The 271,147-nt window shown below is 41.8% G+C and overlaps 5 protein-coding genes, 1 long non-coding RNA gene and 1 pseudogene across 24 annotated transcripts; 5 read left to right on the plus strand and 2 right to left on the minus strand.

Moving 5' to 3' along the window:
- Gm18546 (predicted gene, 18546) lies at nucleotides 13,302-13,977 on the plus strand (annotated as a pseudogene).
- Cenpe (centromere protein E) lies at nucleotides 55,236-116,213 on the plus strand. The gene is made up of 46 exons (NM_173762.4): nucleotides 55,236-55,387; nucleotides 57,777-57,868; nucleotides 59,005-59,094; nucleotides 59,219-59,337; nucleotides 59,926-60,045; nucleotides 60,706-60,787; nucleotides 61,147-61,214; nucleotides 61,297-61,362; nucleotides 62,953-63,004; nucleotides 64,901-64,988; nucleotides 65,843-65,972; nucleotides 67,630-67,749; nucleotides 71,430-71,588; nucleotides 72,721-72,877; nucleotides 74,038-74,126; nucleotides 75,570-75,737; nucleotides 76,401-76,475; nucleotides 76,644-76,763; nucleotides 77,506-77,628; nucleotides 77,739-77,895; nucleotides 78,130-78,284; nucleotides 80,176-80,490; nucleotides 80,600-80,872; nucleotides 80,988-81,143; nucleotides 82,430-82,621; nucleotides 83,621-83,779; nucleotides 84,736-85,026; nucleotides 85,150-85,305; nucleotides 86,273-86,551; nucleotides 89,160-89,318; nucleotides 89,490-89,774; nucleotides 90,011-90,298; nucleotides 90,743-90,901; nucleotides 91,055-91,336; nucleotides 92,329-92,487; nucleotides 94,095-94,355; nucleotides 98,120-98,221; nucleotides 99,150-99,368; nucleotides 101,865-102,059; nucleotides 102,652-102,855; nucleotides 104,192-104,419; nucleotides 106,981-107,093; nucleotides 108,584-108,681; nucleotides 111,613-111,793; nucleotides 113,347-113,633; nucleotides 115,824-116,213. The coding sequence occupies exons 1-46, from the start codon at nucleotides 55,332-55,334 to the stop codon at nucleotides 115,910-115,912; spliced, it is 7,416 nt and encodes a 2,471-aa protein (NP_776123.3). The 5' UTR covers nucleotides 55,236-55,331; the 3' UTR covers nucleotides 115,913-116,213.
- A 7,680-nt stretch (nucleotides 116,214-123,893) lies between these two features.
- Bdh2 (3-hydroxybutyrate dehydrogenase, type 2) lies at nucleotides 123,894-147,099 on the plus strand. 2 transcript variants are annotated; one of them, NM_001172055.1, is made up of 10 exons: nucleotides 123,894-124,041; nucleotides 128,188-128,340; nucleotides 130,934-131,012; nucleotides 132,228-132,324; nucleotides 133,667-133,775; nucleotides 137,901-137,961; nucleotides 139,493-139,606; nucleotides 143,347-143,405; nucleotides 144,235-144,327; nucleotides 146,841-147,099. In NM_001172055.1, the coding sequence occupies exons 2-10, from the start codon at nucleotides 128,239-128,241 to the stop codon at nucleotides 146,892-146,894; spliced, it is 768 nt and encodes a 255-aa protein (NP_001165526.1). In that variant the 5' UTR covers nucleotides 123,894-124,041; nucleotides 128,188-128,238; the 3' UTR covers nucleotides 146,895-147,099. The 2 variants fall into 2 exon arrangements, with proteins under 2 accessions (NP_001165526.1, NP_081484.1); NM_027208.2 differs by having other exon boundaries at nucleotides 128,261-128,340.
- On the minus strand, nucleotides 125,105-158,926 carry Gm46826. The gene is made up of 3 exons (XR_001783991.2): nucleotides 158,906-158,926; nucleotides 125,838-126,015; nucleotides 125,105-125,446 (listed from the first exon to the last, which is right to left on the minus strand). It is a non-coding gene; the product is annotated as a predicted gene, 46826 (long non-coding RNA).
- On the plus strand, nucleotides 150,324-185,518 carry Slc9b2 (solute carrier family 9, subfamily B (NHA2, cation proton antiporter 2), member 2). Of its 9 annotated transcripts, none has more exons than XM_006502398.3 (14): nucleotides 150,374-150,454; nucleotides 158,554-158,623; nucleotides 159,727-159,866; nucleotides 160,953-161,133; nucleotides 164,559-164,729; nucleotides 166,302-166,444; nucleotides 167,182-167,309; nucleotides 168,767-168,942; nucleotides 171,665-171,771; nucleotides 172,441-172,590; nucleotides 173,256-173,364; nucleotides 175,089-175,225; nucleotides 179,027-179,247; nucleotides 184,943-185,518. In XM_006502398.3, the coding sequence occupies exons 3-14, from the start codon at nucleotides 159,777-159,779 to the stop codon at nucleotides 184,971-184,973; spliced, it is 1,644 nt and encodes a 547-aa protein (XP_006502461.1). In that variant the 5' UTR covers nucleotides 150,374-150,454; nucleotides 158,554-158,623; nucleotides 159,727-159,776; the 3' UTR covers nucleotides 184,974-185,518. The 9 variants fall into 9 exon arrangements, 8 of the variants coding, with proteins under 8 accessions (XP_006502464.1, XP_030108790.1, XP_006502463.1 ...); XM_006502402.3 differs by having other exon boundaries at nucleotides 168,825-168,942; XM_006502400.4 differs by lacking the exons at nucleotides 158,554-158,623; nucleotides 184,943-185,518 and adding an exon at nucleotides 181,610-182,516 and having other exon boundaries at nucleotides 150,365-150,454.
- Nucleotides 185,519-190,665: 5,147 nt separating this feature from the next.
- Slc9b1 (solute carrier family 9, subfamily B (NHA1, cation proton antiporter 1), member 1) lies at nucleotides 190,666-240,500 on the plus strand. 9 transcript variants are annotated; one of them, XM_017319776.1, is made up of 13 exons: nucleotides 190,667-190,770; nucleotides 191,003-191,446; nucleotides 197,684-197,744; nucleotides 200,130-200,427; nucleotides 214,518-214,688; nucleotides 215,792-215,934; nucleotides 216,947-217,074; nucleotides 225,359-225,534; nucleotides 233,095-233,201; nucleotides 234,773-234,922; nucleotides 236,633-236,741; nucleotides 237,517-237,653; nucleotides 240,269-240,500. In XM_017319776.1, exons 2-13 carry the CDS (start codon nucleotides 191,442-191,444, stop codon nucleotides 240,479-240,481), a joined length of 1,698 nt encoding a protein of 565 aa, XP_017175265.1. In that variant the 5' UTR covers nucleotides 190,667-190,770; nucleotides 191,003-191,441; the 3' UTR covers nucleotides 240,482-240,500. The 9 variants fall into 9 exon arrangements, 8 of the variants coding, with proteins under 8 accessions (XP_011238555.1, XP_017175265.1, XP_017175264.1 ...); XM_017319775.1 differs by having other exon boundaries at nucleotides 190,668-190,795; XM_011240251.2 differs by having other exon boundaries at nucleotides 190,668-190,791.
- An 8,584-nt stretch (nucleotides 240,501-249,084) lies between these two features.
- Cisd2 (CDGSH iron sulfur domain 2) lies at nucleotides 249,085-266,712 on the minus strand. Of its 2 annotated transcripts, XM_006501918.4 has the most exons (4): nucleotides 266,577-266,712; nucleotides 265,932-266,265; nucleotides 253,684-253,898; nucleotides 249,087-251,563 (listed from the first exon to the last, which is right to left on the minus strand). In XM_006501918.4, exons 2-4 carry the CDS (start codon nucleotides 266,032-266,034, stop codon nucleotides 251,474-251,476), a joined length of 408 nt encoding a protein of 135 aa, XP_006501981.1. In that variant the 5' UTR covers nucleotides 266,035-266,265; nucleotides 266,577-266,712; the 3' UTR covers nucleotides 249,087-251,473. The 2 variants fall into 2 exon arrangements, with proteins under 2 accessions (NP_080178.1, XP_006501981.1); NM_025902.3 differs by lacking the exon at nucleotides 266,577-266,712 and having other exon boundaries at nucleotides 249,085-251,563; nucleotides 265,932-266,106.
- Between the last annotated feature and the right edge of the window lie 4,435 nt (nucleotides 266,713-271,147).

Here is a 271,147-nt window from a genome sequence, read left to right on the forward strand (position 1 = left end):
TCAGTCTTCATTCTTCTTGAGTTTCATGTGTTTAGCAAATTGTATCTTATATCTTGGGTATCCTAGGTTTGGGGTTAATATCCACTTATCAGTGAGTACATATTGTGTGAGTTTCTTTGTGAATGTGTTACCTCACTCAGGATGATGCCCTCCAGGTCCATCCATTTGGCTAGGAATTTCATAAATTCATTCTTTTTAATAGCTGAGTAGTACTCCATTGTGTAAATGTACAACATTTTCTGTATCCATTCCTCTGTTGAGGGGCATCTGGGTTCTTTCCAGCTTCTGGCTATTATAAATAAGGCTGCTATGAACATAGTGGAGCATGTGTCCTTCTTACCAGTTGGGACATCTTCTGGATATATGCCCAGGAGAGGTATTGCTGGATCCTCCGGTAGTACTATGTCCAATTTCCTGAGGAACCGCCAGACTGATTTCCAGAGTGGTTGTACAAGCCTGCAATCCCACCAACAATGGAGGAGTGTTCCTCTTTCTCCACATCCTTGCCAGCATCTGCTGTCACCTGAATTTTTGATCTTAGCCATTCTGACTGGTGTGAGGTGGAATCTCAGGGTTGTTTTGATTTGCATTTCCCTGATGATTAAGGATGTTGAACATTTTTTCAGGTGCTTCTCTGCCATTCGGTATTCCTCAGGTGAGAATTCTTTGTTCAGTTCTGAGCCCCATTTTTTAATGGGGTTATTTGATTTTCTGAAGTCCACCTTCTTGAGTTCTTTATATATGTTGGATATTAGTCCCCTATCTGATTTAGGATAGGTAATGATTCTTTCCCAATCTGTTGGTGGTCTTTTTGTCTTATTGACGGTGTCTTTTGCCTTGCAGAAATTTTGGAGTTTCATTAGGTCCCATTTGTCAATTCTCGATCTTACAGTACAAGCCATTACTGTTCTGTTCAGGAATTTTTCCCCTGTGCCCATATCTTCAAGGCTTTTCCCCACTTTCTCCTCTATAAGTTTCAGTGTCTCTGGTTTTATGTGAAGTTCCTTGATCCACTTAGATTTGACCTTAGTACAAGGAGATAAGTATGGATCGATTCGCATTCTTCTACACTATAACAACCAGTTGTGCCAGCACCAATTGTTGAAAATGCTGTCTTTCTTCCACTGGATGGTTTTAGCTCCCTTGTCGAAGATCAAGTGACCATAGGTGTGTGGGTTCATTTCTGGGTCTTCAATTCTATTCCATTGGTCTACTTGTCTGTCTCTATACCAGTACCATGCAGTTTTTATCACAATTGCTCTGTAGTAAAGCTTTAGGTCAGGCATGGTGATTCCACCAGAGGTTCTTTTATCCTTGAGAAGACTTTTTGCTATCCTAGGTTTTTTGTTATTCCAGATGAATTTGCAAATTGCTCCTTCTAATTCCTTGAAGAATTGAGTTGGAATTTTGATGGGGATTGCATTGAATCTGTAGATTGCTTTTGGCAAGATAGCCATTTTTACAATGTTGATCCTGCCAATCCATGAGCATGGGAGATCTTTCCATCTTCTGAGATCTTCTTTAATTTCTTTCTTCAGAGATTTGAAGTTTTTATCATACAGATCTTTCACTTCCTTAGTTAGAGTCACGCCAAGGTATTTTATATTATTTGTGACTATTGAGAAGGGTGTTGTTTCCCTAATTTCATTCTCAGCCTGTTTATTCTTTGTATAGAGAAAGGCCATTGACTTGTTTGAGTTTATTTTATATCCAGCTACTTCACCGAAGCTGTTTATCAGGCTTAGGAGTTCTCTGGTAGAATTTTTAGGGTCACTTATATATACTATCATATCATCTGCAAAAAGTGATATTTTGACTTCCTCTTTTCCAATTTGTATCCCCTTGATCTCCTTTTGTTGTCGAATTGCTCTGGCTAATACTTCAAGTACTATGTTGAAAAGGTAGGGAGAAAGTGGGCAGCCTTGTCTAGTCCCTGATTTTAGTGGGATTGCTTCCAGCTTTTCTCCATTTACTTTGATGTTGGCTACTGGTTTGCTGTAGATTGCTTTTATCATGTTTAGGTATGGGCCTTGAATTCCTGATCTTTCCAAAACTTTTATCATGAATGGGTGTTGGATCTTGTCAAATGCTTTTTCTGCATCTAACGAGATGATCATGTGGTTTTTGTCTTTGAGTTTGTTTATATAATGGATTACATTGATGGATTTTCGTATATTAAGCCATCCCTGCATCCCTGGAATAAAACCTACTTGGTCAGGATGGATGATTGCTTTAATATGTTCTTGGATTTGGTTAGCGAGAATTTTATTGAGGATTTTTGCATCGATATTCATAAGAGATATTGGTCTGAAGTTCTCTATCTTTGTTGGGTCTTTCTGTGGTTTAGGTATCAGAGTAATAGTGGCTTCATAAAATGAGTTGGGTAGAGTACCTTCTACTTCTATTTTGTGAAATAGTTTGTGCAGAACTGGAATTAGATCTTCTTTGAAGGTCTGATAGAACTCTGCACTAAACCTGTCTGGTCCTGGGCTTTTTTTTGGCTGGGAGACTATTAATAACTACTTCTATTTCTTTAGGTGATATGGGACTGTTTAGATGGTCAACTTGATCCTGATTCAACTTTGGTAGCTGGTATCTGTCCAGAAATTTGTCCATTTCGTCCAGGTTTTCCAGTTTTGTTGAGTATAGCCTTTTGTAGAAGGATCTGATGGTGTTTTGGATTTCTTCAGGATCTGTTGTTATGTCTCCCTTTTCATTTCTGATTTTATTAATTAGGATTTTGTCCCTGTGCCCTTTAGTGAGTCTAGCTAAGGGTTTATCTATCTTGTTGATTTTCTCAAAGAACCAACTCCTCGTTTGGTTAATTCTTTGAATAGTTCTTCTTGTTTCCACTTGGTTGATTTCACCCCTGAGTTTGATTATTTCCTGCCGTCTACTCCTCTTGGGTGAATTTGCTTCCTTTTTTTCTAGGGCTTTTAGATGTGTTGTCAAGCTGCTAGTATGTGCTCTCTCTCGTTTCTTCTTGGAGGCACTCAGAGCTATGAGTTTCCCTCTTAGAAATGCTTTCATTGTGTCCCATAGGTTTGGGTACGTTGTGGCTTCATTTTCATTACACTCTAAAAAGTCTTTAATTTCTTTCTTTATTCCTTCCTTGACCAAGGTATCATTGAGAAGAGTGTTGTTCAGTTTCCACGTGAATGTTGGCTTTCCGTTATTTACGTTGTTATTGAAGATCAGTCTTAGGCCATGGTGGTCTGATAGGATACATGGGACAATTTCAATATTTTTGTATCTGTTGAGGCCTGTTTTGTGACCAATTATATGGTCAATTTTGGAGAAGGTCCCGTGAGGTGCTGAGAAGAAGGTATATCCTTTTGTTTTAGGATAAAATGTTCTGTAGATATCTGTCAGGTCCATTTGTTTCATAACTTCTGTTAGTTTCACTGTGTCCCTGTTTAGTTTCTGTTTCCACGATCTGTCCATTGATGAAAGTGGTGTGTTGAAGTCTCCCACTATTATTGTGTGAGGTGCAATGTGTGCTTTGAGCTTTACTAAGGTGTCTTTAATGAATGTGGCTGCCCTTGCATTTGGAGCGTAGATATTCAGAATTGTGAGTTCCTCTTGGAGGATTTTACCTTTGATGAGTATGAAGTGTCCCTCCTTGTCTTTTTTGATAACTTTGGGTTGGAAGTCGATTTTATCCGGTATTAAAATGGCTACTCCAGCTTGTTTCTTCATACCATTTGCTTGGAAAATTGGTTTCCAGCCTTTCACTCTGAGGTAGTGTCTGTCTTTTTCCCTGAGATGGGTTTCCTGTAAGCAGCAGAATGTTGGGTCCTGTTTGTGTAGCCAGTCTGTTAGTCTATGTCTTTTTATTGGGGAGTTGAGACCATCGATATTAAGAGATATTAAAGAAAAGTAATTGTTGCTTCCTGTTATTTTTGTTGTTAAAGTTGGCATTCTGTTCTTGTGGCTGTCTTCTTTTAGTTTTGTTGAGGGATTATCTTCTTGTTTTTTCTAGGGTGTGGTTCCCGTCCTTGTATTGGTTTTTTTCTGTTATTATCCTTTGAAGGGCTGGATTCTTGGAGAGATAATGGGTGAATTGAGTTTTGTCGTGGAATACTTTGGTTTCTCCATCTATGGTAATTGAGAGTTTGGCTGGGTATAGTAGCCTGGGCTGGAATTTGTGTTCTCTTAGTATCTGTATAACATCTGTCCAGGCTCTTCTGGCTTTCATAGTCTCTGGTGAAAAATCTGGTGTAATTCTGATAGGCTTGCCTTTATATGTTACTTGACCTTTTTCCCTTACTGCTTTTAGTATTCTATCTTTATTTAGTGCATTTGATGTTCTGATTATTATGTGTCGGGAAGAATTTCTTTTCTGGTCCAGTCTATTTGGAGTTCTGTAGGTTTCTTGTATGTTCATGGGCATCTCTTTCTTTAGATTTGGGAAGTTTTCTTCAATAATTTTGTTGAAGATGTTTGCTGGTCCTTTGAGTTGAAAATCTTCATTCTCATCCACTCCTATTATCCGTAGGTTTGGTCTTCTCATTGTGTCCTGGATTTCCTGGATGTTTTGAGTTAGGTTCTTTTTGCATTTTCCATTTTCTTTGATTGTTGTGCCGATGTTCTCTATGGAATCTTCTGCACCTGAGATTCTCTCTTCCATCTCTTGTATTCTGTTGCTGATGCTGGCATCTATGGTTCCAGATTTCTTTCCTAGGGTTTCTATCTCCAGCGTTGCCTCACTTTGGGTTTTCTTTATTGTGTCTACTTCCCTTTTTAGGTCTAGTATGGTTTTGTTCATTTCTATCACCTGTTTCGATGTGTTTTCCTGTTTTTCTATAAGGACTTCTACCTGTTTGGTTGTGTTTTCCTGTTTTTCTTTAAGGACTTGTAACTCTTTAGCAGTGTTCTCCTGTATTTCCTTAAGTGAGTTATTAAATTCCTTCTTTATGTCCTCTACCATCATCATGAGAAATGCTTTTAAATCCAGGTCTACCTTTTCAGGTGTGTTAGGATGTCCTGGACTGGGCGAAGTGGGAGTGCTGGGTTCTGATGATGGTGAGTGGTCTTGGTTCCTGTTAGTAGGATTCTTACGTTTACCTTTCGCCATCTGGCAATCTCTGGAGTTAGTTGTTATAGTTGTCTTTGTTTAGAGATTGTTCCTCTGGTGATTTTGTTACCCTCTATCAGCAGACGTGGGAGACTAGCTCTCTCCTCTGAGTTTCAGTGGTCAGAGCAGTCTCTGCAGGCAAGCTCTCCTCTTTCAGGGAAGGTGCACAGTTATCTGGTGTTTGGACCTCCTCCTGGCTGAAGATGAAGGCCCAAAACAGGATCTTTCCCAGAAGCTGTGTTGCTTTGGCCAGGAAGGTGGCCGGTTGTCTGGAGCCGAAGATGGCGCCGCCTCAGAAGCTCTCTGGCTCTCTCCTTTCCCAGAAATGGCTGGCCTCTGTATTCCACACCGTCACCCATGCAGCCTGCCCTCCGCGGAGTCCTGGAGCCAAGGAGACTCCCGCCACCAGGGCCTGAGGCACAAACCTCTCGGGCTGGCGGATCCCTGTGCACTCACCAGGAAGGTGGCCGGTTGTCTGGAGCCGAAGATGGTGCCGCCTCAGAAGCTCTGTGGCTCTCGCCAGGAAGGTGGCTGGTTGTCTGGAGCCGAAGATGGCGCCGCCTCAGAAGCTCTGTGGCTCTCGCCAGGAAGGTGGCCGGTTGTCTGGAGCCGAAGGTGGCGCTGCCTCAGAAGCTCTGTAGCTCTCGCCAGGAAGGTGGCCGGTTGTCTGGAGCCGAAGATGGCGCCGCCTCAGAAGCTCTCTGGCTCTCCTTTTTTCTCCTTTTTATTACATATTTTCTTTATTTACATTTCAAATGTTATCCATTTTCCTAGTTTTCCCTCCAAAAATCCCCTACTAACCCCCACCACACTCCCCAACCCACCCACTCCTATTCCTGGTCCTGGCATTCCCCTATATTGGGGCATAGAACCATCTTGAAGACAGCACTTCCTTCCTTTGCCCTCCCATGGCAAAGGAGAGAAGGGCCCATCTCTGCATCTCTTTCATGGGGCACTAAGGCTATATTATAAAAGTGTGATCTCAACCAGGCATAGTGACCCATACCTTAAATCCAGCACTCAAAGGGAGACAAAGTGGGTCTGTGTAAGTTCCAAGCCAGCCTTATCTATCTACTTAGTTTCATGCTAAACAGACCCACATAAGAGAAAGGGGAAATGGGGAGGGGCAAGAGGGTGATTGAGAGGGAGACAGTGACAGGGATGGGGGGAAGAGAGACTCAGAGGCAAGCAGGCATAGAGATGGCAGATGCTGTTATCTAATGCCCTTTCTGGTATAGGTGTGCACAAATACACAAACACACACACACACACACACACACACACATATAATTTCATTAAAGAAGTGGTTTTGTTTTGTTGAGGTATTTGTTTGGTTTTGGTTTTGGTCGTTTGTTTTGATTTTTCAAGACAGGGTTTCTTTATTTGGCTCTGTCCTAGAACTCACTTTGTAGAGCAGACTGGCCTCTAACTCAGAGATCTGCCTACTTCTGTCTCCTGAGTGGTGATATTCAAGGCATGTGCCACCATCACCCAGCTAAAGAAATGGCTTTTAAAGATGGAATCCCCTCCCAGAAGCAGTATATCTTAAGACCATTACTCTGGTGTCTAGGATTTCAACCTACGTTTTGAAAGGACACAAGCACATGGTGTTGGAATCAGAATCTGAGGGTAAGATGAGATAAGGGAGCACTCGCTGATTGACAGCTCCCATCAGATTTGGGATTCAATTTGAGAAGGGATGTGAGTGAGGCGCAAGTGTGAGCCGGGTGCCCATCTGCAAGAACAGCATTTGAGCAGAGAGAATGGCTGGTGTGGAGTTCCGCGGCAAGGCAGCCTTTGTGGGGTTTGAGAAATAGGAAAGCCATTACAAGTAAAGTGAAAGTAATGAGAGGATTATACACTATGAGAACAAGTGGTGTAGTCTCTGTCTGCAGAGAAACAGAACTAATGTTATGTTTCTGTCTGTGTCTGTGTCTGTACCAACACTGGTGGGAGCAGAGAGAGGTTATGTGTCTGTGTGTGCATGGATGCTTGTGGGAGCAGGGAGAGACTGTGAAGGAGTTGACTCGTGCTACTGGGAATGGGAATAAGTCCAATGCTTGCAGGAGCAGGGAGAGACTGTGAAGGAGTTGACTCGTGCTACTGGGAATGGGAATAAGTCCAATGCTTGCAGGACAGCAAATCCAATCCTCATCAGTCAGAATCACCTCTTCCCCAGAGAGGTCAGTCATTATTCTCTCATGGCCTTTAGATTTTTAACATGAGGACCTACTCATATTATGTAGAGCAATCTGTTTTTAGTCACCATGCTAAGTTAAATAGTCACCTCATCTAATGAACACCTTCCGGGAAACATCTAGTCAAGTTTTGGCCAAATTTGTACATACTGTGACTAAAAAGTTCGTAAGCAAGATTAACAATCATATATGCACACACACATGCATATTCACACATATATACATACAGCTAGATCCAGAGAGAGACAGTGAACCAGAGAGGGACACAGAGTATGAAATGATAATCCATCTCTGCTCACGTTTCAGTTATTTCAGTCTTTGATTATAAGTAATGATTTAATGAGCATCCTTGTCCACACTATTGTGTGTAGAACTTTCTCTGATGTATACACCTAACAATCAAATTGGTGATTCATGTGGAATACACATTTTGATTCAGTAGTCACTATAACATAACTCTCTGAATTTGTTATACCAGTTTATACCCCCACCAAATTGCTTCACACTGTTCTATATTAACCTGTCTGAAGTCATGAAAGATAACCGTTTTTATTTCCACTTCTATAATTACCTATGAGAGTAATTGTATATGTTTCTTGACCATTGAAACTCTCTTAAGTTCAATTTGTCCATTCTCAAACAAATTTTACACCAACATCTCCAGTAGTTTATAGCTCTGAAATGGCAACAGGTTTGCTAACAGTAATCTAGTCTTAGGCCAAAAAAAAAAAAAAAAAAAAAAAGTCATTTCATTAGTGCCATTAGTAAGAAGCATTTGTTTTCTCTATCACTACATACGAATTTCATAGAATGTACACAATAATTTTATATATGAATGTGTTACTAAACCTGCCACGCACACTCCAGTGAAGTCTGCTTGACAGGCTGAGAAGCCTGGGAGCACTCACTAGGCAAAGAGTTTCACGGAAACTCACCTCATGGAGCTTTGGCGTTCTCATTAACCCGTATACTCATACCCTATCCCCGAGTTAGTCTGGTGTATGGATCTACGTGCTCTCTTTTAGTATTATCTTATTATAAGTGCCTTTTAAGATTGAATTCTGACATAGCTAAGCCTTCGCCAATGTTCCAATGTCCTAGAAAGTCCTTGAGCTGACCATGGACTTGGAATTCAGTAAGAATGTTGCCTATTCAGTGACATTCAGAATTGCCTCTGGTATTACAGTATCACTTAGAATAAAAGCCAAGTTGCTCCCATATACAGGAATTTACAATGGTTTAGGAAGTAGATCGGGCTGTGGTTTTAGAGTATTGCATTATTCATGAGATGGTTAGCTAGAGCGGAACTCCCTAATTAGAACCAAATTGGGTGTGAAAGCCCTTGCCCTAGGAGTGTAAAGATCTCACACCTGGCTTCTAAGACTATAGCTGACCTTAGATAGGGCTGACTTTGTCTCAGTTGTTTTATTGCCCAGTTCCTGCCAGTCTTTGTGTTTACATTCCTCTGTTTTGTGTAAGAGTCATTAAGCATCCGGTAACCTCATTTGTACCTTGCCGATGTGTCACCTAACTTCCCTATTTTCTTCTGTATAAAAAGTTTGATGCTCAATTTGAAAAATTACATTCAGATTCTACACAACCTCTTGTGTTGCGTCTGTCTGTCATTCATTCGCCGACTCCTTGCCCACCTGTGACCAGAGACCCGTTCCACACAGACAAAGGGACCCAGAGGGTCTGTGGCATAAACCCAAGGCTGTGTGTCTGAGGAAACGGCTTAATTCATAAATGCTTTTCATACAAACATGAGGATCAGAGTTTGGAGCCCCAGAACCCACACAAATATCTGGATACAGTGGTATCTATCTGTAGCCCTAGCACTGGGACAATAATGGAGACAAGCAGATCTCAGAACTTGGCTGGCAGTGAGTCTAGACAAATCGATGAGCTCTGGGTTCAGTGAGACTCCAGACTCAAAAATTAATTAATTAATTAATTAAGTGTCCCCACTTTATTTACATTGTGGGATTACATTGTGGAACAAACACAGTGTTGACTTCTAGCCTTCACACGTGCACGAATGTACACAGGCACATACACAGACACACACACTGAATAAATAAATAAATAAAATGGGGTACTAATCATAACTAGCTCTTATACTGACACATGTAGTGAACTGCCTCCTTTTAATGTATCTTCAGACATAAAGACTGAACTCAGAATTGATTATAACCTAAACTTCAAATATCTGGAAGTCAGGAAATTTGTATTACTCCAACTTTTGGGTTTTATTGAACAGATAGTCTTCAGAGTATAATGATTCAACTTATTACAGAGAGAAAAGTAGTAAGCATTCAGTAGAAATTATCACTCAAATTTGAGGTTTTAAACTTGTCCAGTGCTTATAATCAGCAGTATAGCACTGTGATCATGCTGGGGAGTAGCAGACAGTAAGTCAAGGCTCTCAGTGAGGCACTACATCATGAGAGTAAACAGCCAAAGCTACAACTAGGACACAATTCTGTGATAAATGGAGGGCTACACCTATGTAACCCTTACATATACCTCAACAGCCTACAGTCCATAGTAGTCAGAAAGATGAGCATGATTTTTGAAATGGTAAATTCAGAAAGAATGTTAGAAGTAGGAATACAGGGAGAATGCTTAATGTACAACATATACCTTATGAAAATGTTTTTTACATAACTTACTAACATACAATGAGTATGCACATTGAAAAATTTAAAAATAAAAATAATAAAATTTAAAAGGTTGGAGTTGTTCAACAATTGTGGGTAGATAAAGAAATAATCCTAGTATTTTGTTGCATACTAGATGACTATACATAATAAAACTTAATTACTTTATTTATTTATTTATTCACTCATTCATTCATTTAGAGACAAGGTTTCATGTATCTCTGACTCACCTGGAACTCCTTTATAGACCAATCTGACCTTGAACTCAAAAAGATCTGCCTGGCTCTGCCTCCTAGCGGCTGTGACCACCATGTGAGGCCTCAATTATGTATTTTTAAAGCCACAAGAAAGGATATTGAAGGTTTCCTAAACAAAGAAATGATAACTGTTTGAAGTGGTAGCTATTACTTCGCTGATTTGAACATTCCATAATGAATACATGGAGTAAAACATCATAGGGAGCCACCAAATTATGCACAAGTTGTATGTTAAAAACAAAATAACTGATTTTTTCCCAGATGGCAAGAATCTAAGACTCCACTATATTTTGTAAAAATCACCTCCCAAAGCCATCCTCTTGCCCGCAGCTTTTTTAATGGAGCTATAGCTATCATCATGTTATTATAAATTATTCATAACTCCTGTTTTAAATCTGCACCTACAGTAGATATATAATAGATTATCTCCGCATCTTTTTCTAAGAACTTCCTCCTTAGTCATACAGTCATCTTTTGAACCTTTATTTAAGTACTATGCAAACACATTAAATACCCTTAAATAAGTGATTTCCATACAGAGACCTCATCCCTAGAATCTACACAGGATTAATATATAAACATACGACTAAATAATGTTTAATATGTCCTTCACCTGTAACATTTGATGGTTTAAGTTCAATTCACTCAAAAGATGACATAAATACTGTGAAAAGACACCATGACCAAGACAAGTCTTATAAAGGCAAATATGAAATTGGGGCTGGCTTATATAGTTTCAGAGGTTCTGTCCATTATCATCATGGCAGGAAGTATGGCAGCCTGCAGGCAGACGTGGTCCTGGAGAAGGAGCTGAGAGATCTGCATCTTTATCTGAAGGCAGCCAGGAGGTGGCTGAGCCTGAGCATAGGAGACTTCAAAACCCACCCCCACAGTAACACACTTCCTCTAACAAGGACATATATTCTCCAACAAGGCCACATCTCCTAATACTGCTGTTCCTTGTGGTCCACACATTCAAACACATAAATCTATGGGGGCAAAACTTGAAACCACCAAAATGATATATTATCCTATGCAAAGTAGCCAGACTTTAGAAAAAAACTATGAGGAGGAACAGAAACAGTGACAGAGAAGCTGAACTAAATCCATCTTCAATCCTCACTGCTCTGAGGCTAGTTGCTCTCTAGAACTTGTTGAATGTAACTGTTGTGTAGAATTTGCCCCCAAATTGAAATATTCTATCCTAGGGGAAAGACTCATTAAGACTTAGGAAATAATTTATAAAGCTCCCAAAGTAAACAACTCACAAGACTGAGGAAGTTCCTGAAACATAATTTACAAGAATCCTACCCAAGGCTTTTTAAGTAGTAATAAATGCAAGAGAGAGAGAGAGAGAGAGAGAGAGAGAGAGAGAGAGAGAGAGAGAGACTCACTCACTAATCAAGAAAGTTGCCTAAAATCATGCAAAGAGTTCTAAGTCTACAGCTTTCCTGTGTTGTCAGGCATCGTGGTGTGAGCCTTACAGTGAGGTAGCTGCCTTTGATTCACCTATGCTTCGGTAGTACCTCAATTTTATTCCTGTAAGTAATTCCAATAAACTTACTGGCTCACTAAACTTGGATTTGTCTGAGTTATTTCTTTATTTTATCACCATTCCAATGCATTCTGCATAGGACAGACATTTGTTCCTGTTTCCACAGGAAAAGTCATTTGGCACCCAAATAAGGACCAATGAAGCCAAGGAATAGCTGGTTAGAAGTGGTTGCATGCCCTCTTCAAAGACCATGAAAGCATCTCAGACTAATCTACATAAGGAGAAAGCATCTGTGGGGAAAAATCCCAATACCTTTTCTATGTGGTATGGGATGATGGACCTACTTACTGTATTTGTGGTTACATATGCCCCACGATGGATGATAGGACATGTAACAAAAGCTGACATGTCTGATAAAGAAACATCCTTAGAGAGTATCCCAAAGTGGGCATCTTCCTCTATGTAGTATGGAGTGGTATAATAGTTGGTGTTAATTTAACAGACTCTAGAATCACACGGGAGATGGGCCTCTAGCTCCTTTGGGGTGTTATCATCTAAGCTAAGCAAAATATACACAGAACAGAAGAAAGTAAACATTTAAAAATGTTTTCTTATCAAAACAAGTGGAAACAGAAGAGGAGGAAGGATGACCTAAGATTCCTTGAGGGTAATTTTCTAAATAAATACTCATTTGCAGTCAATTTCAGAGGACAAATGCAAAATGGATGCCTTCTTTTAGACAAAATGTTCTTAAGGTCATAACTTTTGCACAATTTCCTTCCTTCTCTGACAGGACAATTACTTTAGCTCAGTACATAAATCTACTTTAGCTAAATATAGTTCAAGTAGATAGTCTATTCTGTGGAGGAATTAAAAACCTATTTTATATACAATTATTACATATGCACTTATACTTTCTCCTTAGTAAATTTGGCATGTCTTAAAATCTCTACTAATACTTGTGAAGATTTCCACCTCTTCTCTGAGCCCAAACCTTGGAGGCAGTTCATTCATTCATTCATTCATTCATGCTTGTGTTTTAATGATACAAAAGTTATGAACCTGACACTAGGCATTTAAGAAACATTTAGAGAACTACTCAGCTCTTCTAATGGCACTTCAGGCTGAGACTCAGTTGTCCACTTAATTTTCAGAGTACCTGAAGAAATAGCATTTCCTATATCTAGATTCAGAATTATCATTATCCTTTTATGTAACCTTAAGTCTGCAAACTCTGCCCACAAGAATCTTCAAGACAGAGACTGTAATCACCTCACTACATCCTAAATGAACCGCCTCACATAATGAGAATGCAAGTCATAGTCCTTTGGTTTTATACCCATATGTAGAACCTATTATGCCCACTTATCTATGAGGCTTCCTCAGCCTCAGGACAACTCTTACTGTCCAAGCCATTCCATCCTAAATTCAACCATCCTTCCAGACATCAGAAGCCTTAGGTGTGTTGTGTAACAAGTCATTTGGGAATCTGCCCCAGGAATGCCCAGGATGTGATCTCCCTTCCAATCCTGAGATGACATTTCTAAGAGCCATGCAATTTCCCCTCGTCAGAACCTGCTTCCAGGAACAGCACACTTTTATTTCTCTCTCAGAATGAATAGAAACTAGAAATTTGATGTTTGTACCCAAGAAATGCAAATTTCCACCCAGCACTTCTAGATGGTCAAGGTGCTGCCTGAGAATGAGCTAGTATACCCAGAAATAGAAGATGCTATTACCCAGCTCAAAAAACTTAGGGATTCTGGATTAAAGGACTCAGTAGAGGTCCTAGAATCTGGTGCCATAAGAGGCAAGTTGAGTTTTGACCATGCTACAAACATCTGAAAGCTGGTAGAGCTAATAAAATTGTAGGCTAAGAATCTTCATTTGAACTTCATTTGAACATATGGACCAGCTCCAGGCTTTTCTCCTTGTTGTAGGTGACAACATAGATCAGGTAGTTATCAGAAGCCAGGCCTAGGTTTTGATGCCATAAACAATGCTCTACTTCTGGAAGTCTGCATCTACTATTTGCTGAACCTGCTGGAGCTCTTTCTACAGAGTTTCCATCAGACTGAGACTGGATAAATCCATACCTCACCACAGCACCCCAAGGCCACTTGGTGGACACACTGAAAGAGGTACAAATCTATTGTTAAGTACAAGTCAGCGTTCTATTCCTACCTGCCTCTGGAGGCTACCATATACATAGAAGGCATCGAAGAAGAAACAGCCCAGTGCCAGGAAGTTCCTGAAGTCCCTCCAGACCCAGGATGATTACCTTGACCTCAGTGAAGTAAAGGGGAAGACTCAGTCATAGTGAAAAGCAGAAGGCAAAACTCCTTCGTGTACACAAGCTAGACTCTTCTTGAGCAGGTTCAGATAGGACTGCTGTCATCTTCCAGACACCAGACCCTGACTCTCCAGCCCTTGAACATGGTTTCATACCACCAGTTACTCTCCAGGGGACTCCTGGATTTTCAGTCTCAGAATGGGGTTGTATCACTGGTCCCTCTGATTCTCTGGCCTCCAGCTTAGACTGGGTAACTGTTGTTTTCCCCCTTCGCCAGACTGCAGGTGCCTATTATAAGACCACCTAATCTATGAGTATATAAGTCAACCTAATACATTCCCCTTTTAATTGAGCATACTCTCTATGGATTTTGTGCCCTTGCAGGAGATATAAAGCCTGGCTTTTGACAAGGTTAGCTGGTTGCTCCTACTAGTGCTGGCCAAATGGGCAAAATGGATTCAAATCTCACCTTAAGAGCATTATAAATTACCTAAAATCTCTGTGGTTTCCTGTATCCTGAAGCTGAGAGTTGACCCTGCTTAAAGTGAGATGGAGGTCTTTTATAACGGGCTGAGTTACAGCTCAAGTTGAACTCCCTGCCTGTGAGAGGAAAGAATAAGATCCTCTAAAAAGGTGGGAACATGTGTGAAAATCCTAAGAAAGCAATGACAACAAGGCCCTCAATTCTGATGAGTCCTCTCTGACAGCAGAAGGCACCTCTCCACGCCCTTTGGGAGCAGAACTTCCTGCCCTTTGGGAACTGTCCTCAAGATAAACAGTACAGTCTTGGTTGACAGCTGCCTCCATGGTAATCATTACCGTCTCTTCAGACAATGTAGAGCTAATTTACTCAGACAGGAAAGATTTTTTTGGTACTTGCTAACTGGCACCACCAGCACCAATCTGCCTGCACACCTCCCTCTGGGCATATCAGCTCTCTAGCCTGGTATTCAGATCACAGGGATCTTGGTTACCCTTGTTTTATACGAGACATAACATTGGCCCTTTGCACTAATTAGGTGATTAGAACTAGTGAACAAGAAATAGCAAGCTCTGGACATAAATGTAAGTCATGTGTACTAAGAAGAATAGAAATAGATCTAGCTAAATAGATCTCATATTAATACAGTGGATAAAATTTTCTTTTTGCTGTCTCTGGACAGCACAATTCAATCTTACAAGTATTGCAGATATTTATTGGGAACTCATTGTGGGCTAGGTATTGTTCCAGATATGAAGGTATTGAGTTGAACTAATAAATAAATGTGGTGCTTCTGCATTCTTTAGCATCAGTTTTCTTCCTGTGGCTTTTAGCACACTCTTCCTATTTTACTCTACCTAAACTGCTATGAACCCAATAAAAAGTTAGCCTAATATAAATTCTCAGAGATGCTTATCTCATGCTAGGTTAAATATGATTTTTTTCCTACTTCAGTAAAACAAGCAAAATAACCCAGACAAAATACAAGCTAGATTATTGCATGGTTTTAATTTAATTTAATTTGAATCATACAGGAATAGTCATACTTTTCAAATTTGCTTAATTTTACATTTCGCTCTATGTCCCCTTAGTCTACATTTAATTTATCAGGCATCAATCATTCTGAGCTAATTAGCTATTTAAATGACTATAATCTCAATACTTCTATTGTTTTGTAAATTATTGTAAAGATAAATTTGTGATACATAGAACAAAGTGCGTGTTAAAAATTAATTGTAGCCACCATGACTCACATAGCCAAATAATTTTCCTACATTCATAGAGCTATTTCTCAGAAGAGTCCAGGCCTCAGGCCTGGTCCTTCTTGCCTATATTTTTATAAAGTGCAGGGTGAAATGTAAACCTTGCAATATCTAATTTATATTTATGTTTGAGGTACTTTGCTTATTCCACTGAGGTTGGTGGGAAATCATATCAAATGTGACATGAAGTAAGCATCTCAAACAAAATTGATGTGTGTGTGTGTGTGTGTGTGTGTGTGTGTGTGTGTGTGTCTGTTGTACACTGGGTGTGCATACACATGCAGATGCACCCACCCCTGGCAGCATGGCTCCAGCCCTGGATATCTGCTTACATCACTCTTCACTTTATTTCTTGAGTCAGGGTCTCTTGCTTAACCTGGAGCTCGCCACTTGTGTTAAACTGGCTGACCACGGAGACCCTGAAAGCCCCCTGTCTTTGCCTTTCTGGAGTTGCGTTCACAGTCTCATACCTGCACTGACTTTTACATAACTGCTGAAGATCAAATTCAGTCCTTCGTGCTTATATGACAAGTGCTTCAGCCACCAAGCCTTTTCTTTAGCCCTACAACTTTTATTAGATTATTAGACGCTATTTTTGTGAGCTATTATGCGTCACTATATATCTCTAGAACCATCAGTATACACATCTAGACTAGTGCACTGTATTTTTCATTCTGAGAATCACTTCTAAGAAATAGTGGCAAACCTGATATACACCGTGCGAAGCATTATATCACTTTGTAGTGGTACCTCCTATATCATACCAAAAGATGAAAATGTGTATGAAGGAACCAACACCACAATCAGTCATTAATCACATTATCTTGAATTATTCATATCAATATTAAAAACTTTGTATACTTATCTATATATCTATCTCTCCCTATCTCATATCAAAACTTCTTTCTTGTCAATGTAGATATCACTACAAGTTACATATGTCTCACCTGTTACGTTTTTTTGTCTCCAATACTACTAGTAGAAAATCTCAACCCCATAAAATTTTCTCTGAAGGACTGAAGGAGCTGAAGGGGATTGCAACCACATAAGAAGAACAACAATATCAACTAACTGGACCACCCAGAGCTCCCTGGGACTAAACCACCAACCAAAGAAGTATACATGAAGGGAGCCAGGATTCCAGATACATGTGTAGCAGAGGATGGCCTTATCTGACATCAATGGGAAAGGAGGGAGGCTTGATGCCTCAGTGTAAGGGGATGCTAAAGGGGTAAAGTGGGAGTGGATGAATGGGTGGAGAAGCACTCTCATAGAGGCAAAACGGAAGGGGAAGAGGGGTTATGGGATGGGAGGTTGGTGGAAGTGCAACCAGGAAGTGACAATATCATTTGAAATGTAAATAAGGGCTGGAGAGATGGCTCAGAGGTTAAGAGCACTGACTGCTTGAGGTCCTGAGTTCAAATCCCAGCAACCACATGGTGGCTCACAAACATCTGTAATGAGATCTGATGCCCTCTTCTGGTGTGTCTGAAGGCAGCTACAGTGTACTTACATATAAATAAATCTTAGGGCCAGAGCAAGCAGAGGTCCTGAAGCTCAATTCCCAGCAACTACATGATGGCTCACAACTATCTATACAGCTGTAGTGTACTCATATACATAAGATAAATAAGTAAATCTCTAATATATGTGTATATATACACATATATATGAATAAAATGATTAATAAAAATAAATAAATATTAGTATAATGATGAAAATGAAAAAAGAATATTATAGGAATAGATTAAGTATAAAATAAAAAATCCTAGTCTAATAAAATATAAAAATTCAGTGGTCTTTGTACATATAAAATGTTATCCAAGTATTCCCTAAAATTAAGTAAAAAATTATTTAATTTATTGAATTATTTCTTCTCTGTGTATTAATTAATGAATGAATCAATGAATGTATCAATGTCACAGTAAGGAATAAAGCCAGAAGCTTCCTCTTGGAACAGTTTGACCAAGAACCTATATTTGAAGCCTCTACTCTTGCTCTGTGTCTTCAGCCATATGTAGTCTGTGGTCACAGGCCCAGCTTGGCTGTCTGTCCCTGTTGCTTACCTGCTGTCCCTGTTATGTGTGTTGTGCCTGTCTGAAGCCTTGTGTCTCTCCCTAACAATGGGCGTTGCTCTGTATTTATTGCACAGCACAGAAAACACAGTATGGAAAAAAACGAAGAATACCTTTCTCTAGAAACCTCTAACAGAGTTTTACAAAGTAAGAAAATACTTTGCTGACCCCAACTGGCCCAGAATAGTACTCAAAACACAAACAAAATAAAAAAACAAAACAAAAGCAGATGTTATCAACTGATGTCCACACATCGTCGCCATCATTTATGAAATATTTGTTTCATTTAAGGTGCTTACTTTCAGTAAATGATTACCTTAACATTTGTACATTCTTCTGGGTTAAAGGGATGAAAGATCTACTGCTTAATATTAAAGCTATGCATTACTTGGGTTGTAAAAGCTGATAATATGGACAATCCAAGGCACCAGAAGGTTGGTTACATTGCCTTCTTAAAGGCAAGTTAAACGTTTAACAGTCTGAGTACACAGTAGGATAGTAAGTTAAGTACATAATCTTAAATTACCTCCATGATTATTATTAGCTTGGTCCAAAATCTGGTGGAAGTTCAGTCTCTTTAAAGGTGTAACATATTTTCAGAAAAAAAAGTATCATCAGATATTACAAGCATTATAGTTATGCCCATGTACATTATAGAATTATCAATTTAAACTGATGAAGTAAAAAACAGAAAAATAGCAGAACCAATATATAAATAAAATGTTGGCACTTGGGCAAAAATGTTGTTAAATATTAAATAATAACTTAATAAAGAATAATATAAACACAAAATAAGAAATAAAAATGGTTCAAATAACCATACAGATAATTCTATCACTTGTATGTGTACATGTTTGTGTATGCAGTTAGAGGTAAACATGCCAATGTGAATGTGTGGTCATATGATTATCTTGAATGTTATCATTGCTTTCTGCCTTGTTTGAGACAAGCTTTCTGTTGTTTAACACTGTGCATGCCCAACTACCTGGCCTGCAGTCTCCTGTGAACTCTTCTACCCGTGTCTCTCACGGCATCACAAGAGCATCAGGGTTCCAGACACCAACTCAGGTTCCAGACACCAACTCCCATGTCAGCTTTCTTTAACAGAGACTTGGTTGCAGTGATCCAAACTCAGGTCTTCACATTTGCCTAGCAAGTGCTTTAGCCACTGAGCCACCTCCCAACCTTAATTTAAAATGTTAGTTTTAAGACTACTTTGCACAAGTATAAACAATAAATTTAAAAATGTGTGAAATGAAATTTACTCTAGTGCTTCTACTATAATAGAACACGACTGCCAAAAGAAGAAATGAAAATTCTAAAAAGACTAATATTCATCCCCAAAATAGACTACAGTCGTAAGATAACTACTCCGTAAAGAGCACAAAACCCAAATATTTGGGTGCATGGGAGATAGATTTCAACTAAATACTTTTAATCATGCAATTCCAATAGCACTTAAATTTTTTCAAGGCATGTATAAAGGGAGAATAGACTAATTCAATTTCAAAGTGCAAGAAAAACATCAAAAACTAAATTCAGAAAGTTTGCATGGGAAGAAAAAAAAACACAAATTAATCTCACTTGTGATTATTCTAAATACATTTGAACAAGCAGCAGCTAGTAGTACATACAAAGAAATAGAAAACATGAAGACCAGGGGAGTTTAATTATATGGTTGCAAAAATGGTTCAACATTGCAAAGTTGTTAATACTCAGTGGATGGGGAGGGAGCTGTGCAATTATCTCCACAGGTACAGAAAAGGCACTTAGTAAAATGTAGCCAACTCTTTGGCTTCTAAAAAAGGAGAAAATGGTTTACAAAAACAAGCCTCCCTGGATGCTTCCTTAATTTGTTCTTATTCATAATGGGGGAACATAAAGTGAACTTCTGCACACCAGAAGTCAGGTTGTTTGCTTGCTAATACCATTCCCACTCAATATCCCATGGAAGTTGGATGACTCGACCTGCATCCCAAGGAGTAGTTACCATCACTAATGAGGAGAAGCATTTGGAAGGAAGACAGAATTCTGTAGACCAAACGAAGACCTGGAGGCTAGTGGAAAAATTCAGGTATGAAAAGGCAAGAGCCTAAACTAAAGTGGGGGCAGAATCAAACTGGAGAGGCTCATACTTTCAGATTTAATAGAAGGCAATCAAGCTGGATTCATTTCTACATAAAATAAAGCAAGGTGTCCAAAATTTCTGACTTGGAAAAATTGGCACAGCCTATAAAGAATGCAAGCCAGGTGTGGTGCCACGCACCTGTAATGCCAGCACTCAAAAGTCAGAGACAGGGGTGTTATTGGCACAATCCCAGCAGAGACAGACAAGAAAGACTCTTGCCAAAAGATAAAGAACACAAAAGAATGTTCATGTGTGAAAATTATGATAAAAGAAATAGTGAAAATCAAAAGGGGTGTCTATGATGTGGCCAGATACACATAATCAGGACATATCCTAACACAGGAAATCTAGACTGCTTAATCATCTCCTCTCTTTATTGCTGTGACAACTTTGTGAGTTCAGTACTATCCCCCTACACATGCAAATGAGAAACCAATCAGGAAATTACACAACAACACTAGAACAAGGTTTGTAAAAGGTTTTCTCAATACTTTGTCTTCCAGAGGATTGATGGGAAGACTGGCCAAGAACATAAACTCTTTAACAGCGATAGTGCCTGATCCTAAACAGATTAAGAACCAGAGAAATAACCATTAATTCAAGAGCTGATATGTCAATTTCAATTATCACTAGTTGCATATAATACAACTAACATAGCTGGAAAACCCCTAAAATATTTGCCAAGCATGCATATTTTGATATATATCATTTTATTTAATATTAGTGAAAATACTAATCATTTCTACCTTGCAGGACTGGAGAAGCTTAATGACAAGTTCTTTCTTAAACTATTGCTATTCTGTGTGTGTGTGTGTGTGTGTGTGTGTGTGTGTGTGTGTGTGTGTGTGTGTGTATGTGTGTGTGTGTGTGTAATGGGAGTGAGCATTCGTGTGCCCAGGCACATTAGTGATATGCATAGAGGACAACTTTTTCGAGCTGGTTCTATCTCTCTACCTTTACATGGGTCAACTAACTCAGACGTGCTAAGTGCAGAGCTATTTCTCTGGCTGTTAATGGCAAGCTCTTAAATCAGACTGTTGATAAATTCTAGAACCAAATGCCTCTGACTTCAGTGTTCATTCTATGAAAATACACTACCTCTTATATCAGTACATAGAGCAAACAGCACTAAATCTTTTAAATTCAACTCAATTTGGGCCAGTGACCTAAAGGATTTTCTGTTAGAGATCAATGTGATGATGGAAAGAGTGTTTTCAACACTCAAAGAAAAAATAGCTCTGAAGTGAGCCAGGCCATCGTACAACGCATGCCGGATACTGGCTTTCCGCTGCTGAATTAACATGAGAAATGACAGCACACAGTGGATTTTAACTTGAGCAACCTTGAAACCCTCGTAGGGAATGGAGAAGGCTAGGGCCACAGGTGGTGTTCCTCCTGCTTCTATCAAAGTTTGTGATTCTATAAATGAAAACTCAACAGCAGATGTACAAACCTGTGCAAGAATAGGGCTTTGCCAAGTCATAAGCCCCATTGTGATAGTCTTCCAGAGAGCACTGCGAGGGCAGAGAATAAAGAGGAAGAGTGATGACATTCCAGATGATGTCATTCTAGCATTCCTGTCTAAAAACAGGCATCTTAAGAAGAGTGACAATTCAGAATAAAGGCAAAACAGCAGTGCAAAGATTTCTGATATGTGAGTAGCTACTAAAGCCAATTTTTTTTTAAAAGAAACAATCATGCTTCCACCAAATTTATTGTCAGGGTCCATTTTTTTGTTTCTTTGTGGGGGGTCATATCTTCCCTCTCTTGATAATATCTTCATTCATACATTAATTAAAGATGTTTAACTACATCCTCTACGAGGGCTTGAAGGTTGCTCAAATTAAATTAACAGTTTTATCCTGATCCTTTTAAAGTGCTTTGTAGTTTAAACATGATAAATTAAGGTAGGAAATGACTCTATGATAGAAACAAATAATACCACAAGAAATACTGGCTTTTATAGTCAAATGCTGTCAAACTGTACATTTATAAATGTGCTGAGAAAAGACATAATATAATGAAGTGTCTAACAATTTTTATATACAAACATCCCAGACCTTACTATATAAGGCCTTAAAACAGATCTAGAGAAGCTTGAGCACAGAATGGGCTGAAACTATGGAAAAACTGAAAACTACACAGGAAAGATTTGTATCCTTTTTGAGGAAAGTATTAAATAAGAAGTAATGGTTTCTCGGCCGGAGGTGAGTGGTGAACGCTATTGGATGATAAAGGGAGGCCGAATGATTCATTAAGCAATTTTATTTTCTTCTTCTCCAAGAAGTACAATCCTTGTGAATATGCTACACCCTGAAGTTTACCTGCACCGCTCAAATCCCAAACTGGAAGGCAGTAAAGAGGGCTTCTCCCAACGGGGGCGATACCCTAGGTCATTCCATTTCCTTCACACATACTTCAGCAGGATATCTGTGAAAGAACAGCATTCTCATTAAAAAAAAAAACAAAAGTCTCTAAAAATATATCAAAAATCAATATTATCAAACATTTAGTCACTACTCAATCCAACTATTTTTGTTTTTTTCTTTTTACTCTATAGAATTAATTTGTCTCTACAAGGAGCCAAGCTGGTCTAACACTTCTTGAGCAGGTTTAGGGGTTCTCTTTTACTGTTTACACCCCACCTCCTCTTTCTCCTTGAAAATGTGTTTGTGATACTGGTGTTTGGGTGGTGGTGGTGGTGTTTGAGACAGGGCAGGGTTTCTCTGTGTATCCCTAGCTGTTATGGAACTCACTGTAGTAGACCAGATTGGTCTTGAACTCATGGAGAACTGTCTGCCTCTGACTCCAAGAGCTGGGATCAAAGGCATGTGCTACCACTGCCAGACTGGAAAACTTTCATAATCGAAGAAAGAAAAGTTTTATTCATATGCAATTTTTATTACTTTCTAGAGCCCATGTTCTTTCTCCTATAAAGGGGTAAACAAATGTAGAGGTATGGCCAGCTTCCAGTCACTATTTTGGAAGACTAGGTCCCTGTTAGTTTTGTGTACTTCCACCAGGAAGTATAAAACGCCTACTGTGAGTTTGGGTGTTGTTAGCTTGATGGTTTCACAAAATGTTTTGATCAGCTAAATCTATTCATTTGGTATTTATTAAAAATGAAGAATGGAGAGACAGCACACACCTGCTCAAAATTGAATGAGGTTTGGCTTGTTTGTTTGTTTTGTTTGTTTTCAGACAGGGTTCCTCTGTGAAGCCCTTGCTGTCCTGAAATTCGATCTGTACACCAGCCTGGCCTGCCTTGAACTCAGAAATCTGCCTCTGTGTCCCGAGTGCTTGGATTACAGACATGTGCCACTGCTGCCCGGCAAAATAAATTTTTAAAGAAGATTTTTTAAGTGATGTTTTACACTTTCTTGTTTGGGTGCTAGATGAGTTGACATGAGTTCATTAAAAATATGTCTGCTAATTTCCTACATGGCTTTGCTAAGTCTTCTAGAAAAGACAGATTAAATTATTTGGTATTTCTCCATACTTACCAGAATTCAAAGCAGAGTTGGCTCTGTTGCATTCCCCATGGGAAATGAATGAGAGTCTTGCTAGCTCTTGTTGTAAACCCATGTTTGCTGTGTTTTAACCCAGTAAGGGTTGTTGATCTTTGTGTTGGCTTTTTTGTCATTATCTAGGCTGGCCCCTGGTAACGACCTTATTTCCTGGCTTTAGATTTTTCCAGTTCCTTCTATGCATTTTCTAACATTTTGAAGTCTTGATTCCTACAAGCAGCTTTATTTCCTCCCCATGGGAAGAAAAGTATTTTAGAGACCACAGTTTGGGTACTGTGTGTCATTTTCTCAGGACCTTCTCAGCAGAAAGAGCTGGGAAACACTTGTTCTAAGAAAATTGTATCAGGCTGAAGCTATGGCTCAATGGTTAGAAGTATTTCCTGTTCTCATGGAAGATCCAAATTAGGTTCCCAGTAGCCCATGCCACACAGCTCACAACCACCCTGGGACTTTTTGCTTCTTTGCTGGCTTTGTGAGAACCTGAACTCACATACACACACACTTACACACACACACACACATACACACACACACTAAATAAGTAAAATGAATCTAAAAAGAAAAGCATAAATTCATGTTAACAATTCCAGCCCAATTTACAGTGAGTTTTCACTTGACTTTTGTTTTATTTTTATGCAAAATATGGGTTCCTAATGGCAACAGTTTAATTGCTGATTGATTCACTTTATTTTCTAGAATAATGTCACTATTGATTTTAGAATGCTGATATGAGAAAGAAGAGGCCTTTGTAACCTTCTTACTTAGAGAATACTCGCAACAGATATACAGACAACTTACTTTTAAAGCCACTTGGAATTCTGGATGCCGTTAGCTCACTCAGTTTTTATTGTAATTTTTAGAAGCTTTGGGGGAGGATAAATTATTATACATTATGTAAAACATTTACAAAGTTCCAGACCATTCTACCCAAAAATAATAATGACAGTGTGTAAAAATTTAATTTCTGTTTCCTCCCTCCACTAACTACAGTCATTTTCAAAAGAAGACAAATCTGCCCCCCAGGGGACATTTGACAATGACTGGTTTTAACAACAGATGCTAGCTATACAGGGAGGTCTTAGATGTTGTCATCCATTCTCCCGTGCATTCTATGACAAAATACGATCCAGTCACAGCTACTGAGAAGCTGTGCTGCCATGTACATTGAGAAGCCCTAGCATGTAAGTAAGTCTTGTCCTCTTAGATTTGGATACCCCTTCCTTTATCTTCTTTTTTTATACTAAGGGAATTTATTATAATGACTTACAGTCTGTAGTTCACCTAACCCAACAATGAGCAGCTGTGGATGGGAAGTCCAGGGATCGAGTAGTTGCTGGGTTGTTTCTGCTGGTCTTCTTTCTTCCGATGTCCTTATGGAGGTCTCAGGCAGAAGCTGTGGCCCAGATTAAAGGTGTGTGCCACCACACCTGGATTTGGAATGTGCTTTGTTCCAGGCTGACCTTGAACTCAGAGATCTCTTTGCCTCAGTCTCCTAGGATTAAAAGTGTCATGGCCACTATGCCTCAAGATCTCCGTGCCAAGATCCAGGTCAGAAACCTGTCTTCCAGCCTCAAGATCTGGATCACAAGTGTGCCTTTCAATTCTGGATTTTTTTTTTTTTGTAGTCATGATCAAGTTTATTATTCTTAGTCTGTTTACAAAAATCTTTATTAAAAGTTTATTGCCATGTGAAGCCTTGTGTCAACAGTGCTTTATAACCATCTGTTGAATTGGCCCAGCTAATGACTTTGTAGTAAATTTCTATTTATCGTATAATTATTTTTCCCACATTTTTAATTAGGTATTTTCTTCATTTACATTTCAAATGCTATCCCAAAAGTCCCCCAGACCCTCCCCCAGCCCTGCTCCCCTACCCACCCACTCCCACTTCTTGGCCCTGGCATTCCCCTGTACTGGGGCATATAAAGTTTGCTAGACCAAGGGGCCTCTCTTCCCAATGATGGCAGACTAGGCCATCTTCTGCTACATATGCAGCTAGAGACACAATTCTGGATTGTAGTTCTTTCTAGTCGTAGTCAAGGAGACAGCCAGGAATAGCCACCACAATCCACCCCTTGTCTACGTGACACAAATCCTATCTCATGTCCATATGAGACAATGAGCAGCTCATAAGTACGCCTAACATAATGGAGCTATTCCTCGTACAACTGAAAGATCCTGACAGAATGTAAAAGGTCACAGAAGCCCTGACATTGGCAAAATAGATTTCATTGTTAGTAGAACTAGCTTTACTGATTTAGAAAAATAGAGGTGCACAATGCTCTGGCCGCTCCTCGAACCTGTGTGTCTGCCAATGTTTTGACCGTTCCTTGAACCCAGGTGTGTGCCCACTGCTGCACCTCACTGCCAGGTGTTTGTGATATTGGTTGCTATATTGGTTGCTGGGAAAAAGTCGGAAAATCTCCCCAGCAACCATAGTCGGGGCCAATCCGGAGTTGCTGCACCTTCATTAGACTCCTTCCTTGTTTCCCTCCCATACCCATTTCTTGAGGAATCAATCATTTTAGAATAGACATTGTTTAGATCTGGAAATCCCCTACTCCCTCCCCCCTTCTCCTTTCCCCCTTAAGGACCTATAAAAACTGGGACCCCTTTTCCCTCAGGGTCGACTCCTCTACCCCTGCGTGAGATATGAGTCATCCCCAGAGCTCTGGCTTCCTCCCCCCAATAAAGCCTCGTGTGATTTGCATCAAGCTTGGTCTCTCGTGAGTTCTTGGGGGTCCGCTATTATACCGAGGCCTGAGCCAGGGGCTCCTCATGGAGTCTTTCACAACCACAAACACATTGTAAACTTAGAATTGGCCAATGGCCCTTGAGAACATCATTATAGTATCTCAACTTAAATACCAATTGATATTCTCTTAATTGATGTTAAAGAAACTGGAAGAAAGTACATCTATACATCTTACTAGCAACCAAAAACGTAGCCCTTCAAACAAAAAGCATCATGCACATAGTTTTCTCCTTGATTGCTCTACTCAGTATCCAGAGAGCATTTCAAAACAGTCGATGGATGTACACGTCAATGCTTTTCTTCCGGAAGACAACACGTCACTGTGCAGATGTACGATACTTTGTTGAACTCTTGGTTTGGTTTGGTTTGGTTTGGTTTGGTTTGGTTTGGTTTGGTTTGGTTTAGTTTTTCCAGACAGGGTGTCACAGAGTCCCTCTGGCTTTTCTGGAACTCACTGTCCTCAAACTCATAGAGATCTGCTTGCTACTGCCTTCCAAGTGCTGAGATTAAAGATGTGCTTCACCAATGCCTGCCGAACCTTTTCTTTCTTTGTGGATACATGTCAAATTTTGTATCTTATTGTCTTCCCTGTGGAAAAATAGTTCTACAGTGAAAAATCTTAGCATATATACCTTTCTGTATTTCTACAATATGTATATACTTTTGATGAATTTCTATAAATGGGGCTAACGGGTTAAACAGAATGCAACTACAACATGATAGGTTTAAGGAAAATGCAACTCCCTTTTGCTAAATGACCCTCATCGCTCTCCATAGGGCAACAACAAATTTGTGCATTTTGACCTAACTGAGTCTACTGTTAAATATTTAGGTTACTGCCATCCTGCTAACCGAGAAAATTGTATATTATATAATTTGAATTTCTCTTATTTGTAAGTTTGGACTTTTATTTTATAGAAGAAATAAAAGTTCTTTAATCTGACTCTTTTTCTTCTGTGTTTTCAGAAGCTCTTTTTTTACAGCAAAGCTATTAGGCTTTTAAGACAGAATTTACAATGTCTCTCCTGGGTATTTAACTGTAATTTTCTTGTCCTTGGTGCCATTGTGTGAACAGTATGTGCTATTTGCATGGTTTTGGCTGGTTTGGCTTGACTTTTTTAAAAGATTGCCCATTTGTTTACATGTGATCTAACTGTGCAGACCTGATAGGCCTGGGAGTGACTTTGGAGCCTGGATGACCTTGAATTCATGGCAATCCTGCACTGTTACATCACAAATGTTAGTGTTGTAGGCATGAGATACCAGGCCTGCTGTTGGTTGATTGCTGCTCCTGTTTTTGTTGTTTGGTTGGTTTTTGTTTTCTAAATTTTTGTTGTTGTTGTTGTTGTTGTTGTTTTGAAGCAGGGTTTCTCTGCAGTCCTGGCTGTCCTATCCAGGACAGCCAGGGCTACAAAGAGAACCCTGTCTCAAAAAACAAAAAAAAAAAAAAAACAAAAAAGGAAGAAAAAAAAAAGAAAATACTCCTGAAAAGTTATAAAGGAATTATACCAGATTTTTCCAGATAATAACATGACTTCATTTTTAAGTTTCTGATCCATTTACAATACTATCGACAAGGACTAACATCCCAATGATTTCTTTTCGTGTGGTTTTCCTGTTTATCCTTTTCTTTTTTTTCATTATTAATAAAGTACTTTTTTTTTCTTTTTTTTTATTACGTATTTTCTTCAATTACATTTCCAATGCTATCCCAAAAGCCCCCCCCCACTCCCCTACCCACCCATTCCAATTTTCTGGCCCTGGCATTCCCCTGTACTGGGGCATATAACGTTTGCCTGACCAATGGGCCTCTCTTTCCAGTGATGGCCGACTAGGTCATCTTTTGATACATATGCAGCTAGAGTCAAGAGCTCTGGGGTACTGACTGGTTAGTTCATAATGTTGTTCCTCCGATAGGGTTGCAGATCTCTTTAGCTCCTTGGATACTTTCTGTAGCTCCTCCATTAGGGGCCCTGTGATCCATCCAATAGTTGACTGTGAGCATCCACTTCTGTGTTTGCTAGGCCCCGGCCTAGTCTCACAAGGGACAGCTATATAACCGTCCTTGCAACAAAGGCTTGCTAGTGTATGCAATGGTGTCATCGCTTGGAGGCTAATTATGGGATGGATCCCTGGATATGGCAGTCTCTAGATGGACCATCCTTTTGTCTCAGCTCCAAACTTTGTCTCTGTAACTCCTTCCATGGGTGATTGTTTCTAATTCTAAGAATGAGCAAAGTGTCCACACTTTGGTCTTCGTTCTTCTTCAGTTTCATATGTTTTACATATTGTACCTTATATCTCGCTATACTAAGTTTCTGGGTTAATATCCACTTATCAGTGAGTACATTTCATTTGAGTTCTTTTGTGATTGGGTTACCTCACTTAGGATGATGCCCTCCAGGTCCAACCATTTGCCTAGGAATTTCATGAATTCATTCTTTTTAATAGCTGAGTAGTACTCCATTGTGTAAATGTACCCCATTTTCTGTATCCATTCCTTTGTTGAGGGACATCTGGGTTCTTTCCAGCTTCTGGCTATTATAAATAAGGCTGCTATGAACATAGTGGAGCATGTGTCCTTCTTACCGGTTGGGACATCTTCTGGATATATGCCCAGGAGAGGTATTGCGGGATCCTCCAGTAGTACTATGTCCAATTTTCTGAGGAACCGCCAGACTGATTTCCAGAGTGGTTGTACAAGCTTGCAATCCCACCAACAATGGAGGAGTGTTCCTCTTTCTCCACATCCTCGCCAGCACCTGCTGTCACCTGAATTTTTGATCTTAGCCATTCTGACTGGTGTGAGATGGAATCTCAGGGTTGTTTTGATTTGCATTTCTCTGATGATTAAGGATGTTGAACATTTTTTCAGGTGTTTCTCAGCCTTTCGGTATTCCTCAGGTGAGAATTCTTTGTTCAACTCTGAGCCCCATCTTTTACGGGAGCTATTTGATTTTCTGGAGTCCACCCTCTTGAGTTCTTTATATATATTGGATATTAGTCCCCTAGAAGAACCTGAAGTCTGCATTTTGACTGAATGCCCAGTGGTTTACAATGTGTCCATCTCAACAGTGGGGTGTTGACTCTGGGTTCCACACAAAAACAGGCACGAGTATTGGGGAACAGAGGCCACAACAGCAGTGCAACTCAACCATTTCTCAAGGAAAAGGCAGCAGAGCAACCCGAGTCACTGAAAATCTGTGCAAATGGACTACTAAAATAAACACCAGGTCACGAACTCTTAATTAAGGAATAATGAAATGTATAGAGATTGTTTTACCTGAAATTTTAGTTAATATGTGTTGGAAACAAAATAAAAGGGGGGCCCTGGGGAAAAGTGGGGGAGGAAAAGGGGCCTAACATCCGGCCAGAGTTCCTGTGCTCTGGGCAGGCAGACAAAGGCAGAGCTGCCAGACGCTTTTCCACACGGCCCCGAACATGCCTGACCCACGTGGCGGGGGTGGAAAAGGGGCAGCCCCCAACCGGGTACCCCAGAGCTACCTTGCTAAAACCCCAGGGTTATAGGAGAGAGAGAATAGGGAAGAAGTTCCCAACACTGGCGAGAGTGGTGCAGCGGACCTAGATGGAGCAGAAACACTCTATGGTTTAAGAGCTTTATTATAGAAATTCAGGGGAAAGAGGAGAGAGAGGGGGAGAGAGAGAGAGAGAGAGAAGAGAGAAGAGAGAAGAGAGAAAAAGAGGTAAGAGGACAAAGGAGTAAGAGTAAGAGAGCGAGATGGGGGCCTAACAGCCACTTTTATGGTCTTCACTGTTGCTAGGTAACTGGGGAGGAGTTTAGCCTGAAGGTCGGAAGCTTGGGCCATTGCCTACATGACTACTGACCATGCTTCTCTTGTGGGGGCAGCAAGGGATGCATACTGAAGAATAGATGTGTTGTCCTTAAAACTGTAGTGCATTGTTATCTATCCCTTTCTTTTTTAAAATAGGTAGAGTGGCACACAGAAATGTTATGTGTGACTATTTCTAACAAGCACAGCTTTTAAAACAACTTCAGTATGCTTGTGGGAGGTGGTATCTTAGGCAGGGGCTAGAGTTACAGGAGCATGAGGGAACACCTACCCCGTGTCATGAAGGTGAATTATGACCATCAGACCTCTGCTCAACTGGATACCAGCTTTCAATTTCCCACAAATATGAACCATTTGAACAAAACTAATTTGCCTGTAGAGGCCATAACCTAGTACTTGAAGTTCTGGCTTTTGATAGAGGGTGAATATGGGTAGACATCATCCAAAAAGGAAGAGTGAGTTCAGCATACTGAAGTTGTTTTAAAAGCTGTGCTTGTTAGAAATAGTCACACATAACATTTCTGTGTGCCACCCTACCTATTTTAAAAAAGAAAGGGATAGATAGCAATGCACTACAGTTTTAAGGACAACACATCTATTCTTCAGTATGTATCCCTTGCTGCAGTACTCTAAAAGATAAACCAGTATTCCCATATTTATTTGTTTCAAGATGTCTTTGTTGCATACCCCAACTGCACACGGGCCATTCATCACCAAACAGTCTGGAAAAAGTTAATATTCATGGTATTTAAAAACAAAACTGGATAGCCAGCAGAGGTGAGTTATGAGCTCCATCGTCAGCCCTAGGGCTTGGTCTGCCTCCCCAAGGAGTCCTGCCAGGATCAAGAACATCCAGCCAACACCGGGGATAAGCAGATGGCTAAAGCCAACATGAGAATACAGCCAACAAGAGATAGGGTAATATGAGCCTACCAGAGCCCAACTATTCTACTTATCAGGCTCTGGATATCATAAAGCAGCCAACACACAAGAATATGACCTTAAATAGAGTCTCATAAAGATGATAGAGGCCTTTTAAAAGGAAATGAATAAACCCCTTAAAGAAATACAGGAAAATAGAATCAAACAGGTAAAAAAAAAATGAATAAAACTGTGCAAGGTGTGAAAATGAAAATAGGAGAAATAAAGAAAACACAAACTAAGGAAATCTTGGAGATCAAAAACCTAGGAAAGAAAACAGGAACTACAGACAGAAGCCTCACCAACAGAATATAAAGATGAAAGAGAAAATCTCAGGCATAGAAGATAAGTTGAAGTAACTGATACATCACTCCAAGAAAATGCTAAGTCTAAAAACTTCCTGACAAAAATCATACAAGAAATCAGGGACACTATGAAAAGACCAAGACTAAAAATAATGGGAATAGAAGAAGAAGACTCCCAACTCCAAGGCCCAGAAAACATCTTCAACAAAATCACAGGAAAAAATTTCCCCAACCTAAAAAAAGAGATACCTATAAACATATAAAAAAGCTTACAGAACACCAGTCATTGTTCCAAAAAAAGAAAATCCTCACCACATAATAATCAAAACACTAAATGTACAGAACAAAGAAAGAATGTTCAAAGCTGCAAAGGAAAAAGCCCAAGTAATATATAAAAGCAGACCTATCAGAATTACACCTACCTTCTCAACAGAGACTCTAAAAACCAGAAGGACCTGGGCAGATGACTTGTGGACTCTAAGAAACCAGAGATGTCAGCCCAGGCTACTATACCCAGCAAAACTTTCAATTACCATAGACAGAGAAAACAAGATATTTTATGACAAAACCAAATTTTAACAATTTCTACACAAATCCAGCTCATGGATTGGTAGGATTATCAAAGTAAAAATGGACTGAGATTACTTGTATTAATTTAAGAATTCTATAAAATCATTATCAGGAATTATGAAATCATCGATTCATCTACATAGCATTACTATATGAAACTACATCTTCGTATTGATTCATCAGGAGATCTACCCAATAGAAATCATTAGACTATGTAATAGTGTCAAGAAAGGCATATCAGCAACAAAAAGCAATCATGGGATAAAGTCTCTGAGGACCCTGAATCTCAGAGTGCACCCGTTACAGCCATGGAAAATGTTGGGCCATCTCCAGAAAACTCACTTGCTTGCCATAGTATTTCCTAGATGTTTTCTTAAAGATCCATATTTATCAACCTACACAAAACACAAGACCAAGTGGATCAAAGACCTCAACAAAAAAAAAAAAATCAAATACACTAAATCTAATAGGAGAGAAAGTAGGGAATAGCCTTGAATGCATTGGTTCAGGAGACAACTTCCAAAATAGAACACTGAAAGCTCAGGCACTAAGGCCAATAATTAATAAATGGGCCCTCGTGAGGCTGAAAGCTTCTGTAATGCAAAGGACACCATCAATAGAACAAAACAAAAGCCTAGGAATGGGAAAATTTCTTCCCCAACCCTACATCTGACAGAGAGCTGATATCCAAAATATATAAAGAACTTAAGAAAATTGATACCAACAAGCCAAACAACCCAATTTTAAAAATGGAATACAAAGCTAAGCAGAGGATTCTCAACAGAGGAATCTCAAATGGCCAAGAAGCACTTAAAGAAGTGTTCAACATCCTTAGTCATCAGGAAAATATAAATCAAAACTACTCTGAGATTTTATCTTATACCCAACACAATGGTTAAGATCAAAAACTCAAGTGGGTAGGAACTAGATGGGAGAGGGGATGGGAAGGGGAATGGGGGAATCGGAGAAAGTGCCAGGAGAGTGAATAGAAATGAGGGTAGGAGCCTCTCTAGGATGTGCCAGAGACCTGAGATGGGGAGGCGCCCAAGAGTCTATGGAGGTGACTCTAGCTGAGACTCCTAGCAGTGGGGGATATGGAACCAGAAGTTCCATATAGGAGAGAGCCAACCCCTGACACTATTAATGATACTCTGCTATTTTTTTTTAGAATGTATTAGGGTTTTTTATATATTTTTAATTAGGTATTTTCCTCATTTACATTTCCAATGCTATCTCAAAAGTCCCCCATACCCTCACCCCCACTCCCCTACCCACCCACTCCCACTTTTTGGCCCTGGCATTCCCCTGTACTGGGGCATATAAAGTTTGCAAATCCAATGAGCCTCTCTTTCCATTGATGGCTGACTAGGCCATCTTTTGATACATATGCAGCTAGAGTCAAGAGCTCCGGGGTACTGGTTAGTTCATAATGTTGTTCCACCTATAGGGTTGCAGATCCCTTTAGCGCCTTGGTACTTTCTCTAGCTCCTCCACTGGGGGCCCTGTGATCCATCCAATAGCTGACTGTGATCATCCACTTCTGTGTTTGCTAGGCCCCAGCATAGTCTCACAAAAGAGAGCTCTATCTGGGTCCTTTCAGCAAAATCTTGCTAGTGTGTGCAATGGTGTCAGTGTTTGGAAGCTGATTATGGGATGGATCCCCGGATATGGCAGTCTCTAGATGGTCCAAAGTTCCTGAATAGAACAGCAATGGCTTGTGCAGTAAGATCGAGAATCGATAAATGGGACCTCATAAAGTTGCAAAGCTTCTGCAAAGCATAAGACACCGTCAACAAGACAAAAAGACCACCAACAGATTGGGAAAGGATCTTTACCTATCCTAAATCAGATAGGGGACTAATACCCAATATATATAAAGAACTCAAGAAGGTGGGCTCCAGAAAATCAAATAACCCCATTAAAAATGGGGCTCAGAGCTGAACAAAGAATTCTCACCTGAGGAATACCAAATGGCAGAGAAGCACCTGAAAAAATGTTCAACATCCTTAATCATCAGGGAAATGCAAATCAAAACAACCCTGAGATTCCACCTCACACCAGTCAGAATGGCTAAGATCAAAAATTCAGGTGACAGCAGATGCTGGCAAGGATGTGGAGAAAGAGGAACACTCCTCCATTGTTGGTGGGATTGCAAGCTTGTACAACCACTCTGAAAATCAGTCTGGGGGTTCCTCAGAAAATTGGACATGGTAATACCAGAGGATCCTGCAATACCTCTCCTGGGCATATATGCAGAAGATGTCCCAACCAGTAAGAAGGACACATGCTCCACTATGTTCATAGCAGCCTTATTTATAATAGCCAGAAGCTGGAAAGAACCGAGATGCCCCTCAACAGAGGAATGGATACAGAAAATGTGGTACATTTACACAATGGAGTACTACTCAGCTACTAAAAAGAATGAATTTATGAAATTCCTAGGCAAATGGATGGACCTGGAGGGCATCATCCTGAGTGAGGTAACCCAATCACAAAGGAACTCACACAATATGAACTCACTGATAAGTGGATATTAGCCCAGAAACTTAGGATACCCAAGATATAAGATACAATTTGCTAAAGGCATGAAACTCAAGAAGAACGAAGACCAAAGTGTGGACACTTTGCCCCTTCTTAGAATTGGGAACAAAACACCCATGGAAGGAGTTACAGATACTCTGCTATTCTTGCAGATAGGATCCTGAAAGCTCACGTGTGCAAGTTCTTGCATGCTCCACTAAACATGCCTTTAGCTCCAGCTTACTGACACACACCGCCTCTCACTGCAGCTTGTGGAGTCCCACTCTTGACCATGTCTCTGCCTCACCCCACCTCCACCTTTCTTCAGACATGATTGACTTCACCACATCCTGTGACACCACAGACTCTATGTGCCAGACATCCCACAAATGGTTTCATTTCCCAGTTGTGCCCAAATCTCTTATTTACATTAGTAAAGTGTCCGCAGACTACATAGCTGAGTAGACCAACTGAAAATAAACAACACGCCCACTGTTGTGTTTCACTTCTCCAAGCTCACAGAGATCATCTCCACCTCGTCGTTTTCACGTGCTATGACTTCCTGTAATAATTTTACCAAATGAACATATCCCTTCATCAGTAGGATAATAAACCATGAGCCTTAAATTTCTGCTGCTGCTGTTGTTGATACCTGCATTTTTTTTCCTAAAAGAATGTTGTCTTGTCAACAGTGCCACCTCCCAATCAGCTCTGCCTTCTATTTCTTCTTCCATTTTTTACACCCACAGCTAAAAAGACTTGATTAGCTTGTGGGGCTAATTAAACTCCTTTTGGGTAACAGGTGGTTCAACAGCTGTTGACATTTAATGAATCATTTGTTCTCATTCCAGACCATTTTGTGTATTCTTATTAAATGCTAAGAAAAAGGATGAGGGGAAATCCAGAAGAAAAACACTGCATGAAATTGTTCTTCAAAGGACTTTTTATCCTATGGATAATGAAACTAGTAGTGTATGCAGAAGCGTAAAATTCTACTATTTAAAGAGCTTAACAAGATAGGCGTAGAGACACACAAGTTATTGATAGAAACTGTAAACGGATTTTCTAAATTGCTAAGATTTATGAGCCAAATACAGTCTGCCACCTATCTTTACACGGCCCAGAAACTAATAACTGTTGTTTACATTGTCAAATACTGCAAAAGAAAGCAAAAGGACAATAATATTGTGCAATACATAAAAATAATAGACAATTCAAGTCTTGTTTTACTCAAGTTTTATTGGGACAGTGTCAAGACTATTCATTTGTCTATAGTTCTTTCTGGACTTTAAGACCAGTCTGGTATAGCTGCAAGAGGGATTATCTGGCCCTCTGTAGTGGCTATTCCTGGTTGTCAACTTGACTATATTTGGAATGAACTACAATCCAGAATTGGAAGGCTCACCAGTGACCCTTATCTGGAGGCTTGGAGATCCTTATCTGGATCTTGGTTTGGAGATCTTGAGCCATAGTGGCTATGGATTCCAGAAGATTGAATCTCCGAGTTTAAGGAACACACCTTTAATCTGGGCTACACCTTTCATCTGGGATTAAAGGTGTGGCGGAACACACCTTTAATCTGGGCGACACCTTCTGCTGGAGACAATATAAGGACATTGGAAGAAGGGAGTCTAGCTCTAGCTCTTGCTCCTTCGCCTGCTTGCTGCGTGAGACTGAGTAACTGCTAGATCCTTGGACTTCCATTCACAGCTGCGACTGAACAATTGTTGGGAATTGGGCTGCCGACTGTAAGTCATCAATAAATTCCTTTACTATCTAGAGACTATCCATAAGTTCTGTGACTCTAGAGAACCCTGACTAATACACCCTCCAAGCCTAGATCATGGTCATGTGCTACAAGTCCACAAGCCTGTCATCCCAGCTCTTGGGAGGATGAGGTAGCAAGACCAAGAGTCTAGACCAAAGTAGGCTATGTGACAACGCAAGACTCAGCCCCAAAAAATAAACCAAGTAAATAATCAATTAAAAAAGGATATCTAAGCCAGTTATTATACAATCTTTAAAGTAATAGAAAGAGTGAAAAACAGTTTAATCATCAAATAGATGCTAAGTATTTCCATCTGAAAGCAGCAGCAACAGCAACAACAACAGCATGACAGAAGCCCTCAATTCACACTTCATTGCTGACTTGACAGAAAATGTCTTCTAAGTTCAGTTTGCTTAACCATAAAACAAGGATTCAAGCACGACTCGTCTTTTAAAAAAAAAATTAATGTCACTGAATCATAATACAGATAATATACAGAGCACAAGGATACAGTTAGTGAGCAGTCGCAAAGTGGCATACTGTCATAACTCCGATTTTCAGGAACTTTTCCCAAAAGAAGCAACCGTCCTGCTTCTAGACCTATGGATGAGCTTCTTTGCTTGGCCTCATTTAAGATGACATCAGCCATCCGTAGGCCTGTGCTTGGCTTCTGCTCAGCACTGCTTGGGTCCTTCTGATCAACTCACTGTGGGGAGCATCAGTTCTCCTGTGTTTCCGGGAAGACCCCATTTTCTCTGATTACTACTGATATGCATTTGTTTGATTCCAATAGGATATTCGACCTTTCAAAACATTTTTATGTAATATATAAATGTACATGTATGTACATATATATTTGCGTATATGTATAAGCGTGTGTGTGTGTGTGTGCATGTGTGCGTGTGTGTGTGCATGTGTGTGTGTGTGTGCATGTGTGTGTGTGTGCATGTGTGTGTGTGTGTGTGTGTGTGTGCATGTGTGTGTGTGTGCGTGTGTGTGTGTGTGTGTGGTACATGCTTTATGTGCAGGAAGTGCTAAATGAATACAAGCTACCAGTGCATAGGAATCTCTAAGACAAGGGGCAGCCGCCCAGTGTTTCACATCCTCTCTCCTACAGAAGCCACTTGGGGTAAAACTCAATAGCATAATCTTACGAATATGTAAAATGCGCTCCTGAAAAATAAAAATCTCCAGTAAATCAAGCTTGATAATTGTAGTGTTTAACTTTTTCAGTTTTAATAAAACTTTTAACAGAATTCATCTTTCTCATTTAAAAGTCTATCACTTTGTTTTCTATATTTCTGATCTATCAATTCTAGTCAAATTATAATTCTAGTCAAATTAAAAATAGTTAAATAATTTTTTTAATTTTTTATTAGGTATTTTCCTCATTTACATTTCGTAATACTATCCCAAAAGTCCCCCATACCCAATCCCCACTCCCCTACCCGCCCACTCCCCCTTTTTTGGCCCTGGCGTTCCCCTGTACTGGGGCTTATAAAGTTTGCAAGTCCAATTGGCCTCTCTTTCCAGTGATGGCCGACTAGGCCATCTTTTGATACATATGCATCTAGAGTCAAGAGTTCCGGGGTACTGGTTAGTTCATATTGTTGTTCCATCTATAGGGTTGCAGTTCCCTTTAGCTCCTTGGGTACTTTCTCTAGCTCCTCCATTGGGGGCCCTGTGATCTATCCAATAGCTGACTGTGAGCATCCACTTCTGTGTTTGCTAGGCCCCTGTGTAGTCTCACAAGGGACAGCTATATCTGGATCCTTTCAGCAAAATCTTGCTAGTGTATGCAATGGTGTCAGCATTTGGAAGCTGATTATGGGATGGATCCCTGGATATGGCAATCTAAAGATGGTCCATCCTTTCCTCACAGCTCCAAATTTTGTCTCTGTAACTCCTTCCATGGGTGTTTTGTTCCCAATTCTAAGAAGGGGCAAAGTGTCCACACTTTGGTCTTCATTCTTCCTGAGTTTCATGCCTTTAGCAAATTGTATCTTATATCTTGTCTATCCTAAGTTTCTGGGCTAATATCCACTTATCAGTGAGTACATATTGTGAGAGTTCCTTTGTGATTGGGTTACCTCACTCAGGATGATGCCCTCCAGGCCCATCCATTTGCCTAGAAATTTCATAAATTCATTCTTTTTAATAGCTGAGTAGTACTCCATTGCGTAAATGTACCACATTTTCTGTATCCATTCCTCTGTTGAGGGGCATCTGGGTTCTTTCCAGCTTCTGGCTATTATAAATAAGGCTGCTATGAACATAGTGGAGCATGTGTCCTTCTTACCAGTTGGGGCATCTTCTGGATATATGCCCAGGAGAGGTATTACTAGATCCTCCGGTAGTACTATGTCCAATTTTCTGAGGAACTGCCAGACTGATTTTCAGAGTGGTTGTATAAGCTTGCAATCCCACCAACAATGGAGGAGTGTTCCTCTTTCTCCACATCCTCGAGAGCTTCTGCAGTCACCTGAATTTTTGATCTTAGCCATTCTGACTGGTGTGAGGTGGAATCTCAGGGTTGTTTTGATTTGCATTTCCCTGATGATTAAGGATGTTGAACATTTTTTCAGGTGCTTCTCTGCCATTTGGTATTCCTCAGGTGAGAATTCTTTGTTCAGCTCTGAGCCCCATTTTTTAATGGGCTTATTTGATTTTCTGGAGCCCACCTTCTTGAGTTCTTTATATATATTGGATATTAGTCCCCTATCCGATTTGGGATAGGTAAAGATCCTTTCCCAATCTGTTGGTGGTCTTTTTGTCTTATTGACGGTGTCTATTGCCTTGCAGAAGCTTTGCAATTTTATGAGGTCCCATTTATCGATTCTCGATCTTACAGCACAAGCAATTGCTGTTCTATTCAGGAATTTTTCCCCTGTACCCGTATCTTCGAGGCTTTTCCCTACTTTCTACTCTAAAAGTTTCAGTGTCTCTGGTTTTATGTAGAGTTCCTTAATCCACTTAGATTTGACCTTAGTACAAGGAGATAGGAATGGATCAATTCTCATTCTTCTACATGATACAGGCCAGTTGTGCCAGCACCATTTGTTGAAAATGCTGTCTTTTTTCCACTGGATGGTATTAGCTCCCTTGTCAAAGATCAAGTGACCATAGGTGTGTGGGTTCATCTCTGGGTCTTCAGTTCTGTTCCTTTGGTCTACTTGTCTGTCACTATACCAGTACCATGCAGTTTTTATCACAATTGCTTTGTAGTACAGCTTTAGGTCAGGCATGGTGAGTCCACCAGAGGTTCTTTTATCCTTGAGAAGAGTTTTTGCTATCCTAGGTTTTTTGTTATTCCAGATGAATCTGCCGATCACCCTTTCTAATTCGTTGAAGAATTGAGTTGGAATTTTGATGGGGATTGCATTGAATCTGTAGATTGCTTTTGGCAAGATAGCCATTTTTACTATATTGATCCTGCCAATCCATGAGCATGGGAGATCTTTCCATCTTCTGAGATCTTCTTTAATTTCTTTCTTCAGAGACTTGAAGTTCTTATCATACAGATCTTTCACTTCCTTAGTTAGAGTCACGCCTAGGTATTTTATATTATTTGTGACTATTGAGAAGGGTGTTGTTTCCCTAATTTCTTTCTCAGCCTGTTTATCCGTTGTGTACAGAAAGGCCATTGACTTGTTTGAGTTAATTTTATATTCAGCTACTTGATTGAAGCTGTTTATCAGGCTTAGGACTTCTCTGGTGGAATTTTTAGGGTCACTTATATATACTATCATATCATCTGCAAAAAGTGATATTTTGACTTCTTCCTTTCCAATTTGTATACCCTTGATCTCCTTTTGTTGTCGAATTGCTCTGGCTAGGACTTCAAGTACAATGTTGAATAGGTAGGGAGAGAATGGACAGCCTTGTCTAGTCCCTGATTTTAGTGGGATTGCTTCCAGCTTCTCACCATTTACTTTGATGTTGGCTACTGGTTTGCTGTAGATTGCTTTTATCATGTTTAGGTATGGGCCTTGAATTCCTGATCTTTCCAAGACTTTTATCATGAATGGGTGTTGGATTTTGTCAAATGCTTTCTCTGCATCTAACGAAATGATTATGTGGTTTTTGTCTTTGAGATTGTTTATATAGTGGATTACGTTGATGGATTTCCATATATTGAACCATCCCTGCATCCCTGGGATGAAACCTACTTGGTCAGGATGGATGATTGTTTTGATGTGTTCTTGGATTCGGTTAGCAAGAACTTTATTGAGGATTTTTGCATCGATATTCTTAAGGGAAATTGGTCTGAAGTTCTCTATCTTTGTTGGGTCTTTTTGTGGTTTAGGTATCAGAGTAATTGTGGCTTCATTGAATGAGTTGGGTAGAGTACCTTCTGTTTCTATTTTGTGGAATAGTTTGTGAAGAGCTGGGATTAGATCTTCTTTGAAGGTCTGATAAAACTCTGCACTAAACCCATCTGGTCCTGGGCTCTTTTTGTTTGGGAGACTATTAATGACTGCTTCTATTTCTTTGGGGGATATAGGGCTGTTTAGATCATTAACCTGATCTTGATTCAACTTTGGTACCTGGTATCTGTCTAGAAACTTCTCCATTTCATCCAGGTTCTCCAGTTTTGTTGAGTATAGCCTTTTGTAGAAGGATATGATGGTGTTTTGGATTTCTTCAGGATCTGTTGTTATGTCTCCCTTTTCATTTCTGATTTTGTTAATTAGAATGCTTTCCTTTTGCCCTCTAGTGAGTCTGGCTAAGGGTTTGTCTATCTTGTTGATGTTCTCAAAGAACCAGATCCTCTTTTGGTTGATTCTTTGAATAGTTCTTCTTGTTTCCACATGGTTGATTTCGCCCCTGAGTTTGATTATTTCCTGCCGTGTACTCCTCTTGGGTGAATTTGCTTCCTTTTGTTCTAGAGCTTTTAGGTGTGTTGTCAAGCTGCTAATGTATGCTCTCTCTAGTTTCTTTTTGGAGGCACTCAGAGCTATGAGTTTTCCTCTTAGAAATGCTTTCATTGTGTCCCATAAGTTTGGGTATGTTGTGGCTTCGTTTTCATTGAACTCTAAAAAGTCCTTAATTTCTTTCTTTATTCCTTCCTTGACCAAGGTATCATTGAGAAGAGTGTTGTTCAGTTTCCACGTGAATGTTGGCTTTCTATTATTTATTTTGTTATTGAAGATCAGCCTTACTCCATGGTGATCTGATAGGATGCATGGGACAATTTCAATATTTTTGTATCTGTTGAGGTTTGTTTTGTGACCAATTATGTGTTCAATTTTGGAGAAGGTACCATGAGGTGCTGAGAAGAAGGTATATCCTTTTGTTTTAGGATAAAATGTTCTGTAGATATCTGTCAGGTCCATTTGTTTCATAACTTCTGTTATGAAACAGAAGCTCTGTGGCTCTCGCCTGTCCCAGAAGCTGTTAGCTTCTGTAGTCCACACTCTCACCTGTGCAGGCTGCTTTCTGCTGAGTCCGGGAACCAAGGTGGCTCCTGCCGCTCCTGAGTCAAAATCCTAACCTCCCAGGCCGGGTGGACCCCTGTCCTCTGGCCAGGAAGGTGGCTGGATGTCTGGAGCCCGACAAATAATTTTTACTACTTCCTTCAGAACCGTAGGATGCACCTTCATGAGCCTATTAATACTTTTGTCATAAATTGTAGTTTGTTGGATATTGATACTGCTCTATGATTGACTATTGCCAACTAATATGCCTTATAGAATAAGGAAACTATGTTCATCACTGTATGACAAAATTTAATTTTATTGTTCTGTGATTATAAAAATAAAATGATACAAAATAATGATTCCCAAAAGGAGAAAGTAGATGTGAGACATAAAATCAAAACCTTATAAAAGGTGACTTAGCTTTTGCTACCTAATAGTTAAGAACATCTCCTAGAACATAACATCCTAGGAGAAATGACAAGCACGCACAAGTATTTTAAAACAATTTAAACTTGGCCTTTACAAAAGAAAAAAAAGCAAAAACAAAAACAAAAAGCATAAAGCAATCAGATTACAAACACATTCCTATTTCAGCATTACCTAGTCCAAATTTTAAATATGTGTCCATATGTATGCTCATGAGCATGTGCAGATACATACACACTACAGGCAATAAAATCATAAATCAAACCTCTTAGTCCAGTCTGTTATTAAACATAAAGGAAGAAAAAAAAAGAATTCTTTTCTTTTATGCAGTAGTGGGATAGTGGGATTTGAACTTGGGGAAGATGGCGGCCCTTCACTTACTTTAGGCAAGAGCTCTGTATCCCCAACCTCCTCTTAAATTTTTACTTTTATTATTTTTATCCTATTATTATTAACTTTTATATTTCTATTAACTCTTTGATAATTTCATAAAATTTGATAATATTCACACTCCCTCCCTACCTCCCCTCCTGCCAACTTTGTTTCTTAAGAAACAGGCATCACTAAGTAGCCCAGGCAAACAAGGCATTTGTTGCATAGTTATATGTGATCTGCCTGCCTCAGAAACATCTGAAAACGCAGGCCTGCACCTCTGAGAACAGCTGAGCAAGCTCTCTGTCTGGGCTACATTCATCTTTGAATTTGGTAAGGCTTGATTGTGTACACTAGGCCGATGCTGGGCACAGAGCTGGCCACAATGACATCGTGGTTTACAGCGAGAAAAGCTAATCGCTTGCCTTTTCGTTCAAATGCGTAGCTCCTGTTGCTCAGGTGGGCTTTATGTGGTCGGCAAAATTCAGCTCGGCTTCTTCAGCGAATTTATCAAGGAGAACAGCTAAAGAATTAGGTCTGACAACAGCATGATTAGATATTTCATGATTTTTATTAGTGTATTGATGTGACCTTGAAGGAAAATAAAAATATAATAACCGTTTCAACCAACTTGGTTCTGGAAAAGACTGGACCAACGGAAACTGCTTTAATCCGTCTAGAGCTGACTTCTCTAGCAGCAGCGGCGGCCCCACACACAGAGCAGGGGAGCCGCACTCTGTTTTTTGTTTGTTTGTTTGTTTGTTTGTTTTCATTTTCTCCTGTCGACAGACCTCTTCTGTGTTGTCTGCCAAGAGATGTGATTGCTCAGAGCTCAGCCTTCACAAGGCAGAGATTCATAGAACGTCACTCCATGCGATGGACAGGAGGGATTTATTCTTGTCCTCCTTTCTGGCATCTCTCACCGTAAACCATGATGAAATTGGGGCTAGCTTCCTGCCCCGCACCAACCTAGTGTACACAACAAAGTCTGACCAAAGTCAAAGATGGGTAGGAAGAGAAGGTAGCCCAGACAGAAGTCATTCTGGCTTGTTTTTAGTGAATCGTATTCCTGTTGTTCTCACAGAGGCCAAACGGGGTTCAAAGACAATTCCACACATAAGAGAACCTGAGAAACCCTCGCTTTCTACGTTCATTCTTCTAAACAGAAAGCTCCCCAGTCGGCCACACTGGTTTTTAGAAGCAAAAAGGGGAAGATCTGCTTGAGGAAGCAGCTGTATTAACTCTTTTATTTCTATTTTATCAGCTTTATGCTGTTTGAGATCTGCCCTCACCCCCATTTTCTTCAGACAAGTTATGCCTGCCCCCAGGTGTTAGCTTACAGCTGACTGTACCCCGTTACCATGGCCATGCGTTTCCCGGCTCTCTCTGGGATCCCTTTGCTCCACGATGGTTGTAGGCAAGCCCTGCTCAGATGGTTCTCTTGTAGTAGCTCTCCATCTATTCAATAGACAGCCAAGCAGGGATCGGTGCACAGCTTGATCACTCGTGGTTTCACTTTATAAATGAGGTTCTGTGTTAATGAATGTTGCATGTTCCGAGTACAGATCAAGTAGTGTTTAAAATCTTAAAACAGAAACTAGCCACCTCTCCTTCAAGCTTCTTCCTCATCTCCTACACACTCCCACCCCTCAGGGGAACCCACTTTTAAGTCTCCTAATGTTGTAGTGAGATTAGCTCACTTTATATTAGATTCATAAACACCTAAATAGCACTGTTACTAATCTTTATTTCTTATATAAAGAAAAAGGATCCGTGGGAGCTTAGGAGTGAGTTATGTTTTCAGAGGTTCTTTGGATCGCCTTTCGGTTTTAGATAGCACCCCAATAGTTTCTCACAAGGAGTCAGGTAGCTCAGAAGCAATGAGAAAGCCCAAATTATCAACCTGCTGAGTAGAAGCTGAAAAAAAGTAAACAAACAAACAGCAACAACAAAGAACCAGGCAGTGAACTCCAAGAATTCAGTGTTTGCTGCAGCAAGGTGTACTATGGGTTCCCAAATAAATCTACATCGTTATTCTGAATAGCAAGCAATTTCTGCTGTCTGCACAAGTATGTTTGGAAGTGTTCAGAAAGCGACTTTCAAATTCCTAACCAAACATGTAAAATTAGAGCAATATAAGTAACGGTGACATTAAACCCAGATGCTTCACTGCTGAGTAGACTTCATAATTCAACAAATGTAATTTTTATTATAAAGGTTTAATGTATAGTCACACAGTAGGGTTTTACTGCTGTGACCAGACACCATGACCGAAGCAACTCTTATAAGAACAACATTTAATTGGGTCTGGCTCACAGGTGCAGAGATTCAGTCCATTATCCTCAAGTGGGGAACGTGGCAGCATCCAGGCAGGCATGGTGCAGGAGGAGCTGAGAGTTCTACATCTTCATCTGAAGGCTGCTAGCAGAATACTGGCTTCCAGGCAGCTAGAATATGGGCCTTAAAGCCCACACCCAGAGTGACACACCTACTCCAACAAGGCCACACCTACTCCAACAGGGTCACACCTTCTAATAGTGCCACTCCCTGGGCCAAGTATATACAAACAATCACAGGTATGTACATTTATAGTTGTTAGTTGAATCTCTCTCACAGGGGAAACACTAAAGTCATTCTTACCCACCATGGACAATGGAACGTACATGTCCTGATTGTCAATATGCTCTGCCAATTACACATAGAAGACCCTTCATGGATCCTAAACTATATGGCTGTCGATATTATCATACATGTATCTCAGAGATGTCATAGTACCCACTCATGCTAATTGCTGTTACATAGCTGTTACCAAAATACCTAACAGAAATTTAAATTTAAGGTGAGGGGTGTATTTTAGCTTACAGTTTTAGAAATTTCAGTACATATCCTTGTGTCCATGAGTTCTGACCCATAACAAGGTAGACCATCATGTCAGTGAGATCCTAATAGTATAGTTTCTTCACCTCCTGTCAAACAAGAATCACAGCAGTAGTAGCAAAGGGGGGCTAAAGAAAGGCACATGCTCCAAGGACACATCTCAAATGACATTCTTCCTCCATTTATACTCCATCTTCTACGGAGCCTCCACATCCAAATAATGAATAAGGTTCTGATTCCATGAATGGATTAGACAATTTATTATGTCCCAGCCCTCAAGCTCTAACCATCTCTGAAAACAGCATCATACATACATGTAGATGTACTTCACTAGTCTTTTAAGCATTTTTTTCAATCGAATCAAGCATACAGTGAAGATTGGATATCACAAATATCATAATGCTTTTAGAGTTTTACATATTAGAGCCACTTCAACTACTACCATTTTCAGGAAGTGACTTCATGGATATTTTGGCTAATTTTGTCTGTATAGAAACTTCAGTGGAGAACAGGCATCAAGAAAGGATCTCATTTACAAGTATTTCACTTGTTCTGTTTCTTGTTGCAGCATCAAGATCTCAAGAGCAAGGTCCCTACTGCCAGCTGATGCATCAAAAGACACACATTTAAACAAAGAAGAAATGGAAATATATCTATCATATACATCATGCAGGGGAACACAAAGGTTCAAAAATATTTAGGGGATAGATTTTAACCATGCGGTTAGTTAGTTAGTTGTAGGCACTGGGTTAGGTGTTAAAAATAATCTCAAACCAGGTGTAATGGCATATACCTTTAATCCTGAAGGTAGAGTCAAGCAGATCTTTGTGAGTTCAAGGCCACCCTAGTCTACATAATGATTTCAAGGACAGTCAGGGCTACAGTTGAACTATAACCTTAGGAATTCAAGTTTTCTTTTGTTTTGTTTTGTTTTGTTTTGTTTTGTTTTTTCAGCAAAGACTTATTTATTTATTTGCTCATTAAATCAACAATGTTCAGCTTTCATTCAGCATCTGTGGTTTCTCTTTTTATATTTTAATATAAATTTTTATATGTATGTGTTGGCGAGGGCATACATGTACATATGTGTGCTTGTATGTATGAACAACCTTGACTGTGACATCTCAGGGACTATCCTCCTTGGTTTTTTGAGACAGAGTTTCTCACTAGGACACGGAGCTCACTCATTTGATCAGGTTGGCTGGCCAGCAATCCCCCGGGGATCTTCCTGTCTCTGTGTCCTCGATATTGGGCTTACAGGTGCACAACACCTTCCTTACCTGGCTTTTTTACATGGGATCTGGGGCTCACACTCAGATGGCAAGCACTTTACAGACTGAGACATTTTCCTGTCTTCACGGTTTCTCTTTGGCACCTATGAGTTGTCAGCGTACACTCTTACACACCATGACTAGGATTAATAAAATGAAGCATCATTTAAACACTGTGGTAACCATCTTGAGTAACCTGACAACCAAAACAGCTACTAAATGGCTTACTAGAAGATAGCATCTATAGGGTATAGTCACTGGATAGATGGACAGCTCACACTCTGGCAAGTACAGAACAAGTGGTGAGAGGTTCATTATGTTCCTTGGAAATGTACACAATTTAAAACTTACGGATTGTTTCTGGAATTTTCCACTTAATATTTTCAGACCAGAGTCCATACTTTTAGCTGTAGCTGACAATGAAACTATGGAAATCTACACTGTATCATAGGAGAAATACTGTGTTTGGTCAAGATGGATTCTGTAGGGAGAATCGTGATTCTGAGAGTTGCCACCTCCCCTCAGCCACCCAGCCTGGGACAGCAGATAGCCAGAGGAAGAGATGCTCTCAGACAATCTCAGCTCATCTGGCTTCCTGTTCTGGGATCAAAGAATGGTGGTCTTCTTTCAGGGTAAGCAAATATCCTGTTCCAGTAGCTGAAGGATGCCCAGGCCTTGACCAGGTCTCCAGTAACACGTCTGTCTATACCTTTGATCCTTGATTGTGACTTGCCAGTACAACTGACCCCTTGTCAATTTGACACACAACACATCACCATTAAACCCACAACCTTTCCTTTATTATTCACCCTCAATATCACACATTAATATAAACATCACAATGCAAAACACTTTACGAACTTAAAACATCCCACAGTCACTGGGCGTGGTGGTGCACGCCTTTAATCGCAGCACTCGGGAGGCAGAGGCAGGCAGATTTCTGAGTTCGAGGCCAGCCTGGTCTACAAAGTGAGTTCCAGGACAACAGCCAGGGCTATACAGAGAAGCCCTGTCTCAAAAAACAAAAACAAATAAAAAAATCCCAGTCTTACAAATTCCAACATTTTAAATTTTCTGTCTCTTTAAAAATGTCAAAATCTGTTTTAAAATATGAACATCTCTTAACATTGGAAGACTCTCAACCGCGGACTCCTAGAAAGTCAAAAATAAGTAAAATACTTCCTTATTTCAAGAGAGTAGAACCAGGGCACAGTCACAATCAAAGCAAAGCAAAAATTAAACTCTAACTGTGTAAATAACTCAGTGTCCAGTGTCTGGGACCCACTCATGATCTTCTGGGCTTTGGTAAGTTCTCTAGCTCCACATCTTCAGCACACATAGCTTGTCTTTTAGGCTCCAGATGATACCACTCAATTGCTGCTGCTGTTCTTAGTAGTCATCCCATGGTACTGGCATCTCCAAAATACTGGGCTCTCTTGCTGCACCTGAACTACACTTTCACCAGTACCCTCTCTTCGCTATATTCAGGGACTCCAACCATGCCACACAATGCCAAGCGTCAGCTATTCTCCATGACCCCTTCAAGCCTTCGAAAGTAGTACCACCAGGGTGACTCTTAATACCAAGTTCAGCTGCCAGCAGGAGGTATGTTCTTCTGTGAGCTGCGCCTGAGGAAACACTTCCCAGAAGACTTCACTTCAGTGATGGTGGCTTCTTCTTAATCACAGCTGACCAGCATCCATTGTCCCAGCAAAGCAAGCTTTTCAGTTTAGTGGTCCAGGTCTCTTGTTAATCACAGCTGATTCTTCAGGTCCAGATAACCAGATACCACAGACTCTACACACAAATTGTAGAGTCTTCCCTCTGAAACTTCACAAGCCAGGCCTCCACTATCTGTACTGCCCACAACGTTCCTTTTTTATAAAATTTTTAACATGTACATGAGTACACTGTAGTTGTCTTCAGATGCACCAGAAGAGGGAGTCTGATCCCATTACAGATGGTTGGGAGCAACCATGTGGCTGCTGGGAATTGAACTCAGGACCTCTGGAAGAGCAGTTAGTGCTCTTACCCGCTGAACCATCTCTCCAGTCTCCACCACCACCACCCCCCTTTAACAACAAAACATAATGAATAACAAAATAAAATACTACACTATAAAATGAAAACCATCAAATAGAAGTTGGACAAGACAAGCCATCAGAGAAATAAAAGAGCCCAAGGGCAGACACACTCTCGCTCTCTCACACACATTCAGGATTCCCATTGACGTAAGCTGAGGGCTATAGTATACATACTGGTGCCCTCGTGCAGACCCAGGCAGGTCCTGTGGTTGCTGCTTCTGTCTCTGTGAGCTCATATGAGCTTTGCTCAGTTAATTTAGAGGGCCTTGTTCTCCTGGTGCCTTCCATCCCCTCTGTCTCCTCACTCCTTCTGCTTCCTCTTCCCTGAGCTCTGAGGGAAGGGAGTTGATGGAGACATCTCATTTAGAACCATGTGTTCCAAGGTCTTTCTCTCTGCTCTCAACTTCCTTGCCTTCCAAGCTCCCATAAAGCAGCCTACTGAGCTCTCAACACTCAATGGCTTTTCTAGCCCAAAGTTCCAAAGATCTTCTACATCCTGCCCAAAACCACATGGTCAGGTTGGTCACAGCATCCAGCATGCCCCTCTCCACTTTGTTGATGAAAACAATGAGGCCTGGCAGAGATCAATGGTTTTCCAGTTTGTGCAATGGACAAGCCAAACACTGGCTAGGATCACAGAAACATGTTTAATCATGCCCAAAATGAAAGCGATATCACACCTGTGATCATAACAAACGGATGTCTCCTGGCTAGACAAGACTTATGCTTTGGAAATTAGGAATGATAACTTATAACCAACATCACTCCTATTCAAGGTGCTGGAATGTTATAAATACATACAACGATTAAATTTATATACAATGTATAAAATACATGAGCACAAATAATGTGAATTGATATATATCTTGATACAGTAAGCGTCTCTACATCCTTAGACTTGTGCCACACAAGGACTTCAGGGCGCTGCCCACATGTGTCATGGTGGTTCTGGAAGGGCTGCAGTGCCCTCTGCAGTTTCAGCAAAAGAAAACAACTTGGTTGGGGAAAGAAATGAACTTGGGGAAATAAATCAACTTGTCTCGGAAATTCACTTTCCCTTCTTAGAGGGGATGAAAGTACCCACATAGCACCACACATTTTCAGCACAGAACACCATAGAAGAATCTATTTATATGGAAATAAGTGAAACATTACATACATGCATGTAAATTACTCCAGATTGTTTTGAAAACTGCACAGTTGCCTATGGTGGGCAAACTAATAATACCTTTAAGCATCAGATTTAGGAATATTTCTCACTTTGACTCTTTTGGTATTTGAATGGTATTTATATACAAGCATTAATCTTATGACAAAGGTTAATAACAATTACCTTTAAGAAAATAGCATGTATGCACATTTTATGGATCTCTCTCCAGAAAGAGTGGATCTGGAGAGGAGAGAAGGTATGGAGGAACTGGGAGAAGGAGAGGGAGGGAAACTGTAATTAGGATATATGGTATGAGAAAAAAGTATATATATTTTAAATAAAAGAGAAAAATAAAACCCGGTCATTATTTTCAAATATAATAATATAAATCTATACAAAGGAAAAAGGGTCTCTTTCTAGATGTATCATAACATCACGTGCATTATTAGTTAACCCCTTTGCCTCTCCTGACCACTGCCTTCTGTTTTACAGTTTAGCAAAGAAAGTGGAAGAGTACAGACAAGCTCACAATATGACAACCAAAATAAATCTACAATTAATAGATTCCACTTCATATACTATTTTTATCCACTAACTAGTATCTTCAGCCTGTGGGAAACTAAGATTCATGTATTTTTAATTATATGAATGAGCAACGTTGTAAAACTCCTGGTACAGAGAACAAGGGGAAAAAAGCTACTTGAGGAATTCATTGAACTGATATTCTAGAATGAGGACACCAATTTTATAGACATAAATTTTTTGAATGTTATTTCTGAAGGTTATAAATAAAGTGTATAAAGAAGAACAAAACAGAAGCAGGAGACATGGGAGCTGTTATTTTGTACAGAGAATAAGCTCCAAGAAGGTATGTTTGTGGAGAGCCTAGACTCACATGGAAGCAGCCTATCTGGGCAGCAGCCTGTCTGCCACATAGAACAGCCAGTGAAGAGGATAGGGGTCTGTTCTCCAGTGTGTACCAAAAGGAGAGATACAAGAGAGTAATAGGAAGTGAGGCCAGGGCATAGCCAGGAGCCAACGTGAGGACTGCAAATGTAGCTTAGGCCATGTGGCATGTGTCTATCATAGTGTGAGGCCCTAGGTCCAATGTCCCACACAAACACCCCAAAAAAGAAAGACGGAGAGAGAGAAGGAAACCGATCAGGATCTGGGCACCACTAGAAGAGTCTGAGTTTCATCCTCAAGGGAATGAGAGTAAAGAGGGAACACTGGGTGTCTGGAGACAGTGACATGACTGACATGTTTTTAAAGTCACTGAAGTTGTTTCACTGAGAGTAGACCAACAGTGGAAATGGGTAGGAGTCGACACATAGAGACATCCATGGACCAGTCATCAGTAGAAGCAGTCAGAGATGGTTATGCTCTGGAGTATCTGTGGCAACCCTTAAAGAATGTCCACGTATGCTGATCATAGACGTTAATAGCAAAGAGTGTGAGCTGCACACCACTACGCCATAGTTGTCCTAGATAACAGGAAGGATGGGCTTGCCATCAACTGGGAGGCTGACAATCACTTAACAAGCACATTTTAAGAGAAAATTGTTTTTAAGCTTTGAATCAAAAGTTTCCTCACAAGATCACAATTTGACTACTTGGTATCTGGCTGGAGGCACAGTTTTGGGAAGTTTCGGAGCCTGTAGGAGCGGAGTCTTAAATGTTAAATGTAAGTCTTGTGAGTGAGGCCCCTGACGGTTGTACCGTTCCTGTGTCTAACCTCCCTCCCTGCCAGGTGATCGGCCATGATGTGAGTAGCCCTTGCTACATTCTTCTTCTGCATCAACGTTGCTTTGCTCTTCCCACCCGATGAACTGAGACTCTGAAAGTATGAGCCAACACAAATCTTCTTTCCCATAAGCTGCCGCTGGCAGCTAGTTTAGTTACAGCAACATAAACTGAGCTTTTCTACCTCAGCCTTCAACTCCACAGCCACTATGGTGTTGTTGCCCAAGAAGAACCAGGTTATGATCTACAGACTCCTATTTCAGCAGGAAACGATGGGAGCCAAGAAGGGTGTCCAAGTGTCCAAACATCAGAAGCTAGCAGACAAGGATAGGTCAAGCCTTCTTGTCATGAAGGCCATGCAAGTCCTTCAGCCTCAAGGCTCGGTGAAAGAAGAGTTTGCCTAGGAACATTTCTAGTGCACCTTCCAACCAAGGTCTCTGAGATTTATCTCCACGTGCCTTGGGGGTGGGGAGGGTCATGCTATGCTTTAACCCTCCTTCAGGCTCTGCCTTTGAGAGGTCCAGAGGTTGAGAAACCTGCTAGACTCACAAGAAGGAAGCCTTACAGAGACACCTATGTGTCCCAGGTACTCAAGGAAGCTGAGTCTGGGGCTGGGTTAGCAACTGATTCCAGTTCAGCAGTCAAAGTGGTCATGGATGGGGTTCTTCTGTGTAACCCAGGCTGTCCTGGAACTAGCTCAGGAGACCAGGCTGTCCTTGAACTCACAGAGACCCACCTGCCTCTGTCTCCCAAGGGGTGGGATTAAAGGTATGAGCCACCACATTCAGACAGGTTTTGTCTGTCTATCTTTGGCTGTCCTGTTCTGGAACTAGCTCTATAGACCAGGCTATCCTGAAATGCACAAAGATCCACCTGCCTCTTTCTCTGAGGTACTGGGAAGGAGGTAGGTGTGCCGCGTCAACATCAGGCACTTTGCTAATTTTTTTCTAACACTGAGCCGGGCGTGGTGGCGCACGCCTTTAATACCGGCACTCCGGAGGCAGAGGCAGGCGGATTTCTGAGTTCAAGGCCAGCCTGGTCTACAAAGTGAGTTCCAGGACAGCCAGGGCTATACAGAGAAACCCTGTCTCGAAAAAAAGAAATTCTAACACTGAAGCAAAATTAAGCTCCTTTCATAAAGCAACAGCAGCAAGAGCGAACGAATGCTCAAATGTGTCTTCTGTCCTTGTTATCCAGATGACTCTGAAAAAAAAAATAACTTGGACCTTGTCTTAGTCAGAGTTTCTATTCCTACACAAACAAGAATGATACAAGAAGCAAGTTGGGGAGGAAAGGGTTTATTCAGCTTACAATTCCATATTGCTGTTTATCATCAAGGAAGTCAGGGTCAGGAACTCAAACAGGTCAGGAAGCAGGAGCTGATGCAGAGGCCATGGAGGGATGTTCTTTACTGGCTTGCTTCCTCTGGCTTGCTCGGCCTGCCAGAGGAAGACTACCAGCCCAGAGATGGTCCCACCCACAAGGGGCCTTTCCCCCTTTGATCACTAATTGAGAAAATGCCTTACAGTTGTATCTCATGGAGGCATTTCCTCAACTGAAGCTCCTTTCTCTGTGATAACTCCAGTTGTGTCAAGTTGACACAAAACCAGCCAGTACAGACCTACACATGATACAATGACAACATTAGCTAAGATCGTGTCTTTGGAGTAAAAAGTCTAGTTTAAACTATGATACCTAATGAATATCCACTTGTTTGAGTGCAGCCCCTCTGTTCTTGTGAACTTCTAAGTAAACCCCTATGGCTCTGACTAGCAGCTATCCCAATGTATCAAGCTTTCAGTTCCTTAGTTATAACAGAGAACTTTCCCTCCGCTTTCGTATCAATAAAGATGATTTCTAAAGAATGCAATCGTTATGTTGCTATTTATTATGCACTGCCTGCTTCTTCCACAAGAGTGCCTTTCATGAGAAGCTCTCATGCTCACTAATGTCTTTTGTTCTCTCTACCCTGGGAGAGACAGAGATACTTGTGCGTATTACTACCGCTTCTAAAAGAATAAGAAGCCACATATACTCTGCTGTAGTCATGCTTGTTGTTTTCTAAGCCTGGAAAAATATTCAACATTGTTGCAGGACATTTGATCACACTGAGAACCCCAAGATTGGGTTATTTACTGGAAAACATCTGTTTGTAGTTGTGGTGTGGGTCAGCCCTAGCACACACCTTTGATCACAGCCATTTGGATTTACTTAGAACAGGACTATTAATGGAAAATAAGAGGAAGTCAGGAGGACGGATAGAGAGACGCACAGGAAATAGAAGGGAAATTGAGGGGTTTTTGAGAAGGAGAGCTTCCTTTTGGAACATCAGCTGAGGAGGAGGGTCAGCGGGGTGCTTCCTCTGACTCTCTGAGCTAGCAGGCTTTTATACCCAGCATCTGGCTCCCTAGGCTTCTTTGGTAAAATCAAACAATTGGTATCTGGGTTTGAAAAAAAAAAGCACAACATAAAACAGTTTCACAATGAATATCTCTTTTTCTGTACTGTTAGGAATTGAACAGAATGATGCAGGATTCCCCAGCTCCGGCCCCCTTTTCAGTTATTGTGAGACTGATTAAACTGCCCCCATTGGCCTTGAACCATCAAGCACCATCTCTTTCTCATTAGTGTATATTAATTGTACAAGACGTTTCATTTTGTTATGACATTTTCATACCTGAATATTACGTCCTTTTGTCAAATTCACCTCTTCTGCTACCCTCTCAGTCCCTCTCTTTTTCCTTCTAATAATTATCTCTTGATGAACAGCATAGATCATATAGTGGAATACAGTCAATCTTTAATAAATACTGCCTGCTATATAATGTTAGCAAAGACAGTGTGACAAAATCACAGCTGTGAAAATAATACTCTTGCTCTAAAAAATCCCTTCCTTGCCTCTGAGCCTTTAATGACATAACATTTCTTCCCCTTCATAAGTTTGTTCCCTACAGCTAAATATATATTTGCCCACTTTAAAAAAAAAAAAAAAAGTTAAAACAGGGCAGGGAAGATAGCTCAGTGAGTAAAGTCACTGGCTGCCAAGCTAAAGTTGAATCCCTAGAACCTAGTGGTAGGAGAGAACTGACATCCCCAAATTGTCCTTGGTTGCCTCCCTGAGGCTGAAGGTTAAGTCATTGTTGCCTGGAGACACCACATACTTCAGACTTGTCGGGAATTAGAAAATTCCAGCTGTTTCTGAGCTAGAAGCCTCGTCCCTAAGGCGTAGCTTTATTATTTTGGGAGCCTCTTGGATTACTCTAACCAACATGAAAAGAAGTGTTCCATGCCTAGTACTGGGGATTTCTCGGGTAATCCATGCTCTAGTGTGCAGCACTGTCATGTCCCCACAACATTTTCCCAGGTGTCAATGATTCTCTCCCTTACATGAGGCTCTTACACTCACCGTCCAGAGAAATGAAAGTTAAAGAAAAGAAACAACAACGCCTCAAAGCAGTTCCAAAAGAAAAGAAAATCTTCCTTTCCTGGCTGGGCAGTGAGTTCCCATTGGAGGCTTTAAAACAAAACGAAAGCTTTTTTTGGTTTGGTCTAGTCTGGAGTTCTTGTTTGTTTGTTTTTTAAGATTATAATTCTTTTGTTCTGCAGGCGTGACTCTAACACAAAACTTCTCTCCAGCTGAGTTCTGAGGCTCTCAGTTCCGGGATCTCTGAGTCTCCCCCGCCTTCCCCATCCATGGACTCGCCCCGCCTTTCCCCCCGCAACCCCCACTCGCCGCAGCACTTGGACTGTCCCGTGACGTCATGACGCTGCGCCACCCAATCCGCTGCAACCTTGAGGACATTTTAAACTTAAAGGCGGGGCGGCCCGGGAGCTCGGTCGGCGCCGTTGCTCTCCTTCGTTTCCCTTAGTCTGCAGCGGACAGGATGGCCGAGGAGGCTTCAGTGGCTGTCTGTGTTCGTGTGCGACCCCTCAACAGCAGGTAGGCGGCCTGGGGCGGCGTGGGGACCTGCGTCCCAGCCCGCGCTGCCCCGAGTCACACCGACACCCGGGTGCAGGACTCCGTTTCCCCGAAAACACGGTCCGACTGCGCGTAGTTCTGCTCAGGGGACACTGCCGTCCTCGCCTGATGGACGGAGACAGTGAATGTTCAGTAGTGGGAAAAGGTCGGGAATGCCAGAAAGAAAAGACAAGAGGGGGTTGATGAAGTCTACTGGGTTTGCTGGCTTCTGGCCTTCAGCTAGAGATGCTAAAGCTTGAGAAATTGGTATTAAACGGGTGGTCGATAGGCGAGATTCTCAAAATTGATTATTTCTTGCATTTAAGTTCCTTCCCTAATTTGGGAAAAAGCTGGCTCCTAGTTAGCATTAGCTGTTGACTTGACAGCCAGCTATATCTAAGGGAGTCTCCATTGGAGGACTACCTGGATGAAGTTGGCCAGTGGGCATGTCCTTGTGGTGGAATCTTAGTTCCTGGTTGATATGGGCAGTGCTTAGGCCAGTCTGGGTGGTTCCATTCTTACTCATGGAACTCAAGGCTGTGTAAGACAGCTACGTAGGCAAAACCCAGAGAGAGCAAGACAATAAACAATGTGCTTCATGAATTCTGCCTCCACTCCTGCTTGCGACCCTGCCCTGACTTTCCCTGGGGCTGGAAGTGTAGGCTGATATAAACCTTCTCCGTTCCAAGTTGCTTTTGATATAAACCTTTTCCACTCCAAGTTGCTTTTGGTCATGATATTTTATCACAGCAGCACAAAGCAAACTAAAACAGTATATCTATAGACATAAGCCGTTAACGATACACAGAAAAAAAAAAGAAAAACAAAACAAAACTGTGCAGAATGTTGAAAGAGCCACTGGGCCTTCAGAGACATGGGGTACCTGGTGTCAGGAAAACGCTAACACTACAGAATAGGTGGTTCATTGATGGATAGATCACAGAGATTCAACTTCCAGATTGCTTGACTGATGTGGTGTTTGGTACGAATAGGAATTTAGAGGAAGGTGGCACTGAAGAGATTAGTGGTGTCTGTCATGGTGGCACAGGCCTTTAACCCCAGCACTCAGAAGACAGAGGGAGGTGTATCTTAGTTGTAGACCAGCCTGGGCTACCTAGTGAGTTCCAGGCCAACAAGGTGAGACAATGTCTCAAAGTAAAGAACAGAAAGAGATTAGTGACATAGTTCAGGGGATTTAGGGCATGTCAAGTATTCCGGAAGATTCCAGAAGTTTTTTTGTTTTTTTTAAAGATTTCAGAGAGGAAGTAGAGCCTATGCAGACAAAGATAGTTATGAATATAGTTAAACATAAAATTATATTACTTAAATCTTCATTTTGCAAGAGGTTTGGGTTTTTTTTTTTAATTTTTGTTTGTTTATTTGGTTGGGGGGGGGGGCGGTTGGTCGGTTTTGGTTGGGTGGTGGAGGTGTTTTGAGATGGGGTTTCACTGTGTAGCCCTGGCTATCCAGGAACTCAGTTCCATAGACCAGGCTAGCCTCCAATTCATAGAGATCCACCTGCCTCTGCCTCCCTAGTGCTGGAATTAAAAGTGTGTGCCACCACTACCCAGATTTTTGAAACTTTGTATTGCAAGGTTCTCCGGTAATACAAGATCTTTCCCCAGCTCAGTAGCTCTCAGTTTTCCAGTCTTTGTGCCACACTCAGAACACTGCCAGCCCTCTCTGCATGTGGACTGTCTGGTGATGTCATGACTCTGCACCTCTGCAAGGCTCAGTCAGCTGTGAAGTTGACATTTCAAAAAAAGGGGGAAGGCACTGGGCTTGGTAGGCACCCTAGGTCTTCTGCATTTTTCTGGGCAGGTGAGATGTCAGAGGAGGTGGTGGCCACTAAACTGCACCCTACTCTCTCAGAGCTGGCAGTTTGCAGAAAAAAAGAATTATAATCTTTAAGAAATAAATCAAACCAGACCAAACCAAACCCAAAAAAAAAAAAAAAAAAAAAAGCTTTTGTTTTGTTTTAAAGCCTCCAGTGGGAACTTTCCTGCCAGGAAAGGAAGATTTTTGTTTTCTTTTCAAACTGACTTGAGGTGTTTTCCATTTCCTTCCTTTGTAGATGACAAAATTATGTCTTATGTGAAAAGTCAGACACCCCTAGAAAAGGGTCCTAATACATAATGAGAGTCACACCCTGAACTGTTCTTCCATTGCTGGGTACTTCGAGTGGAGGGCTTCAGTAGGGACTGGCGAGAAGCAGACCTTGAGCCCCATTTAGGAGAGTTGAGTCCCAACCTTTCCAGAGTAGACGCTGTATGTTACTGCTATTCCTTAGGACATGAAATGTTGTAAATTACCCCTCCTGTTATGTGACCACCAGAATCACGTACTAAAATGTAGCATTCCGTTCTTCCAGAGAAGAAGAACTTGGAGAAGCCACCCACATTTACTGGAAAACAGATAAAAACGCTATTTATCAGAGCGATGGGGGTAAATCTTTCCAATTTGGTAAGTTTATGATGGCATCCGTTGCTTCCTAGCCTGGTGGTGGTGACCTCCAATCCCTGCACTCTATAATCTGAAGATAAGGGGTCAGGAGTTCAAGGCCAACCTGAACTGCAAAGGTGTTCTAAATTGAGCTATTTTCCCAGACCCTAGGTGGTCATCTTATTAAAACTAGGAAGACAACATTTTGAGCACAGAAGTATAGAAAATAAAATGCTTCCTAGTAAACAACTGTTTAATATACTAATATATTTTTTAAAGGTAAAACAGTATGTTTAAGAGATTATAAAAGCAAGATTAAAAGTTTCCCAAGCATTTGGACTCTGTACTATATAGGTTTTGGTGGCCCTATATGTATATAGAAGATTTGAACTCATCAATTGCTTGAGGTTGATGGTATTACAGTACAGACATCTACCAACTCTGCTTAATCTGAAATCCTAACTGCACAGCCTCTACGTGGCGCTTGGTTTTCCCGTTTTACCCGAGGACAAGTGTGTGGTTCTGATAGAAGCAGAGCGATTGCTAGGTTTCTTTGCCATCACATTTTCCTATTTTAAAGATCACCATAGAAAGTGTCCCATTTTTTTAGTTTACTAACAAAAGCAAAGAGTGGCAAACTTAGCAATGCAGATGCCTAAGTATCACAGGTAGGTGACTAGTTCCTGTAACTTTTTTTTTTTTTTTTTTTTTTTGGATTAGGTGTCTTCCTGATTCAGCTTAAGCTAGGCTCTTAAAAAACAAGATATATTATAAAACAAAATTTCTCAGAAATTAATAACAGCTCACATTTCCTATGTATTAATATGCTGGCAATAATTCTATAGAGATGATAATGTACCTGTGTTACACATTGGAGGCAGGGGCCCAACATTTCTCAGTCTAATCAGGATTGGTACTAACATGGTCTAGAACCCGTCTCAGCCACTATGCCCTGCTGACCGTGAGGATACATAGGGTTGTTGAAGACCATTACATTTTCCCTGTGAGAAGGGTGTTTTCTGAAAAGACAGAAAGTAAGGAAATGTTGTCCTAAATCGTTTACCATTCTGGGTTCTGACAGTTTATTTCTTTGGGTGATTACTAATTCTTTGAAAATGCAATTGGTATGTTTGATTGAATTTCCGTGTTCTCTTTAGATCGTGTCTTTGACAGTAATGAAACCACGAAGAATGTGTATGAAGAGATTGCGGTGCCCATCATCAGCTCCGCCATACAAGGCTACAATGGTTTGTATTCACTTCAAGTTGCAGCATCCATTCCTTAGTGTTGATAGTTTGACTCACTGTAAGTTTGTTCTGAATCTTCTCAACTTTATCCCTAATGTATCGATGTCTTTCGCTTATTTTACAGGTACTATATTTGCCTATGGACAAACTGCATCAGGAAAGACACACACGATGATGGGTTCTGAAGATTGTTTGGGAGTTATACCCAGGGCAATTCATGACATTTTCCAAAGGATAAAGAAGGTAGTAACCTCAGGCTTCCTAGCACACAGTCGAGTGGTGGCAGCAGGAGGAGATTCATGCTTGGCTCCTGATTCCCATAGGAGAAGGAGAAAAGCAGAGCACTGACTCACACACTGTATAGAACTTGAGCCCGAAACCGTCTTTCCAACAAAAAGTAAACTAAGTTAAGCCCCAGGGAATCCTATCAGAAGGGCTATTATTAGTTCCACATTAGCCTTGTCAAGTTACTCGTAATTCTTAGGAAGTAGATGTGAGTTACAGAGGATGAAAGCTGTGGGCCACAACCTACACAACCTGTTGGGTGAGCTTGCTTTTAGATGAGCATTTTCACTAAGGTAAAAGCATCTAGCTTCAGAGCTTTCTTTGTAGCCTAGGCAGTGGGTCTGGGTGCTGCCTTCTTCCTCGCTGTAGTGTCGTTTTCATTATCCTGAAATTCTGCTTTTCTGCCTACTGTCAGAATAGCACCGTAGGTCCTGTTGGCTCTACAGCTAACTCTTTCCTAGGCTCTTTTACTCTCGGTGTGAATGGACGGCGCTGGTTTATAAATGGGGTACTTTCTGATGTTTGACACATGCTGTTTTCTCCTAGTTTCCTGAGAGAGAATTTCTCCTACGAGTTTCTTACATGGAGATCTACAATGAAACCATTACAGATTTACTCTGTAATGCTCAAAAAATGAAACCTTTGATAATTCGGGAAGACACCAATGTGAGTAAAAGATATGGATGACTGCATTGGGTCAGCCCAAGAATGGGTCTATCAGCAGTCACATGGGGCCAAAGATGGGCCCACAAGCAGGGAGAGCAGTCACTGATTACTTTCCTGGGTGTCTAGCTCCAGCAGACCAAATTTATATTCAGTATCCACACAGATGGCCCAAATTAACTAAATGAGTCGCTTTACTAAGTCATGTTGGAACAGTGATGGGGTTGATAGTGATGTGGCGGCAGATAAAGCAAGGGGGAGGAAGAGTGTCCAGTGATATGACAGGGTCATGTAGCAAATGGATGGCTTTATTAAAACCTTGGTGAATTAAGGTGACTAAGGGTATAAGGTGTGTTTGATACAGAAAATATAAACTAAAAAGATTCTGTTCCAAATGCCTGTTCTAAGTGTATGAAAGGTCACAGATTTGGGGTCTGATTAACTTTGGTGTGTAATGTTTATATTTATTTGCAAGGGTTTTTAAATAATGAAGTTTATAAAGAAAAAATAATTTTGTGTTCAATGTATACAGGAAATGGTAAATAAGTTCCTTTTTCTTATGTAATGGTTCCATTTTTTTACTTTGCCAAATTCTACAATGGATTGTAAACTTTGGAAGTAAACTTTCTTTCTCTAATCTTTTTATGATTATACTGTTTTCAGAGGACTGTATATGTTTCTGATCTCACAGAAGAAGTGGTTTATACAGCAGAAATGGCTTTGAAATGGCTCGCAACAGGAGAAAGTAAGACTGCTGAATTTTTTTTTTTAAAGATTTATTTATTTACTATATGTAAGTACACTGTAGCTGTCCTCAGATACTCCAGAAAAGGGTATCAGATTTCGTTAGGGATGGTTGTGTGCCACCATGTGGTTGCTGGGATTTGAACTCGGGACCTTAGGAAGAGCAGTCGGCACTCTTAACCACTGAGCCGTCTCGCCAGCCCCGAGACTGCTGAATTTTTAAAGTCATACCAAAACTATAAAGTCACATTTTTATTGAACTAAAATAAGATTGTTTTCAAGTTAGACTTGAGCTAAAGTAAACCTCATAGTTTGTCTTGGATTTTAAATTTATGCAATTGATATAACTCGTTTTTACAGAAAACAGACATTATGGAATAACCAAAATGAATCAAAGAAGCAGTCGTTCTCATACGATTTTTAGGATGGTAGGTAATTCTGTTTCTCCCTATATTTGGTCGTTCCAAAGAAGAATTTGCCCATTTTTGACAAATTGTCTTTTCTGTCTAGATTCTGGAAAGTAGAGAAAAGGCTGAGCCTTCTAACTGCGATGGCTCCGTCAAAGTGTCTCATCTGGTGAGTGTTTAGAAATCATAACTTTCTGTGTGGGCCCAAGAAGATGGGTTGTCTATTAAATGATTGCTTTACTAAGAACAGTTCACTAAGTAGGAAGAGAGGGAGGGTCAGTAGTTGGCAGGCAGTGGTCGTAGGCCAGCTTCAGGGTAAGGGTTAGAGCGTCTTTGTTTCTGAATGTGATAGCTACAGGATTTCAGCTGAGTCTCCTTCCAGCCACCCACAAGTCACAGCTCTATTTCTTTCCTGAGAGCTGAATTTTAGAATTTGGATGTTTCTTAAATCCTAGTCAGAGTAATATAGAATTATCTGATGAAATAACAAAAAAACTAGGTGGAAAATATTATTTGTTTGCAACAGGGAGAAAGCATGTTGATAAATGATGGGGACTTTGTTTTACTATCTAATGGTCAGCCTTGGGACCTTCTACATGCTAAGCAATGTTCTGCCACTGAATGCCACCCCCAACTTCCAGCCCATGAGCAGTATTAGACCATAAATCTCTTAAACAGAAAAGAGATATAATGTTCGTTGTTTAAAAACACATTGCACAGCCTCTGCTTATTTACACAGTCACTGAATATGAGCAATATGCTCTCAGTCTTGCTTACAAGACACTGTACACCCTGGCCCCTACCTACAGCCATCCATTCACCACTGGTGCCGCAGTGCCCTTTCTTGGGTTTGGTGGATGTTTGCTTTGGCTTATTAGGACAGGGTGGCCTAGAACTCTGCATAGTCTGGGCTAGCCTGGAACTCACTCGGGAAATAAGGCTGGCTCACAACTCATGGCACCCCTCCCTTTACTTCCCAGGTTCTGGGATTACAGATGAACAGCTAGATCCTTTCTGGGTTGGTAGCAAATACCCTACGGGGGTCTGCGCTGGGAACCAGCATGCTGACCTTTCTGTATATACAGTGCTGTTGCTGTTTAAGTCTTCATTTGACTCCCTCTTTGTCATTCACATGTCCTAGTCTCATGCCTTCCCTGTCCCCTATTCCAGAAAACATATTGTGTCCCTCTTTGCCCTTTGCCAGCTGCCTCTTTGAATATTCTCATCTATTTATATATCCCTTCCCTCTTCTCAAAAATCTTCTCTGTAGAATGTAACATGGCCAACCCAGCAAAGTACTATAAGAAGCCTGACCTCTAACGAGCTTGCACATGCAGTTAAGGACGTAGTCATCTTAGGTGTGCGAGAAGATGGGTTAAGACAGCAAGGCTCCATTGAGAAGAGTGTTTAGTGTCCCCCTTGGTTCTTGAATACTGAGTAAGGATGGACTAAAACATTAGAAGTAAAAGGAACAACAAAAACTACAGCAGAGGCCAGGTTGCGAAGATCCCGCTCTCCTTGGTAAAGTTTTGGATGATAGGACATTCCTCCATCACACAGCATGTTTATAAAGAAAGAAGGAGCAAGGTGTGGAGGCCAGTGTGGCTCAGTGAAAAAAATAGAGGCATAAACAGAGTAGGCTGGGAATGAGGATTCAGAGGGACTTTCCAATATACCATGTCTTTAAAGTATTCCTTTACTGAGTTAGAATTTATTCTTTGTAGTTACACCTCCTAAACTATTTTCATCTGTCCTACAGAATTTGGTCGATCTTGCAGGCAGTGAAAGAGCTGCTCAAACAGGAGCTGAAGGTAATAACTTGTTAATATCTGACTACTTATGTTGAAAGTTCTGATAATGTAATGATTGCCGTATGAAAGTCTTTATTATAAAAATCAAACTTCATTACTTTGACCTACAGCACCAGCTTAGTTGATAGTGCTTTGTAGCTGGGAAGCCCAAGGATGTACTGTGAGAACCATCTAAGCTGACTTAGTTAGAGAATTAGGAAAGGGAGTGGGAGGCAGCCTTCTAGGACTAACGGACTGAGTCTTCACTTTGCTATTTACCTTGACACCATACATACTTCAGAGAGCTTCCCTTCCCAAGAAGACGAAGAACAATAATGAAAACCATTCCCAGAAGACTCTAGTTAGTGTCTGAACTGCCAAGCTCCCAGATGTGTCCATAGGAAGAGCTGTAACATGAGGCCAGATGTTACTAGATGGGTTCTAAATTTTCATGATATGGTTGACCATTTGGTTCATCCCATTCTCCTTATATGAGGGATAAAACCTAAGAAAGTCCAAATAAAATGTCGTAAGGTTCAAATGAACTGCTAATAATAACTCTCATAAGCAAGAACCAGGTTGAATATTTTAGTGGACAAAAAGATTAGACCCGTTTTAATGCGTTATCTAGGAAAATACTCAAAGGTTGTATAAAACTAATGTAAGGTTTTTAAAATTCAGAGGTGTAAAGACTTAGTGAAAAAGCACACCTGTAAAAATGGCAATTATATGTGTATGTGTTCTAGATTTAAAATATTTCTAATTAAATCAAATGTACGTTTTTGTGTTTAAACTCGATACATTGATTTGAAATGTGTGTGGGAAGCAGGCAAGACTATCTGAGAACTATCTGAGGATAGTGATGGAGCTCCAGTCACTAGACTTGTGTCATCCTGAGTGGGCGGTCAGCCCAGGTCCACACCTGTAACCCCCAGCACTCAGGAAGCTAAGCAGGGAGGGCTGCATTTGAAGGAGATACCGTCTCAAGGGAAGGAAGGAAAATGAGTGTTTCAGATTAAAATTCAGTCCACAGTGGGCAAGGCTGACTGTCTACTACACAAAGTCTAGAAGTGGAAAAGAAAGGCTGGCAAACAGTAAATCCTGATGGAAAGGAGTAACTGGGCCTCTATACTGCACGGATTTCTCGTGCTGACGCTCCTGGCACGCACTGTGAAGAGCTTACACCCCACAGGTAACTAACTAACGTGGCAGAAATAACATTGGCCCCTAGTTATTTGTCACAGTGGTTTTGTGGAAGCTGTGCATTGTAAACCTGTGTCTTTCAGTGGGCCCATGAAACTGGGTCAACACACCTGGAGTTAGGTGATGTAAAATGAAGAAGGCCGGCCTTTACTGATAGGGAATTTTACATTTTCAAGGGAAAAGGCAAAGTACAAAGAAACATAAATAGACCATATAGGAAGGGGAAGGAAGATGAGTTTATATGGGAGTGATTGAGTCTGAAAGACAAAGCAAGGGAGTGCTGGGCTTCTAGTGGGGGGAGAACTGTGTGAACTGGGGAAGTGGGCATGTGCCTTTTCCAGTTTGCATTTTCCCTTTAACTGTTAGAATCATGTAAGCATATTAACAGTTTAAAAAGAAAAGTCCTGGCATTCGGTTGGAAGTCTGTGATTACCTTTATTTAAAAGTTTATAAAAAGTAGATTTGAACTGAGCAGTTAGAAGAGGACCTTGGGAAGCAGGCCGGTTTTCCTCCTCTTAGTCACTTATTTGATGTTGTTTTCTCTCAGCTGATGACATTTCTGCTTGACTGGATATGTAAGCAGCCTAGGGAGAGAGGATTGCTTAGGGTTAAACGTGAGGTCAGGCTTCAGCATCCATCGTAGCATCTGAGTCCTCCCAGCTCCCAAGCCAGCTTTGTCTAGTCCGGAGGTTAATTTTTACATGTTTGATTCAGGTGTGCGATTGAAGGAGGGCTGTTTTATAAATCGGAACTTGTTTATTTTGGGACAAGTGATTAAGAAACTCAGTGATGGACAGGTTGGGTAAGTTTCATTATATACTTACTTCTTAAAGGTTTTCTATTAGATTGAAAATATTTTAGTCATAATCAAGTGTGTTGATTTCTTCTACATTTGAAAAGGTTTTGGGTTTCTGTAAGCTAACTTTTTGAAGCACGTGTGTTCCTTTGAGATGTGGTGATTGTGCATACTTACAGGATGCAGTGACATTTTAGTGCACATGTGCTGTGCAAGGTCATTGCTGGGATAGTTTCGGTTGTACAGCTTCACATGTCAGCACGCTCCGAAGAATGTGGGAACCCTGGGCGATTTGGCCTGCTGCCCCAGCCATCTTTCCCGAGGCCCTTCCACGGGTGATGCAGTGCACTCTGCATGAGTCAAGAGTCCAGGCAACGAAGACCTCTGCCCACACCCCAGGCTCCCCATGGTCTGCATCCCTGTCCCACTCTGAACTGTCTGCCTAGAGAGCCCTTGGCCTACAGTTTTGTTTTATTTTTTAATTTTGCACACACAGTTGTTCATCAGAGGACAGCTGCTGGGAATCACTTCTCTCCTGTCACCTTGTAGGCCCCAAGGGTCTGACTCAAGGCTTCAGACCTTAGCATGGGTGCCTCTACCCACCGAGCCATCTCACCAGTCTAAAGAGCCCTTTCTTTTTTTCTTTTGTCTTTTTATTAGAATATTTTATACACAATTTATAAGCATAGTTTCTTCTGCATATAAATCTAACTTGAGTTTATTTCCTACCTTAAGTATTTTAGTTAGCAGCGTGATCTGCCCTATACAACCTGTAAAAATAATTTAATTTATAAAATTATGACTGAGTGTTCTCCATACATTCTCAACCTTTTTTCTTCCCACACTTGTTTCTTACTAAGGGGTTTCATAAATTACCGAGATAGCAAATTGACACGAATTCTTCAGAATTCCTTGGGAGGAAATGCCAAGACGCGCATCATCTGCACGATCACCCCAGCGTCCCTGGACGAAACCCTGACGACGCTGCAGGTGAGCTCGCATGTCAGTGCTGTGGGTGAGCAGCCTGCGGAGAAAAGGCCATCCCTCGCACTGGCAGGTGGTTTTCTACCATTGACAGAACATCTGTAATAAAGTTGATGTAGAGCCTAATAAATAGCATTCTTAATTTAATGTTCCAAGGCTTCAGTGATTTGTATCCCATCTCTGTAGTTTGGGGCACAGCCAATACTTTTAACTGAATGGTTTGATATTTTCTTTAAATAACTCATGTTTTTTTCTGTTGATACATGGTAACTAGAAGCTTTTTATCAGATTTATAAACAACAACAACAAAAAGTGTTACCTGCCACAAATAAGAATCTAAAAATATATAATGTGTGTGTAACCAAACATTTAGTGAATTTCTACTAACTGTAGGCTGCATATGAGCTGAAGGCCTGAATTTTCTATTTAAAAAGAAAAGAAAATAGCAAACAAGTTACTCTAGCAGCTTTCTTGGTGGGCGTCAGTGTCCACCGTAAGATCGGCTCCTACCCGTAGAGCTGTTGCAGGGATGGGGAATGTAGCTTGGTAGAATGCTGCATAGCGTGCACAGACCCGGAATTTCCCACTGTGGGAAACCTGTTTTAATGCATTAAAGCTGGGCTGGGTGGCACATGCTCCAAATCCCAGTATGTAATATGCTAAAGCAGAGAGACCAGCCTCAGTAGCATAACATACTCTTGTAAAATGGAAAATAAATTAAATCAGGGATTGGGAAGCAGAAACAAGATAGTTACTCTGAGTTTGAGGCTAGCTTCATCTACCTATCAAGGCTTGGGCCAATCTGAGACATATAACAAGCTTCTGTCTAGAAAAGGAAAAAATGATAGCCAATGAGTACTGGGTCAAGGTACTGCCAGCCGCACAGAGTTTATAAAGTAGATGAGACTTGGCTTCCAACATGATTACCTTGAGTTAGTATATTGACTAGTAAGAATCGTGTCCTGGAGCTAAAGAGATGCTCAAAGGACAAAGCACTTCCTTCACTAGTGTAAGGACTAGAGTTCAGATTCCCGGCACCCAAGCTGGGCAGACATAGCAACTCTCCTGCAGTCCTGCTCTCAGACGGCCAGATGAGCAAGCTCCAGGCTTTAAGAATCCTTGCTCTTTAAAGGTCTACATAATTGTGAGTCAGTTGAACGTTGGCACTGAGGGGAAACAGTTTGTAATAGGTGATGACCTTGATTTTCAGTTCAGTTCCATCAGTCACTCATAGCTCTGTGCAGTTTCCCATCCAGTTCTCTTGGTTTTAAGTTCATTACATGCCTGTATATATTTTGAAATTAATTTTAACCTGAGTATTTGGCACATGATGGCTTTCACTTTCAAAAATCTGAGAGAAAAAAAAAAAGAATCCTTGCCTCAGTAAAGAAGGTGAGGCAATGGAGGGAGATACTGAGCAACCCTTGTCTTTTATACACACACACATGTGTACCTACACACATGAACACATCACATATACACTTCACCACCCCCACCCAAGGAGAGAGACAGACAGACAGACTAGAGTAAAAGAAAGGGTGTGTCCTTTCAGCCAGGTGTGCTGTGTCTTTTTGCAATGAAAGTTGGTTGTAAGAAACAAGTATTATTAATAATTGGAATTATTTTAGCATTGAACATCTTATACTTTTATGTTTTGTCCCAGTTTGCCAGCACTGCTAAGTATATGAAGAATACTCCTTACGTTAATGAAGTGTCGAATGATGAAGCTCTCTTGAAAAGATACAGAAGAGAAATAGCGGATCTTAGAAAACAATTAGAGGAGGTACGTATGGTTTTTATTTTGGTAAAGGACTAAGAGCCAATACAGAGTAATGGAGATTTGCCTAAGAAACTATAAATTTATAAATATCCGAATTTCTGTAACTTAATTTTAAAACAAGCAGGTTTTAACTTAAAATAATTGGTTCATAAAACTTTAGCTTTAGAAATAGGGTGGTAGAACGTCACCTTGCGTGCACAAGGCCCTGGGTCCATCTCCAGCAACAACAAAAGAAATTCACTACAAAATACCTTGTTTCTGACAGTTGGAGATGTCATTAAATTGGTGGGGTGACTGCCTGGTGTATGCAAAGCCCGGAGCTCAAAGCCCAGCACCTCAGAGAAAGCCTGCTGGTGGTGTCTGTAACGTTAGGGCCTGGAAGTTGGAGGGAGAAAAATCAGGGAGTTGGGGATTATCCTTTGCTGGGTAACAATTTCTAGACCAGCTGAGACTACGTCTGCTCTAAATAAATGAATAGGAGGGTGGGTTCTTAAAATTATTAGGATTCTTGAAATTATTAAGCTCTGTTACGGGACTATGGATGTGTAATGTACAGTGAGCTAAAGCTACCTGTGTATGTTGACACTCTCCTGAATGCCTCCGACGCTGAGGGCAGGCGTAGCCCTCTAAACATAGACTGATGAACCTGCCTTCCACCTCAGGCATTATAACCATCATACTCCCACAGCTCATAAAACCTTTCACTTTACGAATGTTTTTTAATGAACTGAAATGTCAAATGAAACAAGACCATCTCTTCTTTTACAGTCAGTTTCAAATTTCAGTTTCTGACTTTCCTACCTATTCATATCTTCATAGGTATTTAATAAAATTAACATTACCCTCACATGACACACAGTAGCATAATGAGAAGAAATGTATGTATTTTATCTCTTAAATTTGAGAAACTATTGGCTTTGGTAACTATGTGTTGGGGTCTTGCAGGTAGATAATATCTAGTCTATAATAAAGTTATCTATATAATATTATATAGTAATGTAATATTTTTTAATTAGGTATTTCATTTACATTTCCAATGCTATGCCAAAAGTCCCCCACACCCTCCCACACCCACTCCCCCACACACACCCACCACTCCCACCTGTTGGCCCTGGCGTTCCCCTGTACTGAGTCATATAAAGTCTGCACGACCAATGGGCCTCTCTTTCCACTGATGGCCGACCAGGCCATCTTCTGATACATGTGCAGCTAGAGACATGAGCTCGGGGGAAAGGGTACTGGTTAGTTCATATTGTTGTTCCACCTATAGGGTTGCAGATCCCCCCAGCTCCCTGGGTACTTCCTCCAGCTCCTCCTTTGGGGGCCCCGTGATCCATCCAATAGCTGACTGTGAGCATCCACTTCTGTGTTTCCTAGGCCCCAGCATAGTTTCACATGAGACAGCTATATTAGGGTCCTTTCAGCAAAATCTTGCTAGTGTATGCAATGGTATCAGCATTTGGAGGCTGATTATGGGATGGATCTCCGGGTATGGCAGCCTCTAGATGGTCCATCCTTTCATTTCAGCTCCAAACTCTGTCTCTGTAACTCCTTCCATGAGTGCCTTTCTCCCAATTCCAAGAAGGGGCAAAGTATCCACACCTTGGTCTTCGTTCTTTCCGAGCTTCATGTGTTTCGCAAATTGTATCTTATATCTTGGGTATTCTAAGTTTCTGGCCTAATATCCACTTATCAGTAAGTACATATCATGTGAGTTCTTTTGTGATTGAGTTACCTCACTCAGGATGATGCCCTCCAGGTCGATCCACTTGCCTAGGAATTTCATAAATTCATTGTTTTTAATAGCTGAGTAGTACTCCATTATGGAAATGTATCACATTTTCTGTATCCATTCCTCTGTTGAGGGGCATCTGGGTTCTTTCCAGCTTCTGGCTATTATAAATAAGGCTGCTATGTACATAGTGGAGCATGTGTCCTTCTTACCGGTTGGAACATCTTCTGGATATATTCTCAGAGGTATTGCGGGATCCTCTGGTAGTACTATGTCCAATTTTTTGAGGAACCTCCAGACTGATTTCCAGAGTGGTTGTACAAGCTTGCAATCCCACCAACAATGGAGGAGTGTTCCTCTTTCTCCACATCCTCGCCAGCATCTGCTGTCACCTGAATTTTTGATCTTAGCCATTCTGACTGGTGTGAGATGGAATCTCAGGGTTGTTTTGATTTGCATTTCCCTGATGATTAAGGATGCTGAGCATTTTTTCAGGTGCTTCTCAGCCATTCGGTATTCCTCAGGTGAGAATTCTTTGTTTAGCTCTGAGCCCCATTTTCTAATGGGGTTTTTTGAATTTCTGGAGTGCAGCTTCTTGAGCTCTTTGTATATATTGGATATTAGTCCCCTATCTGATTTAGGATAGGTAAAGATCCTTTCCCAATCTGTTGGTGGTCTTTTTGTCTTATTGACGGTGTCTTTTGCCTTGCAGAAGCTTTGGAGTTTCATGAGGTCCCATTTATCAATTCTCTATCTTACATCACAAGCCATTGCTGTTCTATTCATGAATGTTTCCCCTGTGCCCATATCTTTGAGGCTTTTCCCCACTTTCTCCTCTATAAGTTTCAGTGTCTCTGGTTTTATGTGGAGTTCCTTAATCCACTTAGATTTGACCTTAGTACAAGGAGATAGGAATGGATCAATTCTCATTCTTCTACATGATAACCACCAGTTGTGCCAGCACCATTTGTTGAAAATGCTGTCTTTTTTCCACTGGATGGTTTTAGCTCCCTTGTCAAAGATCAAGTGACCATAGGTGTGTGGGTTTATTTCTGGGTCTTCAATTCTCTTCCATTGGTCTACTTGTCTGTTGCTATTCTAGGCTGCCCACTTTTCCCTACCTATTCAACATTGTACTTGAAGTCCTAGCCAGAGCAATTAGACAACAAAAGGAGATCAAGGGGATACAAATTGGAAAGGAAGAAGTCAAAATATCACTTTTTGCAGATGATATGATAGTATATATAAGTGACCCTAAAAATTCCACCAGAGAACTCCTAAACCTGATAAACAGCTTCAATGAAGTAGCTGGATATAAAATTAACTCAAACAAGTCAATGGCCTTTCTCTACACAAAGGATAAACAGACTGAGAAAGAAATTAGGGAAACAACACCCTTCTCAATAGTCACAAATAGTATAAAATACCTTGGCGTGACTCTAAGGAAGTGAAAGATCTGTATGGTAAGAACTTCAAATCTCTGAAGAAAGAAATTAAAGAAGATCTCAGAAGATGGAAAGATCTCCCATGCTCATGGATTGGCAGGATCAATATAATAAAAATGACTATCTTGCCAAAAGCAATCTACAGATTCAATGCAATCCCCATCAAAATTCCAACTCAATTCTTCAACGAATTAATTAGAAAGGGCAATCGGCAGATTCATCTGGAATAACAAAAAACCTAGGATAGCAAAAACTCTTCTCAAGGATAAAAGAACCTCTGGTGGAATCACCATGCCTGACCTAAAGCTGTACCACAGAGCAATTGTGATAAAAACTGCATGGTAATGTAATATTTTATATAAATATATGTATAGTTATTTATACTTTGCTAAATATATTTTAATAAAATTAAAGTTCTCATACTTACATACAAATGTAATTTTCTGTTGTTGAAGCTACTTTCAAGTTTGCTGCATTTATGGTTAATATAACCCAATATTTCGTAGGTAAATACAAAGACTCGGGCACAGGAAATGGAAAAGGATCAACTGGCCCAGCTTCTGGATGAAAAAGACTTGCTTCAGAAAGTTCAGGATGAGAAAATTAATAACCTGAAGCGGATGCTGGTGACGTCATCTTCTATTGCATTGCAGCAGGAGCTAGAGGTGTGTGCAAGATGGCAGCTTGCATGTGGGAATAGAAAACAGAACAGGCCCTTTCTGTCTGCTTAAGGTTTAGTACTTTTTCTCCATTGCTGTGGGATCTTGAGAAAACCTCGAGCATTCTGTGTATTTGCAGTCTATCATCCCTACCTGAGAAGTGAGTTAGAATTACCACTCTCCAACTCTCTAGGCTGTCGGTAAAGGCTGTCGGTAAAGACTGTCTGAACTAAAATTCTTAGAAAAGGCTAATAACATTTGTAAGATGACTTATAAACTAAAATCTCTAGTGTAAGTCACTAGGTTAGAAGATCTGTAGATATTGAAGAGCTATTGAATAGCAAGAGATGAATAGGGAACTGCTCAATGGAAGATGCTTGAAGAGAAAGTACACATGATCAGAATCTTAGAGGGTTGCAAGTACAGGATAGACGTACTTGGACCTTAATTAATGCACAGTGGCCAGGGCATAGCAAAGCACGTTGAGGAATTTGAATGTGGCAATGTGCTAAGGACAACAGAGCCTTATAGGTGGCATCAAAATTGCAGTTTAGAAAGGCATAGCTACTGTCTGTATCTCTATCAGATAAGCTGACAACCTCTGAGAACTTTGACTCTGGAAGGGGAGTAAACTGGAAAATTAGAGAAATAATTGAGAGAGAAACTAAGCAGGACTTAGATGTTTGGGGGTTTGTTCCTTGGCAGTGGAAACAGTATAGCAGTGACTTGTTTGCAAGAGCAATCTTATGTTATGTGGTAAGGGCGAAAACTGCTTTACAGAGTCAGGGTGAACTGTTGGATATAACAGAGAGGCACAGTCTGCGTAGGAGGAAAGAGATGAACTTAATTTTAGAATCAGTACTTAATCCTATAATTGACAAATGCGCTTAAATTTCTTTCTTGTTTGGCTTCCTGGAATTTAACCCAGGGTGGTCTGTACAGTGTAAGTGTGAGCTCTGTGACTGAGTTCAGTGTGTTCTCTTGGAATCCTCAAATAAACCTGACTTTTATTTCTATCATGGTGTTTAAAATAAGTAAAAATATAAAAAATAAGAACTAGTTTCCTTGTTTTATTTTGTCTGACTTTAGGTCTGTTTGAAATAATTTTGATTTCTTTAGTTATTTTTTGTTTTTTAAGATTAAAAGGAAACGAAGAGTTACTTGGTGCTATGGCAAAATGAAGGATTCAAACTATGAAAAGGAATTTAAAGTCCCGACAAGCATAACAACAAGAAAACGTAAAACTTCTGTGACTTCTTTGAGAGAAAATTCTCTCATGAAGTTCGGAGAGAGTGGTGAGTACTGTTTAAGAAGAGCCACGTGACATCCTATTTCTGTAAATAGACCCTAAGGGCACTAATAGACACATGGTTCAATAAAGCATGCATGTCAGATGTGGCTACATGGTGAGCATTCATAAGCTTCTGTTAATTCCAAGTCCCTTAAGAATGATGCGTTGTCAGTCAAGTGTAGTACCGTCAGTTTATAACACCAGCACTGGAGAGACGAAGGCAGGACTGCCAGGAATTCAGAGCTAGCCTGAGTTACAGTAAGACCCTGTCAAAAGCAAAATAATACACTGTAGTTTAAACATACAAGTCAGGAGTTTGGGGTGATTTTTGCACTTATGTTCAGTTAAAATGGTCCAGTGTTTGCGTAACATCCAGCTAAGCTTATTCTAGTTTTCAGACTGTTATTTATATCAAATACATAGGACAATGTTTCAAAATTATTTCTCCAGCATTGTAGTCATTTTTAGGGACATTTTAATGTACCGATAATGGTCAAATCTCAGATGTAGAATTTGTCATTTTTATCTATATTGTTTCAAAGATCTTTATTACAAATTCCAGCTAACTCTTTTATATATATATATATATATTTTATTAGATATTTTCTTTATATACATTTCAAATCCTATCCTGAAAATTCCCTATACCCTCCCTTCGCCCTGCTCCCCTACCCACCCACTCCCGCTTCTTGGCCCTGGCATTCCCTTGTACTGGGGCATATAAAGTTTGCAACACCAAGGGGCCTCTTTTCCCTGTGATGGCCATCTTCTGCTACAAATGCAGCTAGAGATACGAGCTCTGGGGGTACTGGTTAGTTCATATTGTTGTTCCACCTATAGGGTTGCAGACCCCTTCACCTCCTTGGGTGCTTTCTCTAGCTTCTCCATTGGGGGCCCTGTGTTCCATCTTATAGATGACTGTGAGCATCCACTTCTGTATTTGCCAGGCACTGGCATAGCCTCATACGAGACTCCAGCTAACTTTGTTAATTCATACAATAATAAGACCCATGGTCACATCTGTTGTTGACATGTTCTTGGCATTCCTACCTAAGTATGTTAATATGAGTTTACATTTGGTCAGAATTCTTTATTAATCTCATTTTTATTTTAAGCAAAACTTAGAGTAAATCTATTCATGATGTGCATCTTTTCTACTTACAGCAGCCTCTTCCGAGTTTGAAATGTTGAATAACACTCTTGAGTCATTGGCTGAGGTAGAGTGGAGCTCGGCAACAACGCTCCTAAGCGAGGTAACATTAACAGTCCATAGAGTGTCTGCCCTTAGGCTTGTGTTATTTAGGGCTTTTTTTTTTTTTTTCCTTTTTTAAGAACTTTACGTGTGTGCATGTTTTGCCACTGTGTTTATATGTACCACAGCACATCTGGTGCCTGCAGACTCAGCAGAGGACCTCACATCCTCTGGAACCAGAATTATAGATGGTTTTAAGCTGCCTTTTGAGTGTTGGGAACAGAACCCGGAGTCACTAGAAGAGATGGCATATCAGCCGCTGCATGTAGATCTCTTGCTAGATGTGCTAACAACTATATCATTGTTAACAGGTCACCCTGCCTGACTCAACATCAGAGACAAATTTGATCCTAGGGAAGACAGTTTTCCTTTTATATCTGATTGACAGCTGTGTGATATCTAGAGCTAGACTTAGCATTGTGGAAAGCAGGTGTGGGCTAATCGGTGGCAACCTGCTTACAACTCTTACTGTCAAATCTTAGGATCTATGAATAGTTTTAAGTTTTATATTTTGAGAAATTTCTTGAGAGTAAGACTGATTTAAAAGTGACAAGAGTCTCAGGTGTACAGTAAAGTTGTCTAAATGTGTGCAGAAAAGAGGTTTTTGCTTTTATTTTGGATACATCATCAGTGCTTCCTGTAGTTCTGGCAACTACTAATTTGCTGACAACCACAGCAGAGTGTCTGTGTTCCTCACACATTCTAGGATTTGTTACTTTAAAAAATAGATAGAGGGCTTGGAGAGACGACTCAGCAGCTAAGCACTGACTGTTCTTGCAGAGGGCCCAGGCTCAGTTCCAACGCCTACCTGAGAGCTCACAGCTATCTGTAACTTCAGTTCCAGGGGAACCAGCTCCATCTCTGACCTCCACAGGCACATGCAGTATGTGCTGACATATGTTCTGGCAAAGTACTCAGGCGCCTTTAAACTAAAATTTTAAAAAGTGACTCAAGAAAAATAACAAAAACAACAAAAATAAATAACTAAAAATCCTATATTAAGTTGTTTTCCCCCTCTGTTATAGTTTTTATCAAAGTAGCATAGAAAATAGAAATGAGCTTGCCTAGGGATAGCGTGGTTAAACATGGTAACCATTACAAGCTTAGAAGTTAGTCCATGACATTTCTGTTTCTTTCCAGCGCTCTCAGAAACAAGTCAGGCAAGCAGGCGAGTGAAGGGTTACTGTGGGGATCATGTGGACTTCTCCTGTTTTCACAGTCAATTGGCCTTTCCCTGTCTCTCACAGGCAGATTTATTACTTAATGATCTTCAGCTAATCTACCTGTTCCAAGTTAGGGAGATTACACAAATGTTGAAGAAGATAATGGCTTATATCAACTGGGTCAAAGTTGAGTTGATTTTCAGTTAGTCTACATTTAAGTAAGCAATTAAAAAATATTTCTGCATTTTCTCTGACTGGAAATTTGTTTCTGTTTCCAATAGGAAAATGTAGAAAGTGAGTTGAACTCACTTAATGCTCAATATAATGATCTGGTATTAGACTATGAACAGCTCAGAAGAGAAAATGAAGACTTGAAATTGAAATTAAAAGAAAAAAATGAGTTAGAGGAATTTGAGCTTCTAGAACAAAAAGAAGAAAGAGATCAAGAGGTAAGAGAAATAGAAATACTGAACTTAAAACATGTTTGTCTAAAGCATCATTCTCATAAGACATTGATTTCTAAGGTTGAGGTGTTGCTGGTTCTCATGTGCCTATGCAACTTAGAGAATTTGAACAAGAAGTAAATTAATTTCAATTCTTTTTAAAATAGCCAGATTTGTTTTCTGATGCACTTATAACTTGTTTTTGTGGGTTTGGGTTTGTCTAGATGGTACTTTTTGGGTTGTTTGACTGTCATGTTAGTATTTATTACATGTAGGTGTGTGTCAGTGTGTAAGTGTTTATTAGGTATGTGTATGTTATGAGTGCGGCTGCCCAGAGGCATCAGATCTAGCAGAGCTGCAGTTGCAAGTGATTGGGAGCTGCCTGACAATTGGGGGATGCAGGGAACCAAACTTAGGTTCTCTGGAAGGAGAGCGAATCCTCCTGACTGCTGAGCCAACTCTCCAGTCCCTACTTCCTGGAGTTTCAGATTCAGGGGTGCCCTGTGACAGTAGTTTGAACAGGTAATTCCCAATCCCTTATGCTGGGTGTCCTAAAGCAGTAAAGAATGCTTTCTCTGCTTTTCCTTCTCTCTCTTTTCTCTTTTGTTCTTTTTTTTTCTGTGTTAACAATTAATTGATCTGCTGTTTCCTGTCCATGTGCTCTCTCAGATGCAACTAATGCATGAAGTTTCCAACTTAAAGAATTTAATTAAACACGCAGAAGAATATAATCAAGACCTTGAGGTAAACATTTATCTTAGTAACTACAACTTAAACTGCATGTAATTAAACAAGACTACAGAAAATAGAGGGATTATATTTTAAATACTAGGAAATTTTAAATACAAGTATTTCTTATTCTAAATTCAAATCGTGTACTAAATTGAGTTTCACTGTTCTTTGATTTTTTAGAATGACCTAAGTTCAAAAGTGAAGCTTCTTAAAGAAAAAGAGGAGCAGATTAAGAACCTGCAGGAATACATAGATGCCCAGAAGTCAGAAAAGATGAAGATAGACCTGTCATACACATCGGTAAAATCTAGTTTTCTTTTGATGTGTGATCAATTGGGCATTTCTAGTATAGGATTATAACCATCCTAGTAAACGGTTCTGTTGTAGAGCCAGCTATGCACCAGGCTTCATTATAGTCAATTTCAAGATATTTAATATGAGCATAATTCTTCCATTGATTAATGAACTATTAGTGTCATCTACTTTTTACCAAGAGAGAGAGTTGAAGTAGTTACTTCAATAGTTTTGGTTTTTTTTCTCCTCTAGGTTGGTAGGTGGGTTGGTTGGTTGGTGGTTTGTAGGTGGGTTGATTGGTTGGTGGGCTAGTTAGTAGTTTGATTGATTGGTTTGTTGATTGGTGGGTGGGTGAATGGTTGGTTGGTTCAGTGGTTGGTTGGTTTGAAACAGGGTCTCACTGCATAGCTCTGGCTGGCTTGAAATTCAGTATGTTGGATAGCTTGCCTTTTAACACAGACATCCACCTGCCTGTGTCTCCCAAGGTCTGGGATTAAAGGCGTGTGCCACCATACCTGTCTTCAGTTTTCTAATAAGCACTAACCAGCTTCTTAAATTGTATGTCCAGATGTGCTATTATGATATAGGAAAGTATGGCCAGAATTTCTTATCCTAATTTCATTTGTTTGATTAGTAGCATAGCTTCACATTTGATCATCTAGGAATAACTTGTATATATGTTCTCCAGCATAATTTGCAAATTTACCAAACCTGGGTCTCCTAAGGATCCCTTTTATCATCTGCCTAGGACGCCACTGAAGACCTGAAACAGGCGATGCGCACCCTGTCTGATTTGGACACAGTGGCCCTTGACGCTAAGAAAGAGTCAGCCTTCCTTAGAAGTGAAAATCTGGAGCTGAAGGAGAAAATTGTAGGTGACTTTTCAGAGTCTATGACAGCAGAGTTGTAGTGCCACAGTATAGTACTCTGTAGTCCTGGGGATCAGTACAGTGCTGCCAATTTTTCATGTTTTTCCAATAGAATGAACTTTCGGATTCCCGTAAGCAAATGGAAAGTGACATTCAGATGTATCAACGCCAACTGGAAGCAAAAAAGAAAATGCAAACTGATCTGGATAAGGAATTACAGTTGGCTTTTCAAGAAATATCAAAACTCAGCGCCCTGGTAGATGGCAAAGGTATTACACAAATTCAGACATCTGCTCCCTGACTTAAAAACTTACCCAAAGGAATTGAGAATGTTCCCAAAATTAAGTGGATGCTAAGTTTTGAGTTAATATTCACAAAGGTTGCCATGGCACCATGAAAGGGTTTAAAAATACTTTTCAAATACAGTAGACATGACTTGAGAAAAGTTTAAATCTATTAAAGGTTTAAGTCTATTAAAAATTAGGTCACTTTTGTCAACATAGGTTTACTGTCTAATTTGGAATTGGAGAAAAGGATTACTGATCTCCAAAAAGAACTAAATAAAGAAGCTGAAGAAAAACAAACTTTGCAAGAAGAAGTTAACTTGCTGTCGGAGTTGAAATCTTTACCGTCTGAGGTGGAAACGCTGAGGAGAGAGGTGAGCAGACGAGAGGCACTGTAAACAGTGTGTGATGGGAAGGAATGGAATTCGTGCTCTCCCGGCCCTTACAGGACGGGGCGGGAGAGAAAAGCAGTGTTGCCAGGGTATAGTTGACAAAGTGCTTTGTAACACATTCTATGCAGCAGCTATGTTTGGTCTTCTAGTATATTTACACAGCTTAGCTTAGTCTTCCCCCCACTTCTTGATACTAGTCATATCACTGTGTTGAAGACAAAAGACTTTAGAAGATAAGAATGCCCATGATCTCAGCATCCAAGAGACTGAAGTGGGCTCACATAGTGTTACTATGACAAAACAAACTGTAATGCAAATAAACAAATGTCTGCACATGCTTAGCTGTACATGGGACATATTTTCTATGCCCTCCCAGGGCTCAGGGAGCATCAGCAAGGAGAGGATGGAAGGATGGGTAAGGTTGAGGTGCAACATCACAACTAACAACTCCTGTTAACTCCAGCTCCGAGGACACTTGAAGCCTTTTTCTGGCTTTCCATGGACACTGCAGTACACGGTGCATAGACATACATGCAGGCAAAACACCCAAACACGTAATAAATAAATCCCAAAAAATAGCAGGTTGACAGTTAACGGTGACCATTTTTGGGGACACTACAAGATTTCCAGGTCAGTAAATGAGCCTGCAAACTCATGACTGCCGACTTCTTTCCCTCTCTGCCTTTTTAAAAGAAATGAAAGGGCCAGGGGTTTGAGTGCTTACTATAGCAAACATCTTGCTAAGGAATTTGCAGACATTCTTTCATTTATACTGTAAGCCAGTGGCTCTGCAGACCCTTCGGGAGTCAACCAACCCTTTCATGGGAATCACTTAGACAATCTACACGTCACATATTTACATTATGATTCATAACAGTTAACAAAATTACAGTTATGAAGTAGAAACATAATTTTATGGTTGGAAGGGTCTTCACACAAGACGAGCTATATTACAGGGTCACAGAACTCGGAAAGGCTGTGAGCCACTGCTGTAAGTGTTTAACAACTAAGTCCCTTTACTACTACTTAGTACATGAGAAGATCACTGGATCCTATTTTCAATTCCCATAAAACAGTTGTCAAGCCAGTCACTGAGCAATACAGACCTGCCTCCTAAGCCAGCAGCCATACTCTGTGTTCTTGCCCTTCTGTTTTGGGGCTTTTTAGCTCTTTCATCTTTCCCTTTCAAAGTGATTAAGCTATCCATAAATCTGTTGTGGATTGTTTAATTATTTAAATGATGCTTCTTAAATAATTTGTAAAAGCATAGTTTATCCATAGGCTAAATTTTTAGAAATTTGAATTGCAATCAGTAACTTTTATTGGGAGGAGTAAGTCAGACGTTGAGGAAAACCATGAAGTACCTACCACATGGTCATATTAGAAAATAACCCAGCACTCAGGAGGTAGAGCCAGGCAGAGTTTTGGGATTTCAAGGCCAGTCTAGTCTACAGAGTAAGTTCCAGGACACCCAAGGCTACACAGAGAAGCCCTATCTCAAACAAAGAAGGAACTTTGAAAGGCTAGGTAAGGAGATAGTTACCTGGTCACTAATCTGAGTCAGCTGTCTCTACCGACACTTCCTCAATGGGTTCGTTCTTTAACTGGATCTCAAAGACATGAGAAAGATAATGGTGTGCTTATAAATGCTAAGGGAAGAGTCCATGGCAAGAACACTGCTGTCTATTGTAGAGCTGAATGGTTGCATGCTTGCCTAGTTTGCAAGGCTCTGAGTTCCATTCTCAGAGCTGCAAATTAGAAATAACCACCATTCCTTAATCAAATTTTCACTTAAGTTAAAATTTTCCTGAAACTTGCTTCAGGGTATCTGTTTATATTTGGTAACAGCCCTAAATTTTACTTCTCTCCCTAGCTGTATGAGAAATCTGAAGAGCTCCATATAATAACCACAGAAAGAGAGAAACTGTTTTCTGAAATGGCTCATAAAGACAGTAGGATTCAAGGTTTACTTGAGGAAATTGGAAACACTAGAGATGACCTTGCCACTTCCCAGCTGAGTCGGAGGGGCAGTGATGGAGAATGGCAAGCCCTGGAAAGCCTGCACGCAGAGCTGGAGCACAGACACGCGGGGGTCCTGGAGGAGAGAGAGAGGCTGAAGCAGGAGATTGGGGCTCTCTCCAAAGAAGCAGAAAGCCTGGCTTTCAGTTTGGATTCCGTGAAGGCCGAGGTTGGTGCAACTCTTGACAAGAGGAATGTCTGCGTGTGTGTGTGTGTGTGTGTGTGTGTGTGTGTGATACAACGTTTGGCTTTTACTCTATCACACTTTTTCTTGAAAGCTTTCTCACAAGACTCAAGAGCTTGAGCAGAAAACAGTTGAGGGTCAAGAAAGGCTAAATAAAATGGAGGCGCTGAGAGAAGAGTTAGAAAGCAGAGACTCCAGCCTGCAGTCTGTAGAGAAGGAGAAAGTCCTGCTCACTGAGAAGCTGCAGCAAGCCTTGAAGGAAGTAAAAGCCTTAACCCAAGAAAAGAAAAACCTGAAGCAGCTCCAGGAGAGCCTGCAAACTGAGAGAGACCAACTCAGAAGTGACATTCAGGACACTGTGAACATGGTAAGGTTCAGATGGTGAGAACTGCAGGAAGTCTCATTAAGTATGACCAAGTAGTCACTGTAAGATTGGTGTGCTTCACAGTCTAATGAAGTGGTTTTCTCTGTCTCTTACACAGAACATAGATACTCAAGAGCAGTTACTAAATGCTCTGGAGTCTCTGAAACAACACCAAGAAACAATTAACATGCTGAAAATGAAAGCTGCTGAGGAACTATCCGATAATTTGCATGTAAAGGACAGGGGAGGAGCTAGAGATGAAGCTCAGCAAAAGGTAAAGACGAGCCAATAACATGTGGGCTTCCGACAGGCTTCTCCAAGCTCCTCCTTGAACAGCCTTGGTTTCCCCACAGTGATGGACATAACCTGTAAGATAGATAAACTCCCCAGGTTGCCTCTGATCTGTTTCTTCACAGCAACAGAAACCTAAGTAGGACAATACCCAAATGAAGGATGAAAGTGGGGGAGTAGAAAATACAAGAAATTAGGATAGCAAAATATTTCCAGGAAAAAGTATGATTGATATAAAAGCCTGAGGTAACAGCAGTCTTTTAAGGTATTTATAAAACCTCTCAGTGGATAGGAAGACAGAATTGGAGACTAGACGACACAGGAGAGTTGAATACGAACAAGATCATGAACAATCTATCAAAACCCCTAGAAGCCTGGACCTTTTACAGGAGCCCTCTTTTAAGCTTGAAGAGGGTGCCAAGCCACTCCACCCTGTTGACTCAGTTGCCCAGGGAATCATTTTATCAAAACACATGTATTATCTCTAACACGTATTACTTATGTCACTTTCTTGCTGCTATCACAAAACAGTGTAACAAAGCAGTTTAAGGCGCCATCTGTTATTTCGCCTCACGGTATAAAAGGTATAACCCACCATGTTGGGGAAGTTATGGCAGCACAAATGTGAGGTCTCATCCTGTTCCTATTCAGGAAGCAAAGACAGATGAGGCTTGGCTCCCTCTCTCCTTTTAATCAGTGCAAGGCCAGCTCGCTCACTCTAGGCCACATTCCCCACTTTGGAATAAAGTATTTTCTTCTTATTCCAACCGTCAGCACTCAGGGAAGTAAGTGATGTCTTCAACATCCCTTTTGTAGCACAAAATACTATCATACAACTTGGGAAGTATTTAAGAAAGATACATAGACAAGAAGGGCATATGTCTTGATTATCTAATCAGTTTGAATAAATGAATGAACACCGAGTTGGTTTCCCTCACACACATGAAAACTGCAGTGTGAGCTGCCACCTGGGCACTTCTGGCCAGTGAACAGGCCTAAGAATACCAGCTCTGGCACTAGACCACTTGAACCCAAAGCTAGCTGTCTGTATGCTCTCTGCATGATCTTACATAAATGAGTTTACCTCTCTCAAATTTAAGTTCCATCATCACCAAATATGGATAATAATAATACCCACCTCCTAAGGGTTGCAGAAGAGAGTCAGTGTGTTGATAGGAGACTAGTACTTTGTACTGAATATAAGCGATGCTTTACTAATATTAAAGTAGTTGTTAACTACTTAAATTCTTCAATGCATTTCTGTTTTAGATGGATGGCATAGATGAACAGAATGAGAGTGCCCACACATTGCTTGGTGGTGGTAAGGACAATGAGGTAACTGAGGAACAGAGGAAAATCGACTCTCTAATGCAGGAGAATAGCGGACTCCAACAGACACTGGAAAGTGTTAGAGCAGAAAAGGAACAACTGAAGATGGACCTAAAGGAAAATATCGAAATGGTAGGATCTAGCTCTCTATAGTTAGCCATAGATATGTATCTTTATTTTAGATCTCAGTAACATTATTTGGGTATAATCTGTATACAGTAAATACATCATGGAAATAGATGGTTATATGACTTGACAGATGTCTCTGCCTAAGTTAGAACTACTAGGTGTTCTGTGTTCACCTGGTAATAACTTGCCAGATTGATTTCCAGATCAGTTCTACCATTTGATATCCCCATCAACAAGGAGAATTCTGGTAGCTCCCCTCCCCTCCCCCGCACTTTGTATTTATTTACAGTCTGACTTTAGCCGCTCTCTGGGTGATGAGCCTATTTTACTTTACCTTGCCCTAGTAACAGAAGATACTGAGCGTGTTTCGTAAGCTGAGTAGCCATGGAAACCCTAGTGACTTAGTCCCTTAAGGTTGTGTTATAGTTGATGGCTATTATACGTAATTTGTTAAGTATGTTCCTGAATGTTTCTCTTTACTATTGTAGCTTCTAGTTTTGTTTTAAATCATTGATGTCTGTCAGTATTCCCATATCTGGCTCAGTTTTGTATTTGTTACAAGGCCCTATAAATCTGTATGGGTTGAAATTAATAATTTTGGAAATTCACTGTGGATACGATACCACCTGACACTTTATGCTATTTTAATTTTCTATATTTAGGATTGTCTGGTTTATCAACAAACTGAATGAAAATTAACATGCAAACACAAAGTATATTCTTTCCCTAATTTGATATGTTTTGTTGACCTTCATATACAAGCATGGTGCTATATGATCTTAATAATGAATTAAACCACATCTGCCAGAAAAGAGTGGGAACCATCATTGATCAGTGCTTGAATCCAGTCATGAAAGCTTCAAAGGAAAAATGTGGCTTTAGTCTCTTTGGCCACTGACAGCATACTGACATCTCTGTACAGCTGCCTTTTGCTCTGTAGTTGCACTTGGATTTCTTCATTTTTGAGTCAAAAGTCATTTCTGAGTATTTTTTTAACTCTAGAGTATTGAAAACCAGGAAGAGTTAAGAATTCTTAGAGATGAACTGAAAAGACAACAAGAGGTAGCTGCACAGGAAAAGGATCATGCCACCGAGAAGACCCAGGAGCTCTCCAGGACGCAGGAAAGATTGGCAAAAACAGAAGAGAAGTTAGAGGAAAAGGTGAACTCCCACACTCTCTTCCCGACTGTTTGTTCTGACTGCACATTTTGCTAATGAATTCTGATTCCTCTAATCTTAATATCTCCAACTTGAAGAATGCTAACAGTTTGATATATATTATGGGAAGCTAGGCATGGTGACTCAGTTTGGAGGCTGAGGCAGGGGGATCTCTGTAAATATGTTATTAGCCTGGGCTTCCTACTGTGTTCTAAGTCAGCCTGAGCTATAGACTGAGACTCTGTCTCTAAATAAACAAATTATGTGTGTATATTATTCACTTATTTATATCATGGGGGATTATGATTGTTTGGAACTTATGTTTATATACTTAACTAGTCTCTTGGCTTTTTAGTTTAATTTTTTTCATTTCACCTTACTCCATTGATCAAATTATGTAAGTTTCCAAGGTAATACCAGAATTACCATAAAGTGGCTTACAAGACAGAAATGCATTCTGTTACCGTTCCTTCTTGTTTGTGGTGTCTGTTCTTTGAGACAGGGTCTCACTATGTAGCTCTGCCTGTCCTGGAACTTATTACCCAGACCAAGCTGGCCCCTGACTCGCAGAATCTTTAAAAGTTGAAGTGTCAGTGTCATTCCTTTTGTTGGCTTAGGGTAGAGTTCCCCCCCCCCCCTTTCTTTTTTTTGCTTTGACTGGTATCTGGTATCTCCAAGCTGCCCTGGAACTCCACTAGTCCACTGTAATCCAAAGTCTAGCCTTGCTGTTTAACCTAATGATATCTGTAAAAGTCCCCTTTCCAAACAGGTTTACATTCTGAGTTTGTAGATAGTCTTGAATTGTTTAACCCACCATAAGCATTATGTCTAAGGGCTTATTACTGCTAATGCTGCATATCCATTTCCATTGTGGTAGACGGTGCTCTGTTAATGGTATTACATAAAAATCTGACCAAATATCAGCAACATGATAATTATAAAAAATTGTTTCTCTTAAGAACCAGAAACTCCAAGAGACACAGCAGCAACTTCTTAGTACACAAGAAGCTATGAGTAAGCTGCAGGCAAAGGTGATTGACATGGAAAGCTTACAGAATGAATTCAGGAACCAAGGATTGGCATTGGAGCGTGTGGAGACAGAGAAACTGGAGTTAGCTCAGAGACTTCATGAAAGTTATGAGGAGGTGAAATCTATAACCAAAGAAAGAAATGATCTAAAGGAATTGCAGGAGTCATTTGAAATAGAGAAGAAGCAACTTAAAGAATATGCAAGGGAAATAGAAGCCGCGGTAAGTAATATCAGCCATTTCTTTATCTGGTAAATGTTTCTTTAATAACCTATTCTACTGAAAAGAGGGAGGCAGTATTGGGTGAATACTACAAAATTCCTTAAATTTCACTTACTGAACAAGGGCCTACAAACAAAAGAAGAACTAAACATTGCCCACGCGAATCTAAAAGAGTACCAGGAAATCATCACAGAGCTAAGAGGAAGCATTTCTGAAAACGAAGCACAAGGAGCAAGCACCCAGGACACGGCAAAAAGCGCCCCTGAGCTACAAGGAGAGGTATCCATGTCTTCATGGCCTTCTCCACTTCTGTCTTCTTTCTCCTTGGAAGGAAAATAGATGCATAGTTGCAATTTATTCACTGGGTAAGAGTTCAGCAGCTGTCTACTGTGGCAGACACAGTCTGGGCTGGTGCAGCGTACACTCTCAGAACTTGAGGGTAAAGCAGGAGAATCAGGAGTTCAAGATGAGCCTGGACTCCACAGAAAGTTTGAGGCTCGCCTGAGCTATGGAAGACCCTGTCCCTAAAAAGAAAAACAGTGATAACAGAGGGACAAAGAAAGACCCATATTGGTTGTAGTCGAAGGAAATAGCAATAAGTAAGCAGTCAGACGAGTAAGCCACCGTGACACCGGGATAACTGAGCCAGTCCAGTTTTAAAAACTACTTTCTGCCAAGCATTGAAACTTGTATAATAAAATGGTTCTTTTTCTCAATGTGTATACACATCTAAACAATTCTTCGATTCTAATGTCGTGCCTATAGAAATATGCAAAGTTACATGGCTCCATTAGCAACCAGGATGAATGGGGAGTCAGTGTGCACACACAGAAAACTTGGATTCAGCAAAGGATGGGGAGTGTATGTATACACACATATACACACAATACATATATAAAGTATACTATATGTACTACATATATTCACAAGGACCTATGACAACTTTTATTTGCTTATAATTCGGGAACCAGTTAGAAATTAAGCCTGTAACTCACTGAGTTAATATTGTGATGATATATTATATAAGGATTGGTTCACTTTGGGTCTAAGCTGACAAGAAAATCTGACATACTAGATGGTAGGTAGAATCAAAAGGGAGTAAGAGTGAGTGCAGAAGAGAGGCTTGTGATCCAAGGGAGACTGTAAGGTTCAAGGTCACTGTCATTGCTGATAAGATTGTCCTGACCTTTTCCATCTAAAAGTTGTAATCTCTAGACCGTAACCTGTGCTTTGTGAATGTCACAAGGTTCCAGAGCAAGAGCTGCTTCCTGTTGTCAAAGAAGCCAGGCACAGTGCAGAAAAAGTGAACGGACTGGAGCCAGTGGGAGCACATTCCAGAACAGTGCACTCCATGACAATGGAGGGCATAGAAATAGAAAACCTCAGGCTGACCAAGAAACTTGAAGAAAGTCAGATGGAGATCAGCTGTCTCACTAGAGAGAGAGAAGACCTGAGAAGGACACAGGAAACACTTCAGGTCGAATGTACCCAGCTGAAAGAAGATGCCAGAAGAACTTTGGCTAATGTGAGTTGTTTGTTTACTTTTGATTTTTTTGTTTGTTTGTTTTTTGGATTTTTTGGTTTTGTTTCTTTTGGGGTTGGGGGGGTGGGTTATCAAGACACTGTTTCTCTGTATAGCCCTGACTATCCTGGAACTCACTCTGTAGACCAGGCTGGCCTCAAACTTAGAAATCCACCTGCCTTTGCCTCTCAAGCGCTGGGATTAAAGGCGTGCGCCACCACTGCCCGGTTACTTTTGGTTTTTGAGACACAGTCTCATGTGACCAAACTTGGTCTTAAACTGATAATTCTTTGGCCTCCCCTTCCCCAGTCCTAGGATACAGTCATGTGTACCACTTTGCTAGGACAAAATAAGTTCTTCTTCCTACTTAACTAGTGCTATTTCAGAAACACATTGCTTGTGTCACAGTTAAAATCTCACTATTAACTTTCTGCAAATATTACTTAATCATAGAGTAACTAGAAACAGAATAATTAAAAATGCAACTGAATATAAAGAAACAATGAAACAACAGAATCTTTTTTTTCTTGAGTATTCAAAATTGACTTAGAAGGATCAGTGCTTTAATCACAGAAAAAATAAACCAGAAAAAATGTTTTTTCTTTGAAAACACCTTCCCACCCCGCCCCACTGCCTGCCATTCCTCGAGATAGGGAGCTCTGATCTGAGCACTGAGGCAGGGTTTGTCAGAATGAGCACTGAGGCAGGGGTATTAGACTGGAGCCGAGACAGCACTGTATTACGGGCAGCCCAGGACAAGTTGCCAGACCCGTTTCTCTGTAAGTTATTACTGTCGTCTCCATGGCTGCTGTTGGAAACAGGAAACCATTCTTGCTCTGACTCTGACTTCCCTTCACTCTATAATGCACTTTCCAAACCTGGGGGTGGGGGCCGGTGTACACGTACGTGTATGTGTGTGACCAACAATAAACCTCTCCCATTTTTTATCTATATTACCAATACCCTAATGCACCATTTTCTCTTTCTAGCTCCCCACATTCATTTTGTTGTAGATTTATTTTTGTTTCATGCATATGTGTGTTTTGCCTGCTTGTTTACCTCGTATGTGCCTGATACCCAGAGAAGTGATGAGCATCCATGTGAGTGCTAGGCATTGAGCCCAGGACCTAAACATGTGCTTTCTTCCACTGAGCCATCTCTCCAGCCCCAATACGTTCATTTTTATGCATATCTAACAAAGTTCCCATCTGAGCATAAAGTGTTTTCCTTTTTAATTTGTTTACTATATACTGTGGCTCTTTAAAAAACTAGAAGCTACTGCATGGGCCGTGCGTCCCAGGAGCATGGCCAGCCCTGCTGGTTGCTCCCCTGCCGTCCTGTGATGTTCTCTCCCAATCCTATGTGCTGCTCAGCTTTTAATGCTCTGACCATCTGCCCGCCTGCCTGCAGCACTCATATACACACCTTTATGGAACCCATGTTTTTCTTCTACAGCTGTTTTCTGTCCCCTAGGAAGCCTTTCCTAATGACCCATGATGGTAAGTTTACATCAATGTCCTGAATAGCCTCTCTCCTCTGTCTGGTGAGATTTAGCATAGTATCTGTCTGGTTTTCTAAAAATATGATTATGGTTGAAGTCATGGGTGTAGGAAACAAAAAGATGCACTATTTTATCTCCAGCCTTTATCTAGTGAGATAAAGTGACCCTTAGTTAAAACATGAACTGGGGCTGAAGAGATGGCTCAGGAACATTGGCTGTTCTTGGATAAGACCCAAGTTCAATTTCCAGCATACACAATGACTCACAACCATCTATTCTCCAGTTCCAGGGGCTTTGATATCCTCTTCTGGCAGGCACAGTTGTGGTACACAGACAAAATACCTGTACATATAGGTTTAACAAAAAATGTTTGTATGTGGGTGGGTGGGTGTAGGTGTAAACATAGGAAAACATAATAACTGGGGAATGGGAGAGTGTGGAAAAATTAGTCTGTATTGAGCCATTGGGTCCTATCTGTTATATTTAGTCATCAGATGTATTGTCATGGAATTCCCCTAAGATGCAAGAAGGTCTGCACAAACAGAAATAGCCCCACCATGTGGAAAGGAAGGACAGTGCAACTACTAAAGTAATGGATGAGTGAGGTTGGACAGCCAAGGAACAGTACAATGGCAGAGAGAAGGAAGAGAAATGCTCAAGTTAGTAAAAGAGCAAATATTTAGGATGCAGCTAGGGATTATGCTAGTTTAGTAAAGATACATTTATAGATTATCCTCCAAGATCTATGACATCACTAGCCCTAAATAGTTAACTTAGGTTTCCAGTACCAGATATTATTTCCATCTTGTTGAGCAGGTCTTAAGTCTAATTAGAGAGTTGTTGGTCACCACTACCAGGGTGCAGTAGTGGTTGCATGCCTATAAGCAGAAAGGTGAATTACTGTGCCTGCCACAGGTTCTCCAGGCAGAACATGGGCAGTCACAGCATCTCAGAAGTCACAGATAAAATAGTTTCCTCTTTGCACTGTATTTCTCAAGATCTTTTATAAGCAAACCTTTTTCTTATGACTAAGTCTTTTCAAAAAGGAGTTAGTTATAATGTGATGGTTATATTTCTATAAACATCTTATAATTTTCTCTAATGCTAAAGCATCTAGAAACTGAAGAGGAACTTAACCTTGCTCGTTGTTGCCTGAAAGAGCAGGAGAACAAGATTGACACCCTAATAACGAGCCTCTCGCAGAGGGAAACTGAGCTGTCCAGTGTGCGAGGACAACTAGCGCTGACTACTGCTGAACTGGAGAGAAAGGTAAGTTGACGGGGAGAAGCCATGGGGGGAAACCCGAAGGAGACTGTGTTTGAATACTGAATTATGGTGAAACCTATTTTGTATTTTGCCTTAAAATGGGGGGGGGGGGGCGGGAATATGAGAATATACCTGTATATGTTGTGCTGATAACTTATTTATCCTTGCTTGAAGGTTCAAGAACTCTGTGAGAAACAGGAAGAACTTACTAGGAAAGAAACTAGCGAGGCTCAAGGGAAGATGAGTGAACTAGAGCAACTCAGGGAGCTGCTGCTTGCCCAGGCCTCGGCACTGCAGAACGCAGAGAGTGACAGGCTGCGGCTGAATACACAACTGGAAGAAAGTCAAGAGGAAATGAAAACTCTAAGGGAGGAAAGAGAAGAGCTGAGAAGAATGCAAGAGGCTCTTCACGTGGAAAGTGAGCAGCAGAAAGAAAGCATGAAGGAAATCAGCTCAAAAGTGAGTCTCTGCTGCTGCTACTGACTTGGGGGAACAGAGTGAAGCTGAGATGGCTCTGGTGCCACCTATTATATTTTTGAGATGATAAAGAAAAAGGAATTTAAAACTATTCACGTGCACCTGGGTGGCTACATAAAAACTTTTGCCTTGATTTAGGAACATTTTTTCCTTTCTCTTAAAAAAGACAAAACCCACTTCTGTGTGTGCCTCAGACCTAACTTGTCATATTTTCTCAGCTCCAAGAACTACAGAACAAAGAGTATGAATGTCTTGCAATGAAGACTATTAATGAGACTCAAGGAAGCAGATGTGAAATGGACCACTTGAACCAGCAGCTGGAGGCCCAGAAGTCAACTCTGGAAAAGGTGGAGATGGAGAATGTAAACTTGACTCAAAGACTTCATGAGACCCTTGAGGAAATGAGATCTGTAGCAAAAGAAAGAGATGAGCTTTGGAGCATGGAGGAGCGCCTCACAGTAGAGAGAGACCAACTGAAGAAGAGCCTTGAAGAAACAGTAACTAAAGTGAGTGCCGTCTTTCTGGCATGGTGCAACCTTAATGTCCTGGAGACCACTGGGCTTCAGGGTGGGCAGGAGTATAGACTTGGTCCTGAAGAGTTTAGATGTTACTTTTTACATTGTACACATTCACACAATTGTGCAAAGATAGTTGCAGATATTTACTGTTCACTAGTAGGGACTGGTAAAATAAGCACAGCAGATTTTAGTCATGGAACTCAATACCTTAGCTAACAAAGTGGGCGTGACACGGCATGGCGGTGTCTTAACCTGGGAAAAAATAGGCTGACCGTGGTTTATTGAGATTCTGTGGTCACATCTAAAGCAACTCAAGGGAGTGGAGCCTTGGGAGGCCTTAGAGAGGAAGGATGAGAGAACTTCCCTTCCTTTTGTTTACCTTTCTCTTTGAAATGTATTTCTATCCATGTCTTCTTTCTTTCTCTAATTAAGGGTATGGAAAAAGAGGAAGAGCTAAGAGTTGCGCATGTGCATCTGGAAGAGCACCAGGAAACTATCAACAAGCTCAGAAAGATGGTGTCTGACTACACAGATGAAATATCACATACTCAAGGGGACCTAAAGCACACAAATGCCGTTGTAGAAGCTCAGGTATTCTTTAATCTGAATAATCGCCATGATGAAACAGGATGTGATCATGTCTAAATCTGAAGGCTCACGTGTGCTGATTCAGTTTTAAGACTGTTGTTTGTATTTTTTTGTCCGTTTGTCCAACACTCTAACTTATTATATGATTATCTTAAGAACCAAGATCTCCGGGAAAAAGAACATCAACTTTCTCAAGTAAAAGCTGATCTCAGAGAAACCGTGGATCAAATGGAGCAACTGAAGAAGAAGCTCGAAGCCCAGAGTTCGACTCTAGAAAGCAGAGAAATAGAGAAGTTAGAATTGACTCAGCAACTTAACGAAAACCTTAAAAAAATAACACTTGTCACTAAGGAAAATGATAGCCTAAAAATTATGGATGAAGCCCTCAGGGAAGAACGAGACCAGCTACGGAAAAGTCTTCAGCAAACAGAGGCAAGGGTAAGTCCCTGCTCTTCTCTGGCAGGTCTCTGAGTCTCCACCCAGGAACAATAAGTCGTTTAGATAGGCAATTTGATATTAAACTTTTTGAATTCAGCACTTTTTTATAGAATTTTATCCTAGATATATCTAGATTCTGTTGTTAGATATATATGTACATGAGTGTATACATAAACATATGCATGAATAGACCCTAAAGTTGATGTTGAAAATAGGAAGTGGCCTAAGTGTATCTTAGGAAGAAACTGGTAAGTACAAGCAATATGCCAAAACGTTGTACAAAAATCATCTGTCTCAGTATCGTGTTCTGCAACTCAGAAAAACATTACGCAGGAAGCAGTTTGGTGAGTAAATTATGTGCAGTGTGTTGGCTTCTTAGAGTAGGAGTCTGGGGAAATGGGAAGAAAAGGACTGATTTTAACAGTGAGGATTCCTAAGGTGTAACAGCAGGCCCCGTGATGGGCTTTATCCGGTAAAGCATTGGCTGCACAAGCCTGATGACCTGAGCTCAGTCTCAGGAACTCAGTCATCTCTGGGAGGGAAGGAAGGAGGAAGGGAGAGCAGGAGCCTGTCTGTGGGAGGGAAGGAGGGAGGGCAGGAGCCTGTCTGTGGGAGGGAAGGAGGGAGGGAGGGCAGGAGCCTGTCTGTGGGAGGGAGGAAGGAGGGAGGGAGGGCAGGAGCCTGTCTGTGGGAAGGAAGGAAGGAGGGAGGGCAGGCAGACACCATAGACTGTCCACTGACGTCAGGGGACGCTCCCACACGAGTGGTGGTGCTGGCGGGGGTGGTGGTGACTTGAGGTAAATATTTTGAAAGAAAAGCAGACTGATAGTAACACTCAGTAATATCTGCTTGCTTGTACAGTGGTCCTGAGTTCAGTCACCAGGTCCACAACAACAAAAAAAAAGAAAAACACGATTGTTTTTACTAAGGAAATATATCACTTAATTTTTAAAATGATTCTTAATGTTAAAATATGTCCCTTTTTTTTTAAGGATCTGGAAAATCAAGAGAAACTAAGAATTGCTCACATGAATCTAAAAGAGCACCAAGAAACTATTGACCGACTCATGGAGACTATGTCTGAGAAGACAGAGGAAATATCAAATATGAAAATGGAGTTAGAAAATGTAAACATGAAATTACAAGAAAAGGTATTGACTGGGCATCTCATTTGTTCATGCCTTAAATCCTTTGGGGGCATAAAGGTTCAGCCACACTGAACAGTTGGACGGTGTTCACTGTAAGCCTGGTGTTTCTGCTCCTTGGGTGTGTACAGAAAAAGACAAAGAAAATTCTTCTAAACAGTCTACAAGAATATTCATAGCAGCTTCATTTGCAATAGTGGGAAAATGAAAACAACCTAAATACCAGCAGGTGAATGGATGACTACATTGTTATCTGAAGTTCAAAGAAAACAGAACTGACAGGGATGCTAAAGGTCAGAGTAGTTACCTATGTGTGTGGTTGGTGTGTGTGTGGTTGGTGTGTGTGTGGTTGGTGTGTGTGTGGTTGGTGTGTGTGTGTGTGTGTGTGTGTGTGTGTGTGTGTGTGTGTGCGCTGAATAACTGAGCCGGGCAGTACTGGCACACATCTTTAGTCCCAGCATTTGAGAGTAGTTACCTATGTGTGTGGTTGGTGTGTGTGTGTGTGTGTGTGTGTGTGTGCTGAATAACTGAGCGGGGCAGTACTGGCACACATCTTTAGTCCCAGCATTTGAGAGGCAGAGGCAGATAGATCTCTGAGGTCGAGGCCCGCCTGGTATACAGAACAAGTTCCAGAATAGCAGAGCTACACAGAGAAACCCTGTCTAGGAAACAAAGAAGAACGAACTGAGCTCTACATTAAGATTAGTGTATTTATGTGTGTGTTATACCTCAAAAGAGAACTGGTGCCTTTAGCAGAACATTGATATGAATGATCACTGTCTCAGTCAGTTTAGAAACTTCTCTCTCCCACCTCTTGTGCATAGTGAGAGTAAAGGCGGGTGTGACCGCATTTGTGCATAGTGAGAGTAAAGGCAGGTGTGACCACTCTTGTGCATAGTGAGAGTAAAGGCAGGTGTGACCACTCTTGTGCATTGTGAGAGTAAAGGCGGGTGTGACCACTCTTGTGCATAGTGAGAGTAAAGGCGGGTGTGACCACTCTTGTGCATAGTGAGAGTAAAGGCAGGTGTGACCACTCTTGTGCATAGTGAGAGTAAAGGCGGGTGTGACCACTCTTGTGCATAGTGAGAGTAAAGGCGGGTGTGACCACTCTTGTGCATAGTGAGAGTAAAGGCAGGCATGACCACTCTCAGCAAAAAGGGTTCTTCATCTTTCTTTTAAAATAGTTCATGACCTGGTCTGGAGAGATGGCTCAGCAGCTAAGCGACTCAGTATCCATGTCAGGTGGCTCAAAACCTGGCCCTCCAACTCCAGACACTCCTTATAGTGAGCGCCTCACCTACACACACACAATGGAAAATGAATTAAGGTTTCTGAGCTGGAGACATGGCTCAGTAATCCTCTTTAGAGGATGCTGGTTTGATTCTTACAACCTATGTGGCAGCTCACAGCAGTCTTCCCTCCATTTCGCCCTCCATTTCTGGAAGACTTTCATGAGTACCTGTATCCATGCGGTATATAGACTAACAAGTAGGCCAAAATCCCTAAAATAAATCCATAAAATAAAGCAATAATAAAAAATTAAGTCTAAAAAAATCAAAATTCAAGGTTTCTTTTAAAAGAGTCTGAAACCTAACATGATTTCATGTCTTCAGGTTCAAGAACTTAAGACAAGTGAGCGTCAACGTGTTAAGTTAAAAGCAGATGCCAGTGAAGCCAAGAAGGAGCTCAAGGAGCAGGGCTTAACTCTGAGTAAGATAGAGATGGAGAACTTAAATCTCGCTCAGAAGATTCATGAGAACCTTGAAGAAATGAAATCTGTAAGAAAAGAAAGAGATGATCTAAAGAAACTTGAGGAGATACTCAGAATGGAGAGAGACCAGCTCAAGGACAACCTGAGAGAAGCCATGCTTAAGGTAAGTGTGCGTCCTGTTTAGAGACACCACTCTTGAAGATGCAGGATCCGTAGGTGCGCTCCTGCGCAGGCGTTCTCTCTCCCTTTCCCTCTCCCTCCCCCCCTCCCTCTCCCTCTCCCTCTCTCTCTCTCTCTCTTTCTCGTGTCAGTCTTTCTGTCTGTCTGTCTGTGTATCTGGTACCTGCAATGGCTAGAATCGGGTGTTGGGTCTCTTGGAACTGGAAACAGCTAGTGTTCTCTACTGCTGAGCCGGCGTCTTTGCAGCTCAGCAGTGTCTCTGCATTCCGTATGTTTGGTTCAGCAGTGTCACTTCCAAGATTGACCTTACCAGTGTATTCGCTGACTGGGCAAGAATAGAACCTTGTTGAGAGCAGAGTGGTTTGTGGTGACCAAAATCTAGAAGCCAGCCACGCATCCAACTGTAGGGCATACAGGATTCATCCATATGTTGGAATTCTAAGCCTAGCATTACTTATGTGGTACTGACCTTAAAAGACAGTGATAGAGAAAAAGAGAAAACAAGTCCTGGAGTTGAGTGGGTGCAGCCCCGAGAGGAAAGGTAGGGCCAGAGCTGAGACTCCGGGTCCTTTGGCCCTCTTGTACCCAGGCATGCTGTAGAGCTCGTTTCTGAGTGCGGATTTTTCTTCAAGTGTATTAAAAGTAATTACTCATTAAGAAGAGATAATGAAATGCATAACTAGGTGCTGAGGGTTTTGGTATCAGAAGTGGTTGGTTTTAAAAAGGTTTTGGGTAGAGTAAAGCTCAAAAACTTGAATTTGAGAGAATTTCAGATTATGGATTTTTAACCAATAAAGTCAAGACTACAAACACTGTAAAATCTGAAACACTGAGCATTTCAGATAAAGATACCTGGTATGTGTATATATGTTTATGTATATACATACGTATGTACATATGTGTATATATATATATATGTATATGTGTGTGTATGAATGCATTTGAAGCAGTTTGAGGCCCGGAATTTGCATATGCAAAGTGTTGGTGAAAAAAGTTACATTTAATTAAGAAAGTTTACAAAAACCTTAAAGCAATAAGAAAACAGTGAGCTAAACAGGATAAAAGATAAAGGAGTCTCTCAAAATGGAAAAGGATGCCGAGGAAACATAAACTTAACAGTAAGAGTAAGATCAGATCGTCCTCTGCTTAGTTGCCATAAGACTGGGCTCTTGAGGGTAATTACCAGTGCGTTATATATGTCTGGATTGGGGGTTGTTGGTCTCCCCTCTCGCCTACTACCCCCCTTTTCTTTTCTGGAAACTTCTGTTGATAGTAAAATATTCTCACACACAAAAAAAAACACAAAGGCCACAGTGCGTCTCAGAAAAGTCCTCATTCTTAAGAAAAGGTTGATTAGGTACACCGCTTCCCTTCTAAGTCTCTGACAGCAAAGAGAAGCTAACATTATTTTAAGTGAAAAAGGATATTTCAAAGACTGCATTTGCCAAAGGTTAAATGCCTCCATTTCCTCTATTAATAGACTTCTAGAAATCAACAGGCTTTCACTGCTGAAGTTAGAAAGAACAAAGCAAAGTAAACATGAAAAGGAAGGTTTTCTTTCACAATATTTCTTTCACAATACCTCTTTTTCCCTTTGATTTAAGTTTTTACTGCATTATGATATAAAAAGTTAATTTCAATTTATCTGAATTTGTTAACATTTAAAAACATATTTTGAGTAAATAGCCTTACATCACATTCTTCTTTCCCTTTTGTACCCCAACTTCTCCAGAGAGCCCTCTCCCACTTCAAAACCTTCAATACCTTTCATTTTTTATTCTTTAAATTTTATAAACTATTGTAACAATAAAAAAGTATTATAAAAGTTGTTTGATATAAAACAATTGAACAGTCTTATGTAGATGTTTGTCTACAGCAATACTGAAAATACATATGTTTTTCTCTGTAAATTTTAAATAACTCCAAATATATTAACTGTATATTTTAAAATAATATATCACTATTAGTTTTTTTAATGAACATAAATGAAAATAAATAACGTAAGTCTTTTTGTTTGTTTTGTTTTTAATAGAGTTTAAAATCTTGGCTCTTACTGTAGTACAAACACAAAATAAGAACAGTTTTTGGACATTGGAGTTCATTGTAATAAGGCTGTACTTGAATGTCCCTCACATCACCAAAGGATTTGACCTCCATAGTAGATAAGCTAAGAGTTGACAGTTCTGCTGCGCCAAGGAATGAATTGTAGGCACCATTTTTTGGATGCAGATTTCCTGCTATGGTCAAAGCTATTTGACTTGAGTGATTGTCATCATTCTCAGCCCACAGGGAACAGGTTACATCCATTTAAGAAATGGTGTGTGTATTTAGATGACCTATCCATGAAATCATTCATCAACTATTCCAATGAACAGTGGTTCTGCTTGGAGGGAGGCACAGACGTTAGGCAAGAGTAAGATTCTGGTTCCTTGGCTGTGATGATTTTGAAAAGCATTCATCTCAGAGTAAGAGTAACTTATAAGGTCCTCTTCTTCAAAATTGATACAATAATTATAAATATCAAGCAAAGCCTTCAGACTCACTCTTTGCTGTTCTCTTACAAGCCACCTCCCAAATTAATTGTCTACATTTCTTTTGGCTGTATAAATAATTTTGGAATATGTAAGCTGTTCTGAAAACCATAGCATAGTATAAAAACACCAAGTAAACAGTCCTACTAATGGAGAGGCTGAGATAGGAGAAGCATGGTTTCAAGACCATTATGTGGCACACAGCGAGACCCTGTCACGTACAAACAAGCAGAAAGTGTATATGGGTTGTACAATATTGGACCCATTTCACCTTTTACCAAATTAGAGAGACCACAGGATGACAGCAGACAAATTTCTAATTACTCATATTTTTGAATTTCAATTGATTAGGATATGTTGGTAATATTAATTTTTATATTAAGAAATATTAAGGAAAATTGATTGTTACTTCCTCTTAATTTTCTTGTTTGAGGTGGAATTATGTTTGTGTGGGTTTGTTGAAAGAGTGCTTTCTTGCTTCTTCTAGGGTGTAGTTTCCCTCCTTGTGTTGGTGTTTTCCATCTATTATCCTTTGTAGGGCTGGATTTCATAATAATCTTTAAAGGTTTAATTCAGTCCTCTAAAAAGAAAAAAATTTAGACAAAGAGGTTTATAAAGTAAATCTATAGCTTTTTTTTTTTTTTTCATGTTTGAAGGGTGAAGTAGAAAGCCTTACAGTGTTACCAGAAACCTTAGATGCTTGGGAGTCCAGTGCATGTGGGGGCTGTCTAAACTACACACAGACTTAATTTATTTGTATCCAGCAGATATTCTAGGTGCTACAGTGGCCAAGCTAAACAATGGTCAAGAATGAGGAGGGAGGTCTGTTCTGAACTTTTTAGTTATGCAGAAAAAAATATGAATGAAATTTGAATTTTCCAGCCCAAGGTCCTGGGAAAAAATATAAAGTGCTTGGGTTTTCTAGTAAGTAGAGTTGATGACAATAATTCTAATGTCCATGTTTGTGAGACTATGAACCTGAATAATCAGCACGGCTTTCTCTAGGAACCATGCGCTTCTCCTGTGTGTTCCTTCAGTGAGTTTGACTTGACAGTGATACCACTCCCTTTGTTACTATTATTACTGTGATCTAATACTGCTATTAGATCACAATGAAATGTTTAATTCCTTTACGGAAACATGATGTAAAGTGTAAGCGTGTTTGATTAGGCCTGCTATGTGAATGTAGTTATTGATGTGTATTCCTTTGAACCAGGCCCACCAGAACCATGAAGAGACAATGAAATGTGGAAAGGGGTTACTGTGTGCTGGAGAATACTGTACAGGAAGACTTCGAGAAAAGTGCTTCAGGATAGAAGTAAGGGCCCTGCCGCAGCTTCGTGACATTGTTGCTACTGTTCCAAAGGCATCCTGTGCAGCCCACGGTGGAATTGAAGGGAATAGTGAATAGATGGTAGCAAATGCGGCCCCAAACATCATAATGTTTATATAGCCTAGCACACGTACATGTGCGTGTACATGTACACATATGTATAAATGACACAGTGGCAGTTTGTGGTTTGTTTTGTAAGGCCTGTGTGGGAAAGTGATACTGAGCAAATCTCTAATTACACTGAAGGGCTCAGTTCACTCAAGGGTAGACAGCTGTGGACAGGACAGACTATGAGTACAAAGGTCCTGAGGCAGACTTTCCAGAGAGAAAGCTACTGAGATAGTGAAGGTATCAGCTGGGGAGCCTCAAGAGGATTCACAGCTTGCTCTTGAGTGGGGGAGGTCCGCTGGAGAGTTTGACCTTGTGAGACACAATCTGACCTACATTTAGAAAGATCTAAGGATTGAAAGTTGAGTATAAGCTGAGAGCTCATTTGAAAGGTGGATTGTAATCCATGAGCAGAGACAGCAGAGCAGCAGCAGCAGCAGATCATAGAAGTGTACGGGATGGCTGCACCGCAGGGACAGGAGCAGGGGCAGGGCCAGAGGCCGGGGCCAGAGGCCGGGGCCGGGGCCGGGGCCGGGGCCGGGGCCACTGAGGGACCGCAGACTCTGCATTTTATAAACACAGGCCAGCTCAGGCATGGGGTATGGTCCACAGTCAGTTTATTCAAAAGAGTAAAACAAGTGTTGTTTTTCTTTATTGGCCTCTGGTTAATTTTCACACTATTATACATTATTTCTAAAATCTAAAGATTACTGTTTCTTTTATCTTTTAAACACAAAGGTTTTAATTTCTTTTTTCCAATGTTACAATTCTAGCATTCATTACAATGAATTCTAATTTCCTTTAGAAACTCCTGAAAAGATACTCAGAAATGGCTAATGATTATGAGTGCTTGAATAAAGTCTCTCTTGACTTGGAGAGAGAAACTAAAACCCAAAAAGAGCTGTCAGTTACTGTAAGAACAAAGCTCTCACTTCCGCACACACAGACCAAAGAGATGGAAAAGCTTCTGACTGCAAACCAGAGATGTTCCCTGGAGTTCCACAGAGCCCTCAAGAGACTTAAGGTACCAACTCTGTTTTTAATATTAGCCTCATATTGATGTAATTATAATTTCAGTTACACATTTCAATGTACTTTTAAGTCCTTTAGGAGTTAACATATACTATTTATATTAGCCACAAATTAAAGATTGTATAGGTGTGAAGATAGGAGTCATTCAACAAAACCTGAACTCTGTGCACGGGTGCCCAGAGCCCTGCCCGCAGGTGCTCAGAGTTCCGATGTAACGTGTGTCTATCCACCTCGCATAGGGACTCCATGACAGACCAAAATAAGAATTGCACTGAAGTCCAGCTCAGTAGGCCAGTGAGTTAATTGGGGTCACAGTGAACCAATTAGTTTCTGGGGTCGTGGCTTATGAGAGGTTACTCGGGCTGACTCAGAAAGCTGTATTGGCCAAAAGCTCATCCCGAAGGGGCGGTGACTCGGGAAACTGCAGCCCTGCAGCCCTGCAGCCCGACTGGCCTTCTCCTCCTCCAGTGGCTGCCTTCTGCTCTGGAACCCTGCAAGTGCTCCTTGGAAACCTTGTCATTTTCTAGGGCGTAGCATGTAAGCTGAGACTGGAAGCCAGGCTCAGCAGTAAGGCTTGACGTTCACTGTGGAGATTATACAGAGCCAGTGGGTGTTTGTTTAAGTAGTTGCAGGAACCAAGTTGGGTTACCATCTTAATAAAACAACTTCGAGGGATTGGCAGGAAAAAAAACAAACAAACAATAAAGTGGTCCAGTGAGATACTGTATGACACAGACTGAAAGAGATCCCAGCAGCTGAGAAAGTAGGACCAAATGGTAGACAGTGGAGGGAAGAAAGAACTATGAGTGAAGTCCTGAGACATGCGTGGCCAGGTTTGTGGTGACTCTTCTTAGAGAGAGTGACCAGGCAGGTGACGAATGAGCAGACATCAGTTTAGATTGAGGTGCATTGAAGTTGGAGTTTCCATGTTGTAGCACTCCAGAAGAAAAACAAAGCCTCTAGCTGGGCCTGAAGTTTGTCAGAAAAGGCAAGCATGCAGGTGTCAGACGGTGCTGCGTGCATAGAGTCATTCAGAAAGCATCTAGAGGAACGGGAACACTAGGGTAAGAGGAAACTCGACGTGTCCAGGACAGGCAGAGAAGAGCAAGCACGAGGGCTGCTTTTGGAAACCCCTTGCAATGAGTTCAGGGGCCTGGAAATGATCCAGTCAGTACAAGCCTTCGGACCTGAGTTTGGATCCCCAGCACTCAGGTTAAAAGCCAGTTTGGCAGGGCACACCTGTGATCTCAGAGCTGCAGAGAAGATGACAGGGGGATCTAGGACCTCCTAACCAACTGAATTGATGAGCTCAGAGCACAGTGAGAAATCCTGCCTCAACAAACAGGGTGGAAAGTGTCTGAGGAAGAGACCCAACATCAGCCTCAGTCCCTAACACAGACACAAACACACACACAAAGGATGGTGTAGCCTGGAGTGGCACACACCTCAGCTGGATATAAGATGAAGGTAACCCTCACTTTGGTGACGAGAATGGACTCATCAGTGGGCATAGTCAAGGCAGTTTACTTGGTACTTAGAGAAAAGGTCAAATCACAAAGTTGAGGGTTGGTGCTATAACTTAGAAAATTGTCCCCAATGTTCTGATAATCCTCTAAAAGATCCTGACAGTCAGATACGCAAAATTTATGAGGACAAGGGAACATGATAGCATTAAAACTATCATTACCTTCAAGCCAGACCTCTAACTATGCTTGACAAGGAATTCCTGAAGCATGTGACATTTGGGGGCCAGTCAAACAAGAATGTTACAATATTTTGAAAATCTAAAATGGGTTGGAGAGGTGGCTTTGCAACTAAGAGTATTTATATTTACTGTTTGTACAGAGAGCCCAGGTCAGCTCCTAACACCCTGGTCAAGGCAGCTTACCACCTGTAGCTGCAGCTCTCAGCTTCTGCTGCTCTCCTCAGCCTATGGACCCCTGAACTCAGATGACACCCACACATAGCTTTATATAAAATGAAATAGGATACCATTTTTACTAATCTCAGATGTGTGATGGTAGGATTGGCAGTTTAACCAAAATTTATATAATAGGGCTGCAAAGATGCTCAGTGGCTAAGATTCCTGGCTGCTCTTCTAGGGGACTTGAGGTTCACCCTCAGCATGATACTGTGACTCCAGTTCTATGAGATCCAATGCTCTCTTTTCTGGCCCCCCCATGAACACCATACACACATGTGGAATGTAAATATACATATAAGCAAAACACCCTCACACGTAATTAAAAATCTGAGATAATAGAAAAGGGAACTTATAGAAAGGATCGTGTTTCATTTGAAACCCACCAGATACGAGCTCTATGCAGTAGGAAGTCACTTGGGAAAGCAGCATCTGGCGGGGTTACTTTCCCAAGGAGCGCCCTCCTTTACCATCTGTCATGCTGTAAGTCAGCAAGACCTCACCATCTCAGACGCCGAGCTAGCTCCTAAATACAATGCTCACTTTTGGTTTCTCTTTTTCCTCAAGTACGTGTTAAGCTCCATTGCGAGGATAAAGGAAGAGCAGCATGAGTCCATCAATAAACGTGAAATGGCTTTTATTCAGGAAGTGGAAAAGCAGAATGAACTGCAGATTCAAATCCAGAGCCTTTCACAGACTTACCGTATTCCAGCCAGAGACTTACAGATCAAACTGAGCCAGGAGATGGACCTCCATATTGAGGTATGCTTTATTTTTAATGCGTTTAATAAGGTTTTCAGCCTTTCATCAGCAGCCTTTGTATGTGTTTAAAGTCTTTTTCATTCATCAGAAATCATTAGTGACTTGCAGAGTGACAGGTGGCCAAGAGATGGCTTGGACACTGTCAGACCTGCATAGACATAGAAGACAGATTTAACATCAGCCGGTGAGAATTTATACAATGTTAGGTTTCCTGGTGCGGCCTTACACTCATGACGGAAGTGAGAGTCAGACTTCTTGCCCTGCATCAGCTCCACAAGGACTTTGTGGCTCTCGCATCAATGTAAAGTGGGCGTGCAGTTCCCAACCTGCATGTCAGGCCTGCCTGCCAAGGCCACAGCAAAACAGTGACCAGCGCCTGTAGGTGGAATCCCTGTCATGTAGAGTATATCGCCAGTGTTCTCTTAGGCAAGCAATTGGAATCAAGTTTTAAATTAGAATTCATTTTCTTTAGTATCTTAATAGGTAGAGTCCAGTAGGTATTTCTCCCCCTTAGAATGTTTTTGTAGTTTATATGTATCTGGGTAAAGTTTTTCCTAATGCTTATATAATTTGGTGCCTATTTTTCACACAGGAAATGCTCAAAGATTTTTCAGAAAATGATTTCCTCACCATAAAAACTGAAGTCCAACAAGTATTAAATAATAGGAAAGAAATAACTGAGTTTTTGGGAAAATGGCTAAATACTCTTTTTGATACAGAAAATCTTAAGAGCACCATCCAGAAAGAAAACAAAAGCATTGGGCTCGTGAATAACTTCTATCACAGCAGAATCACTGTGAGTACCGCAGTTCAGTCGTGCTCTTTGAGGCTTTGACTTTTCTACTCGTTCCTAAGGGGTTAGACTAGCTTATATTTCTGTAGTTTGTATGTAGGTGCTCTCTGAAAAGTTTTGGTTGTCCAAACTTTATTCTTTCATTGTATCATGCTTCTTCAAGATGATTAACCCAGTTTGTACTTGGGAGGGCAGCAGGCTGTTTGCTGAGGGAACACCGAGTTTCCACTTGGGTGGTTTTGCGGCTGCTCATTGCCGTCTCCCTGTTCTCCTCTGTCTGTGAGGACTCCATTGCCCCGTGGCCGCAGAGAAGCTGGGGCTTACATCTGTTCCAGGGTCCTGGCTTCAGGGGACCTGTGTGTCAGTAGCTTCCCTGTCACACGCTCTAATCCTACACTATACACCGAGTGTGCCTACTGTTACTTTGTTTTTAGCATGCATGTGCCAGTAATTTTTTGGTTAGGTTTGTGGAAAAATTAGCCCAGTAGTACAGAAAATTCTCACATAATCCCTCCCTACAGATAATCTTTCCTATTACCAAGATCCTGCACCAGAAAATTCTACACCTGACAGTCGGTGAATTTCTAGCTCATACTTGGTGTTGATCCTGTCAGCTTCCTAAACTATTATGATGTCAGCCCATCACACCAGTGACATAAGCCAGCCTTCAGCGTAAAAGAGAACAATGACTTTGACTGTTATTATCTACACAGGAATAGAAAATTTATAGACTAGTTAGCAAACTTCAGTAAATTGGAGCAAGAGAAATGGCGCACCTTTAGAGCACTACCTACCCTTCCAGAGAACCTGGGTTCAAGTCCCAGCGCCCACATGGTGCCTCACAGCTGTGTGTAACTCCAGTTCCAGGAGATCTTACAGCCTTTTCTGGCCCCCAAAGGCACCAGACACAAATGTATTGCACAGACAGAGATGCAGGCAAAATACCCAAACCTAGAAAAAGGGTTTAGACTGAGTAAATTACTTTCTCTGTGAGCTGAGGTTCGGAATGGAATGGGCATAGAGAGTTGTTAGGATACTGTGTGTGCTCGCCTCTTGATGGCTTTAGCCTGCTCAGTTCTTCGTTCCTTCCCCTGTATTCCTGTAATGAAGTGACATAATCTTGCAGGTCAGTATAGATTCCCATCTTTCTTTTACTCATGGCAGTCTTAACATCTAACATGTTGAAAGAGAAATGTGCATTCATTGTCTTGAGCACTGTTTTAAGATGTTCTAAACAATGAATTTCAGCATGCACACTCTCTTAGAATTATAGTTTTTCATAATGTAATTTTAAAACATCAATTATTTTAAAGCTGTAGTGGTCTCTCACTGTTTTTAGGCCATGATAAATGAATCAACGGAGTTTGAGGAAAGAAGTGCTACCAGATCCAAAGACTTGGATCAGTACCTGAAGTCACTGAAAGAAACAACTGAGCAACTGTCTGAAGTCTACCAGACACTGACCGCCTCCCAGTCTGTTGTGCATCTCCATCCTACCGTGCAGCCTTCCACACGGGACAGTGAGCGTCCTCAGGCTGCATCAGGAGCTGAACAACTGACCTCAAAGGTAGGAAACTTCCTGGTGTTGAGAGCAAATGCAGTCAAACCCTCACTAAGGGTGAGTGCGCTGTTGTCCATGTGTGTGGTGAGTTGGGTCAGCCCTGACTCCAGCAGTTTCAGACAGAACAGTTCATATTGACCTTTAACTTGATGGGTCCTACCTGAGACTTATAGTTGTGGAATTTCTTAAGATTAACAAATCTCTTTCATACAGAACATAACAGGGTATGTGGGCATCAATGACCCTGCTCTGAGTCAAGTGATTTTTCTGTGTCAATGACTAGCAGGCATGTTACAGCAACAATATGAAACAGCCAGCAGGCATGGAACAAAATGCCTACAGCTTTGCTGCCAGGGTAGGCCTCAACAGAAACAGGGTTTTTCAATGTGGCCTTGGCTGTTCTGGAACTCTTCCTACAGACCATGCTGGCCTTGAACTCAGAGACCCGCCTCCCAAAGGCACGTGTTACCATCACCCAGCAAAGTGGTTAATTTTATTGTACCAGAAAAAAGAATTTCAAAATAGAATAAGCAACTCATTTTGTTAAGTCAGTTTAGACTTCCAGCTTTGGGCATCGGGGATGTGTATGGTATTGCTTCCTATTCTGAAGAGGTGCATAAACTCTCCATAGTTTTACTTTTTAAAATTGTTAATGTGAATCCTATTTTTAAACTTGTAGTATCTAAAAATACTTATTTTAAAATTTACTCCCAAGGATATTAATTTTATCCTCTGAATACAATGTCTAATAGAGCATTTTTAACTAAAAATGAAATGTAATTTGGACAAAATCTTGGTAAATTTCTTCTTGTAATATTACAAATTGTTCATGTCAGATGGCAGTGAGCTTGCTATCTCTGATGTGAGCTGGGAAGCAAACTCGGTGTTCTCTAAGAGCAGATGTGTTCTTACTTGGTGAGCCATCTCCCAGCCCCATCCATGGTGAACTTCTAAGTCCGTTATGATGCCTATCAAAAGCACAGGGGACTGTGTTTCTAGTATAAGAGTAGTTAGCAGAATCCACTTAGTCGGCAGGGCTAAACAAGTCTTCTTAACCAGGACTTTCTAGTTCAGGCTTTCTGATTCATTAGTAAGAACACCTGACAGCTAGCAGGGTTTTTGGGTTTTGTTTGTTTTTGTTTTCCAAGCGTCCCTTTGAGCACAGGTGACATGGTGACAGGTGACATGGTGCCTGTGCCCAGTTCTTTCTGTCACTCATTTCTAGATCAGCTTTTCTAGTTCTGAGTTCCCTGAGAATTACTAGGACAGTGTTTTATGTGAGTACTTTCTTTGTATCATAGCCAAAGAATACCTGCATAATTTCTACACTGTCAGCCTATGTTGAAATTTTCTTGTTGGTTTATTTGAACTATTAAAACAGTATGTAGACAAACAGATCAGAGGGAGAACTGAGAGTCTAGAGACAGGCACTCAAAGGCAGCCCTAGGATCTTTTTAAAAGGACTGGGGAAAGGAGAAGTCATTAAATATTGAGGCCAGCCACCTGGACACGCACCAGCATTCATGATGGGAGTAACAAGGCCCATGTGTTGTTCGGGAGGCTGAGGTGGAGGGTGGCCACCTAGGTTTCTCCAGCCTAGGACCTGTCTGACCCACTTAGTAAGAGACAAGATACATCTCTTAGGATAAACCTAAATATAAAGCAGAACAAAAGACAACACAGGAGAAGTGTGTGTCCCATTAGGTAGGCAATGGCTTTTTACAGACAAACGAAAAGTGCAGCCACAAGATTAAACAGACACAGACTCCTACTGCCCAGTTCTGCTCTCCAGAGACCCTGGCCAGAAGAATAATGTAAACAGACAGGGAGAAAATATATAAAATATCTTTATCTGATAAGACCCTTAAATACAATACACAAAAAGAACTTCTAAAATATCATAGGAAGGATATTAAGCAATCTGATATGAAATGGGAAGATTAGAAGGAACTCCACTCAAAACAAGATACACCCAGAGTGCATCCTCGTACCTTGTTCTGAGTGGACTGTGCACTGTTCCCGCATTGTTATGTAATGATAGTGCTGAGGACGTAGCACAGGTGGGATGTGTGCTTGCCTGCCGTGCTGGAAGCTCAAAGTAGGCTTGGTAGCACGGGCCTGGAATCCCAGCAGATGGGAGGTAGGAAGGGGGTCAGGAGTCATGTGCTTGTCCGGTGCTGGAGTTATCGGCAGTTGTGGGTAGTCATGTGGGTGCTGGAAGTTAAAGCCATGGAGGCCATAAGAGCAGCCAGTGCTTGCTCAGAACCACTGAGCCTTGTGCAAGCCCTCGTTTGATTACTTTCAGCCTTTCTGTTTCATTTGGTAAAGCGCATCACATTTTTCATTGAGAAGAGTGTTTTCTTAAAGAAAAATATTAGTTTATAGCTTTAGATATACTTCATATCAAGTATTGGGATATTACTCAATTAAAGTCAGTGTCTTTCTTAGCTTTCACGCCTCAGGAGTTGTAAGCAGGCTTCCGACACTCCTTCTACAGTGTGGCGATCAAACAACTGGCAAAATTAAAACTAATCACTGTTTTTCCTTTCCTTTTTTTCCTATGAAAGAACAAAATTGCTTTAGGAGCTGTGCCCTATAAAGAAGAAATTGAGGATCTCAAAATGCAGCTGGTGAAGAGTGACCTAGAGAAGAAGGCGACCGCCAAGGAATTCGATAAGAAGTACGCCTGTCCTCACTCTCTTAGCATGGCTTCAGTCACATAACATTCCTCTATAGACTACACAGACATCTCTGAAGTAGTTTACTTTTCAGAAAGTAATTTATTAAAATATTTAATTTTTAAAAAATATGTAAGCACCCACGGGTTTTAAGCTCATTAAATTGAGATTCCATATGCAATGTTAAAAAGCCAGCCCAGCCGCAGCTATGGCGCAGCTTCTGGCAGGGTGCCAGCCTAGCATGGACCAGGCCCTGCTCCATCCCCAGCAGTGAGAATGTGAGCCTGACTCTCAGCATTTGCAGGGTGCCTTTGACTGCTTCTTCCTCAGTGACACATGAAGACAACTTAAAAGTGGCCTGTGACCTTCAGAGTGACTGCTGAGAGCCTTTGCTGTGCTGTGCGTGCACATGGGGTGGGGTGAAGACTGCTGGCTCTGCTGGTTCCCTTCCCCCTCAGGCTGTGTTTTGTGTAGCGATTATTTTCTTTGGGTACTTGGGATCCCTCAGCATATCCGCTTCTTATCACTTACCTGTGTGTGCTGTTACACATTAGAGCACACCAAAAGTTGTGTCTGTATGGAGCATAGTGCGATGACCATTGGACAGTCAGAAGAACTGAATTCCAAGTCTGCCCATCACCGTAAACAGATGTTAGCCTCATCCAGTCCTGGCATGTAAACAAGGGCTAGTGTAAGAAGAGGCGGTCCCACGATGTAGCCCAGCTCTGTAGAAGTTCTTCCTCGTCAGGAATGTCAGTTAACTCTGCCTGGGAAATAGAAATGCGAACAGGCAGTGTCCCCTGTGAAGTCCAGTCAGCACTTGTTTTCATAGTTGCTGGGTTTTGAGACAGGGTTTCTCTGGGTAGCCCTAGCTGTCCTGAAGAGTGCTTTGTAGAACAGGCTGGCCTCAGGGTCAGAGATCTGCCTCCATAGAGGGACTACAGGTATGTCCCAACCATTGGCACCACTTTCATAGCTTTTAAGAACAGTATAATTTCTGAGGGAGCATTGTAATTTATCATGGCTAACTAATGCTTGGATTGCCGACTGACAATTCATAAAGTATCTCTTCCGCCTGGGAAGCAGTGGCAAGTCTGAGCTTTGACTCTTTGCACTAAATCAGCACTGCAGTAAGGATTTGCTGGCCTGACAGTATGGAAATTAAGGGTTTGGTTTGGTTTTCTTTGTTTTTGTTTTGCTTCTTTTCATTCTCTGGTGGTTTTTTGTGTATATTGCCCTGTGGTAACAGTTTATAGTGTCTCCAAAAATAATTTTGTTCAGCTATAACTAACATAACCTATTATGTTTCCACAAGTTTTAAATGAATTAGTCTCTCAGTAATAAAGCTGGGCTGTTCCCACAGCTGAACCGAATAGGGCTGTTGTGTCAGTATGACTGACATCCAGTTAGAAAGTTCTGCAACATTTCTAGTTAATCCTCCATGTAAAATCATTTGAATATTTACACATTTTTATTATTTTATTCTTGTTAGAATTCTCTCTCTAAAAGCCACTGTTGAACATCAAGAAGAAATGATAAGGCTACTGAGAGAAAATCTTAGAGGACATCAACAGGCCCAGGATACCTCAAGTAAGTGGAAGAGTACAGACAAATGGTGCTGATGGTGGTGGTGATGGTGCTGATGGTGCTGATGGTGGTGGTGATGGTGCTGATGGTGCTGATGATAGTGCTGATGGTGATGGTGCTGGTGGTGATGGTGCTAATGGTGGTGATGCTGCTGATGGTGCTGCTGATGGTGGTAGTGATGGTGATTTACTACACAGTGTATCCCAACTGCAGTTTCCCCTCCCTCCACTCCTAGTTCGCCCCACCAACAACAACCCCTCTCCCCCAGATCTTCTCCTCCATTTTCCTTCAGGAAAATACAAGCTTCCCAGGGCTATCAACCATAACAAGATACAATAAGACTAGGCACAAATCCTCATAACAAGGCTGGATGAGGCAGTCCAATAGGAAGAAGAAAGGTCTGACTGGCGTAGCATGGAATATCAAAGTTTCAATTTGTATTTCTCTGATAGCTAAGAATTTGAATATTTCTTTTAAGTCAGTAATTCTCACCCTGTGGGTCATGACCCAACAGGGGTCACATCAGAAAGTCTGCATATCAGATACTTTATGAGTCATAACAGTAGCAAAATAACTAAGAGGTAGCAACGAAATAATTTTATGGTTCTCACCACAGGTGAGGAACTGTATTAAAGGGTAGCGGCATTAAGAAGATTGAGAACCACTGCTTTAAGTGTTTCTTGGTCTCTTGTGTTTCATACTTCTGAGAACTCTGTTTAGTGTATACCCTTCCACTCCTCCTTCATTTTAAATATTCATTTGTGTTTTGCCTGTATGTATTCCAGTATGAGGGTATCGGGTCCCCAGGAACTGGAGACACGGGCAGTTGTGATCTGCACTATGGGTGTGGGAATTGAACCCAGGTCCTCTGGAAGAGCAGCCAGTGCTCTTAACTGCTGAGCTATCTCTCTAGTCCCCTGTATCACATTTTTAAGTTATTTATTTTCTTGATCAGTTGGGGTTTTTTTTGGGGGGAGGGGTCTTTTTATATTCTAGACACTGTCCATCAGATGTATAATTGGTAAAGTTTTTTTTTTTTCCAGTTATAAGTTGATGGTGTTCTTTGCTGCTTTTAGCAAAGACTTTTAGCTTTCTGAGGTCTCAGTTATTGTTGGTCTTCATACCTTTGCTATCGGGGTCCTTTCCAGAAGGTCTTTTTGGGTGCCAGCCTGTTTCCTCCTTTCTCTTAGATCACATTCAGGGTGTCTGGCCTTGGGGGAGGTCCTTGATCCATCTGAGTTTGCTTTGTGCAGGATGGCAGGGAGAGATCTGTTTTTACTCTTCTACGTGGAGCCCCTCAGCTTATCCAGAACCATTTGTTGAAGAGGTTCTCTTTTCCAGTATGTAGTTTTGTTTGTCAAGTATCAGGTGTCCATAGGTTTGGGGACTTACAGCTGCGTCTTCAGGTCAATTCATCGTGTCTGATTTTATTCCAATACCATACCATTTTTATTACTATATATAGCTCTATGCTATAATTTTTAATTTGGGATGGTAATAACTCCAGTTCTTTTATTATTCATGATTGTTTTAGGTACATTGTGTGTGTGTGTGTTTCCATATGACACTTAAGACTTTTTTTTTTCAATTTCAGTGAAGAATTGTGTTGGAATTTTGATGGAGATTGCTTTTGGTAGGATGGCCTTTTTCAAAATATTAATCCTACCAATCCATGAACATGGGAGATTTTTCCATCTTCTGATGTCATCTTCAATTTCTTTAATATCTTAAAATGTTATTGTACAAGTCTTTTATTTGCTTGCTTAGAGTTAGTCCAAGATTTTTTTTAGGAAGCCTACTGATTTTTTAATGCTGATTTTTGTATCCTACTACTTTGCTGAAAGTGATTGTCTACCATAGTGAATTTTAAAGTCTTTTATGTATAAAATCATGTCATCCGCAAATAAGGATGCTTTCACTTTTTCCTTGCCTATTCGTATCCCCTTGATCTCCTTCAGTTGTCTTATTTCCCTTAGTAAGACTTGGACCACTCTATTAAACTGGAGGGGAGAGAATGAACATTCTTGTCTTGTTCCTGATCTCAGTAATAGTACCCGGGGTTTTCTCTCTTTATCACGACTATGATGAGGCCTTGCTGTAGACTTTTATACTAGGATATATCCCTCCTGTTCGCGTCTTTATCATGAATAAAGGTTGGGTTTTGTCAAGGCCCTTTTCTGTATTTAATGAGATGTTCATCTCTCATCCACTGGGATATGGGAACAGTTGTGGTTTTCAGAGATACCTGGCCTGTATTGTACCTGAATGCTAAAAATGTATATCACTAATCTCCTTACATATGTTCTGTCTCTTTAATGAACTGCTGGTGACCTAATGGGTAATTGAAATAAATGACAGCTCCATTTTCACAGTTTTATGCACAGTGCGGTCATGTTTTAATCTCATTTGGAGGTATGTTTAGTTAGCACGTAGCTGTTGGGCAATCTCAGGGTACCAAGTGACTTGGGGGCAGTCTCTGCGTGACCTGCAGTGAGGTAGCAGCTGACAAGCCCCACGGTGATCAGAGCATAGATCAACACGTAATGGCTCTGATTATAAACGGCCGCTGTTGCTACCATCAGGGCATAAAGTGCACCTGTTAGAGGCGAGCTGAGGGGGATGGAGCTCTGGAGGTCAAGTGGACGGAGGAAGTGAGAGAGAGGGAAAAAAAATCACAAGAGACGTCCAGGAAATGGGTTTCATAGAGGCCTCTTACAATTTTTAATATTTCTATTATTTTGAACATGAGAGCTAGTTAAGGTTATCTGCCTGGCTGCACATGGTGACACATGCCTGTGTCCACACTCCAGAGGCTCTGCAGGGGATCAGTACCAGATCAAGAGTCAGCCTGGGCAGCACAGACGACACCCTGTCGATTCTGTTTTACTTACAAAAGAAATCATATCAACCCGTATGTATGTTTGCCTCCTACAGTGATCTCAGAACAAGACTCTCAGCTTCTGAGTAAACCTCTAACCTGTGGAGGTGGCAGTGGAATTGTACAAAGCACAAAAGCTCTTATTTTGAAAAGTGAATATAAAAGGATGGGAAGTGAGATTTCTAAGTTAAAGCAGCAAAATGAGCAGCTAAGAAAGCAAAATAATCAACTATTAAGGTAAGTTCTAAACCCAGGCCTAACCCAGGCGTGCTGGGTCACCCGCTAACCCCAGCACTCCCGAGGCAGAGGCAGAGGCAGGCAGATCTCTCAGTTCATGGACAGCCAGAGATACCTAATAGATAGAACTTGTCTCAAAAAAAAAAAAAAAACCTGAGCAGACGAAAAAGGAAAGTTCTGACTGCATGACGGATCCTGTGTTTATGGTACTTCATATGTTGTAGTGATTTGTATATATTTTCTGCAGTTGTCAACCTTTTACTAACTTTGGGAAAGGAGATTTGTAACGAGTATGAAGTGTGTGCTTGTTTATTTTAGAAGATGTGGGGATTTAGTGCTCCGTTTCACATTTGTCAGTCATTAACTGCAAACTTGTGCGTGGGGGGCAGAGGTCTGCTCACTTTCCCAGCTTGTTTTGAGACTCTGAGTGAGTGAGCCTGCAGCTCTCTGGATCAGCAGACCTGGGGAGCCAGCAAACTCCAGGGAGACTCCTGCCTCCACCTCTGCAGCCCTGAGGGACAGGCATGGACTGTGCACCCAGCTTTGTGTTTACGTGGGTTCTAGGAATCAAACTGGACCATCTCCCAGCTGTTCTGAACTGTCTTTAACTAGGCCAAGTACTAGGGAATGAACGCTGAGCAGAGAGCTACCCCAGGTCTATAGAGAGGCAGTGAAGCTGCCCCGACCCTGAGTCCAGCTGGACCTGTTGACAGACAGACAGCTTAGAGCACGGCATCATTTGACCCCTCCCACCACAGAAGTGTACAGCTTTTGTACCAAACACTATGTGAACAGAACGGTGGGAAAAAATTACTCATCGAGGGTAAAGAGCTAGAAGGATAGCTCCATGGCAGTGCGGGCCTAGTGTGGACTGGGCCCTGGATCCACTCCCCAGCACTGCAGAGATAAGTAACTGAGACCAAGACCCCCGAGTAACCTTTCTCATAGAGCAACATAAGCAAAAGCAAAGGGCCAGACAGTGGAGGGGAGAGCTGTAGGCGCAGACTCAGGAGCAAAGAGGAAAGTCGAAAGGCTGAGGCCGTCAGAGCTCTGTTGAGACCCTGGCCCACCAAAACATGGTATGGGTGTCATAAGAAATTACATTTGAAAGAGGAATCTGATCGTGTCTAGAGAGATTCAGAGAGGTGGCGAAATGGCGACCAAAAAAAGTGAAGAGAAATTAGGAAAGGCGAAAATATACTTCTGTAAAGGTTTAATAAACATTCTATAAATCGGATTTATCCAATTATTACAGCAGTGCATAAACTGCTCTGGATGTTGTGGATTCATTAAATATGATGTCTAACTTTGAATATTTTCAAAACTCCATAATCAAAATTTTTTAGTTTAATTCAATTGATGTAGCTCCTCTCCTGAACCATGCAAGTGGTCCAAACAGAAGGGTTAACGGTGAAATTAAAATACAAATGTAATAAAATGGTAAATTTCATGTTAAGTATTTCAGCAGGCTAGGGTTCTTTTTAAATTTTTCTCCATGCCCACATTGAAGAATTGAGTTGTCTGATCTAACTCTCTTTCTGCTTCCATTCAAGTGATAACTCTCAACTCTCCAATGAGGTTAAAACCTGGGAGGAAAGAACTCTTAAAAGAGACAGTTACAGAGAAACAACTTGTGAGAATTCTCCAAAGTCTCCTAAAGTGACTCGGACAGATTCTAAAAGGAGACAGAACACAACTTCTCAGTGCAGGGCACAAAATCTCCAGGATCCTGTGCCAAAAGATTCCCCAAAATCATGGTTTTTTGATAACCGGTCAAAGTCTCTTCCAGCACCTCACCCGATCCGCTATTTTGACAACTCCAGTCTAGGGCTGTGCCCAGGTAGGTAGCCGCTCAGGTTGCTGGGTGTCACTGGGAATAAGAGATGAATCCCGTGTGTTTGGTTCATCTGCTCAGCTGTGAGAACTCACGGTCCTGTTGTCGCGGTGTGGTTACTTCACAGTTACATGGTATGCACCCGACTCCATTTCACTGTGTTGCCCTGCCACTGCGGGTATCTCAGTCCTCCACCTGCTGTCAGGGGAGGAGGAGTCATTTCCACACTTCCAGAAGCACCACAGCTGACTCTTCAGCCACTCAAGTCTGCGCTCAGCTCAAAGCTTCTCAAAGACAACTAGATGTCCTGTGACACACGTATTTTTGAAGTCCTTCCTTTATCTGTGAGAGAGTCATTCCCAGACCTCCAGGAAACTAAAATCCTGGAGGGCATAAAGTCCTATGCACTATTTTTTCCTGTGCATACAAATTATAGTTACATTTCCCCTATTTACTTAAAGGAGGTGACATTAGCTTGTTCAGACTGCCAACATCACTAGTGGTATATTGTGGGTTACTAAGTGAATCAGAGTTTGTTGGATGCAAGCTCTAACCCAGGACTGCAACCATATACTACTCTCATTGTACAGTTGATTACCAACCAATGTAGTATTTTTAAAAACTAGTTCAAAACTTGAGAGGCAAGCACTTGCTACTCTTGCAAGAAGACCAGGGTTGGCCGGGCGTGGTGGCCCACGCCTTTAATCCCAGCACTCGGGAGACAGGGGCAGGCGGATTTCTGAGTTCGAGGCCAGCCTGGTCTACAGAGTGAGTTCCAGGACAGCCAGGGCTACACAGAGAAACCCTGTCTCGAAAAACAAAACAAAAAAGACAAAGACGACGACCAGGGTTACACCCCCAGCCCCACATGGCAGCTCACTACTGTGTAACTGCGATTCCAGAGGATCTTCTGGCTCCTGAGGGCACCGCGTGTGAGTGGTGCATATGCAGGCACACACACATCAAACAAAGCCTATGTATGGCCCACCTCCTCCTTTTTAACCCTTGCTGCTAGCCGTACATATGAAGAGAAAGCCGGCTCTTTCACTGTTGCCTGCATGTGCGCTTCCAGGCTGACCACTCGGCGCTTTAGTCAGGAAGCTCAGCCCTGTAGAAGGAAGATTCATCCTCATATACACACTCACACACACTCACTGACACACACACACACTCGCGCTCGCTCTCTCTCTCTCTCTCTCTCTCAGTATTAATTGCTTGTAGCCTCCTTCCCTCCTCAATGGGGTGCTGTGAGATTTCTCCCATCTAGTTACTATTACTGTGATTGTTTAAGAAGCCATGTTGAGATTTGATGGGTATAGTGTTCCTATCGTAGCTAGAAGCCACCGTCTCACAGCAGACTCCCTGGCCCTCTGGCTCTTATAGTCTTTCCAACCCTCTTCTGCCTGAGCCTTGGGAGTAGGAGTTATACTCCAGATGTATCAACTGAGTCCGTATCCCACCGTCCATTGCCTGCATTTTGACTAGCTGTGACATTCTGTAATGGCTTCCTCTAACGTGCTGGGGGGAAACTTTCTTTGAGGAGGAGTGAGACCTACCCTTCCCATGGGGCCAAAGTAAGTGTTTAGAATAGTTAGCGTTACTGGTTTAAGAAAGTGGTGGTAGTCGGTTCTCCTTGGGTCTGTGTCTCCAGCTGTGAATAGCTACTTAGGCTTCCAGTTCAGGAATGAGCCATCTCGTGTTAACAGCTGTCTAACTGGAGTCAAGGCCTGCTGTTAGCCCCAAAGTAAAACTGCCACACTTTAGCCACTGTGGCTATATTGCAGATGCAGTCACTGGTTCGTAGGCTTCGCAGCTAGGTAGAACCCCAATATGTCGCTCCCGTCCTCTCCCTTGGCAGCGTGCCAAGCAGCTGCTGATGCTGTGTGAGCCGCTCCTCGGCCAGGAGGCCAACACTGTGTTCCCAACGTGCAACAAAGGGAAAGCAGATGAGGTTCGTAGTCGTGCACATTAAACCACGAGTTAACTGACTGAGTATACCTAGTCCTTAGCTTTATGCACAGTATCCTTCCTAACACCTTGACAGAGTGGGGCCTGGAGTTCTGAAGGGAAGGACTGCTGCTTTACCGAACACACGAGCCAGTCACCCTTCTCCTGAAACGCTGCACCCTCATGACCCTGCTCCCGTGTGTGTGTGTGAATTAGGGTTGATTTGCTTTCTATTTTCTTTCTCAAAAGAACCAGATGACGTAGAGAATGTGGAGCCTAAGACAGACCTCTGCCAAGCCTCCTTGGAAAAAGATGTGTCCCAGTGCAAGACGCAGTAGATGCCCCTGTCCCGTCAGAGCAGAGCGCCCTTGGATGGATGCCCCCGTCAGCCGAGCGCTCTTGGATGCCTTTCCTCGTGTGTCCACACTGACAAAGATGATGCAATCCAACTTAGTTTCAGTCTAATTTCCACTTTAGAAGATGGAGGAACAAGAAACGGATTGATTGCAGTGACTTAGAACGCTGGTGGCAGTTCTTTCTGCTTGCATCTGTGACATTCCACACGCTGAACTGTTAATTATTTATTTTTATACATTGCGAAGAATAAAGGTCTTGAAGGAAAATTTTAATCTTTCCAGATGGGTATAACATGTATACATTTCTTTAAAGTTACTTATATATGACTTAAAAAATTCTGGAACATAGCACATAAGATAAGCCTTGTTGTGTGACAAAACTTTTCCTGGGAAGACAAAACACACTTGTCTGCTCAGCCCAGACAGGGAGCCCATGGCAGACGAAAGTACAAATGACACCCGTGACTTCCCAGCCACAAGGTTGGTTCTGGCTTACAGTGTCAGGCGTGGTAGACAAGCCACTGGTACATAAGCAGGTCCATCCTGCTGCTATGGTGTTATTCTTTCTTTTTTTTTTTTTTAATATTTTTTATTAGGTATTTTCCTCATTTACATTTCCAATGCTATCCCCAAAAGTCCCCCATACCCTCCCCCCCACTCCCCTACCCACCCACTCCCCTACCCACCCACTCCCACTTTTTGGCCCTGGCATTCCCCTGTACTGGGGCATATAAAGTTTGCAAGTCCAATGGGCCTCTCTTTCCATTGATGGCCAAGTAGGCCATCTTTTGATACATATGCAGCTAGAGTCAAGAGCTCCGGGGTACTGGTTAGTTCATAATGTTGTTCCACCTATAGGGTTGCAGATCCCTTTAGCTCCTTGGGTACTTTCTCTAGCTCCTCCATTGGGGGCCCTGTGATCCATTCAATAGCTGACTGTGAGCATCCACTTCTGTGTTTGCTAGGCTCCGGCATAGTCTCACAAGAGACAGCTATATCTGGGTCCTTTCAGCAAAATCTTGCTAGTGTATGCAATGGTGTCAGCGTTTGGAAGCTGATTATGGGATGGATCCCCGGATATGGCAGTCTCTAGATGGTCATCCTTTTGTCACAGCTCCAAACTTTGTCTCTGTAACTCCTTCCATGGGTGTTTTGTTCCCAATTCTAAGAGGGCAAAGTGTCCACACTTTGGTCTTCATTCTTCTTGAGTTTCATGACAAACAGGATCCATAGAACATTGGTGTCTCACCACCAACCCATACAGCCAGCAGGGTGGGACTTCCCAGTTCTCCAGTACAGTCTCAGCTCAGTTTCCCCATGTCCAGCAGTCACAGCAGGCACATGCAGTGACTAACAGATCCGTTGTGGCATACAAGGAAAGCCTTTATGACTGGTGGGACCTGGAGGGCTTCTCTGGCCAGCAATTCACAGGGAGGTCACCCACCCTAGGCACTGAGATTTTCACTCAATAACCTTAGGACTTCTGGGATATTGTTTTCCACCCATCAAGGAACTGTTTGGATTTTCTTTTTCTTTAGATTAACCCAGTTGCAGCAGGGTTGTAGGGTAGATCGTACTTGGAATTGCCATTGTACCTAGTAGTCTCTGGTGGCTTTCTGAATTTGAGAAATAGTCAGGTTAGCATTATATCATCTGTGTAACAAAACCTTTTCTAGGCGATGGCAGCATCCCAAACCTTTGTCCCATAATGGTACAAAGGTGGAGTTACAAAGTTGACTTTGGTGAAGCACTCTGAAAAGTTCACAAGAAAGAAGATACTAAAAACTTGATACAGCATGGATGCCCCATCCTTACTTTACTTAGATTGCCCTAGCATGGTGTCTTCTGAGAACTGCTCGGGATTTAAAGCAGCAGTTCACAACCTTCCTAATTGTGTGACCCTTTGATACAGTCCTCACACTGTGGGGATTTAAAGCAGTGTTCACAACTTTCCTAATTGTGTGACCCTTTGATACAGTTCTTCACACTGTGGGGACCCCCAACCATAATCTGTTGCTACTTCATAACTGATTTTGCTGCTGTTATGAATCGTAATGGAAATATCTGGTACCCCGGGTATCTGATGTGTGACCCCCAGGTTGAGAACAGTGCTAAAAAAGCCTTCCAGAAGCCCCTTAGCACACAGTTGCCTTTGTATCCATTTTTACCTTAGGAATTACACACATTTTGCCACATTTGCCTTTAAAGAACCCAGACAGACCTCTTCTTTACCATGTTCCTATCTCTAGGTTGCTCCTCTTCTTTACCATGTTCCTATCTCCTCTAGGTTGCTCCTCTTCTTTACCATGTTCCTATCTCCTTTAGGTTGCTCCTCTTCTTTACCATGTTCCTATCCTCTAGGTTGCTCCTCTTCTTTACCATGTTCCTATCTCTAGGTTGCTCCTCTTCTTTACCATGTTCCTATCTCCTCTAGGTTGCTCCCTCCCTTCACGGATGCTTCACGTGAGATCTAAGATACTAAGATCTGCCAAGGCCTTTCCTGCTTTACAAGCATCTCGCCCCACCAAAGGCCTGAGCCTTTTCCTTAACTCCTCTGTGAGCTCTGCGCCCCTGGGGTTCAAACACAGCTTCCCTCATTCCTAACCCCTTCACTCATGTCCACTTGTCTATGGACCTCTGGCCCCTATGTGTGATGCCATCCGATGGGGATAACCAAGTGTCCTAATAATGGCTCTGCCATCAGGGACTGATTCCCCTCACAGTTGCAGTTTGTTCAGCCTTTGCCTTAAGGAGGAGTAGCTACATTACTCAGTATTTCTTCCTCCGCAGAGGTCAGGTGGATCCCAAGCACCCCCTTGACCCACAACCTCACGAGCCAAGCCGTGCTGCAACAGGCTCGTTCAATGTTCAAGGTATAAGTACTGAATACTTCCTGGTCACTCTAGTGTGCTGGGCCATCGTTATTGCCCCATCTGCATGCTGGGTTACAGACTTACCTTTTTGTAATCTCTTAAAGGATGAACTACTTTATCTTACGCTTTTAGTATGTCCTCCCCCTTCTCTTCCTCTCTCTGGGTCATTTTTTCCATGGGTTCCAAGTTCTTGCACGATGAGGGGCTTCTGAGCACAGATCTAACGTGGCCTCTCTTTTCCTTCTGGCCCCCAAGCAGCATGCAGCAAGCCAGCACCTCCATCCCATCCTCTCCCTTCTGCAGTGTTCTTAGCAAATCAGAGGCTGACACAAGATGCTGCCGCATCTCCCTTTCCTGGTTCCTTTATACAAACAAGTCCCTGATAGGCCCCCATCTTGGCCTCAGATACATTTTAAACTATACACATCAGAAGCCAGACAACATCTGCCGCTGCTTGCCGATAATCTCGATCCTTATGCACTAATCTTAAAGGCTGCAAAACTTCCAGTAAACCAGTAGTTCTCAGCCTGAGGGTTGCAACCCCTTTTGGGAGTACACATCGGATATTCTGCATATCGAATATTTACACTATGGTTGGGGGTCACCACAACCTGAGGAACTGTGTTATAAAGGTTGAGAGGCACTGCAAACCTTTAACTGAGAGCATCTCTGTATTCTGGTGTGCCCCACTCCTCATGCCATCCTGTACCAACCACATGAAGATGAGACTGCCAGCCTGAGACTCCTCCCCGACACTCCTAAGCCTGATGGCTCAGCCATAGCTGTACATTTCCTTAGCCAAGCAGGAACCATGCAACCACGGTCATAGCACAAAAGGCCGTCAACACACACGGAAGGGACTCTGGCCAGAAGAATGTGGTGAGCATGGTTCTAGCAGGCTTTGCCCTTGTCCAGAATTCCCTCTGCCTTGCTAAAAAAAAAAAATTAGATTACATTCCTAAAGTTGCTGCTTTAAATCCGAGGTCTGTTCCCTTGTTTGACCACTTCCTCCAAAGGCTGAAGGTCCTATACCAAGTCCCAGCTATAAAAGTATAGAACTTCAGTCATCAAAAGCCTTTGGCTCACCTAATTAACATGACTGATAAAACACTTTATCCTAACTCAGGGTTTCCCCTTTTGCCTTTGTAAGCTGCCATTTTCCTTTGTGCCACATCTCTCTCTTTATCCAGTGGCAGTCCTCTGTCAATACCCCCTCTTTGTCAAACACCCCTCTCCCTTGTTGCTTTCCCCTTCTTCATCCTCAATCCTATGTCTTTGTCTCTGATTCCTTGCCCTCTGTCCCTCTGGGGCAAATACATCTTTGTGCTGAGAACTTGGTCTTGGGGTCCTGAGCCAATGCTTTTTCTTGCATACATCATACAGAGAAGGGCGGCTACTGGACTTCCCTCCATGGATGCTCTCCATGCAGGGTACAGAACATCTGAGAGCCGTGCTAACCAGAGCCAGGACTGCACTTGGTCTCCCTAACTCACCTTCAGCTCTCCTGCGACTGTCTGCGTGCCAATTATGTTGTAACAAGACTTTTCCCCGGGTCCGAGGATGTGGGAATAATCTACCATGAAAGCCAAGTTTGAGCCAACAAAAGTATCTTTATTCAAAAATTGATCCATCAAAGAGACAGCTGGGTTTGGTTGGGATTCAAACCAAGTCAGACTGGGATAGAGAAACCTACCTTTCTTTCTTTCTTTCTTTCTTTCTTTCTTCCTTCCTTCCTTCCTTCCTTCCTTCCTTCCTTTCCTTCCTTCCTTCCTTCCTTCCTTCCTTCCTTCTTTCTTTCTTTCTTTCTTTCTTTCTTAGATATTTTCTTAATTTTCATTTCAAATGTTATCCCCCTCTCCCCATTTCCCCTCCGAAAACCCCCTATTCCATCCTGCCTCCCCCTGCTCACCAACCCACCCACTCCGGCTTCCCTGTCCTGATATTCCCCAACACTGGAGCATAGAACCTTCACAGGATCAAGGCCTCTCCTCCCATTGATGCAAGACAAGGCCATCCTCTGCTACATATGCTACTGGAGCCATGGGTCCCTCCATGTGTACTCTTTGGTTGGTGGTTTAGTCCCTGGGAGCTCTGAGGGTACTGGTTGTTCCTCCTATGGGGCTGCAAACTCCTTCAGCTCCTTGGGTCCTTTCTCTAGTAGAGCAACCTTTTAAAACAAAAACACCCAAATTAGGTAGGGTAGGGGAAGCCAACCAGGTACATGCATGTTGTACATTTCTAACTGTCTTTCACACCTGGCATCTTAAGTGGGTTACTACCTATAAAATACCTCAGATGGCTTCCCTGGTCATTTAACCTGGCTTGACACCAGCCAATCTGCCTCTTTTACAGCTACTGCGTTTCACTCCTGACTGGGTGCTAATCAACAAAACCTTAGTCTTCCGTTCATTTGGGGCACCTGGGGCCAGAAATTGTTTCTGGGAATTTAGCTGCTCCTTATAAATACAAGATTATACAAGATGGGGTCTCTAAGGCTAAAGTGGCTTCCCACATCTACTCACCCCTGACAGGAAGTCCATGACAAACCAAAATATAGTTATCACCAAAGTATAGCCCAGTGAACCATGACTTTGACCTGGGGTTACTTATACAGATATGGGTGAGAAGTTCCTTACAGGAGCAGAGATGGCTTGAAGGCAGTTGGATCCCCAAGGCTTACCCCAACCTCAGCACAGATGGCAGCTCACAAAAGGTAGGAACCTGGAACACACTGAATGGTCTACAGGCTACTCAGTAGGCTGGAAGGTGTCTCTTCCAAGTGACTAGTCTAAGCCTCTTCCAGTATTTTGGCTAGGTTTTGCTTCTTCTAGGCACCAGGTCTGGTCTTAGAATCTCCTTTTCAGCTTGTCTTTTCTGAGTCTTATCCACAGCTTGGCTTGTCTAAGTGTTGTCTTGATGAGTTAACTACTCTTGTGAGAGGGACTCAGGCTTTTATTGCTCACTCTGGCAGGGTGCCTAGTGAATCTGCTCGGTTTCAGGGACTTCCTGGAACTACTTTGAATTGTTTACCTTCCTGTTTAAGGAGCTTCCTTGCAGGGTGGAATGTTTCAATCTCAGAGGAAACTGCTACACAACAAACTTGTGTTAACAAAATGACAGGCTTTGTTTCTTACCTTTAAAGTGTCAATTTAGGGTTGGAGAAAGGGCTCAGTGAGTTGAGTGACTGTCACACAAACATGAGGACTTTCTGATCCCCAGCACCTGCATAAAGACCCAAGCATGTGCCATGTGGCACGCTAGTCAAGTGCTACTGAGGTCTGACAAGCTCATCCCTGGGGCTGGCTCTCCTGCCACCCCAACCTACTAGGTGAGTTCAGGCCATTGAGATCCTGTGTGAAAAAGCAAGCTGGGTAGCTTCCACAGAACAATACCAACTGCCCTCTGCCTTCCATGTTTACCTAAACACATACACAATTTTAAATGTTTACGTTAATCCTAAGTCATAACTCCTTGTAAAACAGTTTGAGTTTGGGGCAGGGGTCCTGCTTTTGTTCAGGATTGAAACCACATACTTCTGAAAGTGAATCTTCTTCCTTTGAGATTAGGTCTTACTATGAAACCTACTTTGTCCTCGTTAATCTCCTACCTCAGCCTCCCAAGTACAGGGACTACAGATAGGTCCCTTATTTGGGGGAGAGAGGCAGAGACAGAGACAGAAGTTAATCCTGGAGCACTCTCATAGTCATTAAAAGCAAACGCCTTTCAAAGCCCTGGCAAGTTGAGGGAAAGACAAGTCTATTAGAGCAAGGAGCACACACAGAAGTGTCTGCTGTAATAAGCTGCCGTTTATCCTGCAGGTGTGTGGCAGACGCTGGGCTTCACCTGCACACCATGTCCCCTCCTCACCACCCTGGCAGAGCCGCTGTTTCCTTCTCCTCCATATAAGAACGCAGAGCCGCTGTTTCCTTCTCCTCCATATAAGAACGCTGTAGGTTGGCCAGTTTACAGGTCCTGCTTACTCAGCTATTTCAGGGAGACATAGGATTTATGTCTTTTTATTTTTAAACTGGGCTCTTTTTTCCCCTTTGAGGGGGTCAGCTGTTCTGAATAAGGGTCTTCTGTAGTCCAGGCTGGCTGTGAAGTTCTAAGCAAACTTTGTGATGCTCTTACATCTATTTGTGCTCGGTGCTAGCACTCTGGGCTTTATACCGTGCTAGAGACTGAAGCCAGGGCCTGAGGCAGGAGCTTGAGGGAGGAACAGAAAGCACCCACACACTGAGCAGCACAGGAAGCCACCCTGTGCCTGCCTTAAAGGACCAGCTCTCTGTCTTGCTCTGCTCCGTCCAACCCACGTGCATCCAACTGACTGACTGTGAAACCCACACTTTAGGAGCCACTCAGAAAGAGGAGCAGAACCCAGAACCTTCTGGGAGGCATCACTTTTCTCTTCAAGAAGGAAGCCCTCAGAAAGTACAGCCTGCGTCCCCAGCAGACCTGCATGGCTGGCCAGCCCAGGTGACAAAGGAGGCTCGCAATCTGATAGCTTTGTTTTGTAGCCTTTGCAGTGCCAGAGCCCATGGCAAAGTGTGCCAAATGTGTCGAGCCCCTGGATTTATGCAGGACATTCACACATGACCTCCATGATCACTGTGACACTAGCCAGGTTAACTCACAAGTCTCCGACCCAGCCAAGACCTAGCCCTTTCCTCGTGGCTCCTGTAGTCTTCAACCAACTTGATTGCATGATATTTTGCTCTGTTCATTTCAAGATTCCCATCCTAGCTGGGTGTGCTCCTCGGCTCAGGCCCAGTGCACTCAGGATGCCAGCATTCTGCAGCTGAGGGATTAACGTCAGAAACAAGACTTTAGCCCCAAGGAAGTTTTCTTTTCCCCGCTCAAAGCAATCTGGGTTAAGAGCTAGGAAGACCAGAGTATTTAGTGCCTCGGGTCCCTTGTGTGTTTTCCAGCAGCCTTCCACCTTCCTGGCCATTGGATCTGGCCTGCTAAGTAACTTGCACAAACAAAAGACAGGCCTTTGTTTGGCGTTCACAGTTCCACGTTCTGATCACTAGATGGCAGCATGGACACATCTAAAGTGCACGGCTGTGGCAAACACTTCTTAAAAGCTTACTTAACAGGCATTAGCAAAAGGACTCGGAGGGGACCTGAACTCCACCTCCCAGCGTGCATTAATCAGCATGTGACTTCTCCTGCGCAGAGATCTGAAGTTTGTCTCCTGAAGGAATCTGGAGGACTGTGTGGACTCACTCTTCTAAAGTAAGATATTTTTTTCTAATCACTTTCGACAAAACTTTTGGGGACTGAGAGTTGTAGCTTGTGTTGCCATCTTCTCCATATCGCCGAGTTGAAGATGCATCTTCAGTTAGTGTGGGAGTTGGGAATCCTCTTGTATTTATTAGAGTTTGAAAATAGCCAAAGAAAGACAACTGTTCCAGTATCTGTCCTAAGTAAACTGGCTCGTGAAAATATTTGGAATTCCAGAAAATACTCTGAGCCTTTTTCTAGTAAAAAGAAATTTAGGGTTTTAGTACAATCTTTAGAAGTAGGAAAGTCATTATGTTAAGAGTGGGTTAAGTTTACAATTTCTGGACGTATTCCCACTCTAAACCCCACCCTGTTACCCCCCCTCCCCAAAAAAAAAACAAAAACAAAAAAACAAAAAAACCCATGTTGCCTTGAGACTGCTTGGAGGTCAGCTGGAGAAAGGTTTAGAAGTAAACAGAAACTAAATTTTGTGCCTGGTTGCTTCTGGGTGGTCTCGGGGGTCATGGAGGTGCTTAAGAGAGCACTGAGCAGGTGCCTTCACTGATTCTCAACCTGTGGGTCGCGACCCCCACGCCTAGGTTCTATCTAATTAGATATTCTGAATGTCAGGTGTTTACATTATGGTTCATAACAGCACCAAAATTACAGTTGTGAAGTAGCAACAAAAATATGGGTCACCACAACATGAAGAACTGCGTTAAAGTGTCGCTGCATTAGGACGGTTGAGAACCAGGGCTTTGGTGGGCGAATACCCAGGGTCCCTTAGTGAAGGCCCTGGACTGTGAGTTTCTTATGCTGTACTCAGGGTCGGGGGAGGCAGGGACGGCTCATCCCTTCCTAAAAGCACAAGTTAGCTTTCTCTCAACTCCTACCACACTCTAAGTGAAATTTCTCTCTGCGTGCTACTGGTAAAAAGCAAAGCAAAGCGTACTGCATCAGAATTGGGGAGACGCCATGAAGCCAGATCCTGTTACCCAGCATGTGCGCATGATTGGATCACAGAGTGGGGGTCATCAGTTGGCTTCAGAAGCCCCTCTTACCGTGTGACTGTGTCGGGCTGGATCTCAGAGGAAGGCTCTAATAGGAACCTAACAGGATGGCTTTTATTAGGGGAGATACTGTTGTGGGAGAAAATGACAAGGAACCAGGTGACGATGGGAGAGACTTCAGATGGATCGAGGCAGGGAGAAGGCAGAAGTGGATTTGGGGGTGGGGGCACCCTGAATGCTTCCTTCAGTAGGGTGGGGCTGGGGACCCTAAGGAGGCTAGGGAGAAAGAGTTCTGTACGTCATCCATCACGGTCTGCTCCAGGGTGGGAACAAAGAACAAAGGTGTCCTCCGGGTCAATGGAACCTCAGTCCTGCTGGAGGTGGGAGACTGCAGCATTCTCTTGAACCTGTGATTGGAAGGCATTGTATTGATATGATGATAGCTGACTTAGCCTCACCCTCACAGGAGACCAGGCTCTGTCTGTCATCTGTGAAGCACTGCCCACCCCCACCCCCTCCCCATCCCTGCTTCCTTGCCAGCTACTTCTAGACAACTGCACCCATTTCCTGATCCCAATCCCTAATGGCCACTGCCAGCTCCGTTCTGGCAAATCTGAAAATCTCCCATGCTTTCCCCAACTCTTTCAGTGCCAGCTGCGGACATGAAGACCTAGCACTACAACCCCTGGAGTTAGGACCAAGTATGGAGGACTGGAAAGTCGAAAGGGTACAGTGGGGATGCGGGGGCAGGGAGCACAGCTATGGGAGGAACAAAAGCAAAAACACCTAACAGCTTACCTAGAGAACAGGTCAAGTCAAAGGAGAGGACAAAGGGGGTGCTGGAGAGAAGGTCCATCAGTTAAGATCTCTAACTGCTCTGCCAAAGGACCTGGGTTCAATTCCCATCATCCATGTGCCGCTCACAACTGTCAGTAATTCCAGGGGCAGGAGATCTGACACCCTCACACAGACACACCTGCAGGCAGAACACAAAGGACTTGCTAGCTGTCGACCCCAGGCACCCCATCCAGCCAAGATGGCGTCCCGGGTGCTTTATTGAGGGTGGATGGGCAGAAGGAATGTCAGGACTCCACACTCACAGACATATTTCCCTCCTGCCCCTCCCTGTATGGAGGCTGCAGCAAACCAACTGTCACAGGTCCCTGAGAAGGACAGAACAGCCGTCCTGTGACACCGTTTCTTGTTACCTATTCCTCTGTCCCTAAGGTGTGCATCCAAGCCTCTGCTAAGCGGCTCTTACAGAATGTGGTGTTTGGGGTTCTCCGCCCTCTCTTTCAGAATGTATCCATCACATGTCCCGATTAGTTTTATGTCAACTTGACATGAGCCAGTTGTCTGAAACGAGGATACTACAATCGAGAAAATGCCTTCTTCATAAGATCTGGCTGTAAGGCATTTTCTTAATTGGTGATCAACAAGGGAGGGCCCTGCCCAGTGTGACTGGTGGCCCTGGGCTCTGTAAGAAAGCAGACTGAACAAGCTACGGGGGAGCAAGCCAGTAAGCAGCACCCCTCTGCATCAGCTCCCACCTCCAAGTTTCTGACCGGACTTCCTTCAATGATTAAGAGCACTATGAAAAAAAAAATGTAAGCTAAATAAATCCTTTCCTCCCCAACTTGCTGTTGGGTCATGGTGTTTTATCACAGCAATGGAAATCCTAAGACACAAGTATTCAAATGTTTCTAAGGCATGCTGAAATGTTAGAAAATGACCAGCACTTTGGTGGGGATGGAGCATCCTCAGAGCTCAAGAGTCAGGAAGCCTGACCTAATGGCTTCTGCCGCTGACTGTGATGGCAGACAGGTCCCGTGTGCTTGTCAATCCCATCAGGTGTGAATAAGACCACTGCCATAATTGTGAACCAAATTTGAAGCCAGCTTGATTGTTAGTTATTGGGGTGCACCCGAAAGCTGGCCAGCACTGGGTTAAAGAAAACAGTCCTGAGTCTGTTTCTTAGGACCCTTTTAAAGAGTAAAATCATTGTAGTTGCAAAGCAGGTTAACAGAAGACAATGGAGCAGTAAAGAAGTACAAAAAAACAACAACAAAAAAGCTCAAAAACACAGCAGGCATCACCCAGTGGTCACCATGCGATTAAGGAGGGTTAGTTGGGGAGGGAGTAAGGAGGGTCTGTATTCCCCAAAACAAGTCAAAGCATGGGATGGAGTAGGTCAATTTCCAAGAAACAAGGACAGAAAAGTATTTTTAACAGCTCAGTATAATGGCTCCTGCCTTCACAATGGAGCCGGTCTGGTTCCTCATCCTCTTCAAAAACAAGGCATGGAGCCGGGCGTGGTGGCACACTCCTTTCATCCGAGTACTTGGGAAGCAGGGGCAGGTGGATTTCTGAGTTCAAGGCCAGCCTGGTCTACAGAGTGAGTTCCAGGACAGCCAAGGCTACACAGAGAAACCCTGTCTCGGAAAACCAACAAACAAAAACAAACAAACAAACAAACAAAGGTATGGGCTATGGTTTGATTTTTCAACCCTTCTGGTCAATGAATCTTAAGTCCCACTATGAAATCTTTTCAAGGGAGAAGGAAAACCCGAGAGACACTGCTATTGTAACTCAGCAGCAGTTTACAGACAAGGGAACAGGTGACTTAAGACAGTGGAGGCTTCTGTTTTCAGGGCCCACCCTCCCTCCGTGAGGTAGAGGTAGGAGTGTGTTTGTACCTTTGCTAACAGCAACCACATAATGGTGAGAAGTGAGGGAAAGAATTTGGTGATGGATAGATAAGCGTGCCCTTGGCCAGCAGTCATCAACCGGTCTGTGGGGGAATGGGGTAGTGGGTAGACAGTGAGAGGAACCGAGAGAAACAAGTGACTTTAATTCTGGAGTGTTGACTACTGAAACTTCAGGAAATGAGGAAGGGAGGTCAGGCAGTGAGGGAGAGGGACACCTCCTCTCCCCGTCTCAGCATTAGGATGCGACCGAGTGGAAAGCTGGGGTCCACCTTGGTGTCCCTGACCAGCCATCACCTCCATGGGCTGTGCTGACTATGTGCTTTTGACTGACGCACTCAGGTATCTAGAAGAAGCAGCCCTGAGCAACTGAGTGGAGGGGCAGTTTGCCAAGGCCCTTTCTCCACGATCTTAAAGGAGCAACTTGATTTTGTTCATTTCAGACGTTACCACCTGCACAACTGGTTTTCTACAACTTGAGCCATTAAGGGTCTATGTCTTTGGATTGTGCCGCAGGATCCACTATGGGCCGACTGGACGGCAAAGTTATTGTCCTGACAGCTGCCGCTCAAGGGATTGGACGGGCATCCGCATTAGTGAGTTCATCCCTGCTCTTGTTCATCTCCCGAATACTGAGATGTGCTGTCCGCTGCCAGGGTTTTCAGTTCTCCTTTGCTGTTTTCTGTTTCTTTTCCCCTTCCTTTCTTCTTCCTTCGGTTTCTTCCTCTTCTCCCTCTCCCTCCCCCTCCCCTTCCCGTTCCCCTTCCCATTCCCCTTCCCCTTCCCCTTCCTCTTCCCCTTCCTCTTCCTCTTCCTCTTCTTCTGTTTCTGCTGCTGCTGCTTTCTCTTCCTCCTCCTCCTCCTCCTCCTCTTCTTCTCTTTCTTTATGCAGCTTGGAATTGAACCAAGAATCTCAAGTGTGCTAAGCACACACTCCTGCCACTGAGCTGTATTCACAGCGGCCGTGCACTTAAGTGTTTACCTTTTATACTTCTGATGTCTTTTTCAATGTATTCATATGTGTTTATGTGTGTGTGCATGTATGCATATGTGTATGTATATGCATATGTGAGTTTGTATGTGCATATGTGTGTATGTCTGTGAGTGTGTATGTGCATGTGTGTTTATGTATGTGAGTGTGGTTTCTTTTTTTAATTAGGTATTTTCTTCATTTACATTTCCAATGCTATCCCAAAAGTCCCCCAGACCCTTCCTCCCCGACTCGCCTTCCCCCCATGAGTGTGTTTTTATTTGTGTGTGTGTGTATGTGCATGTGTGTGTTATGTATGTGAGTGTGTATGTGCATGGAGTGTGTGTATGTATGTGAGTGTGTGTGTGCATGTGTGTGTATGTATGTGAGTGTGTATGTGCATGTGTGTGTATGTATGAGTGTGTGTGCATGTATGTATGTGAGTGTGTATGTGCATGTGTGTGTATGTGCATGTGTGTGTGTGGTGTTTGTGTGTGTGTGCGTGTGCACGTAGCACATATAGTAAAGGTCATAGAGGTTAAAGTACAACCCTGTAGACCTGCTTCTCTCCTTTCTCTTTGACGTGGATTCCAGGGATTGAACCCAGGTCTCTAGGCTTATAAGATGAGTGTCTTTATCCACTGAGCCATCTTGCCAGCTCACTTATCTTAAGTTCAAAAGAAAACTCACTATTCCTGATAGAGAGGAAAGAAGGAATTGCTTGCATTTATGTGGCATCATATGGCCTTCGACACTGAGACCCAGACTTCTCTTCCCCAGTTTACCTGCCCCATAGTGACCTGACCTGACTGCAGGGCTCTTGAGGGTGCAAGCTCTCTACGACTATGTCAGTTCAAGGTTAAGACCCCAGAGGTTAAAACTCTCGCCATTTGTTTGCTGAGGTGCCTCAGTTTCTTCCTCATTGCACCGATATTGACTAATAACACACTAGGATAAGATGCAGAGGGTGAGCTGGCGTTTTTTGTGATTGCTGCCGCGGTCCTCACAGGGAAACACCCATTTTTCTCTTACATGTTCACTCATGCTAAAAAAGGCTCATGGAGGCCCTAGAGAGGGCTCAGCAGGTAAAGGCACTGCCATCCAAGCCCTGAGACCTACGTTTGACCCCTGGGAAGAGGAAGGAGAAAATGACTCCGCAAAGTTGTCCTCTTACCTCCAAACTCACACCGTGGCACAGACCCATACTGTACAAACACATACATGATAAATGAATACATGCAAACAAAGGGGTAAAGCATAGATAGATCTCGTCACAGAATAACATAACATGACTGCAGAAAGCTAGAGGCACTAGGGGATTGTTTGTTTGTTTCTTTGTTTGTTTGTTTGTTGAATCAGCGCCTCACCATGTACCCCTGAATGTCTCTGTGTAGAGACCAAGTTGGCCTCAAATTCACAGATATGCAAGTGCGTCTGCATCTCGAGCTCTGGGATGAAAGGCTCGCGCCAGCTCACCCAGCTCAGAGATAGAGCATTTGTTTTGGGGCTGCTTTTTTACTATTGATTATTTTTATTTGTATTTATTTTATCTACATGGATGTTTTGCCTACATGTATATATGTACACCAAGCACATACCCTCAGATCTCCTGGAGTTGAAGATACAATTGTGAGCTGCCATGTGGGTGCTAGGACCAAACCCACGTGCTCTGAAAGAGTAGCCCATGCTTTTAACCACTGAGCATCTCTCCAGCCTCGAGTTAGAGGGTTGGTTTTATTTTTTGAGACAGCATTTCTCTGTGTAGCCCCGGCTGTCCTAGAACTCTCTAACCAGGCTGGCCTTGAACTCACAAAGGTCTGCCTTCCTCTGCCTCCCAAGTGCTGGGATTAACATTTAAAAAGAAATATACTGTACTCTTTAATAGTAAAAGGTTAAATTAAGATGGAAAATATAATCCCTGTTCCTCCAATGACTGACAAAAATAACCACAATGTGCCGGGTGTGGTGGTGCTCGCCTTTAATCCCAGCACTCGGGAGGCAGAGGCAGGCGGATTTCTGAGTTCGAGGCCACCCTGGTCTACAGAGTGAGCTTCAGGACGCCAGGGCTATACAAGAGAAACCCTGTCTCAAAAAACCAAAACCAAAAAAAAAAAAAAAAACCCACAATGCAGTAAAGGGGAGCGAGACAAGATAAGGAAAAATGCTTTCCATTTTTGAGAGTAATAAGCAAAGGATTGATTTGTGTTTGTTTCTGGCAGGCTTTTGCAAGAGAAGGAGCCAAAGTCATAGCCACAGATATCAACGAGTCCAAACTCCAGGAGCTGGAAAGTTACCGAGGTGAGCCATTTGCCTTCAGGTTCACAGTCAGCCCAGTATGGGAAGCAGAGGCACGGAGCGAGCATCAGAGGGAAACTCCAGCTGGTTCAGACACCTTCTCTCCCAACCCTGCTCCTTCACATCCTATCAAATCTGTATTCTAGGGCCTACGGGAAACAGTGTGTACAGTCACACATGTCAGGGGGAGTGTGAAGGCACATGCTTAAGGTCTTCTGTTACGCAATGTGCTGAGGGATTTCGCTCTCAATTACAAAGTTCTGTGAGAATTAACAGTTGCCAGGTTAACTATTAATGGCTCTTTCACTGCTGCCCAAGACTCTTTGGGAGCAGCCTTGGCCCAGGTTACAGGTAATATGACCCTCTTGTATTCTTGCAAACCTTTCTGTAGCCCCATCAAAAGCTAAAAAAGGTAGGGGGAAAATCAGTTGGTCATTTATTTGATTTATTTGGTTCATTGGTTTTGTTTTTTGGTTTTTGGTATTTTTTTTTTTTGCATTTTATCAGTACTTTTATTTTATTGAAAGGAAAATTGAGACATTTCATGAAAAGTGAAATCCATTTAATACCGCAGGGATTATTTTTTTTAATTGTCTAATTTTGATCTTATGTGTATGAATGGCTTTCCTGCAGTAAGTGCGTGGCAGCCAGAAGAGTGTGGCAGAGCCTTTGGAACTGGAGTTACAGGCAGCTATTAACCAGCGTGGCGTGCTAAGAATCCAACTCAGATGTTCTGGAAAAGCAGACAGTGTTCTTAACTGCTGAGATAACTCTGTAGCCCCTAACAGAGAGCTTATTGAGGGGGTGGAAGAGGACACTTTAAAATTTGTATATCTTTAGAAGAGATTTTTTTTAAAGATCTATTCCATTTTTATTTAGGTATGTGTGAGCCTGTGTATATGTGAGAACCCACAGAGGCCAGATGGGACATCAGATCCCTGTGAGGAGGTTGCAGGCCTCTGTGAGTCACCTGATGTGACAGCTGGGATGGGCACTCCAGTCCTCTGATAGGCCAGTGAGTGCCACATCTCCAGCCTGAGATGTGTGCATTTTAATGATTCTCTTGTAATTGCTAAATGCCAGTGGTGGACATGAGTCATGGACAACCTAAGTAGAAATGCTACATTCTTCACACTGCACACCGCTAAACAGCCACATCTTCACAGTTACATATTTTATGAGTTCTCTGTAAACACTCTCTTTTACTTTATTCACCAGGTATTCAAACTCGAGTCCTTGATGTCACAAAGAAGAGACAGATTGATCAGTTTGCCTCAGAAATCGAGAGAATTGATGTTCTCTTTAATGTTGCTGGGTAATTATAAACTTTTTATTTCACTCTGAGAAAGTTTTCTATAATTTTATTAAATGAATATTGATAGTATAAAAAATGATCAGTTAACAGAACATGGCCTATTCCTTGGGAAGTTGGGATAAATGTCACATACCCCTGTACAATTCAGCAAGTGAAACAGCTATGTCACTTGCTATGAACCTGGAGCCCATAGGAAGTTAAAGCTAAAGGGGTGGGTGCTGATGTAAAGTCTGGCAATTAAACAAAGCAGTGGTTTCTGATGTTTCATTTTATAAGTGATCTGCTTGTCTTTCTGCAAGTCTGTATCTATAGCCTCTGCAAGGCTGTATCTATAATGGAGACATAGCAATTGGCTTTTGAGCATCCATTCAGTCTTCGGCATTGTGGAGGATGCAGGAGGCAATCTGTGACTCTTGCTACAGGAGGCTGGTCAAGTGACTAACCTGAGAAACACTCCCGACCACATCTTATAATTGACTACACAATCTCAGTCCAGAGGACCAAGTCAGTAAGGTTGCCATGTTCAAGAGACTTCCCTGAGGAAGAGTGACTTGTAAGAGGGCAAGGTTGTTGGGTTTTTTGTTTTGTTTTGTTTTTTGTTTTTTGTTTGTTCTTCCTGGCTTGTGTACTGCTAGATGCTAACAGCCACAATGTTACTTCACCACACTGATATTATATGGAGGTTTGCCTGCTGTGCTGGAGGCAAACAGGCACAATGTTACTTTACTATGCTGAGAGAGAGAGAGGTTTTCCTTCCAGTTTTGATTTCCCTGCAGAAGCTTAGTCTGTGCCACTTGAGGGCACTGTTGCCCTGGAAACAGAAATGAAATGAACAGCCTTTTAAAAGCACTGATGTTCCCAGTGCACTGTGTGAGAGACAGTGTGTGAGCTCTGCAACAGGTATGTGGAGGTCAGAGGTCAGAGGTCAGAGGACAACTTACAGGAATCAGTTCTCTTCTACAGTCTGGGGATTGATCTCAAGTCCTTAGGCTTGCCAGCAAGAGCCACAGTGGAAGCCTATCTTTCATTTTTCTTTAGACAGGTTCTCACATGCCTCTCAGGCTGGCCTAGAACTCACTCTGTAGACCAACCTAGCCTCATACTTAGAGAGATCTGCCTGCCTCTGCCTCCTGAGTGTTGAGACTGAAGGAATGTGTGTGTGTGTGTGTGTGTGTGTGTGTGTGTGTGTGTGTGTGTGCTGCCGCCGCCGCCGCCGCCGCCGCCACTGTTGTTATTGTATTGTTTTGCTCCTATAATCCTAGAGATTATACCCAGGGCATGCTGGCACGTACTTGCCTACTGATTCTTTAATTGCATTTCTCCCTCTTGTTGAATCACTCAGTTTTGTCCACCACGGAACCATCCTGGATTGCGAGGAAAAAGACTGGGACTTCTCAATGAATCTCAACGTCCGCAGCATGTTCCTGATGATCAAAGCATTCCTTCCCAAAGTAAGGGGACCGACAGTCTGAGGAGGGTGTCTGCTTTCATCCTGGGCACACGGAGGACACGCGTGTGTATTGTGTGTATTTGAGTGTGATTGTAGCTAGCAAGTTGACTAATGAACATTTATAGCAAGGCAATTTATAGAGATTAATCCATTTAACCCTCCAGCTCCTACATTCAAGAAACATTTATTAAGCATTTTCAACACTGAGGAGACCCTCCAGTGAACTTAACAAAGTTCTTTTTTGAAGAGAGTTTCTATTAGGACAGGGTGAGGAACTCAATTAACACATAAATATGTCATGTAATATAACTTGGGGTGGTTACGAGTATAATGCAGACACGGTTCCTAGGTTAAATGGGAGGCCCTCTTGGACCTCACTGGCAAACTGGGATTCTCAGAGAAAACAAAATGAAGGAAGGGGTATCTGGGGAGATGGATCGGCTTCTTGCTGCAGGAGAATCCTCTTGTGGAGTGAATGATATTTCATCATATCAGCTGACTACACAGGGCACATCTGAGGGGGAGGAAAAGGCTCACGTAACTAGAAAGTGATTAGAGTCAGCTATGAAGCCCTGTAGCCAACCTTCTGGGCCCGGGCACTGGTTGTCAAGGTGCTTGTGCCCTGGGGCTTTTTTTCCCTACAAAGAGTTACTCAGTTTTGTTATTATTATTATTACTATTATTATTATTATTATTATTTGTGTGGGTGTTTTGCCTGTGTGTGTATCTGTTTACTCCCAGAGGCCAGAAAAAGGCATCAGATCCCCTGGGACTCAAGTTACAGACTAGAAGAGCAACCAATGCTCTTAACCCTGAGCCGTCTCTCCAGCCCCTTTCTCTTGTTTGAGACAGAGTCTCACTATGAGCCCTAGCTGGCCTGGAACTTGATATAGTCAGAGATCTACTTGTGTGTCTCCTCCGTGCAGGGGTTAAAGGTATACACCAAGATGCCCAGCCTACATCTTACTGTTTAAACACAGCATCAATGCCTTAGAGTGCAGAGCTCTTCTGGGTGCTCTGGAAAGGTGTAAATGACAGCGCATACCCCTGGCCTGCACGAGTGTTTAATGCAAGAGTGGCAAGGAGTGAGCGGGGCAGAGGGAGCAAGGCCAGATCAGCTGCCATAGAGAGACACACTTTCTCTGTTTGTTTTGGTTTTTCCAAGACCTGGTCTCCCTATGTAGCTCTGGCTGTCCTGGAACTCACTATGTAGACCAAGCTGACTTTGAACTCACAGAGATTCCTCTACATTTGCCTCCTGAGTGCTGGAATTAACAGCATGCACCACTACACCCGGCTCTAAGGTATGGTTTTTAAATACTTGATTTGTGCTTAAAAAGGATCTTTGGTCAGTCCACATAACATTGGACTAGCTATCCCTTTTACAAGTTTGTTTCCAGACTGGAGGACGACTCAAAGGTTAAGGGCACCTGCTGCTCTTTCAGAGGACCTGAGTTCAGTTCCCTGTATAACTGCCTATAATGACTGCGGTTCACAGCATTCACCACCCTGTGCTGGCCTCTGGAGCTGGAATATTCACATGCGCAGCATACACTCACAGAGACACCGTCACCTGAGTAAAAATGATACCTTTTGCCCTTTTATAGCTTATAGACGTTGTATCTGTTGAAGACCAGTACTTTGTATAGTACTTGGGGGAGGGGCTGAAGGAGATTTCAGAGGACAAGATGATGACACAGATATCCAACACATTTGTAAGCACAGATCTGAAGCAGAGGCTCAGGGAGTGGCTCTGAGGTACAGTGCAAGTGGAACTTAGGAACATTCCTAAGGGAATGTTAGTTCTTGATACACCCATGCCCGATCAAAAGTTCATGATTCTAACAATGATAAAATACCTTTCTGCTTTTGGAAAAAAATAATCAGTGACTGTGACATAGAACCTGAAGGCCTCGGCACTGGTTGTTTAAAGTGGCTTTTCCACAGGAGCAGGGGAATCGCGCACTGCAATCTCAGCACTTGGGGGCTTCGGGCAAAGCATAGGCTTAGTGGGAAAGACGACACTGACATCTCGATTTCTCGTCTCAGACACTGGCCTTCGAGTCCCTAAGCACTCTGAGCCCCAGGTCACATGTCCTAGGAGATGGCACGTGCACCCTCTCATCGTCTGTCTCTTCCGTCCGAGAATGAGGAAGACACATTTCGAATCACTTCCAGCCCTAGCCGTCCCCGGGTTTTCTGTATCATTAACTATGATGCACAATTGCCAGGCTAAAGTTTTCCAGGATGGAAAACCAACACAGATCTGCAAGGTCATTTGGCGAAAAAGATGGGAACTGACAGAATTGGTTCTCAGATAAATGCACAGCAAACCATCCCTAGATTGCAAGGACAGTCAAGAGGCAGAGACCAAGTCAAAAATCCTATAAGAAGAGTAATTATACAGAATGCTGGTTGGCCTGGAGAGAAAGAAGATCAGGGGAAAAAAAGGAAATATCTTTGTTCTATGAATATACTTTGTATTTACTTTTTCCCCTTGCTGTGCTTTATCAGGGTTGAACTCAGAATGATTCAGAAAACCCTGGCTAAACGAGTCAAACATCTTGTTCCAGAGGGTGGCCAAACATTGAACCTAGTGGCTTAGAATGCTAAGAAATGCCAAGGAGCTTGGCTGAGCGCTGGCAATGGGGGCAGAAGGGCTGTGTCTGGGGTGCTCTAGAGCAATGCTCTGCTTGAGGCTCCTGGAAATCAGTTGTTCTGGGCCCCTCACTTCACAGGCATTCTGTGCCGGGAGCCAAGAGGAACAGCGTGAGTGACAGCTGGCAGAGAGCTGTCTCCCGAGACAGGCTGGAGACAGAGCGGAGAAGGCAATGGGAGGACTGAGTGGGCGGTGTGAGTGGCAGGCTTATGACTTACATCTCTGAGGTGCCTGAGGCCTGAGCTTTGCCCTGGAAATTACTAAATTTCAGAAGACTGGAGACAACTTGTATCATAGCCAGTCTCCATACTAAGCTGAGCTTTTCGTGTTGGTTATATCAGATAAGAAAAAATGATAAACCAGATTTTTTTTTTTTTTTTTGGAGTCTTACTACAGAGCACTGGCTGGCTTAAACTCACCATGTGTATATCATGGTGGTCTTCAGCTCACAACCATCTGCCTTCCTCTGCTTCCTGGGGGCTAGGATTAAAGGGGGCAAGGCAGGGGGAATTATGTCTGGCTTTAAGATCCCCCTTATCATCTACAGAGGCGCTTTGCAGGCAGGCATGGTGGTGCACACCTTTAGTTCCAGCCCTCGGGATGAAGAGGCAGGTGGATTTCTATGAGCTCCAGGCCAGCCTGGTCAACAAATTGAGTTCAGGACAGCCAGGGCTTCCCAGACAAACCTTGTCTCAAAATAAGAAAACAAAACAAAACAACAACAACAAACAAACAAAAGACAACAAAGGCTCATTTAAGTAACTGTTGCTTCCCCTCTACTGCGTCCCTCGGCATGGCTGTCACCTCAGCCTCGCCTGTGTGCTTTTTGCCCATGCAGCCCCATTCCTTGCGGTTTGTCCTGTATTCTCAGATCTCGGGTATAATAAGCCCCAAGTATTAATATGGAGAGTAAGAAAAGTGCCACAAGGAAGTGGACTTTCTTGGCCACCCCAGCTCTGGAGCCTCCATTCACAAACCCCTACATTCCTTCTAAGCACTGGTAAAGAAACTCGGCCAGCAGGACATATATTTTCCCCTAAGTCCCTTACATCGAGTGTCAAGATCAGTGTCTGGAAGGAACCGTCTTTATTTGATTTACAGGATGTCGCAGCCATGCCAGGCATCCTGCTCTCTGGCTTGTGTCCTGTCCCCAGCAGCTCTCTGGGCTCTGCCACTCCCCACTGACTCTGCTTTCTTTGCTGTGCCCTCCACCTGACAAGTGGTTTCACGGAGAAGCTGGTACCCTGGGCTGACGTGGTGGTGTGTGCCTGTCATCCCAGCACTCATGAGGCAGACGTATGAGGAGCCTGAAGGCCAGTCTAGGCTGTAGTTTAAGAGCCTGTCTCCAAAAAGAAAGGGAAAACTAAAGAAAGAAAAGGGTCTAGGTGGCTAGGGGTCGATGTAAGTGTGCCAGTGAGTGAGTATTTCAGCCAGCAGGATGCACATGACTGTTCCTTGTCTTGGCAGATGCTTGCTCAGAAGTCAGGCAACATTATCAACATGTCGTCTGTGGCCTCCAGCATCAAAGGTAGTAGTCCCTTCCTCGGAGTGGGGGTTGGGGTGAGTACACACACACACACACACACAGACACACACAAACATACACACACACACACAGACACACACAGACAAACACAGAGACACACACACAGACACACTCACACACACACATACATAACACATACATATACACACATACACACACACAGAGACACACATATACACACACACAGACACACTCATACACACACACATAACACAAACACACACACACACGGTTCTTTCATGAGCTGTGGATTTTAGAACTAAACTTAAACAAGTTAATGAAACCCACATGAAAATTCAAAATGGCTTAAAAAAAAAAGGAAGGAAGAAAGATCATAAGTGGTTTATGTCATCAGGCCTATTGTTATAGCTGTTCCACTCATCAAATTAAATTTAAAAATTACTGTCTTTGCCTTTCCTTTTATCCCTTCTCTATGTATGGGAGTGAAAATTGAATTAGGAGAAGAAAAAATTTATCACTGAAGTAATACGAAGTGACATATTGACTGCAAGCTGAGCTGAAAGCTCCTTGGGACCAAGAAAAAAAAATTTTTTTTTCTTTTCACAGTACAAAAGGGGACAGATTCCATCTTGTGCTTCTTATAGTCTCAGGGAGCTCTTGGCCTCAGATTCCTAATTGGAGCCAAGGCTGGCTTGGATTCCTCCTGATCTTCCAACCTCCGCTTCTGAAGTGCCAGGTTATAGGTGTGCAGTGTGCAGTACCAGACTCGGCTTCAGAGTCTGTGTTCTGTGTTCTTAACAGAAGCTTGCACAAAGTGCTCCATATGCAAGCAGGCCTTGAGGTTACAACTCAGACAAGAAGGAATCTGGATCCTCAAAGAGAAGGCAAGGAAGGGGCTAGGACTAAACGGAGAGCCGTCAGAGCCTGGCATTGACGGGCTTGTGAGTTTGATACCTGGGTGTGTGTGTGTGTGTGTGTGTGTGTGTGTGTGAGAGAGAGAGAGAGAGAGAGAGAGAGAGAGAGAGGCTCTGTATGAGGAGGTACTGGGAGGAGGGGGAGCGAATCCTGGGCTTTAGAGGGAATAAATACATATATTTTTTTAAAAATGAAATCAATGCCAAGACGGCATTCTCTCTCTTATAAAATATGAAACATACATGAGCGGAATGTAGGTGAGGTGGCCTTTATACTTCTTCACTTACAAAGTTTCTAAAAAGGAATGAGGGTTTCCTAGCTGATGCAGTGAAACCCCGTGACAGTGACCAGCAGGCGACGGCTACAAAGCGCTAGCAATATCTCAACACCAAAGTCCAAATTAGGTTCCGCGACACCGGTAGCACTTTCTGCACCCAGAAACCGTCTCTATCCCTATTATAGGAGGAGACCCTAAGTCACTCACTCTTCAAAGGGAAAGCTGATTTCAAAATGGTTTTCTTTTAATTCAAACAATAAAAATTAAAAGGAGGGTGATGGGAAGAAGTGAGAAACTGAGTGGGGCACTCTTCTGTGCTCCTTTCCAAAGAAACAATGTCCCTGGTTCCCTCTCACCCAGGGGTGGAGAACAGATGTGTGTACAGTGCTACCAAGGCGGCTGTGATCGGTCTCACCAAGTCCGTGGCTGCAGACTTCATCCAACAGGGCATCAGATGCAACTGTGTGTGTCCAGGTGAGCCCGGGGTGAGAGGGTGGGAGCCTGGCCTTTCTTACATGCTGTTTGGCACCATAAAACATTTTCATCAGCTTAATTACCATATTGCTTTCCACCACTGACAGACATCGAAACTAAAGGTTTGACTTTGTTAAGAGAGCAGTGTAGCTTTTGTTGGACAGAGGTTCCAAGTCAATTGGAAGAAGCCTCGATGTGAAGATTTAAAACAGCAGGACAATGGTGGTGCTCGCCTTTAATCCCAGCACTGGGAGGCAGGAGGCAGGCGGATCTCTGAGTTCAAGGCCAGCCTGGTCTACAGAGTGAGTTCCAGGACAGCCAGGGCTACACAGAGAAACCCTGTCTCAAAAAGAAGAGAACAAGAGAGCAAGACGAGAGCGCAAGAGAGCGAGGGGTTTAAAACCCAGCATGTGCAAAATGCTTTAGACTCAGTTTGAGAAACAAAACTTGCTAGAACCTGTTGACTGTGGTGATGTTGTCCTTGGTGAGTAGAAAAGCAGAACATTTCCATGGGATAGCAGGGACAGCAGGGGACAGCAGGGGACAGCAGGCAGACAGCAGACAGAAAGTCGGGGGAGCCTTTGGGAACACAGGGGTCCACCAAACTCCCAAACAACCAGAGTGGCTCTGAAATCAAAAGGATGCTGTGGCCTGTTCTATAAGTAAAACTTCCTGGAGACACTCCCACCTGGATGGCTCACGCCTTCTTGCCAGAGTGGAGAGGTTTCAACAGATCACGTGACTCAAAGCAAAGCATAACTACCGTTATGAAAAAAAAAAGTGTGATCGCTCTATGAAGAAGCAGAGAAACCTGCTTTGCTTTTTATGTGTTGTTCCATCGTTTTCGGCCCGCCTGGAACTCACTGTGTGAACCTGATGGTCTACACCTCGCAGGGATCAGCCTGTTTCTGCCCGCTTGCTGCTGGGGTTGAAGGTGTGCATCACTATACCCAGCAAAACCACTTTTCTTAATAACTGTGGATATGACATAGGTTCTAGGTAACCAGGTATGTTTTGTTCTGGTTCCACCCACCCAAAACAAACACAGGGTACCTAACAAGGGTGATTAGTGTCTTCTGAAAAGAGTAGTGTCTGTCTAGGACTAAGGTTTTCTTTTCTTTTTGTTTTGCTTTTTTACTTGTTTGCTTGTTTTTTTTTGTTTGTTTGTTTGTTTTGTTTTGTTTTTGGATTGGTCAGTTTTTCTTTTTATTGTTGTTGTTTTCAGAAAGGGTTTCTCTGTGTAGCCTTGGCAGTCCTGGAAATTGCTCTGTAGACCAGGCTGGCCTTGAACTCACAAAGATCTGCCTGCCTCTGCTTCTAGAGTGCTGGGATTAAATTCATGGACCACCATTGCCTAGTTCTACTAAGGTGTTCAATAGTCCACTGCCAGAGTTGAGGTGATCTACCAGATGGGCATGCCAACATTGAGGGGATGTGTTGATAGGAAAGCTGTGTGTCCTTTGGGAAGTCCTATAGAAGATTCTATTTGATTCTCAGGTTGGGAACCACAGACTTACTCAGGGGAAGCCATTAACTGTCAGCCAGGCCTGCACTACAGAGATTGGGATACTCTGTCCCATTTCTCTTTGGGTGGAGATTCAGCCACAAGTGATATTGAGAAAAAGGACATTCACTGTCTACACTTGACTACACCTGACCTTTGTGGCACTGGCCATCAGGGGAAAAAAAAAGGCAGAAGATCTAGAATATGTGGTTGTTTTCACAGCTAGAACTTTCATAGGACTTGGAAAATCAAACTCTAGAACGAGGAACTAGCTGTGAGTCACGGAGGCCATCCCTGATGCAGAGGAGTGAATGAGTGTCTGGGTTAGTGCCAATGGTTGTGAGTCACTATCTCCAGCCAGACATGTAGACGTGGCACAGCAGACACCAGGACATGGGCTCACACTAGCTTTCATTTAGTATTTACCACTGCCAGCCACATGTAAACTGTGACACCCACTCAGCACTTACAGTTGTAGGGTTTTGAGGACTGCTATGGTCAGCTCAAGGTGAACATGGGCTGAGAAAAGTTTGGACTTTTAGTAGGCGATTGACAAGCAAAATGGGGGAGCAAAATTTTGTAAATTGGGTAAGTGGATGTCTCTTCTGCAGTAATGGGGAGATTCAGACTGTTGCTGACAGGGAGAGTTGTATCAGCTGAAAGTGCTGCCTGTGTGTGGCAGGGTGTGTGTGTGTGTGTGTGTGTGTGTGTGTGTGTGTGTGATGGAGAACCTAAGGAAAAGATTCTACACAGGGCAGGATCTGATATGGAAGATACTCCATCTCCAGAAAAATGACAAATGATAAAAAAAATTAGGAAACATTTTCAGAACAGAGACGAGATCTATGTGTGGCTTTCTCAATTGTGTGGTCTACCGACAAAGGTAAGAGGTGTCTTTAAAAGTTTGTTTTACCTCTTATTCTCCCTTCCCTGACTCCTTTCTCCTTCTCCTTCTCCCTCTCCCTCTCCTTCTCCCTCTCCCTCTCCCTCTCCCTCTCCCTCTCCCTCTCCCTCTCCCTCTCCCTCTCCCTCTCCCTCCCCAGTATGTTCCTGGCCAGCCCCCCCTTCTCTGTCTCTATTCCCTTCTCAATTCCCCTTCCCATGTCCTAAATAAACTCTATTCTATACTTAAAAAAATTATTTTACACCCACAGAGAGACCAATCGATACCCCAGAGCACTGTTATCTTGCAAACAAAACAAAAATCCAGGTTTCTACAGAGAGCTTTTGGATTACATGAGTTAGGGGGAAAGTCCAGACAACTATATAGGCTTGGGTACTTAATGGGTTTTAACTTTTTAATCCTGCTTATTTTTCCTCCTTTGAAAAAAAAAAGATTGATTGATTGATTGATTGATTGATTGATTTTATGTATATGAGTACACTGTAGCTGTACAGATGGTTGTGAGCCATCATGGGGTTGCTGGTAATTGAACTCAGGACCTCCACTCCCTCCGGCCCCACTCACTCCTACACTGCTCGCTCCTGCCCAAAGATTTATTTATTATATCTAAGTACACTGTAGCTGTCTTCAGACACACCAGAAGAGGGTGTCAGATCTCATTACAAAAGGTTGTGAGCCACCATGTGGTTGCTGGGATTTGAACTCAGGACCTCTGGAAGAGCAGTCAGTGCTCTTAGCCGCTGAGCCATCTTTCCAGCCCTTATTTTTCCTTCTTAAGAAAAACAAATTATGTTTTTATTAGAACTTTTAACAATAGTTTAAAACTGAAACCAGTAGAAGCATGCAGATAGGTTAAGTCTATGGCAACCGTGAACTTGAGGCCAGGATCCCCGTGGTGAACTTGGCAACAGAGCAGAATGGTTTGCAATCCTTACAGCAGACTGCTGAAGCTCAGACGTGCTGTTTTCTACGTCTCTGGGCTCCCATGGGGTCTAGCTGAGATAAGGCAAAGATACTTACAGATCTATAAATCATCAAGCAAACATAGCATGACTGTGCGTCACTGAGAGAGCGGGTTAATTCACCCAGAGTCCCAGCCTGCTGTCACAGAACCACTAGGGTGTGTGTGTGTGAGTGTGTGTGTGTGTGTGTGTGTGTGTGTGTGTGTGTGTGTGTTTTGATGACACTTAGTGGTCAGGCAGGTAGAGCTCAGAGTGTCATTTAAGAGAAAGGACAAAGATTTCACTGCTTGCTTATCGTGTGGAAAAGGAGTTTAAGGTTTAATTCCCCTTTCAATTGAAGTAACCACAGTGACTGTCTCCTTTGGTTTAGGAACGGTTGACACCCCATCTCTGCAAGAAAGAATACAAGCCAGAGACAATCCCAAAGAGGTACATATATCTAGCAGTTTGAAAGTGTTCCAACCTTTTGGCTAAAATTAAAAAAAAAAATTTAAATGCCCTGTTCCTTATCCAGACAGATTCATAGATCTATGAATCTAGAGAGAAAAGAAGGAGGTGGCTGCCAAGGCCTGAGGGAGGGGGAAGTTGCTGCTTGCCCGGTGGAGATTTTCATTTTGCGAGATGAGAAGTAGTACCAAGGAGCTTGCAGCTGACAGCACTAAGTGTTTTGTACTTCTTACCCCTGAGCTGTGCACTTAGAATGGCCGAGATGGTCAGTTTAATATCTTATGTCTGTGAGTACATTGCTTGTAGGAGATAGAGAGACGTCTTCTGTAGCCCACGTCGGCTGTGATTTGTGTCTCCCCCTCAGCTCCCCATGCTGGTATTACAATCGTGCACCGGCTGTGACCACAGTGGGCATTCCTAGTGGCTTTCTGGTTTTGTTTATTTTGTTCTTGTTTTGGTTTTTGGCTTTTCAATGCGAGATTTCTCTGTGTAGCTCTTGCTCTCCTGGAATGTACTCTGTAGACCAGGCTGACCTCAGACTCACAGATCCACTACCTCTGCCTTCCAAGCACTGGAACTAAAACTGTGCGACCCCACAGCCAGCCCTCGAGGCTTTCTTACGTATCACAGTATCCATGGATGTCAGTGTATCATGACTAGTTCGGGTAACATGGCTGGAAATTTAAAAGCAACTTCGGATGATGGCCCTAGTCCCTCCGTAGGTTCCTCTGACCCCAAGCCCCTTGAGGATGTTACAAGGGCACACGTGTGCCAGCTGACATCTCTTGTATGGAACTGTCTCTGGTCACAGGCACTGAAAACTTTCCTAAACAGACAAAAGACGGGAAGGTTTGCGTCGGCCGAAGAGGTCGCTCTGCTCTGCGTATACCTGGCCTCGGACGAGGTGAGCGCTGCTCTTCCGGTTTGTAATTCCACCACACTGGGCTAGCACAGATTTGCTCATCCTCTTCACAGTTTTGTGAGTCTATGTTCTATATCGCTAAAGTGCCCCGTTTACACGATAGGAATAAGCGCTGGTTTCACTTACTCAAAAGCCACCATTATCTGTGACAGCAGCTCTTCTTCATTCAACTTTCCATGACTGGAATCACAGCACAGATGAAAAATAAAGGAAAACATTAAAGCGTACCACCTTCCAAGAGATTTGCTTTATTTATAAAAGGACAGTTGTGGGCATACTGGTTACATATAAAAACCTCCCGGACTGGCAAGATAACTCATGAGTAAAGACCCTTTACTGCCAAACGTGGTGACATAAATTCAACCCCTGGCATCCACGTGGTGAATGGGAGAACAGATTCCCAAAAAGTTGTCTTCTGACCTTCTCTAGAGTGTCATGCACTCATGTGCTCACACACACACACACACACACACACACACTAAATAAAATGTAATTTTAAAAAGCCTCTCGATTGTGAGAGTTGAAGGAGAGACGAACAGGCTTACCAGCTTTCATTGTAATTGGGGGTAGTAGGTACTGCATTGGAGCTATTCCACTCTGGTTGGCATGTGCCACTTTAGTTTACTAGTGACCTAGTGATCCATTCGGGGGAAGTCCATGATCTTTCCTAACCTTGTTTTGTCATCGTGTAGAAATGCCTAATTTGGTCTCTTTGACTTCACACCTATTTAATAACCAATTTCTTCCTGAGTGACTAGTGTGGACTCAGTGGCCGATAAAGCGCAGACCAAGGTGCAGGGCATAAAAGCTCTTTCGTTTTGAACCCACAACAGACAGAAGCAACAACTGCACCGTGGCTTACCTTGGTCACCCTGTGTGGTTTGCTGGATAACTCGAATGCAGAGGCATCATGGGAAAAGTCCACCTTAGAGCGGTGATCTCCTCTGGCACGTCCACCTCCATAAAGCCAAGGCAGAGAGAACCTTTGGGAATCTCCCATGCTTTAGCTTCCCCAAGTGTGTGAAGTTTGTTTAGCTCTGGGGTCCCGCGAGCCTCCATCCCTCCCCATAGGTTGGGTGGGGTGGGGTTTACTTCTGTACTGGTTCCTCTTTACCATAACTTGGTGCAGCCCACACAGTTGGTGATTCGGATGGACACAAAGGTGAAAAGTTTAGTTACTGCTCCTCAGGACTGTTAGCCACAGTTTGTAGGAGCTACGGAATCGCTGGGTAAATTATTACTGAATTATCAGTTTTCATGGATTTAATTTAAAAAAAAAAGTGTCCTCATACTATGACATCTTTGCTTCTGCCTCTTTCAGTGACTGCAGCTACAGATCAATGTCAAACTGAGGACACAACCATGAGAGAGTTTATTATCCATTTTAAGTGAATAGTGCTTTTTAATTTTTTAATTCTTTGACAATGTCATACATCCCTATGATGTGTTTTGAGCATATTTATCCCTCATGAGTCTCTCCCCCATCACTCCTTTTGAGCCCTTTCTTCTCAACAGGTCCCTCCTCCCCTCATTTCATGGATTTCCTTTTTCTTTTTAAGTGACGCCCTGAATGTACTTAGGGCTGCTCTCAAGAGGAGGAGTGTGAGGTTATTCACATGTGTGTAGACTGACTAGACTACCAGTAGCTACCGCACCGAGGAAGGCTCCTTCCCCTGCAGCCATTCATTAGCTACCAAGAGCTCTTTGCTGACAGTGCGGCTCTATGAGCCCCTCCCTCATCCAGGACAGAGTGTGAATGGTCTCAGTCCCTGTTGGGTAGCCACAGCTGCTATGAATTCACGAGTTCAATGACCTTGTCACGTCCAGAAAGCAAATTAAAATAGTTTTAACTTCTACTACAACTTCAGAATTAGTCCTCTGCAAAACGGAAATGCTTATAAACGTAAGCCAATGATCAATTTTAAATACAAAGTTGGGCATCTGATTCTAGTGTGAGCTACTATTTGACATGTTAATGGATTGCAAGAATGATTGCCTATATAAATTTTTAAAACAGTCCGTGTGCTTCCCAGAGTTGATCAGTTAATAGGCACTGTCTTCCCATTGTTAACATGATGTCAGTCGACACACATTCTAAACACTTACTAGTGGTCTGAAAGTTAACTAGCTCTGAATGATTCTGAGTTTCAAAATGAAAATGTGTTGTTTTACCATGTACTTTATTTCATCTCTCCTTAATTTTGTGACTCTGAAGCCACGCACCTAACAGACCGTTAGTGGAGCGTGACATTCGCATAGGCCTGAGAAAGGCCTTGTGCTCCATCCAGGTCCTGGGAAGCTCAGCTGTTTCAAATCATCCAAACTTGCTTTTGGTTTGTTTGTTTGTTTGTTTGTTTGTTTGTTTGTTCCTACATTCAATTAAGGTTTCTTGTTAGAATGAGAATCAAAAGTTTTGTTATCTCACATAAGAAATGTTCAAAATGCTCCCAGGGTCCAGGGCGATTAACTGTTCCCTCTTGTGCTTGTCACTGCAGTCAGCCTATGTAACTGGCAACCCTGTCATCATTGATGGGGGCTGGAGCCTGTGACCGCGAGGATCCCTGCTGGGAAGACAGGCCCTTCCTAGCCACGGAGCAAAGCAAGCTGCCTGGGTGATCATCTCTTCTGAGAGTGACATTCATGAAAATAAGCCCTTTAGTGATTGTTCCCGAGAGTGTGACTCTTTAATAGTCTCTCGTCTCTTCTGAAGCTGTGGTAAATAAATCAAATAAAATGTATTGATTTTGTGGCAAAGGAGTAGTTTTTTTTCTTAAGATTTATTTATTTTATTTATGTGAGTACACTGTAGCTGTCTTCAGACACACCAGAAGAGGACATCAGATCCTATTACAGATGGTTTTAAGCCACCGTGTTGTTGCTGGGAATTGAACTACGACCTCAGGAAGAGCAGTCAATGCTCTTAACCGCTGAGCCTTCTCACTAGCGCCAGGAGTAGTTTTTAAAATAAGCAAAGATTAGTGAGATTTTTACTGGCATAGCAGATAACTATTACAAAAGACCACGGGTTTTAAAGGGGGAGGAGGGACTTGCTTCTCTGTGTAAAGGCTAAAAGGCGGGGCCAAGGTGCTGAGAGACACTGTGTCTAGTGAGGGTCCTTTGCCATCGTGCAGAGGGAAGAAGTGTTGTGGCCTCACTTGAGAAGAGCAGAATAAAAAGGACGCGGGCCTTTTCAGCTCTTTGTAAGGCATTCATCCCAAACATGAGAGACCTTTCTGTCACCTAATTACTTCCCAGAAGCCCTAGCTCAGACCGTATCACAGGGAGGATTCATGCTTTAACACAGGAGATTTGGAAGGCCACCTTAGTTTATAGCAACAAATAAAATTAAAACATGAATACAAAAGAAGTTGTTAAAGAAAAAAAATATTCCTTTCCTGTTTCACTTTGGCTTTCAAAGCATGTTTTTGTAAAGTTTTGCATTGTTCTCTAAGCTGACACTAAGTTGAGATTTTTTTATACAATCATAAATACACACCACAGATAAAGACGGCTTTAATGTCACAACAGGAGAATCTAGATTCACAGCTACATTTTTTGTCTTGTTATATAAAAGAAACATGATCAAGTGTTTAGCACATATTAAGTGCTGTTTTCTTAGTCTAGACATTGCTTATTAAAATCAGCAATTATATCCAATATGGAGCTAAGAATATATAATTAACGTGCAATACGGTCAATTTGAGAGGATTTTTGGAGATTAAGTTCAGAGATGTTTTTTCACTGGTTTCCAGGATAACAACAGCACATGAATTAGAAAGTAGGCTCTGCATAAATGTAAGTAAATCAGTAACCTGAGACAAGTGAAATAAAAAAATTATTCTAGAAGTTTATGTGAATTTATGAATGATAACTCTATAAGCATTCTTTACAAGTGGTTTCTTTCAGCTTTAAGGTTGTGTGTGCAAGCTGTTTGTTGTTACCTCAAAAGATCATATCAAAACCAGCTCCTTACTCTCTGCCTTTTCTCAGAGAGACTGCATTAGCCAGGATAACTGTAGGCTCACAGTGAAGGGCTAACTCCACGTATGAAGATGGTGCAGATGATGGATTTGAATCGAAATTCACAACAAATGGGTGCTTGGACTAGCTCTGCCAACGACTCCCATGATAAGGTCGTTAGCGCTCTGGTCAGGTGTTCCACGAGCAAATGACAGACTGACCCAGCCACCCAGCTTGCCCTGTCCTTTTTGCTTTAGTTTCTGGTCTTTGTTTTTAGAAATCAGCTTCTTACTAGGTAGCTCACACTGGCTTTTATCTCACCATTCCCCTGCCTCAGGATTGCTGAGGTGCTGAGGCACAATATAGACTGTGCCACCATGCCTAGTTCTTTAGTTTATGAAATTAGGAATTTAGGCTAAATGCTTTGACTTTTGTTTGTTTTGTCTTGGGTTTTTTTTATTATTATTATAATCAAAATGCTGTAACTTCTTACCTAGTGAATGAATGAATGGAACAGTGGAGTTCCTAGAAAAAGTATCTACTCAGGACCTCTAGGACCAAGTACCCAGCACAAAGATTTATTTGCTCCAGAGAAACAGAGGGCAGGGAGTAAGACTCAAAGATAGGAGATAAAAGACAAGGGAGAGGGGGCAGGGATATTTATCCCAGAAGGTGATCAAGGACTGCCTCTGGATAGAGAGGTGACAGATGTGGCATACAGGAAAATGGCAGTTTAAGGTACAAGGGGAAACCTCATGTTAGGATGAAGTGTTTAATTTTAATCAGGCATGTTAATTAGATGAACCGAAGGGGCTTTCAATTGCTGGACTTCAATCCTTTGATAGTTGGACCTTGGTAGTCAGCCTCAGGAGAAAGAAGTGGCCAATTAAGGGAATGAGCCTAGGTGGCTAGCTTTAGGAATGGAATCTAATGGTTTTAGCAGTGCAGAGGGAAATGCCTGAGCCATGCTTGCCACCTCAAGCTGACCAGAGTCCCTTCAGGAGTAGAGCATCATGTGTGTTGTGAGCAGGAACACACATAGTTAAAAACAAATGAATTCGTTTAAACACAGTGACCTCTGCAACAGAGAGATGTTCCGTTACTTCTGTCAGAGCTCAGAGGTTACAAGCAATGAAACCAGAGTGAATCTAGCCCAAAAGTTCAATGTTTTCCACTCACGCCAATAAAATCAAGGCATATCAAATGAACATCATATGACCAAAGGGTTGGGGGAGGAAAATATGTCTTAGTTCTGCAGGAAGAGGAAGCCAATGAGAATGGAAATTTTTGCAAGTTTTAGAAAATGAGTTCGTTTTAGGAAAAGAATCATTTCATTTCCTCTGAGAAAGGGTACTGGATGGAGCCTAGGTTCATTCGGAGGATTTCTGTCTGGAATAGAAATGTGCTTAATACACCTGCATGCTTGAAATCCAAGACTGAACTTAGCACTTGCTCAAAGAGTAAGACCAGATAATGGACGAGAGCAACTCCTTTGAGATGCTCATAAACCCCCACTTGGACTTGGATGTATCTTTCTGCTTGGGAGAATTTCATCCCCTTACCCCTAATATTTAAAATCTATGTTAAAATCTCCTAACAAACTCCAACTCCGATTTAAACGGGGAGGGGGGGGGAGGGAGGAAGACACCAAACTGGAAGTCAGAAATAAAAAATTAAATGGCTGATGGGAGGGAGCGTTACAGTAAAACAACATAGCAAGAGGCTCACAGTGACAGACACTGGCCCAAGGTTTCACTCCGCCATTTGTCACCTGAAGGAAAGAACCCTGCCTGTGAGAAGACACTGAGAGTCCTGGAATTTGCGTCGGATTACAGAATTTAGGAGATTCAGGAACAGTGAGAGAGCCTGCTGCTCTTAGCCTTGAGAGGTGGCCAGAGGCTGCTGGAAGCTGGGGCGCGTGGGCCAGGGTCTCCCTCTGGCTGAATGAGCAGAGCCCTGAACTGAGAGTGTGCCCCGCCCTGCCCCTCCCTGCCCCGCCCCTCCCTACCCCGCCCCGCGCCACTGGACCTCCCTGTTTTCCGCCGGCCCCCAGCCACAGCACCGCCCTAACCTAGCACGCCTTGGTAAACCTAGGCTCAACTCCCACTCAACGGAAGCCAGGAGGCCTGCGCAGACTGCCAGCAATGAGGTGAGTAGCACCGAGCAAACAACCCATGCGCATAGCTGGTACGGGAATGTGTGTGTGTGTGTGTGTGTGTGTGTGTGTGTGTGTGTGTGTGTTCGAGCGGGGGTTTTCCTTGTTTTTGTTTTAGCTCTCAGTTTTTGGACTGGGTGCTGAGGATCTTCAAGTCTAGACCCTAGACAATGTGATGCCTGCTCAGAGCACGTGAGCTGTAGCCCTCTTACTTGCCAGGCATCAGCTTCTTGTCACACACTTGCTCAGACTCCGGTGAGATTGATTTCACCAAAACATTAACGGCAGGGAGCTTTAAGCCCCCAGCAAGTAAGGTGGACCGTGGAGCAGTTGCCTGGAGCAGGTCTACTCTCTTTTCCCTCTGAGACGGCCCCGCCCCTTAGCAGATACAGATGCTGCATCGTGGGTGGGTGCTGGATTACCGATTCATAGGTTTGAAGGTTCAGCAGACACCTGCATGTCTTCTCTGAGCTAAGCAGGCACAGGAGATAATCACGTGTGGATTGCATACCGTTTCCACCCTCCAGGAGTTCAGAACGCAGCTCTGGGATCAGAGTATGCCTAAACAAGACTTTAGATCCTGAGCATGCACGCTGCTCTGGGGACGTGGGCAAAGTGACAGCCCCCTGTAACTGTGATACACACCAGGAGCACAAGCAACATGGGGAAGAAAGATGTATTTCATATCACAGGCTCACAGTCCAAAGAAGGGAATTTGCGGTAGACACTCAAGGCAGGAACTAAATAGAAGCTATGGAGGGATGCTGCTTACAGGTTTGCTCTCTATGGCTACCTCGGTTTGCCTTTTTATAGGCTCCAGGACCGCCATGGGGACCCACAGTGGTCTGGGCCCTACCCCCCAACAAACATTAGTCAAGAAAATGTCTTGTCACACTTGTCTACATGCCAATCTGATGGAGGCATATTATTAATTTAGATTTCCTCTTTCCAGATGACTCTAGTTTATGTCAAGTTGACAAAAAACTCACCAACCCACTGACTAGGGCATGTTATATATTTTCTGGCATAAAAAGTCTTTAGGGTTACAACCCCATCAACTATATTCTCAGCCCTTTTGGAGTACCCACAAGAGGAATTAAGAATGAGCCAGAAGGAGAGCTGGAGAGATGGCTCAGTAGTTAAGAGTCCTGAGTTCAATTCCCAGCAACCACATGGTAGCTCACAACCATCTCTAATGGGATCTGATTTCCTCTTCTGGTGTGTGTGAAGACAGAATTTAAAAAAAGAAAGAAAGAAAGAAAGAAAGAAAGAAAGAAAGAAAGAAAGAAAGAAAGAAAGAAAGAAAGAGAGAGAGAAAGGATAAGCCAGATGTAGTGACTCACAACTTTAATTCCATCACTTGGGAGGCAGAAGCAGGTGGATCTCTGTGAGTTTGAGGCCAACCTGGCCTACAGACTGAGTTCCAAAACAGCCAGAGCTATATAGTGAGACCATGTCTAAAGAAGAAGAAGAGGAGGAGGAGGAGGAAGGAGAGGAAGAGGAGGTGGAGGAGAAGGGAAGAGGGAGGGGAGAAGGAGGAGGAGGAGGAGGAGGAGAAGAAGAAGAGGAAGAAGAAGAAGAAGAAGAAGAAGAAGAAGAAGAAGAAGAAGAAGAAGAAGAAGAAGAAGAAGAAGAAGAAGAAGAAGAAAGAAGCAGAGAGTAAGCCAGAGGTGTTAGTGATAGTGACCCCATGAGGCCTGGATCCTAGATCTTACATGCAAAGTTTCTGTGTGAATGTGGAAATTAACACTCATTCGATTCTTGCTCATATTCGTGTCCACAGCTTTTCTTCTGGCTGAGTTTGGGTGTACATCTCGAATTTAGCAAGCAGATGCTCTGCCTGAGCCTACAAAGGTGCTGGTGCGGGGGGCCCCTGTCCACTGAGACTTGCAGACTTGGTTTTCCAGTGTTAAGTCCTCCGCCCTCTTGTGACTGACAGGAGGCAGTTGGAGGTGTGAGAGTGGGGGTGAGGTGGAGTACAGGCCTGTAATCCCTCTCTTCAGGAGACTGAGGCAGTACAAAGACTGCTTAAGGCCAGTCTAGGCCACGTCGTGAGTCCCTGTTTCAAAAGTTGAGGGAGGTAGTTGGACACTGACTTGGTTACTTTCCTATTGCTGTGATAAGACACCATGACCAAGGAAAATGGTAGAGGAAAAAGGCTTGGGGGTGCTTACAATTTCAGAGGGTAAAAGATTTTAATCATCTGACAGGGAGCATGGCAGCCGCAGGTGAGCAGGTGCTGGACACAGTAGCTGAGAACTCTCTTGAAATTCCCCAAGAGCAGAGACACACTGGCAATGGTATGTGCTTTTAAAAACCTCAAAGTCAGGCTGGAGAGATGGCTCAGTGGTTACGAGCACTGACTACTCTACCAGGGATCTTGAGTTCAATTCCCAGCTACCACATGGTGGCTCACAATCATCTGTAATGGGATCTGATGCACTCTTCTGGTGTGTCTGAAGACAGCAACAGTGTAATCACATATATAAAATAAATAAATCTTCAGCCTCAAAGCCAGGCCTTAGTGACCTGTCTCCTCCAAGGCCACACCTCCTCATCCTTCCTACAGGGTTCTACTAACTGGAGACTAAGTATGCAACTGTATGAACCTCCGGAGTCCATTCATGTTCAAATCACCACAGTTATATTCCTGTCCTATGAAAATTACAGTCAGATCCTACCTTCTCTAATTACAGCTATAACATTGTTCTTGAATTTCACACACCCTGTGGAAACTCTTGCCTGTGGCAAAAAATAGAACATTTCTTAATAGTGAGTTGCTAGTACTCTGGGGTTCGTCCTTCAGGGCCCAGCTTAGACCCTGCTGCTATTCTAGCACTTCAAAAACCTCAGGGTTATCTAACTCTCTTTTTAGCATATCTTTCTACTTAAAACACCTGGAGTGATTTCTGATTTGTGCATGGAGCCTAGAACCTAAACTCCTGTTGGTTTTTGGTTATCTATCTATCTGTCTGTATATATATTTGTTACACATGAAGTGAAGCTGTGGGGTTAGGTCTAGAAGTCATTTCCTCGGACTGCTCACATTTTATACCTTGCTATGCCCTGGTTAACACAGCACATAGAATTCCTGCCATGAGCATCCACTTCACATGTAATCCTTACACTTGCAATGTCTTCCTCTGAAATGCTCTGTTCTAGTTCCTTTTACAAATGACACCGTCTTTCAGGGTTTGAGTCCAGCGTCTCATGACTACCCCAGTGTTTTGACCACGGATTCTCTATTGAGATTTAACAATGTATAGTGAAGCTACGCAGATGTCGACCAACAGCGATTCAACACTGCTTCTCACCTGAAATTCTCAGAGCTGGTTCTGGGGCAAATTAGCCTGTGGTGGTTGCCAAAATGTTTTGGCATAGTAACAGGATTTATATATTTTTTATCAAAACACCCTTGAAAAATAACAGATTTCCTTTCCTCGCAGAACATGGCATCTGAGGGGTAGTGGTCTAGGGATTTTTCAGTAGCCCCATGCTATCAGGGCTCTGGACTGTGTGCTGTCTATGATCAGCTAGTCTTGACTTTCTATGAGTGAAGGAAGGCAGGCTGCTAAAGTTCCAAGACACATGGAACCTTCATCAACTAAAGCTCCCCCCCCCCCCCCGCAACACGATAGGCACTTAAAGACCAAATTTTAAGCTTTTTCTCCTTTCAAAAAAGAAATTTACTAAAACGAAATATATTAATCATTGGCATGAACCTTTCATAGCCCTAAAACAAAATCTGAAAAAGAGTAATGTCATAGACACTGATTCAGACTAATCCTGACTCTATCGCTAGAGCCAAGCAAGAGATCCAAGTGGCTTTTAGATATGCAGTAAGCCATATCCGTACCACATATTGGTACATATGCTAAATTTGCAATTAAAAATGTTACCTTTGGAAGGAAGATAGAGTAGCGAGAAACAAGAATCAAGTCCCTCCTACCTTTGGTATCATTTTCTTATATTTTATAGCTCATTAGTGTTTTTACATTACTAAGTTAACAAAATCACCAGGGTAATAAACCAAATTGCACAACAGATGCTTCCCTTTGATAGCTTGGCCTCCTGTGGTTGACACACCTAGAGCTCTCAGAGAAGATCATTCTCAGAAAGGGAAACATTCATAGCTGTTTCAGCAATTCTCTTGGAATTGAGGAATTCGCTAGAATTCTTTAGGAGAGTTCTAACCTTTCCTGTGACCTGGCCTGAATTCCTCACTGCTGCGTAGGGGACCTTTGGAGAGGTGAACATTAAATTGAGTTGATAAGCAGAACCCAGAGCTAGAATATTTGTTCCCCATAGAAACTTTGTAGGAGAGCCTGGTATGTTGGCACGCTGAGGGGGCTCAGGCAAGAGGGTGCTAAGTGCAGTGCCAGCTAACTAGAGCTTCCTCAAAACTAACAAGAGAAAACCAACAAAACAGAGGTTTAGTCTGAGAAGCTCCTGTTTCAGCGCTTGGATGGGTGACTACCAAATGTAGAACACTCATTGTACAATAGGTAATGAGCATCTATCATGAATGGATACAACTCACAGAGCATTTCAACAGTCAGTCCGTTCATGCTGCTGTAACAAAATGCTACACGCTGGTTCATTTATTAGTAGATATTTATTCCTCACAGTTCTAGAGGCAGGATATTCCAAGGTTCTAAGAGCTGGTGTCTGGTGGGAGCTTGCTCTCAGTTTACAAGCCAGCACCTTCTTGCTGTATCCTCATGCAGAGTACAGGTCTGCTGTAAGGATGGAGGGGCAACGCCACGTGACATTGCAGAAAGGAATGGAAAGAGATCTTCCTGCAGCCTCTTATTCAACACACACACACACACACACACACACACACACACACACACACACACACTTACTTACTTACTTGAAACAGGTCTATATAGCCCTGGATGTCTTGGAACTCTCTATGTAGATGAAGCTGGTCTTAAAGTTACAGAGATCTACTGGCCTCTGCCTCCTTCTGGGATTAAAGATGTGTTCTAACTGGGTGTGGTGGTGCACATCTTTAGTCCCAGAACTCAGGAGACAGAGGTAGGCATATCTTGAGTTGGAGACCAGCCTGGATTACAGAACTAGTTCTAGGATGGCTAGGGCTACACAGAGAAACCCTGTCACAAGCAAGCAAGCAAGCAAACAAACAAACAAAAAAGGAGTGCACCACCACCATGCCTGTCCCCTCAACCCCTTTTAAAGAGCACCACTCCATTAAAGAGAATGGATCACTTTGAAAAGTGACTTAATTCCAGTTTCCTGTGCTCTGAACTGCTCACAGCCAGACCCTACCTGCTCGAGGGGTTGGGGGTGAGTTGAAGCAGAGTCAGTGACAGACTCCTCCAGGAACACTGCTGCAAGCTCCTTTAATACCCTCCACCAGGGCCCCTTTGGTCCTAAGAAAGCATCTATTCTAAACAGCAGTTCCTAATTGACTGGCATTGTCTGCATCTTAATCCTTGGTCTCTCAGGCAGTCCTCAATTAGGTCCTCCTGCAGTAGATGCTTTTGTGTCTGTGGGGCCCCCTGGCGTTTACATGGAGGCACCCCACTCCCCCCCCCACCTCATTCCTGCTATAAATCCCATCCTAGAAATCTATACCATTTACTGATATCCCTTTTGGTTTAAGTTCCAAACCAATGATGCATTACAATGAAATAGATGCATTACAAATATTATCAAGCAATATATGTAAATTCTCAATAAGATTTTCCCATTAAGCACAGGCAAGAAACATAGTGGTTAATCTTGATTGTCAATGATTGAGAATTACCTAGAAGAGTAGAAAATGGGGTCTAACCTAATAAGCTGATTGGTTGTTTGATGGGGGTCATAAAATTATGCCATTATTAAGATGTACTTACAAAGGTGAGATGGGATGTTTTCGGGATGTAGGTGATTGGGATATATCCTTACTAACTATATCTTACTTTGGCTAATTCCTGTATATTCGTATATTCTCTCTCTCTCTCTCTCTCTCTCTCTCTCTCTGTGTGTGTGTGTGTGTGTGTGTGTGTGTGTTGTATTCTCCTGCACACACAGTCATCCTTTCACACTGCTCTCCAGTTTGCCCTGACCCTTCCTCTCCTTCCCAGTTGCTATGGGAGACCTGGACAGTTGCTATGGGAGACCTGGACAGTTGCTATGGGAGTCCTAGACAGTTGCTATGGGAGACCTGGACCCTGCCCTTCAAGCAGTGTGGTGCCTCTAAAACCATGAGCTCAGATAAAGCCTTCCTCCTTTGTGCTGTTTAAGTCTGATGTTTTGGCACCAGGAAAGCAACTGCAGAGAGCACGGCTGGTGGGCTGTGGCCCACTCAGCTATCAGGATGCACACAGATTGCCTTTCAAAAATGGTTTGCTATTTTCTAGCATTCCTTAAAATGCCATGCTAATATAAAGGTTATGGCAATCTTCTGTAAACAACATCTCACCAAGAAGGGATAAAATAAACTTTTAATATAAATGTAAACTGTAAATTAATCTGGTTTCTGCATTTCTTTGCCTTTGCTAGTCCCCAATAACCACACAGAGAAACAAAGATTTATTTTAAGCTGCACTTCAATACCTGGGCAGTTCACTGATCTTCTCTAACTCTCTATGCTAATATAACAACCTCCCTTGCCACACTCACAGTACTCATAATTAAGGCTTCCATCGTCCAGGTGAACTCCTAAGAACCTTTGCTTCCTCCTCATGGTAGACCCCTTCCTCACGGTTCCAACTCCAACTCCCCCCCACCCTTCCTCCTCTCTCCAAACTGGCAGAAGTCTCTGCCCCTATTTTTTTTTCTGCCCAGCCATTGAATGATCAGCTTTTATTGACAAGGCAGAGGATAAAGGGTAAGAACTGTTTACACAAACTTGAGACAGGAGATTTTTGATCTAAGCATTATAATGCTTGATTGAAACAAGATATGAGGGCAGAGAAATCAGCATTTGAACAACACAAGGATAAGCTTTACACAGAGCACAAAAAACCATTATGTCCACAAGAGAGGAACAGTTGTTTGAGCAGAAAATTGCTACAAGGCTCCACTGGTTAGCACACTTCCAGAGCTGGCGGGCTCCATCCCTGTGTGCACTAAAGTCCTGTAGCTGTGGCAGGCTGGAGGATGGCACTGCTGGAGATCCCACAAGGTCCTTGAGAGCATCAGCCAGCACCTAGCACTGACAAGCCGGCCTGTGTAGGAAGTCAGGAAAGCCAGAACCACACCAAGGCCAGTCTCAAAGTCCTGTTGCCAATAGCAACCAGAGCAGGGGCTTGGGATACAATGTCTCCAGAACACAGCAGTGCAATCCCTAGGGGCCACTGTCTGGTTTGAGTTCTTAAACTCTTTGTGTGTTTCAGATCATGGTTCATCAGGCTCACCATGTGTTTAGCTTTGGGGTATTTTGCACATTTTTCACCTAAATATTTTTTTCTGTTTTGTTCAGTCAAAAACATGTTAGGTTGTTCACGGTGCAAGTATTTTTCTCCTGTTACAACAATAGCAGTCTTTAAGTCAAAACAAGTTTATATTTATTTTGTCAAAACAAATTCTTAGTTCAAAACAACATGTCATGTTTTTAACATAGTTTCTAGGTTACACAAAAGCACTTATGTTCCTGTCACTCACTAATGCAACAAAATAAGAAAGTAACTAGTTTGGGGGCTGAAGCAATAGTCTGTACTGTTCTTCCTGAGGAACTGAACTGGGGTTTGTGGTAGTTTGAACAAGAATGGCCCTCACAGGCTCATATATTTGAATGCTTGGCCATCAGTTAGTTGAACTGTTTGGGAAGGATTAGGGGGTATGGCCTTGTTGAAAGAGGTGTGTCACTGAGGTAGGCTTTGAGATTTCAAAAGTCCGTGCCAGAACCAGACCCCTCTCCGTCTGAAACTTACGGGTCTGCTGGGAGCTGTCATATACAGCTCCAGCACCATGCCTGCCTGCCTGCTGCCACCCCACCCCCACATCATGGTCTTACCCTCTGAAACTGTAAGCAAGCCTCCAGTTAAATGTTTTCCTCTATAAATTGCCTTGGTCATGGAATTGCATCTCATCAATAAAGGTGTAACTAAGGTTAAGGTTCTCGGCACCCATACCAGGTGGCTCACAACTCCGACTCCGTGGGATCCAGCGCCCTCTTCTGACCTCCATGGGTAACTGCACAAACAGGTACACATATGCATAGTTTAAAACAAAATCTTAAAACTAAGGAAAGTGACTAGTTTCTGCCCTTGTAGCGATCTTTCAGCAGCGTTAATTTGTAGAAAGAAGTATGGTTTACTTGACCTTTGCAACTTTATAGCTCCCTCCTGTCCATTTAAATAGTGCAGTAAGTAATTTTCAGCATTTAGATTGGTTTTTAAATTAAGCTGAAGAATAGAGGGCTTGTTTAACAAATGCCTGATGTTATGGGAAAGTACATTTATAGAGACTTTCTCCAAGTCGGCTCACCTGACTCTGGATGAAGACAAGGATCTCGCAGGCCCTCTGTCATCTGCTCCATTTGTTGAATTTAAGGCTTTTGTTTCACTTGAGGCCACACTTCTGTCTTAGAAGTATTTGAAAACTGCTGTAAGTGATTCCCCAAGTGCTTCCTCGCCTGCTCTGAAAACCACAAAACCAGAAAATGATCTCAAATTGTGGCAAATGGAATTAAGTTATTCCCCCAAAATTGCAGTATATATCCAAGAAAGTTTTTATTGCCAAGGCAAACCATATAATTTTCTTCTTTCCAAAGTTTTAAAAATCGCACAGATTTCTTTTCTAAATGCACTCAAAGTTCCACATGGGAAAAATCTTACCACAGCAATCACAACAATACAGAAATGTAGACAAGGCAGGAATAAATGACTCTCGTCTCTCAGAAAATAATGGGATCCGAAGAGGTTTCCTCAGGTGTCTTTGTTCCGGCGTCAACGCTGGAAAGTCACCTGAGAGGTCAGTCTTGCTTGTGTGGAGTCGGCCCATTAGCTAGGGCAATCTAGGATCGATAGAGCTCTGTGTGTGTTTCAAAGAATTACCCTCAAGGAATGATGGGAAAGGAATTAGGATGCGATAAGCCAACAAGGGTTTATTCAAGAGCAGCCAAAAACTAGATAAGGATGAAGATAATACGTTGGGCTCTAAAACAGGTCAGCAAAGGAAAGGTTGAGAAATGTCTGACTCACTGTAGGTCCGCCCTCGGGGTCCCAAGGAAAGAAAAGAAAAGGTAAATTTGCTCATCTACTTCCAACGATCTTCAACACCCTCTGTCGATGCTGTATTTCCTTCAGAGCAGCTCTGGCTCCTCATCCCTGAGTCATCATCTTCGAAATTATAAGACATGGAGGATGAAGATAAGACAGCTGAATGTCAGCATTCAAAGCCACCTACGGGGATCACACACGAGGCTCCTCCACATCACGAACTACAGGTAAAATCTCCAGTCAAAGCCAGGGAGCCCCAGCTGTTCCCTTAAGCACATGACTATGGATGGCTTTGAAACAGAGAGAGTCATTTCTCCTCACTCTTTACCAGTCAACTAACAGTTCTCCTGGAAGAGCCAGGTGACACACTCCTGAAATACCAGCACTCGGAAGAGGGATACGGAAGTATTGTGAGCATGCAGCCAGCCCGAGTAACCTGGCGAGACCCTGTCTCAAAAATAAATAAATAAAAAAAAGATAAATAAATAAATAAGGAAAGAAAAATCCTCCTCGTGATTAGCTTCTATGCTCATATAGATCAGAGTAGGTAGATAATGTAATTTTGTAGGCTCTTTTGCCAACCTCAGGTAGGGCCAGCCACCAATGACCTTAGCTATTAACTGGTAGACATTATGCTTGGTGTTCCTGGTCTAAGCCCTAGTTCAGTGGTTCTCAACATTCCTAATGTTGAAACCCTTTAATACAGTTCCTCATGCGGTGGTGACCTCCCAACCAGAAAATTACTTTTGCTGCTACGTCATAACTGTAATTTTGCTACTGTTAGGAATTGTAAGGTAAACATCTGTGTTTTCTGATGGTATGACTCAACCCCTGTGACAAGGTAGTTTGATGCCCCCCCCCCAAGGGTCGTGACCCACAGGTTGAGAACATCTTTTTATGTGAGTTTGTGTGCTTACCTCCCTTGCTCTCTTTCCCTCTCTCTCCCTCCTCCTCCTCCCCTTTCTTAAATCACTTTGATCCATTTACTTGCTATGACCTTGAATTATGTGTTAACTGTATTAATTTGGGGGGCCTGGTTACATAGTTACATCGTACTATGTAACTTTATGTTTCCATGACCTACCCATTTAAAAATTTAAAACCAGGGACTTATTGTTCAATGTTCTTCAGTGGTTCTTCTTCTAAGTACGAGGTGACATGTTGGTAATAAAGATGCGTGTTTATAAGTTATTAATCCTCAGTTCTAATAAAGGCAACTTGATTTGAGATTTGATTTGATACTTGATAAGCCAATAGCTAAAAGATGTGTGAAAATAAAGTTTTAAAGACTTAAAATTTCGTTTTAAATCCAGGAAGAGAGAGTCATGAGCCTCAGAGGTACAGACAGAAGTGAACCGACAGAAGGCAGTAACCTGCTGACCAGCGGTGAAAAAAAGCCACAGGACTCACCAACAGAACCCAATGGCCTGCAGAGTCTGAGGCGATTCCTGGCCTGCCCTCCACGAGGCTGCCTGGCAAGAGTGATAACGAACGGTGTGTGTACGGCGGGGATGAACTCAGAAAGTGACCAGAGATGATGTCATAGTGAGAGCTTCCCAAGTCATGCGGTTAAAAAGACAGCAAGAAATCTACTGTTCTTAAGTTGAAATTGTTAGGCGGAACAGCTGACCCGGTTGTGGTGCACAGTCACTCCGGATAGGGGTAAAAAGCACTCCCTCTCAAACTGTGGCTCCAGAGGTGTCTGTGGCCACATTTGAGGGAGTACTTTCTTGAGTCACAAAGAGCAGAGATGAGAGAACTTCTGGATCTGGGCAATTTCATACAATCCCTGTAAGAAAGGCTCCAGGAAGCGCACCGTTGGCCAATGTCTCATCACCAGAAGAGCATTCTGTAAATGTTGATCTCATCAGAGCATCTCGACTGATGCTGAGCCAGAGTCTTGCTTTGCCAATCACCCATTTCTTTGTAGACTTTGAGGATTTGGGGGAGGGAGAAAGATTTATCCTGACTTCTTTTGGACATTGTTTCAGTTTAGATGTATTTGTCTTTTAGTTTATGGCAGTAACCCAAGATATGTGAGAAATTTGGTGACTGTACAGATGTTCAAAATCAGTGATACAACATCTTAATTACAAAGGAAGAGAGTGCGTGTACGATTGTGTGTGGACCCGCACGCTGTGCCCATAGTATAGGTTAGCTGTGCAATCATTCAAGAGAGAAGAGGTTGAAAATTGTCTGTAAGGCAGATTTTTAGACAATTTTGGAAACTGTTGAGAATGAAAACATTATTTCAGTTATTCTTACAGCTTTCTATCTCTCTTTTCCTGAAAACTAAGGCTGGATTCTCAATTCCCAGTCCTCGTGACCTTGATTTGTGTGTGTCTGGTTTGTGGTTGTTTTTTGTTTCTCTGTTTTTGTTTTGTTTTGTTTTGTTTTGTTTTTATTTGTTTCAACAAAGGCTGTCTCTGTAGCTCAGGACTCATGATCCTCCTGCCTTAGCCTCTCCAATGCCACCCACTCAGCCTGAGCTGAGTCTTCTTAGAGCTGTCCTTCAGAAGGAAGCTCTCACAGACATTGTCCTCGTTTTCATCCAGGCCAATGACAACAAATATAATATGTTCTACCTTAGGTGGTGCAAGGTTTTTGTTGGGAAAGTAAGATTCTGAATCAGTGTGCGAAAAAATCTTAAGCGATTAGGAACAGAAAACCAGGTTCCGGGATATGAACTAGCTGAGAGGCCACATGCCATTCGATACCTTTTCTTTCCTTTGTATTATTTTTTTAACTTTTACCACTGAAAATATGACACATAGCTAGCTAGTTAAAACATTTATAATAAAAACAGATACCTATTGCCTGAGGAATGTGTCAAAATGAGTAATGTGATTTGAGGTCTCATTTTTATTTTAATCTTTTTTTTAATGCATTTTGTGGCACTGTGTGTGCATGTGTGTGTGTGTGTGTGTGTGTGTGTGTGTTCATGCATTAGTGTGCATGCGCGTGTAGAGCCAGAGGTTGATGTTAAGTCTTCTTCCATCGTGTACTAGATACTGAGGCTGGGCGTCACACTCCTGCGTGCCTCGGGTCACGGAACCCTGACCAGGATTGACCTCACTGGGGTGGCAAGAGAATGAAAAGCTGGGATCAGGTGGAGGCTCGGCATGTTTATTATTACAGTTGCCCATGGAGAAGGGATGACTACATACAGATACTACACAGGGCATAGGGATATTATATACAGCTGAACACGGAGACGGGCTTAGCTAACCTCCGTGGGAACAGTCTCTAGGGGAGCAGCCTTTAGGCAATGACCATCCATGGGAGGAAGCCAGACTGTCAGCATTTGCACGTGGATGAGAAGAAGGCTTCGCCATCCCTTTCAACCTCACACGGGGGAGGCTTTGCCACTCCATGGGGCTGCGGCATTGGTCTGTGGTATGTCCGTGTCCATATCAATGACACGCACTCTAAACTGCACTCGATTATTGATTCGCTTGGTCTAGCTAGCCAGCTTGCTCTGGGATCGCATCTATGTCCTGAGCACTGGAGCTACAAGTAGATTTTCATGTTCATTTCAGCACTTACCCACTGAGCTATCTCAACAGCCCCGAGAACTCATTTTAAAATATAGAGTTCTTCAGAACGTTCCTGAGCGATGAGAGCTCCTGGTAGATAAACGTGTGCTCACTGTTTTCCTCTGGGTCCACTCCTGAGGTTGATGGCTTTGTTCAGTTTTCACTTCTGCATCCTCCTCTTAAGAAGCAATTATTACATGAAAGTTATGTTTTTCCAAAGTCATCATAAGTGACAAATCAATAATTAGCTGATTTAAACCTGATCTGGGGATACCTTACAATACGCACATAACATTCCCGATTGTATTGCAAGTATGGGGAATGAAAGGAGAGGGACTTTTAAAGTGGTCTTAGCCTGGAAAAAGGAAAACTCTTAACTCTGTCTGATTGTAGAATTATTAAAAAAAAAAAAGTTCAGCTAATGCTTTAATAAAGTCATACTTAACAGCTGGAAAGCTGCGCCTTCCGTTCTGCCTGTAAGATCCTATGGAAACCTTAGCTTGTATACTCTATTGGAAAATACTGAAAATGCCTTGGACATTTCATTGTCATAGTAGCTTACATCTCTGGGGAAAGTGTTTTGGAGATTTTAGAAAAGGAGGCATTGGGTTTGGTCACTGTGTTAATTAACTCCCATTTTCTGATAACACAGCAATGGACCATGGTTTTTCTTTTTTGTTTTGTTTTGGTTTTAAGTGTGATAATTCTAAGCAAACATTGACTCTAAAAGAACTGATGGTTAATGTTTAATTCAAGGCAGACCTAAATACTGGACCATAAGTGGAGTTCAAATATTCTCAGATTTCTGCTAAGAGGACAGAGATAGTGATTGTTCTCTGGACTATTAACTGGTGCTAGGTTGCAGGATGGTGGTGCTTTCTGGCATTGTGAAGGGAAACAGGACTGAGGTGTGTGCAAGGTGCTGTTTATTCCATGGTATTTCTCCTCCCTCCCCAAACACACACATATACACACACACACAACACACCCCAAACAAGGTTTCTCTGTGTAACATCCCTGGCTGTACTGGAACTCACTTTATAGACCAGGCTGGCTTGGAACTCACGGAGTTCTGCCTATTCTGCTTCCAGAATGCTGTGACTAAAGGCATGTGCCACCATGGCTGACCTGATTCCCTGGTTCTTAACCTGGTTGGCAATCACCTACTTGTTCACGTCCCTTATGTCCTTTATAACTTATGGTTATAAACATTTGCATATGGATGTTGTGTTTATTTAAAAATAATTTCAGAATACACCAAAGCTTACATATAAGACATAGTTTTCCTGGTGTTTTGGGTTTTATTTGTGTGTGTGTATGTGTGTGTGTGTTTGTTTGTTTGTTTGTTTGTTTATTGCTCTTTTCATTGGTGGTGTTTTTTAGGTACCATGGTTGTTCTTCTGTGGGCCATGGTTTGGTCAGTTACCGGCCCTGAATGTCTTCCTGGAGGAAATCTGTTTGGAATTATCATTCTGTTCTATTGTTCCATCACCGGAGGTAAACTTTTTGGACTCATTAAGTTTCCAACATTGCCTCCTCTGCCTCCTCTTCTTGGTAAGTGTTAAATGCTTCCCAATTTCCTCAAAGCAAATGATAGTTATAGAAACTATTCTGAAAAGTTTGGGAAATAAAGGAATTAAAAATTTCAGTATTTGCTATCCTGGAGATGAAGGGTAAATATTTTGGTTTTGGTGAGGTTTTTTTGTTTCGTTTTGTTGGGTTGGTTGTTTGTTTGTTTGTTTGTTTGTTTGTTTGTTTTGAGACAGGGTTGCTCTGTATGGCCCTGGCTGTCCTGGAACTTGCTCTGTAGACCAGGCTGACCTCAAGCTCACAGAGACCCATCTGCCTCTGTCTCCCATGTATTGAATTAAAGGCATGGACCACTACTGCCTGGCTTGTCTCTATTTTAATACAGTATCCTAACTTTAGTAAAAGTGTTTATCAGTGTGAAGTGTGGCACTTATGCAGACACAGTATGAAGAAGTTATCGCAGATCACGCATGGAGAATAGAGACCTCAAGGTCTCTGACAGAGGGATCTTTACCTTCATATGTGCTTATGGCCTAAATGTGGGCAGAATTCCCTTATAAGAGCCCAGGTTTAGTTACCCTGAATTATCCATAGCTAGGATGTGAAACTTCTCATGCCTTCTTAGTAACCACTTTCTGCCCCGGAAACATTACACTTGCCTAACGCCCTTGACTTCCTCCCCTCCCGGGTGCCTCAGTTGGAGTTGTTAGCCTTGTTCCTCTGGAGTTTGAAAGCTTGTTGCTGTGTTATAGTTCCTACCATTTGTCCATTATATAAGCAGAGGTCGTGGTCATCTGTCTACAACTGATTTCACATTCCTCATTTTGTATAAAATAAGGAAGGCAGTCAGTAAACAGTGAACAGTAAATAAAGAAAGAGGCACCATCTGACACGGCAGGGTAGTGTCCGTTTACCATAAATGTCTTCTAAACCTTTACAAAGTGTGCTACCTGTATTTTACTGACTTCCATGAAGGTAAATATAGAATCCACATAGGTAGTTATTGTTATTGATGGCTCAGGGACTCTGACATTGTAAATAACTTTAGGAGCTATTTGTACTCAGGGACAACTGAACTGAAATTGGATTAAAGCATCTCATTGAGAATTTGATCATTATTCCTTCTAAATACTATACTCCATATGTCCCCTCTGTATTCAGTTATCTAGACAATGTTAATTTTGTTTTTAAAGATTTATTTTTATTTTATGTGCATTGGTATTTTGACTGTATGTATATCTGTGTGAACGTGTCAAGATCCCCTGGACCCAGAGTTACAGACAGCTGTAAGCTGCCATGTGGGTGCTGGGAATTGAACCCAGGTCCTCTGGAAGAACAGCCAGTGCTCTTAACCGCTGAGCCATCTCTCCAACCCTTCAGGCAATATTAATTATGCTAATAAATTTTATACATAAAGTATTTCATTGATTCTTTTATTATATATGTTTTAATTACGAATTTAACTTCATTTCATCCAAAGGCTAAGTAAGGGTAAGGAAAAACTACATTGCGGTCTCTGTCACATGTAAAGTGCTAAAAAGTAAAAATAAGCTTCACTCTTTGAAAACCTAACTAGTCCTGTTTGGTTCATTCAAGGCATGCTGCTAGCTGGGTTTCTCTTGAGGAATATCCCAGTCATCAATGATAGCGTCCGGATCCAACACAAGTGGTCGTCATCTTTGAGAAGCATAGCCCTTTCTGTCATTCTGGTTCGTGCTGGCCTTGGTCTAGATTCAAAGGTATGGAGTATGGGTTTCTAATTATCGAATGTCAAACATGTTCTTCTGATACGACAAGTATTCGTAATGATTAGGCTTTAGGAATGAACGTGGACAGTGCGTGAAGAGGAGGTTTTAGTCCAGGCAGGGCCACTGTGGGCGTCCAGATGTTCTCACACATGTCACCGTGGGGGGGAAACACAGATAAAGTCATAGAGGTGCTGGCTATGAGGAAACAGCCTGCCAAGCCCAAAACACACACACAGCGCTAACTACATTGGCTCAAGGAACTGCCCACCAAACAGAATGAGTCTTAAGCGTGCTTTTGAACGTACATTTTACCTTGTGTGTGCCTTTGAATGCATGAATGGAGACAAACATCTTCATTTGGTCTCATTCTGGGGCCGTGAGCCACAAGTCAAATGAATGGTCAGGCAGTCTGTAGGTCAGAAGCACAGACTCTGAAGTCACCTGTGTGACTGTAAACTTGGCCCCAACACTCACCAATTTCATGAACTGAGGCCACTAACTTTATCTCGTGCCTTCTTAAATGGTAACACCTACCATGAGGAACCATAGTTACCTGTTGCCGGATTCCTGGGCACACTGTCTCTCAAACACAAAGAATGCAGATATGCCAGATTAAAGCTAATTAGCTGAAGAACCCTTGACAATGGAGCATGGTCTGAGGAAGTGCTGGAGGTCATAGTGTCCACGTGCCATCAGAGAAACATAGTGTGTCCACTCTTGTTTTTCAGGCCCTGAGGAAGCTGAAGGGTGTGTGTGTGCGACTGGCCATGGGTCCCTGCATCGTGGAGGCGTGTGCTTCTGCGATTCTCTCACACTTCCTGATGGGGTTGCCATGGCAATGGGGGTTCATCCTGGGGTAATTCTTTTCATGTGAAAATATCAAACGGCTTTTGGAACTTCCTGACTCCATTAAAGAGAATGTAAAATAACATTTTTTTAATCACCATAAAATAGATCATAGTCACTTCAGCACCATTTGAACAGTGTAGCTGTAAGATAGAGTTTGTGTCTCTGTAGCTAATTTTTGCAGTGACTGCAGTAAACTAAACTACCAAAGAAGCTGTGGTGGCGGGTTGCTGTTTTAGTTTTTGTTTTTCTCTATGCCCAATCTCCAGGCTTGGAAGTTAGATGGTGGATCCCACCCCAGAGCCTCCATAAGCAGATCGATTGTGACTTGACAGTTCTCCTACACATCCCTTCCAGTGTCCTATTTTTCACATCCAGTGGGTAGGAGCCATGAGACAGGCATATGTTAAAAGTATATAGCAAGAATTTAGTATTTACATATGGTGGACAAGAAGAAATTCTTACCTGTCAGAAGTAGGTCTCGGGCCACTACCTAGATTTCAGCTCCTCCTCTGTGGTTTCTCGTTAGCCAGTCTCTCCATGACTTGATTTCCTTACTTGTATCTATTTCATAGTGTTATGGTGGTAATGAAATGAGTTCATATGTGTGAAGTCCTGGAAGTGGGTGTTCAGAGCACAGTCAGTATGGAAACCTTTTCGCAGTGTTACCCAGTTGCTCCGACTGCTCACTGCTCACTGCCCACATCTTCAGAGCCTCCTCCTTCAGATCTGTTGTCTTATTTCACATCTCAAGACCCAGCTGAAGCCTTGTGCAGTTGAGAATGCTCATGAGAGTTTTCACACCTTAAAACATGACTGTCATATATGTGTGTAATAGGTATATGTGTGTATATGTATATATAGTGTATGTATATATGAATATGTATGTGTATACATATATACTTTTAAAAGACTTATTTATTTAATTTATTTATATGAGTACACTGTCGCTGTCTTCAGACACACCAGAAGAGGGCATTGGGCCCCATTACTGATGGTTGTGAGCCACCATGTGGTTGCTGGGAATTGAACTCAGGACCTCTGGAAGAACAGTCAGTGCTCAGTTGGTGCTCTTAACCACTGAGTCATCTTTCCCCATATATATGTGTGTGTGTATGTATATGTATATAAATTTTAAAGCACCTACTGGAGCCTAACTTCATTACTACTTCATTACTAATTCAATATTTCTCATGATACATATATTTTAGGCAACCTAGGTCTTGGACTTGGGGCTACTAAGTCATCGCAAAACAGTTTGTTCATGGGTATACTTCAAAAAGCAGTGTTCTATAGAACTTCCTGCCTGTGCGTTTCTGGTTTGGTGTTTCTGGGTTAAGAGACTGGAGTCATCCAGTCTAACCTAACCTGTAAAAGTATAGAAACACGGAGGCACTGTTACGAATTCCGAGGTGGTGGTCGTGAGCAGCTCACCCAGCCCACGGTGTCTGACACCCAGCTGCTTAGTTTTGTCGTAGGTGCCGTGTCCCCAGCTGTCGTGGTGCCCTCCATGCTCCTTTTGCAGGAAGGAGGCTACGGTGTTGGAAAAGGTATCCCAACCTTACTCATGGCCGCCGGCAGCTTCGATGACATCCTGGCCATCACTGGCTTCAACACGTGCTTAGGCGTGGCCTTTTCCACAGGTAATCTCAGCTGTCCGGAGTTAGGCTATTGCAGTGTTTAACCCATGGCATGACTACTTAAGGCAATGAGTTTGGGGGAGATGCTGGATCCCTCCCCAGAGCCTGCACAAATCAGAAGCTGCTTACTCCTGCCTTGGCCCTCACAGATGGAGAGCAAGACAGGAGGATGCAGGGTTTACAGAAGGAGGCGGGTTTACAGGAGGGTAGTTCCTCTTGGAGAGGTCTAGGAATTTAAGTGTAGAAACCACACAAAGGGTCAGGAGGTTTTGTAGTAGGCACACAGGAGAGACAGCAGTCCAGGTGAGAGGACTGCTGGGATTCTAAAATAGAAGCGTATTCTGTTCTCCTGTCCTTGTAAATTAGTCTTCAACAAGTCCTGGTTTCACAACGTTACTTTCTTGTTCTGTAACTAATGAATGTTCCAATTCCCTATGAAGACCTAACGGATAATCACCTTTAGTTTACTCTACTATACGACTCTATATTTATATTAACACTGCTTGCCAATTGTGAATCTTTAAAGCAGCAGTTCTTAGCCTCAGCTATTGATTAGCATTGCCCTGGGAGCTTTAATTTTTTTTTTTAAATGTAGACATTACCTTAGACCAAGTAAATGAGCCCCCTTGGGAATGGGAATCAGTGTAGCCATGACTAGGAACCATGGCTTCAAAGCAACATGGTTTGCCTTCAGGTCACAGAGGAGGCAAGAAGATCAAGAAGCAGACAGGGATTCTTAGAAGAGTTTCTCTGAGCTTTCTACAGCTTGTGCATTCTCCTGGCTGACTGCCGTGTCGCCTCTGCCTGCCCCTAAGGCCTGTTGTCAGATGTTTTGAGTTTGAACCTGACTAGACTTCCTGAATTTTTAGGTAGGAGCCCAAGAATTTCGTTTGTTCTAAACAACATTTTACCATACAGGAAACTGAACCATATTAGTTACATTCTAATGTGCATTCTTTTTTGGGGTGGTGGTGGGGTCTGGGGTCGAGACAGGGTTTCTATGCACAGCCCTGGCTGTCCTGGAACTTGCGCTGTACAGAGGGCTGTCCTGGAACTCAGGGATCCACCCACCTCTGCCTTCCAAGAAGTGAAGTTAAAAGTGTGCGCACCACCACACCCAGCACATAGCACATTCTTTCTTGAAATAGCTTGAGCGTCATGCTGCCATCAGAGATGGACTTTTGTTTTGTTTTTAGTTGACAGAGTTGAGACGGACCTAGGACCTTGTTCTTGTGAGGCAAATGACCTGTTCACCCCAAACCCTGCACATTCAGCAGGGTGCTTTTTGACAAGCACACCGTTAGCCTCCCAGGAAACTGTCTTTGCCAAGTAAAATTATGTGATGGGCTTTGGCTTTAAATAAGAGAAATGCTCACTGTAGCAGGAAGAAACCACAGTGAACTTTTGTCTCAAGACAATTGGAAAATGGCTTTTTGAGCAGGAGAGGTGACTTTGGGTTAAGTGCACTTGCTGTTCTCGCAGAGGACCCAGGTTCAATTCCCTGCTCTCACCTGATGCTCACAACCATCTGTAACTGCAGAGCGCCCTCTTCTGGCAGGCACACAGGTGGTATGTAGACAAAATACCCACAAACATAAAGTAAACAAAAAAGAAAAGAAAAATGGCTTTACATGAAGAACAATTTTAACAAATTTTCAAATGACATCTTAACAAAGACTTTCAAAATTAAATTTCCTGAGCCCTGTTTGCTATGATGAGAAACAGTTTCTACAGCCCTTTGCATTGCCATACTTCAAAGGGATTATGTCACAGCACAAAGAAAAGTCCTTTTTAGGGAAATTTAACAAGTAATTTGTTTCAGACTTACTGTTTTTCCAATAAAGAGCTGGGCAGATGTTTTATTTTGTCAGATCCTTGCGTTACTTCGAGCTACAGATTCGGTGCTTGTAACTCAAAAACTCGACCAGTTCTATCCCTATTCATCTGTACGTATTCCACAGTAGAGCAAGCCTGCTGTGAGTGATGGATTTTTGTCTTTCGTAATTTGGCAGGCTTAAGAAAGGTATTAAGTTAAATAAGCCTGTGGAAAGTATCAAAGTTACACCTGGCACTGGTTTTAAAAGTTTGTCCAACGCAGTGCTTCCTCTTCTTGAAAGACGACAGAAGCTGTTTGTTCGTCTTGTTTTGAGACAGGGTTTTTTTTTTTTTTTTTTTCTCTGTCTATCCCTGGCTGTCCTGTAGCCTGTTCTGTAGACCAGACTTGGCCTGGAACTCAGAGATTCTCCTGTCTCTTCCTCCTGAGTGCTGGAAATAAAGGTGTGCTCCACCGCATCTGGCTAGAAGCATTTTAAAAGATAAAGTCATCTATATAAAAAATGTGGAGAATTTATTTAAAGTAGTCTATATATAAAAAATGTGGAGAGTATGGGGCTGGAGAAACAGCTCAACTGTTAAGAACACTGGCTGCTCTTCCAGTAGACCTGACTGATCTCTCCAGCACCCACAGGGCATCTCCCAACCGGCTGTTACTCCAGCACCAGATCTGAGGCCCTCTTCTGGCCTCCTTGGGTACTGCATGTATGTGGTACACAGACATACATGCAGGCAAAACACCCATACACATAAAAATATGGGTCATAGGAAATGTCTGTAAGAATTCCCTTCCATGCGGTTATGTGGTTTGGCTTGACGATGTTAGACTGATATTTGTGCATTTATGGATTTAGAGTCCCGACTGAAGTGTTCCTTTCCTTGTGTTTTTCAGGATCTACAGTTTTTAACATCTTCAGAGGCATCTTGGAGGTGGTAATTGGTGTGGCAGCTGGATCTTTTCTTGGGTTTTTTATCCAGTACTTCCCGAGCAGGGACCAGGTAAAAGAAGTAATCCGAGAAAAATCATGTTATAAATTCTCAATGGAAGAACCTTCTAGAACTCCTTCCTCAAAGCTGGATCTGCAGGACATCGTGGGAAATGGTCCCCATCTTTACCTTGCTGACTTCTTTATTGCTGCTATCTATGCATGAGGCCCAGGAGAGCTACGTGTGTGGGTCCTAAAGCTGCTGTTAGGATTGTCTACATTTCAAGTTTCACTGTAGAGCAATATCAGATGCAAAATAATAGGATATGCAAGTTTTCAGGAGTTGTGTAGTATTTAACTAAATCAACATTTATATTGGCTTTTTGAGCCCAGTTTAGTATCAAAATACTTTAAATTCTAATGCTGTCAAACAGATAAGACTTCCAGCATCTTTAAAACATCTCTCTTCAAGATCAAAGTTCTTCATAATGAGAAACAAACGCTTATTTTCTTCCACTCTTAATTTTTTTAATTGAAAATGAATATGGAAATATATATGCACATACATATAAATATATATATTTTGAAATTTCAGAAGAGTGATAATGGCCCTGGAAATTCAACTAAAGAAAGTATTGTGTGCATAACATTCTTGTTTTCATCCTAGGTATAGAATAGTCAGTTGTTAAAAAATCAGTTATTTGAAATAATTGAACTAAGCACCTTGTATTTTGAATTCCAGGACAACCTCGTGTGGAAGCGAGCCTTTCTGGTTCTGGGTTTTGCTGTGCTCGCTGTGTTCAGCAGTGTGTATTTTAGCTTCCCGGGGTCTGGAGGACTCTGCACGTTGGTCATGGCTTTCCTAGCAGGCATGAGGTGGACTGACAAGAAGGTGAACTTCACTGTAACTTCATCTGCTCATGACCCTTCTTTGATAAAACTCTTTCTTTTCAACTTTTTTGGTGGGTTTTTTTTTTTTTTTGAGGTTTGTTTGTTTTTTGGTTTTTTAGTTTGGTTTGTTTTTTGTTTGTTTGTTTTTTGGTTTTGTTTTGTTTTGTTTTTTTTTTCAAGACAGGGTTTCTCTGTGTACCTCTGACTGAGCTTGCTTTGTAGACTAGGCTGGTTTCAAACATCACAGAAATCCCCCACTCTACTACAAGTTCTAGGATTAAAGGTCTATGCTACCACACCTGGCTGTTTCAAAGGTATTGCTCATTTGAACTATGTGGATATTTTTCTTAACTGTGTAGTCAAAGTAACAAACCATTAAGTAACCTAAAATTATTAGCATTGGTTTTTGTTTTTTCTTTTTCTTTTTTGACATGGGGGTATCATATCACATTCTGGCCTCACATTTCCTGTATAGTTAAGGCTGGTCTTGAACTCCCAACCTTCCTGTCTCACAAGAGCTTGGATCTCACCTGTTTAGCTAGATTAGTTGGCTAGCCATCGAGCTCTGGGGACTCAGCTGCCTTTGATTTCTTATTGATAGATCTCAAATCCCTATCCCATATCAATCATAGCTTAATAATAAAGTTTTTGTTGCTTCTCTTTTAGTCAGAGGTAGAAAAGGTCATTGCAGTTACCTGGGACGTTTTCCAGCCTCTTCTTTTTGGCCTGATTGGAGCAGAGGTTTCCATTGTGTCTCTCAGAGCAGAAACGGTTGGTAAGAATCTCTCAGGCGTTCTCGTGCTAAAACTGCACCTTCAGATCCTGCTCTGGATATCTTCAGGACGTATTCGTTTACCACTGTCACAAATTATATAAAGAACTATAACTTACGTCTTCAGAGAGGTTGGCTAAAGAATAATACTTGTGAATCTAAGTATAAAATCGGGCATCACCTCCCCCCACCAACATAAAGATGTTCATCTAGCCCGTTCTGATGAAGAGCTAGAATTTTAAAGGTACTAGTTAGTTCTGTAGTGTGTTCTCGTGGGATGGGAACGTTTGCCATTCGTTCTTTATCCTACATTCAGACAGCATCATGTTAAGATTGTCTTGATTGACAGCACTGCCCTTGTAATTATCTAATTTGCAATCTCACCCCTCTCGTTACATCTCAATATTCTTCCACTCATACCAGGAATCTGTTCCTTGCCACCTCCCCGACCCCCACCGAATTATGAATACTTCCCCCTTATTCTTATTTATCTCAAAAAAATGTGTATAGATGTAGTCTGTTGGTCTGCATGTGAACACGGGTACCAGTGTCTGTCTGCATGTTGCATGTGAACACTGGTGTATCCATGTATCGAGGACCAACTGTGGAGGTTCTGGGTTCAGTTCTCGCTTTTGGCCTTGTTGAAGCAGTGTCTTTCATGGCTGCTGCTGCTGTGCTGCATGTCTCAGGCAAGCTGGCCTGAAAACTTCTGGGCCAGAAATGTCTCTGCCTCCCATCTGAGGAGTGCTGGAGTTACAGATGCAGGCTAAGGTATCCAGCTTTTTAAGTGAGTTCTGAGGACTGAATTTGGGGCATCGGCGTTTGGGGCATCAGCCTTAAGGGACTATCTCTTTAACCCCATCTCTCTGGCCCTCTGTTCTATCTTTTAATATGCCATTTACAATTTTGTTCTCTTTAGAATCTAAAAGGTTTCTAATGTCGCATTTCTTTTTTTTTTTTTTAAGGTTTATTTATTTTATGGATATGAGTACACTGTCGCTGTCTTCAGACACACCAGAAGAGGGCAGTGCATCCCATTACAGATGGTTATTAGACACCATGTGGTTGCTGGGAATTGAACTTAGGAAGAGCAGTCAGTCATCTCTCCAGTCTCCCCGTATATCATTTCACACAGTCATACTAAATCAGTCATTCTCGATCTTCCTAATGCTTCAACTCATGTGCTAGTGGCCCCAACCATGAAATTATTTCCCTTGCTATTGTATAACTGTAACTTTGCTGCTGTTATGAATCATAATATAAATATCTGATATGCAGGACATCTGATATGCAGCCCCTGTGAAAGGGTCGTTCAACCCCAAAGGGTTTGTGACCCACTGGTGGAGAACTGGTGTGTTAAGTAAACATGTAGAGGGAAATGTGGGTCTTGCTGTAACGTGTAAAGTGTTGTGTGCACCCAGGGTGTGATGCACTGACACTGGCCTGATGGGTCTCAAAATAGGAGGAAGGCAGAAGCATCAGCATCTAATTTAAATTTTCTTTGTAAGAATTCAAATATGTTTGATTAAATTCCGGTTTTATAAAGGAAAAGATTTCAAGCAATGATTGCACTTGTTATTTCTTTATCAGTTCTATGCAACTGTTTTGTATTTGATGTTTTAACGTTATTTCTAATAAATGTTTTAACATTACTCCTATTGAGAATATTTTGAAATGTAATTTCTCCTAGCGTCTCGTTATTTCTAAAACCCAATTATCTCTTTCAGGCCTTTGTGTTGCAACCCTCAGCATCGCAGTGCTTATACGAATTCTGACTACATTCCTGATGGTGTGTTTCGCTGGCTTTAACATAAAGGAAAAGATATTTATTTCTTTTGCCTGGCTTCCAAAGGCCACGGTCCAGGTAAGTAATGATCAATAGAAAGGCACATCATTTTAGCTGTTACCTCTGGATGACACCTTCAAATACTGAGTAAGAAGACCTACCTAAGTTTGGAGAAAGCAAACCGTTGGTAAATGACAGAAATGGGTGAGTGGATGCATGGTTGGATAGTTAGTTATGAGGATTTTACAGTAGTCTCAAAGTCTCATTTATGATGGTTCACTCACCAGAGAGAAGGTTAAAAAAATCCAAAAACTTCCTGTAAGACTAGAAAGAAGTAGTGACCAGGCTGGGCTGAGCTTTTATCATACAAAACACTGAGTCTGAAAAGAGCCTTTGTAACTCATCTCAGATCTCCTAAGAAAGAGGAAGGGAGGAGGGAGGGCAAAAGGAATTAGAAGGGGAGGAGGAGGAGGAGGCAGGCAGTAGGGAGTGAGCATGGCTCATCTTAATGTTTGGAAATCCATCAACAACCATATGCTTGATGATTGGTCCATATCTTTATACATAAGGAAAGAAAGAGTAATTGAAAAGGAATTTAGGTTGTTTTGTTCTGTTTTGAGACAAGAGTTTCTTTCTGCAGCCCTGGTTGTCCTGGACCAGGCTGGCCTTGAACTCAGAGGTGAATGCCACCAAATGTGGCCTGCAAAAGAATTTAGAAATGCTTTCCTGTGTTTCTCCTTCATCCATGGTTTCACTGTTTGTGGGTCTGTCACCCACGGCAGCCATGGTCTAAAAATAGCAAACGGAAAATTATGGAGAGAAACATTTAAGTTTTAAAAACACATGCTGTTCTGGGTGCCACCGGGCGATGTTGCCCTGGCCTGCTCCATCCTGCTTTGACTACTGTGGGATATGCTTGTGTCTCTACCACACATGTCTGCCTTGTAGACACTGTTCACCAGGTTGTAGCTGTCTTAACTCCCACACTGACTGCTGGAGTATCTTAGAGTAGCTTAGTGCTGTGTTCAAGGACTGTTCTTTTACTTAATAATAGTATCAAACACCAAGAGTTTTGCTTAGAGCAATCTGTACCTGACAAATTGAAGCCACAAGGTTTTTTCTTTAAGGTTAAAAGGTAAAAGTTCTTGATTTGATAAGGTAAAAAAAAATATATCATATATGGAAAATTTGGTGCTATCCATGTTTTCATTGATCTACTGGATGTTGTGTTTTATAAAATGGCAGAGGGGGTGCCTCAGGGGGCCCTGCCAAAGTGTCCCTTTGAACAATCAAGCCATGGGACAGGCCTTCTACAGAAGAAGTTTATTTGAGACCTGGAGGAGGGGTAGAGGCAGAGGAGGGAGGAAGACAGAGAAGGACAGAGAGAGAGAGAGAGGAGAGAGGGAGAAACAAAGAAGTGAGGAGGCTGGCTAGAGACGTGAGGAAAGAGAGGGAGGGGGAAGGGGGAGAGGGGGAGGGGGAAGGAGAGAGAGCGGGAGCCACACAGACCTTAGAGGTGAGACAGGCGCCTTCTAACTGTTGAGTGGAGCCTATAGGAAATGCTAACAATGGGACCTTGTAACTGTCACTCACGGTTAGGGGCAGACTCTTGTGTTGATTTCCTAAATGAGTAGTTAATAGTAACTAACTCATAGCTAACTGAACATTATGACATTATCTCAGTTACTTAACCCAAAATTTGTACACAAATACACAAGTACTGAAGAAAGCAAAACAAATAGAGAATTGTTTGACATTGTTGAACATGCATTTATCGGGATATATTGGAAATGCTAATTAAATTAGAATTGTATAGGTTGCAATTTCTTACAAATATTATAGATCTATAACTGTATTATCTATTTTCAAGTTAATTACATGAAATAAGTCAAGCATAGATTATCTTGCAGTTTGGAGTATGAAGACTTTTACCACGATGCAATGAAAGTCAGATATGAGGTTAATTTAGGGCAATTGTGAGGATTCATATATGCTGTGATTACATTCTAAGCTATGGACTATGGATCTATTCAGTCCAGAGACATTTTTTCATCAGACTTTCACATATATCTCTATGGCATAAGTGTGAAGAAGATAGTGTAGTAGTAAAATAAATCGAATAATTTGTCTAAGTGGTAGCTGCAGCTTCCAAGTTACTATTAATATTAGTTGGTAAATACCAAAATCACTGATGTTACTTTTGTTTTGTTTTAACATTAAATTGAAGGCTGATTCTCTTTTACCATGAAAGCAATTTTTAAAATAATAATAAATGATATATATACATATATATGCATTTTGTATATATATACACACACACAAAATTTTCATGGTTGCTTATTTATACTATCATCTCATTTCCAAGTATCAATACTTTGACCTTTTCCTTTCCAGTTGGTATCCCCTTGGTCTCTTTTAGTTGTCTTATTGCTCTAGCTAGAACTTCAAGTACTATATTGTAGAGATATGGAGATATGGAGAGAGTGGATATCCTGATTTTAGTGGAATTGCCTTGAGTTTCTTTCCATTTAATATGATGTAGGCAGTTGGCTTTCTATATATTGTCTATACTGTATATATTGCTTTCATATATACATATACACACATATATATGTGTATGTATGTATATATATGTCTATATGTATATGTGTGTCTATATATATGTGTGTGTATGTGTGTGTGTATATATATGTGTGTGTGTATATATATGTATATATATATATATATGTATATATATAGTGTGTTGGGAACTGTATGTCTTGTGGAGGCAAACCCAGTCACTCCTTTTATTTTCAAGGAATGAGTTCAAAGACACCCATGGGTACCAAATCTACAGACACTCAAGATGTTATACAAAAGGTTTATTAATTTCTTATAACATTAGCATATCTCCTATATTCTTTGAATCATCTCTTAATTACCTGTCATAGCTAATATGATGTGAACAGTTCTTGTAGTACTTAGAGAATAATGATGAGGAAAACATATGTTTTGTCTGCGGGAACCAGCTGAAATTCTGGAGTACAGAAGAAGTAGGGCATTCAGATACCTGTGGGCAGCCAGGCTCTGTCATTGTGTGACTGATGCACACTTTCTCTCTTATTTTATTATCTCCAAAGCAAACATTGCTCTTCTACTTGGAATAAGGAGTTAATCGGATGCATTAATGTACCTTTCCCTGTGTAAACTAATAATATTACATTTGGTCTTTAAAAGAAAATACAAGTTTTTATAATCTAATCCAATAGACACAAATAAAATACTTCACCAACTCCTAGGACAGAAATTTTACCAAATAACTAGTAAATTTAACATCATTTTGAAGGGCTACCACTTCCGTGTTTCAGACTGTTTGAGAATTGGTGTATATTCCAGAGAAAATATATTAACTTAAATTTTCACCTTTGTCTAATAAATATAACCACCCTTTTAAGCTTTTTATATATTAAGTGATAAGAAAAGGTGCTAAACTGAATCTTAGCCAAAAGACCATGACAGGATAAATACTATCTTTACTAATACAAATTCTTAAAGTTAAAATATAAAACAAACAGTAACTTTCATCTTTTACAAAAGAAATTTATTGTGTACAATACCATTTGAATAATATTGTGAGTCTGTTTTTTCCTAGTATTTTGAAAGGTACAGACATTATCATATATGACCAACGTGTACCATTTGCATAAGGAAGTGTTACTCTCCATGTAAAGGGGGAGACTTTGCAGATAACCAAATCAACTGCAGGACACTGTGCAAGAAAACTGATTTGAGTTAGTTGAGAAGAAGGAAAAGCAACTTATTTTCTCAGATGAGAAAATACATCACTTTCAAAACATGCTTGTCTTAGTTTCCAACCAATCTTTGCTAACACTTTCGTAGGCTGCCATTGGCTCTGTGGCTCTGGACACGGCAAGATCCCACGGAGAGAAGCAGCTGGAAGACTATGGGATGGATGTGCTGACGGTGGCATTTTTGGCCATCCTCATTACAGCACCAATTGGAAGCCTACTGATTGGTTTGCTGGGTCCCAGGGTTCTTCAGAAATCTGAACATCGAACCGAAGAGGAGGTTCAAGGAGAGACTTCTGCACACATTCAGAGGTAAGCAAAAATGTTGATTGTAACGGCTAGAAAACTGTTTCTGAAGCTAATTGTACCAGGATGGAAATTGAAATAGAAAATGTTGAAGTTCAAAATGTACTAGAACCAAACACAATTCACAATCAATAAACAAAAGAAAGACCAAGGTCCATAGCCTCATCTGCTCCCCAGAGCTTGCTTTCGGTTACTGTTAAATGGAAAGTGTGTTATTTATATTCTTGTGAGACAAGGTCTCAGTATATAGCCCAAGCCGACCTGGAATTTGTGACTTCCTGATTCAGGCTCTGGAGCACTGAGATTATGGGTGTGCACCACTGCATGAAGACAAAATCAGTTTGGTTTTAGGGAATTGATATGGAAATTGGACATATCTTTCCTCTCACCTGTACTGATGACTTTAGGAACTATAGGGAGATGGGAGAGAGTCTCTGACTCACCTACTGGTGAGTCTACATGGAGTAAAGGACTTGGAGGCAGAGATGCCTTTACACGGAGTGTCCCTGCCATTTAACAGCATGCCTTACTAGGTGTGGTGACTTATTTCTGTAATCCCAGCTCTTAGGAGAGACTGTGGCAGGAGCTTGCCCTGAATTTCAAGGCCAGCCTGGGCTACAGCATAAGCTCTAGACAAGCCTGGTTACACACATTGAGACATCTCTGAGAAAAGCATCCAGGGAGTAGGAAGATGGTGCAGTCATTAAAGAGCTTGCTCCGAATGCATGAGGGCCTCAACAGCATTGTAGAAAAGCTGGGTATGACAGTGTAGTCCTTTAACTCCAGTGCTGGTTGGAGGCAGGAGTTGGAGCGTGGGCAGAGATGAGTGAATCCCAAGGGTTGGATGGGCAGCCAGTCTAGCCAATCAGTGAGCACCACGTTTAATGAGAGCTTCTATCTCAAAAACTCAGTAGGAATTACTAAAGCAAAGCACTTAACATTGACCTCTGATCTCTACACAGCCATGTAGAACATACACATAAAAATACACATACACACACAGACACAGTCACACAGAAGCATACACACAGAGACACAGACACACACACAAATGCACACACTCACATAGACAGACACAGATGCATACACACACACACACACACAGACATGCACACAGGCACTCACACATACACACACTCACATATATGCTCATACACACGTACAGACACACACAGACATGCACGCACACAGAAACAAACACAGACACAGACATACACACAGATACACAACAAAGCAAACAATAATGATGACGAAACTCCTCATTACATTCACAGACCTTGTAAAGTTCTGTGAAAATGAAACCTTCTTTCTCAAGAAGTTGTGGCATGCCAGCCGATAATGAATGAGAGGAAGGTCCTACCTGCACATGTCACAGTTTATCCCACATGGCAGCAGACCATCTGGCACTTTGTGTATCACTCACAGACCCCCTTCATCCTAGGTCACCTTGGCCTTGTTGGGAACCACGTTCAAGGACAGTCTTCAGTTTCGTGCTGCTGTCCACAAACCCCGGGTGTTTGGTCCTCACTTTTCACATCCAAGGGAACCTTTTTCTCCTAGAACCCAAGGTGCATTTTAATCTTGCAGTACTTTTGACATATGTGGGAATTGTGAATTTGGTGAGTTGTGACAATTCGGATCCCACCCAGTAAACTGCAAATTGCCTGCCTGTCCTTGTCTTAGGGACTACTCTTGTAACCTGTTCTAAGGTTACATTTAGATTCAAAATTATCTTAATAGCCTCTGATTCTAACCCGTTCATTTAGAGGTCAAGAAAATAACTTATCCTGTGGCACAGTTTTTCTGTTTCCTGAATGCTTCTGCTCACAGTGTAGACTGGATTCCTTTATTCCAAAGGTTGGTTGTGTGGTAAGGGGTTAAAAGCAGATATCATGGGCTAGGTGCATCTGTTTCTCTACCTTTTCAGACTCTGAAACTATATCTGGTCAACAAATAGTTATTTCTTGGTATCATAGGAGATCAGTTTCAGAACCCCCTCAGATACTAAGGTCAGTAGATGCTAAAGTCCTTTGTGAAAAATACTGTATTTACACATAACATGTGCATGTCCTCCTATGTGCATTTTTAACTTAATTTGAATTACATTTTAATGTTTCCTGTATATTTCATTATTTATCTGTGAGAGGCCAAAAAAAAAAGTGATATCCAATTGTAGAGGTCAAAGGAGAATCTCTCTGCCCACTGTGTGGGATCTGGGAGTAGCCTTCAGGCCATCAAGATTGGTTGCAAGCACCTGAACCTGTACCTACTAAAACAACGTGCATGCCCAATACTGTGTTTTTAACACATGCATTTGACTAACTCACCTGAACTCCACTTCCTGATGAGCCCCTCATCTTCCTTACAGAGAACTAAAGCATCTACATCCCTAAGAGTCCATCACTTCTGGAGCACAGGACTGTCTTCTGGCAGAGTTCTGTAGCATACCCCTGCAAAAGATCCATCTTCCCAGCTTTTGCCCAAAGGTCATTTTGTCCTTCCTTCACGAAACAACTACCAGTCCAAAAAGAACAAAGATTTTCTTGATCCCATTACAATAACCTTACGTAATCTTTTTTTTTTAAAGTTCTTTTATTACATTTATTTGGTGTGTGTGTGTGTGTGTGTGTGTGTATGTGTGTGTGTGTACCACAGGATGAGTGTGGCAGTCAGAGAACAGCTGACAGTTCACCAAGTGAATGAATTGTAGGGATGCAATTCAAGTGCTTACCTGCTGAGTTATCTTACTGGCTCTAATCTTTAAAAACAAGGGAGAAAACTGCCAAGGGCCAGCCTCAGCTCCGAAGGGCAGGGAGGGGTCCTGAAGAAGGGGTGTTTGGGAAACAACTCAATTGTGGGGTACAAGCTGACAGCCTGGTATTCTGCTCCTGCTGGCTTTCCAGACAGCTCAGCTCTGGAAGACCAAAGCCCAGGCTTTTGTTTCCATATCAGCTCAATCATCCACTCAAGGTTCCCCTTTGGTTATCAGCATTTTATGACCTTAGCCCCTTGAGTTCTAGAAAAAGACAGCAAGTACATTTTTGACACAGCAATGAATTCAGAGATCTGCCTGCCTTTGTAAGCACAGACAATTAACTAGCTGGCTGGATCCCGGCTCTGAGATCACCACTGCTGTCATGCCTTGGCCTAAACTTGTTCTGTCCCAGGCTGACCTGGATCTCAGGAGTCTGCCTGTAAGCACAAGCAATAAACTTAGCTGGATGGCATCTTGTTCTTGCTTTTTTTTTTAAATTAGATATTATCTTTATTTACATTTCAAATGTTATCCCCTTTCCTCATTTCCCCTCTGAAAAACCCCCTATCCCACCCCAAATCTCCCTTCTCACCAACCCTCCCACTCCCACTTCCCCTGTCCTGGCATTCCCTACACATGTATATCCAGCCTTCACAGGACCAACGGCCTCTCCCCGCATTGATGTCCAACAAAGCTATATATGTGGCTGGAGCCATGGGCCCCTCCGTCTGTACTCTTTGGTTGGTGGTTTAGTCCCAGGGAGCTTTGAGGGAGGATACTAGTTAGTTCACATTGTTGTTCCTCCTATGGGGCTGCAAATCCCTTCAGCTCTCTGGGTACTTTCTCTGGCTTCTTCATTGGGGACTCTGTGCTCAGTCCAATGGATGACTGTGAGCATTCACCTCTGTATGTATCAGGCACTGGTAGAGCCTCTCAAGAGACAGCTATATCAGGCTCCTATCTGCAAGCACTTGTTGGCATCCACAGTAGTGTCTGGTTTTGGTGACTATGGGATGGATCCCTGGGTGGGGCATTTCTCTGGATGGTCCTTCCTTCAGTCTCTGCTGCACACTTTGTATCTCTTCCCATGGGTATTTTGTTCCCCCTCCTAAGAAGAATTGAAGTATCCACACTTTGGTCTTCATTCTTCTTGAATTTCATGTGGTCTGTGAATTGTATCTTAGGTTTTCTGAGCTTCTGGGCTAATATCCACTTATCAGTGAGTGCATACTTTGTGCATTCTTTTGTGATTGGGTTACCTCACTCAGGATGATATTTTCTATTTCCATCCATTTACCTAAGAATTTCATGAATTCATTGTTTTTAATTGCTGAGTAGTACTCCATTGTGTAAATGTACCACATTTTCTGTATCCGTTCCTCTGTTGAGGGACATCTGGGTTCTTTCCAGCTTCTGACTATTATAAATAAGGCTGCTATGAATATAGTGGAGCATGTGCCCTTATTACATGTTGGAGCATCTTCTGGGTATATGCCCAGGAGTAGTATAGCTGGGTCCTCAGGTAGTACTATGTCCAATTTTCTAAGGAACTGCCAGACTGATTTCCAGAGTGGTTGTACCAGCTTGCAATCCTACCAACAATGGAGGAGTTCCTCTTTCTCCAAAAATCTCTTTATCTCTTTCCTTGATATCGTTCTGATAAACTGTCTCCTAATGCAGCTGCCTTAGTTCTTCTAGGTCTCTGAAGCCCCTCATATTTCATATTGCATCCTTATATTTTAAATAGTTGAGAAATCTTGTTTTGGACTCATGGTTTTAGAAGTCTTTCCCATGACCTTAAGGACTATGCCTGAAGGTCACAACATTTACCATTTTGCTAAGACACACCCTTGCCTCCCAAACTCTTTCGGTCTCTGATTATCAGGGGGTCATTAACCTTGACAGGGAGGACATGCCTGATAACCCTGGCAGGGAGAATATTTCCTGGAAGAAGAACATGAAGTAAATTATGTACATTACTATACAAGCCAGCACCACGCCCACACAACCATCAGCTCTCTAGGAGGCCAATGTCCTGCTGGCTCTGCTCCAGTGGCCGGAAACTGTCATGTTGTCCCTTCCAGACTATGCAGGACTCAGCAGAAAACAACTTTCAATCTTCATAAGCAAGCACATCTACATCAAGCTGAAGACAGAACAGTATTATAATAAAAAAGATACATTCTCTCGGTCTCTGCAACAATGTTGCAATTTAAATTAGACCTTGTATTGGTTGGGTTTTCATAGCTGTCACACAATGCCTGAAACACTCAACTTCTAAGGAAGAAATCTTAAGTTATAGCTATAAAATGGCGAGTTAGAGCCATTGCTTTTGGACCTGGGAGAGAGGAGGGCGTGTGGCGTGGAGTTTGAGGTAAAGGAAAGCTGCTCACCTCCTGGCCAGTAACCAAAATGAGAGAAAAGTGGGCCTGGGTTGCCAAATCCCTTCCGGGGTACATCTTAGAGGATCTAACTCCTCCCAGCAGGACCCGTTCTTATGGCTTCTGCCACCTCCCAGCAGGACCAGCCCTTTAGTATATGGGCCATTAGGGGATCGATAAGTTTAAATCTAAGGCAAAACAGACCTGTAATGATTAATTTAAAAAGAAGCAGGACTAGCGAGGTAGGTGGACCAGCAAGGTAGGCCAGGAAGTAAAGGTGCTCGCTCCGGAGCCTGACAACCTGAGTTTGATGCTGGATCCAATATGTCAGAAGATGAGAACCATTCCATCCAGCTGTCCTTTGACCTCCGTAGGCCACACGGTGGCATGCGAGTACATATGAGCGTGTGCACACACACAATACAGAATAAATAAATAGATGTGTAAAGAACAATATAATGTTCAGCTGTAAAAGCTGTTTTGTATCAGGAGGAAGGTAGAGAATGCCCTTGTCCTTCTAAGTACTTTGGCCTTCTCCAATAATAGTTGTTTTCATCTATTTTAGGAAGCCTGAGGATTCCATTACGGAAGCCTGATGGACCATGTTTACCATCCCAACCCAAAGGTTTTGGCCCTCCAACAACCGGGACAACTTTACTTCCCTTTGACTCAGAAGAAAACTTCCCGTGGAATTTCATAAGCAAACAAATTAGAAAGCTTTACGCTGCTAACAGTACCTCAGGTGTTTACTTCCTCAGAAAGACCGGAGGACAGGTTACTTCAGAAAGTGAGAGAAAGTAATTTGGACAAATAAAACATTCACGATTTTGTTAAAATCTTGATACATTTCTTCTTATAGTATTTAAAAATTTTCTCATATCAGTGAGCAATGTTTTTTTTTTTAAATTGGAACTCTGTTGTATATCAAAAAGCAATGTTTTTTTTTTTTTAAATGGAGCTATGTTGTATTTTTATAAGCATCCAACGTAGTAGGTTTTTTTTCTGTTTTTTTTTCTTTTTTCTTTTTAACCTATGTGGAATGAAAATAAAAGTAAAATTGTGTATGAAAAGAAGAGGGGAAGGGAGTAGGAGGGACCAGAAGAGGAAAAGTAATGGTGCAGGTCACAGGCCAATGTACATACACACACATACACACACACACACACACACACACATACACACACACACAGAGACACACACACACACAGACACACACACACACACATACACACACACACACAGACACACACATACACACACACACAGACATACACACACACAGACACACATACACACACACATACACACACACACAGACACACACATACACACACACAGAGACACACACACATACACACACACACAGACATACACACACACAGACACACATACACACACACATACACACACACACACACACACACACACACAAACACACACACACACACACACACACACACACACACAGAGACACACACATACATACACACACACACAGACACACACATATATATGAGAAAACATTTTTAATTAAAAAATTTTTAAGTGCTGAACTTTAACAAGAACTGAGAATGTAGAAAGAGTGTGAAAAGTAGGAGATCCTGGGATTTAAAATAAGAGAAATGCTGTTTCTTAGGGAAGAATAAAACACAGCTATAGAAATTTCCCCAATTAAATTTTTCAGTTCAGTATAATATAAATCAGCTCAAAGGACTGTTTTTTTGTTATTGCCATTGTTTTGGGGGTTATTTTCTGGTAGAACAAGAAGAGTTAATAGAATCGATCTAAAGTACTGTTGTTAAGCAATTCTTACCTCATTTCCAGATGATCTTTGGTTTGTTAAAATAGCTGGAGGTGATCAGTGTTTCTATGCACTCATATATGATGTGTCTGACACAGAGTTCCCATTCTAATTTATTCTAAATGTGTTTCTTCCACTACAGAGATAAGTTCTCTGAGATAAGACATAATTAGACAGTATGTTATGCGTCTTCTTCCATTATAATATGGTTAAAATCACCTGTACAATGTTTTTTACACTTTTAACACACATTTTTTTAAAACATATAGACAGAAAGATCATTAAAACATACGAGACAGAAAAATAGCCTTCAGATGGACACAGTCAAAGACAGCCTGGGATCTTTTTAAAAGGACAAAGGTACCTCAGTGGAGAGAGGTCAATTTATCAAATATTGATGCTGGACACCCATCAGCATTTCATAAGGCAGGAGTAACAATGCACACATGTTCAGGAGGCTGAGGTGGAGGGTGGCACGTGTTCTCCAGCCCAGGACCTGTCTGGCCCACTTAGCAAGAGCCCATCCTAAGAGACATATTATGTCTCTAGGAGACAAAATATGTCTCTTAGGATAAACATAAATGTAAACCAGAACAAAGAAGACAACACAGGAGAAGCGTGTGTCCCATTAGGTAGGCAATGGCTTTTTACAGACAAACCAAAAGTGCAGCCACAGGATTAAACAGACACAGACTCCTACTGCTCAGTTCTGCTCTCCAGAGACCCTGGCCTGGGCTGAGCAATAGGCACATATGCAATGAACATACAAAGGGTTTTTCTAAAGACTGGATAAACGAGTTAAAAAATAAAAACAGTCTGGGGTGAGAATGGATTAGATACCTCACTCTCAGAAGGTACATACATGACAGAAAAGATGATCACATGTCACTAGAGAGTTACGAACTAAATAATAAAAACACTGTCCCGTACTTATCATGTTCTGATGTTAGAATGGGCAGAATCTAAACCACTTGTAAATGGTAAACTCGGCAAGGATGTGGTCAACAGGCACCCTCATGCTGATGTGATGCCAAATGATGTGGCCATTTTGAGAGCAAGTTGATGGTTTTTAGTAGAGGTTGGCTCAAGAGTATTTACTCAAAGGAGCTAAAAATGTGCATATACAAAAGGACTATTCTCGAGCGTCTCTAGTATTCATAATTGTCAAAACTTAGAAACAATCAAAATATCTTTCCATAGGTGAACAGATAAACCTCTATACAGTACTACTCAGCTATTGTTAAAAAAAGAAGAAGACATGTTTTTAAAAGAAAATAGAAAGCATAGCAAGACAGATAGACAGATACACAGATAGACAGACAGATAAAAATAAGAGGGGTGGGGCTGGGGATGCAGCTTAGCTGGGAGAATGCTGGACATCATGTGTGAATCCAGTCCTTAGGGGAAAGGGAGAGGGAGAAGAATTATCAGTCATTCTTCTTGGTGAACACAGATGATAAAAAATTCTCAGTAAAGTCTTTCAAACCAAATTCTGCCTGGTGGCGTAGAGTGGAGTCCAGTGGTGCATATGTGAGCAGGGAGAGGTGAAGAACCAGGTGGTAGTAGCGGAGTGTGCTATGCGCGTGTGTTACTGCTAGTTAGGACAGGGTTTGCCTTGTTTTTGTTTTAGTCCTCAAAGTTTCAGAAAGTCCTCAAGAGGCCACAAATCATCCGATATGTGTGATATATACACTGGACAGCATTGTGCCTGTTCAAAGAACTTGAGCTGAGATTATAGTATGCATGTATGTATGTATTGGCAGAGCCTCATTTTATAGCTCTGGCTGGCCTGGAATTTGTTACGTAGACCAGACTGGCTGGTAAGTCACAGAGATCCCTGGCCTCTGCTTCCTGAGTCCTGAGATTAAAGACTTGAGCCATCATGCCTGAAGGAGCTGTGACTTTTTTACTTGCCCGGCATCAGCTTCTTGTCTTACTATTGTTGACTTGCTCCAGACTCATGTGAGATTCACTGCACCAATACATTAATGGCAAGGGGCTTTAGCATCCCAGCAAGAAACCAGCACCAGCAGACATCGTGGAGCAGAAGCCTGGCGCAGGTCTACTTTTTTCCCTCTGAGATGGCCCTGCCCCTTAGCAGACACAGGTGCTGCATGGTCCTCTCGTGGGTGCTGGATTACCGATTCATTTCTGAATGAAAGGTTTGAAGGTTCAGCAGACATCTTCAAGTCTTCTCTGAGCTAAGCAGGTACAGGAGATACAAATGTGAATTACATACCATTTCCATCCTCCAGGAGTTCAGAATGCAGCTCTGAGATTAGAGTATGCCTGAACCAGAAGGGCTTAGGAGTTTCAAAATATGTTCCCAACTTCTATTATCCTATTGACCTGTGACCTTCAGTGACTTGGAAAGGCATACTGTTTCAGGACACTTCCTTTATTTTGCTATCCCCAATACTCAATATCACAAGCAAATTATTAATACCTCTATTGAACTTTCTCTAGTACAAAGTCATTTAGTATTTATATTTAAAATATTTCTATGAACATAATTTTAAAAATAACTAAAGCATTTCACTGCCTCTGTTGAGAAATCATGCACTTCAATTAGTTTTGTGAATATCTGAGCCTATCTTCTTGAATAATAATTTATTAGTATAGCATTTCTTTTAATGAAAACCATGAATTTGTGCTATGTCCTTTTTTTCGTAATCTGAAGGATGCAGAATCATTTCCCCAAACATCTGTTATTGCACAGAAGATCTTTCAGGTCCAGTTCAGGTGTGAGGGTCTTTATGGGGCAATTACTAAGCACTCACTTGGTGCTGAGAAGGAAAGCTTTTCTGTTTTTAAACAGGGGGCTCTATTGGCCTAGCTTGCAGGAAAATATTTACATCCAGATATGCCAATGACGTGGTTATCAAATTGCAGTTGGATCATTTTCTTCTCATAGTGAGGTCGTGCTGTGCTCTGTGCCACTTAATTCTCCTTTAGATTTTTTTCCTGGGAGTCACAAATTTTTATTTTTTACTTTTGGTCCAGACTTAAGAACCCTTTCACAGTGATTTCTACTCACTAGGTAGGAGTTAACATTCCTGTGTAACATTTTCTCTGTGACAAAGGGAAGACGCTGGCCCCACTGCCTGAGCTGTCCTTATCTCTGAAGCATGGTCAGAGCACGGGGAAGGGACACAGCCTCATATGGACCACATGGGTAGAGACGTGTGGGTTCCAGAAAGAATGAGGAGGGAGGTATTTGTCAGGCCAAGGCTACAATATCCCCTGTGAACACTACTCATCCCAGGACTTTCTGCTCTGAGATTAGTTTTTTTTTTTTCTATTTCTCTATGTCACCTGTCCCTCATGGGGCTCCTGCTTGGCCTTTATCATTATACTCTCATTTCAAGTTTTAATTTATAAGTCTCTTCTGAGAGTTTGCAAACCAGGAGATTAAGGGCCCTGAGTGGAGTCTCTATGAGAAAGGACAGAATCTAATGGCTTATCTTACGGCCCTTCAATGATTATTTTTGCACTTTAAAATCTTTGTTTGCAGATTGGAGAGATGGCTCAGCGGTTAAGAGCACTGACTGCTCTTCCAAAGGTCCTGAGTTAAAATCCCAGCAACCACATGGTGGCTTACAACCATCCATAATGAGATCTGACACCCTCTTCTGGTGCTGTCTGAAGAGAGCTACAGTGTACTTAGATATAATGAATAAATCTTTAAAAAATTTTTTTTGTTTGCAAGTCTGCCTTCACACTAGAAATGTAATAATGTAGTTCCAGACCCCAATGAGGATGAACAGTAGACATAGTAAACATTGTTTCAAGTAAAGACTTTAGATGTTTCCTTCAATCTAAGTGTTTGTTTGTCTTTCTACAGGATTAACATTTCATTTTACATCATTTTCTCTTTACAGTGCCTTTCTGAATTCAAATACACACCTTGCCATCCACGATTATGGGAAATAGGTTTTGTTAGTTTAAAAAAAAACTATATAAATTCCCACATACAGCATATATTGTATAGCATGTTAAGTCTTGACTGTCATGTTTAGGACAATCACAATTACATGATGCTCTCAAATGTTTCGTTTTAACTATCAATTCGTGTTTGTAAATAACACTCTACCTGCTCTTCAGGGACGTGTGTTGGGTATTGACAGAGGGGAGTTGTTGGCACTGCCTAAGAATTCCTATGTAATTCGACTAACTAGAAAGATAAATAAATGAAAACAGTGATCGTTATAACCACTTGATCAAGAGTTATGTTTGAAGCCAATAATCCTAATATGGTGAAGCCACCTATAATCCCAGGCCTTGGGAGACTGAAGCAGGCTGCTTGTGAAACCTGTTTTAAAAACAAAACAAAATGAAAAGACATTGGCCTTGAAGTAGGACTAAAATATTAACATAAAATCCATGTGATTAAGCATTTGAGAGACCCTGCCACGTTTACTATGAAAAGAAAGAAAAAAAAAAAAAGTTCTTAGACAGGAAGTCCATTAAGAGCACCGCCCCGCCCCGCCCTTCTGCTTCCGGTAAATCCCAGCCCAGTTTCCGTCCTGGAGGTTGGGTCCTTGGCTCTCCTGACCTCCTGCACGCGACGACGGTTGCTGGTCCCTGAGCGGGTGAGAGTTGCTAAAGGAAGTGTAGGTACGCCCAGTTTTCTCCATTCTTCTGCTCCAGGCCCTTGGGTACCTTCCTGCTGTCACCTCCCTGTCCTTAGCCAAGGAAGGCCTCCTCCCTTCCCTTTAAGGGAGCGCTCTCACATGGCTCCATCGTACTGGAAGCCCTCTTCCATCTCTTCCTGGTTTCTTTCCTCCCTCAATGCAAGCCTCTGTTGTTTCCTTCTCTCAGCAGTTCTTGCAAATAAGAAAGAAGAGATCTTTCCATCACGACTGACAGCAAAATTAACCCACTGGGCAGATGGTATTTGTACAAATCGTGAATCCGGAGAGGTGAACCTTCACGTGCACCTGTAATTGCAGATGTGTTCCAGGATTGGTCTCTGATTTTCGGAAGGCTCTCATTCCTTCCCCCACACCCCTGACCAGGATTCCTCTTGGCTTTATCGCAGCGGACAAGCACTCAACACCAATGCTTTTTAAGGATTAAGGGCTGTAATTGCACACACAGTGTGTCAGACACTGCGCTCTCCTGAGTCCTGACCGTGCTCTGTGGTGGCGCTCTTCTTGGAATTCTTCCCTATTAAGATGCCATAAAAGCTTGTCACCTTTAGGTTTTAAAGTTCCCTGCTGAAACGTAAGATATCTTAAGACTGCAGACAAACTCCTGAAAGATGAGGTAGGTTAAGAAATTTTAATACCAGCAAAAAGAATGCTAAATAATTGTCCTTCTGTTGTTGTATGTTTAATAGTTAGAAACAGAGCCTGGTGACATGAATACTTTTTCATATAGTACCTCATACCCTGTGAAAGATCAGATTGGTTGATGGAGATATGCACTTAGCACCTAGGAAGGCCACCTGTCATTGTGCAACAGTACCGAAAAAGGACCCCAAAACAAAACAAAAAACCTTACTATTGCATGTGGGAAATTCATTTTCCATTTTCATTGTTACCATGCCTGTAAGAGGTACATACAGAAGCTAGGAAGATGTTGTACAAACAACATCTGTTGTACAAACAAAAGAAACTGAATTTGGAACCCTGTCACCTACATATGCCAGGCATCATGGGCTGTGTCTATAATCCTAGCACTGCCAGGATAAAGGCAGGTGGCCAGCCATTCTAACCAGTGGGTGAGCCCCTCAATGAGAGGCCCTGGCTCCAAAAAAGGTAGCAGCTGGAGAGATGCCTCAGTGAGCATGTAACATTTTCAGTGTAAGGATGAGGACCTGCAATTCAAAAATTGATTCAATCCTAGTAATCAGGGGAAAATTTATACACCATCATATCCTCTATCTACCTCAAACTACATTTAATTAATATAAGTGTGCCCATGTATGTGTATGTATGTATGTATGTGTGTGTGTGTGTGTGTGTGTGTGTGTGTATATATATATATATATATATATATATATATATATGCATATATATAAATTTCCCATCTGGGATAGCAGTGCTTTCCCCTGAGCTAACTGCAAGAGCAGGCACGAGAAGCCCTCTGTTTAAGTTATTGATTGGTGTTGACCAAGAGACTTCCAAAACACCACAGGCGATTGCTCTTGCCTGTGGTTGCATCCCAGAGGTGGAAGTTGAGTCCCTGTTGCTGAAGACTCCATGTACTTCAAGCGCAGTGCCTTGAGGACCTGATCTGGCTCTGACCTGAAAGCTTCCTTCCTATTTGAGGAGTAAATAGCTAAGAAATATCTCAAAAATGTTCATCATCCCTAGTAATTAGGGAAATGCAAAACAAAGCAAAGCCACTCAATTTCATCATACCCCTAGTCAGAATGGCAAAGATAAAAGTAAACAAACAGAAACAATAAATGCTGGAGAAGATGTGGGAAAATAGGAACTTTCTTTTTTATTTTTCTTTTGACAACTCTCTGTTCAGATCCCAAACCCATTTTTGAATGGGTTAATTTTCTTTTTTTTTACTTTATATATTAATCCTCTGTCAGATGTATAGCTGGCAGACTGATTCCAGTTCAGTGGCCTTCCTCTTCACAAAATTGTTTCTTTAGCTATGCAGAAGCCTTTTGGTTTTATGAGGTCTCCCTTATCAATTGTTGGCTTTAGTTCCTGGGCAAATGGGGTCCTGTTCAGAATGCCTTTCCCCACCTGTATCCTGCAGGGTTTGCCTGTTTTCTTCTGATGGTTTCAGTGTTTCCAGCTTCACATTTAATTTAGTGATTTTTGGGTTTTGTGCAGGATTATATACACAGACCTAATTTCATTCTTTTACTTGCTTGTGGACATCTAGTTTTCTCAGCACCATTTGTTGTAGATACTGTCTTTTCTCCAGTGAGTGTGTTTGGTATCTGTCTTAGTCTGTGTTTCTATTCCTGCATAAACATCATGACCAAGAAGCAAGTTGGGGAGGAAAGGGTTTATTCAGCTTATACTTCCCACATTGCTGTTCATCCCCAAAGGAAGTCAGGACTAGAACTCAAGCAGGTCAGGAAGCAGGAGCTGATGCAGAGCCATGGAGGGATGTTTCTTACTGGCTTGCTTCCCCTGGCTTGCTCAGCTTGCTTTCTTGTAGAACCCAGGACTACCAGCCCAGGGATGGCACCACCCACAAGGTGCTCTCCCACCCTTGATCACTAATTGAGAAAATACCTTACTTACAGCTGGATCTCATGGAGGCATTTCCTCAACTGAAGCTCCTTTCTCTGTGATAACTCCAGCTGTGTCAAGTTGACACTCAAACCCAGCCAGTACAGTATCTTTGGTGAACATGAGATGGCTGTAATTATGCATATTTGTTTTGGTCACTCATGTCAGAACAACTCCAGCTCTAGGAGAAGCCTAACATCTCTAGCCTCTGCAGACAGATGCACACACATGCACAAACCCATATGAAGATACACATACATACAGCATAGCTTAAAATAATAAAAATAAATCTAAAAAAGTTAAAACTCCTCTGTTGTAGAAATTTTTAGTTCTGATCCAGGGTTTCTACCCTGCCTTTGACCATTTAGTTTCCAGATAAAAGACACACACAACCTTTATATTTACAATAAGCCTTAATCAGCAGAAGAGCTGGGTAGATACCTATCCTCTATGCTGTTAGAATCCATATTTATATCAATAACACTGAGTTATTACTTACTATGTTTCATCTGAGCTGCTCTAGGCTCCAGCTGGCCTCAGGGTTATGTTTTCTTGACACCCAACTCATAGTGTCTTCTCCTCTTTTCCTCTCTTCTCTGTCTCCTCCATCTCCACCCCTTCTCTGAACACCAAGTCCCGTCTATCTCAATTCTGCCCAGCTATAGGTTGTAGGCATCTTTATTTACCATTCAGAAATAACTTGGGTCAAGGTCACATAGGGTCACTTGGGTCTAGGTGCAGACTCCTTTGTCTCTGGTGCAACCAGGTCTTCAGGCCTGCACTTAGCATTACAATACACAGCAAAAGACCAACCATCAACAGTTCTCCTTTTTAGTCCAATAAAAGGCTCCTTTTCCCTCAGATATAAATTGGATATAGTTATAACAATTATGAAGTATGATATGTATGTATAATGTATAGTCCATTATGTTTGGCAGTTTAGATAAAGTATTTTATCATCTATCCTATCTTGGTGAGTTAGAATATTGTATTTAATCTTAACTTGTATTACCATCTTAAGAATATCTTAAATACTAAACAATTTAAGTTTAATAGTGAGACTATAACTATCTAGTCTTTAACCACATCAGAGATCTGAAAAGGAATAAATATTATATGTAGGAAGCGCAGGGACCTGGCTTCCAAAAATCATAGAAATGACCGAGATAGCCTACCCGGGGGACAGTCTTTAATATTCCTTATGATATTGGAGCTTCTATCTGCAGCCTTCTGGCCCAGAACATCTGACAGACCTTAAGAGAACCAGGACTTATCAAGGATTAGTTTATTCTGTCTTGGCAGGAATTATGAAGGACTAGCTTATCTTGTCTTGGCAGAATTTAGCAGTCAAGTATCCTGCATCCATTTGGCCTTTTGGACAGCATTTTGCCTTCAGATAAACTTAGGGCACTTCTTGCCCAGTGGCTAGCTTGCCACAGTTGAAGAAACTCCACATGTAGGTATTGATACTCATCCTCATCTTTGAAGTGGAATGGTGGTACCGTCAGGAGCAAATCTGACTCATAGTTACAAGATCTTTAATAATAAAATAACCTTAAATGTCATATTCTGTGGATCTCTTTTGGGACCATATATTTATTCATAGCATAGCTGAACAAGCAAAGAATGCCTGTCTCCAGCTACCTATTATCTGTACAACCCAGGATGTATATTCCTGTGATAATCCAGACTAGTGGCAAACATGCCTACGAGTTTTATTGACTATTAACTTGCATTAATTAATTACTCTAAACAGTTTGTAATACCAGCTATTAGAAGGAGTGGGATTAAATAAGCCTTAATAGGCACTAGAGCTGGGCAGATATCTATCCTCTATGCTGTTAGAATCTACTTTCCTATTGATAACTCCGGAGTTTTTACTTACTATGTTTCATCTTGGCTGCTCTTAACTCCACTTGGCCAGCTCTCAGGTCCATGTTTTCTTGACTCTTAACCCGTGGAGTCTCCTCCTCTCTTCTCTTTCTCCTTGAGGTCTCCTCCAACCCCCTCCTCCATCTTTTTTTACCAATCAGAAATAACTTGGAGCAATGGATAAGGACTTGCTTTTATCAATTTCTGATTGTTTTACATATCCTTTATTCTTTTCTTTGTCTCATGTTATCTTTGTTGTTCAGTTGTATTCTGTATTGATAAGATTTGGTAACTTTCTCTTTTGTGTGTCTCCTTTACTAAGGCATTGTCTACTTTTATGTATTTTAATGATGATATATACCTTTTATTTCTATACATAGGGTCCCTTAAGCATTTAGGAGGTATGGAGCATAAGTAACATCAATCTTGTGGTAGTGAATTTCCTGAGTTTTTAGTTGTCTGAGAAATATTTGACTTCTGGAGTGCTGACTGATTATAATATTCTTAACAGTATTTGCTTGTTTTTGAGACAGGGTCTTGCTATGTAGCCCAAGCTCTCCTGAAACTTGTGACCCTCCTGTCTCAGTCTTCCAAGTGCTGGAACAGCAGCTGTGTATCATATCCAGCTTGACCACTTTTTGCTCTTAGGGACATGAACATGTCATCTTGGCCTGTAAAATTTCTACTGGTAAACCTGCTTTTCATCAAGTAGAAATTACCTCATGTATGTGTTACTGATTGTAAATTTCTGTTTTTAGAATTGTTTCTTTGTCCTTCGTCTTTCACTTTGGATTACCCTGAAAAGGATCTTTGTGGGTCAAATCTATTGGGATCCTTTGAGATCTCATGGCAGAACATTTGCTAATGACTCTATGTGGCTCGTGCAGCCCCAAGAGCACAACTCCCAGCAGTTTCCCTAGGATGTGTGACTGCAGGGCTTGATGTGACGGGCCCAGGCAGGAAAGATATGGCTAGCCAGAAAAGCAGGACAGTATACCCAGATACATCAGAGGGTCTTGCCTGTGTGGGGCAGTTCTAATCCAGCAGACAGGCAGGCACGGTGTATTTGGGCTGCAGCAGGGAGGGGGCTACTTAAATGTCAGTGAGTGAGGTGGCTGCTCCAGAAAACTGCAATAGATGTGGCATTTGATCCACTGTGGCACCAGCTGGATACAGGTAGGTTTAGGATCAGCAGGGCTCTGCAACAGAAGTCTTGTTTGAGGAGGGTACAGTAGGAATTGAGCTTCACTGGCTAATACAGTGGTGTTATCCCGGCAGATCCCCACACCAGGGTCACTGTCCAGGAGGGCTGTTGGAGTCTCCAGCTGCAGAATTTCAGATGTTCCTGGCATAGTGGGGTTATATTTTTCTTGTGTTGTGGGAAAACGTCTCAGTTTCAAGCTGCTCCAGACTAGGTCAGTCACTGTGACATGCCTCCTTCATTCTAGGCTATTCTAGGTCTCTGTTCCTCCATCTGTTTTGGCCACACTGTAGACCTGCACTCTCTCCCAAGTATTCTACCTGGCCAATAGCTTAGCTTTCTCTTCTTTTGGTCCATTATGAAAGAGAAACTTCCTCATATCCTGTGTGAGTGTTCCTCCAGGTTTCATTTTAAATTTTCTTGAAGTCTCACGGAGGCTTGACATTGAAAATGAAATAGATAGTGGTGGAGATTAAGTCAGGCACACTAGTTAGTGACACACTAGTTAGTGACACACTAGTTAGTGACACACTAGTTAGTGACTAAAATAAAGAACTGATTATCTCCCACGTGCTTTTAATATATTGCCTGTTATTAAGAAATTGGTGAGAAGTAATACATTTCTCCACTTAGGCTCTTGGGGACAGTGAGACAGCTTAGCCGATAGAGGCATTTGCCACCAATCCGGATGACCTGAGTTCACCCCTGGGACTCACATGGAAGAGAACCGAATCCCACAAGTGGTCCTCCAACCTTCACACACATATGAATAAATAAATGTAATAAAAAAATTTAAACTTGGGTTCATGGCTTTGATTAATAACTCTAAGCGGATATTTAAAATTCCTTCCTCTCTTTCTCTCCCTCTCCCTCTCACACTCTTTCTCTCCCTCCCCCCCTCTCTCTGTGGTGTGTGTGTGTGTGTGTGTGTGTGTGTGTGTGTATCATAGCACACATAGGAAATAACTTGTGGGAATCAGTTCTTTCCTTGTCCTGTGTGATTCCCAGGGAGCTCAAGTCGCTGGACTTGGTGGCTTGGTGACCTTACTCACTGAGCCTTCTCACTGGCTTTAAGTGAATATTTAGATTTTTATTAAAGGTATCTGACTTGACTGCAATAACTTTTATTAAATATTTTAAACATGTGTTGTTAATGAAATTTGTTATTATATGGATTTATATACTTTCTTTTCTTTTTCAAATTATTTTTCTCTTAAATATTAGTGAGCACGACGTAGAATCAAACAAGAAGGATGATGGTTTCCAATCATCTGTAACTGTTGAGGTAAAAACTTAAAATTACACTGTAATATAGACTGTGCAGTTCTGTGTTGGTCTTGGGAGATGACTCACTGGGTGAGAGCATAGGATCTGAGCTCTCACATCAGAATTCATGTTGAAAACCAAGTATGCTCTATATACTTGTAGCCCCAGCACTGGGGAGCAGGAGCAGGTACAGCCTGGGCACCCATTGGTCAGCTAACTGACCTTGTTAATCAGGGAGCCTCCTGATCACTGAGCAATGCTGCCAAGGAATTAAGGCACAGAGAGAGGCTCAGAAGAAACCGGACCTCCTTCTCTGGCCTCTGGATGCATATACCTATATACTCAAGTGCCTAAAACACACACACACACCACCTGCATATATACACCCAAAACAAACAAACAAAAATAACAATCCAAGTTTGCCATGACAACCAAGACTCACACTTGTAATCCTAGGAGTTGGGAGGATGAGGCAAGAGGGTCCTGAGTTACTGAGATCCGGACTACAAAGCAGGACACTACTTGTTTTAAATGATTTTTTGTTTATTATATAGATTTCTTTTAAATATTGATATCTGGTAAAAGAAAAGAATTATACATTTAAAGTAGCTACTAAACTTTAATGGGTTCTAGAAAATGAGCAGAAAGGATAAAACAGATGACAAGGAGTTATTCCATACTGGTTTGGACCCAGATAGGGTAGGTTTTAGGAATAAGGCAAATATGGCCTTATTTCCTTCCATGTGTTAGAAAGTTTCACCAATTTAAGTCAACAATGGTTATATATTTTGAAGAATAAAGTAAGCTTTTAAGCCTTTTGTTATTCCAGTTTTACTAGATAGTTGCTTATAATCCGAATTATAAATTGTTAATTCTTTTAGTAGAGACTTTACAACTCTTAAGCCAAGAGTGCAGTATAACGTACTTTTAATTACGTTATCTGTGATGAATTCATCTTAATCTATATGAATTTATTATAAATTCTGAAATTGCAAAGCTCCTCCACTTTTACTGTATGACTTTCTACAACCTTAATAAAAGCCATCTGCTGTGCTTTTAGCATCTGTGCAGTTGCAGAGACTCCAGAAAACACCTCTACCCCAGAACAGCAACAGTCTGACCATGAGGTCTGAGAATTTTATCCCATAGAGCTGCAGAGTATTGTCAGTGCAGTAATGTCTGAATCTCCTTATCCATTCAACTTAACCCTACAAGCCCTCCGCTGTCTATGCAGTCTAGCCTCTCCTACATTTCTCGCAGAAAGATAATGTTCCCTTGTACAGTACACTCAAAAGGATAGCATCCTCCCACCCACCCATCCATCCATCCATCCCTCCATCCTTCCATCTGTCCCTCTCCCATCCATCCATTCCTCCATCCCTCCCTCTATCTCTCTCCCATCCATCCATCCATCCCTCCATCCCTCCTTCCATCTGTCCCTCTCCCATCCATCCCTCCATCCACCCCTCTCCCACCCATCCCTTCCTTCATCCCTCCATCTATCCTTCTCCCATCCATCTATCCTCCCATCCATCCATCATGGCAGTATGCTCGGCAGAGGGCACTACTCAAAGTTAACGCTACCCTTGCTGTAATTGTCTCTTTGCATTGGGAGAAGCTCCCCAGCATTCTCACAAACCACAGATAATTTCATCAATCAGTAGTTTTATAATTACATTAACATTCAAAGGTTGGAAGAGCTGACATAAACCATAAATTATCAAAATCTGTTGCATATAAGTATTACTGGAGCAAGCTTGAATTTCTGAGGCTGTGTCCTCTGGTTTTCTCATTTTCCATTCAACTACATCATTTTTCATATTTAACTCCTCAGTTTAGTTATGTTGTCATTTCAGGAAAGTTTTAGTGATTAATCTGAGGGAGACAGAGGAGGGCAGTTTTGAGTTGTCAAGCCTGCAGGAGAGGCTCGCTTGTTCAGTCTATAAATGGTGATGGTGATGGAGACTCGGGTGCATTAATATGGGGCTGCTTCTGCTGTGATAGCTATTTCCTTTTTAAAAAGATTTATTTGTTTTATGAGTACACCGTTGCTGTCTTCAGACACACCAGAGGAGGGCATCGGATTCCATTACAGATGGTTGTGATTCCCATGGGGTTGCTGGGAATTGAACTCAGGACCTCTGGAAGAGCAGTCAGTGCCCTTAACAGCTGAGCCATCTCTCCAGCCCTAATGATGTCTATTTCTGAAGTGTGTGATGTGTGTTCTCCATGTTGACAGTAATAATAGGAGTTATGAAATGTAGTGATTGTTTACATTCATAAACTTATATGGAGAGTACAGTTCTTTTTTTTAATATTTTTATTAGGTATTTTCCTCATTTACATTTCCAATGCTATCCCAAAGAGAGTACAGTTCTTAGAAGAGTTCTTTGTTTTACTTTAGATGTCCAAAGATCCTGATAGTTTTCATGAAGAAACTGTGGAACCAAAACCAGAACTGAAGGAACCGGAACCAAAGGAACCAGAACCGAAGGAACCAGAAAGGAAGGAACCAGAAAGGAAGGAACCAGAAAGGAAGGAACCAGAAAGGAAGGAACCAGAAAGGAAGGTACCAGGAAGAAGGGAAACACAAACGAAGGAAACACAAACAACCGAAATAGAAAGGAAGGAAACAAAAAAGAAGAGAGGGACAAATAGTTACTGTCCTCCACAAGGAACAATAAATAAAACAATTACAGATGGTATGTCAAATAAGAAATGTACATGGGGAGAAAATGAGAAATATAAAATGCAGATGATAAGGCTAACAGTATAAGATGTGCACCTCAGATGGCAAGCTCTGATCTGAGCAATATGTAGACAGAACAGATAATTCCTTACCCTTTTCAAAACCTACGTAGTACTTGTGATTTTCACTTTTGTCTTTTTCATGTATTTTAATGTGGAATTGGGGATTAGAAGCCATGTTAGTTGAAGGCTCTTGTTTACAACTTCCTTTTGTGGTCTTCATTAGCATGAAGTCATAATAAATTCCTGACAATACGAAGGTTCTTGACATTGGTCTTCAAATTTAAAATAGCTGTGGCCTATATGAAATTTGTATCTTATTGTTACCAAATATTCATAAGCATTTTTATTTCTTTATGAATCTACATGATCAAACTCAGCGATTTTGATGACTGGGTATATATAACCTATAAGGAACAAAAATTAGACTAAATATAGTGAAGCATAAGTAATTGCAATGTTATTTTTCATGTATTCTTATTTGTTCTTTGCTATATTACACTTTTAAAGAAAATTGTATTCATTGTTTTTTCTTTCATTACTGATATTTGCTTTTTATTAATATCAGTGTTTTAAGGGCCATGAATTAACCTTTTCTTTGAACTTGAAAAGTCTTCATGTGACTATAAATTACTATACTCCCATTGTCATATTTTATGTGCATAGCTCTTCAGATATGTCCACTCCTATTAGCCTGACTATTTAGCAGGCAGTTTCTAGACTGAGGCTGTTATGAGAGAGGAAGAGGAAAAATGTACTGATTGCCAGTGGCTACCCTTTGCATGTTAGATTATGTACTGATCGCCAGTGGTTACCCTCTGAAGGCTGGATTGTAGGGCTTCTCTACTTGAAGTAAACAGAGTTCAACATCAGCCCTGAAATGTCAAACTTAGATCAGTAACTTATTTCTCCATATTTTTCCATTTTCAGTTATTTAGTTTTAAGGACATTTGTAGAAAAAGATTTCCTAGCTTCCATGATTCTTGTTTTGGGAATATACATCTTGGTACTATATTTTTGCTTTCCTTTTTTTCCATTAATTTATTTATGTATTCACTTTACATTCCAATCACAACCCCTGCCCCTCCACCCCCATCAGACAGCCCCTCCCCATATCTCCACTTCCGCTCTCCTCTGAGAAGGTGGAGGGCCTCTCTGAGTACTCATGCACCTTGGTACATCAAGTCACTGCAGGACAAAGCACATGCCTCCCCACTGAGGCCAGGCAAGGCAGCCAAGTTAGGGGAACAGGATCCACAGGCAGGCAGCAGAGTCAAGGACAGTCCCTCCTTTAGTTGTTGGGGGATCTGCATGAAGACCAAGCTTTACATCTGTATAAATGTGAGGGTGGGGCTAGGTTCAGATCATGTATGCTCTCTGGTTGGTGGTTCAGTCTCTGGGAGCCCCCAAGGGTCCAGGTTATGTGACTCTGTTGGTCTTCCTGTGGAGTTTCTATCCCCTCTGGGTTCCTCAGTCCTTCCTGCAACTCTTCCACAAGATTTCCTGAACTCTGTCTGTCTAATGTTTGATTGTGGGTCTCTGCATCTGTTTCTGTCAGCTGCTGGGTGGAGGCCTCTCAGAGGACAATTATACTAGGCTCCTGTCTGCAGACATAACAGAGTATCATTAATAATGTCAGGGATTGGTGTTTGACCATGGGATAGGTCTCAAGTTGGGGCAGCCATTCATTGGTTGGGCATTTTCTCAGTCTCTGCTCCATCTTCAACCCTGCACTTGTAGGCAGGACACATTTTTGTGAGTGGGTTGGTGTCCTTAACCCTCCACTGGTAGTCCTTCCTGGCTGTAGGAGGTGGCCACTTCAGGCTCCATATCCTTTGCTGCTAAGAGTCTTAGCTAGAGTCAGCCTAATAGACTCTCTGCAGACTCCTTCATCCCAGGTCTTTGGCACATCCTAGAGATGTCCCCATCTGCCACTAGCTGCTGATTTCCATTCACTCTCATGGCACTTTCTCCCTGGCTCTTCCTATATATGTGACCCCCCCCCTTCACCTTCCTTTCCCCTCTCCTACCCAGTTCCCTCCATCCATCCATCTATGATGACTGTTTTATTTCCCCTTCTGAGTGGAATTCAAGCATCCTCCCTTGTCCCCCCCTTGTTTTTTAGCTTCTTTGAGTTTGTGGATTGTAACCTATACTTTATGGCTGATATCCACTTATAAGTGAGTACATGCCATGCATGTCCCTTTTGGTCTGGGTTACCTCACTCAGGATGATATTTTCTAGTTCTAATTTGCCTGAAAATGAACATCCTTCTTTTTAATAGCTGAGTAGTAGTATTCCATTGTGTAAATGAACCACAGTTTCTTTATCCATTCTTCAGTTGAGGGACATCTATCTTATTTGCTTCCAGTTTCTGGCCATTACAAATAAAGCTACTATGAATATCGTAGATCAAGTGCCCCTGTAAGCTGGTGGAACATCTTTTGGGTATATGCCCAGGTGTGGTATAGCTGGATCTTGAGATAGAACTATTCCAAATTTTCTGAAAAGCTGCCAAATTGGTATCAGTGGTAATTGTACAAATTTGCATTCCCACCAGCAATGTAGTCAGAGAGATAATATCCAAATTGACAAAATTAGAAATGAATAGGGAGGCACAACAACAGACACTGAGGGGATCTAAAGAATCATCGGGCCTTTCTTGAAATGCCTGTATTCCCCCAAATTGAAAAATGTAAATGAAAGGTATTATTTTCTGGATACATTTCACTTACCGAAGTTAAATCACAATCAGGCAAGCAATCTACATAATCCTATAACCACTAAGTAAATAGAAGCAATCATTAAAAATCTCCCACCAAAAAAAAAAAAAAAAAAAAAAAAAAGCCCAGGGCCAGATGGTTTTAGCCCAGAATTCTACTACCAGCCTTTCAAAGAGGAGCTAATATGAATACTCCTCAAACTATCCCACAAGATGAAAACATAAGAAACACTGCCAAACGTGCTCTTTGAAGCCACAGCCACCCTAATACCTAAACCACACAAAGACTCAATAAAGAAAGTGAATTTCAGACAATTTCCCTTATGAACATTGACACAAGAATACTTAGTAAAATAATCCAAGAACACATCAAAAATACCATCCACCATGATCAAGTAGGCTTCATCCCAGGGTATTACAATGTATGAAAATCCATCAACATAATCCACCATACAAACACATTGAAAGAAAAACCCAAGTGATTCTGTCATGCGATGCCAAAAACCTCTTTGACAAAAGTCTTGGAGAGATCAGGCATTCGAGTAGCACAGTGTCTTTTTTCAAGCCTCTCTCCGTTTCCTTTACACCTATGCAGCCTGGGTTTTTAGTGGCTCTTTAATACACGTTTCCAAACTGAATTCAGGAATACATGAAGGTTATACATTATAATCAGGTGTGCTTCATTCTAGAAAGACCAGGTTGGTTTGGCATGTAAATCAATACATGTAACATAGCATGTCAATAAACTTAAGGACAGTGAAAGTCAAGGTAAACCAGGTTTCCTGAAATTCTGTCTGGTGAATCCAGCAGTGATGAAGATAAAAATAGAAGAGTCTTTTGAAGGTTGTGATAAAGAGGAGCAGCCATCAAAAAAGACATCTTTAAAAAACAAAACAAAAAGCTACTGCTAAAAGCAAACCCCACCCCTACCCCCAAAAGCAGCCAATCAGGGAGATCCACCGAAGGCCGAAGGAGCCTGGATCTGAAGATGGGTCAGATGATGAACCTCTAATTCATGTGTCAAAAAAACAGTCTGCAGATGGAAAGTTAAAGCAAATAGCAAAAACAATTACTGGCAGATGCTAACGTTAAAGAGCAGATAGGTATGAGAAAACTATCCTGCTTATGATGTGACCGAGATTTCATTAAAATAGCTGTAAAGCTGAGGTGGTGGCAGTGCGCACCTGTAATCCCCGTGCACAGGACACAGAGGCAGCTGGGTCTCTGAGTTGAAAGCCAGCCTGGTCTACAGAGTGAGTCCCTGAGTCCCAGGATGTCAGAGCCACACAGAAAAACTTTTGAAAAAAACAAAAAACAAACAAACAAAAAAAACAAATAAACAACAACAACAACAAAAACCTGCTGTAAAGAGCTGATCCCTTGTTGTGGAGGACAGATGGCTTGTTCTTATATTTGAAGGTTTGAATTATACCAGCAAGAGAATGTGTTTTCTAAGTCTGTTGTGTTGAGAGAGCTCATTGCCGACCTTTGAGCGCTATACACATCAGAGTCTGCTTTTTTCAACTGGATTTCTGTGCAGCTTTTAGCTTAACTATTGCGTGGTAATAAGTGTTTCTGGAGTTCTTACGGTTGCATATTTTGGATGTCTTTATATCAAGTCAGAGATTCCTGAACTGTAGTGAATTTTAGTGCATTTGATGTTTGCTGGCTTAAGACATACTTCTAATTAAGTAAAGCAAACACTAATATAACCAGCCTTTATACATGCAGAGAATAATTAAGTATTCTATGAAGTATTGGCAATATATCTCTCCTGTCATTATGAAAACTTAGTGGTGGTTTGTTCATATTAGCATTCAGACAACTGAATTTGAACTTTTTTCTGCATGTGTATATATATCAAATTATTGGCATGACAGAAGTAACAGCTATTATTTTTGTACTTTCAAAAACCAATTTTCTGTATATAATTTATTACTGTTTTTGTGCAGATCATTTTTAAAATTCATATAGATAGTTGTGTATGCACTTATAAACTAGTGAAAGCCAGTGTTCAGCCAGGTGTCATGGCAGAGCAGTCAGAGGTCAGTGACAGGAACACTAAAGGACTGTCCAGTTCTGCTTCACCCTGAAAGTGTCATTGGTTTGTACTCGTGGTGTTACTTTCTATTTCTGATTCTGTAGGTAAGGATCTTACATATGCTTTAACACAACAGCAAATAAAAAAAAAACCCTGAAATTAAGTCTCTTTAGATCCATATAGATCTAAACTGCTGCCCCAAAGCTTGTATGTATACACAGACAGATGTAGTGAATTATAATTTTCCGTAGAAAACTCTGTGGGAACCAGCAGCAGCATAAGGAAACCTGAATTGTGATTGTTAATTTTAGACAAGTTAAAGACCAGACAGGCCCAGGAATAAAACCATGGCCCACAGACTTGTTAAACTTAAGTTCTAGAACCAACCAACGGGAGGGAGAACAATCATTATGGACTACAGCACTGTCTTCTGCCCTTACTGTGGCCTGCTCTCAAGGAAATGGATGTCAGCTAGGGATCTATAATAGACCCTGTCCAGAAACAGTAAATGTACTAAAGTCTAACCATAGCTTACTCTTGCTTAACCAACCTAAGGGAAGGGGATTCAATTCTAGCCACCTTTATTCATCTGTCTAGAAAGAAAATACACATCTCTAGCATCCTTTGGTCAGCCTGAAGCAATTAAGGGACTTTTAAAAAACCAACATTTGGGACACTGTCGCAGTATTCACAGTGTACATAGGAAGGGACACACGAACAGACAGAGCTTTAGGGCCAGCAGGGCTTCACCTCCACTCTGGACCATGTTAGCAAAGGCTGATTTATTACTGGTCTTCTTCCACACTAGAGCATGCTCACCTTCCTGTTAAAATTTACGTCTATTTTTTATTAGATATTTTCTTCATTTACATTTCTTTTCTTTTCTTTTTTTGGTTTTTTGCTGGCTGGCCTGGAACTCACTCTGTAGACCAGGCTGGCCTCGAACTCAGAAATTCGCCTGCCTCTGCCTCCCAAGGGCTGGGATTAAAGGCGTATGCCACCACACCCAGCTTCATTTACATTTCAAATGCTATCCCCAAAACCCCCTATACCCTCCCCCTACCCTGCTCCCCAACCCACCCACTCCTGCTTCCTGGCCCTGGCACTCCCCTTTACTGGGGTATATATGATCTTCAGAAGATCAAGGGCCTCTCCTCCCATTGATGGCCAACTAGGCCATCCTCTGCTACATATGCACCTAGAGACACAGCTCTGGGGGGTACTGGTTAGTTCATATTGTTGTTCCTCCTATAGGGTTGCAGACCCCTTTAGCTCCTTAAGTACTTTCTCTAGCTCCTTCATTAGGGGCCCTGTGTTCCATCCAATAGATGACTGTGAGCATCCACTTCTGTATTTGCCAGACATTGGTATAGCCTCACAAGAGAGAGCTATGTCAGGGTCCTGTCAGCAAAATCTTTCTGGCATATGCAATAGAGTCTGGGTTTGATGACTATATATGGGATGGATCCCTGGGTGGGGAAGTCTCTGGATGGTCTTTCCTTCAGGCTCTGCTCCGAAATTTGTCTCTGTAACTCCTTCCATGGGTATTTTGTTCCCCATCTAAGAAGGAGGGAAGTATCCACACTTTGGTCTTCCTTCTTGAGTTTCATGTGTTTTGTAAATTGTATCTATGTCTATTTTTTAAATGGCAACGTTTTTGAAGGAAGAGAAACCATTAGAGTGGGAATGCTAGAATTCTGGGACTGTGGGCTTAAACCAAGTATGGCTAATATGCTAGAATATATGTGAAAAATATTTGAGTGTTGTAAGCTAAGAGATAAAAATCATAGGGAAGAAAGAGCGCAGATGAGGACACTATGAGGAATGAATACTTAACTTGGATTGGGTCACTGGTAGACTAAGTGCAAGCAAAAACCTATACATGAAAACATGTGACAATAAACTTCTAAAACTAAAGAGCAAGGACAAAAAAAAAAAAGCTGAAAATGAGCAAATGTTTAAGAAGTAAAGGAAGACTGTAAGAATTGTATGTAAATTGGGAATGTCAAGAGAAAGAAGAATTCTGGAAAGGAACCAATGACATTCTTGAGAAGTCATGACTGATAATTTTCTCAAATGTCAGACACCAACTCATAGGAAAAGCACATTAAAAAGAGAACACCATGGAACTGCACCTTTAATCCCTGCCCTTGAGATTCAGAGGTGGGTGGGTCTCTGTGATTTAGAGGACAGCAGGGCTGCGTAGACAATGTCTATAAGTCAGTAACTAGAGAACACGGGGGTAAATCCATCTACACCTAACAGTATGATCGTTAAAGCCTTGGCAGGCAGAGAGAAAACCTTGAATAAGACAAAGAAGAAGCCTTACCTGTCTGGGAGTACAAATCAAAAGTGTGTCCTCCACCCTCAGAAATGATGTGAGAAGGGTGGAGAGAAGCGGTTAAAATGTTGAGAAGAAAAATAAACATCAATCCACAGTTCCGTGTTTTGTGACATTATCTTTCACAAGCTAAGGGTAAATAAATCGTCCTTTGATTTTTTTTTTTTTTTAAAGGTGAAGATAACACTATTGTCAAGTGATTTCCCTGGCAACAACTGTCAGGAGATTTTCAGATAGAAGGCAGTTTTATATAGGACAGCAACTCAGACCTACAGAAAGGAGAAAAAGATTGAAGGTTAAAACTTCTTTTTATTTTCCTTATCTAATAAGTTTATTAAACATACAGTATGTTCAATAATTACACCTTATATGTGTGTGTGGTATGAATAACAATTGTATGGGTAAAAGACGGAAAACCCCACAAGTACTTGATTCCAGTCATGTGTGGAGTCATGGCTTTCTTTCTGTCAGTGATGAACTCTATACAAGTATGGTCCTGTTAGACTGTAGTTGTGCTACACAGTTGATGTCACCTGTGACATTGGAGCCACTGTGCTATATTGCAGCTCCTTATTTGTGGTGATACGACTATAAGCAGAGCTAATTTACTGCCCATCATTGTACAAGTATGTTACATAAGTCAGTGCAATAGGGTTGGTGAGCTGTCCCAGGCATAAGAGCCCATCATGGCAGGGAAGCATGACAGCAAGAAATAAACACACATAGCTCTAACCATCCAATTTTCTACAAAGGTGCCATGAGCACAGAGAAAAGATAGCTTCATCAAACTGTCAATGGTGTTAAGAAAACTACATATCTATACGTAGAAGAATGAAACCATGTCTATATCTCTCTGTGTAAAAAATAACTTGGAATTGTATCTAAGAACTGGAAACTGTGAAAGTGCTAGGCATGTTAAAGAGAACACTTTAAGATATAGTCATAGGCAAGAACTTTCTGAAAAGGGAACCAACACTTCCAGAGATATAGCAAGAACTGAGCAGTAGAAATGCATGAAATTTAAAGCTGTCTACAATAAAGAAAAACAGACGATGGAGCGAAGAGACAACTTACAGAATGAGAGAATATCTCTGCCAGATATACAGCCAAAGGGATTGTATTGAGAATATATACATTTTAAAAATTAAATGCCAAATTGGGAAATGTAAATGAGAAAAATGCCTAATTAAAAAAAAAGAAAGAAGAAGGGAAAGAAAGACAGGAAGAAAGAGTGAGGAAGAAGAAAGAAAGAAAGAAAGAAAGAAAGAAAGAAAGAAAGAAAGAAAGAAAGAGAAAGAAAGAGAGAGAGAAAAAGGAAGATTATTTAAAACCTCAAATAGGACTGGCAGGATGGCTCAGTTCGTAAAGTACTTGCTTTGAAAGTCTCGTGACCTGAGTTCAATCCCTGGAACGCTCAAAGGTGGAAGGAAAGGACTGACCCCACCAGATTGTCCTCTGACCTCCAGCTATGCGCCACAGCACACATGGCCCTGCTTCCATTAAAAATGTTTAAACTTGAATAATATAGTGACCCATAATAGATGTTAAGGCTGTTTAGGGCCTCAGATGAAATAGACCAGAGGCTGTTAATAGTACCCTGGCAAATGTGCTGTTAATATACATGGTTACTGGATCTGCATTAGTTATTTGAGCCAATTAAGGTCCTACGAATCACAGGAACTGATGTAAGTGGGTGACAGAGTATTTATTTATTTATTTGGTCTACAAAGTGAGTTCCAGGACAGCCAGAGCTACACAGAGAAAGCCAAAACTATCCACTTCCACCAAAACTGGCTCTTCAAGTTCTCCTGACCTCTTATCAGACCAAACCCTGGCCAGAGTTACAGTTACCAGGTATCTATCTGTGTGCTGTCCCCAGCTCACAGTTCCTGGCCCTTGTGCCTCCATCGCTGGGACCAGGAAGCAGTTCTCCAGCTCCTGAAGAGCATGCAGCAATGTAAAGCAGCTGCCTCTCACCATGAAGCGGCTCTTTAAGGCTCACTGTCTTCTCGCTGTGAAAAACTACAGTTTTCAACAGGAAAGAGAGCTGTCCTCTGATTCATTAAGATATGTATCCTTTTTTGAAAAACTAAGTGTATTTTTACATGAAAGTTTAGATAAAATGTGAATAGAATATCACAAATATAATGTGTAGTCAAAATATGTACCTTTATTTCATGTGTGTGCATTCACACACAAAACTATGAGTCTGCAGAGACCACAAGTAGCCATCACATCTTTTATTTATTCTCTACCACAATTTTCAATGTGGGAAGTTTCATACATAAATATAATAAATTTTTCATTTCCAAAAAAAATTTAGGTAATAAGATTTGTTCCTTAAGGAATCAAATTATAAGCATGTCAACTTGTCTTTAAAGGTTAACAGATGACACTAGGAATGCCCTGTTTAGGGCTGGAGAGGTAGCTCAGCGGTTAAGAGCACTGACTGTTCTTCCAGAGGTCCTGAGTTCAATTCCCAGCAACCACCTGGTAACTCACAACCATCTCTAATGGGATCTGACACCCTCTTCTGGTGTGTCTGAAGATAGCTACAGCGTACTCATGTGCACAAAATAAATAAATAAACCTTAAAAAAAATTAAATGCCAAAATCAAATAATCTAGTCAACAAATGAACAGATGAGTTGAACACATAGTTCTCAAATAAAAAAATATAAATGGCCAATAAATAGATGAAAAATTGTCAATATTTTTATCTATATGGAAACTGCAAATCACTATATTATGAAACCATATTGAAAGTATAAAATTATATATTCTTATGCAATAATGAAGTTTAAAAAGTCATAATAAAGGCAATTGGAAATTCCTAAAATAATTACTAATGAAACAACACAACTCAAAATAACACTGGATGAAAGAGGAACTCAAAGGAAAATTAAAAATACTTTAAATAAAAATGAAAATGAAGTTTATCAAAGTTTATAGGATGCAACAAAGTAGTGCATAAAGTATGGGCATTCAGGAAACATTAAAAATAAGTAAAATTAATAAAAACTATCACCTGAGTAAGCAGAAAAAGACAGTAATGGTATCCAAAGAAAGCAGAAGAGAAGAAATAGGAAACATTAGCGCCAAACTTGGCCTGTGGCGCTATACAGTTAGGTTTCTACTTTCCTATCATATGCACATATATGATTGTGTTTGACTACATAAAATCCATAATCCACAGATGAGAGAAAAGTGGCATGTGGTTTTCTTTTTGAGATTCAGTTTGTTGTCTTGAACTACATCTCTCTGCAAATGGCAACTTCGTCCTTTATATATTTTGTTTTGTTACCTGTTTCTCATTCCTCTGCTGTTGGACCCCAAGGTTGGTTCCATAACTCAGCTCTTGTGAACAGTACTGCCGTAAACTTGGCTATGCAGGTCTCTCTGTGATATGTTGGCCGGTATTACTTTGGGTAATACCTGAGTGATGTAGTTGGGTCATGTATTGGTTAGTTTTGTGTCAACTTGACACAACTGGAGTTATCACAGAGAAAGGAGCTTCAGTTGAGGAAATGCCTCCATGAGATACAACTGTAAGGCATTTTTTTTCAATTAATGATCAAGGGGGAAAGGCCCCTTGTGGGTGGGACTATCTCTGACCTGGTAGTCTTGGTTCTATAAGAGAGCAGGCTGAGCAAGCCAGAGGAAGCAAGCCAGTAAAGAACACCCCTCCATGGCCTCTGCATCAGCTCCTGCTTTCTGACCTGTTTGAGTTCCAGTCCTGACTTCCTTGATGATAAACAGCAGTATGGAAGTGTAAGCTGAATAAACCCTTTCCTCCCCAACTTGTTTCTTGGTCATGATGTTTGTGCAGGAATAGAAACCCTGACTAAGACAAATTGGTAACAGGAGTGGGGTATTCCTGTGACAACCTGACCATGTTTTGGGGAGGACTGTGGAAGGACTTTGGAACTTTGGGCTTAAAGATCCATTTGTTGTTAAGAGCTCTGTCAGATGTTGTGTAGGAGCTTGGAAGATAATGTTGAGAACAGTGCAGAAGATGGAGGCCTGGCTTGTGAAATTTCAGAAGGAAAATTAAAGACTCTTTTCAGGGCCATTACTATTTTGGATTGTGAAGATTCTGTGGTTCTGGTTAGCTGGGGCTGAAGAATCAACTGTGATTAACAAGATACCAGAACTACTAAAGCAAAAACTTTGCATTACTGGGACTATTGGTGCTGGTTAGCTGGAGCTAAGAAATTAGTGATGATTAAGAAGAGACCAGCATCGTTGAGGTGACATCTTCTGGGAAGTGTTTTCTGAAAGCACAAAGAGGCTGTGTATGGAATTGTAAGCTGAATAAACCCTTTCCTCCCCCACTTGCTTCTTGGTCATGATGTTTGTGCAGAAATAGAAACCCTGACTAAGACAGGTCATATAATTGATTGGCTTTTAGTTTGTTTAAGGAAACCCCATGCTGATTTCCACACCAGCTGGACTACTGTACATTTTTGCCAACAGAGAAGGAGTTGCCCTCAGTCTGCATCCACACTAGCATTTGTTGTTATTTGTTTCCTTAGTGAGCACCACTCTGACTAGGGTCAGATGAAATTTTAATGTAGTCTTTATTCCCATTTCTCTGATCGTTAGGGAGCTTTTGATAACTTTTGACTCATTTCAGTAACTAATTTTTTTAATTGAGTTATTTGACTTCTTAAAGGTTAGATTTATTCTAATTTTTTGCAGTAGTTATGAACAGAACTATTTTTCACGATTTGGTTTCAGCATGTTTTCTATTGGCATATAGGAAGACTACTGATTTTTGTGTGTTCATTGGTGCTATTTAATTTTGTTATAGTTTAGTTGTGTGTGTTCCATCTGCCATGAGGACCTAGCTGGCTTGATTTTCTTCATACTCCAACCCCCCTTCACTTAATCAGACCTTGCTCCTTTGCTTTGAATATTCTACATATGATGTTGGACAGAATAATAAATAGATTCGTTTTAAAAGAAGTGCTTTTTTATTCAGTAAATATGGAACTAATAAAGTTTTGTGAAATACATTTTTTAGCCTTGCTAGAAGGAATATATTAGCATGCTATAAGAAGTATATACGGCAAGAGCCAGGAATTTTTTTTGAAGATTTATATAAGTACACTGTCACTGTCCTCCGACACACCCCGAAGAGGGTATTGGTCCCATTACAGATGGTTGTGAGCCACCATGTGGTTGCTGGGAATTGAACTCAGGACCCCTGGAAGAGCAGTCAGTGCTCTTAACCGCTGAGCCATCTCTCCAGCCCCCAAGCTAGGAATTCTTAAGACCTCTTCTGTCAGTCTGCCTGCCTCTTGTTGAACTGTGAGATCCTTCTGTCTCTTGGCTTCCAGCACCTAACACCTTTCGTTTGTGTGTGTTGTCATTGTTGTTTGGTTTATTTGCTCCTGGGTTTCCTGTGTCCCTGTTACCTAACTTAGTTGATGGGCACCTGATGGTTTGGAGGGACATTCTGTTCAGGTGAGGGGACAATTTGAGAGGAGTCAGTTCTCTCCTTCTACCTTGCTCTTGGGATAAGGTATCTTCCTTTCACTGCACTGCACTGCACTGCCTATGCAAACCTCCTGCTCATTCTCCTGCCTCCAACCCCAACCCCCAGCGGTGCTAGTGCTGGGATTAGATATAAACCACAGCTTGCAGCATTTTGACTTGGGTGCTGGAGATCAAGCTCAGGCAGCTACAGTTGCATGGCAAACACTCTTGCGTGCTGAACCATCTCCTTAGCTCTGTGCCACCAATACTTCTGCACTAAGTATTTACTCACCATGTCCACCAATACTTCCTGTGCATAAAGTACCTTATAATTAGTCCCACAATATACAGGTTCATTTTTGCCCCAGGCTTTGCCCTTTCTAATACACACACACACACACACACACACACACACACACATACACACACAGTTGGGTGGTGGTGGCCTTGCATCCCAGGACTCAGGAGGTGGAGGCAGGCAGATATCTGTGAGTTCAAGGCCAGTGTGGTCTGCAGAGTGAGTTCCAGGACAGTCAGGGCTATTACACAAAGAAACCCTGTCTCAAGGAAAAAAAACACACACACACACAACAACAACAAAAAATATTACCCAAATACATATTTTTTAGGTCAAAGGTTTAATCTGCTCATGTTAAAAAATTTGCTCTGTCATTGTGATGATGAATTTAGTTGAGAATTTGTATCACAGCCAGTCAGGTTGTTTTAAAACTTAAGAAAATCTCAACATGTTGTCATAACATTTCTTAATGACTTAGCTTTATTGTGTGGGCCATCATGACAGCTGTTAGGGGCAGAGGTAAAAGAGGACACTTGGAAGCCTGCCTAGGTGACAAAGCCAAACCCTACCGTAAGACCAGAAAGGAACAGAGAAATGCTAAGCTATTACAAGAAACCTTTAGTGCCTTACAGTGTTTAGGGATACCATTGAGTGTAGATATCTTGCTCAACATGTGTGAGGTCATAGGTTGAGTTCTACTACAATGAAAAACATTCACATAGAGTTTGAAATGTTGTATTTCCCTGTCTCTCTTGGGGCACATGTATATGTGTGCACGCGTGTATGCACATGAATGTGTAATGAGAGGACACATGTGCCATGGAACATATGCTAAGTCCAGCAAACAGTCTTGTGGCGTGGGTTCTGATTTTCTCCTTCAGTATTTACATGGGTTTCAGAGATTGGCATAAATCATCAGGCTTTATGGCAAGTACTTTTACCTGGCTCCTTAAAATGCTTTCAGAAAATTGTTTAAGACTTGTCCTATAAACTGATAGGGCCTCTGAAATATATCTTAACGACTATCCTTCAGTTATGCCAGGATGTAATATTAATCAACATTGTGAGTAGCTATGTTAGTCTGCATATTGATATAGTTAGTAGAATTCATGTTTGGTACATGTACTTATATCTATATAGATGTAATTTTTTTATATTTTAGGAGCTGCACTCATTGCACTATGGACTCTACTCTGGGCCCTTATAGGTCAAGAAGTTCTCCCTGGTGGAAATTTGTTTGGACTTGTAGTTATTTTTTACAGTGCTTTCCTTGGGGGTAAAATTTTAGAATTCATTAGAATACCTGTAGTGCCTCCCCTCCCACCTCTCATTGGTAAGTATATAATCATCTGTATTCTTTGTTGATAATTTGTAAATTTTGAACATTTTCTGTTTGAACTATATTATATAATTTTATTTAATAAGGTATCTAACTTCTAATTATATACATTTACTGTATAAGTATATATAGCTTTCTGTATAGATTTATGCTCTACACACAGTCTTTTTAGTCTATTTTTAAAAGTAATTTGAAGATCCTGAATATATTATTGACATTGGTTTATTATTTAATTCGTTGTAAGCTTAGTTTAAAATGAATTCTAGAAGGAAGAAAATTTAGAAAAGGCTTAAGTTTTGTACATGTCATGGAACTAAAACATTGCACCCCTCCTGCATGCCCTGTGAGTGCTGTGTTAGCTGCATGAGCATCTGCTGTGTCTGCGCATCTTGTATATGTCAGTCTGACACTCCTGTATCAGTTCTTCATCTTAGTGCTCTGTGATCTGCAGGTGGACAGGAAAGTTAGTGGCAGCATTTTTTTCTGAGGTCTCATATCTTCTTCCTAAGCAATACGTCTAAGTAGGCAAAGCACCACCTGAAGAGATTGTGTCAGTGCCTCTTAACATGTCCACGACACCCTTGCAGCCCAATCTCTCTAAATATTCGCTGACTCTTTACCCCCTTCGCCATAACTTCTGTCTCCAACTTTTCCATGAGCAATAACATAGCCTTCTTACTGGTGTCTGTGGCCTGTTTAATCACTGGCTAATTCCCCCAAGATCAACACATAAAAACTGCAATTCTTGTATCAATTCCTTTATAAAACCTTCTCAGCCCCTGACTCTGCCAAAGCGGAGGAGCCTTCCAGGATCTGACCTCTGCCTCTCATTTTCATTCTCACCCTTGATGTCCTGGCATCACTGCATTGCTAACCATACCGCACCTGCACCACACCTGCACCACACCTGCACCACGACTGCACCACACCTGCACCACACCTGCACCACACCTGCACGTGTCTGCTCTGCATTCCATTAGCCATGCACAATTTATGCTTCTATGCAACCCACCCCATGTTTCTGTCTTAGAAAAATCAGCTTAATCAGATATACTATGTTTTCTACATTCTTTTCCCTTCCTTCCCTCCTGCCTTAGGGATGTTACTGGCTGGTTTCACCATCAGGAATGTTCCGATTATTTATGAATTTGTCCATATTCCTACCACATGGTCTTCAGCTTTAAGAAACACTGCCCTTACTATTATCCTAGTACGAGCTGGGCTTGGACTGGATCCACAGGTAAGTTTCCTATTCAATTTTGAGTAAAAATTCTTTGACATATTAGAAAATTACAGAAATGAAAAGAAGCAAGATTTTTGGTATAGCTGTTCTGAGTCTACATGTAAAACTAAGATAAAGATTCAAGACTTGACCAAATGTTGGTTTCATAATTTCTATTTCTAGCCATCAGCATTTATATGAAGAGAAATCTTCGTATAAATGATATAAGACCTCTATTAGTTGTCATCTTTAGTAACGTGCATAGAAATAGATGTGCCTTAGGCAGGACTACTAGTAGTTAACTGAGAGGCCATCTCATAGGCACTGTTTTCTTCCGGTTAACAAAGGATAGGGTAATCCTGTAAAAACTTCCTTTCCTCTCTGTTTTCAAAGAGAGATCAAAAATTTCAATAATTTGTTTTATGATTATGTATAAATATGTTCATGATTAACTTTATATTAATGTAAAAGCTCATTTAACATATTTCTTAAAATACTATAATCTGGAGATCAGAAATCTGTTTGAATTATTGAAAGGTGACTTGTCATGGACATAATAGCTACAGAAATAAGTGTGGGAATTGTATATATAGAGTTAGTGAATTTATACCAAAAGGGTAGATAATTATTGCTAGTGATGATTGAGCCATAAAGAAAATAGAAATTTTTTTCCTTTTGAAATATATTGAATTTTTCTTTTTACTTTTAACATGTTAGTCTTTTTTATTATTACTATTAAATAGTTCTCCACCAATTAACTGGTGGGGAAAATCCAATGGGATATTGTCACTGTAATGTACAATGGGAAAATTAAAGGAGGTAGAAGTAATTAGAGAGGTTAATCTTTATTGGTGACTATAGATTATTGGTGACTGTAGATTATTGGTGACTATAGATTATTGGTGATATGGATGCACTTTATCAAGGGTGAATTGCTATCCCTTCAAGAAATGGTGTGCTATAAAGTTTGCCTAAGTAATTGTCTTGTTGGCCTTTGTAATTGATCTAAATGCAACCTTTTCTGTTTCAGGCCTTGAAGCATCTGAAGGGAGTCTGTCTGCGCTTGTCATTTGGTCCATGCTTCCTAGAAGCCTGCTCAGCCGCTCTCTTCTCCCACTTCATTATGAACTTTCCTTGGCAATGGGGGTTCCTACTAGGGTAATATTTTTTCCTTTCCTCATAACATGAGATTACACAGCTAAATGTTTTTGATTAAAGCTTTAGATACTCTGAGTATTGTATAGCCAGGTTCTTCATTAAACTCATTTTATTAGGGGTGAGCAAGAATCCTCAAAAATCACAGGGTGTGGTGGTGCATGCCTTTAAATCCCAGCACTCGGGAGGCAGAGACAGGCGGATTTCTGAGTTCAAGGCCAGCCTGGTCTAAAAAGTGAGTTCCAGGACAGCCAGGGCCATACAGAGAAACCCTGTCTCGAAAAACCAAAAAAAAAAAAAGAATTCTCAAAAATCAATTGATCAAAGATAGAGTCATGTTCCATGTCTGCTGCTGGGCATTGTGGCACCCCCCCCCCTCCCCGCCATCCCACACTAGGGAGGCTGACGCAGTAGCCAGTCAGGGGTACAGAGCAAGGTCCTATCTCTGAAAAAATCTGCTATCAGTTACTCACACATTCTTAGTTCCTCAGTGTATAGTGTCAAATAGTATAGTACAGTGTATAGTCCCTCATCTTATTCCCGCTCCTGTTGTGTGTCTGTGTATTTTAGTATGTACACTATTGTACTGTGTGTACATATGTATTTGTACACATATCCATATATTTATTATATGTGAGAGATTTTAGTAATGGGCATGTAAATAAAAATGCTTCTATTCTCAGAGCATTAAAATGTAAAACGACCTTTTCTGTCAGCACAAAGAGCCCTATCAATCTTCTCTATTATCCATTCCCTTGTGTTAAAATCCTTCAAGTTGGAAGTATTGTCCATAGCTCGTAGCTTATTTTCATTTTCAGTTCATTAACTCTTGCATCCACTTACACATTCCAGCCAAATTTTTAAAACGATCACTCATTGCATACTTATTGCTAAATGTAGTGAATTTCACACTTTAACTGTGAAGCACCCTAATACATATATGCATACATGCATACATACATACATATGCACATACATGCATACATACATACATATGCACATACATGCATACATGCATACATACATACACATACATATATCTGTGCTGGAAATCAAACCCACTGCCTCAAGTATATGAGGCAAGGATTTTGTCACTCAGCTACACTCCTGGCATGTTTTTATCATGTATAAATTAAAACACAGCCACGTGTAAGGCGTAGCCACGTGTAAGGCACAGCCACTTGACGTGCCTTCTGGTTATCCCTTCAGCTGAAAGTTATCAGGGCACCACGGCCTCTACACTGACACTGCCGTCTCACTCACAGCATTTCTTAGAGACCATGAGTGGCTCTCTGTGTGGAATTTAGCTTCTGTTTCTCTAATTAATAAGCACCGGCACTAAGCCCTGCTGTAGGTACTGGAACTGCCCATACAGCTGCTTTGGTAAAATGACAGTCAAATCTTTCGCCAGTTTTTAAAATGTTGTCCATTGATTTCTTACTGAATTTCAAATGATTTCTTCTTTATTTTATGTGTATGAGTGTTCTGCCTGCATGTATATCCGTGCACTACGTGCATGCTACATCCACAGAAGTGAGAAGAGGGTGTCAAGATCCCCTGGAAATGGAGTTGCATATGATTGTGAGCTGCCTTGTACATTCTGGAGTTTCAACCCAGATCCTTGGGAAGGGCAGCCAGTGCTGTTCACCACTGGGCATCTCTCCAGCTCTCTATGTTTATGTCTAGACCAGTCTTTCATCTAGGATATACAATCCGAATTTTTCCTTCTAATATGTGACTTGCTTTAATTCCTTCCATAACTAGCTAAGTAGTGACTAAAAGAACAGAAATTTATTCTTCAAAGTTCTGAAGATTGGAAGGCCAAGGAAGATATTGGCAGGTTTGATTTCTCTTTCAGCCTCTCTATCTGGCTTTCAGATTGCCACCATCTTCCTGTGCCTTTCCATGCCCTGTCCTCTCATTGTAGACATCCTTGTGGTCTCTTCCTGTTCTGATGAAATACTGGGCCTCTTTGATCCAGGTCCACCTAACCTATGACTGCCTTTAACTGTTACCAGCTCTTCAAAGGCTTTCTCTCTGAATCTAGCCTCATTGCTGGTCAGCTTGGCATGTGGATTTGTGAGAACAGGGACACAGTTCAGTCCATAACAGTCCCTAACTTGCCAAACCTTCCTTCCTGTTTTCTCTAACAGTCATCCTTTTCTCTCTTCTAGCCTTTAAGTATAGGAATGTTATAGGGCCAGTATGAGACCTTCTCATTCTCCCATAACTTCTATGGTTTCAAATTCTGTCTATAAGCTATTAACTTTCAGACACAGCATTCAAGTCTCATTGCCTTGAACACAGGAAGCACCTGGCAGTTTCTCCAAGTGACAGTGCCACATCAGAAGAAGAGGACCCCGTCTCTCCAGTCAGAGGTTGTACCCATCTCAGACACGAGAAATTACCATGGGAAATGGTTAGCGTTTCGCTTTATATCCCGAACTTACTGCAGCAAGAAATGAACATTTTTGAAGAATTTGCTGATTCTTCTGTGAGCTTCTCACATGTTAGCCCCTCTTTATCTTTGTCATGATGGTTTCAGTCTCACATTATTTCAGTTTTACAGATGGAGAAACAGTTATGGGATAGTTAGATGAATCACTTCAAGTTACACAGCCTGTAGTGAGTGTATTGTAGTCTGAACACAGGGCTTCCATGCTCAGCGCTGTACGTGTGTGAATAACACTTATCATAAGTTGACATTTCAAGTCAGATTAAGGAAGCTTTAGTCAAAAAGCATATTAAGGAAATTAGAATATTATTTGAGGAGAAACTACATTTTGATATTTTTCTTCCAGTACATGTCAAATGAAGTAAAGACTGAAAATGTTTTAAGTTAAAAGGTTGAAAGTAGAAAACATCAGATTTCTTTCTTTGTTTTCCATACAGTGTTTCTCTGTGTAGCCTGGCCGTCTTGAAATACAGACCATGCTTAAACTCAGAGATTACACCCTCTGCCTCCCTAGTGTTGGTATCAAAGACATGGTGCCACCACCACCTGGCTCAGATTTCTTTTTTTTTTTAAAAAGTTTACAAGACAAAAACATTTGTTTGTTTTAAATAGGCAGGTAACGTGAGCAGTGGTGATATACAACATGCTACCTAGAAGCACACATGGGTCACGACATGGTTAAATGTGACCTCAGTATGTATGGCCTGACTGTTGTGTGTTGGCGGGGAAAAGATGCAGCGCCCGCTCAGGAGTGCTCAAGAATAGCACGTATCACCTGTCCCTGCGCACCACAGCAAAGCTCATGAGTCCTTGCCTCCCGCTGGCTCTGTCCTGTCTCTGTCGGCATGTGGCTTCCTAATCGCCCCATTAATTTTTAACAGTGTCTCAAAGAGGAAATTTAAAATTTGATTTCAGTTTCCTGTTTCTTTTATGGTTGGTTCTATTTGTAGAATATCACAGGTTTCCTAATACAAGCTTTTAGGCTTAGGCAGGTGCATTGGCCACCGTGAGGCAATTTTCTTTGTGCTCTGTGAGGTAGGAGCCGAGGTGCACCTGCGTTGCTTTTCTGCAAGGATTTATAGTTGTTCCCACACCAGTTACTGCACCGTAACAGCTTTGCCAGAAAATCATTATTTATACTTATATATAATAACTACTTAGTATTTTACGGGATTGGATTATTCTGAGTTCTTTCCATTTTCACACTCATTTTAGATTAGTTTGTCAATTATTATTTAAAAATAGCTTCTTGGACTTTTAATGTGATTGAATTGACTCTATAGATAATTTGAAATTGGTTACCTTACACAGTGTAGAATCTACGATGGTGACCTAACCTATCTATTGAATTGAGTCCTACTTAATTTTTCAATCAATGTTTTATAGTTTGCAGGTGTTTAGTGTAAATTTGATACTGGTTTAAGGTTGATTCCTAAGTATTTTTGTTTTTCCATACTCTTATAAAATTGGGTTATTTATTTATTTATTTATTGTTTTTCTTTTAGTATTTTCAACTCAAGCTCTCTCTGTGTAAGAGCCCTGGCTATCTTGGAATGCTCACTGTAGACCAAGCTGACGTCAAACTCACAGAGATCTTCCTGCCTTTGCCTTCCTACAGCTGGGATTAAAGGTGCGTGCCACCAGGCCCAGCAAAGCTTTTTTTTTTTTTTAACTTTCAATTGTTGTTGTTCCATAGAAAATGTAGTATGCATACACATACATATTTGTGCATTTAATGTGGATTTTTATTTGTTTTAAAGATGTATTTATTTTTATTTTATGAGTGCTTGCCTAATGAATGTCTGTGCACCGTGTGCGTGTCTGGTACCCACAGAGTTTGTTTGCATAGACTTTTATAGAACTGAATGGAAAATTCTGCCTGCTAATTATTCCTGCTTTAAATGACCCTTCAGCTATATCTATTTGGATTTTACATTTTGTAAATGAATTGCTGATATCTGAGAACTGTACTTAGAGTGTTAGTGGCCGAGCCTGTGTATTTTTACTGTTTAGGGGACATCTGTGGCAAAAGTCGGGATCTAGTTGCTCCCTGCACAGTATCTACCTTTCCTCTGATATAGACTTTCATATTTCATGATTTATGCAGGCTATGCTTTATGTCAGCTTGACACAAATAGGGTTATATAGAAGGGAGCATCAGTTGAGAAAATTCCTCCATTATATAGCTTGTAGGCAAGTTTATGGGGTCTTTTCTTGACTAATGGATGCTTGATATGGAAGGGACCAACCCAACTGGGGGCCGTGACCTCCCTGGACAGGTGGTTCTCCGTACCATCAAGAAGCAGATGCATCAAGCCATGAGGAGCAAGCCAGCCAGCAGTGAGCGTTGTCTTTTCATCAGCTCTTGCCTCCAGGTTCCAGCCTTGAGTTCCTGCCCTGACTTCTCTCCATGATGGACTTTGAGTCAAAAGATTAAATAAATCCCTTTCCTCCCCCGAGTCGCTTTTGGTCATGGTCTTTACCAAAACAGTACAAACCAAATTAGCACAGAAATGTGTGCCAGTATCATGGAGTATTACCATGACAAACCTGACTGTAGTGTTTGGGAGAGGGTGTGGATGGATGGGGTTTGGAACATTGGGCTAGAAAAGCCATTGGTGCTCAGAGCTTGATGAACTGTTGAAGGATCTTGGAAGATGGGGATGCTGAAAGGGATACAGATGGTGGAGACCTGGCTTGTAAAGTTTCAAAGGGAAGCAAAGACTCTACCTAGGCCATTCATGTAATATTTTCTATTAAGATGATCAGCTCGAGCTGAAGAATCAATGGCGATGAAAAGAGACCAGAACCACTGAAGTGAAACCATTGCTTTATGCTGATTACTAGGTTAATGGGCACACTCACTGGGGCTGAGAGATCAGTGGTGATTAAGAAGAGATCTGCTTCACTGTGTGAAACCTCAGCATATTTCCCAAGTGTCAGCACACAGAAGCTGTGGTCCAAGAGGGTCAAGGCTGCATCTCATGCAGACAGTTTAACTTGGTAATATGTAAGAGTTCCCCAGGCGACCATGATTTTGCATGAAGGGCCTATGGAGAGCTTGGCACTGAAAGGCCAAGAGAGGCCACTGGTGAAGGTTCAGCTTGCAGTGTAAAACCCAGAATTGGAGGGCTCATGGTGAGAGACTGAAGTCTGGGAACATGCAGTCTGAAAGAGGCCACTGGTAAAGATGCAGCCTGTGAGATAACCACATGTTGGAAATACCAGAACAGTATTGGCTGCCAAGAATTGGGACAGATGTGGGATGGAGCCTATTAGACAAGCTGTGTGTGCTATAGATGGCAAAGCCAGTGATATGGGGTTGCGAGACCTTTTGGAGCCTAGATGATCATGAGTGGATTCCAGATGCCAAGAACTGGACTTTTTTCCACGGTTGGACTTCGCTTCTGCTTTGGTTTGAGTGTGACTGTACCCTAGTTCTTCTCTTCTAGAATAAAGATTATTTAACTTGTTTTTCTTTTTCTTTTTTTTTTAAATTTTATAGGTGATACAAAGAAACTTTGGAGTTTTAGAGAAATTTTGCATATTTTTAAAGGATTGAACTGTTCTTTTGTCTTTTTTAGTTTTTTGAGATAGAGTTTCTTTGTGTAGGCCTGTCTGTCCTGAAATTCATTATGCAGACCAGACTTGCCTTGAACTCAGATCTGCCTACCTCTGCCTCCTGAGTGCTGGGATTAAAGGTGTTCACCACTATGGCCAGCATAAAAGGTTGTATTTAAAGTGTTTCTATTTTAAGATAAGATATTACTATTTAGTCCTGGCCAGTCTAGAACTTACTCTGCAGACCAGGTAGTCCTTGAACTCACAATTTCACCTGCCTCTAAAGTGAGGTTTAAAGATAGTGAGACTTTAAAAGTTGGAATATTATTTATATTATGATATTCATAGTATGAAATCTTGGGGATAAACAAGAAAGGAAAGGTTATAGTTTAATAGTAATGTATTGGCTCATCAAGTTGACAAGGGCTTACTTTTTTGGTAGATTGTTTTTCTCAACCTGACATAAACAGGAGTCATCTAGGAAGAAAATATCTTCAACTGAAAAAAAAAATGCCTCCTTCAAATTGGTCTGTAGGCAAAGTTTGGTCATGGTATTTCTCATCGAAATAGAAACTGAACTAGGAAACTGTTTCTCCAAATCTCATATTATTTAATAGTTACTTATTTACATATTTTAGACTTTGCAATAACTGGAGAATGCTCTCTGTGCTACTGACGTGTTAAAGAGAAAGGGCATTTTTATTACTAAACAAAATAGCCAAAGTTTTCTACAAGTAAAGTCCTAGAATTGGATTCTTATATAAGTTAGGTGTTAAGAAAGCTCTCAGCCAGGCAGTGGTGGCGCACGCCTTTAATCCCAGCACTCAGGAGGCAGAGGCAGGTGGATTTCTGAGTTTGAGGCCAGCCTGGTCTACAAAGTGAGTTTCAGGACAGCCAGGACTACACAGAGAAACCCTGTCTCGAAAAAACTAAAAAAAAAAAACACCTCTCAGTAGAAAATGCTATATAAAGGAAGCCATATAAGATTTGGGAAAATTGGGGCTGGAGAGATGGCTCAGCAGTTAAGAGCACTGACTGCTCTTCCAAAGGTCCTGAGTTTAATTCCCAGCAACCACATGGTGGCTCACAACCATCTGTAATGGGATCTGATGACCTCTTCTGCCGTGTCTGAAGACAGCTACAAAGTACTCATATAAATAAAATAAATCTTTTAAAAAGACATATGTATTTTATAAAAAAGATTTGGGAAAATTCCAAAAAAAAATTTTTTTTTGCAGTTAATTACTCAATGAACCTTCAAATTATCTAGTAGAATAAAAAGGCACAGCCAGTTGTAGTGGTGATGCCTTTAATTTAGCTCTCTGGAGGTAGAGATCAGATGATGAAACAGTATCCAAAATGAGTTGTATATATGTAAAAAGCATATACCTGCTAGGGACTTAGTAGCTTCAATATATAAAGAATCTCTACATCTCAACTTTGTAAAAGTTATTTAGCTAGGCATGGGGCCTTGTGCCTATAATTCCAGTACTTAGAAAACTGGATCAGAAAGGTTGTTTTGAGTTCAAGGCCAGTCTGGGATACAGAGTAAGACACTTTCTCTTAAGAAGTGTGTGTGTGTGTGTGTGTGTGTGTGTGTGTGTGTGTGTGTGTGTGTGTGTGTTGTGTGTGCCAAAGACATTTCTCCACAGAAAAATAAACAAATGGCCAACAAACATCTGAAATGTTTGTCATCTCTCAGTATTAGAAAACAAAATTTAAAAAATGTATCTCTGTGCATACATTAGGCTTACATGTATGTATAATATTGGCAAGGATGTGGAGAAACTATGTGTTTTGCTGGTGGGATTAGGAAATGGTAGAGTCACTATGTAAGTATTTTAGAGCACACACTATGGTGTAGTTACAGTGCCTTTAAATGGGTAACGTATCTTTTGCAGCAATGCTAGACACATTGGGCTTGTGTTTTCCTTCTGAAATCCTCCTGTGTCGATTACACTTGAAATACTGGTTTCTTATCCCTTGAGGAGTGTCCTGTTGTCTACTAGCTGTGTTATGAATTTTCTAATTGTATTGACATCTTCATTTTAAATGATGTAAGGCTAGATAGAGGAGAGGCCTACAATTTGTGCTCAGTCCAATTTCTTAAGACACATCTTTGTGAAGTTTTACCCAGCACTAAATAACATGCACAGTGCCCTATCACCATGAAGTAGCTTCCACTCAAACGCATAATGATGTCCTGTGAAATGAACAACAAAATACCAGTTGCCTAGACAGACAGATGGGTTCTCAAAGTCTGTCTTTCAGTTTTGTCCTAGGCGCTGTCTCTCCTGCTGTTGTCGTCCCCAACATGCTAATGTTGCAGGAGAATGGGTATGGTGTTGAGAAAGGCATCCCGACCTTGCTGGTGGCAGCTAGCAGCATGGACGACATTGTGGCCATCACTGGATTCAACACATTCTTGAGCATAGTCTTTTCCTCGGGTAAATAAGAAAATTACCTTTTTCTGTAGTCCTTATCCTGGGTTTATGCCATTCCCTCTGTGTTTATTAACCAAGACTTTAATATCTCTTCATTCTTCATAGAAAACTCATCTTGACCAGGTAAGATGCTTCAGTAGATCTTTTAAAAATTAAAAAATACAACAAATTCTTCAAAATCCCCCAAATAATATGTAACCAAATGACTTCATTTTTGTGCAGAACTTTTATAATTAGTTTATTTTCATCTTTGACATTGATCTAGTATTGGTGCTTTGGAATCTTGTCAGTTTTCACTATTAAATTATAAGCAGCAGTAGTAATAGTGTTACTAATACATTGACTAAGTGTTTTTCAGATGTCTGTTGTTTAGCATCCTAATAACATGCTCCTTGGTGTTAAGACAATTCAAACCTTCAAAGCTGGGCCAACAGTGTGCCCTTTTGGTAGTGTTAAGGAGAAAATCTTAATGCACCAGTTCAGATTCACAAGCTAGTGTGGTCTTGACCAGCTGGGCAGATCCTGTGAAAGTAGAAACTGGGCTCACAGAGAGCCCAGACTGCAGTGAAGTGTAAGAGCCACCATCATATCACTAGAGGTCACACTGTCATGGGTGCTGTAGTGCCCAGGCTTCACCACTGCTGAGAACCCACTGGGGTGACCTAGACACAATAAGTGTTAGGTCCACAACAGCCAAGGAGAATACACTGGAATTCCAGTTGACCAGAGGCCCTGAAAGACAATATGCTCAAAGCATTCTCAGGGGGGAAACAGATGGAAACCCAACTGGCACCTAGAATTCAGCTTGGTCCAGTACAGGGAACTGAAGTGATATACAAAGGAAGTTTCGTCTCCTCCTCGGACTCTGCGTGGATGAAATTGCAGATGCCTTTCGTGTAAACTGAATGCTCTGTTTTTCAGAGTTGGAGTGGCAGACATGATTTTCTTTTTTGGAAAGATGTTTATCATGAAGTCAGTCTGTCACAGCCAGAAGTCCCTCAGCCCCGGCCTCTACTCCCAACAGCACCACTGCTTGAGGCCACCGCCTGCTGCTCATTTGGGAATCTCGGAAGCTCCTTTCTGACATTCCCAGCAGGTCTAAGACTTGAAAAAGCATAGCAGTACCTGTGCCCATGGTGCCTCTGGCAGTCGTGGTGTTGGAACATAATTCTAGACAAGACTGGAGGAGGAGTGACCCCTTGGCCCTCCTGGAGCTTGCGGAATTGGCAACACTCATGGCATCAAGTGCAGAAAGCACCAGGCTCTCCAGCCAAATGGCTGCTGAGCTGTCCGTGAGGTGACCGGCAGTGAGAAGCTGACAAAGTCCAGAAGATGCCATTCTAACACAGGACATGCTCATTAGGAAGATAGGTAGGCACAGAGGCTGCCCTCCTGAAGACATATTTATGAAGTTTTAAAAATCTGTTGACGGAGATGACAACCATGGAATTGGGTGGAAAACACATAGCAAGAAAATCATGTCTCAAAAGTGCTATTTGGAATTCTTAGGTTTAAAAATATTTTCAAAAGTAAGCGTGTCCACAGGCATTAATGCTCGGATTATCTACAGTATTTAAAATTCAGTTGTCTGTGTGGTAGAAGCATTAAGATGGTTTTAGTCTGAAAAGTGCTGTGGAAAGAGCTGGATGTGATAGTATGCCTGCATCCTCAGCATTTTAGGAGAAGGGGAGGGGATCACACAATCCAGGGGTTCAAGGCCAGCTAGACTCTGTCTCCTTTTTAAATCAGAAAATTAAGATAAGAATAACATCTGTAATTGCCATCCCCATTAGGTAAGAATATCCTTCTCAGCCTTATTATATAAACCTTCTCTCTCTCACCTCTCTTCTCTTTCTCTCTGTTTCCCACTCTTCTGTGTGTCTCCGTGTCTAAGTGTGTACTTGTGTGCATGTGTAGCCTTGTGGAGGCCAGAGGCTGGCATTAGGTGTTTTCTTCAGTCATTCTCCCTTTTATTTGTTGAGACAGGATCCTTCCCTGTGCCTGCTGCTCAACAGTTTGGCTAGGCTGACTGGCCAGTGAGATCTAGAGATCCTCCTGTGTCCACCTTCTCAGGCCTGGGACTAGAGATGCCCGGCTTTTTACACGCAGAGGATCCACATCAGTTTCTCAGGCCTGCCATCTAGTATTTTACTAGTAGGGCCATCTCCCTAGCCCTCTGCCATTGTTCTTATAAAAAAAATCTCTAAACATTGACCATACTATTGGCAGGAAAACCTTGAGGCATATAGATAAAAGTATTTTCTAGAAAGCACAGCAAGATAATTCTCAAAAAAAAAAAAGTGTTGTGCTCTTGAGAGTGTGTCCTTTTATGTAAGAGTTATGGGCCATATGTGTGCAATTGTATTTTAATAGAGTTCAGGAGGGCAACTCACTATCTTGAAGTCATAAATTGAAAAAGGCCACTTGTCCTTAAAACTGACCATTAGGAACGAGGGGCCAGTAACAGGCTCTAATTGTTTATGGTATTACAATTCACTGGTACAGCAGTTAGAGTCCCACCATTAGGAAGTGGGGAGTTGTGCTTTTTATTTTTGGCCCCTTTATTTTTGACTTTATTACTTCTTTTATTGTTACTGTGGCGGATGGGGTAGGGGTAGGGGATATGGGAGCATGCACAGGCCATGTGTAGAGGTCAGAGGACAACTTTCAGGACTTGGGTCTCTCCTTTTTTATTTTAGGTTTTTTTTTTAATGTATATGTTTGCTGCCTGTATGTGGGTATCCACAGAGCTCAAAGACAACTGTTAGGTGTGGCACTGCAGTCACAGGCAGCTGTGTGCTGCCCACTGTGAATGCTAAGAACAGCTTTCAGCCTCTGAACAGGCAGTCCGTCCTAGCTCTGGAGTCATCCCTCCATCTCCTGTCCTCTCCTTTCACCCCTGAGTCCTGGGAATTGGATCAGATGCCAGGCTTTCGTGGCAAGTGCTTCTATACCTGCTGAGCAAGCCCATCAGTCCTAATTTTTTAAAGTTTATTTTTATTGATTTTTTTTGTTTTTATGTTTATGTGCGTTTTGCCTAAATGTGTGCTTGTGCACCTGATGTGTTCAGTGCCCACAGAAGCCAGAAGAGGGTGTTGGGTCATTTGAACTGGAGTTACAGGTGGTTATTAGCCACCATGGGGGGCCTTGAACTGAACCCAGATCCTCTGCAAAAGAGGCCAGTGCTCTTAACTGCTGAGCCATCTTTCCAGCCCTGTTAACAGCTCCAGTTTTTGCCTTTCATTGCTACACATAATCTAAATGACTTTGCTGCTAACTTTATTATCACAAACATACTTTTCATATAAAAAATAGTTTGTCTTGAGACAGGATAGCTGTTGTTAAAGTGGCTGGCATGGAATGCGTTGCCTTACTTGTCAAAGCTATCAAACAACCAGGACTAGTTACACATAAAAATCTGGGGAATATTTTTTGTCATTTTGAACGATTGTATAGTGTTCGTGGACTGCTTCAGAATTACTAATCTGTACAAAATTGTAATTGACTATAATATTTACTATTAAAATAATAATAGGTTGACTATCTTATGTAGAAATATCTGTACCTGGACTAAGTGTTTTCTTTCCTTTCTGCTTTAATTTTGTTTGTTTTGAGACAGCCTCACTCCCTAGCCCAGGCTGCCCTGGAACTCACTCTGTAGCCCAGGCTAGCCTTCCACTTGCTGCAATTCTCCTGTCTCAGGCTCCCCAGTACTAGATTAAAAGTGTGAGCCACCACTCTTGCTTTAATGAAGAAAGGAAAGTGTCCTCTGCACATTGTGCTGGGGAGACTTCGTGTCCTTCCACGAAAGAGTAAAATGAAGGAGAGGCTTTATGACATTGAACTTGGCAATAGTTTCTTGGATGTAACACTAACAGTCACCAGCTACAAAAGCAAATATTGGTATAATATGGATATTAAACTTAAAAACATACACACCACACCTACCAGAGTGCAAGTATGGCCCTTGGAATGAGGGGTTCATAGTGTGAAGATTATGTGGACAAACTAACTCAAGAACAAGAAAATGCCTCCAACTAAAATGAAAGAGGAAGCCCTTGCTGTCGTCTGAAAGTTTACATGTCTCCAGGATTCACAGTGTGACGTCTGAGCTTTGGCCTATAGGGAACGATGAGAGTGAGCAGTCCTCACGGATGCTGTTATGGCACTTTCCAAAGGTATGACTGGAGTTCTTCCTCCACAGGAGACTGCAGAGAAGAGGACCCGGGAGGAAAAGACTTAGACCAGATTCCAAAGCTGGTGATGTTTGCCTTCTTGAATTGAGAAAAGTAAATCTAGATTGTTTGCAGATGACTACTGCTTAAAGGCTGGAATTGGACGTGAAAGAAGAGACACAGATCACTAAGAGGCATCTGAAAACTGTTGAGCATATGTAATAGTGAGAGCAGTACAAATCAAGAGCAGGGTAGGCAGCTCTCCTCTGAGCAGTCCCTACCCACCCGCACTCGGGTTTCACTTTCTGCAAGTCTTCTTCAAGAAGACTACACCCAAGCTCTTGGGTGTCACTTACCCCTCTCTGCCTTCACCCTTGTGCTTAAAAGTCTGTATTAGAATACCTTTTCTTAAACTCCAGCTGTGCTTCACAAAAAGAACAAAGTGTCAGACGGCACATGCATTAAAAGCACTAGAATGTTGTTCTTCGCCATTCTTCAACATTCAGTGTAAATTTTAGGATTTTCTTTTCCATCTCTAATAAAGTATCCTTGAATTTTTTTTAATAGGAATCACATAGCCCCAAGAGGTTTCTTCAGCTAGTATGGGCTTATCATAACTATATTCAATCTTTTAATCATGCAAGAATGTATTTTCCACTTATGTGTATCCATAACTTCCATCAGCCATGTTTGTAAATACTAGTACAACCTTTCACCTCCTTAATTACATTTATTCTTTATTCTTTTTTATATTATTCAAAGTAAGTCCTTTCCTTTTCTTTTCACTATATGAAACTGGTATGGCACCGTTGACTTCGGAGCACACGGCTTTCCAGGTTTCGTTTCTTAGTTCTGATAAGTTAGTGTTTGGAGGATGAATATTAGAGTTCTCTTTGTGTCACATTGTGTACAAGTGTGTGCACAGACGCGGGTGAAAGATATGCCATGGTACGCATGTGGAGTCAGAGAACTACTTCAGGTGTCAGTCCTGGCCTTGGACTTTGTGTTGAGACTGAGTCTCATTGTTCACTGCTCTGTACACTAAGCTATGAGCCTGGAGCTTTCAAAAATGCCACCTCCACCTTCCATCTCTCTTTAATGGTTACAAGGGTTACAACCGTCTGTATTAATACTTCATCTGGCTTTCTAATGTCGGTTCTGGGATCCCAATTCATTTTCTTCCTTTCTTTTATTTATTTATTTATTTATTTATTTATTTATTATATGTAAGTACACTGTAGCTGACTTCAGACACTCCAGCAAAGGGCATCAGATCTCATTACAGATGGTTGTGAGCCACCATGTGGTTGCTGGGACTTGAACTCATGACCTTTGGAAGAGCAGTCAGTGCTCTTACCTGCTGAGCCATCTCACCTGCCCTGGGATCCCAATTCAGATCATCTGTCTTGCAAGGCAACACTTTACCCACTGAGCCATCTCTTTAGCTCCAGATTTTAAGGTTTTCTGTATATAAGGTCAGTCCACTTAAGAGAGATTTTTTTTTTTCTTTCCAATTTGGATGCCTTTTATTTCTCTTCTTGCCTATTTTCTCTGGCTAGAACTCCCAGGACCTTGAGAATAGAGTTGGGGAAAATGATATGATCATCCTATTTCTGATCTTTAAAAGAAAAGTAACTCATTTCATTGGTCCATATGAAGTTAGCTGTGGGCTTTTCTTCTAGGGCTTTATCAGGAGATAAATTGCTTCCATCCTGAATTAGTAACTTGATCATGAAAGATTGTTGGATTTGTCAAATGCTGCATCAAACAAGGTGGTCTTATAATTTCTGTCCCTTCTTCTTTTAACGTACTGTATCACAGGAAAGAGTTTTGTATCTTGACCCCAGATAAGAAACATTTGGGGGTGGCGCTAAAGAGATGGCTCGGTCGCTAACAGCACTTGCTGCTTTCCAGAGCACCTGGTATGGTTTCCAGCATCTACATAGTGGCTTAAAACCATCTCTGTTTTGGGTGTAGCCAATCCCATGCCTTCTCCTGGCATCTCTAAGCATCAGGCACACACACATGGTACATATACTCAAATGTAGATGAGGTACAAATAAAATAAATGAAGTCTTTTAAAAATGCATTTGCATCCCGTTGCATTCCAAGATTAAATTCAACTTGATCATGTTGTATCATCCAATTAATGTGCTGTTGAACTTAGCTCGTATTGAAGATTCTTGCATATTTATTAGGAATATTTGCTTGTAGTTTTCATTTGGTTTTGGCATCAAGATAGTGCTGGCTTTGTAAAATGGGCTTGGAGGCTCTTCCTCCTCTTCACCTTATATTTTCTAAGAATTTGCAAACTTTTGATGCTTTTCCTTTGTATGCTTGGCACAATTTCAAGCGCTCTCCAGTTCAGGAGCATAGCTCCGACCTCTCCTTTGTTCTTGAGTATCCAGAGTATGCAGGAACAGAGGAGACAAAGGCCACCTCTAAAACTCTCCCTTTCTTGTCTTTTCCTTTCAGTGGAGAAATAGCAGCTGGGATACCTACCCCATCTGTGGCAGCCTGGCAGTAGGGGATGGGGGTAGGTCTGCCAGGGCACAACACACTAGCTGTTCCTATTTGTTTCCACGTGTTCTTGACTTTCCACCTGTCTGGATTGTCACGTCTTCTTAGTTGGCTTATGGAGTTCCATGTAGGCTTTTAGGCTGTTCATTATTGTTCAGTTGGCATGTCTGTCAGGCTCTAGGCTCAGTATTCGCAGGCCAGTCTCTCACCAATATCAGTCTGTCCTTCTGAGTGGAAAGGATTACTAACACATGCATGTGTTTAGCCAATTCAATGCTCCGAGTAAAGCCAAACCATTCTTTAAATTGAGAATCAAGGGGTTTTGTTTGTTTGTTTGTTTTTAATTAGTTTAGTTTTTTAATTCACAGTGACTCTGGGTATACATTATTTATTCATATGAAAACATACTGAAAACCTAATTGGCTTGTCTATGTCTAGGATTAACTGTGGGATACAGTTGTTTTATGTGGTTTTGCTGCTAAGTTGTCCCATCTACATGTACATGGTTGGTTTATTTTGCATAGAGCATATCAAAACTGTCAGCATGACCAACCCCGGGCCAGAGTCCCTGTCACTGGTTCCATACTTGTCTCCTTTACATGGCCTGATAGGTCCATGATTTCTTTGTTTTCTGACCCATTTATACAATGGACATTTCTAGTTGTGTGTTTATATTAAACTATTAAGAGTACACATTTAACTTCATATAGGCTCTGAGTATATTTTCACACATGCCACAACCAGTTTTGTACTTTGTTCTATGAAATGTTATTCTTCCTCATGAACCACATGGGTCTTATTCTGTAATGTATAGTGTACATGAAAATATTTCTCAGTAAAAAGTTTCTCTTGTTTTGTGCCTTTACAGGTAGTGTGATTAGCAACATCCTATCGTCCTTGCGGGACGTTCTTATTGGGGTGCTGGTAGGAATTGTTATGGGAGTTTTTGTTCAGTATTTTCCAAGTGGAGATCAGGTAAATAATAATAACTTATATGGTTTGTAGAATGTTAGTGCATTAGTCAGCCTCCCGTTACTATAATGAACTCCCCAGGTGCTTAATCTGTAACATGCAAGGTTCGGGCAGTTGCAGTCTGCTATGGACCTGCCCCATCACCCTGGCAAGTGTACCTTTGCAACACACTGGAGCACAACCAGAGAAGGGAGGGACTAGAACCCAACAACTTGCTTTAGGCGATTGCTTCCCTGGCTTCCAGAGCTCCCACCATGCCCTGTGCCACCACCCCAATCAAACGTGTAACACGAGGGCTTTGGGGGGCACAGACCACATCCGAGCTCCAGCATGGGTGTAGTACAGAGCTTCCTGAGACGACTTTAGAAAGGCCTGTAAAACGTGAGAGTCCATACTTCAGACTCCTCCAGAGCTGCCCTGGTGTCTTCTGTCTGCCTAAAACAGAGCCTAAAAGTGGTTGATTCCAAGCATTCTCAGTTAATGTCACTGTCTCCTCATCTGGCAAATTAAACTACTGAGAACAGTGAAAAATGATTGCCGTTTCCCTTCCACCGACCCTCATTTCCCTTCCACCGACTCTCATTTCCCTTCCACCGACCCACATTTCCCTTCCAGCCATCCACATTTCCCTTCCACCCATCCACATTTCCCTTCCACCCATCCACATTTCCCTTCCACCCATCCACATTTCCCTTCCACCGACCCTCATTTCCCTTCCACCCATCCTCATTTCCCTTCCACCCATCCTCATTTCCCTTCCACCCATCCTCATTTCCCTTCCACCCATCCTCATTTCCCTTCCACCCATCCACATTTCCCTTCCACCCATCCACATTTCCCTTCCACCCATCCACATTTCCCTTCCACCCATCTACATTTCCCTTCCACCCATCCTCATTTCCCTTCCACCCATCCACATTTCCCTTCCACCCATCCACATTTCCCTTCCACCCATCTACATTTCCCTTCCACCGACCCTCATTTCCCTTCCACCCATCTACATTTCCCTTCCACCCATCCACATTTCCACTAAGACAGCCATTGATGCTTGACAGTTTTCTGAGTCTTTTTTCCCAATTTTTTTCTCAAACATCTTTGAAATAGAGATAAGTTCCCATTTATCCTTCCATGTTTTCTGATTTAAATTTGCCTCCATTCCCTTGACAGGGGTTTTAGGCCACTGTACAGCTGAGGCTGGTTTTGAACTCAACAGTTGTCATTTTCCTGCCTCAGCTTGTAATTTGATAATTTGCATCAAAGTTGCCAAATCTTTTGTACTACTCATTTTTAACAAGGCATTGTTGGAGGAACCCTTTCCTCACTTTGCAGGTAGAGTCTGGCAAGTCTTTTGCTGTTGGTGTCAGAGCTGTGTAAAGGGTAAAAGGCTCACACATCATGAATTATTATGTGGTTCTGTGTCTGCCAGAAGTTTTGATGGAAAATCAATTCAACAATTTGATTATTTGATATAACCTTTACAAATATTGTAGCAAAAGGTAAAAAAAAAAAAAAAAGAAAGATATGCCACATCTTATATGTTTGATGTAAAACAACTTCTAAATGTGTATTTCTAGGAGAGACTTACGCAGAGGCGAGCCTTCCTAGTTCTGAGTATGTGTATTTCTGCTGTCTTAGGCTGCCAGCACATTGGCTTACATGGATCTGGAGGACTGGTCACACTAGTATTGTCGTTCATGGCAGCAAAAAGATGGGCTGAAGAGAAGGTGAGGGTTTTTTGTTTTTTAAGACAAAATAGCTGAAATTTGAAATATATAATGGGTATTCAGGAAGTCACCTCCATCTGGTTGGAGGGTGTTCCAATTCCTCCAGGAAGTAAAGTGCAGGGATGGAGGAGTTAGGATTGCAGACAGCCACTCTGAGCTACAGTTAAATGCAGTCGGAAGCTGTGTTCCCACGCCAAGGTTTTCCCCAAGTGTTTTGTGATTTGATCATGTGGCTCTTATGAATTATCTTAGTCTTTGAATTTTTAGTTCTACAATTCATCCATGAAAACATGTTTCTAAATTTTACCATATCTCTACCTCAAACTACCTTGGCTTGTTTTGGTTTTGTTTTCTTATTCTATTCTATTAGTTAGTATTTGAGTTACGTCAGCTAACGGGGGAATCTTCACTCTGCTCACTATTTATGTTTGGCTTTCCTTTCATTAGATGAACTTGTTTAATTTATGCTTCATTATTATTATGACCTCCACCACCATCATCACATTCATTTATGGGAAGGGGCATGGAAGTCAGAGGACAACCTACAGAAGTCACTTGTTTCTTTCCTGGGACTCAAAGCCAAGTTGCCAAGCTTTGTGGCAGGAGCTATACCCACTGCGACAGTTTACCCACCCAACTGATGGCATAAAAACCATGGTACAAAGAGGGAACATATGTATAAAGATCAAAGCATAGATGAATGCAAAAGTCCCTACCCCCTAAATATTCAGCTTATTCCCATAAATAGATCATTTTAAGCAATACTGTGTGTGTGTATATATACACACATATATATACATATATTTCATTTTAAAAATAAAAATATTACAGCCATGAACAGATTTCTTCATGTATCTTTTTTATATATACAAGTATTGTGTAGGAATGGACTCCTAGAAATGGAATTTCTGGGTTAAAAATCGATACTGCAAATTATCACTTGGGAAGATTTTCAGTATTTATACTCCAGTCAACAGAATGGGAGAGTTATTAAAATCAACTTTGAAATGGTCAACATGAGTCTTGGGAAGCAGGCCTATGAAAGTGCCAGAGTATTTTCTTCCTGCCTGCTCACGACCTATCTAACTTCAGTGTCATGGGCTGGGCTCCAGAACTGTCATTGGGACGGTTTCCTGCCCTTGAAAGCCCAGGCGGTTGCCTGAGCTGTGCCTGTTCTCATCCTACATGCCGTGTCTCCACCCATAGGACTCGCTCTGAGTATTACCAGGTCTCCAAAGACTTTCTTTTTCTGGAACACAGTGATGAGATGAGACTGCATAGTGTATAGCTATGTGCGCATCCTTAACCAAACACATGATTCCATTTTCAAAAGTTAAGTTTTAACCTTTTCCTAAAAAATGAAGTATCATCAGTTTATTATTTTTTAAAAAGATTTATTTATTTTATATATGTGAGTAGTACACTGTCACTGTTTTCAGACACACCGGAAGAGGGCATTAGATCTCATTTCAGATGGTTGTGAGCCACCATGTGGTTGCTGGGAATTAAATTCAAGACCTCTGGCGCAGTCAGTGCCCTTAACCACTGCACCACCTCACCTGACCCAGTTTACTAAGTTTTAAAAATGGCTTTAAGTTTCTGAAATGCAGCTAAATTTATACCCACAAAAAAAAAAAAAAACTTAAAAACCCTGAAGTGCAGTAATCTTTACATGCTATAATAACTAAAGCATACTTCTCTTTCCCCTAGGTTGGAATCCAAAAAATTGTTGCAAACACATGGAATGTTTTTCAGCCGCTTCTTTTTGGCTTAGTTGGAACAGAAGTATCTGTTGAATCTCTTGAATCAAAAACCATTGGTAAGACTGCATAGAGCACAGAGGTTGAAAATACAAGATCTTTACAATGATGACTGCTTTATTTTTGTTTATACCGTGTATTTGAGGAGCTTTAAAGACCCTCAGAGATGACAGTGAGCACATTTCCTCTTTCTTTCCCCCACCTTGTACATTTCTTTGTTTCAGTCAAAGGCAACCCTGTCTCCCACATGATCCCTAGGAAGAGTCTACAGGAAACACTAGACACTGTCAGGTGCTCCTGGTTGCATTCCTGTAAACACATTCCATCGAGTGAACAGAATGGCGTGTCTCAGTCCTTCTTCTCATGGTTCCCCTACCACGACCTCATCTAAGACTTTAGACAGAGCCTCCACAGAGGCTAGGGAGATGGCATGCTCGGTAAATTACTAGTCATGCCGTCCTTACGACTCTGCTTGATCCATCCCCAGCACCCACATCAGAAGCAGTCTCAGCCACCCTGGGAGGAGAGACAGGATCCCTGAGGCTTGCCAGTATAGTAAAGTAGTAAGTCTCACAGAGAAGCCATCCAGGGAGACAGGACAAACCTCAGGCTGAGCAAGTGCACACGCACACCCCGGCACACCCCTGCACCTCTACACACACACCCTACACCCCTCATCTTTGTTTTATACTCGTTATAATTACTATTTTAATTAAAAATAGATATAATGAAGCAACAGCCTCAAAATATTTTCAGAAATTTTAGAATTCAGAGAAATTCCTCTCTCATTGCAAAAATAGCTTTGTTTTTTACATTTGTTTATATGTGTTATAGGCATGTGCCTTGCTACCTTGGGTTTGGCACTATCTGTTCGAATTTTATCCACTTTTGTACTGATGTCTTTTGCTAACTTCCGTTTTAAGGAGAAAGTATTTATTGCTTTATCATGGATCCCTAAAGCTACAGTCCAGGTAGGAACATAAAAGTCATTATAATAATTTTAGTTTTGACAAGTTTTTAAAGTTCTAAATGAAAAATATTTCTCAAATCACAAATTATCCTCTAATTTACCTAACTTTTGTCATGTTTGGTTCCTTACATTTTCAAGCCCCGAGCTGGAGAGAATGTTCAAGGGGAAAGAGTGTTGCTACGCAAGTCTAGAAGCTGAATGTGGGTCCCCAGCACCTACATGAAAAAAGGCTTGGCTTCAGAGCCTGTGATCTCAGCACTGGGTGTGGAGAAGGAAGGGCAGGGGCAGAGGTGATACGAGGACTAATGTGGCTTGGCAGCCTCCAGCACATCGGTAAAACTTGTTTCCCAGGAATAAGGCAGAGAGTGACAGAAGAGAATGGCTGATGTCATCTGGCCTCCCCATGTGCGCAAACATTTATACACATGTTCACACACACTCATGCACACATACATGTATACACATGCACACACATACACACATGTAACACATGTACATATACTTACACACATGCACATGTTTATACACGCACATGTGTACACACATGTAACACATGTACACACATGCACACTTAATACAAAATTTTAAAAGGTTTATTTTAAAGCAATTACTCTGAAATTGAGAAGAAAATAACAATCTCTAAATTTTATGAAAATGCTTTCTTTTTCTACTTCCCTAAAGTATAAAATAAATCAAGGGTGTCGGGGCATATACTTTTATTCCACCCCTGGAAGGCAGAGGCAGGCAGATCACTGTAAGCTCCAGGACAGCCTGGTCTATGTGGCGAGTTCTAGGACTGCCAGGGCTGCATATATAGACCCTATCTTAAAACAAACAAAAAGTTTAAAATAAAATAAGTATATATCATAATATATGATTTTTTATTTTACTGGCTGCTACAGAGGTAAGTGTTATGACTCTGGAGACACACTGGTTTTCGTAAGTACATCTTTGCACATCCTGACACTCCCTCCAGCACACAAGCACATGCAGATATTTGTTTTTATGTTACATAACTGTCACTGCCAGGAAGGACAGAGAGTGTTTTTGGGGGTCATTTTACTTGTTTCCTTTTTCATTTCCCCTACTGCTTGTCATCATACCTGATAAAAAGTTGTCTTAGTTAAGGTTTCTGTCTATGACCAAAAGCAGCTCGAGGAGGAAAGGGTTATTTCATCTTGGACTTCGATGTCACAGACCTCATCATGGGAAGTCAGCACAGGAACTTGGGGCAGGGCCCAAAGCAAAGGTCATGGAGAATCAATGTTGCTTACTGGCTTGCTTTCCATAAATCATTCAAGACCACGGATGGATCCAAGGGTAGCAGCTCCCACAATGGGCTGGGCCCTCCCACATCAATCATTAATCAAGAAAATGCTGTGCAGACTTGCCCACAGGCGATCTGATAGCGACATTTTCTCAATTGAGGTTCTTCTTCCCAAACACTCTAACTTGTGTCAAGTTGAGAAACAAACCCCCTTGCCAGGACAGAGGTTACCGTGGTCTGCATGCCTACACAAACAAATGACTGAATTAATGAAGACTGTAGTTTTGTCATCCAATTCTGCAATAATTTCCTAATATAAAGCGGTATTGTTACTTATTGTTCAACTGTTAACATAGCAGCTTAAGACCTTGCTTTCCTGGGATTTTTTTTTCTTCTCCATTTTGCTGTTACAAAATTGAAGCTTGTACATTTCTGTGAAACCCAAAATGATTAGGATTAGAACTGAAGGCATTAAGGCCAGACTTGGTGTTGAATGCTCTGTTGCGTGCTCGGTCATTAGCTGGTTACTCCTTCATCTCTCAGCTCATTGATTTGCTCATTTTATATAAGGGCCTAGGACCATATTTACTAAAAGGTGGTGTGGTGGGAGTGGGTGAAAGAATTCCTGTAAAACTCTCAGCATAATTTCTGTCATATAGTGCTGATCCACGAGCAATATTATAGTTACTTTATCTTACCTTTAAGTCATAAACAGTAATAACCTGCTTTATTCTAGGAAACACTAGGTCTATAAAGAGAATGCCTCTCTGTCTGTCTGTTACACCCACTTCCAGTGATACATGGTGGGTTTGCACATTATTCGTCATTTCCTAAAGCAGGCAGAGTGAGAAGCAAGCAGTTGTGCAGAAGAGCCTCTCCCTACCCCACCCCCACCCCCAGTTTGCAGCTTGTTTACTCTGCTTCTCCTTGTCCCCTCTTCCTGGCATCTGGCCTACATTGTACTCTGTGCAAATTTTAAGAACTGGAAAAACCAATGTATCAATTTTTTTTCAAACTCAAGATCTTGCACATGGTAGGCAAGTGCTCTGCCACTAACTATCCCACCAGCCAACATTTTTACACAAGTAGAGGCATGTGTCCCACATATGAGTTAGAACAAATGTTTTCAATTTAACACTTCTGCCTGCTTCTCCCCTATTCTGATTTCTTCCAGATAGATTTGCTAGGAAGAATACACAATTAATGACTAAATGATACAAATTACCCTGGTTTTTTTCCTTCCAGTACTTTATCACTCAGTTTCATTGTGTGCATCTATAACAGCCATCTACTTTTATCAAGTGTTGACTCTGAGCAACATTTTTCCCCTGTATCATCCCCAACTGCAGGCTGTCTTAGGACCTCTGGCTCTAGAAACAGCAAGGGTCATGGCACCCCACTTGGAAGGATACGCGAAGGCTGTGATGACAGTGGCCTTCCTAGCCATCCTGATTACAGCTCCAAATGGAGCCCTCCTCATCGGCATACTGGGACCCAAAATCCTTGAACAGAGTGAGGTGACATTCCCTTTGAAAGTTGAGCTCTCGAACTTCCATCATTAAAAAGCTTGCCATCATCACCTGCTATGTCTCATGATTTATCTCACCTGACCAAAAAAAAAAAAGTTACAGTACAGAAGTTTAAAGATTGTTTGTAAAAACCAGGATTCGCTAAACACAATTTCTCTACTGGGCTTTCCTCTGGTTCTTGGTTCAGAGTAAATTTTAATAAAAACTGCAGTCAACTGCAGTGGTCCTTCAGTCTAATACCTGCATAGTTCAAGAATCAAGTCAGTCAGTAAATACCCTAGAAAAATGCAAGGTGGTCTTTGTGACGATTGTGAATTCTATATTGTAATACAAAGTAAGCATAGTAAAACTACATGAACCTAAAGAGAAAGAAAAAATTCCCTTGAATTCCCATCACTTTAGTTAAAAAATTAGTCAGAGGCTGGGCATGGTGGCACATGCCTTTATTCCCAGCACCATAGAGACAGAGGCAAGCTCTGTTTGTCGAGTTCAAGACCAACTTGGTCTACACAAGCCAGTCAGGGCTGCATAGAAAGATCTACAAACAAATAAATTAGGGGAAAAAAAGAAAACTTGCTCTCTTTCTTCTCTTGTCCACCTTAGCTCCATGGATGGAAAACACTAGGCAGTTTTATATTTTAAAACTTGCCAGATAACACAATTGCTGGGTGTAGAACCTATTGCCCTAAACTTATCTGCTATCCTATATCAGCAATCTGCCAGTGTCGGAGGCCACCACCTGCTCTGGTTGCCCTAAGGCCTTATGTGGTTGTTGTGTCCCTTCTCCTCCTCTAGCGACTTGGAAATCCCACCTTTTTCCTTTTGCCCAGCAATCTGCTTCTGCCTCCTTTATTGACACAATCAATAACCAATTAGGGAATCAACACCTCCCTCTACATCATACACATAAAAATAAATAAAATGTTCAAAAAATTTTGTGAAGCCAGGATGATGATAGATTTCTATCCCAGCAGTCAGGAGGCTAAGGCAGGATCACACATAAAGAAAGGGCCAGCCTGGGCTACACAGTTCAAGGACAGATTGGGCTACATAGTACATCTCTGCCTTAAAATAACATCAACAATAGGAGATCCCTTTTTTAAAATGTCGGCAGCCAGGACTTTAAGCTTGCCTTTTAGAAGTGCTTTTGGGAGGTGGGAGAAAAAGGTCAGTTGGTAAGATGCTTGACTAGTGGAGTGCAGTGTTCAACCCCAGTGGGAAATCGTCAAACATGCTTCTAGCCCCAACACTCAGGAAGTAGAGGCAGGAGGATTCACAGTTCAGGCTCTGCTATGTCAGGAATTCAAGACCAGCCAGAGCTAGGATTCTACCACAAACTAGAATTTACTTTTAAAAGTGCTTCTACTGGGGCTAGAGAGATGTCTCAGCAATTAAGCGCACTTGTTGCTCCTGCAGATTGACCCACCAGGTCCAGTTTCCACCATCCATACCATGGTTCACACCTATATGTAATTCCAGCTCCAGTGGGTCCAGTGCCCTCTGGCCATACATACTGAATACTTATGATGCACATACAGGCACATACACATGCAGGCATACACACACCTATATATTTTAAAAGAGCTTCTATGAGCACTAGGGTTATGACTGGTGGTAGAGCGCACCTCTAGCATGCATGAATACATAAATTTGATTCCTGGCACTTCATAAAACCTGTCATGGTGGCCCATGCCTATAATTCCCAACACTTAGGAAATGGAGCCAGAAGAGTCCAAAGTTCTAGGTCTCTCTTGGATGCATAATGAGTGTGAGGCAGTCCCAGGCTAGATGAGACTCTGTTTCCAAAAAACAGTAGGGGGAACTTGCAGTGCAAGTGTGAAGACCTCAGTTAAAAAGCCAGATGATGGGCTCTTTGTAAACCCAGTGCTGAGGAGACACAGGCGGATCCCTGAGGCTCAGGCCAGCTAGGCTTGCTTATTTTATGACCTACAGGCTAGTCAGAGAGACTATAAAAACAAAAACAACAAAAAAACAAGGTTGACAGCTCTGGCCTGCACAAAGACAAAAGTATAGATGTGTTCTCTTGTTCTCTCTCAATCATGTATGATCACGAGCTGTTCCTTTGGCATCTTGTTCTACACACACACACACACACACACACACACTCGTGTGCATGTATGAACATGTTCTCTCATATACTCTAACCATTAAACAAAACTTGCATGTGATCTAGCATTTCTACTTCTGGTTCTATACCCAGAATATATGCAAATAAGGTTCTTGAGACAGTTGTGTGAACTGAATTCATAATGGTGTTATCACAATAGCACAAAGGCCAGTGCCAACCAACAGGCATACCGGTAAATAAAGTGGGCTCTGCAGAGACTTGGGAACACTTACCATTAATTAATAAAGCTTGACATGTTGACACATGCTATGATGTTCATGGCCCTTGAGGGCATTATGCTCTGTGAGCTCAGGGACAACAGAATGATGTTTGCCAGGTTGGGGGTGGGGAGGAGTGGGCGTTGCTCTTTAGAGGGTATGGGGGCTTCTGGGAGAGCTTCTGGTATCTGCTTCAAACTGGTATCTGCCTATAAGTAATATCTCTTGAAACACAGAGGTGGAGCGGGGTTGGTGGAGGGCTCAGTGGTTAAGAGGACTGGCTGCTCTTCAAGAGCATCAGAACAGGATTCCAGGGGCCTCTGTGGACCCGAGGCAGGGACATGGTGCACAGACTACATGTAGAAAAAACACAAGTACATCTAAACTATGTTAAAATAGCCTAGGGCTGGCCAGATTTCCCACAAGCTAAAGGAGCTTACCACTAAGGCATAGCAAGTTCAATCTTTAGATTCCACACAGTGGCTGGAGAAAGCTGACTCCAGCAAGGTTTTCCATAATTCCCATGATGCTCTATGATACACATGCCTTCCCACACCCCAGATACACACACATAAAATAAACAATTAAACTATAATAACACTAGCCTTAACATTCCTTAAGGGCTTACTTCTGCCTTCTTACTGAATGCTTTTACCAACCAGGTTCCTTGGCACAATGCGGGATTTCAGTTACAACATCCTTGTCATGTGTAGCTCAGGCTGTCCTGGAACTCACTCTGTAGACCAGGCTATCCTTGAACTCAGAGATCTACCTGCCTCTGCCTCCCTAGAGCTGGCATTAAAGGTGTCACCACCATGCCTGGCACCATGCCTGTTTTCTTAAGAATGAAGACATACTAGGCTTTCGGGAAGGGTGAAGATGCTCGTGTCTGAGCCCTATGACCGAATCTGACTCCACGAGTCTGAGTGGAAGGTGGGAACTGACTCCCACAATTGCTCTCTGACTCCACACGTGCACCAGGGCACCACCTCCCACTGAAAATGGAAGAAATGAAAGCATACGTCCAATTGGTCAAACTGATGCTGCAGTCTGACGCTTTCTTTAATGTCAATGGATTTCTGACTGAGAGAACTGAAAAATCCAGACCAACTGAGTCACAAAGAAAAACCCTTTATGTGCGCAGCAAGAGACAATTTTGTGTCACTTCCTCTAATGTTGATAGGAGTTCCATGTACAGTTTGAGCAAGAATAACAATACAGCAGGACAGCAAGTGAGGAGAGAGGAGACTGTTGTTCAGTGGTCCTCAACTTCAGCTGAACTAGGAGTGTACTGGCAGCTGGCCACCTAATGCGAGCACAGTTAAACTGCTATAGTGCGCACTTACGATGGGGAACGATGATGAATTATGTACGTAGTTTGCCATGATTTAAAAACCAAATAACTTTGTTAAGACACAGACTCACTATGTACGTCTGTCTGGCCTGGTATCTTATTGGAAGCCACCAGGGTGGCTGTAAACTCACAGAGATCTACCTGCCTCTGCTTCCCGAAGTACTGAGATGAAAGGTGTGAGCCACCACACCCGGTACAAATAATAACTTTTTCAGAGAGCTTCTGTGGGGTCAGCAAGAGGAGCCCAGGCGGTGAAGGGGGCTGCAGTCAGGACTGGCAACCTGAGCTTGATCCCTGGGACCCTTGATAGAAAGAGAAAACCAGCTCTTGGCATGAGTACCACGGGGTGAGCACATGCCCCGAAGGGGACATCTACATATGTGTTTGCGTGCTTGCTCTTGTGTGCATGAATGAGTGTGTGCGCACACGCTCACCAAATAAATAAATGTTAAAAAAAAAAAAGACATTAGATTGGGCCTGCATAGATAATTTCCTGGAGTATGGCCCATCAAATCACGTGGTATATTCACAGGTGGGATAGATTCACAGGTTCTAGGAACTGGGGTGAGGAAATCTCGGTGGGACAGTACTTTAGAAATTCTACTGTATCCGATGTCCACATTTCAACTGCTGTAGATTCCTTTAGAAGACATTTTTATCTGTCATGTTCTCTTTCCATAACTCTTTCCACGACAAAAATGCTTCACCAAGGCAAAGTTTCTGCTTAATGAGTAGACACATCTGTCATCACTCCACAGAGAGAGAGAGCTAGGCACTTAACCATTTTAACTTGCTGTCACGTGGACATTACTGTCCTTACAGGACTTGCCACATTGAAACCTATGATCCGCTTTATCGCTCGTAGTTTCAACATCCAGCATTAGCAGTGGCTTGATAAGATGTGGCCAGGAAAAATGCACGCTGCTCAGGTTTCTGGCACTGAATTTTTATGGTGCTGCGCGAGTGAAGAACATACGGCCACAAGGTGGCAGTAGCGCACACACCATTTCTATGGGCGAGCCCTGATAGGTTCTCATCTGGTGAAAGGAAGTGGCCAACCACAGGCCCCACCACCAGCTGAAGTAGGGAAGGTAAATCCTCAAGGTTGGGGTGGGGGAAGACCACAGAAAGGGCACATCTGGCTTAGTGATGTCACCCAGCATCCTGACATCTTTGGGTCAGAGAACACTGCTCTTAACTCCAATCAGCCATCCTACGTGGCCATTATTTTAGGATTTTTACCCCTGGTGTCCTCTCTCTCCTTTTTCCACTTCCTCCTCTTCTGCCTCCTCAGGGTCTCCTCCAACTCCAAGCCTGGAAAACCCAAACCACTCACATGTCTCTTCTGCCCAGCCATTGGCTGTTGGCGTCTTTATTTAACCAATACTTTTAATCAGGAAGCAAGGTCACATTGTCCATGCAGATCCTCTCCTTCCAGGGAGCAGCCAGGCTATGGGGCCGGTACTTATCATTACAAAAACATATCAGAAGAGCAGACCTCAGCAGGTGCTTGCTGCCAAGTCTGAGAACCTGAGTCCAATTCCCAGGACCCTCAAGGAGGAGAGAAGCAGCAGGCTCCGCAAGCTGTTTCACCCAGACTGTTTAAAGCATCATTTCTTAATGTGCAGTGCATCTGCGCATTTAACCCCCCGCCCCCACCCCGCCAAGGGAGAGCTGAAAGACCCTGTTACTGCCTCTCTGAGCAATGTCCTTAGCAGTGTGTACCTGCTTGTAATTCTACTGTATTTAAAGACTGCTTCATGACTTCTGCAAAAGAAAGATTTGTTGAGTAAAATGAAAAATAGGGCTTCCAGTCAAAATCCACTATGAACAAAAGCCTGGGGGCAGATGCAGCAGTTAAACACAGAAAGCAGCTACAGGTGTCCTCCTTCATCCAGTCTGTGTGCACCAGAGACGTGGAGGCAGTCGCGGCACAGCTGCACATTTGGCTTTCAATTGCCCCTGTAGCGGGCAAATTCTCTAACACAATCTATGCGATTCAAACACCACCTGTCGTATTTTAGAAAATTATGCAGTAAGTTAGCAATTAAGTTTGGAAATGTTCCAGCCCAATGGGGAAACTTCTTGCAGTGAAGCCCTCACATACCAAGAACATCTCGGGGCCGAGCGTGGTGGCGCGCGCCTTTAATCCCAGCACTTGGGAGGCAGGGGCAGGCGGATTTCTGAGTTCGAGGCCAGCCTGGTCTACAGAGTGAGTTCCAGGACAGCCAGGACTATACAGAGAAACCCTGTCTCGAAAAAACAAAAACAAAACAAAGAACACCCTGGGTACCTTTTCCACCTAGATATACCACGTTTAGCACTAAGCTTTCAAAAGTGGGTACTGTATCAGTGAATGTAACATCCTACCTTCTCAACTATCACACTACCTGATGCAAATTTCTCAAGCTGCTCGCCTTTCATTTTCAATTCTCACTTGTTTTTTTGGTTATTTCTCTGGTCAGCACTCACATTTTATTGTTCACCTGCCTCTGGATGAATTTTTTTAAAAGATTTATTTATTACATGTAAGTAGACTGTAGCTGTCTTCAGATGTACCAGAAGAGGGCGTCAGATCTCGTTACGGATGGTCGTGAGCCTCCATGTGGTTGCTGGGATTTAAACTCAGGACATTTGGAAGAGCAGTGCTCTTAACCACTGAGCCATCTCTCCAGCCACCACCCCCCCCCCTTTAAAATGTAATTTTTTTCAAGGTTTGTTTATTTACTTTTATATATGAGTACACTGTAGCTGTCCTCAGACACACCAGAATAGGGCACTGGATAGCATTACAGATGGTTGTGAGCCATCATGTGGTTGCTGTAGAAAGTTCTTAATACAAGTGTTATGTTTAGGAATAGAAAACAGATAACCAACTAATTGGATTTTGCTATGAAGGAAAACTAAGTAGACTGAAGATGGAAGGGGCTCGGGCACTGGCTTTGGATCGTGTGAGCAGTTCCCCATCCTTAGGCCTTTTCAGATTGGTGATGCAGGCCCTGATGAGTCTGAATGAGTAAAATCTCATTAGTTAAACTTGTTGGGCAGGTATCGAGTACAACAGTCACCTGGTTCGGTTTGGTTTTGGAGTGGAGCATTAAAATAGTTTAGGAATACAGTCTGCCATTTCTAATCAAAGACTATGAAACAAAAATGATACAGATCAGCAGCTAGCTTAATTGGCTTCCTATAAACTTATTAACAAATTAGGTTACAAAACACAAAAGCATTTCAGTGAGTGAATCACCAGGAGGCAGCAAACTCGCAGCTGAGTTGTGACGTGCTTTCCACAACACATCTTGCTTAATTATCCACACCAGTGAGTCATTAGCCCATCACCCTGCTAATGCTCCCAGGATACCTGGTATTTTGTAAGGCTGGTGCTTGTTTGCTGAGTAAGGAATGAGTAGTGCTCTACTTCAGCAGCTTAGGTGACCCCCGTAACAATCGTGAGGAAGCTAAGAAAGCTGTTTCTCTAAGGTTCTACAACACTCAAGTGGTTTATCAATTCATGTGTGTGTGGTTATTCAGTGCCTGTGTACAGCACACGATAGAACTCTGGGAATTTACAGAGGATGGCAATTCTTATGCTCCTGTGAAAGCTTACTAAAACCCCAGCCTGCGCCCAGACGTGGACGTCTGGGCAGAGTAACAGTATGTTTTAAAGTGGAAAATGTGGAGGGGAGGGAACTATTTTCTTCTCAGGGCACTTAGAATTACATTCTGAGACAGTTTTCACTTTTCTCACTGTTCTTATTTGACAAAATTAAAGGTTGACCATCTCATTCTAGACCACCAATCTCCAATAAATGTGCCTTCTGTGAAGCCCAAAAAGGATGGCAGCAGCTGGAATATTTTTCAATGACTGTTGCTGTGCATTGTAGCAATGGTTTTACAGAGCAGAATGGCTTCCACAAACAAGGCATCCGAACTCATGCTGGGATTTGACCATCTGTGGGAAAGTACCTGGTTAATCTGATGGTGAAGGCAGGCGCTTGGGGGCACTGAATCAAGAGTCTCTGAACACCCCACCGCCACAGACGAGAAAGGCTCTACCTCTCCCCTGCCTATAGGCAGTTATGAGCTTGGAGTGCAGACCTTGTAAAACTCCCTCAGCACAGATATTTTCCAACTCTAATTTTGGATCTTTCTGTTGGTCACAAGAAAGGTAAAATCACATAGAGGAATTCACTGACATTATGAAATACATTTATGGGCCCTGTCCATGCTTGATGTAATGTCTGGTACACATAAATACTCAATAATTCTTAGCCTTATTACTACAAAGATGGAATGTTTCTTACACCTACATGGGAAGACTACGGGTTCAGGAGATGGACAGATCATGAGAACCGGAGTTCTGATCCCTGGCCCTCCCTCACTGAGGCACATAGCTGTAACCCAACTGCTGAGGAGGAGACGAGCCGTTCCGGGGCTCACTAGGCTGCGCAGCCTAGTTCAAGCTATGAGCTCTAAATTCAGTGAGTGAGATAGTTTGTATATGCTTGGCCCAGGGAGTGGCACTATTAGAAGGTATGGCCCTGCTGGAGTAGGTGTGGCCTTGTTGGGGTAGGTGTGTCGCTGTGGGTCTGGGCTTTAAGACCCTCACCCTAGCTGCCTGGAAGTCAGTCTTCCACTAGCCGACTTCAGATGAAGATGTAGAACTCTCAGCTTCTCCTGCACCATGCCTGCTTGGACGCTGCCACGGTCCCTACTTCATGATAATGGACTGAACTTCTGAACCTGTAAGCCAGCCCCAATTAAATGATGTCCTTAGAAGAGTTGCCTTGGTCATGGTGTCTGTTCGCAGCAGTAAAACCCTAAGACACCAAGAGAGCAGTTGAGGAAGACACTGCACACTGAGCCCTGGGCCTCCATGTTCCCATCTGCAGACCCATGTGTATACACACGTACATACATAAAAAAGAAAACATCATGAACGAGTAGGTTGTATCTTTAATAGTTTAAGAATAGCTCTTACATGAGACTTGTAAAATAAAACTAAAGAGACTTCTGATAGTAGGCTAAAATCACAAATAATTCAAAAATTCCAGTAAACCTATATGGAAAACTTTCTTGTATTTTGTCTCAATGGTTTATGCTATTGAAAAGATACAACTCAAGACGGAGCTCAGTGTGAAGGGCTCTTGCCAGGGTGTGGGAGGCCCTGGGTTCCATCCTCAGTACCATGAGTGGAGTGAGCAGACACGGCTTTGTACCACTTCTGCCTTTCGGAATACTTCCTTCCACATTTCAGTTGCTACTTCAAACCAATCATAACCTCTTTTATTAAAAGTTTTATAGGGTTAGAGAGATGGCTCAGTTGTTAATAGCACTGGATGTTCTTGTAGGAGACCAGGTTCAGTTCCCAGTATTCACATGGTAGCTCACAACTATCTGTTAATTCCAGTTCCAGGGATCCAACATTCTCTCTGGCTTCCTCGGGCACCAGGCATGTGCATGGTGCACAGACAGACACACAGACAGGCAGACAGGCACTCATACACATGAAATAAGTCTTTCTAAAACATGTCTGTCTGTTTTAACATTATTTACACTTTACAATACACAAACTAAGACTACAAACTGTGTCAGTGTAACTTAATTTTGTGACAAGTTGACTGGTAATCATTTTCCTTTTTAGCTTGCCATCACTAGTCTTTCTCAAACTGCTAGATAGGATAGCTAAAGAAAGAGAACAAACAGAATTCATGTGGTACCAGGCATACTGTGTGCTCATTTAATAAAGAAGAAATCCTAGAGATGGTCCATCTACTCCAGCAGGCAGACAGGTGAGTGTCCCCAGATTTAACTGTCTTGCTTTTACCCTGCTTCTGGGGGAACACGGCAGAACTGAAGTACATACTTAAAGCCCACCTTCTTTATTTAGCCTACCTTGCCCTTGACGTGTCATTTCACTTAGGAGCCAGACGTGAAAGGACTGTTGGTGTTTTGGTTTTTTCAGTATTTGCTGTAACACGTGTGTGGCTTCCTCTCCTCGAACAGCCTCTGTCTAATCCACTTGTGATGATGCTTCCTGCCCTGCTGGCTCCACCCTATCCTTAGACAATCAATCAGGTCTTATCACTCGGGCCTAAAGAGCTTAACTGTGCTATGACGATTCTATTCAAAGCCTCAATTAAGAAAAGATCAATTAAAAGCAAAGCATATAAAGGTTTGTTGCGGGGGGGGGGGGGGGGGAAGAGAAATAGAGAGTAAAAGCAGCAACCTTTGCTAAGTCCTCGTCCTTATCCGTGCAAGTGGACCATGCTGTGTCATAGTCATAGTCCTTGGTCCTTCCAGACTTTTTTTCTGTCATTATGCCCACAAGTGTTTGATCTATATTTTGTGACGTTAAAAAAATACAACAAGAGTTATCTCTTTTAAAAAAGATCAAAATATTTTCTCTCAGTATGTACAAATTCAATCCATTAGAATACAAGAACTTAATATCCTGTTGCCGTTTCTCTATAATTTACAACAGAAAAGATAAAACATAATTTTGAGCAATGAACTATGCATCATTTTAATGCAAATTCAGTTATTTAATATCTAACTGATCTTCAAACTCTAGTTCATGAGTGCTCTTGCCACCCAGCAGTCTCCAAGTTAAGCACCACACACACACACACATACTCTCTCTCTCTCACACACACACACATACTCACACACACATATACACCCTCACACCCTCACACACACAACAAGGCTTTTGTAAGGTGAACCATTTTTATGATGAAAATAATTGTTTCTAATTGGAAATTTTTATATCTGATTTACTTTTTAGAAATTGGGATAATCATGGTAATAAGATGAAAGTCTCTATAAAACAAGGGGTTTTACTGCCTCAAAATATTGTTGATGGCAATTATTTTTCATAATTCTTCTAAAAGCAGCAGAGTTCCACAAAAGGCCAAAAAAATGGCAAATGACTTCAAATGAGCAAAACAAGACAATATAAAGATACATTTAACAGAACAAAGGATAATTTTTTTAAAACTATGTATTCTGTTGAAATACTGATATACAAAGAAATAACTTTTGGCCCACAGTCAAACTTTAAATTCCCAATTAATTAAAATCTGAAGTGCTGACTTTATTGTTGAAAGACACATTAAACTTAATTTCAGAATGAGACTTGACCATCTGATTTCTATAGAAATGACTGACTATATAAAGTACCAAATATAAGCAGTAGTGTAGCAAGAAAATAACTGGCAGAAATAATTATTCAACCAGTACTGAGAGTTAAAACTTCCAAAGACTTTTCTATGCACAACACACATGGAAACACTCTGTCAGAGTTTCATCTCAAATGGCCACTGCTATACTTCTTTCTTCTTCAGGATGAGAGGACCCACGTTATCGCCTGTCAATTCATTATGCTTATTATGGGATCCATCACAGGCAGGAAACTAAAAGGAAAGAGAATTGTAAATGTTATTTTACAGCAAGATTCATGAAGTAGGGACATCTGTGAAATGCTCTTGGAGCCAGTGTGCCACTTACTACAAAAGAAGTTCATCACAGAGCTTCCTGACAGACCCCACCCCCACCCCATGCACCAGGCAATGAAGGAAAATAGAAAACTCTTTCCTGCTCTCAGGAGGCAGAGGCAGGCAGGTCTCAGAGTTTGAGGCCAGCTCGTCTACAGAGCAATCCTTCTCAGTGACTATAAAACTTTAAAAAGGGCTCAAAATAAGCTTTTGATTTCTGTGGAGCTCAACATTGGAACTAATTTCTCATTTAAATAAAAAAATGTACGTGCAAGTACATTTTACAATGTTATAAAACTCATACAGTAAAGTTCGTGAAAATGTTAAAAGATGTGATATAAATGCTCAGTCCATCTGATTATAGTTATTCATTTTTTTCCCTAAGATTTATCTGTTTTATTTAAGTGCACTGTTGCCATCTTCAGACAAACCAGAAGAGGGCATCAGATCCCATTACAGATGGTTGTGAGCCACCATGTGGTTGCTGGGAATTGGACTCATGACTTCTGGAAAAGCAGGCAATGCTCTTAACCACCGAGCCATCTTTCCAGCCCCATGGCATTCATTTTTTAAAAGCAAAATTGCAATCCTATTGTAACATGCTTTTCTTGTATTAAAGCAGGGACCTCGTGTGGTTACGAGCTTGGGCACCTGTGCATAAAGGGTGTGTGTGTGAGCACGCGCGTGCATGCATGCTTACTGGAGCGGGCACATGTGGGGGCCAGGGACTGACATAGCAATGCCTTCTCCAGTTGTTTCTCCACCTTAATTTTTGAGAGAGGACCTCTCAATGAACCTGCAATGTCCCTGCTGGCTGGCCAGGAAGCACACCCCATCCCTCACCCCAGGAGCCCACCACCATGCTGGGCTCTTAGAGGGGTTCTGAGACCAGAACTCAGGTCCTTGCGCCTGGGCAGCAAAACTTCATCCACAGAGCCATCTTCCCAGGAAACCTTTCTCTCTCTCTCTCTCTCTTTCTCTCTCTTTCTTTCTTTCTTTCTTCCTTTTTTTCTTTCCCTCTCTCTCTTTTTTTTTTTTGAGACAATAAACATTTCTTTAAAAATGTGATTTCTGTTGACTTCCCAATATCCCATCAGTTTCCTGTACTTTAACTGAGGCCCATTATATTGTTTCTAAAATCTTCCTGTTACAAAGAATGTAACAAAAACATCGTACTTAAGGTCTCAAATAACTGTCATTAAACACAAGAAAACAGATTTATATCAACTAGAATACTTATCACCCCCAGTTCATTTCCCTCATTAAAACTTATGTTTTTATGGCTACATTGACTAGCTTAGTCTATGTAAGGTATTTTATATGTATCCATCTGCAATACCAATAGAAAAGATTGAAAAACAAAATAAACAAACAACAGCAAAAAACACACAACAACAACAACCACACCCCATAGCCAGAGATTAAAAGTTAAGTAACTCAGGGGAGGCAAACTGGCTCCACACCTTTCACACCAACACTCAGGGGAAGAGCCCTAAGTTTCTCCGAGTTCCAGCGTTGCCTGGTAAATACCACCAATTCTAGGCCATTTAGGGTGGGACATGAGACCCTGGTATGTGTGAGAAAGGGAGGAAGGAGGGAGAAGGAGAGGGGAGGGGCCCAATCAAAATCAAGTTGGCAATTGGCTTAACCTGCCAAGTGACAGACTGACATCAAATTTAAGTAATTATTTAGACATCAAGGTTTAGACTCCTTTTCATTAAATCTTAAATTCTTAAATCCCCCCTCATCCCGGAACACTAAAAAACACTGCTCTAGACAGACGCTGAACAGCGGGAGCGTAGCAGAGTCCGCTGCTCTCTGCTCTCTACTACAGGCACGATCAAGCAAAAAAGGGCAAACCTCAATTTGGGACTATCGGCTCTGAATATTAAACAGTATGGAGAAATTCCTAATCTCACAGAATTTCAAAACCGAGGACTGAAGGAGCATCGTAACCGCACAGTCTTACCCTATGTCTTACCGTATGAAGGGCCATCGTAACCGCACAGTCTTACCCTATGTATAAATGGCTATCTTACCGTCTTGGACCGCCAGCACCTACAATAAGCTGCTTTGGTGAGACACAGATCTTCAATGTTTATCTCATTCACCACCTTGGGATTTTCCTTTTGTATCTTAAGATTGATCAAGCTATCCTTCTGTTGCTTCTTCTTTGGGAAGAATGGGCGCACTGCGAGGTAGCCCAGAAGCGCAAGTACCCCGAGGAAGGGCAGTAGGCGGAGCCAGTCTGAAACTGAACACAGCACAGATGTCAGAATGCACGACTCTCCTGGAAGGAACGCAGGGCCTCTCTAGCTCACCGTGGTGCCTCACCCGTGCATCTCACAACCTATCTCCTCACCGGTAAACCATATACACAGCAGACCCAACCCAGCCAGGACTATCGAATTTTATCTGTAGCCTAACTCCATTCGTGAAACTGAAATTCTTGGAAACAAATACTATTTTAAATATCCTATCTCATTAGATCTGCTAAATATATTTGTGCTTGTATTTACTTTTATATGGAATTATAATCAACATAATTATGAACAAAAATGTCTTATTAAATTTAGAAAACATTTTCACTCCTTTCTTTTTAATGCCGTATCTAAAACCATATAATGGGATTTCCACAAAACTTTTACTTCTGATTTATAATTTCAGACAAACCATTGCAACAAATGTATCAACTTACTTTTCTTTTATTGAAAATACATTCTTCTCTCATATAATACATCCTGATCAGTCAACTTACTCTTTAAGTAAAAAAGACAATCCTTTTTAAAAAGACTATTTTAATTAATTGAAACCTTTACACATTGAATATTCCCATTTTAAGTTGCTTATTAAACACCTCTTAGAATATCCAGTCAGCCTTTTGAACACATGAAATACAGACAATGCAAATGAAATGGCTCTGGAATGTCTGAGAGCGTTCCCAGTCACCTCTGGGCACCCTCTGACCTGCCTGACACCCGGCTGGCACTGCAGCCTAGCTAAGAAAAGCCTATGTGATAAGGATGCTAACAAACACTGTTGCTAAGTGATGCGCTGCGCTTCAGAATGCAGCCGGACCAACTCATCTAACGCTGTCAGCTTTGAGAACCGCACGTTATTCTACGTAGATTAAATGCACACTAAGCAGGACTAGTTTATCAGCCTAAATCCAAGCCTGTTCTACAGCACCACATGTCACATCCCACAGATCCACAAAGAAATGTTTTTCTCTTAATAGAACTATTCTAAAGAGACGCTACTACCTAACCACTGCGTCCCACCAGTTCCTCTTCCAGCGTGTGCCTCAGTGGCAGAGTGAGGGCCTACCAAAATGCAAACAGAATTGTTTTGATTCAACAGTGCCAGAGACAGAAATGAAATAACTCATCTATATAAGCAAAAAAATCACTGAATATAGAAAATATTAAGTATTACTCAATATAGTATTTTAGAATCACTAGAGCGACATGGAAGCACCCTTCTATAATCCCGGCTGTTAGTATTTCTGTGGTATATGTGTATGTTGTGCACACAAAGTCAAAGTAAGAAACTGGGTGTCTTCCTCTATTGCTCTCTGATTTATTGTCTTGAGACGGGGTCTCTCACTGGCTTACAAACTCACCTTTTTGCTAGGCTGACTGCCTGGCAAGCCCTGAGGATCTGCTTGCTGTCTCTGGCCCACCACAGTAAAAAACTTGGGTCTTCTGGAAGAGCAACCAGCGATCTTAAGTGCTGAGCTATCTCTCCAGGCCCTGGAAACATGTGTGTTAATGGCTTCTTTCAACCGCCCAAGTGTCCCACTTACAATAAAGGTCTACAAGAGCATGAGGTCACCATGGTCATACATCTGGGTCACCACTGTATTCTCAGTACCTAAACACTGCTTGGCTCAATCTGCTAGTTTACTTTTTACTAAGACATTCAAAATGTATACCTTCATTTCTTTAGCATTGTATTTAAGGTTCAGAACAATTAAGTTTTAAAATTATGGATCTGAGAACATCACCAAAAATAAAGTATGCTGTTTCTTCCTACAGGTAACCAGGTAACTTCTATTATTCCTGAACATTTGCTTTTAGACCTTATAACCACCCCCTTCTCATTTACTATTATTATTAGTACATTCCTATTGTTATTAGCGTATATGATGTTTGGGACACATGGGACACATGGGACACTGGACACATGTAGTCAGGGAACAGGCTGTTTGGACTTAGTCCTCATCTTCCACTGGGAAGTAAGCAGATCTAATTCGGGTTGTCAGGCCTGCGCAGGAAGCAATTTTACCCAGTGAGCCATTCCACCAGTCCCCTTCTGGTTTAGGTTACTGATTTAAGGGCAGAAGGCTTAGGGGACGGCTCAGTAAGTTAAAATGCTTGCCCTATAATCGTGAAAACCCAAGTCCAATCCCCAGATCCACATTAAAAAAAAAAAAAAAAGCCAGGCATGGTGACATGTAGTTGTAATTAGGCAGCCATGGTGGTGAGTTCCAGACCAGTGAGACAGTGTGTCTCAGAGTAGGCAGACCGCATTCTGAGGATGACACTCAAGGCTGCTGTCTGGCTTCCACATGCATACTGTGTATCAATACACATGCATGTGAGCATGCAAACACATGCACTAAAAATGTAAGTGCATAACAGATGCTTCCAAATGAAATCTCACGAACTTCCTCTTGTAAATCGGTATGTTACAGATTTTTACTGTGTAAGTAGCACCCACTTTGTGGAGAAACTGTTCAGCATAAAAACAGTAGCTCCTTGCTGTTTCTACACGTGTGGTGCACAGTGCAGTGCCTGGGGCAGACCAGGAATGCAGCAAACAACTTAATCACTGTTTATCTTTAGTCTAAGTCCAGGTTTCATTTGTCTGTAAAACAGGAATGACAACCACTCATTCCTTTAATCAACACCGTTTACTAAGTAGCTTATATTCTAGTTGCTGCATTAGGAATGGATGCCCACTGATGGAGGATGAGGGGACAGGGCAGACAATGAGGAAGCAGAACACAAACCTGAGAGTCACCGCTGTACTAAGAGAGAGCCTCGAAGCAAACAAACAAGGTGACATAAAAGTAACAAAACAAAACCAAGCAAGCAAGCAAACAGCCTGGCAGCACAGCAGTGAGCTGACTGCAAGTGTAGGGAAGAGCCAGGAAGGTTTCGGAAAGGAAGAGGCGAGGCAGAAGTCGGAGTCAAGTCTTCATGACACAGAGAACACAGAAAACCTCCCCTGCCTGCCTGTCATTCAGCAAGCACTGCACAGCACTACCTGAAAGAAATCTACTGACACATTCTGCCGCGAAGCTCCAGTGATGGGAATGACCGGCACCTCTCCAAGGGATTCCAATCCCCAGTCCTCCACTAGCCTTGCATAAACTAACTCCACAATGACGTTTAGTTAAACTGAGTTTCTTCTTCATCAGGCAGACATTTAGATGATTCCCATAGAACCCCCTGGTTTGTGTTTATCTTTCTCCCACAGCTTATGACATGAAGACAGAGAAAGGCTTGCAGGCGTCTCAGAAATTAGCTTCTGGAACTTCTAAACCTTACAAACCCTCATCAACATGTGAGAGATGGATTTAAGACACCAAATTTATAGACCAACGAACTGCCACAAAAGAGCTTTCCATCTGTACAGAATAGAGACATATAAAAAAGGATTGCAATACTGTAAGCTGGGGGCAACTATAGGTCAGCCGTGTAGACGAGAAGTGACAATTCGTTGCCGAGATGAACAAAACCTTCAGCTCCGACACTTGTATGGACCTTTCTAAATGATGAGTAAGAGAGCAGTTCCCGGATGACGAAGGCAGAGCTAACTGCAGGCAAGGTGCACACGGACACTTAGGATAACTGCAGGCAAGGTGCACACGGACACTTAGGAATGCCTGGGACACTCAGTGCCGTAGAATCTTTGGAATACAGAGGAAGAAGTATTAAAGATGTGAGCAGGTATCACGTGATGAGACATTCTGAGATGCAACAGGTAGGTAGGAATCTGCCCTGGGCATGATAGGGGAACACTGAAGCACATAAATGTAGTTAGAAAATGACCTATTTACAAAGGCAAGGCAGAATCTGATGGACGATGGGTTAGAGGAGGGCCATGAGCTAGAGTGGAGAAGATGAGGCTTCTCGAATCCTACGGAAATAAACTGAACCTGGTGTGGTGGTGGTGCACGCTCATAACCCAGCACGCAGGGGACTGAGGTAGCATCTATCTGACCAGCATGTGCTACAGACCAGTTCTCAATAAGTAAATAAATAAATAAATAAATCCACAAAGACTAGTCCAGAAGAAGCATACTATCAAGGCAGAGAAAGAGAAAATTGTGAGAAATTGTCTGAATCGAGGTTCTGTAAAACTTGATAATCAGCCTGTGGACATTTTCTGAGGCCTGTGAATAACTCCCAACCTCTTTAAAAAACAAAAGCCTAGCCAAATGGATGGACCTGGAGAGCATCATCCTGAGTGAGGTAACACAATCACAAAGGAACTCACACAATATGTACTCACTGATAAGTGGATACTAGCCCAAAACCTAGGATACCCACGATATAAGATACAATTTCCTAAACACATGAAACTCAAGAAAAATGAAGACTGAAGTGTGGACACTATGCCCCTCCTTAGAAGTGGGAACAAAACACCCATGGAAGGAGTTACAGAAACAAAGTTTGGAGCTGAGATGAAAGGATGGACCATGTAGAGACTGCCATATCCAGGGATCCACCCCATAATCAGCATCCAAACGCTGACACCATTGCATATACTAGCAAGATTTTATCGAAAGGACCCAGATGTAGCTGTCTCTTGTGAGACTATGCCGGGGCCTAGCAAACACAGAAGTGGATGCTCACAGTCAGGTAATGGATGGATCACAGGGCTCCCAATGGAGGAGCTAGAGAAAGTACCCAAGGAGCTAAAGGGATCTTCAACCCTATAGGTGGAACAACATTATGAACTAACCAGTACCCCTGAGCTCTTGACTCTAGCTGCATATGTATCAAAAGATGGCCTAGTCGGCCATCACTGGAAAGAGAGGCCCATTGGACACGCAGACTTTGTGTGCCCCGGTACAGGGGAACGCCAGGGCCCAAAGGGGGGGAGTGGGTGGGTAGGGGAGTGGGGGTGGGTGGGTAAGGGGGACTTTTGGTATAGCATTGGAAATGTAAATGAGCTAAATACCTAATAAAAAATGGAAAAAAAAAAAGCCCTGTGAACTGACCCAGGGACTGACTATGAAAGCCATGCCAGGCTGAAACTTGGCTACGTAGTCCAGGCTGGTATCAAGACCTTCCTGCCTCAGTGGTTGTGACACAGGCAATGCACCCCGACTGATTCCCTGGCAATGTAACAACCAGTAGCTTAGAGAGTGAAGTCAACAGGTTTTAGTGGTTGATTCGTGACTGAGCATCCTGCAAGAAGGGAAGCTTTTTCTGGATTTTAGACTTCTGGTTTTACTTGATATGTGGAAGGAGGGCTCTGATACCATCCATGGAACAGTCCATCTTCTCCAGTGTAAGAGGCAGGTGAGTAGCAGGTCAGCATCACTAGAGAACGTAGCAGAGTAAGGTCGTAGATAACAGGAGCACTGGTTAGACCTTACACACGCACAGTACAGGCTTTAAGGAAGACAGAGCTTCCTTTGGCAGGGTCTGCATGGAAGGAGCTGAGCGGGCCAGAAACCTCCAGTCCTCTCTGTTCCATCCATCCCCGATGGACAAGGACTGGTAAGCAGGGACCTGCCACTCAGCAACGCTACAGTGAGGCGCTGTCTTCAGTGCAAGCTTTTGTCTCTTTTATGGGCTGGAGGCACCTTTATAAGGGATATTATTGGCCAGGAAACAAGCCAGGATTGACGATGGAAGTCTCAAGTGCACTGGAGGTGGGAGAGAATGCGTTTTGGCTAGAAGTTGCCCTCCCAGACAGCACTGGCTGACAAGCTGCACTTGGTCTATTAAAAACAAACAAACAAACAAAAAAACAGGGAACATTTTGCTTTGTACTTTAGGGTAAAATGGTTGAATTTTCTTAAAATTTTCTCTTAATTAAAAGAACTTAGACAATTTTTTCCTTGCTGTTTCTAATTTAAGGGAAAGAAAAATTACCTGTTTCTAATTAAAAAAAAAAACACTCAGACATAATTACATTGTTACTGAGCAGGGTCCCAAAAGTTATATGACTTTTATAACCAGCAATTATGATAAGCAGTAAGATTAAGAAGGCAGAAGAACTGGCATCACCAGAGAAAAGGAGGAAATAAAACATGGAGAGCAAGTAATAGTACACTGAAAAAGAAAGAAAGAGAGAGAGAAGCAAGAAGGTCAGAGGAGCTCCTTAAGGAAGAAGAATTAGGTTTCCTATGATGTTGCTGATCACGATAGAGAAACCCTCCTCTTTTCCTTGTAGTGCTGGAGTTTGAACTCTAGATCTCACACAGCCAGCACGTCCTCATCACTGAGTTATATATACCCTCAACCCTAACCAACCACTGTAAAGCCATATAGAGTACACACGGATCTCAGGAAGGGATATATGCATGTGTGTGTGTGTGTGTGTATCTATATATGCAGAAAGGGCAGCTTTGTATCTCAAGCTGGCCTTGAACTTCTAATCCTCCTGTCTGTACAGTGTGAATGCTGAGACCACAGGTATGTGCCACCATGCCAGGCGTATGTGGTAGTGAAGATTTAACCAGGGCTTTGTGACATTACCAACTGAGCTACATCTCCAGCCCAAGATGGAATATCCTAAGAAACTAGGACAGGCCCCCTTCACACCCTCCCCCTCCCCACTGACAACACTATCCAGTTCCTGCCTTGATTTACATTGGGCAACATGATTGGAATGTATCTGGCTTAGAACTGTGACCTGCTAAACCTGGCTAAAAAACTTGAGGAGATTAAAAAGGACTTAGAAGTAGAAAGGAACTCCCTCCCTGTTCCTGATGCCCTAGCCAGCACCCACCTCTGACCCCCTGCCTACCTCTAGAAGCCACACCCCAAAGCCACATCCTTTACAGCCACATCCCAAAGCTTTGTGTTCCCCTGTAGTTGCAGACACCGTGTGTTGCCGGAAGACTCACACTACACGTCTCCAGCAGCCTTCCCTCCTCTTCTATCTTCTGTCCAGCTATCTGAGGGTCCTAAGTGGCACTATGGTGCTGGACTAGCAAACACAGCCTTTCCACAGTACCTTCTACCACCTCTTGTCAAAAGAAAAATGAATGAGCTTTGGGCAGCTGATGGTGGTTTCACTGACTAGCAGTTATAGTGGGAACTTGTTGGGAGTTTGTGACTAAATTTTGTTATCAAAGTAATTAAAATTAGTGCCTCCAATCCATACTCTGGTGAATTACTACTTACCTTATATTGTTATTGAGGAGTTCCATGATTGATAATTCAACCAATAAATCATTTGCTATTATTAAAAAGAAATATGCAACTAGGATCCTTTTCAAGTTCACATATAATGCCATAAAAACCTTGCTTACTGTTTTCTTGATGAATTTTTAATGCATTATTTACAGCTAAGACACAAAACATTATTTCTATTTCTCTAACATTGAAAACCCTCTGCTGCTGGGTCAGTGGGCCATGACGCGAGGCAAGAGGACAGCTTGTGAATGTGACAACAGCCTGGGCCACCAGTTCCAAGTCAGTCTGAGCTACAGGGACCACAACAAGAAGAAAGAGGGCTGGAGCCAGCTCAGAGGCTGGGAGAACTCTCTTCCAGAGGATGTGAATTCAGCTCCCAGCACCCACATGGTGGCTCACAGTTGTATGAAGTTCCAGTTTCAGGGGACCCAGTGCCCTCTTGTGTCTTTCACACACACCTGGTACACGTATATGTGGGTCACAGATACACATGTAGGCAAAACACTCACACACATGAACTTTTCTTGTTTTTAAAGAGAGAGAGGGAAAGAAAAGAAAGGAGGGAAAGGGGGAAAGGCCACAGTGCAGGCTATAACAGAGGTTCCTATGACAAAGTCCTAGAACTCAATTTATATAACCCAATCTAGTCTTAAAGTGCCAATCCTGTCTCAGCAGTTCCCCCTGACTCCATCTCTCTAGTGTGAGGAAAGTCATTAATATAATTGAATACTTTACTATTACTGCTTAAAGCCTGATATTAACTAGTAAAGGGCCAATAAATTTAATAAACTTTCAAAAAATTTCCCCATTCTATGATGAACACAGCAATATCCTAGGACCTAGAAAGTTGCATGGCCTATCACAGATATTCAATAAATATGTGATGGCTTAAGGAAATTTAACTTTTGAAATCGCTATATGGCAGAAAATGTCCGAGCCCCAAACACTATCCACAGAGACTAAGTTAATTCTTATACATACATACATGTATACATACATGTGTGCCTGTGTGAGGGTGTTACGGATCCTGGAGTTACAGACAGTTGTGAGCTGCCATATGGGCGCTGGGAATTGAACCCAGCTCCTCTGGAAGAGCACTCAATGCTCTTAACCACTGAGCCACCTCTCCAACCCCCCCAAGTTAATTCTTAATCCCACTGGCTTTTAAGCATAGTTGGGCTGACTAGGAGAAAGAAAAACGTATAATCTAAGAATACCTATATATTTCCCCAACTTATCAAAAAATTTTCTAAAGTTAAATTCTTATCTTTTAGAAATTATTTACATGTTAATAAAAACAACTATCTTTTGTTTTTACTCATTTTTTTATTGAGAAAACTCACCTTTGTCCCATTTTTTAAAAATTGAGGTGTATTTAGAGTAAAATAAACATATCAAGCAGTTGGTTCTGCCTTGTGACAAGTATTGGTACCCTATAGTCACCAGCAAACTTTTCTGTATATCCTAAGGAAGTCCTTTTCTGAATTTTTCAAGCCTATTCCTCTACTACAGATTTCTGTAATCAAATGTTCTTTTATTCAACATAAAGTTGTTACTTTTCATCCAGTAGATTAGAAACTCATTTCTTTTTATTGCTGACCAATGTACTACTTCAGGAATAAAATTGGCTTTCCTGGTGATAGGTAGATATTTGGGATGCTTCCAATTTGAAAGATCATTATAAATAAGAGTGATACAAACATACATGAGCAAGACCTTATGTGGATGTATGTTTTCAACCTATCTTCCTGCTAAATTATAGGCTTAAAACTTGTCCCTTTGGGCAAAAGTAAAGGAATGAACTATCTCAGGCCTGTGTTACCCTGGAAAATACCTTTTTTTTTTCTTTTTTGAGACAGGATTTCTCTGTGTAGTCCTGTCTATCCTGGAACTCACTATATAGACAAGACTGGCCATGAACACAGATCCATCTGCCTTGGCCTCCCAAGTGCTGGGATCAAAGGTATGTACCACCATACCAGTGAAAAAAGCATTATTAAAGTCTCACACTTGCTGGGTTTTAAGTTAACTTTTTTGTCAAGTTCCAAGAACTGAACAAATTTTCTTGAACGAATATCCCGACTAGTTTATGAATCTAGGGATAAACTGCCTTCTGGCTTTTGAACAGGGACATTTTTCTTCCTACATTTTTATTTTTAAAGCTTCCTAAGATGATAGAAAATGTTTTTTAAGATCAGTGTATTATGTTTCCAAAGAGCAGAATTATACCAGCTTAAAGGCACTGTTCTTGAGAATCTAACAGAAAGAAAGATAGTTTCTGACAGATCCAAACTGTCAGTATTTAAATCCTGTGTGGTAATTTAGAACCGGCATGTTTTCTAAGAATGCAGACTCATCATGAGGGAACTGTGGGGCAGGGAGCTAGCTAAATCTAAATAGGGGAAGTGGTGATGTGAACTACAACCTTTTCTGGCTGATTCTCACGGAAGAAAATGAGGACACTTTTGGTCTTCTAAAGATGTAAATGAATTTCTTAAAAGCTGTCTTCTAAGTTTTTATTTGAATGAAAATCTACATGAAAGATTCTTCAAGTAGCTCCCTTAAGAAAACAAACATCACATTATTATGATATACTTTGAAGGGGACACCTGGTGAAAAGTAGCCTGCAGGGTTTTACCAGCCCTCCAAAACAGACTCTGTAACTGTTATTGTCAGATTCCAGACAGAATGTTCTCAGAAAGCCATTACTGCAAGCAAGCTCATGTTTCTTGGACAAGCTAGCAATTCAGATTATAACTAGACTTGTAGACACTGTGTTGGGGCTTAAATAGCTACTACTAAACTGCCACTCACATTTCACCGGGCCTGTTCCTAGCAAGGCGAGGGCAGAAGGATCATGAGTTCGAGATTACCCTCAGTGACGTCTGAAGCCGCCTGCGTCACAGGAGACCCTGACTGAAACTGAGAGGACGCCAGAGTGGTTGTTATTTTTAAGAAACAGTGCTAACATCAAATATTTCATAATTCTAGAGAGAAAGCTACTGCACACTGTTGGTTTAGGAGGGGCAAGGTATGGCTGAATTTCCTGAGTGGCTTTAATAAGAATTATTTACTGACAGAATGAATAGACCTGTAAGGACATAAGCTTATAAGGCTTATAAGGCTTTCTAGCCACTAAACAAAGAGTCATAACCTGCTTCAACAACATTTCATCCACAAAAACCTGAAACTAACATAAATGCAGCCACAGTCATAACCAACACATGCAAGATGCCCTTCAGTAGGGTGAGAAAAAAACGGATTAAACTCCTAATTAATGTGTATTATTAAGACAAATTGGCAAAGCAGAACAATGCCACAAAATGACTATGCCTCTTTGGCTTTGAATTCCCAGTTTTAGTGAATTACATTCAAGACTATACCATTCAGAAGAGAAAAAACAATTGGTTTATGTATACTAACATTAAACTACTACAACGCACTTATTTGAAATATAGAACTCTAAATTTCAAGCTATAAAGGGGCAGGAAGGCAGAGGACAAGATCAGTACTGTCAGAATACCTGCAGGAGGGTTACACGAAACAGTGCCGAGGTAAAGAAATGGCAGGGGAGGGAAGTCAAGTCATGTACTTGCTACAGTTTTTAAAAATAAGGGCACAGGACCAAGAAATTTTGATATTTATAGAGAACAGAAGATTTGGAATTTTTTGTTCTTGTTACTTTTATGTTACTTCAAGTGTCTGCATGTTTCCTTGGTGTGGATTCGTCAGCTACAGTGCTTTCTAATCTCTTTCATACACTCTACTGGATCTAATGTTTAAACACGTTAAAAGCTTAAAACCTACTTGTTAACAGAGCAGTTGTCAGTGACAATTAAAAAAAAAATCTCTCTGTTAAAGTCTGTATGGTATAGGTGTATCCATATAAACACATGAGTCTCTTTTGTTTTTACTTTTTATCCCTGGGAGGGGCGAGTATCAAATGCACATCTGTTTGAGGAACTCACTCAGGAAAAGCCAAACTGCAAACAAAATAATTTCCTTGGAATGGGGCTGACACCCATCTCCAAATACTCCTCAACAATTTGGTATGAACTCCATCTTCTGGTACACGGAATTACTTTTTCTTCCAAGTCTCCCAATTATTGTATTTCAAGTCAAATGTCTCTAGACTACTCACCTCCGAGTTATCTAAATTCATGTTTGCATTCGCTGATATTAGGGACCTCAGGCACTGCTGATTTTGTCACCATCTCATACAGTCTGCGGACACGGTTTAGAAAAATTTAACCTACACCATCATGCTCCAAACCCAACACAATCTATCAAGTACTGACTGCATTCTGCATATAGTCAAGATATTTATTACTGAGCTGCGGGAACCTTTTCATACAGGCAGAACCTTAATTCACAATAGATTCAATGCTCCAAAATCATAGAGCCTAGGAATACATCCGGCTACTTTTTCTGCACCTCAACTTGCTCCAGGAACTGTAGTTATGGAGGTGACCTCAAATGCCTCCATGATAGGTGACTTCAAGCCTCCAAGTGCTGTCGGGAAGGGAGGTCACTGGTGATTTCGTTAATACAGGCATCATACACGGGCATGGCGTGGAGGCAGTACTTCTTCCCCACGCGCTGGGCGCCTCACACAGCGAGGACTTGGAAAGTGCTTTACAAGATGCATGCGACAGTGAGTTCAGGAACGAGCCGCGTCGCTCCTACCTCAGCACCTACTCCCCGGCATTAACCCGTTGGGTCGGTCGCCCGGGAAAGGAACCCTTCCCGGGGCCGCCTCGCGCCGCGCAGGCGCACGCCGGCCGCGGGTCACGTGCCAAGGCCTGACGCCCCGCCCCGGCCCGCCCCGCGCCGCGCCGCGCTCTCCACCGCTGCCCCCACGGGGGCGGCGCGCGAGGATGGGACGGCGGCGGGAGGGTTACCTGTGAGGCGGGCGAACCCGGTGATGCTGTCGGGGACCGGGAGCTGCTTGAGGTAGGCGGGCAGCTGCACCTTCACGATGCGGGCCACGCTGTCCAGGACCATCCTGCCGCCGGCGGCGTCCGCTGCCCGGCTGCTGCGCTTGCGTGAGAGCGGAAGCGGCCGGCGGGCTCGCGGGCTCGGGCGGGAGGTGGCCCGCCGGGCCGCGATTGGCGCGCGGCGAGTGACGTGCGCGCTGCGGAGCGGAGCCGAGCGCAACGCAGCGCCCAGCGTACGGAGCCCGGCCTGTCCTCGGCTCGGCTGCGGGGGTGGGCGTCCGCTTTCGACCCTTGACGTCTGCGGAAGCGGGTGGCCGGGTTTTGAAAGAAACCCAAAGTTACCCACTGATTGTTTTTTCCTCCGCAACTTTAGTCAGTTCTGCCCAAGCAGTCAAAGGCTTTTCTTTTTAAAGGGGGGAAATGTGTTTGCCCCCCACCCCCTTTTTTAGACAGTCATGTAACCCAGCCTGAACTGACATTCAGGAGGCTGATAACTATGAGTATCTTCATCTTCCAAATGCTGGGATAACCACGCTTGTCTTGTGGAGTTTCTGTGACACGGGGCTTACGTCTTGTAAAATGTAAAGGTATTGGAGTGGTTTTACTTACCTATCTTGGCTGAGGTTAGAATAGCCAGGGTAATGCATTCGCTGTGGAGTTAAGGGCTTTTGACCCAGGAGCCTACTGTTGAATAGCAAGCTAGTCAGATGAGCAGGCTTGAAGGTCACTGAGGATGGACCGACCCCAAGTTCAGTCTGCAGCTTACAATCCTCGGAACTGAAACTGCAACTCTGATTACTGGTCAAAAAAAAAAAAAAATCTCTGGCCTTGGTGAAAACATGACATTCTAAACTGAGCCAAAGATCTTAAGTTTGCTATCTGGTGCTGAAAAGGAGAGCTTTCTGGGAAGAATAAAGGTGTAACCACTGTTCTCCCTCCTTTATGAGTTCATCCAAATGGGCCTATCAAGGAAATCGGAAAATTGTCTATTCAAGAGACTTAAATAGTACAAAGCCTACTTAAAAAACATGTCACAACACCATAGTTTAGCTGTTATCCACTGTCACCTCATGAAATTGTTCACCTCTATAGTGTTCCCTTTGGTCTCTTCTCCCCTTTGTGAGTACCCTACTTTATCATTTAATAAACTCTTGTCTTCACTATCCTGTGTCTCGTTTAAATTCTTTAAACAGACCACAAGTACTAGAGCTAAGGGAAGGCCAGAGCAAGTACCTGGTAAAAGTATCCTGGAAACTTGACATCAGTGTTCTGTAACATTCAGCATTTGGTATGCCCACGTAACATCGAGCTGTAATCAGCTTTATTTTTTTGTTGGTATTTTAAGTTTGAAAAGTAAACTGTTGGGGGGGGGTGGGTATGGGGGACCTTTGGGATAGCATTGAAAATGTAAACGAGGAAAATACCTAATTTAAAAAAAAAATCTAAAAAAAAAAAAAGAAAAGTAAACTGTTCTTTGAACTGTTTAAATTTAACTCTGATCATTTTTTTCACTAAAACACTAAAAAGAAAAGTAGCAGGTGATGAAAAGTTTTTTTAAAATTACTATCATTTTTAACCTGATCAGATTGACCAAGTACAATTGGATAATTGAAGGTTTTTGGATATAGAACATGTCTATGAGCTATGGCATAGCAAATGATACACCAAAAAGTGGTGATTTAAAAGATTACTGTTTCCATTAGGATTTCCATATTTCCATTCCTTTTGGGAGGTTAGGTTTTTTGTTTATTTGTTTTGTTTTGTTTGTTTTTGTCTGAAGGAAAAAAGGTCCCAAAGTTGTTTGTCTTAAAAGGAGTGAAATTTAAGCATTCTTGCCCTCTGAACTGTATTACCTCTGCTAATCAGGTATACCGTCCTTGTGGAAATGGTTGAAGTAGGAGGTAAGTTGAACATAGGGTACACTGAAGAATGTCTGCGAAAGGACATTGGATATTTCTTTTAATTCATCATGACAAGGACAAAATAGGCTATGTTGAATGACATTCTTAAGACCTCTACAGTTTTTCATTTGGGATAAAAGGTAGAAACCTGTCTTAGAAACACAAATATTCAAGTGCCAGATTACAATTCAGTGTACTCAGACACCAGTGTCACCATATAGGGTATGTCTAATACCCAGAGAGACTCAACAATTCAGCACACTCAGACACCCTTGTCACCACATAGGGTATGTCTAATACCCAGAGAGACTCAGTATTCTTTAGAGCCACAGTTGGCAATACCACCACTGCAATTGTTGTTTTCCTTTGAATGTTTTTGAATTCCATATAAAAAGAATTACAGGTGTGTGTGTGTGTGTGTGTGTGTGTGAGAGAGAGAGAGAGAGAGATTAGCTTCCTCTCAGCAGTATTTGTAGATACTGGATTGATATTTTTGATGGAAGCTTATATGCCTAAAACTTTTTTTCCTTGAAATTTAGAAAAGTATGGATCATATATTAGCTGTTTCTGTTGAATGGCACGAGCTATGTTAAAGGATAGTCTTATAGTCCCATCAGAATTTATATCCTGTTTCACTTCTTTTCTCTTTAAATTTCTTCTTTTAGTGTGTCTGTGTTTTGCCTGCATGTATGTCTGTGTACCACATGCATGCCTGGTAGTTATGAAGACCAGAAAAGGCATCAGATACCTAGGGACTGGAGTCACCGACTGTTGTAAGCCCCTATGTAAATGCTGGGACTCAAACCCAGGCCTTCGGTAGAGCAGCTGGTGCATTTACTCACTGACTGTCTGTTCACCCTCTTATTTTTATTTCTTTTAAATAGATGCAGATAGTCGAATATAATCTTGCAAATACCATTACATCTGGTACATTTCCAGTATTTTTCATTTGTAACAGTCTACTTTATTGGCTAGCTGGACTATATCTGATATTAACTGAAACTCAAGCAGCTGGGTACTCCTGTAAGGAATTTTTTCTTAAATAACTTGAAGTGGGAAGACCCAACTTTAATCCCGATCTTTTGAAGTAGGAAGGTCTATATTTAATCTGGGCCACACCTTCTGCTGGTAGCCTATATAAAGGACATGGAAGAAGGAAGCTTTTCTGTCTAGTTCTCCTTCTCTCTGGCAAGTCCATTCCTTCACTAGCATTAGAGCCCACTTCTTTGGTATTCGGGTATATATTGAAGCCCAGCTGATACATCCAGTTTCATAGACTGAATAGCTACCGGATTCGAGGATTATCCATTGGTAGCCAGCCATGTTGGACTAGCTGGACCATAGCCTGTCAGCCATTCTAAAATAATACCCTAGCTAGAGACAGAGAGGAGAAAGATGGATGGTAGTCATATAGATGGATAGATGGACTGATGGACAGATGAATAGACAGATACATTCTATAAGTCTGTTATTCTAGAACTCTAAAACATTGGGTATTCTTTTTTTTGTAATTTTAGCAGTGATTTATTAAACTTAGTCTTATTCTTTAAAACCAGGGTTAGCAGGAAATAAATGTGGAAGCTAAACCAATGGGTATTCATAAAACACACACTTGAAAATAATATGTTCTAAAGAGAACTGGCATGCTTATCTGACTATGTTATGACACAGTATTCAACAAATTCTGGGTTTACTGGAACTAAAATGTCACCTTTAAAAAAATACCCAAGAACGGGCAGGAGAGATGGCTCAGTGGTTAAGAGCACTGACTGCTCTTCCAGAGGTCCTGAGTTCAAATCCCAGCAATGACATGGTGGCTCACAACCATCTACAATGGGATCTAATACCCTCTTATGGTGTGTATGAAGACAGTGACAGTGTACTTACATATATAAAATAGATCTTAGAAAACAAAACAAACAAGCAAAAAGAAAAGAAACCAAGACAGAGTCTTATGTAGCCCAAGCTAACTTCAAAATCACACTCCTCCTACCTTTGCCTCCCAAGTGCTAGAATTATATGCATATATCAGCTTTTCTTTTGGTTTTTACATAGATAATATGGCAGCCTGATTATTATAATCCAAATGTCAATACTTGGTATGTCTATTGTGCACTCAAGATTTTGGTAAGTATAAAATTCTTAAAGGATCCCCATGTAGATATCAAGAAATATCTGTATCTACCATTTCTCCAGCCCTTAGATGAATTTATTTTAAATAAACATTTAATGGAAGCATGGCATACATAAATATACACAATTGCTCTGCACCAATGATATCATAAAGATAATTATATGGCCACCACGTACACAACTATATTACTGTCTCTTAATTATTACTCGTCTGTCTGTAAGTCACTATATTCCGAATTTTAAGATAAAATATTAGATTTACTAGTACTTAACCTTTATGTATATTAAATTATACGTAGTATATTTTGTGTCTGGCTTTATGTAACTTTGTGAGATTTATTCATGTCGGTACTTGTAGCAGCTGTACATTTATTTCACTGTTTTATACTATTCTATCAGTATACCGCAATGTATCATGCTACTCTTAGTCGTATTGGGTAGGTTCTTACTATTTGCTTGAGAGCATACTGGTAGGAATACGAACTTCTCGTACATATTTTTTTAGAGTGCCCCTATTTGCATTTTGTTGGTGGTTTTCTTAGACCTAATGCCTCACTGGTAGAGGTTTTAGGTTCTTAGGACTTTGGAGCTCACTTTGAAAAGTAGGTCAAGCATGGAAGCACGGCTTTAGTGAGTGAACCATGATATGGACTGGCAACCTAAGGCTCTGTGTGTGCTGTATACACGCTCCTGTGAATCTCTCTCCCTCTCTGTCCCTCGCCAGCTCCACACCCCGTGTGTGTGTGTGTGTGTGTGTGTGTGTGTTTACTGTGGTACATGTAGAAGCCAGAAATCAACTCCAGGTGTCTCCCAACCCCTCTTCATTTTATTTTTGAGATAGTCTCTCTCTGAACCCAGGGCTCATGGATTTGGATAGGGTGGCTGGGCAATGAGCTTTAGGAATCTGTGGCTCTCAGCATTGGGTCACAGATACATAACCAGTACATGGGTCATTACCAGCGGAGCCATCTCTTGAGCTCCAAGTTTAGGCTTCTTACAACATGAAACCAAAAGGTAGAGAAAGGGAACTGGCAGGAGTGAGGGATCCCAATTAACAGAAGAAATCTGGAGTGCTGCTATTCAATGGAATGAATGATATTTGGAATGTAGGATTTCTCACCAAGGTTCCTCTTTATGGTCTCTGAC

Source organism: Mus musculus, chromosome 3 (genome assembly GCF_000001635.26).
Source record: "Mus musculus strain C57BL/6J chromosome 3, GRCm38.p6 C57BL/6J".
Classification (NCBI taxonomy): Eukaryota; Metazoa; Chordata; class Mammalia; order Rodentia; family Muridae; genus Mus; species Mus musculus.

Excerpts from the sequence above, each read along its gene's own strand:
- Cenpe (NM_173762.4), top strand. The coding sequence starts at position 55,332 with ATGGCCGAGGAGGCTTCAGTGGCTGTCTGTGTTCGTGTGCGACCCCTC. Across the intron at positions 72,878-74,037 it reads CATGAAGTTCGGAGAGAGTG|CAGCCTCTTCCGAGTTTGAA; the intron begins GTGAGTACTGTT and ends TTCTACTTACAG. Across the intron at positions 92,488-94,094 it reads ACATGAAATTACAAGAAAAG|GTTCAAGAACTTAAGACAAG; the intron begins GTATTGACTGGG and ends TCATGTCTTCAG.
- Slc9b2 (NM_178877.6), top strand. The coding sequence starts at position 159,777 with ATGGAGGATGAAGATAAGACAGCTGAATGTCAGCATTCAAAGCCACCT. Across the intron at positions 168,943-171,664 it reads AGGCGTGGCCTTTTCCACAG|GATCTACAGTTTTTAACATC; the intron begins GTAATCTCAGCT and ends TGTGTTTTTCAG. Across the intron at positions 171,772-172,440 it reads ACTTCCCGAGCAGGGACCAG|GACAACCTCGTGTGGAAGCG; the intron begins GTAAAAGAAGTA and ends TTTGAATTCCAG.
- Bdh2 (NM_001172055.1), top strand. The coding sequence starts at position 128,239 with ATGTCTTTGGATTGTGCCGCAGGATCCACTATGGGCCGACTGGACGGC. Across the intron at positions 128,341-130,933 it reads TTGGACGGGCATCCGCATTA|GCTTTTGCAAGAGAAGGAGC; the intron begins GTGAGTTCATCC and ends TGTTTCTGGCAG. Across the intron at positions 139,607-143,346 it reads ATGCAACTGTGTGTGTCCAG|GAACGGTTGACACCCCATCT; the intron begins GTGAGCCCGGGG and ends CCTTTGGTTTAG.
- Slc9b1 (XM_017319776.1), top strand. Across the intron at positions 214,689-215,791 it reads TCCCCTCCCACCTCTCATTG|GGATGTTACTGGCTGGTTTC; the intron begins GTAAGTATATAA and ends CTCCTGCCTTAG. Across the intron at positions 215,935-216,946 it reads GGCTTGGACTGGATCCACAG|GCCTTGAAGCATCTGAAGGG; the intron begins GTAAGTTTCCTA and ends TTTCTGTTTCAG.
- Cisd2 (NM_025902.3), bottom strand. The coding sequence starts at position 266,034 with ATGGTCCTGGACAGCGTGGCCCGCATCGTGAAGGTGCAGCTGCCCGCC. Across the intron at positions 253,899-265,931 it reads CGGGTTCGCCCGCCTCACAG|TTTCAGACTGGCTCCGCCTA; the intron begins GTAACCCTCCCG and ends TGCTGTGTTCAG. Across the intron at positions 251,564-253,683 it reads GGTGCTGGCGGTCCAAGACG|TTTCCTGCCTGTGATGGATC; the intron begins GTAAGATAGCCA and ends CTTTCCTTTTAG.